Source organism: Bos indicus x Bos taurus, chromosome 4, assembly GCF_003369695.1.
Source record: "Bos indicus x Bos taurus breed Angus x Brahman F1 hybrid chromosome 4, Bos_hybrid_MaternalHap_v2.0, whole genome shotgun sequence".
Classification (NCBI taxonomy): Eukaryota; Metazoa; Chordata; class Mammalia; order Artiodactyla; family Bovidae; genus Bos; species Bos indicus x Bos taurus.
The window spans coordinates 54,022,754-54,272,449 of NC_040079.1; the positions used below are offsets into that span (position 1 = coordinate 54,022,754).

At 50.6% G+C, this 249,696-nt stretch overlaps 3 protein-coding genes and 1 pseudogene across 11 annotated transcripts; 2 read left to right on the top strand and 2 right to left on the bottom strand.

The window, feature by feature from the left end:
• Positions 1-1,701: 1,701 nt before the first annotated feature.
• Positions 1,702-46,377, bottom strand: CRHR2 (corticotropin releasing hormone receptor 2). 4 transcript variants are annotated; one of them, XM_027539452.1, is made up of 13 exons: positions 46,185-46,377; positions 36,386-36,476; positions 29,896-30,021; positions 16,814-16,899; positions 15,146-15,255; positions 14,697-14,814; positions 12,249-12,402; positions 11,664-11,724; positions 10,182-10,254; positions 5,250-5,335; positions 4,916-5,051; positions 4,457-4,498; positions 1,702-3,312 (listed from the first exon to the last, which is right to left on the bottom strand). In XM_027539452.1, exons 1-13 carry the CDS (start codon positions 46,269-46,271, stop codon positions 3,172-3,174), a joined length of 1,311 nt encoding a protein of 436 aa, XP_027395253.1. In that variant the 5' UTR covers positions 46,272-46,377; the 3' UTR covers positions 1,702-3,171. The 4 variants fall into 4 exon arrangements, with proteins under 4 accessions (XP_027395253.1, XP_027395254.1, XP_027395256.1 ...); XM_027539453.1 differs by having other exon boundaries at positions 15,146-15,252; positions 46,185-46,300; XM_027539455.1 differs by lacking the exons at positions 36,386-36,476; positions 46,185-46,377 and adding an exon at positions 30,176-30,440 and having other exon boundaries at positions 15,146-15,252.
• Positions 46,378-85,993: 39,616 nt separating this feature from the next.
• INMT (indolethylamine N-methyltransferase) lies at positions 85,994-90,535 on the bottom strand. The gene is made up of 3 exons (XM_027539463.1): positions 90,208-90,535; positions 88,584-88,791; positions 85,994-86,660 (listed from the first exon to the last, which is right to left on the bottom strand). Exons 1-3 carry the CDS (start codon positions 90,449-90,451, stop codon positions 86,231-86,233), a joined length of 882 nt encoding a protein of 293 aa, XP_027395264.1. The 5' UTR covers positions 90,452-90,535; the 3' UTR covers positions 85,994-86,230.
• MINDY4 (MINDY lysine 48 deubiquitinase 4) lies at positions 87,106-232,676 on the top strand. 6 transcript variants are annotated; one of them, XM_027539461.1, is made up of 19 exons: positions 87,106-87,400; positions 87,499-87,643; positions 114,416-114,535; positions 120,522-120,757; positions 124,197-124,443; positions 134,626-135,053; positions 169,520-169,578; positions 175,698-175,804; positions 178,819-178,935; positions 180,103-180,191; positions 189,989-190,087; positions 191,673-191,736; positions 192,810-192,875; positions 199,257-199,324; positions 209,978-210,041; positions 213,414-213,575; positions 219,866-220,046; positions 220,642-220,714; positions 232,277-232,676. In XM_027539461.1, the coding sequence occupies exons 3-19, from the start codon at positions 114,440-114,442 to the stop codon at positions 232,323-232,325; spliced, it is 2,205 nt and encodes a 734-aa protein (XP_027395262.1). In that variant the 5' UTR covers positions 87,106-87,400; positions 87,499-87,643; positions 114,416-114,439; the 3' UTR covers positions 232,326-232,676. The 6 variants fall into 6 exon arrangements, with proteins under 6 accessions (XP_027395262.1, XP_027395259.1, XP_027395260.1 ...); XM_027539458.1 differs by having other exon boundaries at positions 87,106-87,390; XM_027539456.1 differs by lacking the exons at positions 87,106-87,400; positions 87,499-87,643 and adding exons at positions 108,186-108,360; positions 113,386-113,424.
• Positions 228,616-231,590, top strand: LOC113891433 (annotated as a pseudogene).
• Positions 232,677-249,696: the final 17,020 nt, after the last annotated feature.

The following is a 249,696-nucleotide window of genomic DNA, read 5'->3' on the forward strand; positions in this document are numbered from 1 at the left end:
ATTACTGGCTCATACCCCAGCAGGCACTTTGTGACCTCACTGTGATGATGAGGCAGGAGGTAGCAGCCGTGCTGGGGACAGGGCTCTGTCTGTGGTCTCTGACAGGCAGGGGAGCCAGAAGCCTGGTGTGAGGACTACCATTGTGATCTCAAGTCTTTCCTAGCTTTATAAATCAGGGGAGGTGAAAGGGTTAAACAGGAGAGCCTAAGAGCACAGGGGTCTGGGAACTTGCCTGCTCAAAATGTGAGTCTGCTAATGAGGCCTCTTTCCAGGAAGGCCAGCAGACAAGGGGCTGTCTACACTAAAGTAGATGCTAACAAGGATGGGCTTGGCTGTGATGAACAGGGGCTGAACGAGGTTAATGAATGGAGGACCCAGAGACAGGGCCTAATGGCTCTGGTGGCATTTCAAGCCAGAGCTCACTGGAGCCATGACCAGGAGCCCCAGTGATGAGGGGCTGCAGGGTCTGCGCAGGACCAAAGAGGGGCCTCTCCAAACTGCAGAGGGAGCTGAGTTAAACGGTCCCTCTGGCTAACCTTGCTGCACAAGTGTTAGCAACTTTGGGGGTGCTCCAGGGCAGGCCCTCCAGGGAGCAGGCTGGCGGGATAATGAGTGGCTGGGACATGGCACTGAGCCTCTGCAGCTGCTGGAGTTCTCCACGCTGCTCTGACGAACACTCAGCTCCTCCAGCAGCAGGGCTCTCCAAGTGGCCTCTTGGGCCTGAGTCATTTGCTGCTCCTTGCTCTACAAGGGCCCACGATGATGCTAATGGAAGCAGCCATTGTGACACCTCTGAGGATGCAGGGAGACTTTCCAAGACCTGCAAGGGCTCTGCACCTGGGAGTCAGGGCCTCCCATCTCTCTCTGCTGCACAGGTGTGAAGCAGAGCGTCCCCCTCCTGCATCTCATTCGAGCATCTCCCGGGGCTTAACCCCACCCCTCCCAGCCCCAGTGCCGAGGAAGTCCAGGTGCTCTGGTGCTCTGGGACCACCCAAAAAGCATATTCTCCACACAGCAAAGTCCTTGACAAGTCTAAGGTTGTTCATTTCTCGCAGCCTCATTTACAGAGGACTTAATCATGTGGCCAGTTGACAGATCACCTTTGATGATAAATCACTGTGCAATTTTTGGCACACATGTCAAAAAGAGTTCAGAGAATTGGGTGACATCTATTATACTTATTTGTGTGAAAGGCTTCTCAGCATGTAGAGCTATAAAAATGGAAGAAAATAAAGAGGCTGGGTCCTGATGCATCCACAGATTCACAAATAATTTCTTATTTGTTTCACTAAGATGTGTTTTCAACATTTTCCTTTCTAGGTTCAGCAATTACTTATAAAACATTTTAGACATCTATATTGTTTTAATCACTTGTACATTATATTTTATGTCAAAAATTAGTTGTAATAACTCAACCCAGACTTTTTAAAAAAACTCTTAGAATATTTTGTCATAGGAAGTTATTTCAATTCTAATTTCTAAATATTTATTTGTGGCAGAGAAGTATGATAAGGTGAGAAATAAACTTTCAACCATAAAAAATGCTGCATTACTAAGAAATTCTGTAGGGGGAATGAGATGAAAGTACAAGTTCCAAGAGAAAAGGAACATCCTAAAATTTCCAGCTGTTAAGGAAGAGCAGGTTGCATTTTTTTTAAATAGATGAGAGTATTAAATTACCACTGTTTGGATTTTATATGATGTATTGTAAAGCACTGTGGCAGTTTTATTTTAAAATGTAAATATTTACCAAATGCCAGAAATCACATCCTTCACAAGTTTTAAAATTTATGTGAAAAATATTAGATGCCAACTTAAAAATGTGCAAGATGAGATACATAATTTTAAAAATATGGGGTGGGGGGGCAGTATACCAAGAGCAAAAGCTCTTTCAAACCCCTGCCTGATGGCTCTCCCTGCCCTTTGACTCCCACCCTCTCCTGGAGGGAAGGGCAGATGGAGGCCAAGATGGAGCCAGCCCTGGTTATTACCCATGGAGGCTGCAGGGGCCAGCTCTATACCTCCCTCGAGACTCCAGAACAGGAAACAGGAACAGACCGCAGCCTGCTGGGGTGCACCTCTCCTTCATGCAGAATTAAACTGCCTTTGCATTAGCGGAAGGGCAGACACTGGCCTGGTGAACGTAAGGGACAGACCCGCAGGCATTGGTGGAGAGGGGGAACCGGCCCCAGGCCAGGGCGAGAGTCTCTGCAAATAAGGGTGGACCCGGCCCACCGTCCTTGGCCCACAGCACCCCTTCCCCTGAGGGGAGACTGCGTTTCCACAAAGGCATGGTTTATTTCTCAGATAGCACAGATGTTTCTGAATGGGAGACTGAAGCCCAGCCTCAGGTGGGGGCTGAGGGATTAGTTCCAGTCACCAAAGTCGAACTTTGGTTTCTGTTCTTTCTACCCTCCTCCTTCTCCCAAACCACCCCCCACCCCAGGCTTCTCCTCCCCATTTTGTCCTGTACTACGTATCTGGTTGGTCTAAGAGTATGTGCCATCCTGGCAGCATCTTCCTCCTCACCTGCCCCTCCCCCAGGCTCTGAATCTGTGGACCAGGATGAGAAGAGGCCCCTCAGGAAAGGAGGCAGCATATCCTTCTAAGAGCCCGAGGGGCAGGAGGATGGGGTCAGGGGTGGGGGTTAGGTGAGGCTTCTCTAGGTTGAGAGTCCCTGGGATGAAGCCAGTGGAATTCATCTCTTCAGCTGCTGTGCCTCCGTCCAATTGCAGGGGGCGCCACTGAACACAGAGGCAGAAGGCTTGGAGGGGCCAGCCATCACCCTGCTGCTGGTGGGAAGACCCTTAGCTGTGAGTGGGGGCAGAGGAGTCCCTTGTCGGTCATGAAAGCCCTTCCTGGCTCTGGGCCTCAGGTCTTCATCTTATAACAGGGTGACAGTAAGGATCCAGCCAGAGGCTCGTGTGGGCAATGTCTGAAGATCTGTGACCTGCTCGTCTCTGGGGGTTCCTGTGACTTCTCAGCTCGGCTCCCTCTCGCACTGAGACTTGGGGCCCTGCTGGCCCTGGTTCCTGAGACCCCCTTGTGCTTCCCTTCTCTCTGCCCCCACCAGGGCCTGCATGGCTGGAAGAACCTAGAGAAAGGTGCTGGAGGAAAATGGGGATGCTGTCCTGGTGGTCAAGTGATGGGTGAGATGGGGGCACTCAGAGGTCATACAGCGGCCGTCTGTTTAATGCTGTGGAAGCTGATCCGCGTGGGCGATGTGGGGATCGACATGGCCCGGGCCACGGGGACTCGGAGGGAGTGATGGTCCTGCCAGCGGTGCCACCTCTTCCTCACAGCTGAGCGTACCTGCAGGGGAGGGGAAGGATGATCCTGAGGTCCCAGCCAGTCCTCTCCCCTGCCCCCTGCCTCTTGCTGGGCCATCACAGGAGGCTGAGGTGGCCCACCTGACTGCCACCCTCACACTCAGAGACGGGCTGGTTCCAAAAGCAGGGTCCTTCTCACGTCCTCTGCAGCCCTGATCTTCTCTATGCCCCTGCAAGATATGCCCTGCTTACCCCAGCATGCAGCTGAGATGGAGCACTACTCATTTCAAGCCCTGACTGTCACTGGTGCCACTATTCTCATCTGCATTGCAATGGAAGAATTTTCTGCAAAATGGATCATGTCCCCCACATGCCGGCCTGCCACATGGCTAAACAGAATAAATGCTCTGCAAGCATTCACTGTTTGCTTGCTTTAGTGGCTCCTTCTCTCCCTGCCCTTTAGCAGCCCACCCTGGTCTCCACTGTGGACTCTCCTGCCTGGAGTCTGCTTTAACTGACTGAGACCCCAGCATGCAGACCCCACTATCACCCTATGCACGGGCAAGTGAAGGAGCCCCAGGATGCCACTGGAATTCCTCTGGGGTGTGTGGAAACTCTCGAGCCCTGGGAGGGTGTCTGCTTTCTGTCCCAGCACCCACGATGGGTCCTCACCGACCACGGGCCTGAGTGAGCCTCTCTCCTGCAAGTCTGCTCTGCTAGGATTCCAGGCTTTGTAAAGCTCACCAGGTTTCGCTGGAGCCTGGCTCTCTGAAACCACCTGGAGGCCTGTTGTCCCTCAAGCAGTAGGGAGATGGAAGGGTGCACTGGTGTCTCTCTGCTCCCTGGACCATAAAAGCCTGGATGCACAGCTTACATCCTGAGCGCATCTCAGGATGCGCTCTCCTGCCATCACCCATGTTCTGGCTTTCCTCTCCCATGAGCCCCTGCGGCCTGGGCTCCAACCCACCCAGCTTTCCGGGTACATTGTGGAGAGCTGGTGTATTGTTTCTGCCTCCAGAGTTGACCTTCTAAACTGGTTGGAGTCCCTGAGACAGGATTCCTGTCTCCCCAGAGCTGAGTGGTTTCTCTGGCCCTCCCTTTTCCAGAGTCAGGGACTCCCCTCAAATTGCCCTGGAGTGGGGTGTGAGGACCTCAGAGCCCAGGCCTACCTGGGACGGGTGTCATACCTCTCCATTGAAGAAGCAGTAGAAGACAGACACAAAGAAACCCTGGGAAGGAAGAGGGAGAGGTCAGTGGCCTGCTGGGGGAGCTGCTCTGCCTGGGGGGGTGGGGGTTGGAGCAGGGATGGGGTGGCTGGGGAACACTCTGACTCGGGCCCCCAGAGGCTCAGAGCTGGGTGGGCACCCCCATCACAGAGCAGGTTTACTGGGGTTCACTGTGAGCCAAAGGGTGCCCTAAGTCCTTGGAGCAGGGGCTGGGGCCTGCAGTAGGCGCAGGCAAGGGTGACCCTGATCCAGTCGGGGGTGGGCCCACCTGACCCTGGGTGTGCACACACTTGTACTTCAGTGTGTATGAAGTGAACCCTGCGGGGGCCAGCCCCATTGAAGTGCTCTATGAGGGCAGGGGTGCCTGAGCACGCCAGGTCAGGGAGGCTCACTGCGGCCCCATCCCACCATGCGACCCACCTGGAACGACTGCAGAAAGGAGTTGAAATAGATGAACACGATCTGTGACAGCTCGTCCTCCCCAGGGTTGACGAAGAAGAGCATGTAGGTAATGCCCAGAAGGGGCAGGAGAACCAGGGTGGCCTTCACCGCCTTCCTGTGGGGCGGAGGGGGAAAAGGTGACAAGACCCATCTGAGCCCAAACTTCAGGTGGGTCCTCACTGGCTGGTGTTTCTTCTGGGAGCCTGAGTGAGGCCCCCAGGTGAAACTCAGAGGGTCCTGCCCAGAGGCAGGGGATGCCCCAGATGGCCTCCTCATTCCTTCCCTGCTGAGGGTCGAGGCACCCATCACTTACCTGTACTGGATTGTCTCTGATGTGGTGGATGCTCGTAACTTTGTCATTAAGATCCTGACAATGTTGAACAGAAATATAAAGTTGATCTGGAGGGAGAAGGGCAGGGAGGAGAAAAGGAAGAGCCATGAGGTGGGGACGAGATGAGAGCCTTCTCCCCTGCAGCCCCCTGAAAATCCATGTCCCATGCACACTCCCGTTCCACCTGTCACCCCAGCACCTGCATGGGGTCCCAAGGCCTCTGCCCCTCCCTTCTAAGGGTAGGCAGGTACCCCATTTGCTCAGTCCCCTGTCATCATTCATTTTTTAGAGGAAAACGCTAAAATATTCACAGACACCTCTGAGGCCATGGGGATGAACAGGCTCCTGGGCTGACTCCGAGGCTCCTAGAAGGGCCTTATTTATCTTCATTCTGAGCCTTCTCTTAGCATCGGAGCCTGCCACACCCAGCCTCTCCCCAGGACCTGCCCATGTGGCCTCCCGGGGCAGCTTCAAGCTGTGTGTAGTCTCTGTGGGTGTGCAGGTGTTGGCCTGTCTGTGTGCTGCCCTCTCAACGTTCCATGTGGGTCTGTGCTCTGTGCCGGGATGTTTGCCTGGGAGTGTGCTCACGTATGAGTGTGTATCTGGGGACACGGACATGCCTGTGTCCCTCTTCATCCATCTCCAAGTACAAGTTGACAAGAAAGTGAGCACTGTAGGCCTGACACCCCAGGAGTCTCCCCCAGGAAAGAGGGAGATACATATTAACCCAGGGGTGTCTGCTGGGTCATGTGTGTACACACATCTGAGTATGTGCACACACACACACACGCCCTTCCTGTCCCAGGCCTGAGACTCTGTCATTTCTGAAGTCTCCTAAGTTCTGGACCCCAGACAGGGAATTTGGGGACATAGACATTCCTGTGGCCTCTGGATCACCCCTAAGCTTGAGGATGCTCCAGGGGCCTGGGGTGGGGGTGGGGGGTCCCTCCTCAGTCACAGCCTGCTGCTCTTGAACTGTAGTGGCATAGCCTGGTGAACCCAGGGTGAGGGGTGGTGGAAGCTTTCAGCCAGGGCTGCCATGGCCTAATGCACCTTGCTTCCTCTTGAGGCTCATCTAAGCTCTAGCTCCTGGGTTTCTGGTATATTCTCCTGGATCATGAGGTCACTTTGACACATAGGTAGATCCTAATTTTCTCATACAAGTGATACAAAACACTTGACCTTTTCTGATTCTTCCTAACTTCTCTGAAAAGAGAGGTTACTGGAATCAAAATATATTCTCATTTCTTCCATATTTCCCTACATTTTAAACCTTATTCACTAACAGTTCATAAACCCCTTAACCAATTCAATTATCCACTCATTTTTATCCATCATTCCTTTAATCCATCCATCCAAATATTACTCGACCACCTACCCACTTATTTAAAGTGTGACATTCATCTACCCATCCATCCAACCACCCATCCATCCATCTAAGTATCTATTCAACATTCCATTCATCAATTTATCTACCCTCTCACTCACTTAACAGATAACATACACAGATTCACTAACCACCTACCACCCACCCATCTACCCAATAAGCAGTTGCTGAGCACCTTTGAGTTACAAGGCCCCTTCTGTGAGGCAAGAGCAGGACAGGGGCTGCTGCAGAGGGTCTGGGAGACAAGGCCTTATCCCCTCTCCTCACACCAGGCAGGAGTTGGTGACACCGTTCCCACCCCATCTCAGCCTGGTCTGTGCAGCCCCAAAGTCACTCTTTCCTTTTGAGCTTGGCTCCCAGCCTCCCCATTTACAACATCTTCTCCACCTCATTTAACTGCAGGCACCTTCCTCCCTTCCCCAGGGAGGCACTGACACCACCCTCCCCACCACTTCCCAAACCTTCCCTGTCTGCACATGTGCAGAGGCAGGCAGGGAGGGAGGAGGCCTGACATCTCTTCCTTCTTGGCTTCAGACATGATTGGAGAGGAAGTCACAGCCCTTGGGAGTGTCCTCTGCATCCCTTCAGCTCTGGGTATTCGGGTGCTGCCATCACATCTCTGCTCCCTCTTCGCACCTCTCCCAGCCTTAGCTTCTTGTCATGCACATTCACTGGCTCAAGCAACATAGCCAGCCTGCTAGCCTTGCCTGATCTATAGCGTCTCAGAGGCCCAGGTCCTGAGTCCAACTACATGCAGGGCCCTGTCTGGGCCATGGAGAAAGCCCAGATGACTCACATCCCTGACCACAAGGCTGCTGAACACACCAAGTTCTTCAACTAGAGTATGCACATCAAAGGTGCTTATTCCAAATACAGATCCTGGACCTACCCCAGAGATTTCCAGTGGCAGATGAGGGCCCTGGAACCTGCATTTGGGACAGGGGAAGCTGAGATGCTGCAGAGCAAGACACCATCCATGGAACAAAGAGCCGAGTCTTTCGCCAGACAGACCTCACGTGCCATCCACCATTCACCTGTAGCTGCAGGGGGCAGTTTCCAGGCTGGGGCTTTCTCTGGTGCCAGGGGATCTAGCTCAGAAAACAGAGAGGGGCCTGGAAAGGAGGGGATTCCAGGTCCCCAGGGCATCCTCCACTGATGGGACATGAAGCGTGTGGGTAAGTAACCTGGCTTCCCAACCGAGGGTCAGTTCTGAGACTCTTCCACTTGCTGCCCCAGGGAAGCCTGCTCATCACTACACCTCTGTCAGTTTCCTTCCTTGTCTTCTGCTTTCACTCTCATTCTACTTCCGGGGACCACCTCCTCCATAAACACACATGGCTCTAATTTCAGCTATTCCAACTAGAATCTGCGTGGCCTTGGGCAAATTGCTTAATTAACCTTTCTGAGCTTCTGCTTCCTTGCTGGTCTAGCAGGGATTGCCACCGAGCCTGTCTGGGAAGGTCCACTCACGTTCAAATACTCACGGAGAGCACCGAGCTTGTGCTTTTCCCACGCCGACAACAATGACAACAGCCTCCCGCAAACCCACCCAAGCCAACTCACTTCCCAGAACCCAGAAACAAGCACGGGTCTCTCAGACAGTAGTGAGCTGCCAGGGGACAGCAGCAGTGGGAGGGGCACCAAGCTCGCATTCAATGGAAGGGACAGCAAGAGGTGGTGGGTGACCCGCCCCTTAGGTCTCAGCTCAGCTAGCTATGAGTGGTAACCCTGTATAGTCATTTCATCTCTCAGGTTCTTCATCTGTGAAACAGGGGCATTATCCCCACCTCCAGGCTTCAAGGATGTGAGGACCGGAAATGAAGATAGAGCTTCTGGAAGGGTTGAACTTAGAACCTGGAAGCCCTGTCCATGCACATAGCAGAGTGTGGGCTGGGTCCACAGGGAAAGACAAGCACAGGATCCTCAGTGAGGGTGGAACCAAAGGAGGGGGTGTGGACAGGAGGTGGGAATCGGGTCCTGGCATTGGGCCTTCCTGGCTTCCCTGGTAGCTCAGAAGGTAAAGAATCTGCCTGCTAATGCAGGAGACCCGGGTTCTTTCCCTGGGTCAGGAAGATTCCCCTGGAGAAGGGCGTAGCAACCCATCCCAGTATTCTTGCTTGGAGAATTCCACAGGCAGAGGAGCCTGGCAGGCCACAGACCATGGGGCGGCAAAGAGTCTGACATGACTGAGTGACTAACACACACACACACACACACACACACACACACACACACACACACACACACACTGGGCCTTCCCAGCCCGTCCCCCTTCTCTGTGCATTTCCTCACTGCTGTCCAGCATCTTTGCAGAGGGGGCTCGCACCCCACCCAGGTCAGCCTTCCTTGGCTGGTTCTCAGGCTCATCAGAAGCCTTCTCCCTCCAGAATGGGCTCTTGGCTGCTGGTGGGGAAGGGATGGGTCTCATGGGGTTTCCATTTACACTGTGGAGGGGGTGGGGATCAGTGACTCATTGCAGCTGGGAATCCAAGGACAATGATCCCTCCAACTGACTGCTGACAATGAATGGCTTCCATTTCTGAAATGAATGGAGCCCCGATGGTAGAGTTTCAGGCAGTGGGTAAAAACCTTCTTAGTCATATATATCAAGGACACTCCAAAGAAGGGGTCAAATGAATCCTGGAGGAAGTTACAAAAGGGTGAAGAGTAAGGAGATAAAAAGAGATAAACAGTCTTTGTCTCTAAGGTAGACCAAAGAAACCCCCATTAGGCACCTGCTGTGAGCAAGAGGGGCATGGCCATTCCCTCTCAAGCTTCCCACAGGGAGCGAGTGGCCCTTTAAGGAAGCTGGTACATACAGGAGCCTGAAATTACCAAGCCTGAAATAAGTCTTACGTAAATGCCAATTTCTTATGGGGCTCTTTTGTATGTTTCTTTTTTTTTTTAAATGTATGATATATAATGGGTTCATTTTTTTGCAGAATGCAGCCTCTACTTAAACTCTACCTTAATTAAAGCTCACTGTGGTTTAGAGACATGGCGGCAATTATATCTTAGATGTGAATACTTTTGGCAAAGGGCGGGGAGCTGGGTAAGGAACAATTGCTCATTATGCTCTGCTTCATTCAGTCCCACTGCTCCAGGCTGGGGGCGGTGGGCTGAGCCCTGGAGGAGGTCTCTGTGGGTGGAGGGAGAGGTAGGTCTGGGCTGAATCGAATCCTGCAGACCCTTCTCTTGTCACCAGTTGCCCCCTCTCCCCCGGCCTGGCTGTCTCGACATTGAACCTGGCAAGGGGATGTCAGAGGCACTAGAAATCTGCCAGTCAGACCCACTCTCTGTCCAGAGAAAGAACCCAAGGGCCAGAGAGGGGAAGGGGGCTGCATCAGGGTGTAGAGTGTTGGAAAAGAGAGGATGGAGTGCCAAGCAGTGTGGTACTGTGCACAGAGTGTGTGTGGGGGCGGGGGGAGCGGCTGCTCCAGGCCACGTCCTTCCCCGGCATCTCTGTGGTGGGTCCTCTGCAGTCCTCCGGGTGCCCAGCCCCATCCCAGTTCCCACTGAGGACCTACCAGGAGCACGAGGATGATGGGGCCCTGGTAGATGTAGTCCACCAGGTCTCCGGGCTCCTTGCCAAACCAGCACCTGCAAAGATGGGGTGGCTGTAAGTGGCCTGCTGAACCAGAGCCTGGGACCACTGCAGCCTTGGAGCCAGGGCCCTCTGGCTTGATCCTTTCTGAGACCCCATCTTCATGGCTGCTCCTCCCGCTAAAGCCTGGGTGGACAACCCCAGACTCACTGACCTCCTTGGCTCACTCCTGAGCTGCCTTTTGCCCTACGTGGAGGGTCTGGTCTCCTCAGATAGACTGCGGGAGGGTCTGGGTCTCCTTCTCCTCACTCCTCCACCCCCATCCCAGACTGCTGGGCCCAGGGCTAGACCCACAAGAGACTCATGAATGGAGAGCTGGGTTCCCCCTTGCTGGCCCAAAGCCCAGCTGCCTGCACCACCTGTTCCCGCATTGCTTGGAACACGCCGCTCCTGTGCCAGGCACTTAGCCACACAAAGCTGCAGGTGTGGAAGCGGGAGCCTTCTCCCAGTGGATCCCCAGCCTCATGCACTCAGGGGAGGAAGCCAGCTTCTATGCTGGTTGGTTATTCTCTGGGGGTGCCAGGAGTGGAGAAGCTTCAGGGTCTGGGCAGGGTTAGCCCAGGACCCAGTCTGGCTGTCAGCAACTCTTAGTGGACTGCAGAAAGGGCCCTGCAGACTTCAGGAAGTTCTGTCTTCCACAACCCTCAAGGCCACCCAGTGCACACTGCCTAGGTGTGTGCGCTCACTGCTGGCTTCCTAGCACAGGGATTTGTTTCTTTGCTTAAATGCCCCCACGACGGGAAGCTCACTACCTCTCAAGGCAGCCCTCTCACTCTTGGGAAGCTTTTATTGCTAGGAGCCTGGAAACTACCCCATTCCTGCCCCCGCCCCTAAATCTCATCTGTTCTCTCCAGCCTTGGAGACTGCTGGAAGATCTGAACATAGAGACTGACATTCCTTGTCTTCTCTTCTCTCAGCTGGTGGCTCCCAGCTTCCCCACCATTCCTTGGCTGACCTGTTGCCACCATCTGTGCTGAGGCTATTTCAAAGTCTCTGGTGCAGAGGGCCCCAGTGTGGAACACTGCACCCCAGGCAGAGACTGGGATGCAGAGTAAAACAAGTGTCCACTGGCCTGACCCGGGGCATCTGTGAGTGGCTCAATGCCACAATCTTGGATGTGCTCTGGCCTGAAACCTGGGAGTCCTTGGCCTCCTCCATATGGCTCAAGCCAGGCTCGCCACACCCAAATCTAGGAGGAGGCCTTACCCAAGGCCAAGGGATTCATGCATTGGACACCTAAAAGAACCATGATTCCTAACTCAGTTCCACAAAGTTGACTTGACACTATCACACGAGTACCTCTGGGTGCCGGGGAAAGTTTTTCAATTTTAAAACAATGGAAAAGTGCATCTGTCCTGGCATGGCTGCAGTTCCTACCTGCTCACGGCTGGCCAGTCCTACTTACTGTTCATTCTCGTAGTAGAGCTTGCCAATGGCCCAGGCGATGACGATGGGGCAGGGGACGCCTGAAAGAAGGACAGATACAGCTGCAGTGGACAGAGAGATGGTCAGGAGACCCTCATGTAGAGCACAGAGTCGGGGGACTACAAAGGGCTAGGACATTGTTTCCAATCATTCAACTGCAGGCCATCTAGGACCTTGGGGGGCCCTGTTCCTAGACCCCTGCCCACCCCTCCCCCACTCTCAGCTATCCCCTCCAAGCAGGTCAGAGAGATGAGAGGACAGTGTGATTTTCTGAGATTTTTTGATAGAGAAGTGGAGCTGGCCAGCTCCTCTTTTGAGGTGAGAGACAAAGGTCTTTGGATCAGCCATTCCAAGCAAGAAGAGGAGGACCATTTGTGGACTGTCCTCTTGGAGGGACTATTTGCTTCTCCCTCGTCTACGTGGAGGAGAGCTCCTGCCTCCTCAGACTGTCCTGGGGATGGTAGATGGCAATGTGGTGCCATCCTTGGACCCAAGATGAAAGGAGGTGACCCTGTCAGCAGAATCCTCTCCCCACTAGACCCTGCAGGCCCCCCGGGACCCTCACACCATCCAATGAAGAGGAAGAGCCACTTGCGCAGGCGCTCGGTGGAGTAGGTCATGACAATGGCCGTGTGCAGGTAGCAGCCCTCTACGAACATCCAGAAGAAGTTTGTCACCACGAAGTAGTTGAAGATGGTGGTGATGCAGCGGCACCAGACCTGCACGGGGCAAGCGGTAGTCAGCAGGCGCCTGGAGCCAAGCCCCCCGGTGCACAGCTCGCATGCTGACAGAGGGGAGTCATTCAGCAGGTGCCTGGAGCCAAGCCCCCAGGTGCATGGCTTGCGTGCTGACAGAGGGGAGTCATTTGCGTTAGGTCACGGACCCGGAATTAAACACTCTCGAATCTCATTGGGGGAAACTTCATCCTTCATCATTCGTCTTTCAGTTTTTCAGATTAAGGGGCCAGGCTCCCCTGGAACCACGGTGTCTGACTTCTCCCTGGTGATTTCTTATCTCCTTTTTCATAAAAGAAAGTGGGAGTCTGGCTCTGAGCTTTCTGCAGGGAGAGGCTAGAACTGAACAGCACTGCTGTGTATCACTGTCATTTTCTCCAGCATGTGCGTTGGGTTCAGGAGCTCAGTAATGTACGACTCTCTGAGACCCCATAGACTGTAGCCTGCCAGGCTCCTTTGTGCATGGGATTTTATCAGCAAGGATACTGGAGTGGGTTGTCATTTCCTCCTCTGGGGGATCTTCCTGACCCAAGGATCGACTGAACCCATGTCTCCTGCCTTGGCAGGTGGATTCTTTACCACTAAGCCACCTAGCAAGCCTATTTTCTTGAGGATCACCTTCAGTTCACAGCAAATCAGCCTGGTTTCCATTTAGGGATGGACAATGAAATTTCATGCAGAAAAAAATTAGTGAGTCAATTAAAAGAAAACTGCTATTGAAATAGTACAGGGTCTGTGAAGGTGAGCCACAGCTCTGGAGGTGATCGTCCCAGATTCCCGGGTTTAGGAAATTCTGGGCTTAGCATGATCGCAGCTGTCTCTGGAATGGAGAAGGAAACGGCGACCCACTCCAGTGTTCTTGCCTGGAGAATCCCAGGAGGGAGAGCCTCGTAGGGGGAGCCTCGTAGGCTGCCGTCTATAGGGTCGCACAGAGTCGAACACAACTGAAGTGACTTAGCAGCAGCAACAGCAGCAGCAGCTGTCTCTGGAGGGAGACTCGCTATTGCTGGGGCCTCTGGCAAGTGGCCTAACGTCTCTGAACCTCACTGCATTGTAGAGGAAAAGATAATGCCATCTTACAGGCTGGTTCCAGGAGACGGAGGTGGCAAAGGCAGGCACCACGAAATGAATGCCGTTGCCACGTGCCTTCTCAGTTGAGGGGAATTTGTCCTTGTCCCTCTGAGCAGAGTTACTACCACTCCCTCAGAGGACAAGCCTGCCCAGAGCCATCATGGGCCACAGCCCAGACCTCTTCTCAATGGACCCTACCCAGCCATCTTCCCTGGGGATTTGTCCCCAGGGCACCCTCAGAGCTGAGAACGTGGGCAGTGGCGGTCAGAGGAGCCCTGTCATGGGAAGCGGACTGTGGACGGCTCAGCCCCTCTCTGTCAGGCTCTAATAGCCTCGGCTGTCAGAGCACCAGCTGAGCTAATCTCAGCCTCTGTGGCTTCCCCCCATGATCCCAGTCCTGATCTTGGACTCCATGTGGCCGTCTGTCTTCTTTGTTCTGAGAAAGTCCTGCTGAGGAGGGACTCCAAAGATCCTCTCCTCCAAACCCTGCTTTCCCCACCCCCCCAAGTTAACAATGCCTTGTCAATACAAGCCAACAGTGGGCTGCACGACACCCCAAACTGACTGAATTCCATTGATGCTGAGGCAAGGCTCGACGAGGGGCCAAGTCAAAAGGCAAACCGGGCTGGGTGTGCGCTCAGGACTAGCCATCCAAAGACAATGTATTGAGCAGTCTCTAACAGTGGACAAAAGAGCTCTGTGCATGGCTCCATTCTAGGCTCTGGTTTCACAACCTGGACGCAGTACAACAGCGGTTGACACAAATCCAGGGTGGGCAGCTAACGTGCTGTTCTGCTCAATGTCCTGATGGCCCAGCTGCAGAGGCATCATAACAATGTAATCTAACCTTTCTGAGCCTCGGTTTCCATGTCTGGAAAATTCCATGTAGGAAAATTCCTACAACTCTCTAATTGGAATCAAGTGAGCTAAAGCTCAATAGAGGTTAATTTCAGCCCCCTTTCCTCTAAGGGACCTTCGGGAGGTGCTGAATGCACGAGACAGGGAGTGGAACAGGATAAACCAAAGTCTGGTGTCTGGTCTGAGCGGCTCTCAAGACCCCATCTGGAGCCCCATTCCCCCACTCCCGGCTCTGGAGGGACAATGATGTGGTAGAGGTGAGCTCAGGTTCAGGTCTGCATGTGAAGATGGGGTGAGAGAGGTGGGAGCCCCCCAACCCCCCAGGCCCAGCCCAAACCTCCACCCACGACCTCATTGCTCTCGTGCACTTCGTGGTCGATGAGCTGCAGCAGGAACCACATGACATTCCGCAGGATAAAGGTGGTGATGAGATTCCAGTGAATCACGTTCCGCAGACAGCGAATGCTCCTGTGCGAGACCCAGGACAGCTGTCAGCCGGGTCAGGCTGCACCTGGGCTCAGAGCTCAGTTGGGTCAGCTGGGCCTGTGCCCCTCCCTCTGACCCGAGGTGAGGGAGAGACTTAGCCTGGGATGAAGGCAAGGCAGTCTTCCAGGGCCAGCACCCCTTTTGCATTCTGCATGCCTGCTAGCGGTCAGTGCTCTGGTGCCTCCTCAAACCTCTTTTGTCCTTTGGCCCGAGGGTCGCCGGAGTGGAGGTTAGAATGTCTGGGATGGGGAAGGGGATGCCATGTGGGGTGGGGGGGGAGGGCGGAGAAAAAGCAGGGGTGAGGTGGACTCACCGCAGGGCCAGGAAAAGCAGGAAGGCACCCACGAGGGCTGCCACGGACACGCAGTGGCCCAGGTAGTTGACGATGAGTGCAATTCGGTAGTGCAGGTCGTACTTCCTCTGCTGGACAGACAGACAGACACACAGGCAGCTGGAGGCCTGGGGCACGCGGCTACTCTAGCGACGGCCACCTAGTGGGTCCTGACCTCGGGGGGCAGAAGAGGCTCCAAGTGTCACCAGCACACCTGGCTCCCACAGCTGTCTCCTGTCAGCCCTGCGTGGCTCTTGGTATAAACGGCTGTGGTCAGGAGTCCCGACATGCACTTTGGGGCAGATCTGAACACAACGTATCCTGAGCTACGCCAGAATTGTGGGGATGTAGACTCTGTTTTATTTTATTTTTGTAATTAATTTATTTTAATTGGAGGCTAATTACTTTACAATATTGTGGTTTTTGCCATATATTGACATGAATCAGCCATGGGCGTACATGTGTCCCCCCATCCTGAACCCCACTCCCACCTCCCTCCCCATCGCTTCTATTTTATTTGTAATTCTGGAATGGAAGTAGCTACACCTGTGTCTTGTCCCAGCCCACACCCTAGTGGGATGCGCCTCCGAGTGCATGGACGTCTACCTCTGGGACTCGGTTTTGGCATCTGTGTAATGAAGCCAACCTGCCCTCTCGTCTCTGAAGCAGCGAACTGTGTATGGCAGGTCTGGGGGTCCCTTGGGACCAGTCTGCTCTGGGTACAGCTGTGAGGGGGTGTCTTGTCTGTAGAGATTTTAAGAAGAGTATCAAGGCCAAATAAAAGTCAGTCTGCTTTATCACCACTCACTGGCAATTCTAAACAGAGGCAATGATTAAGATAATCCTTCCTGTCAGGGCAGACTGTCCCGACACCCCGCCCTCACTTTGGTTTACCAGTGTTCACATCTCAAGCACTGTGAGATGGAGAGTGAAGGCGGAGGGCCAGAGGGGACCACTTTCTCTCCTTTACGACCGTCCTGCTTGCCTCTCTTGTGGCCTCACTATAGACCTCCTTTGGCTCACATTTTGTAGAATCACTTTCTCAGGGTAGACAAATGTTTTTTCTCTGAACTTGGACTTCTTTTGGGGAAAAGTTACAGCCTCACTGGGGGCTGTAATGGGTGAATGAGGAGGAAGATGGAGGTGGGATGTGTCTTTTGGAGTCAGGAGTGAGAAGTAGCTTCAAAGGGGAGGAGGTTGGCACCACAGACAGTAGGGAATCCAGTTCCAGAGCAAGGGGAGGGGTGAAGTCTGAAGGGGACCCAGCTTCCTGCAGGGAATAGCCCTCTGAGCACTGTGCCTGTTTCCACATGGGGTCGCAGAATCAGAATGCCGGATGGGGAAACAGGCCCAGAGGAGGGGCGTCACACAGCCTGTCAGAGGTGGGGACACTGGTCACATGGTCATTCCCTGCTGTGTCGGTGCCACCTTGCTTGCATCCCTCACCAGCTGAACTCTCCTGAAGGTGGGGCTCTATGTCCCCTTCTCTACGCACCACAACGTCACTGAGCACAGGACGGGGACAAGAGGGGCAAAAAGTGGTGGGTGGTTGCCACAGGGCTGGTTCTGCCCACCTTGGAACCCTCTGTGCTCAGTCTGAGTCCTACTACTTATGCAAGGACCAAGGGTGGGGCAGGTGGGGACACTCACCTTATCATCCAAAATGGGTTCACACTGTGAGTAGTTGATCCGCGAGGCCCACGTCCCATTCTCCAAGCACTCTCGGTAGGCATTCCCTACAAAAGATGTCAAGCACCAAGCAGGGGCGGCGGTCACTTCTCTCCTCAAGAACTCTCCCTGGCTCCCTGGTACCCACAGGTTAAGGTCCCTACATTTCAGTCTCTCTAGACCTGCAAACACAACACGCCTGACATTCACGTGAAAGTCATTAATGTGAAACGTGCATAGAAGGCTTACCCCTCCCCCCGGGGGTAGCTAAAAGGCATGATTAAACCCATTTCTGATACAATCTTTGACTAGCAATTTGTACATTTCCTTTAATTTTGTTCGAAACTGAACCCCAGGGACTTCCCTGGTGGTCCAATGACTAAGCCTCCACGCTCCCAATGCAGTGGGTCCAGGTTTGATTCTGGTCGGGGAACTAGTGCCCACACACTGAAACCAAGAATTTGCACACCACAACTAAAAATTCTGCATGGCACTACTAGAGATCCCACGTGCTTCAGTGAAGAGTGAAGATCCTGTGTGTTGCAACTAAGACCCGGCGCAGTAAATAAACATTAAAAAAAAAAAAGATTGAACGCCATTGTGAGCCCTGGGATGTGGCTGAAGATTCACTACTTTTAGCACGATGAATAGTTTCCAAACCTATCATAGTCATTTTATGCTCCTGAGATCCATACTTTCCCACCAGCACTTCCATGTGCTCCGCAGTCACTATTTACACGCAGGTGTCTGCCCCGTGCCAGCTCCTCTTCTGCTTCATTTACATGCGCCCATTCGATCCTCACAGCAACCCGATGGAGGAAGCCCTAAGATTAACCCATTTTATAGATGAGAAAAGTGAGGCACAAGGCAATCGAGCAGCTTGCCAAGGATACAGAGATAAGAAGATTCCAACCCAGAAGGTCCAGTTCAGGGCTTATGTTCCTAACCCCTAAGCCACTGGGCAGTGGTACAGGAACGACAGCAATGTGGGGCAACAAGACTGCTGCTGACCTGGAGCTGCGGCTGCTTGGGAGGCCACCACGTGATGTCTAAATGTTTGAGAACTCGCCTCTGTGTTCAAGTTGGAGTGTGATGTGCAAAAAGACATTTCAGAACATCTGTGTCTGATACACAGAAGGGAGGGCTTTATTGAAAGGGGATGCACAAAGTTCAAAGAATGCTCCTATTTTCTTTAAATCCTAGCTTGACTGTCAAGATCTAGCTCCTAAGCCACCCTCTCCATGCGACAGAGGTAGCCCACTGTCACCTCCAGCCAGGAGGAACCTCTCATATCTGATAACTCCAAAGCCCTCTGCTGCCTCTGCTCGGCATTTTGCTGTTTTCTGTACCTTACCTCCCCCGCTTACTCAGAAACTCTAAACCACCCGTTGTTCAGCGGTAATTTGTACCAGGGTTCTGCTCTCTGGCTAATGGGCAGTTGTTTGTGGATTTTTCTTTTGCGCTTACGTTTGAATCACAATACAAAGCTAATTAAAATAAATGGTTCACAGAGCACAGAGTCACAGAGCTGGAGGGGGGAACCTTAGATTGTTTTTGGAAGCAATGAATTCTGAAATAATTAAGTTACCTTAAAAATCCACTTCCGCTGAGCTAACAGTGAGTTAAAAGCAATGAAATTATGAAGGCATACTTGCTGAAGAGCAGAAACAATGGCGGAGATTCTATTAGCCTAATTGTTTTTTAATTTGAGCTCATAGGTTTTTCAAATTTGGGGTTGTTAGTGGCCTACTCCTGACTCCTGGGCCTGTCACCTGTCAGCGAGGTCCCCGGCCAGGGTATGAGTCAGTTAGGCCAGTGTTGGTCTGACACCGACTCTGACCCAGTGCAAGGACATCAGCTCCTTGCCCCTCACTGTGGCACCCAGCCCCAGTGGGGTCTCTCCCCCTACAGGTTTGTTATATACAGAAGAGTTGTATGTGCAGAGAATGTGATGCATAGGATCAGTGATGGCACTGAACTAAGTAAGAGCAAAGGGTGAAGCCAAAAGGACCAATGTAAAGGCATTTGGGAAGGGTGAGTGCTTTATCAAATAAACAGTCCCTCCCTGATAGGGGTTTAGAGTCCCTCTCAAAAGACATGGGTGAGATGAGACAGACTCTGATTCTGGCTAGAGTCCAAAAGGCAGAAAATTTTATCTTCTATGGATGTGTTCTTAGATGTTATCCAGGCTTCAGAAGTTCAGTGCTAAGCTCCTTCCTCCAGGAAGGCCTTTTTGATTGCTTCCATCTAAACAGTCTCTTTCTCCTGCGTCTTCCAATACCTCCATGCTCCTCAGTCCTGACAGCCTGAGCCCCACACTTAAGCACTTACATATGACCCGGACCTGAGTTGTTCAGGTGCATGAGTCTGGTGTCTCAGATCAGTGTGGGGCTCCCTGAGGATGTTGTTATTGTCCAGTTGCCCAGTCATGTCTGATTCTCTGAGACCCCATGGACTGCAGCGTGCCAGGGCTCCCTGTCCCTCACCATCTCCCAAAGTTTGCCCAAGTTCACGTCCATTGCATCAGTGATGCCATCCAGCCATCTTATCCTCTGATGCCTTCTTCCTCTTCCCAGCATCTTTCCCAGCATCAGGGACTTTTCCAATGAATCGGCTGTTCACATCAGATGACCAAAATACTGGAGTTTCAGCATCAGTCTTTCCAACGAGTATTCAGGGTTGATTTCCCTTAAGATTGACTGGTTTAAGGCTGTCCAAGGGACTCTCAGGAATCTTCTCCAGGACCACAGTTCGAGGCATCAATTCCTACCCCTGAGCTGAGAACACTCATCTCCCAAGTACGGTATCTTGTGGTGGTACTGACCATGGGTGGGCTTGAGGATGGGAGGGGTCAGGCTAGAGAGGCTGCAGATCTGAGACCTTTCTGGTCCTCTACATCAATGCCCTTGGGGTACCAAGCTCTATGGAATTCTGTCTCCTCCTTTATTTCCGCCGCCCCCTGGAGTCCACCCCTCTCCTGTCCCCCCCACCCACCTCCTCTCTGGTCATCTTGCCTGGACTGGTACAGCAGCCTCCTCTCTCGCCTCCCTGCCTCATCGCTTGTCCCCCTTGACCTCTGTCCTTTAGCCCCATTTCATGTTAATATCTAAATAAAAGCCATCTGCTGCTGCTGCTGCGTGCATGCTCAGTCATGTTAACTCTTTGAGACCCCACGGACTGTAGCCCACCAGGCTCCTCAGACCATGGGGATTCTCCAGGCAAGAATACTGGAGTGGGTTGCCATTTCCTTCTCCAGGGGATCTTCCCAACCCAGGGATCGAACCCATATCTCCTACATCTCCTGCATTGGCAAGCAGATTCTTTACTACTGAGCTACCTGGGAAGCCCAATAAAGGCCATGAACAGCTTTTTACCGTTCTGGAGAATAAAGTCCAACTTTCCAGGTGTGCTAATCAAGGCTCTTGACACTCGGGCCCCAGCAGAACTTGCCTGACCCCTCGCTACCTCTCCACATGGCTGGTGATATTTGCACCAGCAGGCCTGGCACACACCACCCCTCAAGACTCTCACCCAATACCCACTGACAAACTCCCACCTCTCTTTTAACCCCAAGCTCTAATGCCGCCGCCTCCTGGAGGCTTCCCCAGTACCCAGGGTACTAATCTCTTCCTTTTCCCTCTAAACACCTCCTTTATGTCTTCCCATTTTTTGAAACATAGGTCTTCATACTCTATTGCCCTTGAACTACAGCAGCACATCCATTTCATATCATAGTCCAGCACACACACATATCCCTCACATGACTAAATCCAGTTTCACAAAGCAAATTTTATCTTACCACAGCTATAATAGTTTCTTTCTATTCTTTTCTAACGAATTACATGTATTTTATACCCAAATGCTAGTCATGACCCCCTAAATTTACTTCACAATCTGCTATCAACACAGTTTGAAAAAGAAAAATCTTCTAGAGCATTTGACATCATCACTATGGGCTTAATCTCTTTAGAATTGATCCTTCTTTTCTTTGCTACTGAACTTAAGCTCCCTGGGGACAGACAAGTAGACAGAAACCATATTGGAGTCAACAGATCCTGCCTCGGGGGTGAGCCATTGAGTACATGTGGGCTGAATCAAATTAACTCAAACCTGGGGAAGTAGGGTCTGAGATGTGGGATGTAGTGGTGGGAGGGGGCTTCCCCCTCTGGGGACCCAGTCATGCCTGGGAATAAGGCTCTGGTTATATACAATGAGTACCAGGAGGCTGGAAGACAGATGTTCCCAGCACTTCGGGAGAGTTGGCTAATGAGGACACTGAGCCCTCAGGCACAGCCTCAGACAGAAGAAAGGAAGACTGGAAGAGTCCCCACTGGGAACCAGAGGAAGATGGGCACGGAGAGTGTGAGGGCAGGTGGTCAGGCCAGAATTGTGGGGATGGAGGCAGAAAGGTGGGTGCCTGTTACCACAGCAATACAGGTGCCCCACCAAAGACAGATGCCAGTGGTGTGCAGTGTGGTCTTCCAGGGGCATCAGGGTCTGTATGATGCAGGCAAGGTCTTCTCTTCCAGGGCTCTGTGGTCTGGGAAGCCCGGACTCTAACCCTGGCAGCATGACAGGACTCTGCCCCGAGTGGCCCTGGCCTGTTGAAAGCTCTCATTACAATATGCTGTCTCCCTTTCAGATGCTGACACTTTGATGAGAGTTTCTGGTTTGGGCAGCACCTGAGTGGTCCAGGAGCCTGGTTGGGAGAAGATGGAAGCCTACATTCTAGCTGTAGTTTTGTCTCTGGCTGATTAAGTGATGTTGGTTAAGTCCTACCCCTTTCAGCCTCAGCTTCCCCACTCATGAAAAGTAATGTAAACTGCTTCTCAGTGATGCTATATTGGCATTTCAGGGGGGTCAAGCATTTGCTGCATGGGACTTTTCAATCTGCTAAATGCCAGTAGTACCCTCAAGCCAGTGTAACAACCTCAGACATCCATATGTCACTTTTAAGCACTCCTGAGGTTGGCACTTCTATCTCTGATAGTCGAACCAGCAGTGTATGGGAGATGGGGACCATGAGGGACCATTTTTTGAGTGGTAGTTATGAAGCAGAGTGCAAGAGTCAGGCGGGGCGTGGGATGAGTGAGACTGTGGTGGAGGAGCAGCAATGTGGTCATTGGCTGTGTGGAAAGAAAATGACAAGAAGTGAGGGTGGAAAGGTGCTGACAGGGAGACGGGAAGGGCCAGAAGCAGTATTTACTGAAGGAATGAGGTCACTGTGCGGGACTGAAACTTTCAGTACCACGGATAGCAGAACGCTACCACTCGCTACTTCTCACCCTGGATGCAGCTTCAGTGAACTGGAGAGCTCCTAAGATCTAACCCTAAGCCTACCCCCATCCCACGTTCACCATCAGCCCTGTGCCAACAGCAGTTTCCCTGAGCTACCCGAACAATGTGCGTCTCCCTGAGTTAAGCCTGCACATTTCCTGTCTTGATCTGATTACTGCACGTTGGTGGGGGTAGAGGTGGGGGCAGCTGGTGATGTTGACCCTAACTCGGAGCCCACCTGCCGCACTGAGAGACTGAGAATCTGCCATCATCAACCCAGTCATCAGGTTAGGAAGGGCCTCTCAGGGCCATCTGCTTGTGACAGAGGGGAAGGGAACTTCTTTCCCATTTTTTCAGTGTTGTGTGGACACTGCTCTCCAGACCCCACCATCACTCTGGACCTCCCCAAACCCCCAGCTCTCTATTTCTGCCTTCTGTCCTTGAGTAGGTGTGGGAGGGGTAAATGTCCACACCTACAGCAGAGAGTGGGGAAACTGAGTCAGGAAGGCACAACGCAGACCCTTCTGGGTCCATGACAAAGGGAAGAGGTATGAGTAGCATCCAGCTCACTGTGTGAGATCACTGGCCTCTCCAGGGAAGGGCAAGTGGGAGGAGGCGCCTACCCTTGATCGGGCCGCTATTGTGCAGGCTCCCTCCTTCCAGTCATGCCTAGCAACGCTCCATCGGCTTGTCGCCATGACGCCGGCCAGCAGAGGGAGGCTGGGAGAAGGACCCTCGAGGCAGAGGCTGCTGTAGAGAGGAGGATGTCAGGGGAAGGGGGCCCCGAGAACTCATCCAGCTCCCCACCCACCTCATACAGAGAAACTGAGGCTCAAAGAGGAGAAAAACCTGCCCAAAGGTGAGATAAGTAGAATTAGAACTGGCTCCCAACCATCGTTTCTGTGAACTGATGGGGGGTGGGGGCAGGGCATCTCTCGATGGCAGTCTTTTGTTCTCCTGTTAACACAGGGGTCTCTGGGGGCCAGGGGGTCACTTCTCTCTGGAGACCTTTGGGGATCAGATCCTCTTAGTGTAGACAGACTGCCCCTTCTTGGTGCCCCAAGACACCATCCAGAGGTCACACAGCTTGGTGCCTCTCAAGGTCAATAGAAGGCCACACCACCCCAGTAGGAAGACAACCATCCTTAGTGTGAATGGGACCCTGAAGGACACGATTGCTCCTCCTTCCAGACCCTAAGCCACACTCTACTCCCCTTGCTGAAACAGCCTAGCTGTGCACAGGGAGTCCCAGCCAGTGCTGTCTCTTGCTCATGACAGGGGCCCATGAGGTCAGTATGTTTCCTGTGTCCTTCACATAGATAAGGAAATGGAGACTCAGATGGGGTGGACCCCCACCCCATTCACTCAGTGAATCCCAGCACAGCCAGGACTTAGTGGGCTCCCCTGAAGCTGTGTCTGGGTTCCTCCTGCTATTCATCATCCCCAGACCCACCCCTGCTGTAAAGGGAAATTCCAGCCAGACTCTGGAGCACCTGGTTTGAGGTGGGTGGGCTGCCTTTAGGGTCCTTTGGGGTGGTCCCTGAGAGTCACCAGGGGTGGAATTTGCTGTGGCGGTTCCCGATCCTGCCGGGGTTGCCAGGGTGGAGGGAGAGTGGACAGTGAGGGACGCTGCAGCTTCTGACTTAACAGCAGGAGGGAAGGGAGGAGAGGGAGAGGGACAAGTTCAAAGTTCTCAGCCAATCTGGATTCATATTTAGAAGGTACATCCTGAACATCAAGTGGCATCCTTTGGGAGTATTCCAGTCCTGCCTCATGATGCTGTGGATGAGCATCTGGGGTCTGAGTAGTGTGAACAGAACTGAAGCCCATGCCCTGGCATTCAAGGCCTCCGTGACCTGGCCCCGTTCCCTCTCTCCCTCTGTTCCCACTCTCCCTTCCACCTGACACATCACTGGCCCAGTTATCCAGGGTGTGCTCCACAGCACTTGCTCCATGAAGTCTTCCCAACTAGCTTTCCCTTCTTTTTCGGAATCAACTTTCTTCCATGTATTCCTACAGCCTTGGCTGTGCTATTTCACTGAAGAGCAAATACCAAATAGTTCTCTTTAAACATCTCTCTCTCTAACACAGGAGACCCTGGAAGGCTGACTCAGGTCTTATGCCTCTTTGAAGAGCTTGTTTCTAGTGGAGAAAGGGAAACATATAAACCCAGTGAAGGATATTAAGTGGAGGATTCCTGGTGAGGGGGTGAAGGAACGTCACGGGAGGCCGCACCTTTGGTCTTGCCTGAGATGAAGGGTGCTTAGGCAGGGGGACAGCTGGGAGTCCACTGTTAATGTTTCTCAGTAGTCCAGGCCCCATGCATGCAGATGTGGAGTGTGGGCCAAGAGCTCTTAGAGCCAGCAGAGACTGTTCAGAGCCCTGGCTTTCTGTGGAACCTTGGGTAAGTATCTTTTACTCTCTGGACCAAGCATCTCCCAGTCTTAAGCAGCAAGGGAGGGGAGTACCAGACTCAGCACAGAAATTCTCAGGTGTTTGGATGGCCAGAGAGGCATCCTTTTCTGCTATCTTTCTTTCCTCCTCCTTCCCTCAGCCAAACCCTCAGTGATGAGGCATCCAACTTTCCCTCTCTCCCAGCAGGGGACAGTTCTCAAAAGGGTGACTGCTGATCCTTGGGCTTCAGGGCTCAGGGTGTGGTTGGGTCTCACTGGGGACTAGGAATGCAGACATGAGTTCCTGGAGTCACAGCTTCTATTTCTCAATGCAGAGGGCCATCTTCCTGGGACTCTGGAGCTGAGGGTCCACCCTGGCACCAGGCCTGTTCTCAAGCAAATGTGGTGTCCCCACTGCTTCAAGATCTCAAGAACCAGTCCTGCCCCCGCCCCCACACCTCCAGGAAGCTTTCCAGGAATGCTCCAGTGCTCATCAGGCTTATCTTTCCAATCCCTGATGGCTGATTTGGGTGAGCTTGGTCTTTAAGCACCCTGGGGCTCTCTGAGGACAGGGCTTAGCCTTTTTCATCACCCCTGGTTCCCAAGTACAAGCAGGCAGACCCAGGAGGAAGACCCCTGTGGCTGGAGACCATCTAGTTTATGTGTTTCCATTTTAATACAACCAGGTCTTCAGCATGTCTCTAGAGTGGGGTTCTGGGAGGTGGGGACCCCAGTCCTCCCCATGGGGTTGAATTAGGTGGAGTGTCTCTTCCCCACCGTGGCAGATCCTTCAGTATTGATGGGCCTACCATTCTCAACAGGACCTGGTGGGAGCCTGAGGTCAAGGAGCTGAGGCTGAGCCAGGCTGGGCTTAGAGATTCCACAGGAGGAAAATGACCCTGCCCATGTGGTTGCAGGACCCTCCTTTGCAGCCACGAGGACCACAGTGACAGGCAAGAGGAGGTGTCAGAGCAGGGCAGGTAGAGTGAGCAATGGGAGGAGGGAGAGACAGAGGATGTGGGGAGATGGAGGGGAGTACAGAGAGGGAAGATGGAGCTAAGGTGGGAGAGAACCACATAGATAGAAAACAAAAGAGAGACTGAGAAATACACAGAGTCATACACACAGAAAGAGACATTGAGAATATACACCCAGAGACAGAACCAAACATAGAAACAAAAACAGAGTCATGGAGACAAAGAGAGAAACACTGAGAGAGACACGTGCACAGAGATGGGCACCAGAGTGAACACAGGTGAGAGGTGGGAGGAAAATGGAACACAGTGCCCACCTCCGGCCAAACCACCGCTGAGTAAACCATGTGCCTTCTCCCTGGGACAGGGGCGCTGGGGCCTGAGAAGGCAGTGGGGCTTGCTCCAGGTTCCACTGTGTATGGATATTATGTTAGTTTCAGGTGGCCCAGAATTTGAACCTGCTTCCCATATGGGCACAGGGAAACCTGGGAGGTGGGGTGCAGAGAACACCTCCTGCCATAGAGCTGAAATGAAAGGCCCTCCCCTTCTAGGCTCCCCTGTAGCCAGAGCTGGACTGGGGAACCCCAGTCCCCCCTTCCCCTACTTCCTCAGATGCTCTGGCACCAAGGAAATCAGTGAGCTGGGAGCCCACAAAATGGAGATGGGGAGAAGGCTTCCTGAGGACCACTACAGGAAGCTGGAGATCCTAAGGCAGTGACGACGGCAGGGCTGAGGCCCCTCTGGTGACCAGGGCTCACAGCATTGTCAAGGCCCACTCAGAGAGAGTGGGGGTTCCCTCACTAGGCCAGCTCTGCTCTCAGTTCTTGGCTGGGGACCCCATATCTGATTTTCCATCCTATCCAATAATTACATAAACTTCCCGATATCCTGTCAACAAATCCCTTCTCTGCTTAGTCCGTCAGAGTTGCTTCCTCAGAGGCAGCAGAGCCTTAGCTAGAATCCTTGTCCTGTTATAAGCTGTGTGACTTTGGCAAAGTCACTCCTCGGTGCCTCAGTTTCCTCATGTGTAATATGAGGATAAGACTATGTCTCTACCATTGGCTGATTGTAAAGATCAATGTGTTAACAGGTCAAACGACAGTGCAGAACCTGGGCCGCTGAAGCAGTGACGTGGAGGTGGGGAGAACACGGGAGGGGACTCAGACACACGGACACTTAACTCAGTTCTGCCACAGACTACCGTAAGTGGCCTTGAACAAGTCTCTTCTCTTCCCTTGGCCATTGCTGCATCCAGAAATAGTCTCTGGGTAAGAATAACAAGGCTCTGATCAAGCCTCCCACACTCACTGCTGTGGCTGTTTGCTAACCACATAAGAACTCTCGAATACCTTGTCTCCAGCCCAAGGCACTTGCCTGGGCTTCCTCGTCCAGCCAATTGCCTTCTCCGCTGCATCTTCATTCAGATGTCCCTCCAGCTCCCCAGAGTCCACATATACTTATCTGTGCTCATTGATTTCCTGATGTGGTCCCTGACTCCTCCCCCTTCCTGTCCCACGCTAGTCTTGTCAGTTACAGATGTGTCCTCCTTTGCTTCTGCAGCCTCCACTTGACCTAGGTCAGTTACAGTGGCTCCTAACCCCTCCTCTTGTGGCCAGAGACTCTGAGCCCTGAAGCTGAACTCCTCCCTTTACAAGCGGCCCCAGGCTCCCTGCCACACCAAAGGTGAAGTCCTATGCGATGCCCTACATCACTTGACCAACACCCACCAGTCTGCTCTCATTTGCTTCTTTCTCCTACTACCTGTACTCCACATAACACCAGCCAGTCCTGAGGCACAAAGCATGCTCCCATCTCTTCCCCTAGACTTACGACTCTTTCACCTGCTAAAATCCCATTCACATCTCTGAGCCTCAGCTTTCTCATCTGCAATATGGGCACAAGAGCAGGCCATACCTCAGGGGCCTTAGGGAGGTGGGAACGTGGGAGGTCATGTATGCCAAGCTCTCTCAGTGGTAGCTGGCACCTGGACCATGGTCCACATTTGGGAGTTTGGTGGCCGATTCTCTGTGCTCAGCTGAGTGGGTGAAAGTTCACAAGGACTAATGCCTAAGCTGCTGTCCCACCTGGACAATGCCTGCCCTCTAAACTATGAGGCTTCAGCAGGGATCTGGCTGCAGCATAACAAAATTGGGCAGGAAGAGAGCCAGGACCCTTGTACCTCTTCCCCCAGGCTTCTCTAGGACCTCTTTTCCTCCCTGTGTCCTTCTTTGTCCAGGAAAGATCCCACTTTAGCAGAGCAGAAGGAAGCAGTGGCCAGGAAGCAGGGGAGGAGAGAAATCAATCATCGCCATTGACATTAGCTGCCTCAGCTCTTCACACCTCAGCTATCACACTGATTAATAGCAATGCTCCTTCTGCCCCCATGCTTCTCCCATTCACCAGGAGTCAGACTGTGGGCAGTACTTGGTCCAAATGGAGACAGTGGTTCATTAGTACCAGGGGCTAATCGGCACTACATGTGCCAACCTTGGTGGCGCCCTGACCTTTTCTTGGCTTCTCATCTGACATGGTGTGAGTGGTGTGGGAGGTGCTGCAACACCCCCTTTGGGAAGCCTTCCCCATCTCCCCTCCCACGTTCCTCCTCATCCACAGTCCCTTTGCATTCCCCTATCATGGCATTTCTTACTCTGTATCCTTTTGTCTGTTGCAATTGTGAGTGAGGGCCTCAATGCCAGTGCAGTGGCTGGCACACAGTAGCTGTTTAATAAACTGTTTGAAGAGAAGAGACCCAGGCCCTGTCCTCGGGGGCTCCAGGTGGGTTGGAGAGAAAGGGGACAGCCCAGGCCGGGGTGGGAACCAGAGCAGGGCTGCCTCAGATCCACAGGCTGAGGGGCAAAGAGCCGCATCACCTCACTTAGCATTTATCTCTGGCTCAGACTGAATCAGGGACCCTGATTTCCACTGCCCCACCCCACAGAGCTCATAGGATCCTAAAAACATAGTTTTATAATCTCAGGACTGGAAGCATGGAAGCCGTTCCTTCTGCTTGTGCATCTCCTGGATCGGGGACCTCACCTCCTCCCTGGAAGGTCTATCTTAATCATGGGTAGGAAGCGTGGTCAGATGACTCAGAAATCTTCCTCAGCAGCCCCACTAGGTCTCCCACCCCCTTCCGTTAGGAGCACCACTACCACTGGACTCCTCCAAGCAAGCTGCTCTCTGGGCCCACCAGAGCCCTCCGCTGGTGCAGACAGGGCAATGCTGCTTAGCACTAGATGCAGAGGCTGCAGTCTAGCCCACTAACCATCTCTCTGGGTGAAGGTATGAGTTTGGACAGACATACGTGTGTGTGTGTGTGTGTGTGAGAGAGAGAGAGAGAGAGCGCGCGAGAGAGCGTGCATGAGTGAGCTGGTGGGGGAGCTATGCTACTATTCAGACACACAGAGGTTGCTATGATGTTTCCAGGATGAGGGGCTTCAGACAAACAGGTGCCCTCCATTGCTGCCTAGCATCTCAGAAGGCTCTTTGCTGGTGTGGGTGGGGCTGGAGATGTGAGTGGCCCTTCAGGGTGGGCTAGTGATGCTGCATCCCACAGCTTCACAAGACACTGCCACTTGGCTCCCATTGGACCTTCCACAGGGCGTAGACTCAGGCACCCCCTTCCCCTCCCAGAGCCCATACAGAACCACCCCATCTGGATGCTGTGTGACTCCTGGAGCATCTGCTGCTGTCCTCCACAGAGTGGCAAGCTAGCCAGTGATTTGCCAGGAGGAAGAGGGGCACAGGCTGTTCTCCCCAGGAGGTGGGGGGTGGGCCTGATTGAGACACCACGCTGGGTGGCAGGAGTAATGCTGACCACTGCCCCTGACTCACAGCCCAGTGAGCCAGTCCCAGGGCATCCAGGTAGGGAAGAGACTACACCCCACACTCTGGTCCAGAAACAGCTACACTTTGCATGCCCAGCCCCAACACAAGCCTCACCCCATCTTCCCTGCCTCCTGCTCTCCCCTTCTCCCACAGCAGAGTCTGACCACCGCACTCACCCTGGGGTTTGGGAACATATCCTGGGCGCCCCATCCCTCCCCACCGCCCCGGGGAGATGCGGGGCGGAAATCGGCTAAACAAAGAGAAACCCTAACGGAGAAACTTCAGGCACCAGAGTATATAATGTGGGAAAGATATTTGTTTTCAAAGGGAAGGATTTCCTTCTCCTCTTTCTGGGTTCTCAGCGCATGGAGCACGGGAATCGTGGGCAAATCACTGTCTTAACGAGGTCTGAAGCTACGGCGAGGTTAGGGCAGAGGGAGCGCCCCTAATATTATGTCTTTAACGCCGGCGCTATGACCGTGCCGCGGCTCTCAGGTCTTCGACGCTGGCTTCGGAGCCCTCGCTACCCTCTAAACCGCCCTCCTGGGAGCCAGGTGTTGAGCCCACGGCGGAGGGTCCCAGGAACACTCACGGGTCGTGTTATACTTGACACCGTTGAAGTACTCGGGGCACGGCCTCTCCACCAGGGCTCCGGCCGAGCTCCGAGGCCAGCACGTCCCGATCTGGTCCAAGGTCGTGTTGCAGTAGGAGTAGGGACCTGGTGATGGGAGAGAGCGGAGCGGGGATCAGAGGGGCTGCTGGGGCCCGCGGGGCGCCGCAGGGCGCGAGGCGCTCGAGCGCGGGGACCCGAGCGCACCCAACGCGCCAGGCAAGAAGCCTGCGCCGCCCGGGTCTGCTCGGCTCTCGCCTACCCTCGGGGTGCAGGGGCAGCCCCCAGCCGTCCAAAACCAGCTCTTCGGCCAGCTCCAGGCTGCAGTTGGTCTCCAGCAGGCTGTGGAGCAGTGCCGCGTCCATTGCGCCCCGGAGCCACGCGCGCCCAGCGTGGCTGCCAGGGGCTGGGTTCGAGAGTGAGTGGCTGAGACAGCGCAGAGTCTTGGCTTCTCTCGCCCAGCCCTGACCTGCCAACAGCCTCCTGGCACTGCGGTCGAACGTCGGGAACTGCCAAGTCTGGACCTTAGCGGAGAGGAGCCGCAGAACGCACCCGGCTGCGGGTCCACCCGCTCAGTCGCGGCCAATGGCTGCACCAGGGGGCGGGGCCGGACGGCTCCTCTCTGCCCGGCCCAGGCTCCCGCCCCCGGCCCACTAGTCCAACCCGGAATCCGCCTTCTCCGGCTCAGACCAGGTCCGGAGGAGGGCGGCGGGAATGGACAGTGTGGGCCTTGGGTGGCGGAATGATCTGCCCGAGGGTCGAGTTCCGGGGGCTGCAGGGGGCAGGAAAGCGCGCCCGCCCGCCCCAGAAGCTTGCCTCGTGTTTCTTCTCCTTCGGTGTCTCGCCATTTGTTTCTTCTCCTTGAGCGAGGACACTGGAGGGGATGACAGGGAGTGGAGAGCCCACGAGCAGATCTGCACTCTAGAAAAGCCTCCGTGGCCTCTGGGAAAGGAGTGGATTGGAGGGGCATCGAGGGAATCAAGGGAGCCACGAAAGAGGCTGGCGAGATCAAGAGGCTTGAATAGGTGCAGACCTGTACCAGCCCATGGGGGTTAGGGTGGGGAGGGATTTCCGGGAAAACCAGCCCTGGTGAGGCAGGACTGGAGAGAGGGGTGGGTGGGTGGATTCCAACAGGAGCCAGGAGGCAGGGGTAATGCCAGGTCTCCCGCTTGGGTGACTGGGGGCAGGAGTTGTGTTGCCATTCACTGAAATGGGGAAGTCCAGGGGAGAAACTGACTGAAATTATCTGAAGAACCTCAAACACCCAGGTCTTACTGCCCTGGGTTTCAGAGGGAATAAAACGAGAAGTGAGAACCTCTTTTCCTCTTGGCTTGGGCAGGACAACCTGAAACTGGTTTCCACAGCAGGGTGTGTGTGTGTTTAAGTTAAGTGTGGAGGGGAGATCAGACCCCACAGCAAGTGTGGAGGAGCTGAAAACCTTTATCTGGAATTTGCCCAGGCCCCTCAGGACTGCCTGCTTCTTAACTCCCTGTGGCTCCATTCTGAGTGCCAGGGCAGGTCCACTGCTCAGGTCTACTGAGGCGGGTGGGGGGGGGATCTGGGCTCAAGACACAGGGCCTGAGATGTGGTTCACCTCAACTCAGGCTGGATTCAGGCCTGCCTTTGTCTCTGCTCTCCTGCATGTTACCCCAATTCTCACCCTCTCTTCTGGGGCAGTTTCTCCATCAGTGAAATGTTCTCAAAGGCCCCTCCCAGCCCTGAGACTCTGGTCCTGAGTTATGAGATGCAAAGACTGAGGGAGATGTACATGTGTGTGAATTTGTATGTGTGTGCCTTTATCTTTAGAGGGCAGGGAGAGCTGGGACCCAGTCCCAGCTGGACTGGAAGCCCCAGGGTGGCTAGTCCTAGTCCTTCCTGCCATCTTTCACTGGGAACAAAGCTGCAAGAGAAGGCTGAGAGCATCCTGAGCCAGCATTATTCCCTGAGCAGGGAGAGGGGAGAGGCAGACTGGGCTGTGTTTGTGTGCTCCAGTCTCACCAGCCTCCATATTAATGCTGCTCTCATTGCCCAGGCAGAGCCAGGGAGCAAGCTCGGGAATCTCTCTGGGGCCAGCTGATTGGCAGGTACGAGGTTCAGATCAGCCAGCCAGGTCTATCCTCTGCCTTTTAAATGGACAGAGCCCTTGGCTCAGCTCTGGGCAGCTGCAGAGGCAGAGGTCCCTTACTGTCCCTAATAACCAGTGCCAGGAACAGGCGAGGATCAGTTGGGTCCCAACCCCAACCCTAGGCAAAGTCCTGTCGCCAGTGCCAGGCTGAGACTCGGCCTGGGTCCCAGACCAAGCCCTGCTGCACAGGACTTGTCCCCCATAGGCTAGACTGTGGCTGGCAGGATCAGCCCATTTCTTCATTGTGAAGTAGTCTCATTCATGCACAAAGGAGGGTGCTCCACACAGTGATCGCAGCACAGAGGGAAAGGAGAGCCCAAGCTAAAGTTATTAACCTGTTCATCACCAGGGCCACCGCACAGGAAAAGCAGCTGTCTCAGGGGGAGGTGAGTGCCCAGTGACCAGAGGCCAAGGACTTAATGTCTCACATGCAGGATGGAAGGTTGGCCTGGGTGACTTGGACTGCTCTTAACTGGAGAGCACATGTGATAAAGGTTCCTCTGGGAAGTGACCATTTCAGGGGCAGAGCTAAAGACCATTCTGCATCTTGATGGGACAGTCGGGACCTGAGCACAGGCCCAGAGACCCAAGAGGCCCTGGCCTCCAGAATGCAGTGCCATTTCATCGTGGAGTTTATTATCACCAGCACGATTGTCTACTATTCTAGATGTGACAGAGGAAAATGAAAAAAGGATCAGCTTTGGAACAAATGGATTTTACAGCTCATTTTAGTGTTTACAAATAAGTAAATGAGGAAGAAATTGTAAAGAGCAAAAACTTTCCTCACCTAGATGAACTCCAACTACCCTTAAAGTTTGGGCCTTTTTGCTAGCTAAGGAAGCAGAGGTGGGTGGGAGGTCCCTGGGATGGAGGTGAGCCCCCAGGCCAGGCACTGGGGCAGAGGTATTCGGGACAGTCTGTATGCCCCTAGGCTGGTGGGAGAGGTAGCAAATAAGTTATAGGGAAGTGTGACAGGTGCTGGAGGAGAAACCTGTGTGTCATGGGCAGCGTGGGGGCAGGTACCTCTGGCCCACCTCTGATGGCAGCTGCAGTGGCAATCCAGGTGCTCCAGGGTTCAGCTGAACACCGGATAGGTGTGCAGAGCATAATGGAAACACACACGGCATCTCACACAGTCACGAGTCTGCACAGTACACACTTTATCTCACTCATCCCACCACCCATCAGGTATCCGCTAGAAAACAGGATTTAAGGGGATAGACTTTGCATGTCTGAGGGCTGTGCTCAGTCAGGCTGAAGAGTATACAGAACTGGGACAGGCTGTGGGGTTCACTGTAGTTACAGTGGGGCTTCTGAGGGCATGGAAGGCTTGGGAGAGGCCAGAAGGTGCCCCACTCTTGCTCTGTGGCACTGGGGATGGTGCCCCAGGCCAGGCCAGACACTCCTTCTCCATCCCACCTCACTTCACCTTGGCACAGGGGAGATGGCCTGGTGTCTTCAAGTGGAGCCACGGGACCAGGCTGAGGAGCAGGAAGAGCCCCTGGCAACTGTCTAACCCCACACTCTCATTTATAGATGGCCAAATGGAGGCCCAGAGGAAGAAAAGGAATTTCCCCCTCCAACCCCTCCCAGGCCATCCTCCTCTCCACAGCAGCCAGACTGGGCTCCCTGCTTCCTCCACTGGGCAGAGGAAGTGATTTTTCTAAGATTGTGTGACTTCTTGCAAGAGCAGCTCTCCATTGCCCTTGGGACGAAGCCCAGCTCTTTAGCACCGCAAACAGCGCTCTTCATGATTGTCTATTCCCCATCCTCTCCTCATGCTTAACTTGAGATGCCCTTTGGGTCCACTCGCCATTCCCTTGGAACATTCTCTACCTCCATTCCTTCACATGTGCTGTTCCCTCTGCCAGGAATGCCCTTACCGCTCTATTCCGGTTAACCCAGCTGACTCCCATCTGCCCTTCTAATGTTCAGCTTAGCCCCCACCTCCTTTGTCTTATCTGGGGTGGGTGGCTCTTCTCCATGCCTTGGTCTGCTGGGGGCTAGTCTATATCACATCAAGGTTATTAGTTTCTCTATTGTGGAAGGCAGGGCTGGTCATGTTCACTAACCAGTCCCAGCACCCATCAGAGTGCTTCATGCTTGTGCTCAGCAAATCAACACTGAAGGAATGGATGCTTTGGCAGAAGCCCTGTCTCCTGAGATCCAAGGGTCTCTTCACATATGACCAGTCCTGGTGTATGTGTGTGAGTGTGTGTGTGTGTGTGTGTGTGTGTGATTAGGGAGTTATTTCCAAGGATCCTTGATTCCATTTGCACTCTTACATTGCCTATGGACTAAAAAAATAATATGCCTTACAACTTACAGTATATGCTCTATTAGATTCCTCTGTGATGAATAAAACAGAAATAATCCATTTAAAGCCTGCCTGAAGTCTCTTGTGATTATGTGTTTTTTTTTCTTTATTTGGACCTTAGGGTCATGCAATTTAAATGATCATAGTCTTTGATTCATGACCCTTTGTCATCATTAGCCTATACATGGCCCAACTTTATTTCATTTTAGTCTTTTCTGTTATGGAAGTTTGTATGTAGTAGCACATATAATGATCTATTGCCCAATCCAAAACTAGATCATTACCAATCACTTACAAATTTATCTATACACTCCTTCCTCAGAGGGAACATTCTTTTGAATGTTGCATTTATCATTCCTTTGCTCTTAGTTTTTTCAGTTTTATCACATGTACATATATCTAAACAATAGGTTGTTTGGTTTTACTTGTTTCTGAGCTTTAGGTTAGTCAAAATGCATTTTCTCAATTGGTGGACACCTAAAAGGAGATACCTATCATGTGGGGACCAGAGAAACTATTCCTGAAGTTCAAGGGCATCCTAACAGCCAGTACCGCCCACTGCAGGGGCGTGGTTAATGAGGGATGATGCGTCCCCACCGTGGCTGCTAGGCAGCACCACCAGCAATGTGGTGAATGAATAATTAATGACACAGGGAAATGTTCACTCTGAGTTACAAGAAGAAAAAGCAGGTTACAGAACTGTAGACACAGGATCATCCTGGTTTTGTGGAAAAAGAAAAAAGAAAAAACATGAGACTCTATGGTGTGATAAACTTCTGGCAGATAGAAACATTAAAAAATTCCTGGGTTGTGGGATAATGGGCATTAATAGTCCTCTTCGATTTTTAAAAATATCTTTTTCCAAATTAAATATATACATATATTACATATTCCATTTATAAATTGGATGAATGATATTACAAGTCAACCAGGGGAGGCCTTGTGATTGCGTTGTTTAAACTAACCCGTCTGTGGTATTTTACGGCAGCCCAAACAAATTAATGGGCTTCCCTGGTGGTTCAGACGCTAAAGAATCTGCCTGCGGTACAGGAGACCGGGATTTGATCCCTGGATGGGGAAGATCCCCTGCAGGAGGCAATGGCAACCCACTCCAGTATTCTTGTCTGGAGAATTCCATGGACAGAGGAGCCTGGTGGGCTATAGTCTGTGGGGTCACAAAATGTTGAACACGACTGAGTGACTAACAAGCAAATTAATACGATGGGTCAGGTGACTTGTTCAGGGTCACGCAGCTGTTAGGTGGAGGAGCTAGGATCCAGATATGGGATCGGGTCTGTCTGACCCAAGCACCTGGGTTCTTGACCACCCCATTGTAAGGAGGGCAGGTGACAGGGTTTTCCCCTTGATGTGTGACTCGAGCTGCATTTGGTGCCAAGTCCCAGTTCTGGCCAGCACTCTTGTCTCCTTTTGCTCTGGCAGTAGCTCCAGATCCCAGGGACACTGCAGCCCTCCTCCTTCCTTGTTGCCTCTGTAGATGCAGCCCCGAGAAGGCTGGGACATTGGGTGGAGCCTTGGGGATGTCTTTCCAGAGCCTGTGAAGACCCAGGGCTCTTCTGAGCTCTGCAGTGGCTGCCCCTGACTCTGAATCAGCTGCCAGGAAACTCTAAGGGGTCAGAACTCAGGGACCCAGCTGCTACTTCACAGGTTCTTACCAGGAGGTGACACCTGTAGCCACGGCAACGGGGAATGTATTTTACACCTTCTGCTGGAGTCTGAAGCAGAGAGGTGCCCTCTCCTTGGGCACCTGAATGCCAGCCCAGCCACTTCCTTAGGCACAGACATAGGGAGCCAGGAGCTGGAGGAGGACTCCCGGCCAAGCCCTTCTTCATCAGTGACCTGTGCCCCAGTGGGGAAGGGGGCTGCCCAAGGACAGACCCAAGGCCCAGGCCTGGAAGCCTGTCTCTATCTACCACCCGCTGAGCCTGGCTTGGCTGGCTTCTCCTCCAGGACCAGAGGCTCGCCCTCATTTCCCAGGGTCTGCTGCAGGTGGTGGCAAGAGGCTGGCATACCTGAAAGGTTGGTGAGGGTCTTGATGGAGTGGCAGTACTGTTCCAGCAGTGCCCACACAGGCTGGTCTCTGGGTGCCTGGCTGGACCCCACCTAGAGGACAAGAGGGATGAAGGTCAGGCTCTGGCTAGACAGTGACAGCATATGTCTACCCCTCCCTGCTCCCTGCCCCGCCCTGTCCTGTCCCTTACTCCTCTATATTGTACAGAGAAAAAAAGAGGAGGGAAAGTTCAAGGCCCCACACAGCAGACCAGCAGCCTGGCCAGGCCTGGAACCCTGAAAAAGCCTTAGAGGTGGTCTAGTGAGGCTTGGTGCCCCAGAGAAGAACATGCTCTGTCCATCCCTCAGCCCTTAAAGGTTTCCTCCCCAGGATGGGATGTGCCCTGTGCTCTTCTGTTGGCAAAGCTGGAGTGGGGGTGTCCACCAGCCCTTCAATCCCCCAGCAAACACTGTACAACCCTGACATGTGTCAGGCCCTGGCTGGGGGACACAGTGGGAGTCTTCAAAGTAGTCCCAGGTCAGGTAGGGACCCCCTAGACTTGGAGGCTCAGAAGAGATGGGAGAAGGTGGATAGTTTGTTTCCCTGTCACACAGGTAAACAGAAATTTACAAAGGTTAATATGTGGAAGAGACTCCTAACTTGAACTTGGGAAGACAGGGGAGGCTTCCTGGAAGAGGTGGCATGTTGGGGGCAGCCAGAAGGAAGAGTAGGGGGAAAGGAAGGAACCACGGTGCCATTGTAGAGACTTGCCTGGGAACAAATATGGTTGTTGTAACAATGGCAATCCCATCCAAAAGAGAAACCACCCAGGATCACATCTCCTGAAAAAGTCATGAGGGAATGCTAAATATGGAGGGATAAAGTAGATGTGGTTATCTCTGTCCTCGAGGGGACCATCTTCTGGTGGGAAAGATGGATAGATAACTAACTTGTTACAGTGTCTATAATTTGCTTAAAAGGAATGGGGTAGCATTACAGAGGAAGTCACACTGATGTGGGCTTTGAAGGTTGAGTAGGAGTTTGCCCAGTTGATAACGGTGGTGCTGGGATAGAGGTGGTGCCGTAAGGGTAAGGGTGGTGTCATAGATAGACAACAACACATGTGCAAAAAACAGGCTGGGAAATGCATGGTGTGAGACTGAACAAAAGCAATGCCCTCTACAGTTCTAACCATTGTCTCCCATTCTTTCCAAGACCACCACTGTTCTTATCCTATGACCAGTGTGCGTGAGTGTGTGCACTTGCATGTGTGTATATGAGATGACTTTTGCACCACCCCAACACTGATATTCCTGATTCTAGAAAGGACTGCCCCTGTAGTGGGCAGCCCCTCCCCTTTCTCCTGCCTGTCAGATGCTCCCTCCCTGGCAGCTGGGTCAATGTTTGCCCTACAATATTCCCAGGACCAGAGCTGGACAGCCCTCAAACATCACGTTCTTCACATCAGGCTTAGTCCATTTCCTGTGCTGGGGCTGGAGGCCACACGCTCACCCTCACCACACCGGCCTGGAGCTCCTAATTAATGACCCCGCTTGGTCAGATGGGAGAGTGAGGGCGGCACAGCCAGCACCCACAAGCACTCACTGCTCCTGGGTTCTGTCAACTGGCTCCACAGGGCTAAGGGCAGAAGGAACTGCTGGGGAGCACAAGTCCTGTGTGTGAGGTTAGTGTGCATAAGGGGTATGTGTGCGGGGCATGTATATGTCTGTGCAGGGTGTGTGCTTGTGTATGTGACTAATATGCATATAGTGTGAGTGCACTATAGGGAGCTTCCTGAGCTGTCGGCCAGGAGCTCTGGCCATTTGGCTTGCAGGACAGACACTGGGGACCATGGTCTTGTTCACATATCCCAGGGATGCCAGGAGCTACCCAGTGTCAGCTTCTTGGGCATCAGGAAGGCCCAACTGCCCAGAGAGCCACCTGCCAGGGGTGAGGTGGGCTGGGGAGGGACACTCTGGGTCCCAACATCCTCCAAGAACTCTGGTGTCCCACCCTCAGCTGGTCTGGGGAAGTGCGGGTGCTAGGCCTGACCCATTACCCCTTTCCAGCCCCCTTCTCTTTGTTTGAGAAGCAGCTGGTAACAGTTTATTTGGGGGATGGGGTGAGTTCCTAGGAAGCCACCAGCCTCTGGAGGTCACTGGAGGAGCAATGCTCAATGCAGAGGTGCTCGGCATTGATGGTGGGCTCTGACCGACCAGATATTGCATCTTAGATGCAAGCTCCTTCTCTCAAAGCCCCCAAAGGCCACACTATGGCCCAGTCACTCAGGCATCTCATGTTCAGCTTTAGGTGGGAGTCTGAACACATGTGCTAAGCTCACGGACAGGGACGCAGGACATCCTCCAGTGGGATTCGGGCATTGTGGGGCTGTCCTTGCATCAGTCGCTGTGATCTGAGGCCACAGCTGAGTCTTCTTGCTGAGTAAAGAGGGGGGCACAGCCGCTATGCTCAGTATCGATGTGTGCTGTTCAAGCGTGGGCAAAATGGTGAGCAGATCAGAAAGGGTTTGGAATAACTCCCAGATCTGGGCTCCCTCTCCTTCTAAGCTGGCAAAGACATTCATTCTCTTCAAGGAGCCGGTTGGGTGGATCTGACTCAGCTCAGACCTGCAGCATACTCTGGAGGTGCCTATTTTGGACACAGCCGCTGCTGTGGGTGGTGGTGAGCGGTAGGTGGGCAGGCAGGAGGAAGAAGAGGCTGGTGCCCTCAGAAAGCACACAGTGGGCCAGGGAGAGCAGAGACACAGCCACAAATAAATACCCGCAAGGGCTGGGTGATGAGCTGTCAGAGGCGGCAGACTGCAAACACGCCCACATTCAGGGCTCTGGGGTTGCTGCTCCTCAGCGCTGTGGCCTTGGCCAAGTTATCTAACTTCCTTGAGTCCTGGCCTCCTCCTTTGAAATGAGGATAATACAGGCCCCTGGGATTTGGTGTGCATTAAACAAATTGCTGAATGTCAAGAGCTGGCACATAGAAGGCACATGTTCCATGGTAGCCCTTGCCATGGACTCTAGGAGGGGTCTAGTTAGAGAGTTCAGAGATAGAGGGTTCAAACCCCATTAGAGGGAGTCCCATGGCCTGGATCAAGCCCTTCTCCTCTAGAAAAACCTCCTGGAAACCCTGTGTTCCACCTTCCACATTCTCCAGCCAGTGCAGCTCCCCCTCAGCTCTCAGCAGGCCCCTTCTACAGACAGTGGCCCCTGAAACTACATCTGCACCTCCCTCACCAGGCTCACTGCTCAGAAGTGCTCAATGGATGCTGGGTGAGGAAACTGGGCATGGAAGTTGAGTCCAAGGGAGGAGGAAGGGTAAGAAGAGCAGAAAGAAATTCTAGGGGCAGGAGTTGGGCAAGCAAAGGCTGAAAGGCAGGGAAGCACAGGGCCTGCTCAGGAAGCAGCGAACTTCTGGTCTAGGGATGCTATTAAGAGGGCAGGACTTCCCTGGTGGTCTGGCGGTTAAGAATCCACCTGCCGATGCAGGGGACATAGGTTCGATCCCTGGCCCAGAAAGATTCCACATGCTACGGGGCATTTAAGCCCACAGGCCACAACTACTGAAGCCTGCCTGTCCTAGACACCCATGCTCTGCAACAAGAGAAGCCACCACGATGAGAAGCCAGCACAGATCAACGAGAAACTAGCCTGTGCTCACCGCAGCTGGAGAAAACCCACCCCAGTAATGAAGACCAATGCAGCCAAAAATAAATAAAAATTTAAAAAGAAAGCAGGGGGTTGGAAAGAGGCTTCTTTGATGTGTAGTCAGCATTTCCTATGTCCTAGATTAAGCTCTGAATGCTTCAGCAAATCCCATTTAATCCTCACAACTGCCACTGAGGTCTCTGTAATGATCCCATTTTACAGGTCAGGCAACTGAGGGCCAGAGTGGTGAAGTCACCACTCAAGGCCACACAATGAGTAAGTAAGGGGCAGAGGCAGGATTGGACAGACAGTCTAGTAGGTTAAGATACACACGGAAGAGCTGGGTAAGAAAGTAAAGGCCTGTGCTCCATGGATGCTGGGAGGACCCTGGCTCCAAACAGAGTGAGTAAGAAGCTGCTCTCACTACTGGAGTAGGGGGCTTCAGGCAGAGAGCTAGGTCATGGCAGGAGAGGAGGCAGACGCAGTCAGTTGGGCAGGGCTGTGCTCAAGAGAGACAAGAAGTCTGGCTTCTGGAACTGACTCTGAGCCCCCTGGAGACCCCTTTATCTCTTGTGTGGTGGACACCTTGGGCTTCTGTACTGATTAGCTCTTGGCTGTTACAGCAGCAGAGAGCTGTCCTTACACCTCAGTCCTGCCCCATGAAGCTACAGGCTGCCGGACATCAGGGCCATGTCTGTTTGACTCACATCCAGGTCACAGTTCCCAGTCCAGAGCCTGGCACACAGCAGGTGCTCAATAAATGTCTGTGTGGATGAGACCACGGCCCCCTCCACCAGGTAGAGTGGCACCCTGACCCCCAGCTCTGGGAGCTCAGGCTCTGGGGTTTTCCTGCTTGCCAGGCAGCCTTCTTTCTGAATTCTCCCTTTGAGAATGGCTGGGGTCCTAGTCCCAGTCTCGGTGTGTCTGGAGTCGGAAGCTCTCACCTTAGACGAGGGCGAGGGAGTCGCCCTGGCAGGGGGAGGAGGCAGTGGGTTGAAGCCAAATTGCCAGCTGCTCTTTCTCCACCCTTGGGCCCTGTCCAGGCAGAACCTGTGCCCCAGGGGTCAGGCGGGCTTGAAAGGTGCCATCTCCCTGGAGCCAGGGGGTCTGGCCCGGCCTAGTGCTCCCTCCTGGCTTGGTGACAAGGCTTCCTCTAAAATTAGCCACTGGTCTAAGCCTGGGAGATTTGGGACCACAGGTCCTGCAGCCAGGCTGCCAGTAACTGGAGGGGAACGGGGTGAGCTCCCACCCTGCCTCCTCCTGCTCTGCCCAAGGTCAGAGAGGACTCCTCTGGGAGGGGGAGGAGTCCTCCCCAGGGTTCTCTTTCATTCACCGGTTTCATTGAGCCTGAGCTAAGAATAGAGGCAGGAGAAGCTCAGTCCCTGTCCCGGGGAAGGAGGAGGAGATGAGGGCACTGGGGGACAGGGGAGGAAGGAAGGAGGAGAGAGGGAAGAAAGGGGAGAGGAGGAGAGGAAGACTAGAGGGAGACAGAGGGGCAGAAGGGAGGGAAGAAAGGTTGGGGAGAGCAGACACAGTGGAGGCCATACTGGAGCTGAGGCTGGCCGAGGCAGAGGCTGAGGGACTGGCAGTCAGACGAAGGAAGTGATTCTTTTCTGGTGATTATTTTCTGGAGTATCTGGGCAGGCTTTCTGGAGGGTGCTCTGTTCTAAAAAATCAGCTGCCCAGACCTCTGAGTGAAGAGCCCAGGAGTTCACAGCAGCCTTCCAGCCAGATCTCCCTTCCCCGCATGTTTCAGCAGGTCCCTCTGCCCAAGATGTCCCATTCTCCCATCCAGTCCACCAGCTTGCCTGGAGAAACTTCCAGGCCTCTCCTTGCCAAGTGTTCTCCCTGGTCTCTGAAAGCTCATGGTCCCTCTCTCACCTCTGTCCCTCTTCCCTGTCCCGTGTCATGCCAGGCTCTGCACACAGATGTCTGAGGGACCAGCAGGGAGAGATAAAGCGGGTGGGGGAGGGGAGGGAAGGCAGGAGCTGCAGGAAGAGGTCTCATAACAGGTCACAAGGCCTAAAATGATCTCTTAATGATCAACTCATCTAATGTCAGTTTGCCTAAGAGTCACCTTTTTCTGATTGTGTTGGTATCTGAATATCTTACATTTTCATCAATAGAACTGAAGCTTCAGTCAGTCTATCTCCTTTGAGTCCTGGCCCTACTACCAGTAGATGACTGACCACGTGAACTTGCCTCAGCTTTCTCATCTGTCAAATGGGGGTAAATGGTGATCTTATGTCCCAGGGTGGTTGTGAAGCTTAAAAGCAGTAATGTGTGTCAGGGCTTAGAACAGTATCGAGCATGTGGTAAGCGTGGTGCAGATGCTAAAGAGAATAAACAAAATAAGATTATGGAATAATATACCCCTCCCTCTGGAAGATTTGAAATGACATCTTATAAAAATAAAATTTTGGATACAATGACCTGAGACAAACTGACTGAGGAGTCCTAAAAATGATGAAAATTAGATAAAGTAGAAAATGACAGTTAAGAGAATACAGAATAGTCCTGTAATTCATAAAGTGCTGCAAATCTGAGACTGACTAGGAATATGAAATTAAATGGGCATTGCCCTCAGACAAATTGGTTTTTTAAAAACATCCTAAAACATCAACAAAATGGCCAAAATGGAGAGACTAAATTAGCTGATTAGGTTAGAAAACACTCAGAGAGTATTTGAATTTGGGAGAAGAGTTATTAGACAAATTAGCTTCTGGTAAATGGCCCCTGAGCTTCCCCACCCCCACGCTGTAGACCCTGGGTATGGGGGCGGGCGGGGGTGTGCAGGGCCCTGGTCTCGGTCTTGGAGAGGGCTGTGCAGGTTAGGGAGGGTCCAGGCTTCTGGACTCTGTGTTTTCCCCCTTTGCTGAGCCTTCTTGGGACAGAGGACCCCACAGGAAGCAATAAAAGTTGTTCTGAGGTCCTGAGGGAGTGTCTTGTTGCCCAGATGTCTGAGGATCTGGACCCAAATAAGACTCTTGGGATCTTCACAGAGGGCGATGCTGTTGTTGTCTAGTCGCTAAGTCGTGTCTGGCTTTGTGACCCCACGGATTGTAGCCTGCCAGGCTCTTCTATTCATGGGATTCTCTAAGCAGGGATACTGGAGTGGGTTGTCATTTCCTTCTTCAGGGATTCTTCCTGACCCAGGGATTGAACCTGTGTCTCCCTCATTGGCAGGCAGATTCTTTACCAGTGTGTCACAGAGGGCGAGGCGGTTTTAATCAAGGATTTTGGAATCCAGTGGCATATTCCTTAGCCTTACTTGCCCTCCATTTCCGTCTGTAAATAAATGTCTCCACCTTCCCAGTGTTTTAGTAAAGGGCTTGGCATGGCGTCTGGTGCCCAAGAAGGCTGTATGATTTCAGCCCTACTTTCAAAGTAGCTTCTCAAGGGCTCAGAGGGCAGCCAGCAGCACCAGAGTGAAGGCTTGGCTCCTCCAGGCCCTTGCAGTGGGGGCTGGCCCAGGGTATCCTCACTACTCAACTGCCTGCTGGAACTTTCACAACTGCAATTGTGAGATCAGGCTCCTCCCCAGGTCAGCGAGCTCTGAGTTCCCCAGGGATAGAAATCCGGTCCCCTCAGGACCACCATGCTCCCTGGAGCCTCATACCATCTCTTCTCAGGGCTGGGACCCTGGAGCCTTCCCTCTAGCTTGCTCTTTTCTCAGTCCCTGTCTAGGACCACCCCATCTCCACCCCGCCATCCTGCCCACCTCCCACTAGATCTCCTCCCAATTCTGGCAGAGGCTCTTATATCTGCACACACTTGTTCTTAGCTCCCATGTGTGTGCTTAGTCAGTCGCTCAGTCACATCAGACTCTTTAAGACCCTTTGGACTGTCGCCCAGCAGCCTCCTCTGTCCATGGGATTCTCCAGGCAAGACTACTGGAGCGGGTTGCCATTTCCTCCTCCAGGGGATCTTCCCAAGCCAGGAAACGAACCCGTGTCTCTGGTGTCTCCAGCACTGCAGGTGATTCTTTACTTGCTGAGCCATCAGTTCCCATGACCAGGTAGTAAATACACAATTCTTCACCATTATTTTCTTCCTGCTCATGTCTGCTCTAGGCTATCAACTTCATAGGGTAAAGGCTGTTTTCACCCTTGTGTCTTTACCACACATGATCCTCCTTAAATACTGGTTGAATAAAGTATTACTGAATAAATGAGAGGGCTGGAGGCCAGTTCCCTCCTGGGTTCCCTTACTTCCCCACCACCTGCTCCAGGTCACTTACTCTATTTTCATAGACAACAGAAATCTCAGAATAGCTGGAAAAGGATCCAGAAATAAATAGCATTACTACGAAGACCCAGAGCAAGGAAGACTGCTCTTTGGGGCTAGAGAGACCACAGTGCTCTTTAGCAGTTATGCAGTGATAACTTCGGGTGGATAACTAGTTTCTAATCTCAGGCCATCCAGTGGGGCTAGGGGCAGGGCCTGGGTGGACTCTAAGGGGAGAGCAGACTCTTGCCTCTGAGGTTCCCCGTCCTTACGTCCCTGGGACCCAGGGTAACCTCCCACAGACTCTTCCACCTGCTCTGGAGTCTGGGGCAGCAACCAGCAACCCTCTCCATCTAACCAGCTTGGGCAGTTGGAATCATGGCTCCCAGAGGGGCAGGGCCAAAGGGCAACCCTGGTCCTAACACCAGCTCTCTTAGAAGGCACCCACCCAGGGAACAAGTGCTAGGGGGCAAAAGAGCTCAGAGAAGACATCAGGAGTAGGAATGAGAGGTTGTGGGCAGTAGTGAATCTACTCCACAGCCTCCACCCCTCCCTGCAATGTTGTTAAAAGGACCTGGCAGGTCCAGGGACTATCTGACCACTGGGGCACTGACCACACTTGGCACAGTGCCCCGTCCTGTCTTCCACCTAACCAGACCCCCTGGAAGGGCAGGGCCCCTCGTGTCTTCATCTCAAGTGCCTGGTACAAAACCCCAGCTGTATTTACTGAGTGCTAACTCCGTGCCAGGCACAGTCACAACCATTCCTCATGACAACCTTATTCATTAAGCACCAAAACTATCCTCATTTTACCCAGGAGGAAACTGAGGGGAAACGTGAGTAGCCTGCCCAAGGTAACAACACTAATCAGCAAAGCAGGGATTTGATCAGGTCTATTGGCAAAACCACTTTGCCACAGACAGTGGACGCTCAAGGAGTCCTCTGTGACATATGGGGATGGGACCAGGCCTCCTGACCTCCATCCTGGCTCTGACCCTTGCCCTGCATGGCCTCGAACACTTTTAATGTCGTGGCTCTTCATGAAAAGAGTGGCCCTCCCTCTCTGAACCTCAGTTTCCCCATCTGTAAAATAGGGAAAGAGTTAGAGATCAATTCCTCCCACATCCATTTCTGGGTATCACTCCCTCCCAACCTCACCCCTACTTCTTCAGCTCTTTCTGTGCAGCTCTTTTCCATCTCAACACCCCCAGCTCCCACCTGCAGACCCTGACTCTGGCCAGTGTGCACACCCACAGATTTGGGCATGGGGAGATACTTAAAGCTTTGAGAAATGCTTGGCAAGGTTGGTTCCCCCAGGTGTCCCCTTTGCTCCATTGCTCATTTGATACTGAGGGATGCCTGGTTTCAGGCACTGAGACGAGGGTGGGGACTGGCCTGCCTGCAGGAGATAGGGGACAGCTCTCTGGGGATCCCTTTCGGGGAAGGACCAGAACCGGGATGGGGTAAGGAAGGGACTTGAGGCTCCTACAAGGAAGGGGGAGTGCAATCCATGGAAGAGGGGACAAAGTGGACAGAGACTAGGAATTCCTGGACCTAAGGAAAGGGCACGTCCTAGACACTAGGGCATCTCCCCGCACTAGGGCATCTCCCCGCATGCTCTGCTCATCCACAAGGGCTGCTAAGTCCCATCCTAGCTAGTGTTAAGAGTTTCATCTCCCTCCCCTTCCCCCTCATTTAGGCAGGATATCTCCATCCCATCACCGTGTGCAGGGATCCCCAACTCCATGCCAGCCACCAAGTCCTAAGACCTTTTCCATCCATCTGCTAACAGGGCTGAGCGAAACTAAATCCAGTAACTAAGCAGTAAGCCCCCCACCCTCCACCTCGCCCCCTCGCAGTCAGGAGAGCACAGAGCTCCAGCTCCCAGCACCCCCACCCGGAGAACAGTCCCCCATCGCCACACCCGACACTTACTTTAAGCAGTGGCGGGAGAAGGCAGAGCAGACAGAGGACACGGTGCGGGACGTGGAGGAGGCTTGGGGGCCCCGCGGGACCCCCCATGCCCTGTGCGGCCGCGGACAGGAGCCCACCTCCCAGCGCGGCCGTCCCGCCCCGCCCTTTGACTCCGGTGCCTCCCACCGTCCTCCGCTACGGGTCAGAGCGGAGTGGGCCCCTCCCTCCCCAACGCGCCGGCGGCCGAGGTATCGCCCTGGGCACTGGGGGTATCTCCCGCCTCCCCCGCCCGCAGGGACACCGCCCCAAGGCCCGCCCCCTCCAGGTTATTTATAACGGCGCCGGGCAGCGGCTTCTGCCTAGGCAGCCAGAGCCCAGTCTCTGCCCCCGGAGAAGGGGTTAATGCCTGGCACCTTTGCCAGGGCTGGAGCTCCCTGCTCCGGGGAGAGAGGAACTGAGAAAGGGAGGAGGGGGTCTTGGTTGTAGCCAGAGCACTGAATAGGCTGGGTAGATCGCATCCCCACCAGGCTTTCTAGCCCTGCCCGCATCTTCTAATTGTCCCGGGGAACTTTTAACAGGCACCATGCCTACTGGAGACTTCCCTGTTGGCTCAGACAGTAAAGGGTCTGCCGGCAATACAGGAGACCCAAGCTCAATCCTTGGGTTGGGAAGATTCCCCTGGAGAAGGGAAAGGCAACCCACTCCAGTATCCTTGCCTGGAGAATTCCATGGACAGTGGAGACTCCTGGGCTACAGTCCATGGGGTCACGAAGAGTCTGACATGACTGAGAGACTAACACTATGGCTATTGGGACAATCGAAATTCCTATGTGGAGGCCAAATTAAATAATAGCTCTGTATCAATGTTCAACTTGCTGATTTTGATGACTGCACTGTGGAGTCTTGTTCTTATGGAGTAATATTTAGGGCTACAGGGGCACCATATCTCAAACTTATTTTCAGATGCTTCAGAAATACACATACACATGCACACATAAATACATGCATAGTGATAAAGAGAACAATATACCAAATGAGGCAAAATGTAAATAATTGGGAACTGTGAGCAACTACATGTGTATTCTTTGGATCATTCTTCCAAGTATTCTGTAAATTCAAAATAAAAGGCTAAAAACTGTATTAAAAAAACAAGGACAATAAATGCAGTGATGCCAGGCCCCGCCCAGAGCCTCTGCTTTTATAGGTTGGGATGGGGCCCAGGCATTGATATGTTTCAGTAGATTTTACAGGGATCCTGATACCAGGCAGGGCTGAGTGATGCTGGTCTCAGACAGGGACAGGTCCAGACTGGGGCTGGAGGTGAGACTAGTTCTCTGGGAGCCCTTGAAGCAGCTTCTCTGTCCCAACAGGTGGGCCTGGTGTGCAGAGTTGAAAAAGCTTAAGCAACAATTCCAATGTTGTTAGGATCCGAGGGGAAAGCATTTGAGGAATGTGATTAGTGAGGCACTGAGCTTTCCCGGGAGGGTGCAGCCCAAGTTCAAGAAACTTAGACCGTTTATGTTCATGCTGGTCTCTGCCTGGGACACTTTTCTGTCCCTCAAGTCCTCCCATCGTCTACCCTCTTCCTCCAGGTAGCCCTTCCTGACTGTGCCTTCAGCTTCCACATCGCCCTCCCCTGAAATCTTAGGGTCTAAATCTGAGCCTCTGGCTCCTCCTTGATGTACATTGTTTGCTGAAGGCCCTTGAATGACGTTGGTCTCCAACCAGCTTGGCAGGGAGGCTAGAGGCACTTCTTTTTATTTCTTCTTCTCTTTCTCCTCTGTTGTCCAAGTCTAGCTCCTGTGGTGCAGAGACATCTTTATGGGGAAAGCAAAGCAAGAGTCGACCAGATCTCCCCGTTCATTTGAAGGTGACAGGGGGAAACCCCTGAGACAGGATATAGCTTTACCAGACCCAGTCAGATAGGCTTGGTCAGAGAGGGCTCCTGGCAGGAGATGACCACTCAGCAGGACTTTGACTGAAGGGTGGGGAGACTCAGAAAGAGAGTTGATGGGTCATCATGAGTATCACCAGTCCTTTTCAGCCATGTTACCGGAGCAGCACCTCCGCGGCCAGACTCACAGTGGGTGCTGTTGAGCAGAGAGCAGAGGCTCTGACCTCAAGGTCAGCCTCGTTGCCTGTGCAGAGAGTGCCAGCAGAGGGAGCAGATGTGGAGCCAATGAGATCTGGGTGTAAGTTAACTGTGAAGGGAGCTGAGAGATGGTACAAGGTGCATGGCAGCTCAGGGAGTAATGGAGGACTCCAGGGAAAATGTGCTACAGGAGACTTTTGAATGATTTAAAGTGGGGTTAGGGAGGGCGGAAGCTAGGAGATACGCAAGCACAGCTGGCTGGCCTGGGTGTCTGGCTGGGGTGGGGACAGCGGAGGGCCAGGCGGTGGAGGACAGGCCGCAAGGAAGCTAGATCTGCTCTAGTCCTAGGAGGGTCTGCAGAGCAGACAGGGTGCTGGGTCCTGATTCCTCTCTGGCCAGGGATTCTGTGTGTGCTTCAAAATCGGTGTCCTTCCGCAGCCTTGAATGTTCATTGGAGGGCATCTCTTGGACAACTAGAGCCACATTTTGCACCAACGTAGGAATTGATCCCCAGGAACCCAGGAGTTTACATCTTCCAACCCCAAGGGCTTGCTTTGCCATTGACTGGCTGGTGCTCCTTTGCCTGGAGGTGAACCAACTCTAGACGTAATTAACAGTTGGGGCTCCCAGGCATCTCACTGCTGTGGGTCTCCCTTCCCTTCTCTGTCCTGCTGTCCCCTCTCTCTTACCAGTCTCTTCTGGGAGCACCTCCCTTATGAGTGCTGTATGGGAATTCTCATCTCATTGCTGGGGACCTACAGGAGCCCAGAAGGTTAGGAAAGTCTGGACTTGGCCCTCCTAAATGGAATGGCTTAAAAACATATAGCAACAACAATACAAGACATACAAACATTTTTGAGCCCCTAAATTGTCCCCTGGACAGCTCTTCTCTGCTCTCAGAGATTGTTGGTGGCAGAAGAGACCCTGCCTGAAGCTATTGATCTGGGCAAGGCTAATACAAAGTGTCATTTATAAGCTTTCTGTTCCTAAGGGAAAACTGGGGCAGAAGACACTTTTATTTATGAAAATGCCTATATGGCCCTTTTTTGATTATGAAAGATGAACTGAGGGTGGTCTAAAAGGGAGGTGGGTGATTTCTTTGTAAAATAAAGCAGTGGAAATTCTGAAATTTAGCTCAGTTTGGCATCTGAGACAGTGAAAGGAGTAGAAGGGCTGGAATCTGAGCTGAGGGTTGTCCCAGGGGCTCAGAGAGAAAAGGGGGACAAGGACCACAGGGCAAGGCAGGTCTGGGGAGGGGCGGGCTGGAAGGGCCTCCTAGCAGTGTGAATGGTCAGTGAACATTAGCGACGGGGCTGTAATTACCCTCCTCCTCCACTACCCTCACCTTTAGAAATAGTGCACCCCACAAGAGAGCAGGTGCCAGTGGTGTTTGGAGAACGAGGCCAGGTGCTGGACCCATGTGTGGACAGAGCTGGAGAGGGGTCAGCAGAGGCAGGAAGTGGGAGGGTATTGGACATTTTGTCTGGAATGGTCTTGTCCTTCTGAGTAATGCTCCATTCTCTGTCCCAGTGTTTCTCAATGTATTTTTTCATTATCACTCCTCCCTCCGAAAGGAGGCCATTTTAGATTTCTTTTTTCCTATTTTCACTCCCTGCTATGAAATTTTAATGCCACAGACATATTGTGTGTCTGTTTATGTACTATAGTTCTTTGGTGGGCCATCAACCCTTATAATATCTTGCCTTCCAAGAACCACTTTTTTGCTTCCTTAGGAGCATGATTCTTCTCCTCCACCTTCCCCCAGAGTGCAAGTTCTAATTCAGCCATGTGATTGAATTGGGCCAATGCAATCCATCAGGCCAGACAGACAAGAGGGCTTCACCCCACTGAGCACAGTTGGTTGGTGCAAGAGTGGGCACCTGGTGTGAACTGACCCAATCGGAGTACTTCCCTTGGGTTTTTGAACTTTGCATGTAAGAGAAAGACTACTGCTTTCTTGGAGAAACTGACAGATGCAAACTGCAGCAACTGCAGGATGTTGACTGTTGTCTGGGGAAAGCCAAGCTGAAGGAAAGAGGAGCAGAGAAAAGAGGAGGGGAGAAGGTCCTGGTAACCTTTGAGTCTCTGGTTCCAGTCCAGCCAGAAACCACTGTGCCTCTGCCCCCAGAAAGGAACTTTCAGTAAATCTTCCCTGATACCCTGAGCTAATCTGAAGTGTCTTTCTATGTTGACAATCCAAGGAATTCTGATCAACACAGAAGCATCAAGAACTGAACATAGAGATTTTCCTGGGTGCCCAGTGGTTAAGACTCTAAGCTCCCAATGTGGATGGGGTGGGGTGGGGCAGGGCTGGGTTTGATCCCTGGTCAGAGAACTAGATCTCACATATTGCAACTAAGAGTTTGTATGCCGCAACTAAGGCCTCATCCACACAGCTAGATAAATGAATAAAAAGAATTGAACAGTAGAGTTTAGAACAAAAGTGAGAAAGAAAATGGAAAATACCCCATCCCCATGTCTGGGAACCAGAATTGTTAGGGAGAGCCTGAGTTTCTGTAAGTCTAATGGGCAGGGACAGTCGGGTCATGGTGTTGGCTGTGAAAGGAAAGGTGATTTTGGAGGACATTTGGGTTGCACGTGTCTCTGAGCAGGGGAGGGACAGAGCTGGATGGGCTTCTAGAACGCTTGCTTGAGCAGCAGGGTGGTTGGTCTTGGGTCAGAGCAACAAGTCTGAAGTTAAGGAGAAAGCAGAGTGGCTGGGGGCATTGGCCCAGGCAAGAGATAAGAGGACATCTCAGTCCCAAGTCTGTTGGGAAGGCAGGGCCTGCACCATGAAGGGGACGTTGGCCAGGCTCCTTGTCCTGCCTTGTGGGGCCACTGCCCTGACACCATCTCTCATCTTGCCCCCTAGCCATTTATGACGCTATTTCCTTATTTTAGCTGTCCTCACACCCATTTAGCCTCAGACTGCAGAGTATGCTTTTGTGATGCAATTTCAGAACACAGTGTTATAGCGTTGCTGAAAAAACAGGCATTGATTTTGCTCACTATTTGCTTTTATTTTTTCTGTGGGTTCTGTGGGCCATTACTTTGGTCTCTCTCTTGGTCTTTTTTCCCCTCCCAAATCCTGGTTCAGGGAAGCCAGATCCAAGTCTGAGTTGTGATCAGCTTTGTTGTCACTCGTCTCTAAAGGAAAACAAGTCCTCATGTTTGGTTAATGGGGATTAAGTCAGCTCTGGCAGAGTTCTTACCGATTCACCAAAGAGCCTTGAATTTCGTGCCTGGAGAACAGCTGTGGGACTTGTACTTTCCAGAATAGCCTGGACTCCTGGGCTGAGTGGCACTTGGGGTCTGGCTCCTGGTTGTCATGTCTGTGGTTTCACAGCTGCCCCTGTGTCCTGTGCAGGCTCCTCCCAGGGCAGGCACAGTGGTTTGGACTGGGCAGAAACCCATGGAAGGGATGCTGATGGCAGTGCAGGTCAGGCCAGTCTGCTGCTACCCTCTGGGAAAGGGTCTGGTCTCTGGTGTCTGCTCCACTCCAGTGTCTGCCGTGGCCCCTATGACTTAACTCTCTCTACCTTTCTCCTCAGTGGCTATACCTGTAAAATGAAATAGTAGCGCCTATTCTCAATAGGATTGGAGGAGCATAACCACTTCCTGGAAACACAAGGGAAGATCTTTATGGTCACTCTGCTTGTTCAGTTCAAAATCAACAAATATTGAGGACCTACTATGTGCAAGGTCCTATGCAAGGCGTGAATGTGGGTGCCTAGAATGGAGTAGGTTCCTAACAAGTGTTTGTCAAGCTAGCAGATGACTGGGGATAACTACAGGAGTCTTGGAGGAAGAGGCTTGGAGCAGTCAGGGACAGAGGGATTTGAGAAGGCCCTGGCACAATGGGCAGACTCTGAATGTTTCCAGTCAAGTCTGCCTTTCCTGGACTCCCATAAGCACACTGGGCAGGAAGGAGGAGGACTGTCCTTAGTATGAATTCAGCAGTCATGGAGCATCTGCCAAGTGCAGGATGCAGGGAGATAAGACATAGTGGTTGTCCCAGAGTGGTGGGGAGACAGACTAGTGAACAGGCCAGGACTGTGAGGGTCAGTGAGTGTGGGTCACTAATACCATCTAGCCCCCAGGTTGTCAGAGGATGAGCAGAGCGCAGCTGGGTGAGGGTGGAAGTGTGGAGGCCAGAGGAGAGGCAGTCAGAGAGGACAGAGGGCCTCCCAGGGAAAGTGAGAAAGCAAGAGTCTGGGGGAGGAGGAGGGATGGCTGGGAGGTGGGGGTGGAGTTAGTCGTGGTTGGGGATGGGGAGGTGGTGAGACCACTGAAGTGAGGATGAGCAGTGGGCAGAGTCCGGAACAGGGGGCACGTGGGCCGGATAAAGCAGGTAGTGGAGGAACTAGCTGTGGCAGTGACAGGGTCACATGGGCACTGCAGAGAGAACAGAGTGGTCAGGGGCTTAGCTGGGACATGCCCCAGAGGCAGGAGACAAGTCAGAAAGCTCTAAGGATCGGAAGTGCCGGTGGCCCGAGTCCTGGTCCTGACGCAGCTCCCCAGAGAACATCAGGGCTAGAAGGACCTTAACAGTCACTCAGTTCCCACCCCACTTTGCAGATGAGAAGCCAAGACCAGTGAAGGCAGTGCGGGAAGGCCTCCCTCCTGAAGGCTGCTCCCAGGCTGCACCTCTCGCTGGTCCCTCCCTTCTCCTGGGCCAGACTCCCTCTGCTTTGGGGTAACATGTGGGTACCCCAGATGGCAAGAGCCCAAGACATAGCTCAATAAAAGGTGAGTATTCTGTGAGGCTGGTGGGGCCTGGATTCAGCCCTTTGATGGCAAAATATCAGGCCCAGTGACTGGCAGCTTGGCAGCATAACTTACCAGCTGTCAGCCCTTGGCAAAAAGCTTAACCCCCTGGGCCTCAGTCTTCTCATCTGTCAAATGGGGATAAGGATGTCTGTGATTAGACTGCCTTACATCATACCCCGGGTCATGGAAGAGGCTGGAGAAGTTCAGATTCCCAGGGGCCTGGTCTCCCTGTCAGGGTCCCTGGTCTCTGCTCGGGCCCTCTCCATGTGGGATTTGTTTGATGGCCTTCTGGGCAGACACTCTCCTGGCCCGGGGTACAGTTGAGGTGGGGTGGTGGTTCTGCCTTGTTTCATCCACCAGCGCCAGTCTGTCAGTGCTGTGGGGTAAAGTCCGCTTCCTTCCGTTTTGAGCTCTTTTCCACAGTCCTCAGCCCTTGCTGGAACATAACCTGACAATGACAAATTACAGGCCATGAAGGTTATGATAGCTGAAGACTTACACCTCCTAATTCACCCCCTTTAATCTTCCCAAGATACACAGAAAAATCAGCTGTACCGAAGGCTAGAGCTAGGCCAGAAACAAGAAACATTTAGTCAGAGCTCTAAGAAAGTCCTGAACCAGGATTCTGGGTCTCCCTGGGCCCTGCCTTCCGGTCAATATGCTTGCGTCCCAACCGTGGAGGGGCAGGGGACTGCTTTCCCCTGGGCCTTGCCCATCCATAGCTCTTTCCATGTGACAACAGCTGTCCTTGGAGGTTTAGCTCAAGTTGGTGTAAGCACGTTATCCCACATCCCAGGGGAGGTTCAGTGACCTCTCTGGGGGGTCGTGAATTCCAGGGAGCTCATGTTCTCATGGTCACCTCTGGTCAGAGTCCCAGCTTCTGCTGGCCTCTTGTCTTGCCCTTGTCTCTCTGTTTGGCTTACATAGACCCACACATGCATTCCCCGTGGGCCCTTGACCATGGACTCGGGTGCCGCTACTCCAGCTATGTGGAAGGTCAACCATGAGACCCTTCTTCCTCTTGCTAAGTCAAGACCCTCCTGCTCCCGCTGGCTGTGCCTGGATCCGCTGCCTTGAAACTCACCCCTGCCAGGCCCTGGCCCCACTCACCCCTGCCTGGGGACAGAGGATGTGCAGAGCCCAGTGCATTGTCTGCTGGGAAATAGGGAGGGAGAGTAGTCTTCTGTTAGAAGCCCCAAAGGAGGTGCTGTGAAGAAGAACTAAAGAGCCTCTTGATGAAAGTGAAAGAGGAGAGTGAAAAAGTTGGCTTAAAACTCAGCATTCAGAAAACTAAGATCATGGCATCTGGTCCCATCACTTCAGGGCAAATAGATGGGGAAACAGTGGAAACAGTGGCACACTTTATTTTGGGGGGGTCCAAAATCACTGCAGATGGTGACTACAGCCATGAAATTAAAAGATGCTTGCTCCTTGGAAGAAAAGTTATGACCAAACTAAACAGCATATTAAAAGGCAGAGACATTACTTTGCCAACAAAAGTCCATATAGTCAAAGCTATGGTTTTTCCAGTAGTCATGTATGGATGTGAGAGTTGGACTATAAAGAAAGCTCAGCACCGAATAATTGATGCTTTTGAACTGTGGTGTTAGAGAAGACTCTTGAGCATCCCTTGGACAGCAAGGAGATCCAACCAGTCCATCCTAAAGGAAATCAGTCCTGAATATTCACTGGAAGGACTGATGCTGAAGCTCCAATACTTTAGCCACCTGATGTGAAGAGCTGACTCATTGCAAAAGACCCTAACGCTAGGAAAGAATGAAGGTGGGAGGAGAAGGGGATGACAGAGGATGAGATGGTTGGATGGCATCACCAACTCAATGGATATGAGTGAGTAAACTCCGGGAGTTGGTGATGGACAGGGAGGCCTGCTGTGCTGTGATTTATGGGGTCGCAAGGAGTCGGACACAACTGAGCAACTGAATGACTGACTGACTGCCTGGGTGTGTGTAGTGGACAGTGCCCTTCATGGGTGGGTGTGCCCAGAAGCCACCAGAGAGGCGAGACTGAGACCAGCATGGTGCATTCAGGGTACTCCTTCCCTCTGGCCTCTGGTCTACCCTGAAGTACCCTTATGGGTCTCAGAGCTACTCTGCTACCTGACTTTGCCTGTGTTCATCAGGGCTTTCTAGGGAAACAGAACCAGTAAGATAGGTATACACAAAAAGAGATTCATTTTGAAAAATTGGCTCACACAGACGTGGAAGCTAGAAAGTCTGAAATCCATAGATGAACTGGCAGGTTTGAAATTCAGGGGAGAGTTTGTATTGCAGTCTTGAGTCTGAAATATGCCAGGCAAGGCAGATAGACCGGAAATGCAGGCAGGGTTTCCAGGTGGCAGTCTTGAGGCCGAATTCTTTCATCTTTGGGGAAGAGTTCTTTCATCACCCCCACTTGGGGAAATTCTTTCATCTTAGTTGCTGCACGCAGGTTTTCTCTAGCTGTGGTGAGTGGGGGCTACCCTCTATCTGCCATGCGCGGGCTTATTGCGGTGGCTTCTGCTGTGGAGCTCAGGCTCTGGGGCACAGGCTTCAGGAGTTGTGCCTGGGCTCAGTAGTTGCAGCTCACAGAGCATGGGCTTAAATGGTTGTGGCACACGGGGTTAGTTGCTCTGCAGCATGTGGGGTCTTCCTGGACCAGGGTTTGAACCGATGTCTCCTGCATTGTAAGTGGATTCTTAACCACTGGGCCACCAGGGAAGCCCTGTCCTTTTTAATACTAAGAAAAATTTATTTTAAAATGTAGGAATTTGTTATGCTTGTTCTGGGGAATGAGAAAGGGTTTCTCTCGACCTCTCAGGTTGGGTGGGTTCATGTGGGCATTTAAGCAAGGCTACTGTGGAGGAGACCCCAGGGGTCCTGAACCCTAGGCTTGAGTCTTCCCCCATCACACTGAACAGGCTCATGGTTTCCGGCTCTAGTTGGAAATTTGGGGGCCAAGGGCTGCAAGGAGGGTGCGACCCCTGGGTTAATTCAAGGCCTGGAGCCTGGGGTGTCTAGTTTCCCCCTCTGTATTGTTGTTCGGTTGCTGAGTCGTTTCTGACTCTTTGCGACCCCATGGACTGCAGCACACCAGGCTTCCCTGACCTTCCACCTACCCCACATACAAACCCCCAGGGAGTGGTGGGTGAAGGAATACTGAGAGAGCTGCTTTTGGGTCAGACGAGGACACAGTGCACAAATAAACTCCAGCCAGGCGTTGCAGAGTCCTGGTGGGAGTCAGAGAAGAGACCAGCCCCTTAGGACAACTGAAGGCCATGCTCTATAGATAGCTTGCAGATGAGCTTGTGGCCAGCATTTCACCTCAGACTGTCTTCTCAGCAACCTCTACCCCGTGGTCACTTGGTATGAGTTAGTCCTTCCCCAGTACTTTCTGTGGACCCAGCCCTCTGTCACACTTTCTCTGGGAGGATGGGAAGAGGTGAACCAGGCTGATCCAGAGGGATGAGAGGAGAAGCAGAGGAAAAATTCAGGCCCCATTTTCTGGGGCTTTGAGTCCACCCCAGTCAAGGAACAGCCCAGAATGGGGTATTGGAGGCTGCGAATATGTTGAGGAGGGGTGGAGGCCATGGGTGCTGAAACAGTAAGAGGAGAGGAGATGAGAACCCAAGGATGCATGCACTTAGTTGGTGGAGAGAAGAAGGGAAAGAAAGTCATTCCTATTGCCTTCAGGGAAGGTAATCACACTTTTCTTATGAGGAAGTATTTTCATGAGGAAGTGAAATCCCACATTTAAATTCTTGACTTCTGCATTTCCAAGTAGTCGACTTTGTGAGTTACCAGAAATTAAAATAATAGCAACTGAGGCATACTTAGCTGAGTTCCCTGCTAGGCAAGACTCTAATCCCTTCACATAGACAGTATGATGCTGCTGCTGCTGCTGCTGCTAAGTCACTTCAGTCGTGTCCGACTCTGTGTGACCCCATAGATGGCAGCCCACCCTGGGATTCTCCAGGCAAGAACACTGGAGTGGGTTGCCATTTCCTTCTCCAATGCATGAAAGTGAAAAGTGAAAGTGAAGCCACTCAGTCATGTCCGATTCTTAGCAACCTCATGGACTGCAGCCTACCAAGCTCCTCCGTCCATGGGATTTTCCAGGCAAGAGTACTGGAGTGGGGTGCCATTGCCTTCTCCGCATAGACAGTATAGACTTACATAATTCTCACAAAACCTTACTGTTGTCTCTGTTTTAAGGATGGAGAAACTGAAGCACAGAGAGATTAAGCAGTGGGCCCAGGGTCACAGGGCCAATAGGTAATGGCCCGAGGAGTCGGATCCAAGCAGTGAGGGTCAGGAAGCCATGATCTTAGCTACCATGCTAAGGTGTCTTTCTGCAGGTAGGGCCACCTAAGGTCTGTAGGTTTTTAGAAACGTCACTCTTGTTTTCTATGAAGTGAAAACTCTCCCCGTACCCAGCTCTCCTGCATTTCAGGGCCCACCTGGGCATCAATGACCTGGCCCCTTGGCTGGTCCGACCAGGAGGCTGCTTGTAAAGGGAGAATTGGAATTTCACTCAAAAGCCTTTTCTTCCCTTAAGGATGGTGCTCTCAAACTGAGCACTGGAGCCATTTATTCAGTGATAATAGGAGGTGTTTGTTCGGAGAACTGCGTCTCCTGGCACAATCTGCTAATGTTCTCTTTGGCGTGTATATAGAATGTTGACAAAGGAAATTCATATTTGTCCTGCATTTCCCTTGGCTGCTCAGGAAGGAGGAGAAATTGGTTTTTGAACATAACATAAATACCATCAGAGGCTGCCCCATACTTTCATTCTGTGCAAGGTCTTATGTGTGCCTCAAAGGGGCTCAGTAGACACTGATTAAAGCTGGACAGTCCACTGTATTCTAGCTGTGTGACCGTGGGTGTGTTGCTTCAGTACTCTGGGTCACAATTCTCTTTGTATAGTGGAGCTAGGCAATGGCACCCCACTCCAGTACTCTGGCCTGGAAAATCCCATGGATGAAGGAGCCTGGTAGGCTGTAGTTCATGGGGTCGCTAAGAGTCAGACATGACTGATTGACTTCACTTTCACTTTTCACTTTCCTGCATTGGAGAAGGAAATGGCAACCCACTCCAGTGTTCTTGCCTGGAGAATCCCAGGGTGGGCTGCCATCTATGGGGTCACACAGAGTCGGACACGACTGAAGTGACTTAGCAGCAGCAGCAGTGGAGCTCAGAATAGGACCTATTAGAGTCTCTGCCTCCTGGGGTGGCTCAGAGGGTGACGTGGATTAATCAAAGCAGAAGATACTTCAGTGCCTGAACTGTGATATACTCTCAACGAGTCTAGCTGCTATGACAGGCTTTACATAAGAAAGTGAATGCGAATGTGATCAGGGTGGAGGAAGTCACCTAGCTGATCCAGACCAGAAGTGACATTGATCTTTTACAAAGACTCCTGTTATGATGAAAGTCTAGTGATAACTGGAAAATTCATATACAAAATAGAGAGGCTAACCTGGTGGTTCAGATTGTAAAGAATCTGCCTGCAATGCTTGATCCCTGGGTCAGAAAGATCCCTTGGAGAAGCAAATGTCTACCCACTCCAGTATTCTTGCCTGGAGAATCCCATGGACAGAAGAGCCTGGTGGACTACAGTCCATGGGGCCGAAAAGAGTCGGACATGACTGAGCGACTAACACTTTCAACACTTCAGAGAACACCTACTTTGATTCCCTTCCTCGTAGATGTGGAACCTGAGGCTCAATGAGGGGTGAGGTGTGCTCAGCCTCCTCAGTGAAGCTCTGCTAGAGACAGAACTTGTGTCCCCCTGGATGGGGGGCTGCACTGCTTCTCCAGATTCACTTCTCTGTCCATGACTCTGAACTGATCAGAGGTTTGAAGGTCAAAGAATTGGCAGATTGCCTTTGGGAAAGGGCAAACACAAGTTAGCATGTTTGGCACTGTAGTGGTGTCAGGATTCACCTAGGGAGGGACCGAGGCCATTGGTTTAATAAGACCTATTACCCGTGTGTGTGACTAGTTAACCAGAGACTTCTTTCCAAGAGGGTCTCACCATGATTTCTGTCCTGTCCATTGAGGTCTGAACCTATGGGGCCATATGCATTTTCTAGATCATTGCAACCACAGTGGTGACATTGTAGGGTCCAGAGATGCCTTTCTGTCCAGCTCATGGGAGTGGGGGAGAAGGTGACACCAAGAGAAATATTTTTTGCCTCTTAGCTAGTTGGTGATAGGTTGAAGACCAGAACCCAGAATTTCTAACTTCCCAACCAGGAATCTGACTGCAAGAAAATAGTGCTTCTTAGCAAGCCCCCTCTAAGTGATAGTTCCAGTAATGATGCTTTAAAAAATATTGCAGAAAATCTCCCAGTTCTGGCCCTTATCAAAGATAGAGTCTGTAGACAGAGGAAAGAGGATATGATGCTCATCCAGGTTTAAAAACTATAGACACAGTGAGGAGAGAGAGGTGACTCTCTAGGGGAAGGTAGCATTAGGCTGTTGGTCATCTTTGTCTGACTGGGACTGGCCCTTAGAGTTAGACGGTGTATCTTAGGGCTTCTCAAAGTGGGGAGGGGGTCCATGGATGCTGTCAGCTTGTAAACTTTGGACTATCGTCTTGCAGTGAGTACAGAAATTGAGAGTAAGCATATGGAAATTTTTTCAGCAATTAACAGAGTAATTTTATGGTTGCTAAATCTGATAATGAAAATGTGAATGTGTATTTTGTGTATCTTTATGGTTTATTTCATTTTTTCTCAAAGTCTATTTTTATTTTATTTTAAAAATATATTATTTATTTATTTGGGTGTGCCAGGTCTCAGTTGTGGCTCTGTGGGGTCCTTCATCGCAGTGCACAGGCTCCAGCCATACTTCGTGGGCTTAATTGCTCTGCAACAAGTGGGATCCTAGTTCCCTGACCAGGAATCAAATCCCCATCACCAGCATTACAAGACAGACTCTTAACCACCTTACCACCAGGGAAGTCCCCGAAGTCTATTTTTACTGTACAGCCTTTGGGGGCACCCTCCTTCTAGCTGCCTTCCTTGACCATCCTGGGCCTAGTGATCTCCCCACTCCTGTGCTCCCCCTGAGTCTGAGCCTCAGACTGCAGCCCTGGCTCTTCTCCCCAGCTTGGTTTCTTCTAATTTGCACCCATGGGTATTCATAGACACTAATTTTAAAAAGTGTTTCATAACATAAGAAACACTCAAATATATTACCATTATTAAAAAATAAAACCAAAAGAGACAAACAGCTACTTTGGCCGTCCCAGGTCACATCCCCAGAGAACACATTTTGTCAGTTTTCTGAGTTCCTTTTCACATCTTGAATTCTGCATTTACGTTTGAATTTTTGTACTATCTTTTGAAGTCGTTTACACAAAAGTCGTACTGCAAAGATGCACTCTCATTTAACCACGTGTCTTAGAGGTCTTTCGGTGTCAGCACTGACGTAGTAAATGTCACTTGTGTATGTCATATATGTGTGTAATCAATCCTATGGCAGAAAAATGGCAGGAAATACCATTCCTGGTAATGGTGGCCTTGTGTGCCAGAGTGGGGTACAGTGCCTTGTTAATAGAGGCATTCTCCCTTTCCGGAGGTTCACAGTTTTTGACTACACTGCAGAGAACATTTTTGCACACGCCTCTTCGTGTAACATGTGCTAGTATTTCACTGGGGCACAAGCTCCAACGTGGGAATACTGAATTGGAGGATAGACATTTTCTATTTTAATAGATGCTGTTAAATTGTCCTCTACATCGCTGGCTTCCCGCTGCCTAAGACCCCTAATATCTCCACTCAGGTCTAGAGCCTTTATATCCGTCTTCATTTTGCCAATCTGATAAACAGGAAGGTGAATCTCATTCCTGCTTTAATTTGCATTTCCTTGATTACTCATGAGGCTGAGCATACTTCCATATGGTTATTAGCCATTCATAGAGGAAACGCTCACTGAATCTATTAGGTGCCGAGTAAAGATACTGTGAAAGGAGGAGAAGAGTACCTCGGCTCAGGGTGGATTGCTCTGTGAGGTCCAGGTCACGGGCTGGGTCCAGGAGGGATGCTCACAGGACCTGGTGGGGTACAGGGTGAGGAAGGCATCTGTGACTCTTAGAACAATGGAGTCACACTCGAACAGAGAAAAGTGCATGCGTGCTCAGTCATGTCCACCTCTTTGCAATCCCATGGACTGTAGCCTGCCAGGCTCCTCTGTCCATGGGATTTTCCAGGCAAGAATTCTGGAGTGGGTTGTCATTTCTTCCTCCGGGGGCTCTTCCTGATGCAGGACAAGGCTGGGACCTGAACTCGAGTTCTTCTCAGCTCATAAGGTGCCACCCTAACTTGATGTCCCTGATGATGGGATCTGTCATTGTCTGGACTCTAGGGAAGATTGCAGTCTTTTGGCTGCAATTTGTTTGTTATCCATTATTGCAAACTACCTCAAAAGAAATGGTTAAGACAATAGCATCATTGGTTTGCTCACACTTCTGCAGTTTGTAGAGAGCTCAACAGGGACAGCTCAGTTGTTAATGGCCAGCTCTTTGAGTTGTCTATTGGGGCTGGATCACGCAAGAAGGTTTCTAAATTCGCAAAGCTGAAACCTGGGCCAAGGTGGCTGAACCAGCTGGGGCCTGGGTGGGCATTGTGCCTCATGGCCTTTCCAGGGGGCTTAGCTGAACTTTACTGATGGCATGGTGATTTTTTACCTGGCCATTGGCTGCATAAGTAAAAGCTACCAGGCCTTCTTAATGCCCAAACTGGAAGCCCTGGAACGTCACTGATGCCTCATTCCACCAGCTAGACCAGTCGCAGGGCCAGGGGAGGGGACATAGATTTCACTCTAGTGGAGGAGCGGCAAGGGCCAATTGCAAAAGAGCATGTGGGCTGAGAGAGACTGTTGTAACCTTTGCAAACCCCAGTTTGGAACAATTAAAATCCTCTCGAAACAGACTGAAGAAAAGAGGAGAATTTATAAGGACTTGGGGTGTCTCAGAGAAGCCTAGGCTAGAAAATGCAGCAGAGGGAAGGTCTGGGTTGAAAAACCCCAGCAATCACTCACGCTGCATCCCCCTTAGCTCCCTGGGGGTGCCAAGGCCTCCTCTGCACACCCCTTTTCTCTGCTCCCCATGTTCATGGGCTCTATGAGGCTGCCTTCAGCAAGTGCCCTCAGCCCCCTGGTCCTCAACGTTCCCAGGTTGTTGTGAATCTCTGTTCCAAACCCCAGAGAGTCAGGGCATCTTTTGTTATAAATTTGGAAAATAAGGAGCTAGAGAGCGGCAAAGCCAGGTTCCCAGTCCTGGAGGCTCCACCTGATTCAGAGCCAAGGCTCATTCCAGGAGGCCCTGGATTTTGCGCCCCTCTCCCCCACAGCTCTTGCCTAGCTGAAACTTCAGGGGAGCAGAGCAGGGCAAACCCTGACAGCTGGGTCTCCTGCTAATCAGCAGCCCCCTCTGGTCCCTGCTTGCTTAGAAGGGGCAACATCCTGCCACACAGGGTGGGTGGGGGCCACTTAGAGGTGTGATTCATCTGGAGTGAAGGGTTTAAATCACCCCAGCAGGCTTTCTGTCTTCCCACTCCAGCTCCAGCGTGGGCTGGGAATACAGGGCTTCTGAGGCTAGGTGCAAAAGCGGCAGACGATAATGATCACTTTGGAGCCCCATTGGGGAAGGCAGTCCATGTTTTTGGAACTCTGATGAGAAGGCTTGTATCTCTCAGGGTGAAGCTGCCTGGCTGGGTGAGACTCCCCTGGGCTGCCTCTGACCTCACATCTTCCCCCACAGTCTACACAAAAGCCTGGCTTCTAGCCTCACAGTCACACCGGCCCTACCCAGGGGCAGCTCTGCTCTAGGTTTCCAGACTCTTCCTCTTCTCTGCGGGTCCTTAGCTGATTCCTACAGCCTGGAATAGCCCCTTTGCTCAACTCTGTTCCTAAGTGTATCCTCTCCACCCTTCATGGGCTTGCAGCAAAGGTTACCTCCTCACCAATGCCTTTTTCAGATTCTCAGGAGAACTGTTCCTACCTCCCTTTGGACATCTGTCTCCTTTCAACATGGATCACAGGGATTTGGGGCACAGGCAGCAAGGCCTGGAACAATCTCATAACATCTTGTTTATACACTCAGCTACTATTTATCGAGTGCCTATTCTGTGCCAGGCACCGTTGTAGCCCTGGGGAACGGAAGAGATGAGAATCGCTGCCTTTGTGGCTGTGAGACTCTGTTGTGGGAGGCAGGCCATAAACCGATGATTAAATCAAGTCATGGTAAGTCACATAGTAATCACATAGTAGGTGCTATGGGGTGAAATGAAGGAGAGGAGGGAAGATTAGAGTGCCAGGGATGGGGCAGGATGGCATAAGGATTATATTCTAATGTAAGCACGTCACTTGCCAGCTGTGTGAGTTTCAGCCAATTTCTTGATTTCACCAACTTTTAGTTGCCTTGATGGTAAAATCCAACAAGGGCACCTAGCTCAAGTAGAAGGTCGTAGGTGAGAGGACGCCAGTGCCTGGCACATAGTAGGTGCTTCATAACTGACAACTGTCACTACTACCACCACCACCACTGCCAACAAGACTTGACAGCAAAGTTTGCCCAGATAAGCCTGCCCAGGGCAGGCAGAGGGAGAATACCTCCATCTGCTCAGATTCCAGCTCCCTGGCAGGGCACAGACTTCTCGGGGGTTCTGTTGCTTTAAGCAGATGAAAAGGGGGCTAAATCTGCTTCTGCAGCATCCCCCCTCCAACTCAGAATGCTTAACCTGACTCCCTTTCATGATTTCAGGCAGGCCTTAGTGCATCCCTGCCACTCTACGTGGGAGTTCAGTGTCTGGGAGGAGTTAATTCATCGGGTGCCAGCAGTTGGTTTTGGCTGCGGGACTGGGGAGGTCACAGATTCTGGGAGATAGAGTGCTCTGCGTGCAGGCTGTGTGCAGCAAGGTGACTGGAGCCCTGAGCTGGGAGGGAGGCATGTCTTTCCTGTGTGTGTGTGCGTGTGTGTATGTGTGTCAGAGAGACAGAGACAGAGAGACAGAGGTATGGGAGGAGGGGGAGATCCCATTTCTCCTCCCTGGGCCTCTGCCAGGACAAAATGAGGTGCACTGGTTTTCATTAAGCTGACCATCACCTGGACAGCCTGTGGGTGAGGCGGGGCACATCCTCCTGGTAGGTAGAACTTGACCTTCTAGGCTCCAAGAGTCCCCCAGGCCTCTTCCACCTACAAGGTGTCTCAGGGCGGGTTAGCCAGCAGTTGGGCCAGACCACTGCCACCTGCGGGCCTGGGGCAGTGACCACGGGGTCCAGCTCCAAGGTGGGGCCCAGATCCCACGGCCTCTCTCAGGCCCACCTGGGCCAGGACTCAATTAAGACTCACCAGACAGTCCCTTTCCCTAAGGAAAATTGCTGCCAAGTGGGGACTTGGCACTTGATTTAGGGCTTCAGCTGACTTCTCAGCCATGCAGAAGCCTGTTGCTATTTTTCAGTTAAATGATACAATTCTAACTTGATTTACACAGCCTTTTTCTTTGCTTTTTGAAATCGTGTTCCATCAACACCGGCAGCTCTTCCCACAGTCGTCTTCTTGCCCTCAAATGGTCATTGGAGGCCCCTTAGCAAGTCAAAGGACACTGGGCCCAACCTGCCACACCAGAAAACCATCGCAATGTGGATGGTTTTCTTTGGGGGTCTAGTGATCCCCATTCCCCCTCGCCCATCCTGTGAACAGTGCTCTGGGCTCAGAAATAGGAAGCCCAGGGTGCTGGACTCTGGGACCAGAAGCTGGGACGCCCACAAGGGCTGAGCTGAGCAGCTGAGTTGAACCGCTCCTGGTGCTCAGGCATCTTCCGGGGTCCCAGTGGTTCACACAGAGCCTGAGTGTGGGAGTCATGCAGATGCTGGTTTCCGTTTTAATTATTTGCAGGTGAACATCCCTCTCCAGAGGCAGGAAGAGGAGGATACGGTCTCTTTTTAATTATTCAGAGCATTATTTACAAGGCCCTCTGAGCTGCAGCCCTGACCCAGGGAGACGCTGGGCTTTTCTTTTACAATTACTTGCCCAGACTGATCCTAGCAGCATCACCCTGCCCCAGCTCTGCTGCACCCCCTCCCCTCTGCTTGCATCCCCTGCTTCCTGCCTTGTGAGCAGAGCTTTGCCTAGTCCTAGGCCTGGGTGGGAGTGGCCTCGGGGCGGCAGCCAGGACCCCAGGCAGAGATGGTCCCCTCGGTGGGCCTTGAAGCCAAGTCTGATCCTGTCACGCCTCTGCTCAAGTGCAGGAAATGACTCTCACCTCCCTGAGAAGAAGGGCCTGGGCCTTACAGGGGCCCTCGAGGCTCTCCACACATGGGCATGCGTTCACACACACACACACACACACACAGAGACCTGCACGAACAGCATACCCTTCACACCAGGTGTGCAGTCATGTGTCCCCTGTGTGCACAAACACAGACCCTGCGTGAAAAACACACAGATATGTACACACATGCACAGACACACATGCATGCACTTGCATAAATCTGCACCTGGAACTTGCCAGCCACTCACGCTCCCCTCTCAGGGTCATTACCCCCGCTCTTCCCTCTGCCTGGGAGGCACCTGCCTAGACACCTGCCTGGCTCCCTCCCTCACCTCCTGACTTGAAGGTCACTGAGGCCCTCCCTGGCGGCCCTCCAGTGGACACTACTGTACCCCACCAGGCCCCTTGCCTTTAGTCTGGGGTGCCACCAAGATGAGATGGAGAAGGAGCCCATGCAACACGTTCCCTCCACCACCTCAATCAGGGAGCGTGCAACCCACTACACTCAAGGCCACAGAGCTGATGAGAGGTTCAGCTGTGCCTGGAATCCAGGCTTCCCAACTCCAGGGCACTGGGTCACCATTCAGCTTCAAGCCCAAAGGCTGCTCCCCCTCTTCTGGAATCTCAGTTTTCCCTGCTGTGAATTGGGTGGTTGATTCCAAGGCCTTCAAGGGGCCTGGCTGCACTGGGACTCCCCTTTCCCGCCAGCTCTTGGGAAGGCTGACAGCAGGCGGGTCCGTCCATGGTGGCCTCTCCCAACCACTTTGGGATTCTGTCCCCCTTCCCCCAACCCCATCCCCAGCACCGCAATGCAGGTGTGAGGCTGTCTGAAAGCCAAATGCTGGGCTCTCTTAATGGATTTCAGAAGCTTCCTGCCTTTGCTGCCACAGTAGAAAAGATTTCCTTCTTTGTGATATTTAAAGAAAAACAAGCAGTTATGCTTTTTGAGGTATAAAAATGGACTATAACTCGGTGAGGGGAGAGGTGGGTGGGTAATTTACTACTGGCAGAATTGAGAGTGCACCTCTTTCTCAGATCCAGAAGTTATCATTACAAAGAGAAGCTCGTTGTTTAATTTTCCACATTTCAGGTAGCCTACCAAGAGTGGGAAATGGATTTCTCCCTTCCTTACAGATGTGTCCCCTGATTGTCTGTAACCCTGTGGGTCGTGTCGGGTCTCAGCTGGGCTGACCTCTCCAGCGGGCATGGCTGTGTCTGCAGAGTAAGGATTTCCTGACCCTGGTCCTTCTGGGAAAGCCTCTGACCCCCACCTCCACCATAGCCATGGAGAAGCACCCTCCTTTGCTTCTGGCCCTCCCGTTCCCAAGGAAGGGACATCAGGCATCCTGACATGCCAGACGCTATTTATTCAGACCTTTCCTGCTACTCCATCTTCTTATCCGCTGAGTTAACACCCACCAGCCACCCAGTCTTTCTGACCTGGGCACCCCACCCCTGCCCATCTTCCCTCTGCCTTAGATCATACCGATCTCTTTGCCGGGATGATCAGCCCCTTCCCCACGGCCCCAACTCCAGGCCTTAACCCCTAGTCTACCTGTGGAAACCCCTCCGCGCCCACACCAGCTCCTGCAGGAGACCTTGATGACCCTCCCAGGGGCCCCAGCTCTTTCCCCTCTTTCCTGATGTTCACCCTCGCTGGGCCCCATCTCAGGGCAGCCAGCCACACCCCTGTCACACTTGCACCTTCAGCCTGGGGACTAAAGGGAGGGCCAGAAGGTACTTCCTCTAGACTAAGCTCCCCCTGGGTGCTGGGCTACTGAGGCCCCTCTTGTCCATCTGTAGGAGCGCTCAACCTCTGCTTACATAGCCCCTGGTGAGGGGGAGCTCACTGTCTTTTCCCACACCCATGCACGCACTCCCCCACCAGCCTCTCCAGTGAAAGTATGCCTGTCTCTCCTTGTGTCTAGCCCCAGCTGCCCTCCTTCAGGGAGGATTCCTGCCGCCTGAGCCCTTCCTGCTTCCCCAGACACCTTCTGATGTCTGCCATCATGAACTGAAAACTCCGTGTTTCAGCTATGTTTTGTGTGATAACAACTTCCCCCAAAACTAGAAACCAGAAACAAGAAACGTTTATTATTATTTTGTCATCCTGTGCTTTGGCTGCTCAGGGCTCCTGGCCAGTGTGGGTTTGGCTACTCTGCGATCCGCTGGTGCCTTGACATGGCCAATGAGGCCCTCACTCATGTGTCTGGCAGTTGCTCCATATTGGCCTGGACAATGGCAATGGCATGGCCACCAGGATCCAGAGGCCACCGGGCTTTTGCACACACTCCAAACTGCAGGGTCCCCAGAGCAGCCAGACAGGAAACAAGCTCCGGTGTCTGAGCACACTGTTTTAAAAAAGACTTTATTGTTTAGCACAGTTTTCTGTCCACAGTGAAATTGAACAGAAAATAGAGAGGGTTCCCGTAGACCTCTGTCCCTGCTAGCCTCCCCTGCTGTCAACAGCCCCTGCTAGATAGGTACGTTTTTTGCAATCAGTGAATGTAGACTGGTGTGTCATTACCACTCAAATTCACAGTTTTCTTTGGGTTACTCTTGGGGTACATTCTATGGGTTTTGACAGCTGCGTATAAAGACACATCCACCATTACAGTGTCATACAGGGCAGTTTCACCGTCCTAAGTGTCTTCTGTGCTCACCCCATTAACACCTCCTTTCCCCCATCTCTGCAAAAGCTGATCCTTCTACTATCTCCATGGTTTTGCCTTCTCCAGGAAGTCATCGTAGGGTTGGAATCCTGCAGTATGTAGTCTTTTCTGGTGTGCGTTTTGTACTCCGTAACATTGTTTAAGGTTCCTCCATGACTTTTAGGGCTTGAGAGATCATTATTTTTTGGCACCTCATCAATTCAGTTCAGTTCAGCCACTCAGTCGTGTCCGACTCTTTGCAATCCAGTGAATCACAGCATGCCAGGCCTCCCTGTCCATCACCAACTCCCGGAGTTCACTCAGACTCATGTCCATCAAGTCGGTGATGCCATCCAGCCATCTCATCCTCTGTCGTCCCATTCTCCTCCTGTTCCCAATCCCTCCCAGCATCAGGGTTTTTTCAAATGAGTCAACTCTTTGCATGAGGTGGCCAAAGTACTGGAGTTTCAGCTTTAGCATCATTCCTTCCAAAGAACACCCAGGGCTGATCTCCTTTAGAATGGACTGGTTGGATCTCCTTGCAGTCCAAGGGACTCTCAAGAGTCTTCTCCAACACCACAGTTCAAAAGCATCAATTCTTCGGCGCTCGGCTTTCTTCACAGTCCAACTCTCACATCTATACATGAGCACAGGAAAAACCATAGACTTGACTAGCTGGACCTTTGTTGGCAAAGTAACATCTCTGGTTTTGAATATGCTACCTAGGTTGGTCATAACTTTCCTTCCAAGGAGTAAGCGTCTTTTAATTTCATGGCCGCAATCACCATCTGCAGTGATTTTGGAGCCCCCCAAAATAAAGTCTGACACTGTTTCCACTGTTTCCCCATCTATTTCCCATGAAGTGATGGGACCAGATGCCACGATCTTAGTTTTCTGAATGTTGAGCTTTAAGCCAACTTCTTCACTCTCCTCTTTCACTTTCATCAAGGGGCTTTTTAGTTCCTCTTCACTTTCTGCCATAAGGGTGGTGTATTCGCACCTCATAGTATTCTGTTGGACCAGTTTATCTATCCCTTTACTGATGGGACATCTTGATTGCTCCCGAGTTTTGACAATTATGAATAAAGCTGGTGTATACCTCTGTGTACAGATGTTGGTTTGGACATAACATTTTTCAAGTTTCTTGGGTAAATACCAAGGAGCATGAGATGGAACAAGCCTCATGTGTAAGTTTTTTCAAGCCCCTCCTGGCACTGTATTTGCTGATGTTGTGTCAATCAAAGCAAGACATGTGACCGAGTCAACTGGTGGCGGGGAGGTGACAGGGAGAAATGGACTTACCTTCTCAATGGGAGAGAAAGCAAAGTCATTTGATGAGACAGATTGTCTGCTGGGAAGGGAAGATGTTTGGTCAGCTTTGCAGTCTATCCCGCTCATGCACACAGTTTTTGATATCTCACTCTTCTACCTGAAGCCCCAAGTTATTGAACTGGGGCCTATTTCACATGTAGAGGGAATGAGACAAAACTGCTGGATTAGATGGCTTTAGCAGCTTTGAAGACCAGAGGGCGAAGATGGCAGCAACAGTAATAGTCACTTTCACACAGGCAAGATCTTTACTCAGCAATACTCATGCATTCATACTACGAGGTGGGCACTGGGTGTGCTGCAGCAAAACAAATGTCCTCTCCAGGGTGGGAAGGGATGGACACAGAAGCAGAATAACAGGTGCAATGAAGGAGCAAGTGATGTGGTGGGGATGGAGGGTGAGGAGGGAACATGTGCTCCATTCTGGGGGCAGGAACCCCAACCCTTGAGCTGAGCTGTGAGTGAGGGGAGGGCTGGAGAGGAGACCACTGGGAAGGAGCCCAGCTCCCCCTCTGTGACCCTTCCTCCCGCTCTGTGTCCTGTCTTCATCTCTGCATGACTATAGCAGAGCTTTGCAGCAATCTTGTTCAAGTGCAGCTCTGCTCCTGCAGGTCTGGGCTGGGACCTGAGCATCTGAATTTCTAATGAGTTCCCTGGGATGCCCATTCTGCAGCCAGAGTCCAGGGCTGTGGTAACCCCGACCCTTCTCAGGCTGGGATGTCCAGGATGAGGGCCGGGCTTGGCTGGAAGTGAGAGAGGAAGAGATCAAAGGGTCATTCTGAGCTTAGGAGGGATCACCGCTATGGGAGCATGGGAAGAAGAGCAGAGATGGGGGGTGGGGAGTCTGCGTTTGGAGCTGCTGAGTCAGAGGAGCCCAGGACAGGCAAGTGGAGGCAGCCAGACACTGTTGTCAGTAAGGTGGGAGAGCAAGTAAGGCTAAAATTCAGTTTACTTCTAGAAGGAATGAGTGGCTCTTGAACTGTCCCAATGACATATTAGTAGAGGCTGGGTGGAATGATATGTCTTTGGTGATTCAGAAGGCTTTTGTAAGTCATTCAAGACTCCAGATCTGAAGAATGTGGTCCATCAGGGGTCATGCTTTGCACTCAGAACACTCTATTATGTTCCTTGGTACCATCCTCCAACTAGTGTGCGCCCGGGCTGGAGGCTGAGAGGAGGGTCCCTTCTCTATAGTCTTGTTTCCCAGACTGGCTCTGGGCTCAGCCACAGAGGTATCATTGGAGACAGGTTAGAGATGCAAATTCTGTGCCCACCTCAGACCTAAGAACTCAGACTCTGGGTTTTATCAGAGCCCCAGTAGTTCATGAGCAAAAGAGCATTTCAGAAGCACTGGCCCAGGTGAGTAGTTCTCCAGTGGGGTTACACACTCGGATCCCCAGGAGAGTGTGATGAAATGCTGCTGCCTGCATCCCCTACCTCCAAGAGCTTCTAATGTAGTTGGTCTGGGGGAGGCCCAGGCTGCCCGAAGGTTCCAGCTCCCTGGGTGACTCTCCTGTATATCCAGGGTGGGACCCCTAGCCCAGCCCCTCCTCAGTCCTCTTTGAGGGGCTAGAGCTGGGAATGTTGGAGGGCAGGCCCTTTGGGGAAGTCACTTTGCATCTTTGGGCCTCAAGTGAAACCATGCTGTGCCCTCTGCTTTGTAGGAGCTCAGAGGAGGGCAGGTGATGTGGGGGTGGGGATGGAGGAGCGGTCAAGAGCCATGAAGGTCTGGCTGAGATTTATCTAGTTGTTTGAAACACACAGCAGCGTCAGGAGTGGCAGAATCTGTCAGGCCAGACAGGAAAACTGCTGAGTGAGGAGTTGGAGGCTCCCTCAGTTCATACCCTGAGGGCTTCCATGGGTGGTGTTATAGTCATCAAGGAGCAAGGGGAGGAGAGCCCGCCAACCAGGGGTAAGAGAAGGGGGACGGGGATGTTTCCTGGGAGGAATGCTGGACATCGCCCTCTTTTTCCTAAAGACAGGAGTTAGGAAGTTAGGGGTGCCAACTCAAAGGTTGCCCAGAAGCCCTGGGTTTTCAGGGAGAAATCAGAAATCAGGATACATTCCTTAATGCCTCGTGCTTCAAACTACGGCCCTTGGACCAGCAGCATCCAGATAGCCTGAGGCTTGCTGGGAATACAGTGTCTCAGGCCCTGCTGCGTTGGACCTATTTGCTCAGAATCCATGGTTTGTCATGACTCCCAGATGACTCACTTCCCCTGTGATGCATATTCCTTTGCAAAGCCCTAGTCTCCTGGTTCCCAGCTGAAATGCAGTGTCCAGGACACACAGAGACAGGAGGGTTCTGGCTTCATGGAGGTTCTGCCTGTCCAAGGGTTTCCCAGCTCCTCTGAGTGGTCTTGTCATGGGTTCAGGTCTCAGTGAGGCCTGGAAGGGCCCCAGTGAGCCAAAAAGTGGCCCAACTATGGAGTTTTCTTTCCTAAGGAGGCCCTGACAGCTGTCCTTCCTACACTTTGCCTGCCGCTTTCTGCCCTGCAGTGCCCTCTGGTGGCCATTGGGAGCCACGGCCACCGCATTGCTCCTTCCCTGCTGCCTGAACCCCAAGACCCAACTGAGGTTGGAAAGAAGACGACTTTCCTGTTGCTGCCCTCTGCCACAAGGGTCAGGGACCCCCCTGAACACGGTGGAACCCATTGGGAAAACCCTGGGCTTTAGCAGCAGGCTGGCAAATGGGTAAAGGGTCCTGGCTCAGCTCTTTCCCCTGTCACTGCCCTTTCCTTGTAGGAAGCTGTTCAGAGCTGGAACATGGGCTGGAGGAGACAGAATGAACCTGTGTAGGGAGGACGTGCAGGCTGGACTGGTTCGGGGAGCCCTGCGTGGTGACCTCAGGACAGGAGGTGGCCGCCAGGTGCTGGAGGGACTTGCAGGCTCTTACCTGTTGGGACTTGGTCCTGTGTCCAGAGGCTTGACTACATTTGCTCAGGGGGCCTGCTGTGTGGGGCATGGACTACAGTGGACAGTGGGAGCTGTGAGGGGCCCATGCCCCAGGTCAGAGAGCATTAAGGGCTTCACAAGGGAGCCAGGCTTGGTGGTGGAAGGCCAATACTCTCCCACATGTCAGAGAGAACATTTCAGCCCAGGGTCAGCAGCTGGCTGGGCTGCGAGCTGGCCGGCTGTGTGGACAAGGAGTGTCTTGAGAGACACATGACCCTGTGAAGGTGCTTCTAGAGATGTGACTCAGGTCTTCCCAAAGCTCCAGTTCTTGGTCATGTGGAGGGGGCAGCCTGACTCCCTGCTCTACCTCCCCTGGTTCCGATGACAACTCCCTGAGGCTCCATCACCTTCTTGGTCCCTAGTGACTTCACCTCACAGATATTCTGGGGGAGCACGTTTGGTTTTCCTCCTAAGCCCAGGGTGCTGGGCTGATGGGGTGACCTCAAGCAGAAAAAACAAGGGGCACAGGGTCCATGGGCTGATTGCAGACCCCTGCTCCACTTGGGTCTTCCAGGTCCCACCTGTGCCCACTCCCAGCAGCTCCATCTCCTACCCAGGTCTATCCTCACCTGGACCTTGGTGCCAGCTCTGACTCTGCAGTGGACTCCATGAGCGCCCGGGGACCAGTCACCTTTCCTCCCACATGTCGGCTTCCCACCCAAGGGTAATGGAGTTTCTCCTAGAAATCATCCAGTTCTTATGGATGCTGTTGTCCCTGAGAACCTGCAGTTCTGTTCCTCCAGCTGAAAGGCCAGACTTCGCAGAACCAGCCCCACACTTCAGCTCATGGGTGTGCGTGTGAGCGGCACATGCTTCTGCAGGCTCTTCCCCATCCCTTCGGACTGCGCTCAACTTCCAGGGACCAGCCCCTCAGGTCTTTGCCTGAGCCTGTCTTCTCCTCAAATGCACAAATTGGCAGGCTGAAAATGCTGTCCAGTTAATACGGTACCCCTGAACAACCCCTCTGGGTATTGCTGAATAAATGTCTCAGCTCCCTGAGGATGGGTGACTTCCCAACAGGTGATTCCAGTTCCCACCATGGGGATGGCCTTGGTGACCCATCTTCATTTCTTACCCACTTGCCTGCCTTCTTTCCTTCCTTATTTCCTGTTGGTGTCTCAGTTTCTGGCTGGGGTTTATCTGTTTGGTATTATCAAAACACAGAAACGCAACAGGATGTTCAACAAATGCTCCTGGGGAGGGGGGTCTCCGTATTTCACTTCTGAGAGTAATGTTTTGAATGTAGATACTGCTGGCAGGGGTTAGATTTGGGAGAGAATGAAGCAGAGGGTCTGGGCCACAGAACAAAGAGAGAGACACGGTTGGGCAAAGAGAGACAGACAAAGACAAAGGCACAGAGAGGCCAAGCATGTGGAATAGGTCAAGTATCCTTCTCTCTTTGGGTTTGCTGGGAAAATGAAACCCAGAGAGGAAAACCCTGTAACATGGAAAACAGAATGCAGAAATGGCTAAAATTTCACTGACTGAGGTCAGTGAGTCTGCTGTTTATAATTGTTAGTCCTGAACTTGGTTGAATATTCCCTCCTATCTTCAATCCTGTTTCCTCTTATTTTTTAATCAATCCTTTATTGTGTGAGGATAAAAGTAAACTTAACCAGGGCCACCCAAAAGGTTGAGAAGCCTCTGTTTGCACAAACCATTTTAAAAGTGTTGACATTCATAAACAGAACACATGATTAAATTTTTTGGAATTTGCTTGCATGCACACTCACAGACACAAACACACACAGAAACTCACACACACATAACTACCAGTAAAATGCAGAAAAGATGAATGAGGGCAGTGGGTTGTATCAAAAGGACAAAGCCTGGACTACTAGTAGGTTTCAGATTGACTTCCTGGTGGGAGCCGGTCTATTTCCGACGGTATTCTGGCTGTGACAACGTTCTGGTTGTGATACTGTGTTTTGAAAGATGCTACCATTATGCGGTCATTGAAACATACACATCTCTCGGTATTATTTCCTATAGCTGCGTGTGAATCTACAAAATAAAAAGTTTTATGTTAAAAAAAGTGTTTCCAAAGAAAATAAAAAAAAATCTGTCTGCAGATCTCTTCCCCAAATTCACCTAAGCTCAGAGATTTCAGGTAGCAAACTCTACTGTGTTTTGCAAACGGGCAAGTCTGGGGCCCTGGTCTGTAAAGCGTGCCGGGTGTGTCCCTCACCCTCATCCGCTGCCTTCTTTGTGACAAAGTGTGGAGTAGATGCTGAGACCTACTCACTCCTTGGAGATTAGGAGGCTGAAGGTGACGAGCCTTTTCCCAAGAGGGTCCTGGCTGCAAGTGACGGGGTCTAGGGGTAGATTCAAGGCCAGCGTCCAAAGCTGAAATAAAGACTCGCTTAATTTACTGTCTCCTCATCACACAATGCAGTCTAGCAGGGTCCCTGGCTGTGCTGCTCAAACTAGCGAGCCCAGGAATCACCCGGGGATCCCCCTAGATGCAGATCGTGGTTCTTGAGTTTCTACAGCTATGATACCCCACAAAATTCTCAGGAGAAGTGTTCCTACCTCCCTTTGGACATCTGTCACCTTTCAACATGGATCACAGGCATTTGGGGCACAGGCAGCAAGGCCTGGAACAATCTCATAACATCTTGTTTATACACTCAGCTCCTATTTATCGAGTGCCTATTCTGTGCCAGGCACCGTTGTAGCCCTGGGGAACGGAAGAGATGAGAATCGCTGCCTTTGTGGCTGTGAGACTCTATTGTGGGAGGCAGGCCATAAACCGACGATTAAATCAAGTCATAGTAAGTCACATAGTAATCACATAGTAGGTGCTATGGGGTGAAATGAAGGAGAGGAGGGAAGATTAGAGTGCCAGGGATGGGCAGGATGGCATAGGGATTACACTCTTGTGTAGGCACGTCACTTGCCAGCTGTGTGAGTTTCAGCCAATTTCTTGATTTCACCAACTTTTAGTTGCCCTGACAGTAAAATCCAACAAGGGCACCTAGCTCAAGTAGAAGGTCGTAGGTGAGAGGACGCCAGTGCCTGGCACATAGTAGGTGCTTCATAACTGACAACTGTCACTACTACCACCACCACCACTGCCAACAAGACTTGACAGCAAAGTTTGCCCAGATAAGCCTGCCCAGGGCAGGCAGAGGGAGAATACCTCCATCTGCTCAGATTCCAGCTCCCTGGCAGGGCACAGACTTCTCGGGGGTTCTGTTGCTTTAAGCAGATGAAAAGGGGGCTAAATCTGCTTCTGCAGCATCCCCCCTCCAACTCAGAATGCTTAACCTGATTCCCTTTCATGATTTCAGGCAGGCCTTAGTGCATTCCTGCCACTCTACGTAGGAGTTCAGTGTCTGGGAGGAGTTAATTCATCGGGTGCCAGCAGTTGGTTTTGGCTGCGGGACTGGGAGGTCACAGATTCTGGGAGATAGAGTGCTCTGCGTGCAGGCTGTGTGCAGCAAGGTGACTGGAGCCCTGAGCTGGGAGGGAGGCATGTCCTCTTTCCTGTGTGTGTGTGCGTGTGTGTATGTGTGTCAGAGAGAGAGACAGAGAGACAGAGGTATGGGAGGAGGGGGAGATCCCATTTCTCCTCCCTGGGCCTCTGCCAGGACAAAATGAGGTGCACTGGTTTTCACCAAGGCAGACCATCACCTGGACAGCCTGTGGGTGAGGCGGGGCACATCCTCCTGGTAGGTAGAACTTGACCTTCTAGGCTCCAAGCGTCCCCCGGGCCTCTTCCACCTACAAGGTGTCTTGGGGCGGGTTAGCCAGCAGTTGGGCCAGACCACTGCCACCTGCGGGCCTGGGGCAGTGACCACGGGGTCCAGCTCCAAGGTGGGGCCCAGATCCCACGGCCTCTCTCAGGCCCACCTCTTACCAGGACTCCAATTAAGGTTTACCAGAACAGCCCCTTTTCCTGAGGAAAATTGCGCCAAGTGGGGACTTGGCACCTGATTTAGGGCTTCAGCTGAGTTCTCAGCCATGCAGAAGCCTGTTGCTATTCTTCAGTTACATGACATAATTCTACCTGGAATTTGCATAGCCTTTTGCTATTCTTTTTGAAAACCTGTTCCATCAACACCAGCAGCCCTTCCCGCAGTCTATCAGCCTGAGTCCTCTTCTTGCCACCAATGGTTAGTGGAGGCCCCTTGTTAAGTCAGAAGAGACTGGACCTACTGAGCCATCCACACAGACAGCCTTGACCTTCCAGAAACCCATCTCATTGTGGAGGGGGCCTAGTGATCCCCATTCCCCCTCGCCCATCCTGTAGACAGTGTTCTGGGCTCAGAAATAGGAAGCCCAGGGTGGACTCTGGGGCCAGAACCTGGGACCCTCAACAGCGGTGAGCTGAGTAGCTGAGGTGAACCACTCCTGGTGCTCAGGTATCTTCTGGGGTTCCAGTTGTTCACATAGAGCCTGAGTGTTGGAGTCATGCAGATGCCGGTTTCGGTTTCAATTATTTGCAGGTGAACATCCCTCTCCAGAGGCAGGAGGAGGGGAATGCAGTCCCTTTTTAATTATTCAGAGTATTATTTACAAGGCCCTCTGAGATGCAGCCCTGACCCAGGGAGACATTGGGCTTTTCTTCTACAATTACTTGCCTAGACTGATCCTAGCAGCATCACCCTGCCCCAGCTCTGCTGCACCCCCTCCCCTCTTCTCGCACCCCCTGCTTCCTGCCTTGTGAGCAGAGCTTTGCCTAGTCCTAAGCCTGGGTGGGAGTGGCCTCGGGGTGGCAGCCAGGGCCCCAGGCAGAGATGGCCCCCTCAGTGGGCCTGAAGCCAAGTCTGATCCTGTCACACCTCTGCTCAAGTGCAGGAAATGACTCTCAACTCCTTGAGAAGAAGGGCCTGGGCCTTACAGGGGCCCTGGAGGCTCTCCACACACGGACATGCGTGCACACACACACACTCATACACACATACATATGCACGTGGACCTGCACAAACAGCATACCCTTCACACTCAGGTGTGCAGGCATGTGTCCCCTGTGTACACAAACACAGAACTTAGTGTGAACAACACACAGATATGTACACACATGCACACACACACACACACACACACGCATGCACTTGCATAACCCTGAGCCAGGACCTTGCCAGCCACTCACTCTCCCCTCTCAGGGTCATTACCCCCGCTCTTCCCTCTGCCTGGGAGGCACCTGCCTAGACACCTGCCTGGCTCCCTCCCTCACCTCCTGACTTGAAGGTCACCGAGGACCCTCCCTGGCAGTCCTCCAGTGGACACCACTGTGCCCCACCAGGCCCCTTGCCTTTAGTCTGGGGTCCACCAAGATGAGATGGAGAAGGAACCCATGCAACACGATCCCTCCACCACCTCACGTCAGGGAGCGCGCGACCCACTACACTCGAGGCCACAGAGCTGATGAGAGGCTTAGCTGTGCCTGGAATCCAGGCTTCCCAACTCCAGGGCACTGGGTCACCATTCAGCTTCAAGCCCAAAGGCTGCTCCCCCTCTTCTGGAATCTCAGTTTTCCCTGCTGTGAATTGGGTGGTTGATTCCAAGGCCTTCAAGGGGCCTGGCTGCACTGGGACTCCCCTTTCCCGCCAGCTCTTGGGAAGGCTGACAGCAGGCGGGTCCATCCATGGTGGCCTCTCCCAACCACTTTGGGATTCTGTCCCCCTTCCCCCCACCCCATCCCCAGCACCGCAGTGCAAGTGTGAGGGGATTATTTGGCTGTCTGAAAGCCAAATGCTGGGCTCTCTTAATGGATTTCAGAAGCTTCCTTCCTTTGCTGCCACAGTAGAAAAGATTTCCTTCTTTGTGATATTTAAAGAAAAACAAGCAGTTCTGCCTTTTGAGATCTGAAAGGGGACTATAACTGGTAGGGAGAAAGGTGGGTGGGTAATTTACTACTGGAAGAATTGACAGCGGACCTCTTTCTCAGATCCAGAAGTTATCATTACAAAGAGAAGCTCGTTTAATTTTCCGCATTTCAGGTAGTCTACCAACAGCATGAAATGGATTTCTCCCTTCCTTACAGATTTGTCCCCTGATCGTCTGTAACTCTGTGGGTCCTGTCGGGTCTCAGCTGGGCTGACCTCTCCAGCGCGCACGTCTATGTCTGCAGAGTAACACTTTCCTGACCCTGGTCCTTCTGGGAAAGCCTCTGACCCCCACCTCCACCATAGCCATGGAGAAGCACCCTCCTTTGCTGCTAGCCCTCCCCTTCCCAAGGAAGGGACATCAGGCATCCTGACATGCCAGACTCTATTTATTCAGACCTTTCCTGCTACTCCATCTTCTTATCTGCTGAGTTAACACCCACCAGCCACCCAGTCTTTCTGATCTGGGCACCCCACCCCTGCGCATCTTCCCTCTGCCTTAGATCATACCAATCTCTTTGCCGGGATGATCAGCCCCTTCCCCACGGCCCCAACTCCAGGCCTTAACCCCTAGTCTACCTGTGGAAACCCCTCCATGCCCACACCAGCTCCTGCAGGAGACCTGATGACCCTCCCAGGGGCCCCAGCTCTTTCCCCTCTTTCCTGATGCTCACCCTTGCTGGGCCTCATCTCAGGGCCACCAGCCACACCCATGCCAGACTTGCATTTTCAGCCTCTGGGAGGGCTAGAAGGTACTTCCTCTAGACCAAGTTCCCCCTGGGTGCTGGGCTGCAGGGGCCCTTCTTGTCCTTCTGCAGGAGCACTCAACCTCTGCTTACATAGCCCCTGGTGATGGGGAGCTCACTCCCTTCTCCCACACCATGCACGCACTCCCCTGCCAGCCTCCTCAGTGGAAGAATGCCTGTCTTTCCTTGTGTCAAGCCCTGATCGTCCTCCTCCAGGGAGGATTCCTGCCGCCTGAGCCCTTCCTGCTTCCCCAGACGCCTTCTGATGTCTGCCATCATGAACTGAAAACTCCGTGTTTCAGCTATGTTTTGTGTGATAACAACTTCCCCCAAAACCAGAGACCAAAAACAAGAAATATTTATTATTATTTTGTGATCCTGTGCTTTGGCTGCTCAGGGCTCCTGGCCAGGGTGGGTTTGGCTACTCCGCATTCTGCTGGCGGCAGTTGCTCTATACTTGCTGGGGCAATGGCAATGCCATGGCCACCAGGATCCAAGGCCACTGGGCTTTTGCACATGCTCCAAACTGCAGGGTTCCCCAGAGCAGCCAGACAGGAAACAAGCTCCGGTGTATGAGCACTTTTTTTTTTTAAAGACTTTATTGTTTAGTGCAGTTTTATGTCCACAGTGAAACTGAACAGAAAATAGAGAGGGTTCCCATAGACCTCCGTCCCTGCTGAGCCTCCAATACTATCAACAGCCCCGATACTGCTGCTAAGTCACTTCAGTCGTGTCCGACTCTGTGTGACCCCATAGATAGGTATACTTGTTGCAATCAGTGAATCTAGATTGGTGTGTCATTACCACTCAAAGTCCACAGTTTTCATTGGGTTACTCTCTGGGTATATTCTATGGGTTTTGACAGCTGCATATAAAGACACATCCACCATTACAGTGTCATACAGGGGAGTTTCACTGTCCTAAGTGTCTCCTGTGTTCACCCCATTAACACCTCCTTTCCCTCATCTCTGCAAAAGCTGATCCTTCTACCATCTGCATGGTTTTGCCTTTTCCAGGAAGTCGTCATAGAGTTAGAATCCTGCAGAATGTAGCTTTTCCGATGGGCTCTTTGCACTCAGTAACATTGTTTAAGGTTCTTCCATGACTTTTAGGGCTTGAGAGATCATTCGCTGGGATTTATGGGGTCGCAAAGAGTTGGACACGACTGAGCGACTGATTTGATCTGATTATTCTCTTATTAGATGGATCAGTTTATTTATCTCTTAACCTATGGGACAAGCAATCCCTTGATTGCTTCTGAGTTTTGACAATTATGAATAAAGCTGGTGTATACCTCTGTGTACAGGTGTTGGTTTGGACATACGTTTTCAAGTTTCTTGGGTAAATACCAAGGAGCAAGAAATGGAACAAGCCCCTTGTGCAAGTTTGTTTCAAGGCCCTCCTGGCATTGTATTTGCTGATGTTCTATCCACCATGGTCCCACCACTTCATGGGAAATAGATGGGGGAACAGTGGAAACAGTGTCAGACTTTATTTTTCTGGGCTCCAAAATCACTACAGATGGTGACTGCAGCCATGAAATTAAAAGACTCTTATTCCTTGGAAGGAAAGTTATGACCAACCTAGATAGCATATTCAAAAGCAGAGACATTACTTTGCCAATAAAGGTTTATTTAGTCAAGGCTATGGTTTTTTCTGTGGTCATGTATGGATGTGAGAGTTGGACTGTGAAGAAGGCTGAGCGCCAAAGAATTGATGCTTTTGAACTGTGGTGTTGGAGAAGACTCTTGAGAGTCCCTTGGACTGCAAGGAGATCCAACCAGTCCTTTCTGGAGATCAGCCCTGGGATTTCTTTGGAAGGAATGATGCTAAAGCTGAAACTCCAGTACTTTGGCCACCTCATGTGAAGAGTTGACTCATTGGAAAAGACTCTGATGCTGGGAGGGATTGGGGGTAGGAGGAAAAGGGGACGACAGAGGATGAGATGGCTGGATGGCATCACTGACTCGATGGACATGAGTCTCAGTGAACTCTGGGAGTCGGTGATGGACAGGGAGGCCTGGCGTGCTATGATTCATGGGGTGGCAAAGAGTCGGACACGACTGAGCGACTGACCTGACCTGACCTATCCACCAAACCAAGACACCTGACTGAGTCAGACTGGGAGGAGGGAGGTGACGGGGAGAAATGGACTTGTCCTCTCAGTGGGAGGAAAAGCAAAGTCATTTGATGAGACAGATTGTCTTCTGGGAAGGGAAGATTTTTTGGTCAGCTGTACAGTCTTCCCCGCTCATGCACACACTTTTTGATATCTCACTCTTCCACCTGAAGCACCAAATTGTTGGACTGTGGCCCATTTGACATGTAGAGGGAATGAGACAAAACTGCTGGATTAGATGGCTTTAGCAGCTTTGAAGAGGGTGAAGTTGACAGCAACAATAAATCCATAATCGTCACTTTCACACAGGCAGGGTCTTTATTCAGCAAAGGCTATGCAGTCACACTGCGTGCTGGGCACTAGGCATGCTGCAGGGAAACAAATGTCCTCTCCAGGGTGGGAAGGGAGGGACATAGAAGCAGAATAACAGGTGCATGAAGGAACAGGTGATGTGGTGGGGGTGGAGGGGTGAGAAGGGGGCATGTGCTCCATGGGAGCGGGCAGCAACCCCAACCCTTGAGCTGAGCTGTGAGTGTGAGGAGGGCTGGAGAGGAGACTACTGGGAAGGAGCCCAGCTCCCCCTCCGTGGCCTCTCTTCCCCTGTGTGTCTTGTCTTCATCTCTGCATGTCCATAGCAGAGCTTTGCAGGCTTTCATGTGTGTGAGAAGCCCCTGGGGATCTTGTTAAAGTGCAGCTCTGTTCCTGCAGGTCTGGGCTGGGACCTGTGCATCTGAATTTCTAACAAGTGCCCTGGGAGGCCCATCCTGCTGCCAGAGTCCAGGGGTGTGGGAACCCTGACCCTTCTTAGGCTGGGATGTCCATGTTCAGGGCTGGGCTCGGATGGCAGTGAGGAGAGAGGGAGACAGGAAACCCCATGGTTGTTTTCTCCTGGGACACTCAGCTGACCCCTCTGGCTACTGGAGGATGAATAAGATACAGAGTATGACAGCCCACTCACAGGGATCTCAGAACTGATGTTTAAGCATCTTTGGGTACCATTTCAAATGAGGGGAGTGATGCTAGGGGGAAAGAAAGTTCTTGCCAAATGTTAGTGAGTGAGTGAACAGAGCTAAGACTGGACACCAGGGCCCCTGACTCTTTCTTTCAGGCAGACGTCATTTATCAAATGCCTCCTGTGTGCATGCCTGTGTGCTCCAAGGAGTTCATTGGCTGGTAGAAAAGATGAAACAGACACAAACTTGGAGATATGGACATAGGACTGCTCAGGAAACCATGGCAGAATTGACGTGCGGATAATACAGCCGGGCTCAGGCAGTGACAGAGATCCGCGCAGTGGGTGGATGTCACAGCTGTTTAGGAGGTAACATCAAGAGGTCCAGGTGAGCCAGAGCGCTGACCAAGGGTGAGAGGAAGGAGGCTGGGATGGGCGAGGGCATGGCCGGAAGTATCCTCACTAGGGTGGGGACATGAGAGAGGAGCGAGGATGGGGAATGGGGCCTCTGCCTTCGGATCTGCTGAGTTAGAGGGGCTGAGGTCAGGAAAGTGAAGGCAGCTGGACACTGTAGTCGGGAGGGCAGAGAGTAGGTAAGGCTAAAATACACATAGCTGTTCTGTGGATGAACTTCTAGAAGGAATGATACTCCTAAGGACTTAGTAGTAGAGTCTGTGCAGAGAGATACATCTTTGGTGATTCAGAGGCCTTTGTGAATCGTCCAAGACCCCAGGTCTGAAGGATATGGCGGTCCATCAGGAGATGTTGCTTTGCACTTGGACAATTTTATCAAATGTTCCTCGGTGTGTGTGGTCTGTGCTTAATCACTCAGTCGTGTCCGACTCTTTGTGACCCCATAGACTATAGCCTGCCAGGCTCGTCTATCCATGGGGATTCTCCAGGCAAGAATACTGGAATGGCTTGCCATGCCCTTCTCCAAGGGATCTTCCCAACCCAGGGATCGAACTTAGGTCTCCCTCATTGCAGGTGGATTCTTTACTGTATGAGCAACCAGGGAAGCCCTATTCCTCAGTACGCCTCCCCCAAACCTAAAAAGCATATTAAAAAACAGAGACATCACTTTGCCAAAAAAGATCTGTCTAGTTAAAGCCATGGTTTTTCCCGAAGTCATGTATGGATGTGAGAGTTGGACCATAAAGAAAGCTGAGTGCCGAAGAACTGATGCTTTTGAAATGGGGTGTTGGAGAAGACTCTTGAGAGTCCCTTGGACTTCGAGGAGATCAAACCAGTTGATCCTAAAGGAAATCAATCCTGAATATTCATTGGAAGGACTGATTGCTAAAGCTGAAGCTCCAATACTTTGGCCACCTGATGCAAAGGGCTGACTCATGAGAAAAGGCCCTGATGCTGGGAAAGATTGAAGGCAGGAGGAGAGGCTGACAGAGGATGAGACGGTTGGATGGTATCACCGACTTGATGGACACGAGTTTGAGCAAGCTCTGGGAGTTGACTGTGGATAGGGAAGCCTGGCGTGCTGCAGTCCATGGGGTCACAAACAGTTGGACACGACTGAGCAGCTGAACTGAACTCCCCCCAACTAGTGTGCGCCTAGGCTGGAGGCTGAGAGGAGGGTCCCTTCTCTATAGTCTTGTTTCCCAGACTGGCTCTGGGCTCAGCAGCAGAGATATCACCTGGGGACAGGTTAGAGATGCAAATTCTCAGCCCACCTCAGACCTACGGACTCAGACTCTGGGTTTTATCAGAGCCCTGGTGGTTCATGAGCAAAAGAGCATTTCAGAAGCACTGGCCCAGGTGAGTAGTTCTCCAATGGGGTTACACATTCGGATCCCCAGGAGAGTGTGATGAAATGCTGCTTCCTGGGTCCCTACCCCCAAACTGGAGCTTCTGATGCAGTTGGGGGAGGCCCAGGCTGCCTGAAGTTTCCAGCTCCCTGGGTGACTCTCGTATATCCAGGGTGGGACCCCAACCCCAGTCCCTACCCAGTCCTCTTTGAGGGTCTAGAGCTGGGAATGTTGGAGGCAGCCCCTTTGTGGAAGTCACTTTGCATCTTTGTGCCTCACGTGAAACTACCCTGTGCCCTCTGCTTTGCAGGAGCTCAGAGGAGGGCAGGTGATGTGTGGGTGGGGATGGAGCGGAGGTCTAGAGCTGTCAAGGGCTGGCTGGGGCAGGCATGTAGTTTGAAACACACACCAGCATCAGGAGCGGCAGAATCTGCCAGGCCAGACAGGGAACTGCTGAGCAAGGAGTCGGAGGCTCCCTCAGTTCATACCCTGAGGGGTTCCATCTGTGGGGGAAGGTCATCAAGGAGCAGGGGGAGGAGAGCCCGCCACACCAGGGGTAACAGAAGGCAGAAGGGGTGGGGGTGTCTTCCAGGAAGAGTGCTAGGCTTCGCCCTCTCTCACCTGGAGATAGGAACCAGGAAGTTAGGGGTGCCAGCTGCAAGGAGTGCCCAGGAGTCCTGTTATTCAGGGAGAAGCAGAACAAGAGGCACTCCTTGCTGCCTACTCAAAATAATGGCCCTAAAATTAGCTGCCTAGGATAGCTTCAGGCTTGATTCTGAGAAGACAGGATCTCAGGCTCTATTACACTGGACCTACTGGATCAGATTACATTCTTTAACCAGCTTCCCAGCCGTCTCACATGCACGTTCTTCTGCAAAGCCCTGGTCTCCTGGGCCCCAGCTGAGATGCAGGGTCAAGGACCCACATTGACCAGAAGTTCTAGTTTCATGGAGGTACTCACTGTCCAAGGGTTTTTGGGTTTCTCTGAGCATGCGGGTCATGGCTTCTCTGCTGGGTGAGTTTTCTAAGGAGGCCCCTGACATCTGTCTTTCCTGCACTTTGCCTGCCGCTTTCTGCCTTGCAGTGCCCTCTGGTGGCCATGGGAGCCATGGCCACCACATTGCTCCTCTGTTGCCTGAACCCCAAGACCCAACTGAGGTTGGAAGGAAGAGGACTTTCCTGTTGCTGCCTTCTGCCACAAGGCTCAGGGACTCCCCAGAACACAATGAAAGCCGTTGGGAAAACACTGGGCTTTAGCAGCAGGCTAGCAAATGGGTAAAGATTTGCTCAGGGGGTCTGCTGTGTGGGGCATGGACTACGGTGGACAGTGAGAGCTGTGAGGGGCCCATGCCCCAGTTCAGAGAGCATTATGGGCTTCACAAGGGAGCCAGGTCTGGGTGGTGGAAGGCCAACACTCTCCTACATGCCAGAGAAAACATGTCTGCCCAGGGTCAGCAGCTGGCTGGGCTGCGAGCTGGCTGGCTGTGTGGACAAGGAGTGTCTTGAGAGACACATGACCTCATGAAGGTTCTTCTAGAGACGTGAGTCAGGTCTTCCCAAAGCTCCAATTCTTGGTCATGTGGATGGAGCTGCCTGACTCCCTGCCCTGCCTGGCCTGCTTCAGCTGACCATTCTCTGAGGCTCTATCATGATACTGGTGACAAAGTCCCAGATCCCTGAGGATGGGTGACTCTGAGGCCTCCCAACTGATGAACTGTTGCCACTCTGGTGATGAACTTGATGACCCACCTTCATCACCTGCCTGCCCTCTTTTCTTCTTTTCATTCCTGTTAGTGTTTCCTGGGATCTTTTTTCAGGTAAACTGCTGCTGCTGCTGCTAAGTCGCTTCGGTCGTGTCCGACTCTGTGCAACCCCATAGACGGCAGCCCACCAGGCTCCCCCGTCCCTGGGATTCTCCAGGCAAGAACACTGGAGTGGGTTGCCATTTCCTTCTCCAATGCATGAAAGTGAAAAGTGAAAGTGAAGTCGCTCAGTCGTGTCTGACTCTTAGTGACCCCATGGACTGCAGCCTACCAGGCTCCTCCGTCCAAGGAATTCTCCAGGCAAGAATACTAGAGTGGGTTGCCATTTCCTTCTCCAATCAGGTTAGTAGCTGCTAAGTCACTTCAGTCGTGTCCATAAAGTGAAGTCACTCAGTTGTGTCCGACTCCTAGCGACCCCATGGACTGCAGCCCACCAGGCCCCTCTGTCCATGGGATTTTCCAGGCAAGAGTACTGGAGTGGGGTGCCATCGCCTTCGCCATCTCAGGTAAACTGTTTGCTCTCAGATCCTTGTTTCAAGGTCTGCATTGGGGGGGTGCGTGACCCAAATCAAGACAGCGTCTGGCTGGGCCACTTTATTTTCCTGACTTATGGTATAGGATGAAATGGAAAGGGGTGTGGCGGATGGCCCCCTGGGCTGGGGGCAGGGAGAACTTGCTTTTCACTTGTGACCTGGGGACGTAGTACAAGATGAAGTTATGGTGTTCAGGCTGACTCTGCAGCAGGGGGCTCCAGACTTACTAGACTTTGGGACCCTGACTTCCCCCTCTGGGCAGGCCCTGTCTGCCAGACTGGCCTCAGGCCCCAGGGCCCTTGCGGGCAACCACAAAACAGAAGCCCTCGTTGAGGCAGAAGGCCTCTGAGTACTTGATGGGGCTGTACTGGCACTTTAGCACCTGGCAGCCGGCCTCCTGCAAGGCCTTCTCCACTGTCTCCTGCTCTAGCGAGAGGACAAAGAACTTCCTGGAGCCCACCATGTATTCACAGCAGCGCAGGGCCACCAAGGTGACCAGATGCCCGCCTGGCTTCAGCAGGCCAACCAGGTTCTGGATGGCTGCCCGGTAGGCGTCCACGTCACGGCAGGCGCACTCCAGGGCCAGCAGGCTCAGCACGCAGTCCGCTGCGGGCACCTGGGCAGACCCCAGAGGACGGGGCTGGTTCACATCACATGTCAGTAACCGCTTGACTGTCCTTCGGACCCGGGCCTCCTTCTCCTGCCACTTGCTCCTGTGGGGGAGGGTCAATGAGGTGACAACGACAATTAGGACGACATCCCCCATACCCTAGGGAGGGCTTCCTATGGGCCTATGGGGAAGATCATATTTCTCCCATTATATAGATGAGTAAACTGAAGCACACAGAGGTTGAGTGATTTGTTCAAGGCCACACAGCTGATAGGTGGCAGTGCATTTGACATCTGATTCCTCCTTCTCCTCTTCCTCCTCCTCCTCCTCCTTTTTTCTCTCTTTCTTTTGAATAACTCAATTTTAGCATATTGCATTATTAATTTTAAGGTGTAAAAGACATATAACAAACATTTGCCATTTCAGTCACTCTGTGCAATCCAGGGGCATTAACTGCATTCACAATGTGCGCGACTATCACTATTTCCTGCTTCCAAAACTTGTTATCCCCCATGCTGAAACTTTGCCCCCATTATGCAATATCCCCCCGTTCCTCCTCCCTGCAGCCCCTGACTGTAAATATCCTCCTTTAAACCAGCTCTTTCCCACAGCTGGGCCTTTGCTTTTGCCATCCCCTCTGCCTGGCTCTCTCTTTCTCCAGATCCTCTCATCCTTTTTCCCTCACATCTCCCAGGGAGCTGCTCAAAGTGCTCTTTCTTAGAGGAGAGGCTTTCTCTTGCCATCTGCTGGGGACTGAATTGTATCCCCATCATATTCATATGCTGAAACCCTAACATGTATGTGGATGTATGTGGAGATGGAGCCTTTGGCAGGTAAATAGAGGTAAATGAGATCATGAGGGGGGCCACTCATGATGGGATTTGTGCCTTTTACAAGAAGACAGACTAGAGAGCTAGCTCACTCTCCCTCTCCTTCTTCAGAGGGCATGGCAAGAATGCATCTACAGGCCAGGAAGAGCACCCTCATCAAGTTCAAGGACTGATCCTGAGCTCCCAGCCTCCAGAATGTGAGAAATGAGCGTTTTTCAAGCCGTTGCATCTATGACATTTCGTATGACGGCTCAAGGTGAGTAAGACACCCTCCCACCTAACACAGCACCCGTACTTCTCTAGGCCCCTGCAGCTGGAGAGTCTTTTCTAGAACACTTGTTTTTCCCTGAATCCCTACCTCCATCAACTTTGGGCACGTTGTGCTTTCTACTAGAATGTGAGGTCCGTGGGGCAGAGACTTTATTCACTGTGCTATTGCCAGTATCTGGAAGTGACCTGACTCTCAGAATGCTCTCTGTGAATGATGACAAGAATGTATGAAGCCCAGGCTTAGTTGATGCAGAGACCCTGTGCTCAGAGAACCTGAGGCCCTGTTCCATTTCAGGCTGCCCCTGTCTGTAATTGGGTCAGGCCCCCATGGCCCAAAGATGGGACAGGAATTTAAAATCTGTTCTTTGTCCTGCTCTAAGGTGGCCTCAAGGTCACTCTCCACATCTGGGCCTTGGTTTCCTGGACTCTGGTTGATGGATTCCCCCTCTGTGAACTCGGTGGGGAAGGTGCCTGGAGGGGGTGAGTGCTGTTGGTCTCTGGGACTTGGTAGAAGTGCTGAGGAGATAGATGCGGGCAATTCCAAGAAGCCCATGTCTTCCCATAACAAGTGCCCCTCCAACACTAGGTAAAGTGGAAGCTGAACCACTAGTTTTGAGAGGAAAGAGATCTGCGTGTGCTGGAGCAATCAGGGGAGCTTCCAGGAGGAGGAGGGACTGAAAAAGATCCCACAGGATGGAAGGGATGCAAAACATGGAGGGCAAATCAGGTAACTGAAGATTAGAGCCCAGGCAACTCTGAGGCTGAAGGTGGGACTCACTCAAAGGGAGGGAAGTGCTCTGGGCCAGAGACCCAAGTGGGTTAGGAACAAGCTATAGGGAGCTGGCCAGTGATACAGGGTGGCAGGCTCAGGCTCAGGCCTGTGAGGATGGGAGACCTCTTGTGAGAAGGATGGTGACTGTGGCTACCTGTCTCCCTCGAGTTCACACACGTATTGCACGGCTGGGGACCAGTCATAGGCCCCCAGCTCCTTCTTCAGCCACTTGTCCACCTCCCGGAGGTTGAGCTCCGTGTAGTCTGACATGATGATCTCCCGGAAGACCTCGCAGGCCGAGAGCAGCTGGTAGATGGTGGGGCCTGAGCCGATGTCAATCAGGATGTCGCCTCCCATGCCTCCTGCAGGAGAAAGCGTGTTCCAGGTGTTGGGGGCAGACACCCAACTCCATGCCAGTTGTGGTGGATGGAGATGCCAGGCTGTGCCCTTTCCCCAGGGTGACTCCCAGGAGATCCGACCCTGCCTTGGGCAGTACCTGGACTGTGTGAGGATTCCAGACCCTACGCCTGGGGCTCAGAAGGGTGAGAGGGGGTTGGGGTGCAGGCTGGTACATACTGGGTCCCCCTGCTGCCTCAAGGGTTGCTATTGGAGCCCCGATAGGACAAGTCCTGCCCTTCTGGGCAGCTTTCAGATTGACTTCTTGGTAGAAGCTGTATTATTGGCAAGTCTTCTGACTCTGGGTTTAAAGCAATGGTGAGAGTGACCCCACAGCGCCCCTCCCACCTCTTTGCTGCAAGGACAGAGCTTCTGATAAAGGATGAGAGCTGAGCCAGTGGGTTCAAAACTGGCTCAACCAATCACAGAAGGCAAGAGGATCTTGTGGTGAGTTGGGGGAAGAGCAATATAAGTACATCACCTTCCTCTCCCTGCTTCCTCCCTCCATCCTCCTCCATTGAAACCAGTCCATTTTCCAAGGCTTAATCCCAGTCCTTCCTCCAGAGTCTCCTCAGATTTCTCTGTGAGCCTTAAGCTTTCATTCATCTGTATTTCTGTGGACCTTGCTTGATCCCTTTCTTGGCATCAAATACATAGAGCAAGGTTTGTTGAATGACTGAGTAACCCCCTAGTTGTTCAGTGCACTCCCTGAGCAACTGTGCAAGGCAGCCCTGCATGAACTGATTTTGAGATTTTCTACTGCCAGTGACAGGTGGTCTGACCTGGGCTGGACACCCTGGTGTCTTGCACCTCAGCCTCCTTGTGTGCATGGAGAACTTGGGTGATAATCTCTGCTGGTCCCCCCAGCCTGACAACTCAGAGCAGAAATTTGTAAACTGAGCTCTGTGGTTTGGCTTTGGGTATCCATGAACCCTCTTAATTTTGTGTAAAAGATCAAGAGTGTTTCCGTGTTGTGTATATACCAGATCTTTCATCAGGTTTTCAACGGGGCTCTTGAGCCCAGGCTATAAAGCCGCTTTTATGTTACTGAAGGGGAGGCAAGCAATATGTTCATATCTATTGTCTCCTATCCCTTCTAGCATGGGTCTCTGAACCCCACAGTTCAGGAGGTACCTTTCCATTTCACAGGGCAAGAAACTGAGATGGACTGTTAAAGATTCAGGCTTGGTTCCTGGGCTGCAAATGTCAGTGCTTGGGTTCCAGAGTGGCCAACCAGCGACAGTCCTCGTGGGTTCACAGCTGGGCTGGCTTTGCAGCATCCTAGGTGAGCAGTGTCCCAGAGGACGGGTCCCCTGCCACCAAGAGCACTTCCTGTAAGGCGCAGCCCCATCGTCTCCCTGAGATGGAGACCAGACACTCACCTGGAGAGAAAGTTTCAAAGAGATTATTCAGGTTGAATTTCAAGACTTCGTTTTCCGCTATGGTGCCTGAATCGAAGGCATAGTAGGTCTTTAAGTAGTTCTGGGGTTGGAACTCTGTCTTGTAGTCCTCTCCTTTGTACAGCTCGCCCTCCATTCTGGCTGTGGACCTTTCTGCTTCTCCCCTGCTGCGGTTACCCATTTTATCTACCCTCTCTTCCCAGGCCCTTCCTATGGGGAGTTTCATAATCTCATCGAACAGACCCTCCCTCCCAGGGAGGAGCTGGAATTACACATCACAGAGTCAGGCCATATGTTAGCTTTCTGGCTGGGGTTTATCTGTTTGGTAGTCGTCAAAACACAGAAACACCAACCGGATGGTCAACAAATGCTCCTGGCAGGGGGAGCAGGGGTGGGGGGGGGTGAGGGGTGGGGTGGGGGGTGGGGTGGGGGGGTGGGGGGTGGGGTGGGGGGGTGGGGGTTGGGGGGGGGTCGGTCTCAGTATTTCGCTTCTGAGAGGTGATGTTTTGAATGTAGATGATGCTGACAGGGGTTAGATTTGGGAGAGAATGAAGCAGAGGGCCTGGGCCACAGAACAAAGAGAGAGACACAAATGGGCAAAGAGAGACAGACAAAAACAAAGGCATAGAGAGGCCCAGCATCTGGAATAGGTCAAGTATCCTCTCTTTGGTTTGCTGGGAAAATGAAACCCAGAAAGGAAAACCCTGTAGCATGGAAAACAGAATGCAGAAATGGCTAAAATTTCACTGACTGAGGTCAGTGAGTTTGCTGTTTAGAACTGTTTGTCCTGAACTTGGTTAAATATTTCCTACTATCTTCAGTCCCGTTAACTCTATTTGCTTAATCAATCCTTTATTTTTCTGGGGATAAAACTAAACGTAACCAGGGCCACCCAAAAGGTTGAGAAGCCTCTGTTTGCACAATCATTTTAAAAGTGTTGGCATTCATAAACAGAACGTGATTAAGTTTTGTGGAATTTGCTTGCATGCACTCTCACACACAAACACACACAGAAACGCACACACACATAACTACTAGTAAACGTGTAAAAGATGAATGAGGGCAGTGGGTTGTATCAAAAGGGTTGCCTGCACTTCTGAGTAGGTTTCAGATTGACTTCCTGGTAGGAGCTGGTCTGTTTCCGACAGTCTCTGGTTGTGACAACTTTCTGGTTCTGATACTGTGTTTTGAAAGATGCTACCATTATCCTATCATTGAAATGTACTCAAATCTTGCTCTATTATTTCCTGCACTGCATGTGAATCTACAAAATAAAAAGTTATGTTAAAAAAAAAAGTGTTTCCAAAAGGATAAAAAACAGAAAAAAAAAAGTGTTTCCAAATCTCTTCCCAAAATTCACCTAAGATCAGAGATTTCAGGTAGCAAACTCTAATAAGTTTTGCAAATGGACAAGTCTGGAGCCCTGGTCTGAAAAGTGCTGGGTGTGTCCCTCACACTCATCCTCTGCCTTCTTTGTGACAAACTATAGAGATGTTGAGACCTATTCACTCCTTGGAGATTAGGAAGCTGAAGGTGACGAGCCTTTTCCCAAGAGGGTTCTGGCAGCAAGTGACGGGGTCTAGGAGTAGATTTAAGGCCAGCGTCCAAAGCCAAAATAAAGAATCACTCCAAATTTATTGTCTCCTCATCACACTATCGGAGAAGGCAATGGCACCCCACTCCAGCACTCTTGCCTGGAAAATCCCATGGATGGAGGAGCCTGGTAGGCTGCAGTCCATGGGGTCGTTAAGAGTCGGATGACTGAGCGACTTCACTTTCACTTTTCACTTTCCTGCATTGGAGAAGGAAATGGCAACCCACTCCAGTGTTCTTGCCTGGAGAATCCCAGGGACGGGGGAGCCTGGTGGGGTGCCGTCTATGGGGTCGCACGGAGTCGGACACGACTGAAGCGACTTAGCAGCATCACACTATGCAGTCTAGCAGGGTCCCTTGGCTGTGCTGCTCAAACTAGTGTGCCCAGGAATCACCCGGGGATCCCGGGAGATGCAGATTGTGGTTCTTGAGATTCTACAGCCTTAATAATCCCAGGTAATACTGAGGCCCCCGTGATGTGAACAGCACAGCCCTGGGTCCTACTGCCCAGAATCAACATTTATGTTTCAGTATTTGGAGTTCCCACAGAATAGAACCTCTCATTTTATTTATTGCAATTACTAAACCTGTACTCTGTGCTATTTCCACTCAGTGGGAACAGGTTGGATTACGTAATAGATGATGATAGCACAGCTTCCTGTCCCGTTGGAAGAAAATACAGTTAGACTTCTCTCCAATTTGTGAGAAAAGAATTTTATACTCAAATTAAAAAAAAAAAAAAAAGAATTTTATACTCAAATTCAATTAACATAAAATCTGGGAGGATCACAGTGATTGGTGAAACTGAGTGTATCATGTTGTCCCCAGCGGTTCTTATTATCGATGTGCCTGCAGACACGTGAACTGGCAGTGGCTTGGCAGGACTGTCGTGTCACCGTGTGTGACCCCCGTGCCTGCTCGGTGGTCCTGGCACGGGGTCAGCATCGCTTCTCCATGTCTCTTTAAACGTGCGAGAAATGTCCATTTTCCGTGCCGCCTAATACACAGTACACAGAAGTTCAAGTTAACTTGAGCTACCTGCTCCTCAAGTGGTTGACAGGTAAGAGGCTTACAGACATTCATCATTATAAATAACCTTGTAATCAATACCCCTATGTAGTCAGTTTTTTCTGTATTTTAGAGTCAGGCTTTGGGTTGGATTCCTAAACATGTGATGAATGGGTCCATGCTTTAAAGCTTCCCTGGTGGCTCAGATGGTAAATTGTCTGCCCGCAATGCGGGAGACCCGGGTTCGATTCCTGGGTCGGGAAGATCCCCTGGAGAAGGAAATGGCAATCCACTCCAGCACTCTTGCCTGGAAAATCCCATGGATGGAGGAGCCAGATAGGCTACAGTCCATGGGGTCGCAAAGAGTCAGACACAACTGAGCGACTTCACTTTCACTTTAAAGCTTTTAGTATAAATAAATTAGGTAAACACTTGCCAAATTATGTTTCTAAGAAAAACAATGCTTTTTACTTTTTAACTGTTTCAGGACAAATATTTATTTTTTCTTTAATAAAATGTGTTAAATTTTATTTTTTCCTTTGGGTTTGTTTCTACCTAAGCTTTGAAAATCCTTCCCTGTTCAGAGTTCTAAAGCTGTCTGATTGTGATAGCTTCTGTGATTGCTTATTTAAAAAAATATTTACCCATTATTTTGGTGTTTGGTGTGAGATGAGGTTCTGTGTGGCTGCTGACAATTCACTAGAGAAAAGTATGTTTACATATGCAAGCTCTGGACTATTTCTTCACCCCACAGGCTCATGTGGGAAAAAAGATAACGGGATGCTGAGATGGTAGCTTTCCTAATATGGAGAATGAGATTGATTTTTTTCTCATCTGGTTGACACTTAAGCAATTTGTTTTCTTGATAGTTACCTTGAAAATGTTCTCCTGTGTTAAATTAAGGGAGAAGTCCCCTTGAATGGAAATTTCTCTGAGTTATTCAGAAGTCACTATATAGAAAGATGTTTAAGATGAGGCAGATATTCTTAAAAGAGTCTGAGACAACCCTGGCATGAACAAAATGCTGTCAAATTGATGAAGGCAAACCTTAGGATAGTGGATCTCTACTGGGGTGGGGGATGGGGGTGTACTTTGCTGCCCTGGGGTCATCTGTCCATATCTGGAGATGTTTGATTTTTCACAGTTGGAGATGAATTATCTGGCCTGAAATGTCAGTGTTGCTGACATGGAGACACCTTTTTTTAGAACATATCCATAAAAGATTTGATTTTGAGCAGATCACCCTAGCTCTGTGAAGACCCTTGGCTAGGCCAGACTCAGAATGTGAGTTGGGATGGAGAGGGCGGGCTGGTGGAGGTCAGAGGGTAGAAGTTTTGCAATGTCGGTGGAGCGGGGGAGGTTGGATCCATTCCACTGGGCAGCAGGAGGCACTGGAGGCCCCGAGTTGGGGTACACCTCGTCTGTCCATCCAGGACATCCATTGTAGCACAGTGAATGGAAGCGTGGTCTCTCTTCACCCAAGCTGGGCAGACCCTGGATGCCGAAGTCCCAATGCTGGGGTTCTGGGTACACAGATGTCCACAGTTCACTTTAGAAATATCAATAGATGCTAAGCCGAGCATCTTCCACACATCTCTCACTATTCACTCTCCATCCTTCTCCATTCTCTTGTGAACCCCAGAAGACTAACTTATGTGGACTATAATAGTGGCTCCCTTGCCCTCTGGAATTTGCTGGATACTGAAGGGAGGTAGGAAAGGGAGGTCTGGGTGTCTACTCTTCAGCATCTTTTCTTTTGGCAGTTGAGGAGGCCCTGTCTGTACAGCTCAGCCTTAGGTCAAGGGCGGACAATGGCTCCTCCTCGCTATTCCCCCTGGAGCACTTGGATGGTTGCTTTTGTGTGTTAATTTAGCTGGGCCCTGGGGCTCAGATCTGTAGTCAAACACTTTTCTGCATGTTTCTGGGAGAGTGTTTTTTGGATGAGATTAACATTTAAATTGGTGGACTTTGAGTAAAACAGACTGTGTTCCATAATGTAGGTGGGCCCCATCCAACCAGCTGAAGTCCTGAATTGAAGGACTGACCTCCCCTGAGCAAGAGTGAATTTTGCCAGCAGATGGTTCTCAGACTTGAACTGGCTGTTGAATTGGCTCTTTCTGGTTCTCCAACCTGCTAGTCTGTCCTGCAGTTTTTGGACTTGTCTGCCTCCATGATACTCCAGAATTGTGTGAGCAAACTCTTTAAATCTTTCTGTATGAATATTTTCATCCATGGTGGCTCAAATGGTAACGAATCTGCCTGCAATGAGGAGACCTGTGTTCAACCCCTGGGTTGGGAAGATCCCCTGGAGAAGGGAGTGGCTACCCACTCCAATATTCTTTCCTGGAGAATTCCATGGACCAAGGAACCTAGTGGGCTACAGTCCATGGGGTCGCAAAGAGCCAACACGACTGAGCAGCTAACACACACACACACACACACACACACACACACACACACACCACAGCCTGTTGATTCTGCTTCTCTGGAGGGCCCTGACTAACTAGACTAATTAGGTTATGAAACTGATTCTGAGAAATATTAAACAATTGTCCCAATACCTTTCAGCCAAGAGCATAACCTCTGCCCTCCTGGACAAAGAACAGGAGCCCCAGGCCTAGATCTGGAGAAGGTTCTGGCTGGAGTGTTCAGAGAGCCCATCCTGGGAGCAAAGCCTTTAAGTTCAAGGCTGACTGGGAGCTTGCGCTGCATGTTTGGTTCTGCCTGGATGACTTCCTCTGGGAAGGCAGATGGGGACAAGTGGCTGGGCTGAGAAGGAAAGGACCTGGGAAGATGGCCCAGGGCTGAGTTTAGGGAGGCCTGAAGCCGCAGTGAAGTGTGACTTCCAACAGGTTGTGTGGGGCCAGGCGTGGGGCCATCTGTCAACCTGCAGGGCTAGACTGTTCTCTGATTTCTTCCTCCCTAACCCTCCTGCTCCCCCAGGGCCAGTGGCCTCTTAACCTTCTCCCACTCTCCTCACCAGGACATTCCCCCCACTGTTCCCTGATCAAGTGTGCAGAGTGATGTTATGGCCATGAGAGCCCAGAGGCCACTGCCCAATCACCGTGTCATCGTGATGAGGATACTTATGGTTGAGAGGCAGGCAGATGCCGAGAAACATCTTATAGATGGCTTGACTGAGGCCCTTGGCGGCTGAGGGTCCTGCCAGTGAATCTCTGACAGGACCGAGACCCTACCCAGCACTCCTGACTCCCCATGTAGGGTTTTTCTAGAACCTGGTTACAGCCACACCCCGACTCCACTACAGTACCTGTATTTGACAGAGAGGATCAGGTAGGGCTGGGCTTGGCAAACTTGGTGGCCTTCCTTGCCTCACCCCAAAGTCTTAGGAGCTGACGGAGAGTATTTGGGAACAGGCGCTGTACCTTCCCCAGAACACTTCCTGCTTTCTTGTCCAGCACTCTGCTCCAGAACCCCCTCTTGCATAAGATCTACTCGAAGAGAGGGGTAGGGCCCCACCAGCTCCCCACTTCAACCCTCACTCCCTGAAACCCCAGAGAAGACCAAGTTTCCACCTCAGCTAGCCACCCAGACACCTTCCCCCATCCTGCATCCCAGTTGGTGGAGAGATGATCAAAGGGCTGCAGAGAAGGGGGAAGGAGGGCTCCCTCTGCTCACTGGCCAGAGGTCTTGTAATGAAACTCCAGGTTAAATTTGAACCTCTCAGCCATGGACAAGAGGTCGCAGTCAAAGCCATAGTAGGGAGGGTAAGGTAGTAGATGGCCAGGTAGTCCCTCTGGGTGGGAAGTGGCTTTGGTACCAGTGGTCCCCGTGAGGCTGCCGTCCATGGGGGCCCTGGGTGTGTGCCTCCCATGCAGCTGTACAGCAGCCAGGGACACGGCTTCAGAGTCTTGACGCTGTGTGTTAAAGACAAGGAAGCCTCTGGACAATGGAATATTGGTAAATGTTTCACGTGTGTGTGTGTGCTAAGTTGCTTCAGTCGTGTCTGACTCTTTGTGACCCTATGGACTATAGTCTGCCAGGCTTCTCTGTCCTCGGGATTCTCCAGGCAAGAATACTGGAGTGGGTTGCCATGCCCTGCTCCAGGGGATCTTCTCAACCCAGGGATGGAACCTGTGTCTCTTTGTCTCCAGCATTGTCAGGCAGGTTCTTTACCACTAGCACCACTTGGGAAACCCTCCTAAATGTTTCACAGTCAGCTCTAAAAAAAAGAAAAGTGCTGATATGTGGTGACTGACAGATTCCATACTGTGAATACTCCCACCATGGTTGATTTTAAGCTCCCAGTGGCTGAACAACTGGCTCACAAAATTCCCAGAAAATTAACCATTGGCTCTCATGAGCTGGTACAAGTCAGAATGAGTACACCATGGCTTCCAGACTAGGGCTGGCAGATTGAACAAGTAAAAGTATAGGATGCTTAGTTAGTTAAATTTAAGATAAACAAAATACATTTTAAAAGGATAATTGTATTCCCCAAATTGCATAGGACATATTATCTAAGTCTTAATTGTCCCTCTGAAATTCAAATATAACTAAGTGTTCTATATTCCATCTGGCATTACTCCAGCCCCTAATGGAAAGAGGCACAACCCAGGAGTCAGGGCTGCTGCTAACACATAAGGGCCTTTGTGCAAATTAAGGAAAGGTGCTCCCATAGAGAGGCAGACAGACAGACAGACAGAAATTGTAGAAAGGTATCATCTGGGCTGATTTATTGGGAAGAAATGTTCCCTCTGTCTCTGGAAGAACTATGAAAAGAAGGTGTCCCTCTGGGCAGACCGATTAGAGAAAGTTGTCCTTTCCTTCGGGCTGACTTGGTTCTCTCCCTGAGTGCCCTTCAGTCTCCTTTTCCCTGGAGACTACACCTCTGTGTGAGGTAAAACCAGCTTAGCTGGACACAGCAACCCAGACAAGAGTCAGGAGATGCAAATTCGGGTCTTGACTCTGCCATTTGTTGGCTGGGTGAACTTAGGTGAGTCTTTTCCCTTCCCTGGGTCTCATATTTCCTTTCGATGAAGTTGGAGAAATGGGACCTAATCTAATAATCTACAAAGAAGTTCTGGGAGCGGAAAATCATTGATGTGAAAGTGCTTTGAAAAGTAAAATGTTTGGTACAAACTGACTATGGGCTTTATTCCCCCAAATAAGAGTTGGAACATAAAAAAGAAATTAACGCACACACACACAAAAGAAAGTAGGGACATAAGCGGAAAGTTTAAAAAAAATAAAGTGTTGGAACAGCCCTTTGAAATTAGTACGATCTCTTTCCTGTACAGCCAGGGAGGGGGTCCTGAGAGGGTAAGTGGCTTGCCCAGAGACACATGGCAAACTGGTGACAGAGTTGGAGTGAGAATCGGGTTTCCTGACTCCTGGTCCAGTGTATCTTCCACTCCACTAGGGGTTCCCACAGGTTTGGAAGGGCATGGAAACCCCTCTTGGCCTTGGGTCTCTCCCAGTACAGGCTTGGTCAGCAACAGCAGTCCTGGCTCTTTCCGACATGTGTGTCTATTTGAATAGACCCCTCTCTGTACATGCCTCAGCCCCTTTCACATGTTCCTCAGTGGGATCTGCTGGGAATTGGATGAAAGCCTGCTCTTAAAGCTCATCGGCTCTGTCTCTCCCACCCCATTTCTAGATGCTCTGTCCTTAATGTGGCAGCTGCTTCTCAGACACTAACGGGGAAAGCTCAGAGGGGGTGTATACCATATGATGGCTGCAGGTACCCCTGCTCAAGCCCTGAGGAGAAAGGGGCTCCCGACTCTCCTTGGGCTCTCCCTGCTCTGTGAATTCTCTGTCTCACGTTGCACTCACCAGGCTCATCCCGGGTGAGGTTTATCCCTTGCCACCTCTCCTTAGAGGCAGTTTCTGTTTGGAATCTTCCTTGTCTTGTCCTCTAATCCACCTCTATGAGTTGCTCTGCATGAATCGTGCATGTTTAGCCCCTACCCTGCTCTTTATGAGGTGCTCATTATACCAAGACCGAACTCCTTCTGTGCCTGCACTGAAGGAGAGAGATAGATAACACATATACAGATCTTATGCTAATGTTAATAACTAGTACCCTCATAGCTCTTATTAAGTGTCAGCCACTTTAAAAAATATTTATTTTTTATAATTATGGTAAAATACACATGACATGAAATTTATAACTGTTTCAAGTGCACATTTGAGTTGCATCAGGTATACTCACATTGTACAATCATCACCGGCATCTACATTCATAACATGCTTTTTTCAACTTCACAAACTGAAACTCGGTACTCATTAGAAGACAACTCCCCTTGTAACCAAGCAGGACCCTATGGGGCCTTCCGGGCATAGATCACTCTCCCATATCCTCTGCTTAATTTCTTCTTTGAAGTACCCAGATAACAGCATCTGATGAATATCAACTCATTTCGTGAGTTGTTTTGCAGATGCTAAAACCACCACCAAATGGAAGAAATTAGCTACTTGATGACCATGAACATGTAGCCCCCAGACCTGCTGGCCCTAAAGACTGATAATATTAACTCCTGCAACACCGTCCTGTTACCGCACCATCAACCAACCTGAGAATTGTGCACAAGCTGACTTACATATTCTGGGACTCCTTCTTCACCCTCCCTCCCCTGAAACTCTTTAGGGAATTTGAGTGTTTTGAGCACCATCTGCCTTGGACTCATTTGAAAAGACCCTGATGCTGGGAAAGATTGAAGGCAGGAGGAGAAGGGGACCACAAAGGATGACATGGTTGGATGGCATCACCGACTCAATGGACATGAGTTTGGGTAAACTCCAGGAGTTGTGATGGACAGGGAAGCCTGGCAAGCTGCAGTCCATGGGGTCGCAAAGAGTCGGACACGACTGAGCAACTGAACTGAACTGACCCCTTGCTTGGTGCCCTGCAAAAAATGCTGCACTTTTCTTCACCACGTAACCTGGTTTCAGTAGATTGGCTTTACTGCTTGGTTAATGTTGGATCAGTCAACTTTCTTTACTGTAAAGTGACTATTTTCCCCTTGGTAATACAGAAATATCTTACAGACAGATACTTTGAGACTATAAAAAATACCCCATTCCTCACCAAATTTTACCCACTAGTTTTAGCACCCATTAATGATTTTTTTCTTTTTGGCTGTGCTGAGTGGCATGCAGGATCTTTGTTCCGCATGAGGGATTGAACCCGTGCCCCCTGGATTGGAAGCTCAGAGTCTTAACCACTGGATGGCTAGGGAAGTTCCCATTAATGATTCTTTCTTGCCTGAGTGAATTATTATTATGCTAGTTGCCGAATGGTGATTTGTTAATTCTATCATTTTTCTATTCAATACATTTATTAGTTGACATACAAATGTAAAAGGAGCTTTCCTTCTTTCTTTCTCTGCTTTGTTTCCTACTGTAAATATGGACTCATGGATTCTTCTTTTATTCCATAGGTTATGACCTATATTATTGTTATCAATTCCTTTGATGCACAGATTTGGCCAGTAGGAGTCCCTTTAAGCTGGCTGTGTGTTCTCTGACACGTCACCATCATTCTTGGAGCACTTCCTTACTGAGTTGCTCTTGTTTGTCCCTCTCGAATTAACCTAATGCTAACCAATATAATCAGGCACAGGAGTAAACACAAAGAACTGAGGGCTCTTGGCTGCTTCTTTTGCTTTGGTTCCTGAGACCCATCATGAGAAACACTGGGCTGGATGAAGCCCAAGCTGGAATCAAGATTGTGGGGAGAAATATCAATAATCTCAGATACGCAGATGACACCACCCTTATGGCAGAAAGTGAAGAAGAACTAAAGAGCCTCTTGATGAAAGTGAAAGAGGAGAGTGAAAATGTTGGCTTAAAATTCAACATTCAGAAAACTAAGATCATGGCATCTGGTCCCATCACTTCATGGCAAATAGATGGGGAAACAGTGGAAACAGTGACAGACTTTAGTTTTTTGGGCTCCAAAATCACTGCAGATGGTGACTGAAGCCATGAAATTAAAAGATTCTTGCTCCTTGGAAGAAAAGTTATGACCAACCTAGACAGCATAATAAAAAGCAGAGACATTACTTTGCCAACAAAGGTCCATCTAGTCAAAGCTATGGTTTTTCCAGTAGTCATGTATGGAACAGAGAAGGCAATGGGAACCCACTCCAGTACTCTTGCCTGGAAAATCCCATGGATGGAGGAGCCTGGTGGGCTGCCGTCTCTGAGGTCGCACAGAGTCGGACACGACTGAAGCGACTTAGTAGCAGCAGCAGCAGCATGCATGGATGTGAGAGTTGGATTATAAAGAAAGCTGAGGGCCGAAGAGTTGATGCTTTTGAATTGTGGTGTTGGAGGAGACTCTTGAGAGCTCCTTGGACTGCAAGGATATCCAACCAGTCCATCCTAAGGGAAATCAATCTTGAATATTCATTGGAAGGACTGATGCTGAAGTTGAAACTCCAATACTTTGGCCACCTGATGCAAAGAACTGACTCATTGAAAAAGACCCTGATGCTGGGAAAGATTGAAGGCAGAAGGAGAAGGGGCTGACAGAGGATGAGATAGTTGGATGGCATCACTGACTCAGTGGACATGAGTTTGAGTAAACTCTGGGAGTTGGTGATGGACAGTGATGCCTAGTATGTTGCAGTCCATAGAGTCGTAAAGGGTCGGACATGACGGAGCCACTGAACTGAATTTACCTGAGACCCATCACGTTGCCTGCCAGCTCACAAGGTGGTCCCTGAAGCAACCACCCTGAGCCTGAGTTGACCTGGGGAGGCATGGAGAGCCACGTGCTCCAAACAGCCTCCTTTGGAGCAGAAGACTTGGGCAGAGAAACCTGGGAGAAAAGAAATCCTCCAACAACCCCCAAGTACCACCTTAAAACTGAGAAGGGATCACCCTGTCTTTAGGGAGACTGGAGTGGAAGGGAAAATCCTGATGACCATCAGCTTAGAAGCACACTGTTGAAATGTTCAGACAGCCAACCTGGAGCAAGGTGCCCAAATCAGGCCACAGGAGCCAGAGACCCAGGCCTTGCTGTGTACTAAGAGGTCAGAAAACCAGGATAGGGGAGAGCAAAGAAGCAGAAGATGGAATATTGTGCAGAGCAGGAGGTGTCCCCTGGGCAGTGTTCAAGTTAGGGCTCATACAAAAATGACCATGTGTATTGGAGTAAGTGGAGAAGGCTGGTCATGGCTATCCAGGCTGTAGTCTCTGGCCAGGTAGGCTTCCAGCTTCCAGGGGGCCTGAGGAGGTGGTGATCTCAGCACACCCATTCCCAGTTTGCAGCAGGTTGGTATGGATGATCCCCCATGGGGATCATTTGTATTATTTAGACAAGATCAGGCATGTTCAGGGTGGTATAGCCTTAATGGTTTTTATTATTTAGGTTGAAAAGATAAGCTGCTGTAACAAGAGACAGGTCCATCCCCACTTTCAAAAATAAAAACAAACAAATAAATAAATAAACAAAGCCCAAATCACACTGAAGTTTAGTTCTCTTATTTGTAAACTTCTGAATTCCAGGCCACCAGGTGACTCTGTTCCACGCAGTCATTCAGGGAAGGCTGGCATCTTATTTCTGCTAGCCCCGAGGGAAGCATGCTCAAATGGAGGTGAGCACCAGAATTACATAGAGATATGGTTTCGTACCAATTGCTGGCACCAGCCTCAGAACTTCAGTAGATCCAAAGCTAAGGACTGGAAATCTGCATATCTAGCAAGTTCTCAGGTGATACTGGTGTTTTGGTGACCACAGTTTGAGAATCACTGCCCTAGGGTGCCGACTTGTGTTTATGGTCACAGCACACACCCATAGGTGCAGCTGTGCTCAGGCTTACTGGAGAGATAAGAGTATGGAAAAGGTAGGGCCTGATCTTAAAGTGCTGGCCCTCTCACTCTCTTTCCTTGGTGACCACTTAGTCCCATGGCCATGTCCAACCGCAAGAAAAGCTGGAAAATGTAGTCTGAATGGGAAGCCACTTGCTCACCTCCAAATACATTATTGCAAATGAAGGAAAGAATGGATTCTGGGGGCAATCAGTGGATTTTGTCACTGTGCTTTGAGAAAGGTTTCCATTGGCTTACCTGGACCAGCATTTTCATGTAGAATGCTTTTTAAGAGGATATTACATTGTGATTTCCAAAGGATGACATCATCTTGTTTCAATCAGGAACTATTCACTAGTTGGCACTGGCAGCTGTGTCTGAGGGTCTGGGATCTGCACTTGATGGTGAAAGCACCAGAATATGGAGTGACTGTGGAAGACTGAGGTTTTCTCCAGAGAAGGCATCTTTTATATCTGGGCAGTGTCTAAGGAGCTTTGCTCAAGAATTTCTCAGGACTATTGCAGAGTGGGTATGCAGCAAGGTGGGTTGAGGGGGGATGCTTAGTGAGAGTTGTCTGGAGAAACAGAACTAGTAGAACATATACAAATGAAAGAGAGAAATAAGAGAGATAAGCCTGCAGGGCAGGCTGGCAGTTTGGAGACCCTGGGAGGAGTCAATGTTACAGCTTGAGACAAAGGCAGTTTGAAGACAGAATGCCATCTTCCCTGGGTGGCCTCTATCTTTTCCTCTTAAGGCCTTCAGTGGATTGAATGAGTCCCACCCCATTAAGGAGAGTAATACGCTTTGCTGTTGTTCAGTCGCCCAGTCATGTCTGACTCTTTGCGACCCCATGGGTTGCAGCATGCCAGGCTTCCCTGTCCCTCAACATCTCCCGGAGTTTGCCCAAGTTCATGTTCATTGCGTTGGTGACGCCATCCAGCCATTTCATCCTCTGATGCCCTCTTCTGCTTCTGCCCTCAATCTTTCCCAGCATCAGGGACTTTTCCAATGAGTTGTCCGTTAGCATCTCAAAGTCAACTGATTTAAATGGTGATCTTATCTAAAAAAATACCTTCACAGACACATCTAGACTGATGTTTGACCAAATATCTGGGTACCATGGCCTAGCCAAGTCAGCAAGTGAAATTAACCATCACAGATGTGGAAGAGAATTGTACATACTTCTTGGCTAAGGTAGCCACATTGTCAAAATTTCACTGGATGCCTCTGCTTACCCCTCACTCTCTGCCTGGATGGTCCACTACACAGGCCTGCCTGAGTGGCCTTACTGCACATACTTGCACAGCTGGCTGGACCCCATCACTTCTGAGAGTAAGAGGGTCTGGGATGCTGTGAGCATGAAAGCCTGAGAGCCTCATTGGGGCTGTGGCAGCCCCATTTCATCAGGCCAGGTATCTGGAGCCCAGTTCTTCCCTCCCTCTGTGGTCTCATGTTGGTAGACTTGTGGATAGAGATTAGGAGGTGGCCAGTGAGACAGGGCCATGTGGAGAGTGTTTGGATAAACTTTTCCTTCATGTTGCCAAGGACAGTGGCTTGGGCTAGCTCTGACTTCTGGGAGTGGTGGTCAGGACAGTTAGGAAAGACTGAGGGTTATGTCATTAAAGGACTCTCACAATGTTCTTCCAACCCAGCTGGTTCCAACAAGCTTCACCTGGTCAGACCCTTACTCCCACCTCCCTGAGCCTGGAAAGCAGGTCTCTGGGGAGGACATGGTCATGGGGACAATGTGTGCTTCCGTTTTCTGGAACCTTCTGATCCAGGGAAATGCCCTGCCTTACCATGCCTGTTGCTGCTACTGCTGCTGCTAAGTCTCTTCAGTTGTGTCCGACTCTGTGCGATCCCACAGGCGGTAGCCCACCAGGCTCCCCGATCCCTGGGATTCTCCAGGCAAGAACACTGGAGTGGGTTGCCATTTCCTTCTCCAATGCATGAGAGTGAAAAGTGAAAGTGAAGTTGCTCAGTCGTGTCCGACTCTTAGCCACCCCATGGACTGCAGCCTACCAGGCTCCTCTGTCCATGGGATTTTCCAGGCAAGAATACTGGAGTGGGGTGCCATTGCCCCTAAGTTGGAAGGGGATCCATTCATCAGCCCCCTCTCTGGAGTATCCTGGAGGAGGCATCACATAACCTTTAATTCTCACAAACCAGTGCAGCAGTCCTGCCTCCCTGTTCCAAGGCCCTCTCCACAGCTGCTGGACTCTGTTGTCAGAGCACAGCAGGGCACCAGGCAGAGTCAGGGACCCTTTAAACTCCTTTGGTTGACTCATACAGACACAGGAGCTCATGGACTCTCAGATGAATAGAGCCACCGCCGCACATATGTACACATGTGCCTGCAGAACACTTTCTGTGTTATAAGACATCTGACTTGTCCCTCCAATGAAAAGTCCATTGAATTTCCCTCTGCTCCCCTTTCCTCCTCTACTTCCTTTTCTGCATCTCAGAGGCATAGAATTAATTAGAGGCATATTAATTATTAATATGTCTTGGTTCATGACATCCTCTCATCATTGGTCCCTGCAAGGCCATCTTTTATTAACTAACGAATTAATAGAAGTATCATGGCAAGCGCTTCTGAAACCAATATCCCTATGACTCCCAGAACACTGGCAATTACTTATACTTACCGTCATACTTATACTTAAGTATAACCTTGTGACCTTGCCTCCCACTCCCAAGGCAACTGCTGTTCTGAATAATACAGTCTTTACTCTTTACTTTTATTTTTTAAATGCAATGCTGAAGTCATGTTTCTTACAAATTTTATGATTTTTTGGCTTACTTTGTTTTAAGTTTACACAGAGATCTGTTGTATGTAATCTTTTGAGGGTTAACTTTTTCACTCACTATTCTATTGTTAAGCCCACTGAGTAGTTCACTGAATTTCTGCGTAGGCAAATAATATGACTTCTAATCACTAGTGAGGCAATGCTCGTCTTTGCTATGGCTGGTTTTAGGCTAGCAAGTGGCATGGAGAGATTGTGAGTGCATGCTCTATAGCTCTTGTTTATTTATTGGCTCCAGGAGTGGATCCCCATTTATGGAACTTGGAAAAGCATTAAAAATGATTATTATTGGTATTTATAATGATTTCTCTGGAAGAGGAAATAGCAATCACTCCAGTATTCTTGCTTGGAAAATCCCATGGACAGAGGAGCCTGGTGGGCTGCAGCCCATGGGGTTGCAAAAAGTCAGACATGACTTAGCAACTGAGTATAAATGATTAGGTGTTTATTTTGATGATATTCATTATAAGGAGTCATTTTTGAGGACCTCAAACACCACTCACATTCTGGCAGGAGAGCTAAACTCTCTTACAGTGCTTTGTGGGATTCTCCAACTGACAAGAGCACAATGTGAAAAAGTCAGGATGACTGGCTGGAATCAGTTGTAAGAAATGGGATATATGATGCAATCTACTCCCTCCCCCAGATTGCTGGCAGGGCACCCTTCACCCTTCCCCTACTGATTATCCCCTTTTATGTGGCATCTTAAAGTTATTTCACGAGGCTTGGTGGTAAAGAATCCACCTACCAATGCAGGAGACACAGGTTCAACCCCTTGGTCAGGAAAAGCCCCTGGAGCAGGAAATGGCAACTCACTCCAGTATTCTTGCCTGGAAAATTCCATGGACAGAGGAGCCTGGAGGGCTACAGTCTATGGGGTCACAAAGAGTCAGATAAGACTGAGTGATTGAGTATGACTTGCAAAGTTATCTCAAGGTAATTGTATCCCTAGGATCCAGCTACGTGTCTGGAAAAAGAATGTGTTCCTGGGCTTCTCTTGCTTAACCATTCCATTTCGATGTGTTTAAAAAAAAAAGTACCACAGTCGGGAAAATATAATACACACACACACACCAATATGTCTAGCCTAAAATTTACCTGTATTACTGATTGTTGTAATTGCCTCCTAACTCATCTCTCTGTTTCCCCACTGACCCCTCTACAGTTCATTCTCAACATTAAAGCCAGAGAGATCCTGTTAAAGCCTGCTCAAAACCCAATTTAGGAGTCTTTCCTGCTAGTCCAGAGGTTAGGAATCTGTCTGCCAATGCAGGGCACAGGGGTTTGCTCCCTGGTCCAGGAAGATCCTGCATGTGGCACAGCATAAGCCCAGGCACCACAACCATTGAGCCGGCCTGCTGCAACTACCGAAGCAACGAGGGAAGCCACTGCAATGAGAAACTCACGCACCACAAGGAAAAGTAGCCCCTGATTGCCACGATAGAGAAAGCCCAGCACAGCAACCAAGATCCGGTGCAGCCATCAATAAATAAATAATTAAAAAAAAAAAAGAAACCAAGCAAACCCCAATTCAGAGTAAAAGCCCAAGTCCTTCTGAAATCACAGGCTTTCATCATGGATCCTGCTGCCCCATTCCCTCCTGGCCTCCCTGTTTCACAAGCACTCAGGCTTGATGCGCTCTCAGGACATTTACACTTGCTGCTGCTTCTACCTGGAGAGCTCTGCGCTGAGCATCTGTGTGGCTTTTATCCTTTCTTCCGTTTTTTGCTGAAATATTGTTGTTATTATTCAGTTGCTAAGTCATGTCTGTCTCTTTTGGGGACCCCATGTATTGGAGCCCTCCAGGCTCCTCTGTCCACGGGATTTTCCAGGTGAGAATACTAGAGTGGGTTGCCATTTCTTTTTCCGGGGAATCTTCCCGATCCAGGGATTGACCCACATCTCCTGCATTGGCAGGCGGGTTCTTCACCACTGAGCCACCAGGGAAGCCTGTGACCTTTCAGTTCAGTTCAGTTCAGTCGCTCAGTCGTGTCCGACTCTTTGCGACCCCATGAATCGCAGCATGCCAGGCCTCCCTGTCCATCACCAACTCCCAGAGTTCACCCAGACTCACGTCCATCGAGTCAGTGATCCCATCCAGCCATCTCATCCTCTGTTGTCCCCTTCTCCTCCTGCCCCCAATCCCTCCCAGCATCAGAGTCTTTTCCAATGAGTCAACTCTTCGCATAGTCTTAACCTCTCTGAATCTCAGTGTCTTGTTTTTAAAGCATAGGCCAATAGTAACCACCTGGACTGGAGGCTGCAGGATTAAACATGTGATGATGTATGTAAATTCTTGCTGCTTAGTAACTGGCAGTGTCCTTATGGGAAAGCAGGCACCAAGGAGGCCAGGGACTCATCCTTTAAGTTCAGCACCAAGTCAGCAGAAAGCCCTGGGCCTCCTTTTCCCTGCAGCCCGGGCCAGCTGAGGTCAGGCAGCCTGTGGGAACCCAGGAGAAGGCGGAGGTGCTGGGGCTAGATCTCTAGGGGCCACTTCACTGTGGGTTTACTCCTTTAGGAATCAGGAGGCAGGCACTCTCCCCCATTCACACCTTGAGAGATGGGGACTCAGACTGGAACAGTAACTTGATCCAGGAAACCCAGAGGGACAAGGCCAGTGCCAGGACGCACAAGTCGGGAGCCCCTGGCCCGGTCCCTGGGATGCATGGGATTTGTGCCTTCTGGTTTCTGCTTCCCGCTCTCAGAGCAAGTTTAAAGGATGCTCCTCCCCTTTCCTCCCGTCTTCCCAACCCGCTCACTCCCAGGGGAGGGGCGGAGTTCCCGGGCCCTGCTGACACCGTCACCACGGCAACGCGGCCATACTGGCCGCAACGGACCGGGGGTCTGAGTCTTCGGCGCTGCGGCCTCGTGGCTAAAGCGGAGCATGGACACCCTCTTCGTGGAGGAGGTGGCGGCCTCCCTGATTAGGGAGTTCCTCAGCAGGAAGGTACGTGGCGCCACCCTTATAGTTATGGGAAGTTGCTTGATTGTGGGGGTGGGTGAGGGGAGCAGTCTGGAGACTCTCCGGCCCTGGAGACCTTTTGGGAGGGAACCCTTTCCCTGCCCGCTGCCTGCCCTAGAGATGACTGATGTGAGAGCCCCTTTCCCCGGACTTTGGGAACTACATTTCCCAGGAGCCCTTTCTGTGTCCGCTCACTTCCCGTAAGCAGGGACAGGATAGCGGCCGCCCTTAGAGGTATCTCTCCCTTCCCGGCTCGCGAACACCGGGCCTGCGCCCCACTCATTTTCTTAAAGTTCCCGAGGCTCTGGGAGCCCAGCAGGCCGGCATGGGTGCCCAACTCTGATGTAATCAGACTTACATCCCACTAGGCAAGAACTTCCTCCCAAAGGGAACCCAGAGGGCTAAAAAAAGTTCTTGCCAGTCAAACCCTTTAGTCCTGTTCATCAGTGGGAAGGTTCAATCGAGGTCGTTTTAAGTTCTCCTGTTATCTTGTACCGGTGGCTGTATCTTCCCTGGTGGCTCAGCTGGTGAAGAATCCACCTGCAATACAGGAGACCCCCGTTCGATTCCTGGGTCGGGAAGATACCCTGGAGAAGGGATAGGCTACCCACTCCTGTATTCTTGGGCTTCCTTGATAGCTCAGATGGTAAAGAATCCGCCTGCAATGCGGGAGACCTGGATTCGATCCCTGGGTTGGGAAGATCCCCTGGAGGAGGTCATGGCAACCCATTCCAGTATTCTTGCTTGGAGACTCCCATGGACAGAGGAGCCTGGTGGGTGGCAGTCCATGGGGTGGCAAAGAGTCCAACACGACTGAGCTACTAAACACAGCAGAGCACATTATCTTGTACCAGGAGAGTTTTCGGGGAACTCAGAAGTTGGGGCGGTCCTTGGCTGTCACCTGTCCTGACAGTGGAGGTGAAGGCGGGCTGGGGAAGAGGTTGCTGGGAGTTACACCATGTATAGTAGGAGTGTAGGGAGAGTACCCATTGCTCTTACACAAGATCTCCTGGAGAAGGAAATGGCAACCCACTCCAGGATTCTTGCCTGGGAAATCCCTTGGACAGAGGAGCCTGGCAGGCTACAGTCCATGGGGTCGCAAAGAATCTGACAAAACTTAGCGATTAAACAACAACAGAAGAGGAATAATAAGACCTGCCCATGGCAGATTTATCAGAGAAGGCGATGGCACCCCACTCCAGTGTTCTTGCCTAGAGAATCCCAGGGACGGGGGAGCCTGGTGGGCTGCCGTCTATGGGGTCGCACAGAGTTGGACACGACTGAAGCAACTTAGCAGCAGCATGGCAGATTTATAGTGACGATTAATAATGATCTACAGGCAGGTTCCAGCCACTGTATCTGGCACATAGTAGGCATTCAACATCTCTGATGTGCCCCTGTTTTGAAAGTGTCTTTCTTTGCTTTTCGAAAATATATTTTTATTTAAAATGCAACGTGGCCTCAACTGTATCTGCTCTGTTTTTATGACTAATTGACCCACCATCACCTAGTCCTGGCTACACACAGGGTATCAATGATACACCCTGTGAGGATGACCACTGCCATCATTTAAGTCTGGGCTACCGAGCAGAACTCCCTGAATGTCTTCCCTATGCCTATCCTCTCTTGAGTACAAACGAAATCCAAAATTGTCAGCTGCTGTTCGAGGCTCCCCTGTAGCCTGACCCCAGCTTACCAGCCCAGTTTCATTTCCAGCTTCTCTCACATGCTTTCCCCTGTTCCTTCCCAAGTCCCATCTCCTTCAAGAGGTCTCAGGTACCTGTGGCTGGAATAACTGGCTCATTTGTCTGAGGTCTGCTCATGGGCCCTCATGTTATAGTTTATGCATCTGCCTGTCTCACTCACTAGACAGGTTCACATTGCTGACACTGAACTGGGCAGAGCCTTTGCAGTTATCTGGTTCACCTGGCTTCCTCTCTTTCAACTTTTCGTCGGGAGACACTAAACCCCAAGAGGAGAAAGGAGTCTGTTACCCACAGTCACTCAGAAAGGCATGGAGAGCTGGGACTGCAGCCCAGATCGGCCGCTTTCTGCTCTGGGGTGGAGACTGTGGACTCTCCTTGTGGCTTGGTGCAAAGCAGGTACCTACCTACCTAACCAAGAGAGTTCCCATCCTGATGTGAGGTACCTTCCAGGTGCCTGTTTATTTTCTCAAACCCTCATAACAGTGCTGAAACACACGTATAATTATTCCCTTTCACAAAAGACTATGATCAGACTGGGAGGTGAATAAACTTGCCTGGGGTGAGCGGATCAGATCATGCCACTCCTCTGCCCAAAACCCCCGGTATGTTTCTTTTGCAATTAGAATAAATCCCAGGAAAGGCCTTGCCCAGGCCTACCAGGCTCCCTACAACCTGGCTGCCAGCTCCCCTTTGAACCTCACCTTCTACTGCTGCTTTCTTTACCCTCCATCCTACATCATGCCCAGGTATGCTGGCCTCCTCCAAGTGTGATCCCTCCACAGGGAGAATCAAGACAGTCTCCTGGCAATGGCGGCATCCACCAAGCTCGTGCCCCAGCTGCACTCTCCTGCAAGCACGTGTCCTAGCCTGCCTCCACCACCTCTTGCAAGTGGTCATGCCCTAAGCCTGTCGTTTCCATAATCTCAGTTCCAAGCATCCCATCATCCTCACTTCCAGCTCATTCCCATCAGCAGCCCAATATAAACTATTCTTCAGCCTCACTCCCATCTCCATTCCACTGTTCTTGCCAACTTTTCATGGTCCCTCAGCCCTCCTGTGGCCTCTCCCCACGTCTTACCCACACATCACCCCTCAACACCCTGCTCAGCTCCCTTGTCTGTCTCTCCCTTCTTTATATTTGGCCTACTGCTTGCTTGCACTGCTCAGCTGAATGAGGCTGGGGAAAAACACACCGTTATGTTGACGGTTTCACGATCAATTCATGGTCTCTCACTCCTGTGATGTCTCAGAGATGCCTGCCCACCTGGTTATACTTCTCCAGTCTTGTTCTTAGTCACTCAATTGTTTCTGACTCTTTGTGACCCCATGGACTGTAGCCCGCCAGGCTCCTCTGTCCATGGGATTTCCCAGGCAAGAATACTGGAGTGGGTTGCCATTGCCTTCTCCAGTCTCCAATCTTAGATGGACATTTCACACATCTCTCTCCTCAAACTCCAGAGCCCCTTCCCCCTCTTAATTTCACTGAGAAAATAGAAGCATTCATGAGAAAACTCCATCATGCCGGACCACTACAGTAACTAACCCTCTTGGGCCTGAACCATCTGCCCCATTCTCCCTCCTGCTCTTAGGAATGAGTTCTCCATCCTCTGGGTAAGGCCAAGCCCCCGCTGTGTGCCTGTCCTCTCTGTGTGCTCCAGGACACTGGTGCAGTTACCATCCTCTCTCTCTATCGAATCATACATTTTTGCCTTCTCTACTGGGTGGATCCTATCAACATGTAAACATGCTTCTACACATCCCATCTTGACCCCCAAGCCCTTCCAGCTACTAGTCTATTTTTCTTCTCCCTTTTATAGCAAAACTGTATGAAAGGACTATGTGTGCCCTGATTCTAATTCTGCTCCCTGTTTTCTCAAACTTTAATCAGGCTTTTGTCCCCATCAATCCATGGAGACAGCTCTTGTCAGGTTCATCAGTGACTTCTTATTTTTAGTCTTTACATTTACTGATCTAACAATCGTGTTGAACTCAGTTGGTTATGCCCTTCTTGGAAAACTCATTCTCCTTGGCTTCTGGAGGTCACCTCCCTTTTGCTTTTCCTTCTGTACCTCTCTGGTCACTCTTTCTTGGGTTCTTGGCAAGTTCCCTGTGGCTTCCGGAGCTGTGCATGTGAAAGTTGCTCAGTTGTGACCGAGTCTTTGCAGCCCCATGGATTGTAGCCTGCCAGGCTTCTCTGTCCATGGAACTCTCCAGGCCAGAGCACTGGAGTGTGTAGCCTATCCCTTCTCCAGGGGATCTTCCCAACCCAGGGATCAAACCCAGGGCTCCCTCATTGCAGGCAGATTCTTCAGCTGAGCCACAAGGGAAGCCCAAGAATACTGGAGTGGGTAGCCTATCCCTTCTCCAGCAAATCTTCCCAACCCTGGAATTGAACTGGGGTTCCCTCATTGCAGGCAGATTCTTTACTGTCTGAGCCCCCAGGGAAGCCATGTGCGTGCCAGTGGATTTAAAGACTTAGTCTCTGACTCTCTTCTCTTCTCATTTTTTCAGCCACTTCCACCACTGTTGTGGGTTCCATTACTGTCGACATGCTGACAGTTTCCAAATGTCTGTCTCTAGCCAAGACCTCTCCTTGAACTCTTACATTCTTTCCAACTGCCTAGTTTACATTTCCACTTAGATATCCAATAAACATCTCAACTTCACACATTCAAAACTCAATTCCTGATTCTTTCTACCTCCTGCAATTTTCCCCACTTCAGTAAGTAGCATCACTAACTGTATGGTTGGCTGGGCCAAAGCCTTTAGAACTATCCCTGGCTCTTTCCTTCTTGTGCAGCTTGCATGCAGTCCATCTGTACACTTGTGGGCTTTACCATCAGAGCACATAAAGAATGTAACTACTATTTACACTTCTGCTACAACTACCCTGGTCCAAGTCACCTCCATCTTTCGTGTGAATTGTTCTATAGCTTCCTAGTCTTAATGCTTAATCCCCTGTCCCATATAGTCTGTCCTCAACCTAGAAGCCAAGCAGTCCTTTGCAAATAAATATGTTAGTTCAGAATGCTCCTTTTTCCCCAGTCCTCCAGTAGGCTTCCCATTTCACAAAAGCCAACAAGGCCTTTGCTTAGCAAGCTCTGGGCAACCTCTCTGACTTTATTTCCTGTCACTTTCCCCTAGTTTTATGGCTCTAGCTATACTGGCCTCCTTGTAGCTGCCACAGGGCCTTTGTACTTGTCATTTGGGTGAGCTCTATGAGGGTCAGGACTTTGGTCTTTTCACTCCTCTGCCTCTAGCAGACAAACTGGTGGACTAGTGGCTTGTTCCTTTCATTTCACAGATCGGAAACTGGAAAACAGGAGTGAGCACATGGATGATGGTCAGTAAATAGCTGACTAGAAACTTCCTTTTTATTCTCTTTGATTCAAGGTGGCATGCATATGTCATTTCACAAATTCTTCTTGGCCCAGCTCATGGCAGGTAGCAGTTTTTTTCTTGTTTTCCCAGCACTGAGAGCCTCTGCAAAATTCTGAACACAAAGCCTGGGGGAGCCTCTGAAGCCTGGCTCACACTGAGGTCTGGATCCATCAAGAGCAAGGGGCTCCCTTAGCGCCAGGCTGATCTGCGTGTGAGGCATCTCCCATTCTTCTGCCTTTCAGTGATCATCACTGTCTGGGGAGGTGGGCAGGCTGCAGCTGCTGTGGTTGTTTTCAAAAGAAGGAGCCAGACTCTTAAGGGGCCCCAAGGGCTGGGCCTTTTGGGAGTTCAGGGCTGGAGGATGGAAAGCAGCTGCGCTGGGACACAGCAGACATGTCCTTTGAGTCACCACGTGCTTCCTGTGAGTCTGGCTCCTGGTGTCATCTCCTCACAGTCCAGGATGGTCAGATCTCCAGCTATGTGAGTCCACTCTGTTACGCTGGACAAATCAACGCTGGCGCCCCATCTGCAAAAAGAAGGGAATGACTGTTGGCCTTTTGCTTATGTATTTCCTCCTGTTTATTTTTAAAGCTTCATATCCCGTGGCCCCAAATCTAAGCCAAACCCTGCGCTCCTGAGCCAGTGGTGGGCAGCGAGACAGTTACCTCCATTTTGCTTTCTTTTTCTCTAAAATGTGCTGACAGCTTCAGCCTGAGCTCCACCCACAGGGTGGCTGTAGGATTCGGAGTAATAATCATGAAGATGATGTCAAGTGTAAAAGTTATGTAAGAGTAAATTCTTAAGTCAGTTTTCAGTCCTCCCAATATACTGTGAGGAAGGTGGGAGAAGATGACGGTAATGAACATCAGCAGTCTTTTTGTTGATCCTCTGCGTCAGAGCTGGGAAGGTTTAGATTTAAAATGGTAAATAGTGATTTAGAGTACTTCCCTCAGGGCTTAAAGAAGACGTATGTGACCATGGACCAGGAACGCCCACGCTCCGATCTCAGCATAAACAGCAGAAACGATCTCCGAAAGGTTTTGCATCTTGAATTCCTCTACAAGGAGAACAAGGTACATACTTTCAAAGTGTGGTGGGGAGTTTTGGAACGGATTTTGGCAATGTCACAGTACTCACGAGCCCTGCCAGGTCACCAGAGACCAGTGGCTAGAGGCTTGCCGCACCTGCGGTCAGGGAGAAACAGACAAATCCCGACTGTGTGCGGGTTTCTAGCTTCTGTCTGCCCCACCCCACTGTCAGCACGCATGCACTGTATGGGGCTCATTTTTGCACCCAGGCCTGAGCCTGTTAACAATTATTCCCTGTGCTCCTTCCCTTCCAGAGAGACTATTTTTAGTAAGACTGTACTGAAGAATATAGCATTCAGTTATGCTAAAATTTTCCATTCTTTGCCTCCTGAAAAAGGAATGGTTTTCCTTCTTCAGCTCGGAGTAATAACTTTTTTCTTAAGGCCACTGTGACATTTAATTCAGGCAGATGGGGGGTTTGGGTTCAGCTAACCCAGATGTGTTGAAGTTGAGATAGCAAATGGAACAGGTACCTCCTTGGGTGGTGATGGGGGTGCTTACTTGACCCCCCTCCTCGATCCCCCCACCGTCTGTTATAAGCCTTCAGAACGCTGCATAGTTTTCTTCTGTTGTGCTTATTACGCTTATAATAGAATATTTGTGTGGGTGTTTACTTAGGATCTGCCTCCCCCACTACTCTGGACGCTTCAGGATACCGGTTGTATCCCCATACTTCACCATGATGCTTGATGATGTGGTAAATAGTGTGTATTTATGAATGAATGAATGAATGAGCAAGTGAATGAAAATATGAATGAATGAATAAAAATACCGTTCTGAATTAATTGCTCTTTCTATTAGAAGAGAGAATCTTATGATTTGACTTTTTGACCAAAAATGAGGCACCATGTGAGAGTTGTGAGTTAAGTTTTATTTGGGGCAAAGTGATGACTGCAGCCTGGGAGGCAGCGCCTCAGCGCTGAGAGACTGCGCCAAAGAGGTAGTGCCGCCGCCACTGCTAAGTCGCTTCAGTTGTGTCCGACTCTGTGCGACCTCATAGACGGCCGCCCACCAGGCTCCCCCGTCCCTGGGATTCTCCAGGCAAGAACACTGGAGTGAATTGCCATTTCCTTCTCCAATGCATGGAAGTGAAACATGAAAGTGAAGTCACTCAGTCGTGTCCCCATGGACTGCAGCCCACCAGGCTCCTCCATCCATGGGATTTTCCAGGCAAGAGTGCTGGAGTGGGTTGCCATTGCCTTCTCCGAAAGAGGTCGTGGGGAAAGGGCAATATATAAGATTTTGGTGAAGCAGGAATTCAGTGCAATCAAGCGCTTACTTTACAAGAGATTTTCTGCTAGTCACAAGGAGCTGATGTCATCATGAAGGGTTTTAATGCTTTTCTACGTATGAGGTACAAGGATTAGGATCCTGAAATCAGTTCCTAAAAATATTTCAGTATCCTGAAAATATCAGTTCCTGAAAACTGTCTTAAGACTTGTTCTACCAGTTTCCCTGGAGCACAGAGTGCCTCACTCTCCACCCTGAACTCCCTCAGGGTGTGCCAAGAGCTGCAGCAGCACAGGGGTCAATCTCCACAGAGGCAGATGGCAAATGCCCTTAGCAAGCACCAATTTATAGTTGACAGATTCAAGAACAGGCTCTCCAGCAGATGTTGCCTTGTGGGAGGGCGTAGTGACAGAGGTGGAAAGAACCTCATGGACATGTTGTTCAGCGTTTATCACAAGTGGCAGCCAGGTGAAGTCTTTCCAGAAGTCCTGGAAAGACCTTTGTGCTCTGGGTCCTGTGGTGACACGCGGGCCCCTCCATCTCCTGTACGCACTTGGTTGAAGTCCTGTAGACAGAAGACTACTGCCCAGGTAGCAGACACTCATCAGTCATCCACCGGCTCTCTTACAAGGCAGGAGAGTGCTTTGTACATTTTACAAAGATTTTTTTTCCAGAGAGAGTGAGACAGTTAAGCAGAAAATTCAATTAACCATTGTGGCACAGTGAGATTTTTGTGAAGATGCACCTTTAACCTAACTTCCCAGAAGCATCTTTGTCATTCAAGTTATTTTTATTTCTTCACTGTAGTGTGGTCTCCCTAAGGTAGCTATTATCTTAAGATCCTTAAGATATTTTCATTCAGTTCAGTTCAGTTCAGTCACTCAGTCGTGTCCAACTCTTTGAGACCCCATGAACCGCAGCATGCCAGGCCTCCCTGTCCATCACCAACTCCTGGAGTCCACCCAAACCCATGTCCATCTAGTCGGTGATGCCAACCAACCATCTCATCCTCTGTCGTCCCCTTCTCCTCCCGCCCTCAATCTTTCCCAGCATCAGGGTCTTTTCAAATGAGTCAGCTCTTCGCATCAGGTGGCCAAAGTATTGGAGTTTCAGCTTCAACATCAGTCCTTCCAATGAATACCCAGGACTGATCTCCTTTAGAATGGACAGGTTGGATCTCCTTGCAGTCCAGGGAAGAGTCTTCTCCAACACCACAGTTCAAAAATATCAATTCTTCAGCACTCAGCATTCTTTATAGTCCAACTCTCACATCCATACACGACCACTGGAAAAACCATAGCCTTGACTAGACGGACGTTTGTTGACAAAGTGATGTCTCTGCTTCTTAATATGCTGTCTAGGTTGGTCATAACTTTCCTTCCAAGGAGTAAGCGTCTTTTAATTTCATGGTTGCAATCACCGTCTGCAGTGATTTTGGAGCCCAGAAAAATAAAGTCTGTCACTGTTTCCACTGTTTCCCCATCTATCTGCCATGAAGTGATGGGACCAGATGCCATGATCTTAGGTTTCTGGATGTTGAGCTTTAAGCCAACTTTTTCACTCTCCTCTTTCACTTTCATCAAGAGGCCCTTTAGTTCTTCTTCACTTTCTGCCATAAGGGTGGTGTCATCTGCATATCTGAGGTTATTGATATTTCTCCCGGCAATCTTGATTCCAGCTTGTGCTTCCTCCAGCCCAGTGTTTCTCATGATGTACTCTGCATATAAGTTAAATAAGCAGGGTGACAATATACAACCTTGATGTACTCCTTTTCCTATTTGGAACCAGTCTGTTGTTCCATGTCCAGTTCTAACTGTTGCTTCCTGACCTGCATACCGGTTTCTCAAGAGGCAGGTCAAGTGGTCTGGTATTCCCATCTCTTTCAGAATTTTCCACAGTTTATTGTGATCCACACAGTCAAAGGCTTTGGCATAGTCAATAACACAGAAATAGGTGTTTTTCTGGAACTCTCTTGCTTTTTCGATGATCCAATGGATGTTGGGAATTTGATCTCTGGTTCCTCTGCCTTTTTTAAAACCAGCTTAAACATCTGGAAGTTCACAGTTCACGTATTCCTGAAGCCTGGCTTGGAGAATTCTCAGCATTACTTTACTAGCGTGTGAGATGAGTGCAATTGTGCAGTAGTGTGAGCATTCTTTGGCATTGCCTTTCTTTGGGATTGGAATGAAAACTGACCTTTTCCAGTTCCTGTGGCCACTGCTGAGTTTTCCAAATTTGCTGACATATTGAGTGCAGCACTTTTACAGCATCATCTTTTAGGATTTGAAATAGCTCAACTGGAATTCCATCACCTCCACTAGCTTTGTTCATATTGATGCTTCCTAAGGCCCACTTGACTTCACATTCCAGGATGTCTGGCTCTAGGTGAGTGATCACACCATCGTGATTATCTGGGTCTTGACGATATTTTTGGTACAGTTCTCCTATGTATTCTTGCCACCTCTTCTTAATATCTTCTATTTCTGTTATGTCCATACCATTTCTGTCATTTATTGAGCCCATCTTTGCATGAAATGTTCCCTTGGTATCTCTAATTTTCTTGAAGAGATCTCTAGTCTTTTCCATTCTTTATTTTCCTCTGTTTCTTTGCAGTGATCACTGAGGGAGGCTGTCTTATCTCTACTTGCTATTCTTTGGAACTCTGCATTCAAATGGATATATCTTTCCTTTTCTCCTTTGCTTTTGGCTTCTCTTCTTTTCATAGCTATTTGTAAGGCCTCCCAGACAGCCATTTTGCTTTTTTGCATTTCTTTTTCTTGGGGATGGTCTTATTTCCTGTCTCCTGTACAATGTTACGAACCTCCATCCATAGTTCATCAGGCACTCTGTCTATCAGATGTAGTCCCTTAAATCTATTTCTCACTTCCACTGTATAGTCATAAGGGACTTGATTTAGGTCATACCTGAATGGTCTAGTAGTTTTCCCCACTTTCTTCAATTTCAGTCTGAATTTGGCAATAAGGAGTTCATGATCTGAGCCACAGTCAGCTCCTGATTATTTGATTTATCCAGTAGTTATTAGCTGTTATACAATAAATTGGAGCTTATATTTTACAGGAAAATATACTCATTAATCTGTCTATGTCATCACAATTTTCACGTTCACTCAGCTCAAAACTAGAGTGATTCTGGGAAAGCCCTGTGATTTAATGTTAATTCTAGTAATTTGTTTTCCCCTTTAACTGTACCGTAGATAAAATGCCTATATAAAACTACGGTTTTGAAAAATGGTATCCGTAGATTTGTATAAAGGCTGTATCTTTATGAGCAAAATGATACGAAAAACCACAATGTATAATTCAGGTATTTAGGGCCCCAAATCTCTCATACTGAAAGGAAAATAAGAAGGTTGAAGTAAATTATGTAATGTCCCCAACCCCCCAACTCTCTTCCCTGTAAGTTTCGTTTAGACTTAGACAAAATAATTTGGGTCCTATTCTAAAAAATAAAACTGTCCCCTGATTTTGACTGCCTGATAATTCTGTTGAGTTTGGTCATAACCTGTGGGTCTTGGTCCCAGAGTTCTACTACATAGGTCAGGGAAATTGTAAGGGGGAAAGACTGGATACACCCAAGGGTTCCCTCTGTGCTAGGCTCTTTATCAGGCACTTTATCGCTCTGACAGCAAACTCTCCACCTGCCCCATGCCTGGTTGCCTTTCCGAAGGGCCTGAATGTTACCTGGCAGGTGGGGTGCTGACTGCCACATGGTCTAGCTCCTGAGACCAGCTTGGATAACTCTGTCTGTGTATATTACTTAGGTGAATGCCTAAAAGGAATCAGGGTTCTAATCTTGGCGATTCTGGTTTAGTAAGACTCAGCAAGGCCTGAGAATTTGTGTTTGAAAAAAACCTTCAAAGGTAATATTTAGTGCTGTCAGGGTAGGGGAGTACTGACACCACTTGTTTCCAAAATCTACTACCAAAGAGTTTCATTTTATCTTTTTTAAAGATTGGGACATAAACGGAGTCAATCCTGACTGCTCTCTGTGCTCTTGCACTAACCTTCTGCTGTTTGTCTCTGTCGTTCCTGTGTCCAGGGTTAGATGTAGAGTACACAAGCTAAGAAGGGGCTTCCCAGGTGGCTCAGTGGTAAAGAACCCGCCTGCGGCGCAGGAGCCACAGTAGACAAGGGTTAGATCCTCCACGGGAAGATCCCCTGGAGGAGGGCATGGCAACCCACTCCAGTATTTTGCCTGGAGAATGCCATGGACAGAGGAGCCTGGCAGGCTGCAGTCCATAGGGTCATAAAGAGTCGGACAAGACTGGTGACTTAGCACACACACACACGTAGCATACACAAAGAAATCATGCAGGGCCCAAATGTTTATAAACTTGTAGAATTAGTGATCATAAAGACTGAATTGTTTTTTTGAATGAAAGGATATATGTTTTATAAATTTATTTCCAGGCGAAAAAAACCAAGAGGAAATTTGATTAGGGGTGCCTCTGTTCATATCACATTTTATTACATTTGTTCACTGAATCTCCTGTCTCATGCATTGGATACTAGTTCTTTGAAGGTATTGATTTTATTTTCATCTCTGTTGCTCCCTAACACAGAACTTGACATATAATAAGTAGTTAGTGAATGTTTGCGGAGACAATGTATGGATGAGTAAGAAGTTGATAAACTATGTCAAAGAATTGCAGTGGCTGCTTTTCCCACCCTTCCTCTAAAACTGTAAATAAATTAAGGATTTTTTTTTCTTCCAATGATAGGCAAAGGAAAATCCTCTAAAAACAAACCTTGAACTCATTACCAGATACTTTCTGGATCACTTTGGAAATATTGGTAACAATGTTACTCAAGAAACAAGGATCCCCGAACTCTCAGTACCAAAGAAAAGTAACAAATTACCATTGAGAAGCTCAGAGACCACTCTGGTAAACATATACCACCTTGCAGATGAAGATGAGACTTGGAGAACATCATTGTCAGAAATAAGCAAAGCCAGGTATCTCTTCTCATTTATACTGTGGATTAGTTTCTTATTGCTTCTGTAACAAATAATGATAAACTCAGTGGCTGTAAATAGTGGCTGTTTCTCCAGAGAAACAGGACCAGCAGGAACCAATAAGATACATAAATGTGTATAGGTGTAAATATACATTGGCTCCCCAGGTGGTGCCAGTGGCAGAGAACTCGCCTGCCAATGCAGCAAACGTTAAGAAATGTGTTCGATCCGTGAGTTGGGACGATCCCCTGGAGGATGGCATGACAACCATCCTCCAGTTTTCTTGCCTGGAGAATCCTATGGAGCCTGGAGAGCTACAGTCCACAGTCTAAAAGAGTCAGACACTACTGATGTGACTTAGCACGCATGCATAAATATATGTGTGTATAAATGTTATGTATTTAAATAAAGATTTATTTTAAGTAATTGGTTCATGTGGTCGTAGTGGCTGGCAAGTCTGAAATCTATGTGGCAGACTAGTATGCTGGAAGCTCAGGCAGGTTTTCTGTGTTACAGTCTTGAGGCAGAATTACTTCTTTGGGAAGCTTCTGTTTTTGTTCTTAAGGTCATCAACTGATTAAATGAAGCCCACTTATATTATCTAGAGTGATATCCTTTACTTAAGCAGCTGATTGTAGATATTAATCACATCTAAAACATATCTTCATAGCAACATCTAGACTAGTGTTTGACCAAACACTTGGGGAGCATAGCCTAAACAAGTTGACCTACAAAACTGAACCATCCTGATGTCCTAAAGCGACACCAATTTATTACCTTACAGTTGAGGTCAGAAGCCGAAAATTGGTCTCACTGGGCTAATGGCAAGGTGTCAGGAGGGTTGGTTCTTCCTAGAAACTTTGAGGGGAGAATCTGTTTCCTTCCCTTTTTTAAATTCTAAAGGCTGCCTCCATTCCTTGGCTTGTGGCCTTTTCCTCTGTCTTCAGAGCACATCATTACAACCCCTGCTTCCTTTGTCACATCTCCTACTGCAGACTCATCCTCCTGTCTCCCTCTAAGAAGGACCCCTGGGACTGCACTGGGCCCACCCAGTCAATCTATGGTAATATGCCCATCTCAGGACTCTTTTGATTTATTTTTTACTGGATATAATTGCTTTACAACATCGTGTGAGTTTCCTCTGTACAACATCGTGAGTCACTTGTGTGTAACATTTATCCCCTCCCTCTTCATCTCAAGAGTCTTAACATAATCATGTCTGCAGAGTCCCTTTCTTTGCTGTGTAAGGTAACATATTCACAGGTTCCAGGGTTTAGGGTGTGAACATCTTCAGGAGGCCGTCACTCAGCCTCCTGTGGCTGAGTTTTCAGAATCCCTGTCATGGAGCTTTGTTGTTTTTCTCTAGAGGCCATGGGAATGGACCACTTTGTGATAGATACTTATGATTCAAAATGTGTAATTTAATTTCCATGATTCAGGAGGTTCAAGGGCTTCCTTTGTTTGCATTTTCTTAAAGACAGGGGTATAGAATTCTGAGAGGCCACAGAACACTGGAGAGATGAAAAAAATCTGAAAAATAAGGCCTTTTAGAACTCAGGAAAAAAAATGAAGTCGCATTCTTTTTTAAAAAAAAAACTATTTATTTATGTGGTTACACTGTGGAAAATTCTGAGAGAGATGGGCATACCAGACCACCTGTCCTGCCTCTTGAGAAACCTATATGTGGTCAGGAAGCAACAGTTAGAACTGGACATGGAACAACAGACTGGTTCCAAATAGGAAAAGGAGTATGTCAAGGCTGTATATTGTCACCCTGCTTATTTAAGTTATATGCAGAGTACATCATGAGAAACACTGGGCTGGAGGAAGCACAAGCTGGAATCAAGATTGCCAGGAGAAATATCAATAACCTCAGATATGCAGATGACACCACCCTAATGGCAGAAAGTGAAGAAGAACTAAAGGGTCTCTTGAAAGTGAAAGAGGAGAGTGAAAAGTTGGCTTAAAGCTCAACATTCAGAAAACTAAGATCATGGCATCTGCCATCTATCTGCCATGACTTCATGGCAGATAGATGGGGAAACAGTGGCTGACTTTATTTTTCTGGGCTCCAAAATGACTGCAGATGGCGATTGCAGCAATGAAATTAAAAGACGCTTACTCCTTGGGAGGAAAGTTATGACCAACCTAGATAGCATATTGAAAAGCAGAGACATTACTTTGCCAACAAAGGTCCGTCTAGTCAAGGCTATGGTTTTTCCAGTGGTCATGTATGGACGTGAGAGTTGGACTGTGAAGAAAGCTGAGCGCTGAAGAATTGATACTTTTGAACTGTGGTGTTGGAGAAGACTCTTGAGAGTCCCTTGGACTGGAAGGAGGTCCAACCAGTCCATCCTAAAGGAGATCAGTCCTGGGTGTTCATTGGAAGGACTGATGTTGAAGCTGAAATTCCAATACTTTGGCCACCTGATGTGAAGAGCTGACTCATTTGAAAAGACCCTGATGGTGGGAAAGATTGAAGGCAGGAGAAGGGGACGACAGAGGATGAGATGGCTGGATGGCATTACTGACTCAATGGACATGAGTTTGGGTAAACTCTGGGAGTTGGTGATGGACAGGGAGGCCTGGTGTGCTGCGGTTCATGGGGTCACAAAGAGTCGGACATGACTGAGTGACTGAACTGAACTGAACTGGATCTTATCTGTGGCATGAGAATCTTCGATCTTTGTTGCAGCATGTGGGGTCTAGTTCCCCAGCCAGGGATCAAACTTGGGCCCCCTGGATTGGGAGTGCGGAATCTTAGCCACTGGGCCACCAGGGAAGTCCTGCTCTCTTACTCTCTTAAACATACACACACATACACGTGCACCATCTTTTTTTCTTATTCTTTCTCTCTCTCAATGCCAAGCAACCCAGGAAAAGAAGCTGTTTCCATGCCTAACTTTGCTGAACTTTAACTGGGAACACCAAGTTTGCCAAAGGTCTCCATCCACCACCTTCAATAGTGTGCAGTAATGGGGCTCCACCCCTTTCAAGACTATACCATCCTCCCCCTTTATCCATGGGGGATACATTCCAAGCCCCCCAATAAATGCCCAGTACCCTGGTTAGTACTAAACCCTATATATACTATAGTTGGGGTGGGGTGGGGAACTATGGTATTGAAGGGCAACAGTTTTCCTTAATCACTGGGGTCTGGAAGAGACAAGGATGCTCTTTATGTTGACAGTTCAAGGAATCCTATCATCAGTCATCAACCCGGATTTTGTTTCTTGTTTCTGGCCTCATTTTGTAGGCCAGACCTGCCCAGATACAGAAGTCTTTTCTTTCCCTTACCTTTAATGATAAAGCTGGTTAGAAATCACCACAGATTTGTGAATGGGCTTACTGTGAGTGCCTGTGGACTGTGCAATTTATTATTATTGCTAGCAATTTCCTTTGAGGACTCTGTTTTAATGGAAATATCCCTTTTTTGCAGACACGACAGTCTTGATGGGGATGTACTTGGTCATTTTGTATCATCCAAAAGGTCCTCACACAAAAGTAGGCCTATAAAGACTGTCGCAGGTGAAAGCCCCACTGTGGCTTCTGCTTGGGAGAAGACGGACAAGCTTCCAATGTCAGAGCCTTCCTTGGACACGAAGAGGATGGGAGAGAAGGTCAGGCCAAAGTCTGGCCTGATTGTCCGAGGCATGATGGCCGGGCCCATTGCCAGCTCCCCACAGGTGGGCCTGATGCTTGAGCTATGAGCATGATGAGCTATGAGCTATGATGCTTGAGCCTGATGCTCTGAGCATGGAAATTGAGGACAGGCATGGCTTAAGGGGTGCCTGGGTTTATTTAGGGTGCCCCACAAGACAGCTCCAGAAGGGAGGATGTATATCATGGGATGGGCAAGAACAAGGGGCCTTTTATCATTCCCTAGCTCTACTGCCAGCTCTCTGTGGGGCCATGGCCTCATCACCTTCCCTGCCCTCAGTTTACCCATCTTATCAACTAGGTGGTTACCATGGTTCTATGTTCCTTTGCCGAGTGAGAACACATCGACCTAGGTTTATCTTTGCAGTTCAGGAGTGGGGGACCCAGCCAAGTCTACAGAACGTACTTTTTATTTTTAAAAACATGATAGTGAAAAGAGGAAAAAGAAATCCCAATCCTTATAGTTTGGTTTTGCTTTAAAAAAAATTCTAAAAATTTAACACTGATGTTTTATAGACTCCCTTAAAGAGAGGCGATGGTAGGCTCCTGTCAGGTGGGAAACTAAAGCAAAGGAGAGAATGAATGTAAAAAGAGTTTGTAAAACTTTAAAAGAGAAACAGAACAACAAAGGAAAATCAAACACCAAACTCATAGTGTACTGTCAGTCAAATCAGGGAGCCTAAGCAAACCAAAAACAGGTCATCTGTGTCCACGCTGGTCACCCCACTCTCGGGGCAGCATGTGTACATGCAAGTGAGGCTTCAGGGGCAGCGCTGTTCTTCCAGCTCATCTGGAATTAAAGGCAAAAAGCAGTGGACCCTCTCTCCGCCCCTGCCTACATCTCCTGAGATTTTTGGACAAGGTCTTTAAAGGTCTTTTGGACACGGTCTCTTGGCCATGGTCTTGTTTGTTAGACCAGGTGTCCGACACACCTTTGAGATCTGGAATTTCATGGCTCAGAGGTGATCATGCAATTGGAAAAGGGAAAAGTTTCTTCATTGTCTTTTCAGAAAACTAGGGGTATTCTTTACTATTACATCAAAGCTAGACAAGTTGTTTCTTAATGTGGAATCTGAAACCATCCCAATGAACTTTTTGTGTGTTATCAGTTTTCATTGGTTTGTTTTGCACTTTGAATGAATCTTTTACCACCACATGGCTTAGTAACACGATGCATTGGTCACCTGAAAGTTATTGTTTTATGAAGTTATATAGATTCTCTGAATGTTGACACATTTCATTATACAAGAAACCATAAAAAAAAGTCACATTTGTTAATGTCATCACTCAACTCATCAGAAAGTTTTTAAGTATCCAGAAGCCCTCAAGTTCATAATGGTAAACATGTTTCTCCAAATTCTGATTTTTAAGGTAACTTGTATTTGATCACTGGCAACAATATATCATTTGTTTCCCTTGAGTTCAATTTATTTTCAAGAAAATGCCTGCCAAAGACCTGTCTGAATTAACCGTAGTTCATCTGTCAGTGGTTCCATGAAACACAGTAGCAAGTTCAGCTCACAGCTCAGATGGCTGCATGTAGGGCTTTGCCTAGTCACAGCCGTCATCATCTGTATCCCACACAATGTTTATATATGTATCTCCTACTTTGTCACACAGACTATTAAAGAGATGTCTAACACAGGATCAAGATCGGAGGCAATTAACATTTTCTGTGCATCAGCAAGGACATTCTTAAGTGAAATTAGCATTTTTATTGTAAGTGCGGTTGAATACCTCGAGCACTGGTATAGTTGGGTGCTGCTGCCTTGATTCGTGCTGAAGGTCAGCAGGTTTTCCCACCAGTGCTTTTGGATCATCACTGCAAGCATCAACATGGTGAAAAACGCACATCATATCTTATTATTATAATGAAAGTAGTTTTGAGCTCTCTGAAAGGGTTTGGGCAGGGACCCCTAAGGTTGATGGGCTATACTTTGAGAACTGGTGGACCAGATGAATGTTAGGGTCCTATCGTACCATGACTTGCTTTTTTATATATGTATTTATTTGTTTGGCAGTGCTGGGTCTTAGTTGCGGCACGAGGGATCTTCGATTTTCATTGTGGCATGAGGGATCTTTAGTTGTGGCATGTGGGATCTAGTTCCCTGACCAAGAATTGAACCTGGGTCCCCTGCATTGGGAGCGCAGAGTCTTAGCCACTGGACCACCAGGCAGGTCCTGCCTACCATGACTTTCGAATCATCAAGTCTGTGCAGTTCAGTCCCCTTCAGTACTGAGGTGTGAGGGCGAGGGCTTGGACCTGCTTTACTACTGAGAGATTGCCACAAACTCCTCCCCAAAGAAGAAGCAGTTCTCCTCTGAGGTGCTTTTTTCCCCTGGGGTATCTGAATCTTGTGAAGGGACACTAAAGTGGCATTTCCCCAGGTTTTCTGGAAGGTGTTCTGTGGGCTTTTGAGTGCTTTGGCCATACAAGAGAAAAGAGCGAGGTTTGCTAGGTATTGCATCATTTTTTACCGCTAGGTCAGCTCTGCACTTTCGAAGGATGAGTAAGAGGCTGGGTTCCCTGCCCTTGGCCGGAAGTTTGGGTCTCCTTGGGAACAATGACTAATGTTTTCTTTGCTCTGTGGCAAGGAATGCCCTGGGTGGCTTTCGGAGGAGGTTTATGGTGCCTAGTAATTTCCACTGGGTGGGAACAGGACAGAATTAGATGTTCTTTTTTTGGCACAGGCTTTACCATTTGGCTCAGGATTATTTCTGGAATTGCTGAGATCCAGAAAAAGCTCAGCAGGTGTATTTTTGTCCCCTCCCTCTACTCCTCCACCTCAGACGGGTAACAACGTGAGTTCCCATTTTACTGGTTAATGATTGATAGAGAGGACACTTCAGTTGACTGCTCTGCAGTTCCTGCATTTTGAAAGTGAGCAAGACTTGATTGCTTACTAGGTATAGGTCACTGAACTGGGAAGCTCTGGGTGCCGGGGACCAGCCCCGGCTGATCCAGGGTATTCGAAGGAGAGACGGCGTAGGCGAAGATCAGGAAACAATTGCTTAATTAAATGTTAATTAAGGATATAAAGAGTAATAGAATGAGGATAGCTCAGTAAAATTCAGTGAAGAAAAGAGGCTGAAATAAGGATAGCTCAGTGAGGAAATTCAGTGGAGAAAAGAGGCTGAAATAAGGATAGCTCAGTGAGGAAATTTAGTGCAGAAAAGAGGCTGAATAATTCAGCCAGAAGGTAAGAGAAAGAACGACATGGTGAGACCAAGTTTCGGTGAACAAGGCCCGCACTTTATTTTTCAAAGTAGTTTTTATACCTTAAGTTATGCACAGAGGATAATGGGGGAAGGGGTAGAGTCTTGCAGCAAACCAGGCTTTCTTCCTGCAAACTTATCATATGCAAAAGCTTAGGTGATTTGCATCATCTTCTGGCCCGGAGGCCTGTTAACATTTTAAGACCTTTTCTTCAGAAAACTTATTTTTCTCTAAAGGTGATTGGTCAGGAGCCACCCTCCAAAAGCATTAGATAAAGTTGCATTCGTACAGCGCAAAGGTGTGGTGGGCTACAAAAAGAATTAACTCAAGGGTCCCAGGTTACAAACATTAAAGCTACTATTTACACCAATTATATTAACCAATACACTGCCAGGGACACAGCAGGTAAGGGATATGGGAACTTAGCAGCAAACATTGGCCCAACAAGTGAAAATCCCTTCACCAATACAATTTCTAATCAATCTTTTAACTACTCAAAAGAATCTGTGTTTAGACAGTTTAGAACATCTCCTGCCTCTCACAGTTGGGAGGCTCTGAACAATCACATGTGGCCGGAAAAACCTATTCAGGCAGGCTAGAGGATTTCCAAAGGAGTTTGTAGGTTAAACACTGTCACACCCAGGAATTATTAACTGGAGCTGTAAGCTAACTTTTTTCAGAGAGGTAGTGGGGGACAGCCCCCCGTAAAGTCAGAGGTGTAGGTAAAAGCACAAAGCAGAAAGTAGGCAGACTCTGGTTTTGGGGGTATATGCTCGAGAATTTCCAGGGGGACTCCTGAAGCTCGATCCCGCCTTTGCGTATGCCGAGCCTCCTTCCTCATGACCTTTGTCATGGGCGGAGTTCCTCACGCTGGCTACCGGCAGTGATAGAATTTCCAGTTGAGCTATTCCAGATCCTGAAAAGTGCTGCACTCAATATGCAATATGCACTCAATATGCAATATGCCGGCTCCCGGCATCTCCCCCTTTTTTATTTCTTAAAACAGCCAGATGCAGCTCAGTCGCGAGCTTTTGAATGTTCTGCCGAAGAATCCTGGCAATACAAGGAAGAATGATTATGAGAAGCACAACTAGAACTAAAGATATTAGACAGAATGTTTTTTCCAGAAGTAAAGTTAGAGAAGGTGTGAAATAAGTCATTAGCTGCTCCAGCGGTGGTAAAATCCAGTCGAGAGTGTTCCAGGGTCTGTATTTGATTATGAAATTTCCCTAAGTCCAGGCCAATGTCAGAGCTGTTCCAAACACCTGAGATACGATTTTTGATTTTTTCCCATTCATAATTTGTCTCGTTTACCTTTAAAGATGTCACGCATATCCACCGTTAATCAGCGTGGCAAGACAGAGCCATTTTCACTTTTAAAGCCTGTAACTCAGTCCCAATATGCATTATTGCCTCTTCTAAGGCGTCTACTCTCATCTCCAATTTTCTATCTATAACTTCCAGTGTTGCTAGACTTAAAGAGACATTTTTAGACATAGCATCAACATATTGGGCAGTATGCACTTGTTGAGTCAATGATATTGCTGCCACAGTAACAGAAGTAATTGCTGCTATTAAAGCTGATATTCCTAAAATAAGTAAAGCCCACAAATCGTCGTGATCACATTAAATCTTGTAGTTGTTGTAACATAGCAAGACTATAGTTATATCAATAAGTGGTTACATCATAAGATAAGGTGGACGTTGTAACACTACAAAGGAGCAAACATTATACTGAGGGTTTAAACAAGATAAGAGCATGCATTGTTCACAAGTCACTACATTGGGTCCACCAGTGAAAGTCACATGTACATTAAGTTTTCCAGAATCATTGGTAAAGAGAAAAACATAAGGAGAGGGTAGACAAGCCAAAACAGAATAAGTAGAATTATTTTCTGGTTGGAGTTCGCACTGCAGCAGCCCCGTCAGTCTTGCCGGGATCTCGATGTTTATCTTGCCTTCCCTTCCGGTGGGCTCCTCTTTTGTGATCGAAGCAATGGGGGAACTGGATGTCTGGGGGTCTGCAACATGGCGAATCAACCTGTCTTGGATCTAAATTGGAGAATCTGCATCCTGTGGAAAAATACAAGCACATCCTCGACCGCTAGTTAATAAGGGTCAGGACCCTTCCATTGTCCTGAGAGAAGGTCCTTCCATTTGACTAACGGTTTTGCATTTAATTGCTCCAGGCACCAATGACGAAGCATTGCAGTAGTTCCAGCCAGATCAGTATTTAGAATATTTATTACGAAAAGAGCAAATATTTATTACGAAAAGAGCATGTTGCAAGATTTGATGGGGACAGCTATACTTAAACTCCCCTTCTTTTAGTTTTTGAATTTGGATTTTTAATGTTTGATGTGCTCTTTCCACAATGGCCTGTCCCTGGGGATTATAAGGGATGCCTGTATTATGTTTAATTTGAAACTTTATACAAAATTCCTGAAAAGACTTAGAAGTATAAGCAGGAGCATTGTCAGTTTTCAAAGCTTTTGGTAGGCCCAAATATGAAAAACAAGTAAAGAGATGTTGTATTACATCTTTAATTGCTTCCCCTGTACGAGCAGTTGCAATAATAACATGAGAAAAGGTGTCTACAGTTAAAGAACAAAGGAGTTTTCCAAATGAAGAGACATGAGTTACATCCATTTGCCAGAGTACGTTAGGTTTGAGACCGCGAGGATTAACTCCCATAGGTAGACTATTATAAACAGTGGGGCAATATAAGCAAGAACGCACAATTTCTCGAGCAGTCTCTCTGGGAATTTGGAATTGATACCTTAAAGCAGTAGCGTATTGATGATGAAGTAAGTGAGAGGCTCTGGCCTCCTCAATCACAGTAGCCACTGTATTTCAGGTTAACAAGTCAGCCAAATCATTAAAGGCATTTTAAGGGCCGGGCAATCTGGAATGAGCCCGAATGTGTCCAATGAAAAATACTTTATTTCTTTTCCAAATTTAGTTAACAAATTAAATATGGTAGTTTTATTTTCAGGCAAAACCGCAGTTTCAATGTGTGGAAACAACCTGACAATATACTGAGAATCAGAATAAAGGTTAAATTCCTCATCTGCAAACATAGCAAAAGCCTCTATGACTGCTGTTATTTCAGCTCTTTGAGCTGAAGTTTCCTGTGTTTTTAAAACCTTTTGGTGATTTTTAGTAACTATGGAGGCTTTACCGTTTGCTGACCCATCAGTAAAAACTATTTGAGCATTTGGAATAGGAGATTGTTTACATCTGACAGAAAAAATAACTGGATGTCTGGATATAAAATTCAGCAAAACATGTGAGGGTAAATGATGCAAAATTTTGACCAAAATGGTTTCCTATAGCAATCTGCCAATTTTTATCAAACATTAGAAGAGCAACAAGTTGTTCCTTATTATATGGAATTACAATTTCTGATGGCTCTTTACCAAATAATTTAATGTTCCGCTTTTTTCCTTTAATATCAAAGTAGCTATCAATCCCGGATAAGAAGCCACTACCTTTTTAGTTTGAGCGGGAAGATGGACCCACTCTAGGGGGCTGTTTTGCTATAAAACCAATTTTTTGTCTGGCCACCCCAATTACACCTATGGGGGTTTTATTGCAAAGGAATTATCAAGCAGTTGTCAATTTAATTTTTAAAATTTTTTAAAATTTACATTTTAACAACATAAATTTAGAGATATGTTAATTTAGGTCTAATGTTTAGTTTAGGTCTCTATAAATTTAAATAAATGTATAACCTCCTTATCTCATTTTGGTATACAGATATACCTAAATGCAAAATGTATTTATATATGGCAACAAGTATAAACTTATTGACATACAATATATATAAATCAATATACTTGAATTAATCTTATAATTAATATATCAATTCATACATATTACAGCAATACAACACACACACAGCCAATACCAACCAACACAAACCAATGTACTGTAATAATACATGTCACACATATATAATTATACAGCATACAGAACATATATCATCACAGCACATCAATCCATACCAATTAATATCAGCCACACACATTATATTACTGCAATATACATTTAATTATACAGTATATATATAATACATATATTGATTTATATACAAATTAAGTAAGTATAGATCTATAAATAGAATTAGGTATACCTTTATTATATTTTATTTATACCCATATCTAATTAGGCAAACTGTAATTAGGCAAATATATTTATATTATGTATTTATAACAATATATAAAGTATTGTTAATTGTACCACCTGTTGATAACTAAGAAATTGAGAAAACCCTTCTCTGAGTATCTCCTATTTGAGACAGCACGTCCCTCCCCCATAGGGTAAAGGGGAGCGTAGGAACTACATACGGTTGGAAAGTTCCACAGGTATCTTCAAACTGCCAATCTAACATTTTTGAACTTTTAACTACTGTGGGGGCTTGAGGGCAAATGAAACAAAATTTGACCCCTGAAATCTATCAGGGCAACTTGCCAATTATCACTATTTTATAAAAGACTTGCAGTTGATCCTTATTGAGTGAAATTATTATATTTGCTACTCCTTTTCTAAAAAGTTCCACACTTCTTTTTTCCTCCTTTTATAATTAATTGTGCCACCAAGCTGGGATAAGATAAAACTATTTTTCTTGGGATCACTGGTAGATGGAACCAATGGGCCTTTTTGTCACAAGCACCCTGTAGGTGTATGTTTTGTTGGAAGAATAATTTAATCTCATCTTTTGGTAATATTAATCCTAATTAACTGATCATTTAAAGTCTCATACACTTCAACAAGAGCTAACTCTGTCTCATTAGTCAACTTTCTCTTAGAACTGGAATTAGGATCAATTTTTAAGCAATCAAATAAAGGCTTTAAATCTGCAGTAGTCAGTTTTAAATGAGGGCGTATCCAATTAATGTCCCCTAATAATTTTTGGAAATCATTTAAAGTTAGTAAACAATCTCTCCGCAGCTTCAAAGGGGCATTATCAGTTTTTTAAAACTTTTGGCCGACCTAAATATGAGAAGTAAGTAAAGAGGTGTTGCACAACATGTTTATAAGCTTTTCCAGTTATCGTTTTGTAACCTAAATCTGATCTATAGCTTTTTAGATGACAAGCAACCATCTAATCTTTGCTTGAATACTTCCAACAACAGGAAACTCAAAACTCTCCCTCACCCTTTTCTCTACAGCATTCCCACCCCGCATACCACTTTTTCTAATCTCAACTCATTTTCAGTAGTATGTGTTGGCCAGGAGTTGGGTCAGTCTTTCCCAGCAATGTTAAGAGACGTCTGTTCCTGTGTCTAATAGCCCTGACATTTTATTTTCTTGAATTAAAAGATCTTTTAAAGGCCTTGGAGCTGTAATTTTCTGCACCCAAAAGGCTAGATCACTAGATCTAAATGCTCTGTGGCTCTTAGCTTGAGAAGTCAAGTTTTTTCCTGCCTGATAAGGTAAAAGCAAAAACTGTGTTATTTTTTGACCTTTATTAATTTGCACAGTTTTGGTAGGCAGCGAGATCAAAACTTTTAATTTCTCTAATATAATCAGAATCTACTACACTATATACCACCAAAATTTCTTGAAAAGAAAGCGAGCTACACCCTAGCACAAGTCCTACAATGCCCTCAGGCAGGGGGCCAGCCACTCTCATTGGAATCGGAGCAACCGCAAGTCAGGGGTTAAAATTGTTGCTAAATCTCCTTACCGGTCTGCTGCTCCCGGCATCTGGGGACACCAGAGAGGAAGGAATAACGGCCTCCATCACTTGGCCTACTGGCAGGAAAGGGTAGGGCCGTGAGTATGCGGGGAGAGGGGCAAAGATACTAAGCAGTGGCGTTGTAACATTTGCTGGCTGCTTCAAGAGGTTGGCTCTGTGCTACTGCCGTACATGGGTCTGGGTCTTTCCTTTAGCCCTCACCGTGGTCTTGTGGGAAGTCAGCACTGCAGGTCCCCAATTGTTTATCCAAAACCTCTGGGCCAAATGTGCTTTGTAATTTAGATTTTTTTTTTTTTTAATTTCAGAAAGGAAATACAGTGCATAAACCACGTACCACAGAACGCCTGAAGTAGGGTTTGATGTAGCATCCCATAAACAAAACATATCTGCCACAAAGCATATGAATATTCATGCTTGAAAAAAGACCACAAGGGAATTCCTATAATCCAGTGGTTAAGGTTCCTCACTTTCACTGCTGAGGGCCTGGGTTTGATCCCTGGTCAGGAAACTACGATACGCCAAGCCCCATGGTGTGGTGGGGTAAAAAAAAGACTACAAGTAACTTCATAACAATTAAAAAGAATTTGCCATAGGATTCCAACAGAAATGTTCACTTTTTAGAGGTTTTGGGGTTTAGAAATTACAGATAGCAGATTGTAGACAGATTAGATTACAGGAAGGGCAAGTGAGGAACAAAGAAGTTCAATGACTTGTCACAGGGGACATAGCTAGCAGGTGGTGATTCAGGAATTAGAATACATCTGACCCTGGATGGAGAAGGCAACGGCACCCCACTCCAGTACTCTTGCCTGGAAAATCCCATGGATGGAGGAGCCTGGTAGGCTGCAGTCCATGGGGTCGCTGAGGGTTGGACACGACTGAGCAACTTCACTTTCACGCATTGGAGAAGGAAATGGCAGCCCACTCCAGTGTTCTTGCCTGGAGACTCCCAGGGATGGGGGAGCCTGGTGGGCTGCCGTCTATGGGGTTGCACAGAGTCGGACACGACTAAAGTGACTTAGTAGTAGTAGTAGCTGACCCTGGAGCTCTCCCTAAGGGATGTGGGATGGGGCTGAGGCATGCTCCTGGGGTTTATGCTCGTGGGGTGCTAGGAAAGCATGAGAGAAGTGGGGCCTCTGAGAGTCTCCTCAGAGGGTAGGTAGAATTTTAAGAGAAGGACTTGAGGATGGAAAAAGTGGGAAGGGAACATCATAGTCTTGAAGTAGGTTATTTCCCACCTCCCTCCAAGGGGATCCTCACCTCTGCTTTTGTCCTTGTCCCTTTCAGGATTCCCTCCGCAAACGCTCGCTGAGGCGGTCCCCGGCCTTGAGCAGTGCTACCCAGCCTCACAAGGAAGGGAGCCCACAAGAGCCCGAGCTCTCTACTCACACCTCCACCTGTCCCACCCCTCTGGAGGGACCAGCTTCCAGCACCGCCTCCACCTCTAGGAGCCCTCAGGGCCCGCTCAGCGAGCTAACCTGGGAAAAGCAGAGAACCTCGCCTGGCAGCCCGCCTCACCTACCAGGCAAAGGGCTGCTCCCCAGGGGGAGTGGCAGGTGGAGAGACCTTTCTGAAGACAGTCCAGCTGTGGACAGTGGCTCAGAGGCCATCAGAACCCCCCCGAAGTTCTCCCTGTCCAGTGGGAATGTCCCGAAGACGCAGGAGAGGCCGGAGAGAGCGTTCGAACGGCAGGGGAGCCAGCCCGCATCCCTCAGGTGAGCGTGCTATGCTCAGGTGATGGTTTTTCAGAGAACAGTCCAGTCCTGAGTGGCTCCTTGGGCTCTGAGTGCGGCTGGTGAAGTGGGGGAAGTGATGCTAGTCATTCCACCAGGGAGAAAATAGCCCAGAGCCCACACACTAGGAAGCTTTGGGGAGGTTTCTTTGGCTCTTACTTCTTCTCAAGGGTCAGGCTGATATGGTACAAGAGAGGTTGGAAGCTGGAGGTATGATGGTGAATCAGCTCCCACGAGGCTCCTTAAGGGGCAGTTTTTTAAAACCCTATCCCGAGTCCTTCTCTTTTATTCTTTCACAATGAACCTTGAGGATTCCTACACTGATTGATTTTTGAATGTTAAACCAACCTTATATTTCTGGAATAAAACACACTTGGCTATCATATATTAATTTTATATATTGTTTGATTTAATTTATTAGTATTTTGTATCAGGTTTTTGTATATAAATTCATGAAGGAGACTGGCTGGCAAATTTTCTTTCTTGGAACAACAGCCTTGTCAGATTTTTTATCTAGGGTACGATAGAAGTAGTTCCTCTTTTTTTTTTTTTTTAATAGTCTTGAATAGTTAGTGTAAGATTGGTGTTATTTCTTCCTTAAATATTTGAGAGAATTTTCTGAGCATTGACTTAAAAGGTTTTAAATTATGAATTCAAATACAAATTTTTTAATTAAAATTATCTTTTTTTAATGTTTTTAAAATAACATTTATTTCTTAAAAGTTAGCATGTGCATAATAGGAAACCAAAAAACACAAGAAGCAAAAAAAAGTCATTCATAATCACAAGCAGTTTAGCATTTGTTTGTCTTTCTACGTATCATTTGTGTATTTTCACAACTAAGCATCCGTTTTTATGTATAATTAAACTTTTCTATTTCATTTTGTGTCAGTTTTGGCAAGTTGTATTTTTCCAAGGAATTTAACCATTTAATTTATATTTTAACTTCATGTATATAAAATTGTAATTATAAGATCATGGCATCTGGTCCCATCGCTTCATGGGAAATAGATGGGGAAACAGTGGAAACAGTGTCAGACTTTATTTTTTTTGGACTCCAAAATCACTGCAGATGGTGACTGCGGCCATGAAATTAAAAGACGCTTACTCCTTGGAAGGAAAGTTATGACCAACCTAGATAGCATATTCAAAAGCAGAGACATTACTTTGCCAACAAAGGTCCGTCTAGTCAAAGCTATGGTTTTTCCAGTAGTCATGTATGGATGTGAGAGTTGGACTGTGAAGAAAGCTGAGCGCCGAAGAATTGATGCTTTTGAACTGTGGTGTTGGAGAAGACTCTTGAGAGTCCCTTGGACTGCAAGGAGATCCAACCAGTCCATTCTAAAGGAAATCAGCCCTGGGATTTCTTTGGAAGGAATGATGCTAAAGCTGAAATTCCAGTAGTTTGGCCACCTCATGCGAAGAGTTGACTCATTGGAAAAGACTCTGATGCTGGGAGGGATTGGGGGCAGGAGGAAAAGGGGACGACAGAGGATGAGATGGCTGGATGGCATCACTGACTTGATGGACATGAGTTTGAGTGAACTCCAGGAGTTGGTGATGGACAGGGAGGCCTGGCGTGCTGCAATTCATGGGGTCGCAAAGAGTCGGACACGACTGAGCGACTGAACTAAACTGAACTGAACTGATAATGTCTTCTTATTGTCTTCAGTCTTCAAGCTTGTCTCTGTTTCCATTCCTGATACTGGTAATTTGTGTTCTGTTTCTCAGCTAGTTTTTTAGTAGGGGGTTGTGAATTATATGCTTTTTCTTTTAAAGAAGTAACTTTTGGCTTTGTAGGTTTCTGTTCAGTTCAGTCGCTCAGTCGTGTCTGACTCTTTGCGACCCCATGAACCGCAGCACACCAGGCTTCCCTGTCCATCATCAACTCCCGGAGTCCACCCAAACCCATGTCCATTGAGTTGGTGATGCCATCCAACCATCTCATCCTCAGTGTTGTAGGTTTGGTTTCTAATTTATTGATTTTCACTCTTTCATTCTGCTTTCTTTGAGTTTAGTTTGCTATTATTTTCTATTTTATTGATATGTATCTTGAATTATTGATTCTCAGCCACTTTTTCTTCTTTATCCCTTCTTCCTCCTCCTCTTCTTTTTGGCATTTCTGATTTTAATTTCTAGGGGGTTTGTTGACTGCTATTCCAGAATTATTTTCAATATTTCTTATGTATATTAACTGCTCCCATTGAGTGTTTACTTAGTGCCTGACACTATACCACTTTTCATATATTATTATATAATTCTTAAACCAGCAAGAAGGTATTCCTCAATTTACAGATGAATCCAAAGCCCATCATACCTGTAAACACCATCTTATACTCTTCAGATTATTGTGTTTTTGTTTGTATGTTGTATATGTTTCAGGAAAGTGCATGTGTGCTCAGTCATATCTGACTCTTTACAACCCCATGGACTGTAGCCTGCCAGGCCTCTCTGTCCATGGAATTTTTCAGGCAAGAATACTGGAGCAGGTTGCCATTTCCTACTCCAGGGGATCTTTCTAATTCAGGGATCAAACCTGTGTCTTCTGAATCTCCTGCATTGGCAGGTGAATTCTTTACCATTGAATCACATAGGAAGCCCCTGTGTATGTTTTAAGCACTAGTAATTTACTTGCAGTGTTTTAAGCACTAGTAATTTCTGCAGGACTGGTATAAGATAGGCATCCTGGTTTGTAGTACTGCTGTTTTAATCATTTGCTGTGCATCTAATATGTGCCAGACATTGGTAGTACAAGGGAAGCTAAACCGATGTAGTCTATTAAGTCTCCTTGTGACCATGGATAAGCTGGGCCTACTTTGCTTAGACATTTTTTTGGCTAGTTTATTTGATACATATACATATAGAATTATTATAACTTTCTGTTGGAGAGACTTCTATTATTATGAAATTTCTCTTCATTTCTAGTAATGCTTATTGCCTTAATGTCTATCTAGGTATAGCTACCTCAGCTTTCCTTCGATTAGTGTTTTTATGGTATATCTTTTCCATATAGTCCATAAATATATATTTTTTCATATTTAAGGGTGCCAACTAAAAGCCTTTGGGGTTTACCAGGCTTTCCCCCTTTAAAAGCTAATTATTTAAACTGAACTAAAACAAAGCAGAACAAAAACAGGTGACCCATTTTTCCCACCTTCTACCCACCTCAGCCTTCTTCTTTTGTAATATCTTTTAAAGTCCAAGTAATGCTTTGTCTGTATCCCACACGTTAATACATTATATAATTATATAATTTAGTTAAATATTTTCTCATTCCTGTTGTGATTTATTCTTTTGACCCATGGGTTATTTAGACATGTATTGACTAATTAAAAGCCTTTGGGCTATTTTTCTGGTTATCTTTTTGTTGTTGATTTTTAGCTTATTTCTACATTGTTCATAATATATTCTCTATGATTTCAGTCCTTTTGATATTTGTTGAGATTTCTTTATGGTCTAGTGTATATTTAAAGTTTATCTCCTATGGGCAGCATGTATTTGGATTTTAAAATCTAGTCTGATAATTTTTTGCTTTAGTTGAAATAATTATTGCATTTGCATTTTCCTTTTGCTTGAAGAACTTAACTTTCTTTAGTATTTCTTTAACAGGTATGTTACATTTTTTTTCAATTTTTGTTTAGTGATGTCTTTATTTTGCCTTTATTTTTGAAGGATATTTCAATGGGTATAGAATTCTAGATTGGTGGTTTATTTTTTCAGGACTTTAAATATTTCATTCCATTGTCTTACCTTTGTATTACTCTTTTGAAGGTAGTGTGTCTTGTTTTTTTTACCTCTGGCTGCTTTTTTCCCCCCCTCTTTTAAGATTTTCTCATTCTTTGATTTCAACAGAGTTACTATAATGTGCCTCAGCATGGTTTTCTTTGATGATTCTGCTTGGGATATGTAGTGAAGTGAAGTGAAAGCTGCTCAGTCGTGTGTGACTCTTTGTGACTCTATGGACTACACAGTCCATAGAATTCTCCAGGCCAGGATACTGGAGTGGGTTGCCATTCCCTTCTACAGGGGATCTCCCCATCCCAGGAATCGAACCCAGGTCTCCTTCATTGCAGGTGGGTTCTTTACCAGCTGAGCCACAATGGGATATGTAGAGCTTCCTGCAACTTGGGATTGATATCTTTCATGAGTTTTGGAAATTATTATCTATTATCTTTTCAAATATTACTTTTATCCCATTTTCTCTTTTCTCTCCTGGCCCTCCAGTTACACATAGACTAGATGGGAAAGAATGTTTTCCTATATTTTCCATCTTTTTTTTTCCTTCTCTCTCTACTTTAATCTATATATTTTCTTTTGCTCTACCTTCTGGTTCATGTTTCTTCTCTTTTGCCATGCTATTAAATACATATAATAAATTCTTAATTTAATTATGTGTCAGTTTTATAATTTCTATTTCTTTTTAAAAAATAGCAGTCTTTTGTGAGATTCTCCATCTTTTATTTTCTTGAACATATTATTCACAGTGATATTAAAGTTCTGTTTGGTCACTTCCATATCTGGATCACCTATAGGTTTATTGATACTGTCTGTTTTTCTTTCAGGTTTTGATCGTTTTGTCCTGTTTCTTTGCATTGATGAACTGATTGAATTCCAGACATTGCGTAGAAATAATTGTAGTGATTAATGTTGTCTGATTAATGTTATCTTCCTCCAAGAGAATTTAACTTTCTTTTGGTAGATATTAATCTCTCATTAGTTTTAGATTTTGTAAAATAACTTCTGTCATTTTTATTTGTCCCATAACTTTGTCCATTATCTTCTTTGTTGAACAGAAATTCTTAATTTTGACATAATTAAGAAATTTCTTGTTTGGCCTATGATTTGCATTTTTCTTTATTAAGTTCATTCTTTAGATTTCGCTGGTATTCTCTTATGTTTTTCCATTAACTTTTTAATTTTAGCTTTCACATTTAGGTATTTAATCTTGTGTATTTGTTAGGCTGAAAGACTCACTTTTATTTTTCTCCATATATTCAATAGTAAGACAGTTTTCCTAGCATCACCTACTCTACAATTTGTTCTTTACCCCATAGATTTATGGAGCTGTCTTGATTCTTTTCTAAGTTCCCATAAAGATGTTGTTGTTGTTGCTAAGTTGTGTGCAACTCTTCTGTGACTCCGTGGACCGTAGCCCGCCCAGCCCCTCTGTCCATGAGATTTCCTAGGCAAGAATACTGGAGTGGGTTGCCATTTCCTTCTCCACCCATGTAGACATGGATCTGTCTTTGATCTCTCTGAGTTTCATTTTTTTTTTTTAAATAAAAAAAACACATGACCATAGCTTTTAGTACTATGGCATTGTAGTTATAGCCTATTATCTTAGTAGGGTCAGTTCCCTACTTCTCCTTTCTTTTAGGATTGACAATACAGATCTTTATTCTCTGTTCACCCAACATGTCTAGCTTCTTTCTACATGAGGAAGAACTGGGTCATCCCCTTGCTGTAAAGGTCCTGCTGTCAACCCATCTCATGACTGTCTCTTTCTTGTCAATCAGATGTTCTGAACTCATAGTGGTTTTCTTTGACCAACTTCACCTCCACCCCATCACCTCTAGCCTATTTGATTGTTATTACAGCATCTGGCATTGCCTGAAATGGACTCTGGAGTCTGATGACCTGGACTGGCAAACCACCTCTGCCCTTTATAATAACTGTGGCCTTTGACCAGTAATCGGACCTTTGAAAGATAGTATGAACTTTGTTTTATAGGAAGAGGGAGGTGGCAGGTCAGCATGCTGCCACTGCCCCTCCCTCAGTACCAGGTGAAGCACAACTGCTGCTGCTACCCCTAAGTCACTTCAGTTGTGTCCGACTCTGTGCGACCCCATAGACTGCAGCCCACCAGGCTCCCCCGTCCCTGGGATTCTCCAGGCAAGAACACTGGAGTGGGTTGCCATTTCCTTCTCCAATGCATGAAAGTGAAAAGTGAAAGTGAAAGTGAAGTTGTGTCCGACGTTCAGCAACTCCATGGACTGCAGCCTACCAGGCTCCTCCGTCCATGGGATTTTCCAGGCAAGAGTACTGGAGTGGGGTGCCATTGCCTTCTCTGGAAGCACAACTAGGAGTGTTGAACATGTGATGTGATCACAGCGTTGATCTTTATATCAGTAAACATTTTGGGAGCTTTGTTGTTTACCTTCTACTTACTCCCTGTATGTTGAGCACCATGCTAAACACATGTGTATATTATCTCATTTGCTCTTAAGGATAATCCATTGAGGTGGATATTATTAGTTTTTTTTTTCTGGTGGAGAGGGGAGTTTGTCATTAAATAGTATTCTCCTGAGTTTGGAACAAATTGCCCAATAAAACAAAGGGTATTAACTAGATTGGGGTAAAATGCATATCATCTCTGAGATTGATAATGGAAAGATAGAAGACACAGAAGACTACGAGTCCTGGCGTGCCCAGCGTGGGACAGACTTCCTCACCTCATCTCAGGCCCAAGCCACGTGGTGGGAGGGGTGGCCCTGGAAGAGCAGCTCCCTCCCAGAGGAGACAGGGTGCAGCTGATGCTCCTCTTTCCTTTCTTTCCCCAATTAGCCAATCAGACAAGACACACCTCCTTCCTCAGGATGGAGTGAATACAAAGGAGGAGAGGAAAGGTCCATGGGGTAGACCAGTAGAACTTCCTCCAAACACCCAGGACACTGTGGGAGCTGAGAACAAGCATCTTCCTTCCCCAGCAATTATTATTCCATTTTCGGTGAGAAAGCCGAGGCACAGAGGATTAAAGGAGCCTGTCAAGTTTCTGGGGAGATGCAAGTCACCTCCGTTAGGCGGCTTTGTGCTGTTGGCAGCTACGTTGCTCAAAGCTGTAGCACGCTTGGTTTGAAACCAGGGCCAAAGTAATCCCACTTGATAAATCCCAGAGGACAGTGTCTCCTGTCCTTCCCAACCCCTCTCCAGCAGTTCTGTCTGCCCATCACTTGTTTTTTTTTTTATTCAATTTAGTAAACATAGGTCTAAGTTCTAGTGTGTATAATATCCTGTGAACTCTTCAGGTAGAGAGTTGTATGCATATGTAGTTCTTGTAAAACTGACAAGGGGCAGTGAGAGGACAGCAGACCTGGCTCATAGGCATGGCACATGCTCCATCACTGAGGCCTAATGAAGCTGGAGGGAAGGTGGCTACTGGGGGCCTTTGCTGGGCTATGCAACATCAGGTTCAGGGATGGCCATGGATGTTATACCTGGGGGCGGGGGAGTTAGCATGTGTCCTGGGAGAGGGGACAGGTGGAGGACAGGACCTGCTGAGATGTCAGGGAACATGCATATCTGTGCAGTCAGGCCCCTTCTGACCCTGGTTCCTGAGATCTGACTCAGTTGCTGAAGGAACTATTTTCTGCTTTGATTTTGTTTCTTTCCGGTGTCCTTTGACTTTAGAAGATACTTTAAAAATGTGTAAATCGTCTGGGCTCTCACAGTGGGGGTTGTGGCTGTTTGGGGCCACCTGTCATTTGTTGCTGGCTTATCAGGACTGCCTTGGTGTGTTTCTCTCACCATCAGTCAGATCTGCTGGGACTCTGGCCCTGACCGAGGTGATCCTGTAACCCTTGCCTCACTCTGCCTCTTCTACATGTTTGCATGTCTTGCTATCACCTACACGCCTGGCCCAGAGTAGGCCCTCTATAAACCTCACGTGCAGTACTAAGAACATATCTTCCAATTCTTTATTTACAAGTCCCAGAGCTCACTGTTTGAAGCCTGCAGTTCCCCAAGTGGCACTTGGGGAAGATTGATAGTCTGGTTGGGAGCAGCCTCACGCGTGGTGCTCACACCACTCTCTCGGGGTACGGTGGCTGGTCATTTGTCTGAGTCTGTCAGAGTGAACCCCTGGGCCTTCTCATGGCCACTTGTACCATGCTGTGGTTGATTTTCTGCACATTAGTTCAAAGCACAACATGCCGGATGTTTGAAAATAGGAATTGTCTTCCACTTATGTTTTCCAGATGTGTGTGGGCTGTGGAAGCTGCAGCCATGTACTTTTGCCCAGTCTCCTTTGGAACCATGGGTGTAATCAGGGTCAGGAAGTTAAAAAGCACTGTTGGCCTCCCTTGGGAGTTCAACCCATGGCAGTGGCCGCAGCAGCAGTATCTAGGTTCTGAAAGATAGAGATCAGAATCGAGTCTCATTGGGCTAAAGTCAAGGTGATGGCAGGGCTGTGTTCTTTTTGGAGCCTCTAGGGGAAAAGAGGGTGACAGAGATTGGATGGCATACCTGACTCAATGGACATGAGTTTGAGCAAACTCTAGGAGATAGTGAAGGAACAGGGAAGCCAGGCGTGCTATGGTCCATGGGGTTGCAAAGAGTGGACTCGACTGAGTGATTGAACAACAGGTGAGAATCTGTTTCCTTGTCTTTTCCAGATTCAGAAGGTTACCCACCTCCCTTGCTCTGTGGCCCGTTTCTCCATCTTCCCAGCCATCAGTGTTGGCTGCGTCCTTCTCAGGCTCCCATTTCTCTGGTTCTCCCTTTTCTGCCTCCTCCTTCCCCTTTGAAGGATCCCTCTGGTTCCATTGGATTCCATCAGGAATATCCAGAATAGTCTGATCTCAAGATCAGCGGACCAGCAACCTTATCTCCAGCTGGAACCTAATTCCTTTGCCACGTAACCCAACATTTCACAGGTTCCAGAACTTAAGAAATGAGCATTATTAGGGGTGGGCATTAACCTGCCTGCTACAGAGGGCAACTGTTTTTTCTTGCAGTGTTTAAAATCTTTTTTGGTCTCCTTATGATTTTTAAAGTGCTTACTTTTAATCTTTCAGGTATCCCTTTCTACCACTCCCAGAAGAAATTGTGTTGTTTTCACCTTTTCCAGGCATTCTCCCCTGTCTTTATGTCTCTCTCTTTTTCATGTGGGTCACCTGTGGGAAGGGAACCAGGAAAGCCCGGTCAGTCCCTGGGAGCTCCGGGATTAGGCGTGGAGATGATGTCTGGCTCTGGGGCTGCCTTGGTGTGTCCAGTGAGCTCAGGGCAGTTGTGAATTTCCTGAACGCAGATGGATGTCACCTTGGGGATGGTGAATGTTTTCCCAGAAGACAAGCTTAAAGAATGATGGGAATCCATGAAATTCAAGTTTAATTTCATTGGATTTTTTTTTTTTAAAGATATTTTCAATTGAGTGTTTTAAAAGCAGAGGGGAATAGATGCTGCTTTAGGATCTGTCTCAATTCTTAACCTTATAGTTTGTCAGGGGTAGAAAGGTCCTTAGGATCCTAGCCCTTCATCTGGCAGTTGGGGAGCAGGGCTCAGGGAGCACAGGGGAGATGACTCACCTGAGCTCTTGCAAGGGTCCTACAGTCCTTCTATAAGCTCTACTCTCACTGGCTATGTTTAGAGCTTTTGCTCAAAATGTGTATGACCCTTCCTGTTCTCAGTATAAGCCTCCCACACAATTGTCACCAGTCAACACATGACATTCCTATTCCTTATGCAGTGAGTCCCTTGGTTTCAGAGAGACTTGACTTTAGACCCTAGTTCATGGAGTTAGTCCTCAAAAATCCACATCAATTCACAGAAATATTCATTTATTCAGTTAACTTATTAATGACTCTTTAATGAATGCCATAGTGTGTTATAGCCAGCTTGTCCTGGCTCACAGAGCCCACTGATGCCATGTCTGATGTCAAGCTAGTAGCTTGAACTTGGTCATGGTAGGAGTAGTTGAACCATGTTTAGCTATGCGTGCATGCTTAGTCATGTCTGACTCTCTGTGATCCCATGGACTGTAGCCCACCAGGCTCCTCTGTCCATGGAATTTTCCCAGGCAAGAATGCTGGAGTGGGTTGCCATTTTCTTACTCCAGGGGATCTTCCCGACCCAGGGATTGAACCTGTGTCTCCTGTGTCTCCTGCATTGGCACGCAGATTCTTTACCACTGCACCACCTGAGAAGCCCCAGAAAATTGGCAAATGCTGCAAATTAGCATCCCCCTCACTCACCCTGGAGAGCTGATTAACTTCTGCCAGCACTCCACCTGTGATAGGCTCCTGTGTGCCAGACACAGTTCTATCCACTGGTGATTCCATGTGGATGAAACAGACCAAGTCTCTGCTCTCGTGGAGTGTATACTTCTGGTGGGGAGAGGCAGCCAGCATATCCACCCAACAGGCAAATATACAATATACCTGTGTGCTGCAAGGAAAAGTATTAATAAATCAAGGAAGTATGAGAGCCCTGGCTTTGGGGCTGCTATTTTACAAGGGGTAGCTGGGGAAACCTTTTTTGAGAAGATGCATGAGAGGAGACCAGAAGGAAGACAGGGAACCAACTTTTGATCCCTGAAAGCAAATGTAAAGAGAGAGCAGCCATGCATAGGTCCTGGGGTTGCTTGTTCAGGCTGAGCAGAAGAGGCAGAGAGGAGGAGAGGGAGAGGGTGAGGGAGCAGGGGGATCTGGAGGCCTCTGAAGGTGCTGGCTTTACCTCTAGGTGATGGAGGAGCCTTTGGAGGTTAGGCAGAGGCAGGGCATGTGGTGACTTGAGTTAAGTAGGATCCCTCTGGTTGCTGGTTGGGGTTGAGAATAGATTCAGGAGACAAGGCTGAAAACAGGCAGGGGCGATGCAACCGTCTTCAGGAGAGCTGATGGTGGCTTGAATCGGGTAGTGGCAGTGAAGGTGATGAGACATGAGCTAGAGGAAACACACACACACACACACACACACACGGATCTTCTGCTTTTTGAATTTAGTTTTATTCCAGTTCACTTTTACTAAAGACCTATATTAGTTAAGCAAAATAAATCCAAAGAGGATTTTCACTTTTAAGGCAAAGACAAAAAGTGAAAATAGTGATCAGCGCTTTGCACTGAGTCGTTGCAAAGGCAGCTTTCCCCGGGAACAGCCGCCAGAGCGGCACTACCAAGCCCGTTCCCCCGGAACCACCCTCTGCTCTGTGCCCGTGAGCCTCTAGGCTTGATCTCAGTTTGTTCTGTGCCCCTGTTAACAAGATGTGTCCTAAGGTCATTGCTTCTTGGCTTTGCCCCACTTCAGCCTAGGAAAGCTTTCATGGGAAGGCTTTACTTTTGAGTGGAAGGGGAACCTGTAAGTGGTTGAGTCAACAGGATTTGCCCATGGATTAGATGTGTGCATTAGAGAAAAAGAGAGGCAAGGATGACGCCAAAGTTTTTGGCTGAACAACCGGGAGATAGGGTTGCTGTTCCCTGAAATGAGGAAGACGGTGGAAGGAGCAGGGTTAGGTCATGGACGTTGGGGCACAGTCCATTGCCCACCTGTCGGGATATATTTTATCAAGCCAATTGTGTTTCTTTGTTAACTGGCCTCCCTGTGGCCTGTGAGTCAGGGACCTTGTGTCTGGAATCTGCAGATGTGAGCAGTCAGCTGTCCTGTGGTTCTTATTTCAGGCCCTGTTGATGCTGTTGCGATGCAACTGTGCATCAATTCTCTTCTCTTCTGGCCTCGGGGTCTAAGTGAAGCCGTGAAGAGGTTGTTTCTCACACCAGGACTGTTACTAGAGCCCATGTAATAGGATTGCTCACGGCTATTCTCTGAGGACAGTAAAAGCAGTTGTCTTGCCTTTAAATCGAGCGCTTATTTTTCCTGTGTTTGCAGGTAGAATGTCTGCTTTGGTCAGATCTCCAGCCCTTTCTGGTCCTCTGTGCTCCTGTCTGTAAGGGAAGGGATTGGATGGACTGCTCTTTATGGTTGTCTCCATCTCTGAGGACTTCCCTGGTGGCTCAGTGGTAAAGAATCCGCTTGCCAATGCAGGAGACATGGGTTTGATCCCTGGGTTGGGAAGATCACCTGGAAAAGGAACTGGCAACCCACGCCAGTATTCTTGGACAGAGGAGCCTGGTGGGCTCTCCGTCCTGGGGTTGCAAAGAATCAGACACAACTTAGGGACAAAAACAACCACCACAGTCTCTGTCAGCCCCTCATCCTCCATTTACACATGGCCTTGGATGTGTCCAGATCAAACTTTCACTTTATCTGAGATCCAGCAATCAGTCTTTTTGGCTGACCCCTGATGTTCATCTTGTGTAGAGAATGAGCATTCAAACTGGGTTCCTGTGCCATGGGAGTCCCTCCTGGACTGTGGGCTCCTCTGAGCTCTTGTAGTAAAATGATACAGGCAGGGCTCAGCAACCCAGATTCTCCTCCAGCCCTGAGCACGGGGATCTGTTGCTGGAGGCATGATGATCTCCTGTTCCAGCTGCAGGGTTTTGACTGGGAGGCAGGCTGGGTGCTACATGGCTTAATCCTGACACCTCTGGCCCCTTTGCCTGTTACTTGTGAATGATTTCTATCTTAGGTCAAAGTCCCAAGAACAGCTATTCTCAGACTCTGCTCCCTGGACCAGGAGCACGTGCATTGCCTGGGAATGTGTTAGGAACACAGCTTGCCTGACCTGCGGAATTGGAACTTTGGGGGTGACACCCGGCAGCGTATTTTAACAAGCCTTCCAGGTGATGGGCTGCAGGCCGAGTTTGGAGAAGCAGTGTCCTGGAAGCTCAGCCTGAGATGGAGGGTCAGGCACATGTAATCTGTCGGGGGTGTGCTCTCAGGAGAAAGGCAGTGAGGGACACATGCAAGGGCAGGGGAGGATGTGGGGGGCGGGCAGGCTCCTCCCGCAGGGAGATGAGAGTATGGACTGACCCAGAGCTGCTTCCACCTTTAAGCCAGGAGAGGGCCTATTTTTCTTGTGTCAGCCATGGGCTATGGGGGGCCCATACTGGGGGGCAGTGTGCCACCTCCTGGCTGACTTTTATGGATAGGTCTCTGGCAATGGGTGCAGCTGTGAGCCGTTAGCAGCCAACGCAGACGGCAGCTGGGATGGGGGTGACCAGGCAAGGGACTCCTTGCATGTTCCATGTCAGTCCTCATGATTCCTTCTACACTCCCCCAGCTCCCAGTGGGATAATGGAAATAGACATTTCCAAAGCTTGCTCATGGCTCTCACCTCTGGTGCATAGGATCCCCTGGTGAGGCAGGCCAAACAGGGATCATTTACAGGTGAGGAGACAGACTCCAGAGGGGCAGGCTGGAGTGAAATCTGATATAGGCCTGCAGACAGCCCCTCCCATTGAGACCCCTCAGCTCTCATTGTGAGAACACCGTGACCCATCACTGGCATCATAGCTGAACAATGCTCTGCTGTCTCAGACAGGACGTAGCTTTGAGCTTTCTTGATGTCCAGATCCGGCACTGGGGATGTGAAACGATGAGATGGCTCCCTGCTCTGAAGCCCATGCTCTATGTAATCGGGTGCTAAACTGTGGTCCTTGCAGAAGAGTGGAAGATCCAGGAGCAGATGGGGGCTCTGTTGACAGGGCAGGGCAGCCTTGGGTTGAAGAGGCTGCATTTAATGCAAAAACCTCATGGTGAGCTAGTAACACTGGGTGAGGAATAGCTGTGATTAGTCTGCCTTGTTCTGCATGGGTCTCTGCAGCCTGGGCACAGCCACTGCCTGACCACAGCATCAATGTCCCTGTCTCTGTCAAAGCCAGTAGTCAGTTCCAGGGATTCAATGACTGACATTGGGTGTGCCCCGTCCGATTTTTGGGTTTTGCAGGAGAATGGACAGTAGGTGGCAGCAGACCCGCGTCAGTCTTCAGGACCCCCAGAGACTTTGGGTGGCCCTGTTGTGAGACCCTCCTCAGGCCCCTGCCGACGAGGATGACAGCGCACTTGGGTGGGAGACAGATGAATTCGATCCAGTCCCTCCGGTTCTCACCCTGCCCGGCCTCCAGATCAGGCCTGAGCCCAGGCCTGTTTGCGTCGTGAGAGGGAACAAATGTTTCCATCTGGGGCCTGGCAGAGGCTGAGCAGAGGATGTGGCATTTGCGGTTTATTGACTGTTCCCTCTATCCGAGCATCCCGAGTCTGACAACATCTGTACTGCCTGGGACGAGAATGGAGAGAATCCCATTTTCATTTGTCTCTGCACATTCTTTGGACTTTATGTGGGACTAAGGTTTGAAATTAGCTGACTCTTGAAACATACAACACACACAGTTGCTTTCCTGTGGGCCAGAAGCCCCGTGTAGACAGGCGGCCTGCCTGGGGCTCCTGTGCTGTGCAGCTTCCCCTACATGCTGACCCCGGGGACCAGTCTTCTGGGGTGGCACGGCTGCCTTTCACACCGCCATTGGTCCCTGTGCCCAGCTGGTTGTCCTTCCCACTTCTTGCCCACATTTACACTACACGTGCATCCCCCATCCACAGTGGAATGCCACTTCTGTCTCCTCCGAATGCTGGCCTCTCCCTAGTATTGCCCAGGAGAGTAAACATGAGAACTGACTCCGGCACACATTAAGGGCCACTTGGAGCCCTCCATGAGCGGGATTGACGCTCTCTCCCCTGTGCGGTAATTAAAGCTGCCACATACCTTCAGTTCTGGGGTTTCTGAGTTTCTTTGACCCAAAGCATCCCCCAGGGCAAAGAGACTTCTCCTGACTCAAATTTCCTTTGAGATCAAGAAAGTGTGGCTAAAGAGGGAAGAGAGGTTCCACCCCCCTCCTTGGAAGGAGGAATGGTCTCATTTTGTCCATCTCGACGTCAGAATGGCAGCTCTGAGAGCCTCCCCTGCCCACGCCCGAGCCTTGCCAGCTCTGCTCCAGGCCCAGGTCCATGGCACATAGACGGAAAGATATTCCATGCAGGGGAAGCTGCTGCTGCTAGATGGAAAGAGGCCATTAATGCTCAGGGATAATTTGGGGGAGATGAGTGTCAGCAGAGGAGGTGTATGGAAACTCTTTATTTCCTGGATGCTTTTCCTTCCTCATTCCAAGATGCTTATCAGCTGGGCTATGAGCTAGCTTCCAGCAGACCTTGGCTACCAGACCAGAGAGAGGTCCATATAGAGATCAGCAACAGAGTCAGGATGAGAGTGAAACAAGGGAGGTATCTGAGGTGCGAAATTTAAGGAGGCACCTACTCTTAAGGTGTTTCACCTGTGGTGTAGTCACCTCCATCGACTTGAGACTGAGTGCCTCCTTAAATTTTGCATCCTAGGTACCTAATTCCAGCCTGTCCCATAGTGTGGCTGCTTCTGCTCCTTAGTATCACAGATAATCCTCGATAGAGCACAATGATTGATCATTCATTTTTACTTCCATGAACTCTTTGAGGGTTGGAGTGGGCTGTATTTCTTTGTTGTCATTGTTTTCCTAGCTATATCCCTGGGCCTGGAAATCTATATTGAGCAAAAGAGAGCATGTGCATCATAAGGAGAATGAAAGGGAAAATCATGCTGATATTTTTGGGACAGTGTCGTGAAACTTAAACTGATCATCTTTAATAGAATTGGAACAATCCAAACTTTATCTTCAAGTTCACTTGGTGGCTTTCATTCACTCCTTTATTTCTTATTCATATATTCATGTAACTAACCATCCATCCAACCAACCAACCAACCAACCATCCAACTCACCAACACATCAACCCACCAACCTACCAGCACAGCCCATCACAACTGTGATGTCCCGTATGGAAGTCATCTTGAATGTTGCCTTCTTTAGGAAGCCTTTCTGATCTCTTCCCTTCTCCTATACCTGGATGTGAGCCCCTTCTCGTACCTTTCACAGCACATGTCACACTGGAGAGAGCTGACAGGCTCCATGTTTCTCCTGCTGGGTTGTCAGCCATCTGAATATGGAGGTGAGTTGTCTGTGCCTCCCTCAATTTTGTTCCGAATTGTTCCAAATGTATCGGATGGAGCTAAATGATAGGCTTTGCCTTGGGGAGAGGGGGAAGTGAGTGAGATCTTCCCTTCACTGAAGGGACACATAGGAGAGTGGGACTAGTGGTTTAGCAAGCAGGGAGGTCTCCTAAAAATAGGAGGCAGCATCTGTCCTGGAGCTGGATGAATGATGCCCCTTGAGGTGCCATAGGATCTTAGAGGAGGGGGCTGTACTGGGCCAGGCCTTAGAGGCAGGGCAGGGCTGGGATAGACCAGTTGGGGGCCAGCCAAGGGCCTCACTACTGTGCCTGACATACTCGTCTCTTTTCCGTACCTTCCTCCAAGCCTGAGATTTTAGGGGGAGAAGTTTGCTCATGTCCTTGGGATCTCATTCCCAAAGACTAAAGTGGCTCCCTGGATCTTCCTCAGCCCCTCCTTTTTTTCCCTGGGGCCTGCATTGGATTCTACTGTATTCACGATATTTTTAGATGATGTGCATGTATGGTGGCTCATGGAGAAAGAGCCTAAACTTGGAACTTTCCAAAGGACTGGGAAAGGGCATTGATTTAGGACAAAAATAGGCATCTTTGTTCCCACCCTGAGTATAACTCTGATAGGGTTGGCTGGTACCTGGGGGCCTGGGGAAAAGAGCTGAAGTCTTTCACCTACCAAAGTCCACTCCATCCTGCTGGAGGGGACCTTCCGTGAGCCCTCAGCTGCTTTTCCTAAATGGTGGCTGTGATTCACCTGGGCTGCTGCTTCCACCTTGAAAAGATGGTCTCTGAGGCTGAATTCTATCGGGGGCATTCGAGGCAGAGTTCTTCAAATCACAGAGATGACTCGTCGGGGTGGTTTCCTGTATAGCTGGATTCCGTGTGTGTGCCTCATTCCAGAAAGTTCTATTTTGTTTTCTCTGCTCATTCCACAAGAAGTTACTAAAGCCATGGGATTCCTTCCATTTCCTGTTGAGGCCAGTTTCGAGGCCATGGGTCCCTCAGAAGTAGGGCCGCTTCCCGATAGAGTAAACAGTCCTTGATCTCTGTCGAAATACCTGTTATTTAATTTTATTCAGTTCAACAAAGTCTTTATGGAGCACCTCTTGCTTGTTCGAATAGTGTTGGGGAGAGAGATGCTGAAGATGTGGTTCTTGCTCCAAAGAGACCGAGACATCCAAACACATAACTGTTCCACAGAATTGAAAAAAAAAGAAAGAACGTGAGAAGGGTCTGGAGCTGGAGTGTGGATTGTTTCAGGGATAATTAAGCTGTTGATATCTATCGAATACTCATTCTGTTGTAAGATTGTAAGAGCGTTCGATGTATTACCGCATTTAATTCTGACAGTACTAGGAGGGTTATCAGTCCCATTTTACAGGTTGGAATACTGAAGCACAGAATGGCTAACCAGCCTGAGTACTTGCAGGCGGCCTGGCTCTAGGCACCTCAGTCAACCTCTATCCTGAGGCTGCTGTCTGAGGAAGGGCTGACGGGGAGCCAACCTGGGCAAGGACTGAGAGGGTTGGTCTGGCAATTCAGGGAGTGGATGCATGCCAAGCTGAGAGGCCAGTGTGAGCGAGTGTGAAGAGGTGGGCGAGGTGGTATAGCTGGAACCCAGGGCATGTGTGGGGACCAGGATGAGAGGAGACTGAAAGACTGGATGGTGCTTGAGGGCCAAGCTAAAGAGCAGTAGAGAGAAACAGAAAGTCCTCTGGCGTTTTTAGTTAGGTGGTGGTGGTTTTGTCTTTTTTTTAACTAGTTAGAGCTGTACTTCAGGAAGATTAGCCTGGGGGCGCTGCAGGACTGAGAAGGGTGACCGGGAGCAGGAGCCTGACATAGAAGGTGTGGTGGGCACTGACCCAACTGTACAGAGGGGCGAGGAGCAGGGGATCTGGGAGGAGAGTCCTTGGGACTTGGCATGCAGGGAGGTTGTAGGCCTGGAGGGCCCGGAAGGCCGGGCATGCAGACGGCAGGGAGAGGGGACTCGACGGGGGAGCACTGGGTCAGGAAGCGGAGGAGGAGGCTGTTCCTGGAGTGTCCAGTGGGGCTGTTGTTTCCACAGTCAGGAGTGAGGCAGAAACACAGTTCTGAGAGGTTGCGAGAAGGGTGTCTGGGACGGGCTGAGAGCTGAAGTCCTTAGAGGGGGTGGTCATGTCCAAGGGTCTAGGATAAAGGTGCCAGGGTCAGAGCCCTGCAGTGGGAGAGGCACATGTTTGGTGGGGTAAGGAAGAGGAGCGGTTGGAGTGGAGAAGGATTCCAGAGGTGAGGGAGGAGAGGGTCTACAGGAAGCAGGAGGTGTGGGCAGCTTCGAGCCCTTGGCTGGGAATTTGGGAAGGTCACTGGGACTGGTGATGGAGTGGCTTTGGAGAGAGCACTTTCAGTAGGGACTGGGGACAGGACGTCTCCTGCAACGGGGTGAGGACACACAGGGGGACACGGGGCTTTTTCAAAGAAGTTAGAGGGGATGGGAAGGTAGGGACAGGACGGCCGTTCAAAAGGGGAGAGGGTTAGGGAGCAGAGTCTTTGTCTCCAGGACGGGAGAGATGTGAGCGCGTCTGTAAGCCAAGGGCTGGGTGCCAGCAGCAGAGGGGAGAGGCTGATGGTTCACAGAGACCCCAAAGAGGCAGGAAGCGCGTGCTGGGGCAGGCTGGGAGTGGGCAGCGGCCACAAGAGTCAGATTAATTTTCTGCCACGCTCCACGATGATAATTGATGTCCATAATGACGGGCCCGGGGCATTACAAGTTCCCAGAGTACCTTTGAAATCCTCAGTGAAAGAGCCAATTCTGCTCAGCAGTTTTTGGGTTCTTTGAAATGTATCCCAATTAAGCAAAGCTTTGTTAAGTTACTGAGGACTGCTGTTTGGGAAACATAGCATTTTATTGTATTCTGAGACTGTGCAATGGGGCTCTCCATCTATGATATATTTGGCAACTCAGCATGGTGGATTGAAAGGGCCCAAGATTTAGAACTGGACAGACCTACCTCTTACTAACAGGGTGACCTCGAGCACAGTGTGTGTGTGTGTGTGTGTGTGTGTGTGTGTTTAAAAAAAATCATTACAACTTCATTTCTTCATCTAAAAAATGGGATGAGGTACCTACTTTTATGTTTATGTTATTTTTATATTGTGAAGAGTCAGCGAAATAACGTATGTAAAATGTTGGGCTTACAATAATTAATAAATACCTATGTTCTTGCCTACTGTTTAGTTACCCCAAATGCCCTGTGTCTCAAATGGATGGACACATTCCTGAATAAATGGGCATTTTGTAAGAAAGGGATGGGAAGTGAGAGATTAGAGGCAGATTATGCACGATGGTGATGGTCAAAGAGGAATGTTCAGCCCTGTTGTGTGGGTCGCAGTAGAGGACGCTGCGGCTCAGAGTGTGGGCTGGGGTCCCAGACCCGGGCTTAGGGCAGTCCCTGCTCTATAGGGGGTGGCCACCCCGTGCACTGAGGGCCCAGGGGAGGTGCGTATACACCATTCTGTTTTCCAGAAGCTCTCCCGAGGCCAGGCCTGGACAGTGGGCTGGCACAGTGAACTGCCCTTGCTTGGCCCACACAGCTGTGGTCCCTGCTCTCAAGGCTGCTGCTCAGGGCCCTAGGCTTCATTAGATTCTGTAAGGGAGTGAACAGCAACAGGAAGTCCATGATGGAGGTTGGAGCTCCTATCAGTGATGACAATGTTTCCTTTGGTCCCAGTTCACTTTGGCCTTCTCCCTTCTTATTTTGAATAAGGAGGAAAAATGGAGCAAACTCAAAAAGTCACTGATGGAAACCAAACCAAAAAGGACTCTGATGCTGGGAAAGATTGAGGGCGGGAGGAGAAGGGGGCCACAGAGGATGAGATGGTTGGATAGCATCACTGACTTGATGGGCATGAGTTTGAGCAACTCCAGGAGATAGGGAAGGACAGGGAAGCCTGGCATGCTGCAGTCCATGGGGTTGCAAAGAGTCAGATATGACTTAGCAACTGAACAACAGCAACAGCTCATCTGAGGACTGGAGACTCTTTTGCAAGGCGGCCTCATTTTTTTACTCACCTCCTCATGGAGCAATGACACATTGAGTGTTCCTGTTCCAGAAGCTACTATGCAGAGGGCAGATGAACTTATAAGGACATTTCAACAAGTGTCTAGGAACCAGTGCCAGAAGCTGCCAAGGAAATCCATCCACACCACTCTACAACCCAGAGCCTCACCTCCCACAGTGTATTAAAAGAAGAAAAGAGAAGTTGAAAGTATCCATGTTAGACAAAACCCCAAAACAGATCTGGCCTATTAAAGACGTCATGACTAATTTATGATTCTTTTTAAAGAAAATAACTCCAAAAGGATAGACTTATCAGATGCAGGAATCTGGGAGAGCTTAAACAAAGATCCTGGTTTTAAAAAGTGTTGTCATACAAATAAACCCCATGTGGATTTTGCAGGAGACTGTTCTTGTTCTTACAAATTAAGGCTATAGTAACATCTGCAACTTGCTTTCAGACAGTCCAGCAAAAAAAAAAAAAAAAAAAATGTGTGCGTATGTGTGTGTGTTTGGAGAGAGAGAGAGGGAGATGTAGAGAGGGAAAGCAAATACCGCAAAATATCAACAATTTGTCACTGTTAGTGAAGCATATACTGATGTTATTGTATTCATTCTTTCAATTTTCCCGTAGGTTTAACATTTTTCAAAATAAAAAGGGAAAATATATATGGAACAAATAGGAAAAATGAATGGTCAGTAGGATCTATTTTTTATCTCTCAGTAAAGATCACGAAGAATGTAATAGGGTCATTAAATGCTGGAATCTGGGTGAGGTGATAGTATAGACCCCAAGGCGAGCCCAGGAGCCACTGAGGGAACACCCTAACTCAGCCTCTTCTTGTTTTATGTGGGCACCCTCAAGTCCTTTGATCTCCAAGGAACCAGTGACTGTGACAGAAGCGAGAACTTGAATGTGTTTTGCGGATGCACAAAAAGCAGCCTTCATTGGTGTTGTCCTGGGGGGCACTGGGAAGCCCACTCTTACCTCCCTTCTCATATCCATCTTCCCCCACCCACGCTGCTGGGCCTGGAGTCTGCACGCCCACAGTACAAGCTGGCCGCATCTTCCCTGTCCGGACATTCTGGATGTTTTCTCGAAACTCACAGTCCTTTGATTACACCCACACCATGAGGCTCAACGTGACATTTCCAACAGGAGACTGCCCGACGTGGGTCCAGCTGCTTCATCTGGTTTTTCTATTTGTCCTGGAAAAGGCTCCAGATACATTTGGTCAACGCTCTTCCTGTTGGCCGTGCTCTGGGACCATTTCTCACCCACGCAGTCCAGCAGAGGCTGCAGTCTGTAAGTCCCTGCACGTCCACCCTGCTGGGGGCCAGGTCACCCCTGCAGAAGGGTGTGGCTGCCTGGAGAAGCAGGACTCCGGAGGGTTTTGCAGGGCGTGTGTTTTCAGTCTCCTGCGTGGTATGTTATTCACGTTTAGATCCCTAGAAACCAAGGGAGCCAGAACCTTGCCAAAGGGCTTCTTCATTCCACTTCTGCAGAAGTTTCATTATCAAGGAGAAAAGAGAATGTGCTTTGATTTTTTTTTCCTTCTTGCAAACTCTCACAGAATATTGTTACTGCATAAGGATCTGAGAAGGAATACTTGCTCTGTGCTAAAATCCAAAACCTGTACTTCCTGACTTCTGTGTGAGGAGGGTCCTTTGCACCCCCTACTTTGGGGCTCATGGAAAGTTCCAGCACAGATTCCCCACCTTTGAGCAGCTGTGTTTATCAGCGTCCCAGCTCCCACTGAATGCCTATACCTCCCAGGTTCTCCACCTGTGAGCCCCCCATGATGAGTTCCTGGGAATCCTCCTGGGAGGCAGGGGTGGGAACCCCAAGAGGGGTTAGTAAGGGCTGTCTGTCACACTCTTGTTGGTACCTGAGGACCCTCACCCCCCATGTCAAGTTCAGACACTGCCTGGAGAGGCACAGGGAGGCGGCCGAGCTGGCTGAGGGACATGGCTAATTTTAGTCCAAGGTGTGCATGTCCTGATGGGGACTGGCTCACCTAGGGAAATTCCACAGCTCTCCAGTTTTGTGTGTTTGAGTGGTATAATGCTCTAAGTTTGCAAAGCTCCCTTGGATCTAAAGCAGCGTCCCTTTCTCCTTTTTCTAAGAAAGACCCATGAAACAATAAGTCTTCTGTGTTTTTGGAGTAGGTCAAAATTTCCTGGAGATTCCTTTTGTGTGTGTGTGTGATGGGACAGTGTGCGGTGGAAGAAAGAGGGGCTCCAGGAGCCAGTCTTGGCTGGGTACAGAACTCTCTGTATGAACTTGGACAAGACAAGCACAGGGTGCCTGGGGTGGAGGAGACGCTGGGCATCTATTGGTAGGATGGGTCATCTCTGGGTGGGAATTCATGGATGAGCAAAATACAAACAAAAATGCCAAAACAAACTGCCTGGAATCAGGTTCAGATCCAGACGTTGTGGGCCTGAAACTTACACAGTTTGGGTGTCTCTTAAAGATAAAGAACTTACACCTACCACATGTTTGCAAATCTGACAAAAATAGAAGACTGTGCCAACACTAGGGCCTCGTGACAGGGCCTGTGCAAGAGGATCCCTGAAGCTTAAGTCCCATTAACTTCATGGTAAATCAGACACATTACTTTGCCAACAAACGTCTGTCTAGTCAAAGCTATGGTTTTTCCAATAGTCATGTATGGATGTGAGAGTTGGACTTTAAAGAAACCTGAGCACCGAAAAACTGATGCTTTTGAACTCTGGTGTTGGAGAAGAATCTTGAAAGTCCCTTGAGAGACTCTTGCAGACTCTTGAGAGACTGCGAGGAGATTAAACCAGTCCATGCTAAAGGAAATCAGCCCTGAATATTCATTGGAAGGACTGATGCTGAAGCTGAATCTCCAATACTTTGGCCACCTGGTGCGAAGAACTGACTCATTGGAAAAGACCCTGATGCTGGGAAAGATTGAAAGCAGGAGGAGAAGGGGATGACAGAAGATGAGACGGTTGGATGGCATCACGGACTCAATGGACATGAGTTTGAGCAAGCTCCAGGAGTTGGTGACGGACAGGGAAGCCTGGTGAGCTGCAATCCATGGGGTCGCAAAGAGTTGGACATGAGTGAGTGACTGAACTGAACTGAAATCAGATACTCTTCGGGTTGTTATTATTATTTAGTTTTCTTGCTAAGTAAGAACATTAGAACAATTCTGTAAAATTTAAATATATATCCAATCTTGAAAGAAAAGTCCCAGCTTTGAAATGAACAAATTAAGCCTAAGGAAAGATTCACTGTATTGTTACCTATGGCCCCCATTTGGTCATAGACTTGTGTGCCAAGGACTGGTCTGTGTTGGAATATTTCTGACTTTCCAAAGCTCAGTGTCCTCATTTTTGAAAATAGGGCTAAAACGTCCCTTTGCTGCTTCCCTGCAGCAAAGCTGCTTGTGAGAAATAAATAAAAAACTGGATGCTTGGGGCTGGTGCACTGGGACGACCCAGAGGGATGGTATGGGGAGGGAGGAGGGAGGAGGGTTCAGGACGGGGAACACATGTATACCTGTGGCGGATTCATTTCGATATTTGGCAAAACTAATACAATATTGTAAAGTTTAAAAATAAAATTAAAAAAAAATAATAAAATAACAGTAAAAAAAAACCCAAAAAACAAAAAACTGTGCTTTCAAAGTGCTTGGTAAAGTAGAAATAAGCACCCAAATAAACACTTCTTATTGTAAGGACAAAAATTAGAACCCTTAGATTGTCACAGAAAGGACAGTGGAAGCTCAGGGCATGGGAGGATTCATCCACATCTGCTTGGAGAAAGACAAGAGCTTCAGAAAAAAGGTGTTATTCAAGTGTACACCTCCTCGCCTTTTCAAAAAGTAAGTGAACCCCAGTTTCTTTATTTTCAAATTGATATGAAGTTAACCTTGGACCCAGACAGTGTTGTTTCAAACTTGCTACTTTAGGCGCTTTTATTAATGCTTAATGCAGGGAAACGTTTTCTGAGTTCAAAATGAAAATATTTCACCCCAGAAGTTTTTTTAAGCCACCCTTTGGCTTATTTTATCAAACAGAGCTCAAGTGGGTTTAACATTTAATGGGACTCGGAAAAAGTCCCATTTTCATTGGGACAGCTCCTTCCCGGGGTGTGTTGTCCTTTATTTGGACAGTAAAGAGCAATCGTGGTGCCAAAAAGCAGCTTCTCCTAGCAGCTAAGTAAACATCTCGGCACAGCTTTCCAATCCACGATGGAGACCAGCGGCAGCTCTTATGTAATGCCTTTCAGACACCCTTTGGAACCTTCCCTTTTATAACTCCAAGTGTGACTTTGGACTTCCTGGGACAGGGCCAAGGCTGTAGAGGCCATCCTTTCCATCCTGGGCTGTCACAGGAGACTTGGGGAGGACGGAGCTGGGGGAATCTTTGTCTCTGACAGAATCATCCCCTTAGGTCTTCACTCCACTGTCGGGAGCCCTAATCAGACAGCCTTAGTAATCCCACCTGCTGGGTGTGCAGGCTGGGGCTCCTGGTGGGAGGGGGCGAGGCCCCTGTTGTGGGCCAGGTACCACCTCATGCCTCTCGCTCCAGCCCTGGTGATTGGGCTCTTCCAGCATCCCACAGGGTCTTCCCAGGTGGCTCAGAGGTAAAGAACCTGCCTGCCAATGCAGGAAACACGGATTTGCTCTCTGGGTCGGGAAGATCCCCTGGAGAAGGAAATGGCAATCCACTCTGGTATTCTTGCCTGGAGAATCAATCCCATGAACAAAGGAGCCTGGAGGGCTGTAGTCCATGGGGTCGCAAAAATTAAACAACAACAACAACAAGCGTTCCACAATGGCTGGGCTTGGCTGAGCCACACAGCCACGTGCTGGTGGACGGAGGGGAGGAGGTGAGACGAAGGGGAAGGAGGATCGTGGGCTGGCAGCATTCTGCCTGGTGAGCTGCACAGTGCGGGTGGTGAATGAGTGATTACTCAGTGATCTGGCCGCATCCCAGAGCTGTACTCCAGGGAGACCACTTGTCCTTCAAGAGGATATTTTTCTTCCCCTGGAGCCACCTCCTCTCTACCCACGTTTTCATTGCCTGTTGAGCAATGCCTGCCGCTCGGCACCAGTCACCTTGTGGAGCTGAGTTCAGCCACACCCAGGAAAGTGCAGCCTGCGAGAAGGGCAGAAAGATAGGAGTTGGGAGAGCCACAAATCCTGCTAGTGTGCATTCATTAAGGGGAGAGCGACCACCCTGACCCAGTGCATTTTGGGTCTTTAGAAAACACAGTTGGTGCCTCCAACATCCAACATGGGATAGATGAAAATGAACTGTGGTGAGAGTCTGGAGCCTAAAGTTCTGTTTTTGGCTTTGCCCCCTACACAGGGGTTCTAGGTATTAGTAAAAGCTCTCCCTCCCCTTCCCACCCCTGACAGAGTGGCAGGATTAGATTAGATGGTCTGAGTTAGCGTTTCCAACCCTTACAGAGGCATGAGCCTTATCTGGGTGAGGCTTCCCTGGTAAAGAATTCAAACGATAGAGAATCTGCCTGTAATGCGGGAGACCTCGGTTCAATCCCTGGGTCTGGAATATCCCCTGGACAAGGCACTGGCTACTCCGGACACCCCCTCAGCTTCCAGAGGGAGCATCCGTTGAATACTAGCTGTATGCCAAGGCCTTGTGCCAAATTGGGAGAATAACATGAAGGAAGGTCACAGCTAGTACAGTTTTGTTTTGCGAATTGTGTGCCCTTGAGGAACCCTCCTAGTCTGATGCTTTGGTGACCCGGGGTAAATTTCTTCTCTGTTCCTGGAATGTGCCAGAATCCAGCCCAGCTCAGGGAGGGAGAATTGTCAGACTTGGTTTTGGATCTTGCTCTGGCTCTGCACGCTTCTGGCCAAGGATGTGTGTGCCAGAGCCTGTGGGGAGGGGCGCACACAGAAAGATAGTTGAACTGAGAGATCTTCACCCCCAAAGAACAATGGTTCAGGAGGTGAGAGTACGTGTGTTCTCTCCAGCTCAATGGGCCAAGCCGATGGCTTTTCCAGGAGGATGCAGGGTCATTGGGGACCCCCCTCCCAGTCCGTTCTCACCAGGCGATCCCTATCTTTGTCCCACCTTTGTCCAGCCCGGATGAGAGAGTCTTGGGTATGCAGCCCAATTCCCAATTAAAGTCATTCACTCGTTTCAGGAAGATAATTTATTTGGGCTGAATTGTTAAGGCAGATTGCTTTCACAGTATCCAAGCAGAGTGCTTTCTCACAGGAAATGTCAGACCAGGCAGTTCTAGTCAGGTTTTCCACATCCGTAAGAGAAAAGAGAGGGGAAAAAAAAAAAAAAAGATTCCTTTCATATGTTGAAGGTCAACAGTTGGAGAACTGACAACTGCCGGGTATAAAACTGAGATGTGTACACATGATGACTTCTTGATAACCCAGCCCTTGATGAGACCTCCTGTTCTTTGACGGCTTAATTTTAAAAACGCCTGTGGATGTGGCGGCCCAGGAAGGTGGAGCTCTTCCCGAGGCTGGGACGTGGATCCCCCGGGCTGAGCACCCGGAAGGTGGAGACACTGGCGGAGCCCTCTTTCTTACTCCAGAGCACGGTTTCCTCATCTGTAAGCACAAAGGTTATGCCAGGTGACTATCCAAATGCCTTCCAAGTCTAACTCACCGTGATTCTGCACCTTGGGCCTTCTTCTGGGGGAACTTGGCTGAGCCTCTCTGGGAAGCCAGAGAGAAACGGAGAACAGGAAAATCGAAAGAAGAAATCTTTTCTTCTATGGAGAACTTTTTTTTAAAGTTCTTTTTTTATATTAGCTTGCCCTCAGGGATCCCTCTCACTTAAGGCTAACCCCTTCTGAAGTTCAGTCTTTAATAAAAGCCTTTAAGGCCAGGGCTGTGCAGAGTCACTGTTGGGAGGACCGGAATACCGGAGTGGGTAGCCTTTCCCTTCTCCAGGGGATCTTCCCAGCCCAGGGATCAAAACCAGGTCTCCTGCATTGCAGGCGGATTCTTAACAAGAGGTGGTGGTTACACAGATTTGTGAATGCGTTATATGCCACTGGATTGTTCTCTTTAAAATGGCTATTTTTTTTTTTAAAGAAGAAAACAAAGAAAGTAAAAGTCTGGCAAAAGCAAAGTGTAAAATATAAAAGGACAAATAACTTCAAGTATATCAATAATTATATTAAAGATGAACAAATTAAACTCGCCAGTTAAAAGACAAAGACACTCAAATCAATTTTTAAAATTAGCACCATGGTATTTCATACAATACATGTGGAGAGAAGGAGAACAACTAAGCACAGGGAAACGGGGAAATAATATATCACTTGCATGCCAACCATGTAAAAGCTAATGTAGCTAAACGCTATTGGATAAAAATCAAAATAGGATAAAAAACATTATGAGTGATAAACCTACTTGTTACAGAATAACAAAAGGAGGAATTCGACATGAAAATTTAGCCCAACATGAACCTCTGTGAAATGGTTAATAATTGTCCTGCCTCAAACATTTGTGGTGAGAACTCAAGTTAATACATCAAGTGCTGAGAATAGTATCTGGCGAAGTAATTGCTATGTGTTAGCTGCAGTCCATGGGGTCACTAAGAGTCAGACATGACTGAATGACTTCACTTTCACTTTTCACTTTCATGCACTGGGGAAGGAAATGGCAGCCCACTCCAGTGTTCTTGCCTGGAGAATCCCAGGGACGGGGGAGCCTGGTGGGCTTCCATCTATGGGGTCGCACAGAGTCAGACACGACTGAAGCGACTTAGCAGCAGCACCAGCAGCAGCTGAGATGACTTAAAAGTTTTCAGTTTAATTAGTATCTCCACTCCCTCAAAAAAATGCAAGGATTTTAGAAAGCTTTAATTTGGATCATTTCCCCCTCCCAGGTTCCCTGTTTCTTACTGTCTAGTATTATCCCTTTGTTTTCAAAAACTTTCTCTAGATTAGTTGTTGTTGCCAGCTCTCATTTAGGTTTATCCAAATGTTCACAGATTTCTGTTCTGCCGTTGCTTGCATCCTGCTCTTTCCCTCTGGGTTCAATTTTCTTCTTCTGCAGTTAGTCTCTTAGTGGTTCATTCAGTGAAGGTCTGTGATGGTTCACATTTTTGGTCTTTGTCTGAAAATGTTTTCATTTTGTCCTTACCTTTAATATTTTTAATACTAAAGATGTTTTTTTGTTAAAGTAACTGCTGTGTCTAGATAATCTACCTTTCTCTAAGGTTTTTCTCATTGTCTTTAGTGTTCTGGTCGTTTCAAGATGACGTGTCTAGGTGTGCATTTTCTTACACGTGTACTGTTTGAAATTTATTATGTTTCTCTGAGGATTCATGTCTGGTATATTCTTAGCAATTATCTTTTTAATAATTTCCCCTCTCATATTCTCTTTATCCTTTCTTTCTGGAACTCCTTTTATTTTTTTTTAGCTAATTTGTTTTTTGGCTGCACCACGAAGCAAGTGGGATCTTAGGTCCCCAACCAGGGACTGAACTTGTGCCCCTGCAGTGGAGGTATAGAGTCTTAACCACTGTACCACCAGGGAAGTCCTTGGATCTCCTTTTAGATGTATATTAGGCTTAAATTTTTTCCCTGCATGTCTCTTATTTGTTCTTTCATATATTTGATCTCTGAGCTGCATTCTGAATAAATGTCATCTCATTGTTCCTAGTGAATTTATTATCTCTTCACTGTATCTAATCTCCTTTATTAAGTTTTCCAACAGTTTTCCCCCAACTTTAAAAATGTTCTAACCCATAAAAAAGTTGAAAGAATAGTACATGGAACCTACCTTCTGTAATTCTAAGATTTTTTTGGATTTGTTTTCTCTCTCCTCTACTTCCGTCGTCCACAAATACTTTTTATGGTTGATTTGAAACTAAAATTCAGATATTAAGGCTCAGTTTGCACCTCCTAAGGACAAGAATATAACCATAGCACCAGTATCACAACCAAGAAATTTCAGTAACATCCACTAATGTAAAGCCCATGATCAAATTTCTCCCAAATGGCTTCAAAATGTTCTTTGGGCTTTAGTTTTTCAACCCAGGATCCATTTAAGGTTCACTTGTATTTGGTTCCACTGTATAATCATAAGGGATTTGATTTAGGTCATACCTGAATGGTCTAGTGATTTTCCCTACTTTCTTCAATTTAAGTCTGAATTTGGCAATAAGGAGTTCATGGTCTGAGCCACAGTCAGCTCCTGGTCTTGTTTTTGCTGACTGTATAGAGCTTCTCCATCTTTGGCTGCAAAGAATATAATCAATCTTATTTCGGTGTTGACCATCTGGTGATGTCCAAGTCTTCTCTTGTGTTGTTGGAAGAGGGTGTTTGTTATGACCAGTGCATTTTCTTGGCAAAACTCTATTAGTCTTTGCCCTGCTTCATTCCGTATTGAGGCCTGGCGTGCTGCAATTCATGGGGTCACAAAGAGTCGGACACGACTGAGCGACTGATCTGATCTGATCTGTATTTGGTTACCATGTCTCTCTGATGTCTTTCAGTCTCAAATAATTTCGCTCTCGTCTCATAGAATGACCACATTCTAGACATGTCTGTTTCATTATTGGGTTTACGTTAGACAGTTTTGGTTAAGGACAATACTTACGTGATGCTGTGTACCTCCCATTGCTTCGTGTCAGGAGCACGTGATGTAAGTATTTTTGGTGATGTGGTGCTAAGTTGTGTCAGCCCTCTAGGGTTTCTGCCAATCTCTCTGTTACCATAAAGGCAATCTTCCCCTTTGGAATTAATAAGGACTCTGTAACTTTTAGGCCATGTGAATATTCTGTGCCTCAAAAACCTCTTAACCTGTGGTTTGAATATCCATTGATATTAGAAATGTAAAAAATGGCGATTTCCTAATTTTTGTCATTTTATCATTCATTTACTAGGTGGCATGTTTCATAGAGAAGAGCCTTCTGTTACCTGCCCCTGCCCCTCCTTCCTCCTCTATTAGCAGACTCATGGATTTAAAACAAAATATGTGTTTATATGGTATTATCCATCACCATCATTGTATGCCCCAAGTTTTTTCATTTTTCATGACTATATTTGCTTGTCAGAGCAGTGCATCCTTTTCTCATAGTGTCTGTTTCTTTTTGTACAATTTCCATTCCTTTGTAAAATGTTCTCTCTAATTACAGCCTCTAATCCCTATTCTCTCTAATTACAGCCTCTTTTAGATTGCTGTTCTGTTATCTCAAGTCCTTGAGAGTCCTACTTGTTGTGTCCGTTGACTTTCACTTATGGTGGATCATCTCATATATTTAACAGGGTTTTTGTTTGTTTGTTTGTTTTAAGCATATTTTTAGTTGGGACTTAAAAAAAAAAAAATCTCTCCGTCCTGGGGAAGCTAGATTGTAGAGCTCCTACTTGCTTTGTAGAAGTGTCTCTCCAGATAATTTTACATTGCTTCAGTGAGGTGTACTGGGAAATTTTATGTAAATTTCTTATATCCTGGATTCTTGTGCAACATGTTGTTGTGTTAGTCGCTTGTCCAACTCTTTGCAATCCCATGTTCTATCCATGGAATTCTCTAGGCAAGAACACTGGAGTGGGTTGCCATTGCCTTCACCAGGGGATCTTCCTGACCCAGGGATTGAACCAAGGTCTCCTGCATTGCAGGCAGATTCTTTACCATCTGAGCTAACAGGGAAGCAACATGAGTGGGATCAATTCACACTGGGTTCAGGGTTTTCATCAAATAGACTATATAGTAAGTGATCAATGTCTTTCCTCTCATGGGACAGCTTTCCTTTGTAATCATAACTAGTTTAGTCAAGTATCCAGTACTAAACACAGGGGAAAGAACAGCTCCTCGTCTGTTTTTATGCCAAGAGCTGGTGAACTATTCTGAGTGTTCGGTGCAAAAGCAGTTGAACATCTTAAAGAATAGCACAAGCCGGGTATATCAGTCCTCTCAGAGCCCGCCCACCTGGTCATGTTCCACAGCTGTGCTCAGGCTTTCTCCAAGGTATAGCTGAGGCATCTGATGCCCGCAGAGGTGGGTGTCTTGCCTAGGGGCACTCAGAGTTGGGGGATCAAGGGCAAAAACTCTGGTCTCTGAGTGGCTCTTTCTACCTACCCAAGACCCAGTTATCCAGGGACTGAGTCCTGGCTCTGTGTAACCCTGAATACCTGCAGGGCCCTAGCCTTTGCCCCTCCTAGGGGTGGGGTGTAGAGCCCACAGAGGGTCTTGGCTGGAAAACGGAGGCCTTGGTCCCAGCAGGCAAGTGGGTGTTTCCAGCCTGGCTCCCCTAGATTTATTAGATGCACACTTTGACACATGACTCTAGGTTATCTGTACAATCGCATTTTGAAAAAGTGTTTTGAATCCTTGATTTATCTTTTTGTCGTTGTTGCTCATAATAGTTTTCACTCAAAGGCAAGAACATGCTTTTAAACTGACCTTTTCAACTGTGTAATGCTTGGGCCACAAAGGGACACATGAAAGGAACAATAGCACATTCCCTAAGTGTGAGCATGACTGAAGTCTCCTCTGGTGAAGAGATTTATGGGAAGCGGCGCACAGCATCTGAGCCGGACTCTCGTGGCTGATGAATAGCCTCAGGGTGGAAGTCTCATGACCGGGAAGAGGCCCAGCTGTACCCTGCACAGCGGGAACATCATCCCTGCCCTCTCCCCGCGGCTCCTGCCAGTCTGCGTGCTCCTGCGGCTTCGCCCTGGGGAGCCAAGGGGACCACTTGGGAGGTGTAGGTTTTGTCTTCTGGTCCACAGGCAGCCATGGAGAGTTCTGGGCAGGGAAAGGAAGCATCAAATACAAGAAAGAGCAGAACAGCATTTGGAGCAGCGGCCTGGGTTTGAGCCCTGGTCTGGCACCTCTAAGTTGAGTGACCTATGTGAGCCGCCTAGCTTGTGTGAGGGTCATTCTGGTATTTGGCACCCATTTTTGGAGCAGCGACTAGGTGCTGCTCAAAAATGGACACAGGACACAGGACACAGAGGCCATCGAGAGAATCCTGTAGTCCAGTGCTCCTCCTTGGTGTTTCTCTGTCTGTACGTATTAGTTTCCCATGGCTGCTCCAGCAAATCACCCAGTAATTTAGTGGCTTAAAGCAACATGAATTTATTGTCTTGCTGTTCTGGAAGACTGAAGTCTGAAATCAGTCCCACTGTGCTAAAGCCAAGGTGTTGGCAGGGCTAGCTGTTGAACAGCTAGAATCTGTTTCCTTGCCTTTTTCTGCTCCTCATGGCCACCCTCATTTCTTGGCTTGTGGCCCCTTCCTCTGTCTTGAAAGTGCATCATTTCAACCTCTGTTTCCATTATCATCCTACCTGTTCTCTGCTGTGTCCGATCTCTTTTTCCCTCCCTCTCATAAGGACACTTGTGAGTAGGTTGGCCCCATCTGGATAATCCAGGATGCTTTCTTCCATTTCAAGATCTTTAATCTCTTTGGCAAGTTTTTTTTGCCATATCAGTTACCATTTTCCATTTCCAGGGATTAGGATGTGAACATCTTTGGGGGCATTATTATATCATTATTCAGCCTACCATGCCATGTCATATTGTAATTTGCGTCTATTTATTGTACACAGCTGGGTCTCAATGGGGCAGGGAGATAGACCTACTGGATAACTGCCACACGCTGGCTAGATGACTGAGTGAAGAAACGAATAAACGCACGCTTTGGAGTTGAGAAGAAGGTAGCATTCCAACTGGGCTGAAAAGGACGAGTGTGAGTTTGCCAAAAGATATTTGAATGGGAATGAACAGCTTGTGAAAAGGTGTAGAGGCGTGGGCTGAGAAGTTAGCATGGAGGACATGCAGGTGGAGCGGGAGGGTGCAGAGGGAGGTGGTGCTGGGGTGGTAGGTGGCCAGGTCACGGGCAGCCCCGCGCACACACTAATGGGCTTGGGTTTTGTTTTATGAGGAAACAGTATATGTCGTGTTTGCTGCCATTATCTTTGGCATTGTCAACCATGAATTGGAACTTAGCGTGGGTGCTTGGCATCTAATTCTACAAGGATTAAATCGTGTGCTGCTGCAGCTGCTGACTTATAACACCTCCCCTAAAGGAGTTCAGGAGAAAGGGTGAGGCACTCTGTGCTCTGAGAAACTGGCAGGACAGGTCTTTAGATAGTTAGATATTCTCAGGGTGGAGTTTATGAACCCAATTCTTGTCAGACTTTCTTTATAGAAAGATGCCTTTGACACTTGTGAAGAGGTAGGGCCAGCACCAAGTAGGGCATCACCCTGGGGTCAGGAAACCAGTTAGAGGGCTGTGAGAATGATCTGGGTGACAGACGAAGGGGCAGAGAGCAGAGATCGGTACCAGAGAGATGTTGGCAGTGGGATGTGCCAGAGGCATCTTTACTCCTGATATTTCCAGCTCAAAGTGGTTCAAGGTGGCTCTTACAGGCCATCTAGCACCTGCACCCAAGTCCTTGCTTTTCAGACTGGGACACAGGCGCAGCAAGGAGAGGGCCCTTTGCCTTAGTATCCAGATGAAATAGTGACAGAGGGGATAGAAGAAGTGGGACTTCGGTCCTTGTCTTCCCTTGCAGCGTGGGTCGGGGGGGGAGAGGTGGGGTCGGCGGAGGTGTCTGAGAAAGCACAGTTCTCCATTGCTGGGGACTGTCGGGGGGCACAGCCTCTCTTTTAACCACCCACCCCCACCTCCTTCTGCTGCCCCTCCATGCCTTAGATCTTCTTTCCAAGTTAACTTGTTCTTTCACCATTCCCAAGAAGGCTTGCAGAACCCTGGTAGCATAGGAATTTTGTGGTTTCGAATTGAGGAAAGTGGGCTTGGCGGAGTGGAGGAGGACACGGAAGGCTTAGGGCTGCCTGGGAGGAAGGGGGAGGCGCTCTGTATTCCAGCACCAGAGGCAGGAACCCTGGGGTCCGAAGCGATACATGCGGGGGAATTCAGTACTGTGCGTCCTCCGTGGTCTTCCACTCACGCCCCTTCATACGTCTTCAGGAGGAAGCCAATTCAATAGAACCTACTGTGGCAAGATTACAATTGTTACTTCAATCATATCTTATCCTGCAAGGATGTTGGAGGAAAATACATTTCAATGCTACGTTCAAAAGAGCTGTCATTTTTAACATAGTAAATGGAGTTTTCAAGAGGGTGATGTAATGTTGTTATTTTTTAATACATTAAAAAAAATGATGTTACTTTAGTTCAGATGAAGCATGCTGAAGGAAAAGAAAATCTAAAGAGAGCTGAAGTACAGGTGGGCTGTTTAAAGAAAGCTCTGCGTGCACATCCGTAAATCTACTAGTCAGAATCACAGAAGGTATTCTGTCTGGTGCATTCTAGAGATTTCTGAGAAACGGCTGCTGATAGCTTCACAAGAAAGCTGGGAGAAAGGAAACCAACAAAAAAATGAGATAAGAAAATCTGTGCAGTGATCGCAGGAACCTGATTCGCGTGTGTGCGTGTGTGCCTGTGCACGTGCAAGCGTTTCCCAGCAGTGCTACAGTGGCATCAGCAAAAGAGCCTGCGTTCAGTTCTTGGCAAGTGTCAAACTACAGGGTCTCTAATCCTGCGCTGGCTGGGGTGTGCTTGTGTGTGTACACAATGGAAAAGCGCCCCAGAAGTGATCTGATCCCATCTGACATGGAACCTGTGGCTCAGCGAGGGAGAGTGCTGGTACACGGCACACACAGAGCGGCAGGGCCGGGTCTGGAGAGGAGCTCCCTCCTGGAGGCCCAGCCAGTGCTCCTCCCATTCTTCTCTGTTGTTTGCATTTCTCTGGTATTCTCCTATGGTACATTGACATTTCCCTTTATTTTTTTTTTCCTCTAGGAAAAATCAGTTGTCAGTGTCCAACAAGCTCGAGGGTGATCTGGATGTGCTGCAGCTTGGTAGGTACCCTGGGGCCTCTGTGCTTGCCCCACAGGGTCCAGCGGTCTTCATTTGGTCTGTCTGGGAGGTAGTGGGTGGTGGGGCTTTCTGCTGGCTGGGACAGGGCTCCTTTTCTCCCACCTGGCCTTGGGAAGGAGGGTCTGGCCCAGAGAGTAGAGCAGGTTTCTCTCTTTTTTGGTTGATGTCCAAATCCATCTTCCACTGCCTGTCTCACCTGGAGAAATATAGAAATCTACACTTCTAGATCTACACTGGGGGAGAGGGGGCAGAGTAGCATTTTCTGCATTTAGGGGTTCTTTTAGGGTTTCTCAGAACCTATAGAAGTCTCTAGAAGACAGTGCTTATCAAAATATTAGTATGTCTCTGCTTGAAGAAGCCCATCCTTTAAAAGTTTTTACCCACATATCCTTGGGGCTTCCCTGGTGGCTCAGATGGTAAAGAATCTTCCTGCAATGCAGGAGACCTGGGTTCAATCCCTGGGTTTGGGAGATCCCCTGGAGAAGGGAAAGGCTACCCACTCCAATATTCTGGCCTGGAGAATTCCATGGGCAGAGGAGCCCGGGGAGCCATAGTCCATTGGGTCGCAAAGAGTTGTACACGACTTTGTGACTAACACACACCACCTCAGTTCAGTTCAGTTGCTCAGTCATGTCCGACTCTTTGCGACCCAATGAATTGCAGCATGCCAGGCCTCCCTGTCCATCACCAACTCCCGGAGTTCACCCAAACCCACATCCATCGAGTTGGTGACGCCATCCAGCCATCTCATCCTCCGTCGTCCCCTTTTCCTCCTGCCCCCAGTCCCTCGCAGCATCAGAGTCTTTTCCAATGAGTCAGCTCTTCTCATGAGGTGGCCAAAGTACTGGAGTTTCAGCTTTAGCATCAGTCCTTCCAAAGAACACCCAGGACTGATCTCCTTTAGAATGGACTGGTTGGATCTCTTTGCAGTCCAAGGGACTCTCAAGAGTCTTCTCCAACACCACAGTTCAAAAGCATCAGTTCTTCGGCACTCAGCCTTCTTAACAGTCCAACTCTCACATCCATACATGACCTCAGGAAAAACCATAGCCTTGACTAGACGGACCTTTGTTGGCAAAGTAATGTCTCTGCTTTTGAATATGCTATCTAGGTTGGTCATAACTTTCCTTCCAAGGAGTAAGTGTCTTTTAATTGCATGGCTGCAATCACCATCTGCAGTGATTTTGGAGCCCCAAAAAATAAAGTCTGACACTGTTTCCACTGTTTCCCCATCTATTTCCCATGAAGTGATGGGACCAGATGCCATGATCTTAGGTTTCTGAATGTTGAGCTTTAAGCCAACTTTTCCACTCTCCTCTTTCACTTTCATCAAGAGCCTTTTTAGTTCCTCTTCTCTTTCTGCCATAAGGGTGGTGTCATCTGCATATCTGAGGTTATTGATATTTCTCCTGGCAATCTTGATTCCAGCTTGTGCTTCCTCCAGCCCAGCGTTTCTCATGATGTACTCTGCCTATAAGTTAAATAAGCAGGGTGACAATATACAGCCTTGACGTACTCCTTTTCCTATTTGGAACCAGTCTGTTGTTCCATGTCCAGTTCTAACTGTTGTTTCCTGACCTGCATACCGGTTTCTCAAGAGGCAGGTCAGGTGGTCTGGTATTCCCATCTCTTTCAGAATTTTCCACAGTTTATAGTGATCCAGACAGTCAAAGGCTTTGACATAGTCAATAACGCAGAAATAGATGTTTTTCTGGAACTCTCTTGCTTTTTCGATGATCCAGCGGATGTTGGTAATTTGATCTCTGGTTCCTCTGCCTTTTCTAAAACCAGCTTGAACATCTGGAAGTTCACGGTTCACCACCTCACTGAGGTGTAAAACACAAATCGTGAGGTGCGTCAGCTCATGCCCTTCCACCTGCGTGTGCATCTGTGTACCTCCTCTGTAGGATCTAGCCAGGAACTTGTCCATCCACTCTTTCTCTTTGAAGCCACCTTTTTCCCTCTTTCTGGAATTCTGTATCCCTCCAAGACTAATATGTTTGCAGGCCTTGGCAAAAGCCAGGAATAGAATAAAGGATGACAACCAAGGACCAGACATGAAAGGACGAGGCTTGAGTGCCATTGACCTTTGCTGTTCTCCTGGAAGCCAGCAATGTATTGATACCTTTTGGACCATTTTGGCATGCAAGAGCTGGGAGCTACTCACATCCTTTTCCTCTCCTTTTAAGCACTCCCTTTTACATGAAGGAAGAAAGCAGCTTGCCCTTTAGAAGTGACTGGCGTGAGACAGGCTGTCTGACGGTTTGCTTTGATGAAGTTGAAAGGCAGGGACTGAGCTCCGAGTGATGGAAGCAGGGGTTTGTTTATTCTACTTTGTTTTCTTCAGAGGTGACCGTTCCTCACAGGGATGGCCGGTGGGATCATTGGCCCACCCAGGAAGGGGCAGATTTCACTGGGCACATGGCTCTGCAGAGTGAAGCATGGAGCCAGAAAACGCTGGCATCTGAAACCTTTCTGTAAAGCGTTCTAAGGTTTTCTAATGAAAGCCACTCCTGTCTGGATGTAAAGTGAAGCGGTTCCCGGCCCTCAGAACCCAGAGGGCTTCTGCTGGGAGGAAGGCTTTTAGCAATTCTCTCAGAACCCAGCTCTTTGAAGTGTGTGTACTTTTCCAGAGGGAGGCCAGCCTCTCTTTGCTGGTGGCTCAGCTAACGATTTAGAGAAGGACACTGAGATAAAAGATCAGAGGTCCAGAGTCCTCTCATGGAACCCAGTTACCCTGAGAGAGTGGAGGAGAAGTTTGGGGTGGGAGAATCAGAAACAAGGAATGCAGTTTGTTTAGAGGGATAGCATTCCCTTCCTCACCCCAGTTCATCTTTCTTGGGTTCACTTCTGCCCACTTTGGTTAGCTCTTACATGCCCCGGCACAAACAGGACTGTTGAACGTGGACGGAGGTGATGAAAAGTGGTCTTGCTTTCCTGGAGGGTGGGGTTGGGTAGGATGAAGGAAGAGAGGTGTTTTCTGAAAACCACACCAAAGTAAATGACCTTCAGCTCTTCACTGCTTCAGGAGGCGATTTAGCCAAGTCTGTGGTGGGTTCCACAGTGGAGTATCATTTAGACTGGGCTTTGAAGGATGGACAAGATCTTATCAAGTAGAGATGTGAAACAAATGATGTTTGAGGCCGTCTCTGGATGTGGGTGGAGGATGAGTTTTAGGGGTAAGAGCCTGGATTTTGGGAGACTGGTGGGGGGGCTCTTGGAATAGTCTAGAAAAGAGGTGACTGGGCCCCTATCCTATCTGGGGAAATCCTCTGGGTATTTCAAGACCCTGCTCAAATATTTACCATTTATGTGAAGCTTTTCTGACCCTGTAGGCAGGATTACTTGCCTCTTCCTCTCTGCTCTTAGAACCTTTGCCCTACTCTCCATTTTAGCACTGACCTCATGTTGTATGTTTAGGGCTCTGTCTCCGTCTTTAGTTAGTGAGCTCCTTGAAGGCAAGGATGATGTTTTCATCATCTCTGGACCTCTTCTGTCCCACATACCCAGTCGCACATCACGGGTCTTCAGTAAAGTGCTTGATGAGCAAATAGAAAAATAATGACACATTGCTATAAAAGTGGAGAGGGAAAATGTGGGAGGTGGGCAGCGTTATGAGGCATTCTGGGGGCAGGATAACCTGGAGGGTAGAGCAGCATGCTGTGTGGGAGAGGGTTGAGGTTTTGGCCTGGGTCCCTGGTGGAGGGCTGGGGAGATGGATTCTATAATCAAAATAGAAGCCTGGAGGGGTTCAGTGCTGAGATTCCTGAGTCTGGGGCATTGGGGCGCTTCCAGCAGAAGACATCTTATAGTCAATGGGAACTACTGAGTGGGGACCTGGAAAAAGAGATAGACAGGCCTCTATTAAGTATTTCCAAGGTTATGTATATGTTTTCTTCCTCCAAAGGGTAAGTTAAATGGTATAGGATATAAAATCCCTGGCTTTTTTTCAACCAGACATTTGCACTGGGCCTTAAAAATAGCAACTGAAAACCATCAGCATTTGCAGCTGGGTTTGTCTGCTTGGCCAACATGTCACGCCAGAGTGCTTTGTTTTCCCCTGCGTGGCGATCCCGCCACATCTGCGCCTGCCTAACTGTCCTGAACCAGTTCTCTGTGCAGGCGCCAGCCGCCTCCTGGCAGAGGCCGAGAGAGGCTGCCTTCTCCTGGGGGCTCCACCCAGTCAGCTTCCCATGGGTCCCAGCCTCCATCCTTAGACTTAGTTCATGGGCTTGAGCAGAGCACGTTTCAGCCCCGGTTCCCTTCGGGACATCCCAGATTAAACAGCAGCCTCCAAATAGGCTTAAATCCTGCCCTCTCTGGGCCTCCCAGAAGCAGTCTGGGCTGAGGCATTGCTGAGGCTTGGTGGAATCGCTCAGTTCCTCTCCCGCTCTGTTTCTGGGCCTCAGATGCCTAGGGTTGAATTAATCACACATCTCCATACCTTAATGAACATTCTCAGTTTTGATCTTTGCAAAGCTTCCCATTGTCCGCCCTCTTACTTTTCCTTCCTGATTTCATTTGAGCCCCACCCCACACTCCCATGACCCTCCTCACTATCAACCACTCCACCCTCTTGTATTTAGTGATTTCTTTTCGCTTGTGTGTGTTCTTGCAAAAATGTTTAGAGTTGCGTGCATGTGTTTATACTGGATGTAAATTGTGTTGTGTTATAAATTGCATTTTTTTTCTTACTTTTTCTATCCAGTGGCATGCTTTCAAGACCTGTGTATGTTACTGTGTGAACATCTGGTCTTTATTTCAGGTGTTTTTGTAAGACCATGGTCACAGGGTGGCTTTTCTCTAAGACCCTCACTAAAAAAGTTTCTCATTTAAATTCCAGACTTACTGGAAACTTTTGTTTCAGCCTAAAGGTAGAATCTGTCTCCTTTTCAGTGGACTGAGCCTCTAGGAGTGGGCCTCATGCTGTGCCTGGTCCTCCTCCAGGGAAGAAAAGGAGGCTGTAGAGTAAGATGTAAGGCACGTGTCCTGGGGATGTTGACCTTTGAACAGTATCTCAGAAGATGCGCGGCAGGGACCGTGACATTTCTATGGTCCTACGCACACAGGCTTATGGCAGATAATGTTGAGGTCTATACAGTGTGGTGTGCTTTTTAAGTAATCATTTAGTCTTGGGAAAAGGGTGGGAGGAAGTCTCCAGAGGCTCTCTGGAGACCAGCCTGCTGAGCTCTGCCAGCATCACTGCCTTGGGCTGTTTTCATGTGGGTCCCGCATCTGAGGGTTCTGGTAAGTGGTGCCACAGCAGGCGTAATGGCGAGAGGGAGCCTCGCCTGCCAGGAAAGGCACAGGCTGGTGTTGCCAGCACTCACTCTGGGATCTTCTCTGGGCCTCCATCACTCCAGCTGTGAGGTTGTATTTGGAATGTGACTTGGTGTCCCTTTTGGCTGGAGATCCGTGGAGGTCTGATTGGCAGGATGGCAGAGCTGTTGGGAGCTGGCCTGGGTTTATATTCTATCTCTGTAACTTTCCACCTGGGTGACTTTAGGTCAGTGACGTAACTTGTCTCAATCTCAGTTTCCTTATCTGTAAATGGGTGTGATGATAATTACTCTCTTGAGGAGAGAGTGGTGCTTGGATGATAAACATAGGTAGTGAAAACCACAATAGTGATAATCTATTATAACTGTCATTATTCTCTCAGGAAGGGCAGCACTCTCTTTCCTACTTTTGCCCTTTTCATGTTTATCCTCGGGGGGACAGATCTGTGGGTCATGTCCGCCTCTTGGAGGAATCACATCTGGGCCAGGCTTTTCCGGGACTGAGTCAACAGCTTAGGCCTAGGCCTTTGTTTCTGAATGTCCACAAGCAGAGCCTTCTAGTGGACTGAGAGCCATGTCCCAGCTGCCAGTATCCTTGGACCAGCATGGGGTGACAAGGAGCAAGGGCTCTTGGTCTGCCTTCTCCTTTCTGATGGGGGCTTGGGAGCCCCAGAGGGTCCACAGGTGGGTGGATGGTAGAGGACCCCTCCTCTCATCCCAACCCTCTCAGCACTCATCAGTGTCCTGGGTGTTAAATGGCCTCCTAATCTGTTCTCTGTGCATCATAACAAAGAGCTCACATGGCCATGGTTTTCTTTCAGAGGATGTGGGAGATGAATTGGTAAGGGAAGAAATCATCCTGTCTCCAGTCTCATCAGTGCTCAAACTGCAAGTAGTATCCAAGCCCATCGACCTCTCGGTGGCGAAGGTAGGTGTCAACTGCAAAGTGTGAGGTGATGTGTTTCTTGATTTGAACTGGTGTGAATTGGTGTGGTGTGACTTGAAGGCGTCTTGATTTGAGTTGGTGGGAGGAGATGATCTTCCTCTCTCTGCCTTCATTCATCTCGTTATAATCTCCCAGTCATTGTTGAAATGGAAATTTGCATGTGATGTGGAAATAAACATGAGCGGAGAGTCAGGGAAATGGGGACCTAGTGCTGGCAGCTCCCACTCCCTCTCCGAGAGTAAAGGTGAGGATACAACATCTCTTCACTGAAACATTCCAGGATCCAGCTTTTCTTTTGGCCCAGAGCTGCTTCACCATGTCTGCACCCGCTAACTCCAGAGTTGAGCTGGGAACAGAATAATCATCCTCATTGGCACGACTCTGCTCCTGCACTGGTCCCCTGAGCGTTGCTCAGGCTGGGCAGCGGTGAGGGGAGGACAGGGGAGTGTGGCTAATGTCTCAGTGCCATCTAGGGTCATGCTAGTGGGCTCCTGGAGTCGATTCCAGGAGCTGGTCCCTGGCCTTAGCAGCCTCCTCTGCGGGGATGTCCTGAGAGTCACAGGACTTGGGGAGTTGGTTCCTGGCCTTAGCAGCCCCCTCTGCAGGGATGTCCTGAAAGTCACAGGACTCTGGGTTTCTGGCCTTAGACGCCTCCTCTGCGGGGATGTCCTGAGGCTCACAGGACTTGGGGAGCCAGTCCCTGGCCTTAGCAGCCTCCTCTGCAGGGATGTCCTGAGAGTCACAGGACTTAGGGAGTCGGTTCCTGGCCTTAGCAGCCCCCTCTGCAGGGATGTCCTGAGAGTCACAGGACTCTGGGAGCAGGTTTCTGGCCTTAGCAGCCTCCTCTGCGGGGATGTCCTGGCCTCCTCTCCATCTCCACTGCCAGAAGGCCTCACCCTTCCCTGTGGCCAGCAGTTCCTGCAAGATGGAATGAGGCTCCTGCTGTCCTCCACTGGCTTTTCAGCCAGGATTCAGGAAGAGAAAATAAAACTCCTGGGGACACAGCTGACCCTCTTCTCTTCCTACTTAGCAAGTATTTGCTGAGCACACAGGTGAAAAGTCAAAGGTTTTTCTAGAGGTTTTGTCCCTCTTCATCCCTCCCCTCTCTTTCCCTTCCTTCTTTTGAGACCACAGGGAGGGGGTCAGGCAAGGGGTCTTAAGTACTCCCACGCCTGGGAGTAAGTGCTCTGGCTGTCCTTAGCCACAGACATAGCCACAGGCTATGATTCTTTGTAGTGGGTACTATCATTTTGGGAGGGGCCCTCAGAGGCCCCTAAAGACCACCCAGTAGTAGCATCTCAAAAAACAGCAGAAAGAACTGAGACCCCCACAGAGAAAGGACAACCCAGGACACACGGCACCCACAGCAAGTGGAACCCAGGTTTCCAGGCTCGTAGCCCTGTGACCTGGCAACTGTACTATGCCTAGATGAGAGCTGTCATCCTGTGGATGAGAGAACAGACATAGGCTTCAGCCAGAAAACTCAAGTTCCTATAGTTTCTAGGCTCCCGGGAAACTCAGTCCAAATACATGGATGACTGTAGTTGGTGCAAGAAGGGGACCCAAGCCCTGATTTAGCCACCCCTCTCTCCTATGTGGTGTCAGCCCACATTTGATGACATGGGGGAAAGTGCTCGGTCACAGAGTTTTCCCCTGTACTTAACGAAAAGAAGGGCTTCCCAAGTGGCACAGCTGGTAAAGGATCTGCCTGCCAATGCAGAAGTTGTAAGAGACGTGGGTTTGATCCCTGGGTTAGGAAGATCCCTTGGAGAAGGAAATGGCAACCCACTCCAGTACTCTTGCCTGGGAAGTCCCATGGACAGAGGAACCTGGCAGGCTACAGTGTGTGGCGTCGATAAAAGTTGGACACCGTTGAGCATGCATGCACGAGAAGAAAGAACTGACCTTAGAGGGGAAAATGAGTCTGTAGGAAAGATATGACCTGGAAAGGGGCTCTGAGCATGTAGTGACAGAATCCACACGTTGGCCCCTCAGATCCTCTGGAGTGTAAAATCACGACAGAGAGAGGAGAGGCAGCCAGCATAGGGAGGGATGTCTGGGGAGAGGCTCCGCTTTCCCGTCCGAGGGCTGGTCAGTGGGGAAGTGTTGGCGCTTTCTGGGGCTCTGGAGGGTGGGGCTTGGTTTGATGGGAGAGCAATGTCAGCCAGAAGTCTGAAGAAGATAGAGCTGCGAAAAAATGGAGGGGCTGCCTTGAGAAATAGTGGGAACCCCTTCACTTGGTGGTTGGGGTGTTCAAGTTTTGGGGGCACCGGCACCACTCTCTGGCGATGTTGAGATTCTTACATGTAGGAAGGGGTTGTACCGGTGTTGGGTTGGCAAACTTTTTCCATAGAGGGCTAGATCCTGTATTTTTGGCTCTCGATCGCAACCACACAACTCTGCCATTGTAATCTAAAAGTAAACACAGATAATATGTAAACACACGGGTATTGCTGTGTTTCAGTAAAACACTATTTACAAAGGAAGTAGAGGGTTGGATTTGGCCTGTGGGTCATAGTTTGCTAGAGGTTCTCAAACTTGGCTGTGCACTGGACTCATTTACAACTAAGGATCACAGCCTCTGACGCCCAGGTTGCACTTCAGTTGGTCCAGCATGGGGTCTGAGCATCAGGATTGTTCGGAGATCTGTAGGTAGTTATAATGTGCAGTCAAAAATCCCCAAGGTCCCATGTAAGACTAAAATTTTGTGTATCGAGGAACGTCTGAGGAACCTAAAAGGATTTTGGTTTGGATCAGCACAGGCTGGTTGGGTTTACAGATGTTCCAGAGGTAAGACCCTCAGGGTCAATTTTCTCTTTCCTCAAATATGATAAAAATGGGTTTGTAAAACAAAAAGGGAGTAGATGACCCTGCTGGAAAACAGACTACCCTGCTAGATAGAATTCAAGACCAGCTCCTGTGGGAACGCAAACACCCAGCCGTGTGTTGTTGTTTGCTTTTAAAACAACCAATAAAATTCTTTCTTCTTTTGACAGGACATAAAGACCATTCTGTTTGGTTCCAGCTTTTGCTGTTTCAGCGATGAGTGGAAACTTCAGAGTTTTTCCTTTAATGACTCAGTATCCTTAAAATATGGCATTGTGCAGAACAAGGCAGGTTGTTTTTAAGGGCCCCCCCGGGACCCTTCTCTGGGCCCAGCAGGGACATTGTCACCCAGGACAGAAACTTCACTGTGGCTGGCAAAGCAGGCCCGGGGAACATGACCCCTAATATAAGTGATGCGTGATGTGGGAATCCTCACTGCGAGGGAATGGGGTAGGGGCCCCTGTGTCTACTTGGGGTTACCAGAGAGGGTCCTTTAGCTGAGTACCTCGAGTGGTGATTTTACTGGAGAGCTGGAGAAAGGATGCTGGAAACAGGTGGCAGCTTGAACAAAGGGAGGCTTGTGAATACCTAGGAACTGCAGAAGGGGGCAGAAGTATCTGGTGTGAGAACCAGGAGAAGTGAGGAGGAGAGGACACAGGCAGGGAAACGTAAGTAGCTTGTGGCAGGATCTGAATGTGGCTTAAATACATTTCCCAAAAGGTGTATCTTCAGGGCCAGAAGATACTATAAAATCCAGCATCTCATCCAGATTCCATTTCTCAAGCCCCAAGAGCCTCCCCCTGCCCCACACTGCCCCAAGGAAGTGCTTCTGTCCCTACCTTGGGCAAGTCGGCACATTTTCTCGCACCCTGAGTTCAAGAGCACCTGTGGGCCCTGCTCTGACAGTCCTTGTACTTGTTGATGGCTGCAGGGCTGAGCTCCTCAAGGAGCCCCCTCTCTCTGAGGCACACCTACTGGGTGCCGAGGCAGGCTACGGGCCAGGGACAATGTTGCTCACACAAGTGGAGGTGGCCCAAGGGGATCGCGTTTAGCTGAGGTGGTCAGGGAAGCCTTCCTGGAGGAGGAGGGCTTTAGGATGGGTAGATAATTGACACCCTCAGCCTGTGGACATGGAAACGTGTCTCTGGATGACTGGACATCTGTGACGATGGCCTCTGGTGGGTTGTGAAGAGTTGCTTTCCTCCCATCACACACCTCACATTCACACATCACACATACATTCCTCTAGCAATGGGTGCCAGGGTCTTTGCCATCTTCTCCCTGTGACTGAGAGTCGGCACTTCACGGAAGTAGACACCATGACAGAGACCCCTGTTTGAGGGGCCTGGGCTCCCCGTGTTCTATAACCTGTGGGCGGAGGTTGGTTCTGGAGGAACAGAAGGCTGAGCCCTGGGTCAGTTCTCACAGGCACTCAAGCGTGTCCTTCCTTGCAGGGTGGTCCCTGTGGGGTCCTGGCGGCTGTCCAGGGCTGTGTCCTGCAGAAACTCCTGTTTGAAGGAGATAGCAGTACTGACTGTGCTCGGTAAGTCAGTGCTCATTCCGGCAATATCTTCTTTTCCCAAGGCTTCTCCTCACTGTCCAGAACAAATAAGCAAGGAAACGTGTGTTTGTTCCCTGATATTTCCCGTCTTCTGGAAAGGGAAATGGAGGCTGGCTAGCAGGGCCAGCATGGGCCTGTTTAAATGACCTGCATGTGTTTGTGTCTTGTGAGCGGGCAGGCTATTTAGGTCCTGTTCCACATGAGAATCAGCAGCTGGAACAGCAGTGAAACTCAGGCCACCCTCACTGCACCCCCCCGTCACCCCCCAGCACCCCCCACCCCCCGCCAACCCAGGAATGGAGCAGCAGCTGCCTGAATCCTGTCCACACCCAGGTCACTGACCCCTGCACTGAGCCCAGGCCTCCCCTCCCTCCCCTTGTTAGCCCATCTCTGCCAGCAGCCATCTCCCCACACATGGTCCAACCAGCCCCACAGGACATGGCTTCCACCCTCGGCCATTCATTCTCCACCTCACACGCTGAGTTTCTGCACACAGCTCATTCTCACGCTCACTCTCTCAACAGATGTTTCTGGAACATTCTGTGCAGGCACAAGTGATATAGAGAGGAATAGATGCATTCTCTGTTTTCCAGGGTGCTCTGTGAGGTTGAGGGACAGAGAGAAAACCTTGATCCTACCCTGTGGTCGGTGCTCAGTTAGAAGGATTATTGAGGGGCTGGCCAGGGGCAGACCAGCTTGGCCAATTTGAAGAGGCAGCTCTCTTAACCTATAACTGCATTCCCAATTGTTTTGAGTAACCCTCAGAGTTACAGAACTTCTGGCACTTGTTCTTTTTTTTTTTTTTTTTCCAGTTGAAATCTAGCATATATACTGGAGAAGGAAGTGGCAACCCATTCCAGTATTCTTGCCTGGGAAATCCCATGGTCAGAGAAGCCTGGCAGGCTATCGTCCATGGGGTCACAAGAATTGGACATGACTTAACAACTAAACCACCACCACAACATACATACAGAAGAGTACACAACTCAAGAAAGTGCACAACTCCTGTATGTTCTGTTTAATAAATTATTGCAAAATCACACACCCATGAACACATCCCCAGATGACGAAAGAAAATATTCCCAGCATTGTGGACGCATCCTACCCAGTAGACACTTCCATTCTCTTCTCCAAAGTTGTAATTAACCAGATTTGAAAATCACAGTTTAGTTCTGCCAGTTCCTGAACGCTAATTAAAGGGACTCGCTCTTGACCTAGGCATTTTGGTAGCTTTTTTTTTTTCAAAGACAACAAGGCCCATACCCCTCATTTATTCATGTTTGGTTTACTGGGAAAGATACTAGTTCTCCAGGTACCCTGTCAAGCTTGGTACAAATGAAACATGTTTTGCCAGCCTAAAGGATGTGGCCTTAGACAGGGTCCAAGTGAAGGTATCTTTTCATGCTTGGAATTTTATAATTTGTCCAATAAGATGATTTGTATAATTACTTTACGAAGTAATAATCAAGGTGTTTGATTTCAAGCTGAAAGATGCCATCCAGAGGCATAGCGTGTCTGTCAGCAGAAGCCCAGTGACATAGCATTTCCACAGCAAGGTCGGACTTTGTCCTGTTCTTCTCCCCTCTGCCTGCTCTGGGGTCCAGTCCAGTGAAGTGCTACCCATGCTGTGGTCGGGAGAGGCCCATGTAGTGCGTGATGGTCCCGGATGATCCCGACTGGCTGGGTGGGACTGGCTGAGTGAGGGGCCTCTGGCTGCCCGCTCTCAAAGGGTACAGGGACCTTCTCCAAGCACATATGCACCCCTTGTCCCCTTTCCCTCCTCGCACAGGAGAGAAACACACAGAGAGGACTTAGTAGGCATTTGGAGGGGGTGCGGGGCCAGCATGGTAACTGTGGACTTGCCCTCATGGGACCTACACCTGAATACAAGAGCCAAGACGAGTGGGAGGTCGCGGGACAGGCCAGGTGCTCAGGGCCCACCTGGGCGTGAAGAGGGTTGGGGGGTGGTGCTTGCTGGAGACGCATGGCACTTTAATCTTACTGAGATCTGGATTGTGAGCAGGACTCCCAATGGGCTTCACACACGTCCTTGCATGAACTTGTTCCTCGCTTGGTTTCTCCTTTCCCAGCAAATCCCTCAGACTCCTCCCCGGCTCCTCACTGTGCAGAAGTTGTGACTCAGGGCGGCCTTCCCCGAGCTCCCCAGATGCTGCCTGCAGGCCCCCTACCACGAGATGCCCTTTTTATCCAAGTCATCACCTGCCCATCGCCTGCACCCCGGAACTCAAGACCCCTGAGAACAGGAGTCTTCTTGGACTTCCTGATCCATAGCTCGTTCCTGGCATCCAGCCCCAGACCTAGTCCACAGAAGAGGCCCTCAGAATTTTTACTGAATGAAGGCATGGACAAATGCATTAATTATCCAGGCTGATTGGGAGGGGAGGGGATGGTATTCCAGTAAAGAGAACAGCATGTGCAGAGGCCCCAGGGCAGGGAGAGGAGCTGAGAGTTGCCTGGGGTGACCAGGGCAGAGTTGCAGAGGGGCAGGGTGAGGCCCCGGGCTGGTGGGTGGGTAAAGGCCGGGCTGCCAGAGGGCCCTCAGGGCCCAGCAGCCTGCTCAGGTCAAACCTTGGCTTTGGCCATTGTGGGAGATGTTTTATAATTCATTTCAGCCCCATCCCCTTCAGAGCTGCTTTTGAACTTGGACTTTGGGCTTCTCAGGGGAAGTTGTGGATCATTTCCCAACAGTTAGGAAGTTGGTTCCCCGAAGGGCTGTGTGTGCGCATGGCAGACTTGGTTTCTCGTCTCCCACATTACAGCCCCACTGAGGGGCTGTGACAGCCTCTGGATCCCCAGGCATGTCCTTGGGGAGGAGTTCTGCTTTCCTTCCACACCCGAGAGGGAAGCCAGGGTTTGGGAGGCAGAAAGCCATTCCGGCTAGAGGCCCAAGACAGGCTCTGGGTGGAAAGAAACACGTACCAGCTGAGAGAGGAGTTGGGGCCAGCCTTGACTGAAGGCCCTTCAGGGCCAGCTGGTGGTGCATAGCGGGAGGAGGTCGGAAGGAGCTGCTGGCTGCTGGGGTTTATGTATGGGGTGTGCCTAGTGGGAGGGAACCCCGCTCTGGGGGATGGAGGCCTGGCCAGGCTGAAGGAGGCCTGTGCAGATTGGCCAGGAGAGCTCGGCCGGCTGGCCAGACAGGGTCCCCTCCCCCAGGAGGCATGGAGGGATTCACGCTACAAAAGAGTGATTCACCTTTTTTTGGAGCCCCACAACTGAGGTGCTCCTGGTAAGTCCCTTCCCTGTTGCCTGGGGCCCTGTACTGAGAGCTGCTCTCCCCGCAGGCCTAGCAGAGTGGGCTCCCTTCTTGCTCGCCTTGATGGCCAAGTAGACCCAAGAGTGGGTGTTCTTCATGACCAGCCTAGAGGGAGGGACAGAGACCTTGGCCTAGTGACCCAGGCTCCCTTGTCTAACCAGAGCCGCTGCAAGTGCCTGAAGGGACTCAGGAAAATGTGGCTCTATGGGGCACCAGCTCGGGGAGGTCCCAGTGGTGACAGGTTGTGGGCAAGGGACACCAGCTGCCTCTACATCTTCCTCCCGTGTCTCCTCCTCCTACTGCCATGCAGTGGGCCTGACTTTGCTGAGGCATGAACCTGCCTTGGGGCTGGAAGGCGATTGAGGATCAGAGGAGAGTCCTCCTGGGTTCAGGCTAGGACTTAGGTCAGGCAAAGGCCAGGGGAGTGCAGGGCTGGCGGCTGAGGCTGGCAGCAGAGGGATGGAAGGGTGAAAGTCAGGGTTTGCTTGCAGAAGTGAGGCCTTCCAGATAAGAGGCCATAGAAAGTTGTCCATGCCAAGTGGGTGTCGGTGCACCCTGTCGGTGCCTGTGCTGAGGCTGGGGCAGTGCTCAGCTCTGGGCACTGAAACAGGTTAGCCTGTTTCAGGATGGGGGCTGCTAAAGAGAGTACTAGACTGGCCAGAGACCTGGATCACAGCCCATGGGCCAGCAAGGTTTCACTTTCTCCATTTGGGAATCTCTGTCCTGCCCAAGTCTGACTTAGTAAGGAAATGCAACCTAGTCCTTCATAAATGAAGGGCTGTGCAAGTGGGTGGGACCTGGGAATCACCTACTAAGGTATATACAGGGAAACTGAGGCTCAGAGACAGAAAGATGCTGGCCCAGGTTCACACCTGGCCTCCAAGGTAGAGCCAAGCTTGGGACGTGACACCCTGTGTCACACCATGCTGTGCCCCGCAGGAGACGCAGAGTACCAGGACAGCCAGAGAGGCCAGGAAGGGGCTGGCGCCAGGAGGCCAAGTGTCATGGGCTTAAAACACCCGAGGGCTGGGCCCCAGACAGACTCAGTGATGAAGGTATGGCTCTGTAGGTGCTGTAGTTCACAAAGGGCTTCTGGGCAGAACTCCCCTTTTTTCCTAATTTGGAAAAAAAAATGCAGAAGAGTCCAGTGAACTCCTAGGGATCTGCTGCCTCATGTGAGGAAAGTGTGACATTAGACGTCCTGCAGGAACCTCTTGCAGCCCCAGCCCCTCTGGCTGCATGGATTCATTTGTATGATCTCGACATTGATTGGGTTATTGATGTTGCTGCATGAGCTGTGTGCACTGAGCTGGGTTTGAAACTTCAGTCCTCCCTTTTGACTCTGAAATCCGAGATTTCAGAAATGATCCGGCTTAAAAAAAAAAAAAGCAGGCAAGCTCCTCTGTTCCCTCTAGGAACACCGCAGAGGCCCTCATGTCACACAGGGACAGGGACAGCATCCGCAGCTGCCACACTGGGCCCTTGGGGGTCTCTTGGACCGAGGTTGGTGGGCCTTCCTGCACTGGGTCTGCAGGTCTGGTGGGGATGCCCCCCTGCTCGCTGCCTCCCCAGCAAATGATGGGGAAACGGTTCTGTGAAAGCCGCACAAGGATGTGACTGCACCCTCCAGGGAAATCATGCTGAAGTAAAGGCTTCTTGGCAGCGGTCATGTTTTTTCTGCGGGACTGTCTGCCTTCATTAAGACTCATTCCATCAGGCCGGCAGCCGGCCTCTGCTCAATCGGGGAGGATGGAGCCGGACGGCAGGACTTGGTGTTTTTCCACTCCAGGAGGGGCCGTGCCGGCCGGCTCAGCTCGTGGGAAGCAATGGTGAGCCTCGTTCCCCTGAAGGCCTGGGACACACCATGGGCTAGGGAGCTGTCCTTCTGCCTCCACTTCCCTTCTCAACTGGGGAAGTTGAGGCCCAGAGAAGGAGGGGCGCTTGTCCAAGGCCCCTCCAGACAGTCAGTGGATCCAGGCTCAGATTCCAGATCCAGTGGTCCCCAGGCCTGCGCTGGCAGCATGTAACCCTGAAAGGGGGAAGAAAGACCCGCAGTTGCTTGCCAGCTTTCCTCTGATTCTTCTGTAGGCTCAGACTGGCGGGCATGTCAGAGTGGACAAGCGAGCCTGCTTTGAGTTAATGAGGGTGGGAGAACCATCTTTTTAATCTGAAAGACCTGGATAATTAAGCCAAACTGAGGACGTATTCCTCCCTGACCCCCATTGCCATCCCCAGACAAATCCTGCCCTTCTCCTGCGAGGAATTAGACTCTTTTAAAGAAACTTCCCTGGTGGCTTAGCTGTAAAGAATCTGCCTGCAATGCAAGAAACCCTGGGTTCAATCCCTGGGTTGGGAAGATCCCCTGGAGGAGGGCATGGCAACCCACTCTAGTACTCTTGCCTAGAAAATCCCATGGACAGAGAAGCCTGGTGGGCTACAGTCCATAGGGTCGCACAAGAGTCGGACAGGACTGAGTGACTGAGCAGCAGCAAAGAAACTTCTTTTGGTTTAGGAGCCCGGCCAGGTGCTGGGTTCGTGGTCGGGGTTGGAAGAAGGCAGTTCAGCCCCAGCCTTGCCAACAAGGTGAAGGCAGAGACTGAGTTCCCCCGGGGAAGGCGGAGGCCCAGTGATTCACCACAGCACCTCCCCACTTCCTCTGGTCATCTGCACCCACCACAGCCCTGGACACCCTGCGGCTGGTTACATGGCACAGGGCAAGGCTGGGAGGATGCTCGGGACATCTGGTCCGGTGTCTGCGTTTCTGGGTGGGGAGGTGAAGGCCAGCGACGGCAGGGGGCTTCCCCAAGTGAGCCAGGAATGGAACGCAGTCCCCACCACTGCACTTGCCCCCATGCTGCCATCTTTTGGAAAGCTTGTCTCAAAAGAAAGAGCCAGAGGAGGCCCAGGGAAGGATGGAGAGGCTAAATGGAAGCCAATGGAAAGAACCAAGACTTTGTGCAGAAACATGGACATTCAGGGGGTCTGTAACTAAAGCCTGTGAGACCAGGAAGATAGGCCCCTCCCAGGAGCCAGGTCTCTTGATGGCAATGCAGGCACAGGAGAGACAGGCTCAGAGGCAGAGGGATGCTGTGCCTGATGCCGGGGGCTCCAAACGGCGGATTCCACCTCCCATCCTCTCCTGCTTCCCTCACTGTCGTTTCACTTTGTCCAGTTTTTACTAACTGTGTGACCTTCAGTTCAGTTCAGTTCAGTCGCTCAGTCGTGTCCGACTCTTTGCGACCCCATGAATTGCAGCATGCCAGGCCTTCCTGTCCATCACCAACTCCCGGAGTTCACCCAAACTCATGTCCATTGAGTCCGTGATGCCATCCAGCCATCTCATCCTCTGTCGTCCCCTTCTCCTCTTGCCCTCAATTCCTCCCAGCATCAGAGTCTTTTCCAATGAGTCAGCTCTTCGCATGAGGTGGCCAAAGTACTGGAGTTTCAGCTTTAGCATCATTCCTTCCAAAGAACACCCAGGACTGATCTCCTTTAGAATGGACTGGTTGGATCTCCTTGCAGTCCAAGGGACTCTCAAGAGGCTTCTCCAACACCACAGTTCAAAAGCATCAATTTTTCGGCGCTCAGCTTTCTTCACAGTCCAACCCTCACATCCATACATGATTACTGGAAAAACCGTGGCCTTGACTAGACCGACCTTTGTAGGCAATGTAATGTCTCTGCTTTTCAATATGCTATCTAGGTTGGTCATAACTTTTCTTCCAAGGAGTAACCTTAGGTAAATCATTTAGGCTCTGTGCCTCAGTTTCCCCATTGTAAAAGGGGACAATAATAGTATCTCCTTCATAGGGTGGCTTTGATGATTCATGCAGTAATACGTGTGAAGTGCTCCTAACAGCTTCTAACATGATGAGTACTTATAATATATGCTGGTTTTTAAAGTCTTATTTGTGGCCACCCTGAGAAGCTCTCAATGAAGGGTTACCTGCTTCAGCGTTAGTGTGAGTGAATGTTTGGAAGCTGACCCAGTAGCTCCGTTTGGGGGTTTTCCAGCATAGACGCTCTGGGCAGAGTATACCATCTGGGCATAACTTTGCAGCACTCTTGGCTGTGTTGCAGGATTTAGGTGTGTGTGTGGTGTGTGTGCGGGATGGCCGGGGGTCCCCTGGTCACACCTGTGCTGCAGGAGGAACCTGCAGTGAGTGTGTTCAGTGAGGGTTGGAGGGAGGGCAAGGCAGAGCAGCAGTGCGGGCCAGCTCGGCTGAGGAGCAGGGGCAGGAAGGGGTGAACGTGGGTGCTCAGGAGCTGGGACTGCTGGGACTGACTGTCACCTGGATGGGGGCAGGGCCAGAAACAGGAGCTGTGGGGATGATGGAGGCCACATCCATGGGCTCTGATTCCAAAGAGATGAACGTCCAGCCCTTTCCCCTTTGTCTGACAAGCCCGGTGTTCCCGGCCCTCCGCGGTCCTTGGCGGTCGCTCCTGAGTCCCAGAGCGATGTTTCCTCACCTTTGTTTCCATAGTTGACAGTGGCCCGCAGCCAGTGCTTCCCAAGTGTCGGGTGCTGATGGCGGGGTAACTGTTTCCAGAGGAGCAGGCAGGCTTCCTGAGGCTGCAGACACCCCAGGCACTCTGAGTCTCATTTCCCAAGTGGTTGAGCGCTCGCTTGTCTCGTTGAAAGATTGCCTGGTGTCGGTGGCTTGTCGTCACTTTCACACCAGATGTCGGGGGCTCTCCGTCCTGTCAACTCTTTGGCCACAGCCAAATGTCAAGTGGGGACACTTCCATAAAGACAACAATCAAAAGGTACCATTTAACGAAGCATCCTCCACACTCCAGGCACTGGCCGTGGACCTGACGCACATCATCTCATGTAAATCGCCCAAAACGATGCAGGAGGTACGACTGCCACGGCCAGTTTAGGAAGTGGGACATGGAGGAACCCTATGTCACGTTGCCTCCCACTTTAAAGACACGGCACCACAACAGCCTAGGTGCAGACGGCCGGCTCCATGTGCCAGGTTCTAGGTTGTGAACATGTGCTGCCCCCCATGGTGACCTGCGTCCTGGTCTCCAGGTTCTCCTTTCCTACCCTGGGGAGGAAGTACAAACAGCAGTTTCCTCCCAACAGCTCAGCCTGGAGCTTAGGGTACTTGGTAACTGAACACATGGGAACTCCCTCCGTACTCCTGGGAGCCCCGGCATCAAGCCCCTTTTGTTCCTTCAGTAGCGGAACACTCAGACACTCAGCCTGCCTCTGTAGGAATTTAGCCAGGATCCAGGGCTGGGCAAGAAGCACAGTTCTGTGGAGCCCTGGAGACAGAAAGAGCGTCTGTATTTGACTGCTGCTCCTTCTCCCTTATTGACTTCATGCACTAGGGGCCTCTTGTGTGTGTGTAAGTGACTTCAGTCACGTACAACTCTTTACGACGCTATAGACGGTAGCCCACCAGGCTTCTATGTCTATGGGATTCTCCAGGCAAGAATACTGGAGTGGGTTGCCATTTCCTTCTCCAAGGGATCTTCCCAACCCAGGGATCGAACCCACATCTCTCATGTCTCCTGCATTGGCAGGCGGGTTCTTTACCACCAGCACCACCAGAGATCTCTCTGCCATTGTTGACACCACTGAGTACCTGTCCTTCTTAAACCCTTTTGGTCCTAAGATAGTACTGGCCCCTCTCCGAGATCTGCCCTTCCTGCCTCCCTCCCTGCCTCTCTCATATACTGGAGTTCCACCAGGCTCCAGCCTTGGCCCCGCCTCTGCCTGGTTCATCCTCTCTCTGGGAAATCATAGCCACTCAGAGTGCCCAGGACACCTCACAGGCTGGTGGTCCATAAACCTCTACTCAGCCCAAGCTGCTCTCCTGGGCTTTAGAGTGACAGCTTCACCTGGATGGGGGGGTGGGCATGGGGGTCCCTCGGGGGGAGGTCCCACATGCATCTCCTGTCGCCCCACTCCCCGCCCTGTGCCCACATTTCAGCTCCACCATACACTCACCCCAAACCCTGCAGTCATCATGAATCCTCCCTTTCCCACGTCTCCACACCCTGTGTCTAAGTAATTAGCAAGTCAGGCCACTTCCTGTCCACACTTTGGGTCTCATCCCCTATCAGCTGGAGGAGCACAGGGCACCTCTTTGCTTGCATGAGCCGCTGTCTCCGGGGCCCGGGTGTCAGGACTGGCCCAGCTGGGGTGGTCAGGGCGTGCCTCTGTGTGGGGTGGCAGCAGTTCTGGGCCCAGTCTCCCAGGCTCTGTCAGAACTCGCAGCCTTTTCTTGCACGCACCTCTGGGCCCTGCCAAGTCTCCAGAAGCCCCTTTGCTCCCGTGGGTGATTTTCTCAGCCTGCTCCTCCTCCAGCCCTGCTGGGGCCCCCTTCCTCTCGGCTCTTTTCTTGGTCCTCATCTGCGGAGGCCCCAGTCCCAGGTTCTGTCTGAGTCCTCTGGGTGGCAGAGGAAAAAGGACAGGCCCTCTGCCTCACGGCTGTGTCGTCTGTAACTTCTGCCACTACAGGCCTAAGCTCGCTTCCCTTTCTGTCCTCAGGCTGCAGCCTTCAAACGCTCGCAGGACCCATTGCCTGGCCTTGGCCATTGCAGACATTGTGTGGAGGGCTGGCGGCTGCGAGAGAGCCGTGGTCACACTGTAAGTGCTTCCCAGGGCTGTGTTGCTACTCTCCTACCTCGGGCGGGCTGGGCTGCAGGCGAGCTGGCTGTGTGCCTTCTCGTCATTGTGGAAATTGTCTTCTCATGCAGGCGGTCTGGGGTGAAGGACTGTGTCTGTGCTCCAGGTCAGGGGGAGCCCAGAGAGTTGCCCTGATGTGCTGGGCAGCCCTGCCCTGGGAGAGGGCCAGCCCTCCGCATGGCCCCAGTTGAGAAGGTGTCAGATCCAGGAATCCCGACCCTAGGGAGCGCTGGGGGCTATAACCCACCAGGGAAGACCCCTGGGCCCTGGCAGCCTGTTCCTCTGTATTTCTCTGATCTGAAGGCCCTGGAAAACAGCCTCTAGGCCGAGCCAGTCCCCAAAGTACCCTCCCATTTGCTGTGTCTCTCGGGCCCGTGTTCAGATGAGGAGACTCAGAGAAGTGAGAAGGCGGTGGTGGAGCCAGCACAGTCTTCTCCCTGCTTGTCCTGCTAATGGAGGACCCCACCCCCATAATCCACAGAGATGGTCTGCCGGTTCCTCAGCCTGACCCTTGAGAGTGGAAGCCTCACTTCATTCCAGCTGTGTGGCTAAGCTTTAGACAAGGGGGTCAGCCCGCTAGGGCGCAGTGGTCAGGAGAGCACAGCACTTAAGAGACTCTAAAGGCTGACTCCCAGTGCTGTTGCTTATGGGCTGTGTGACCTTGATGAATTGACTTGACTTCTCTGTGCCTAACTTGTTTACTCATCTGGGAAATAGAGGTGATAGCAATGATTGCTTAATGGAGTGATTGTGAGAATTGAATTGAGTCAGTATAAATGATATATAATAAATTGTAGTATCATTGATCAGTTTAATCATTTGTTCATATAAATAAGTGGTAAAGAGTCAGATGAAGTGCCCAGGATAAGTTCTGGCACATACTAAGCATCAGGTCAGTGTTAGGGATTATCGTCGTCACCACTGTTGTTCTCATCGAGGGCTTGTCCTTGGTACCCATGTTCCAGTTAACCTGCAAACCCTGGCCCTTAGGATATGCATGGAGAAAAATTCAATTTCTCCTCACTTTACAGATTAAGAAACAAGCCCAGAGAGGGGCAGTCCAAGGCTGCCCAGCAGGCTCATGTCATAGTGGCTCCAAACCCAAATGCCACTTCCAGTCCATGCCGCTTTTGGCTCCACGTACAGAGGCTGTGTAAACAGATGACCTCCAAAAGAGGCTGGACTTCCTCAGGTCCCTAAAAACCACGGGCAAGTGAGCATTCCTGTCTGGAAATATGCTCGTCAGTGGGTGAGAGGCAGACTTTTGGCTGCCAGGATCTGGGTTTGGTTATCCCAGGCTCTCCTTCAGCTGTCCTTTTTTTCCACTCTATATCAACCCCCTCGCCCCCCACTCCCGCCTGTTAGTGGAGTTCTCTGGACCAGCTTCGTGGGTGACTTCAAAGCGGCGAAAGCAGCACTTGGCTCCCTTCTTTCCTCTGGGCCACCTTTCTGTTTGTCCTCCCTGAGTGGCTGTGTGGTTTCACCCTGGCTCTAGGGCATGTCTTCTCTGCGAGCAGAGACTCACGCATCTTCTTTTCCTTTTTAGGGCTTCGGGAACACAGCACTTCAGTCCAACAGGGAAATACAAAGCAGATGGAGTCTTAGAAACAGTACGGCTTTCTGGAAAATTATCACGCGAACTTTGGCTTTGTTTGGGGACAGTCTCCTTTCATATAAGTAAATCCCTTGGGGCTGGGCAAGCCCTCCCTGTGCCCAGGCCAGCAGAATCCTCCACCTGGGGTTGAGGTGGGGGGCTTTCCAGTGGACTCCAGCCAGAACTGGCTTGATGGCTAAAAGGCTGACAGGAGCTCTGTCACACAGGTTGTACAGAATCTGAAGTCCCTACAGCACTCTTTTGGCTCAACCCAGCCTTCCCTGTGCCCTCTTATGTCATAGAATCCTCTCTGGGATTGCAGTGAGAGGATGCTGGGGGTGGGAGGGAGGGGAAGTGGAGAGCAGAGAAGAGCTTTGATGGACAAAGCCAGACTCGAGAAGACAAGGATGGGAAACTGTGCGACGTGTGGACATGCAGAAACTGTGACACTTTCCCACACATTAACTGCTTCACTGAGAGTTTCTCGTTTACTTTGTTTATTTCCTTTTGGACATATGTGTCCTGGGATCCTATCTGAGGATCTCACTTTGTCGAATGTTTTCTAGAAAAGTGTTTTTTTCTGACCTGCCTGAGAAAGCCCAGGAGACTCATGATCATTGCTTTGCACTGAACTCAGGACACTGCCTGCTGGGCTTAGAACTGGCTGGCGGTGGTGATCTGGTACAGGGTCACTCACCCTCTACCCGCCTGGACACCCTGCCCTCAAGGTGCTTCTCAGAAATCTGAGACTAGCCCTCAGGGTTCAGCCCTACCCATCAGCCTCACATGATATGCGGACTCCTGGGCTTTTGTCCCACGGTGTCTTGAATCCTCAGATCTCTAAAGGCAGGTCCAGTGTTGCAGCAAGGTGGCAGCCCCAGAGACCCCAAATGGACCCTGCAGCCCTTAAGTCACACATAGCTGCGGGAGCCCCTCTGCACTCCTGCTCCTGAGGTCACCGCTCTCTGATTGTAGAGTCATTCCCCGTGGGGTCCGCTAGCTACGGGAGTCAGGGCCACAGAAGCTCATCCAGCATGGGGTCCATCCACCGGGCCTGGCTAGTTCACCCTGTGTGTTTGTGTTTCTCAGCTCATCCTCCACAGTTTGACCTGCTATGAGGAGCTGGTGACTTTTCTTCAGCAGAGCATCCATCAGGTACGAACCATGGTTTAGTGTGTGGGATGTGCATTGCTCAGCTTCTGCTTTCTTTGCGGAAGAGATGCTGGTGAGCTGGGGTTGTTCCCCATTCATCCCCAGCCTGGGGCGGTGGGGTGATGCCAGCTGGGAGGCCAAGGATCTGACCTCTGTCACTGAGTCCTAGAAGTCGGGCCACAGCTACAGATAAAGGGAGCTGCCACAGCGAGGGCTGCAGAAGCAGAGCAAGGATGGAGTGGGATCAGACTAAGGGAAGCTGTGATCAGACTGTGATTATGAGAGCCTTCCCTTTGAGGGCGAGCAGCTACCTCTGCAGGTAAAAACCCCTTTGTCAGTGGGTGGGGCCCCGTATCAGCTGGGGAGGTGCCTAGGACGTGGATCCCTGGGCTGGGTTGGAGGTATGAGCACTCTTGTTGGAGACCCTAATAGTAGAGGACCTTGTGTGGTGTCTTGGGAGGCAGGGCTGGGCTGGCCAGGGCCACTAGAACATCCGTCTACTGGAGGAGAGCCATACGTCTGCTCCTAACTATGAGATGGGGCAGAACCCAGCCAGCGTTCAGAGAGCCGAGGGAACTGAGAGTGTGGCTATAGCCATGGGGCTCCAGTAGTGAAGAACATTGTCTCTGGAGCCATCTCCCTGTGTTTGCATCTAGGTTACACCCCTTGGTAGCTCTGTGACTTTGGGCACCCTAACGCACCCACTGTGCCTCAGTTTCCTCCTATGGAGCGTGAGGACGGTGACGGAGCCAGCCCCAGAGCTCCGTGCGCAGAGCGCCTGGAGCACTGGGTCCTGCGCCGAATTTCCAGTGGTCGTTAGCTTTCACTGTGGGTGTTTATCACCCTGGTTGTGATCTCTTAAGGCAACCTTGAGACAGGTTAGTTATAGTCAGGTAGAAATGGGAGGGAAGCATGGCTGAGAGGAAGCAGCCTGAGGCAAGGTTAGGGATGGACGCCCTCTGAGATTCCCAACCACCAGGCCACACAGTTCTAATGTCTATGTGCTGGGGCTGCAGGAGAGAAAGGCAACGAGGCCACGCTCTTCTGGGGCACAGGCCAATCTCCTGCTGTCCCCTCTGCCCTCGCTTCAGCTGTCCAGGCTGTGGGATCGGCCCTTTCAGGCTCCAGAGAAGGCATGAGAGCATTTGGTGGTGAGCGCAGAGGGCGGGAGGACTCATTGGTTATGGGACCAGGCTGAACACGCCTGCTGTCAGAACACCCTCCTCTGGCACAATTCCTGGAAGACGCTGAGGGTCCAGGCATAGCCCGGGGAGTGTTCTGGCCCTGACAGCACAGATGGCCCTTGGGTAGAAAAAGGGGGCCTGTACTGAGACCTGCACAGGGAGGGTGCCGTCCCTGAGGTGCCGAGCCACCTGCAGTCCACTCCCCCAGAGCTGATGCCTTGGGCATGACTTTCCCTGAGGAGAGGCCCAGAGCCTGGCCTGACCCGGAGTTAGGTGGGAGGGGCTCTGATGTAGGAGGGGTCCTGGCCTTGGCGTTGGGAGTCCTGGGTAGGCTGTCACTTGCGCCTGTCCCTGGCTTTCTCTGTTTCTTCATGGGCATCACCCAGTGGGCAGTCTGTCAACACAGCGCGCTCACCTCCGGCCTGGAGCAGGGGCCCTGGGACCTTCTCTGTTTTATTCCTTGGTCACGTGTGGCCTCAGGAACGTCACCAGGTTTCAGTGGCCTCATCTGGAAAATAGAAGATGGAGCAGTTGGGGGGTAACTTTTGGCTCTTTGTTGTCCAACTGTGATTCTTAAAGAAGAACCTTAAATGCATGGGAAGGAATGTCTTCCAAATTACATACGAGGCAAGCTAAACAGGCAGAAAGGACGCCTTGTATTAAACACACCAGAGCAGTGTGAGCTTACAGCAATGCATCTGAGAGACGAGCAACTCCGGACAGCATCATGTGCCTTTAGGAAAGCCAGGACCGAGGCCACCTATGTCCACACTGTCAGGTGAAGCAGAGCTGGAAGAGGGGAGCTCTGTGGAGCTACTGTGGGTCATAGTAGGGCGTGACTGCTCACATTGTCCAAAGATCTGAGGCCCTGTCATTGCCCTGATGGCCCTGGGGTGATCCTTCAGCACGAAGATCGTCTACATCCTTGTCTATAAATGGGGTCTCCCTCCTCCCTTGGCCTGTACCCCCAGGAGTTTTGATGAAGACCAAGCCAGACAGTGAATGTGAAAGAGGTTCTGCAAGTGGGGTCCTCACAGCAGTGGGAGCTGCCTTCTTCCTGCCACACGTCTGGGCTCAGGGCAATTCTCCGTCCTCTCCTGGCATTGATCTCTGGGTGCGAGCAGTCAATATTTGGCCCTTGCTCTGGAAGGCGGTGTTTCCCGCCTGCAGTTGAATTTGTGTTTTTGCTGGAAACTGTTGAGCCATCTCAGCACTCCCCTCACCAAATTCATTTTTCATGGCCTGGGCCTAAGAGGGATTCCTCGTGCCAGGCCTGGAAATTAACACGGAGCCACGTCTGCCCAAAATAAATAGCCTCCTTACTGTGTTTTCATTACAGCTCACCCTCCTGGTGAGATGTCTGGCCACCGCCCCCTGCGAGCTGGGGGATGGTCCCGCCCCTGCCTCCTACTGGGGTTCTCAGTGGACTCAGGTCTCTCCAGAGCCCCAACAGCTCAGGGGAATGGCCCCTTCTTCCCAAGCAGTACCAGACATTTTTCCAGACCCTGCTGGTGTGTTCCAGCCCATTTGCCTGCCTGGGCTCTCCTTTCAATGCAGGCACTTTGCCCTGTGGCCGTCCATGGCTTGGCAGCTAGAATTCGATGAGATAATTTTAATAAATGTTTTTTAAAACCAAATGGGATATTTGGTGTCATTCAGTCGTGTTCCAGCAAAGGCCAGATGCTCCGGGTGGGGGTCATGTCCAGTCTCACCTAACCTGTCCACACAAACAGGCATATCCTTGGCTCGGTGAGTGCTGCTTGGAGATGTCCCCAGGACAGTGGAAAAGGCTGGCCTGAGGATAATAATAGTTCTCTACATTTGCAGAGAGAGTTAGGCTTACAACGGGCATCTGTGTTCATTACTTCATTGCAGTCCTGCAAGTAGGGGGAAATAGGCCCTGGGAGTGCCGTGGCCTCCCCAGACAATTGGCAGAAGTATGTAGGCATTTCAGAAGGGGAAGCTGAGATCCAGAGAGCTTTGTCACTCCCTAAGGCAACAGGCAAGCCTGTAGTAGAGCCATGACAAGGGTAATCGTGGCCTGAATCCTCCCGGACCTCTGTCCCCCCCGCCCCACCCCCGTCCCCATGCAAGGATATTAGCATTACTCTTTGCAATTGTCAGAACATTTCCACCGACCTGGCCTCATAGGATGTGCCCTGTAACCCAAGGAAACATGCGACAGAGATACTCGTTATCCCCATTTTGCAAATGGGAAACTGAAGACGACAGAAGTGAAGTGACTAGCCTGAGGTCACAGAATTAGATGACACTGATTTAAGATTGTTGTTAATTCATTCACTCCATTTCTCCACACCCCCCCAAAACAAACAAACAAACAAACAAACTTAAAGTTACTTAGGAGAGGCAGGAGACGCAAGTTTGAGCCTTGGGTCGGGAAGATCCCCTAGAATTGGAAATGGCAACCCACTCCAATATTCTTGCCTGGAAAATCTCATGGACACAGGATCCTGGTGGGCTTCAGTTCATGGGGTCGCAAAGAGTCAGACACTACTGAGCTCACACAGAGATAAAAAGTGATGTCCTTGGTTTTTTGTTTGTTTGTTTTTTCGGTACTTCAACTGTAATAAACCTGCCCTGTCTTGCCTCTGAGTCTTTGCATATGCTTTTCCTCTCACCTGGAACAAAGTTCCCTTCTCTTCTGATTCCTCCTTGTCCCTTGGGTTTCTGTCCAGACATTGCTTCCTAAAGAAAGCTTTCCTTGACACTCCCTCCTTCCCAAAGCCTCAGGTCTGTATTGACAGCCCTTCCTATGAGTTTCCAGAGAACCTTGTATTTCCCATCAGCATAGAGCCCCTTCCCCACCCCCCTTTTTTCAAGTTGCTCGTGATTCTTTGTTTCCTGAGTTACTTCTTGTGAGGGCAGGCCTATGTCCACCTTGTTCCCAACTTCCCAAGTAGAGCTTTAGCAGGCATATCCTCTTGGCACAAAAAGTTCATCCAGTAATTGTTTTTTTTTGGAATGACTGACGAATTAAATAGGTGAAAATAAAGATTTTATGTGTATGTAATATTTAGAAAATGCTATGCTATGCTAAGTCACTTCAGTCGTGTCCGACTCCGTGCGACCCCATAGACGGCAGCCCACCAGGCTCCCCCGTCCCTGGGATTCTCCAGGCAAGAACACTGGAGTGGGTTGCCATTTCCTCCTCCAATGCATGAAAGTGAAAAGTGAAAGTGAAGTCACTCAGTCGTGTCTGACTCTTAGCAACCCCATGGACTGCAGCCCGCCAGGCTCCTCCATCCAATTGAACTATAGTTGATTTACAAGGTAGTTCAAGTATATGACATAGCAATTGAATATTTTTATAGATTATACTCTATTTAAAGGTATAAAATAGTGACTGTATTTCCCTGTGTTGTACAATATATTTGTGTGATATACATGATGGTTTGTGGGCTTCCCTGGTGGCTCAGATGGAAAAGAATGTGCCTGTAATGCGGGAGACCCAGGTTTGATCCCTGGATCGGGAAGATCCCCTGGAGAAGGGCATGACTACTCCGTATTCTTGCCTGGAGAATTCCATGGACAGAGGAGCCTGGCAGGCTGCAGTCCACATGGGATTGCAGAGTCAGACCCCACCGAGCGACTAACACTTTCACTTTCACAAGATAGTTTGTACCTCTTAATCTCCGACCCCTTTCTTGCCCTTCCCCCTTTCCCTCTCCTCACTGATATATATCTGTGAGTCTGTTTCTGTTTTATTATTTAATTCATTTATTTTTAGATCCCACATAAAAGTGATAACATATAGTATTTGTCTTCCCCTGATAAACTCTATATTTTGACGAAAAGAAAATATTATCAGAAGTTTGAGCTAAAATAGTTTGAGTAGTTGAATATCATATTTGGCTCTGAGCTTCCTAGCAGCCAAGGCAAAACCAAAATGGAAATACAGTAAGTTATATAATTCTCATTCTTCCAGGAAAGTAAACTTTTTTTTCAGTTTTAAGTTCAAAAAGAAACTGATCACCCATTAATAACAATGACTATTATTACAGGCAGCATCTCCAACAATAACTCACAGAAGTGGTATTGTCCCCATAGGAGGATGAGTAAGGCCTTCACACCCATTTGCAGCTGGGAGAGCGTTCCTCTAGGAAGCAAAAGTGACATAGTCCATCCTAGTCATTCATGGCCTCTGGGCCTGCCGGGCTCACTGGACAGGTGGGCCTTGAGGACCCGCACCAGACTGACTGTTAACGCAGGTGTCAGGCCCTGTTTGAAGTACTTTACCAGGGCGGTCTCACTTAATCTTCACAACAACCTCATGAGGATGGCTCCTGTTTGTATGATCCTTGTTTTACAGATGAGAAGACTGGAGACGAAAAATTAAATGTCCCTGTGGTCACATAGCTAGGAGTTGGGGTTCAGAGCCGGAATGTAAACCCAGGCAGCAGACCTCCGGCTCCAGACCAGGGTTTGAGACTAGGGGAAGGCAAGTGGGGCACTCCTCAAATTCAAAGGGGTCCCCTCAAACCTCAGTAATCAGCATAAATGACATTTTAGTGCAATAGTTAAAAACTATTAAAATTAATCTGAAAAAAATTCATGATGAACAGCAAAAAATTTTGAAAAGACAGGCTCTGCCCTTGCACTTGCCAGGCTCACCTCACTGGCACCTCCCCACCTGACCCTCCTCCATCCTGCTCCCTGCCCAGTGCAGTTCTTAGGACCCCGTAGGAATAAGGGATTTGGAATCGGAGGGAGCCCCCTGGATTCCCAGTGGGCTGCCTGCAAGTTGTGTGGCCTTGGGCCAGTTGCTCAATTTTTGAGCCCAAGTTTCCTTGCACAGCAGAGGGCAGTGAATATGGTGTTTATCATATAGGCCTGGGGTAGTTTTAGTTGTTATAATGAGCAGAAGACACTTGCATGGTAGTGGAGGCCAGCACTGTCCACGAGCTTCCAAGACTCTGAGGCTGTGGGTGTTTACTCCCTTCAGGGGCACTGCGTCTGCTCCATTGTCACTCAGGCTTGTGTGTTCCTCATCCCTTTGGGAATCTGGTTTGGGAGACCTGCATGGAGTCTGCTGTGGGGCCATCTGGCAACCTCTGGGACCCAGCTTGAAGCAGCTGGCTGGCTTGGAATCAGCCTGCTCCCCGGGGTATGGTCCCCAAGGAACCCAGAGGAGGGAGGTGCAGACACTTGATGGGTTCTCACTGCTTTCTCCTCTTTCCAGTTTGAAGCAGGCCCTTACGGATGTGTTCTGCTCACCCTGTCGGCCATCCTGTCCAGATCCACAGAGCTGTGAGTATCTTCCCCACTTAGTTCCCAGAGCTGGGCTTATCTGTCTGGTCACTGCAGAGCACACAGTGGGTGCTCAGTGAACCTGGTGGAAAGGATAAATGGGGCAGTGAACTGGGGGATCAGTAGGCTAGTCGGGGAGAGAGCAGTTTCATCCTCTGTACACGTGGGCAGCACTACCTTCTCCTCCATCTCCCCACATGTACTGGGGAGTGCAGGGGACTCAGATCCAAAAGACTCCCCCTACACCCCCTCAAGAGCTCATAGCACCCCTGGGGTCCTAGCAGCACTGCAGTGGGTGAGTACTTGAGGGTGCATGAGGACTCCCCTGGATGTGTGCAGGGCTGGACAGTTGAGGCTGGGAGCTGGGAGATGACCAAGGGCCCTGTGGACATGCTGTAGGCCAAAGCAGTCCCAAAGGCTTCCAGGTTCGTGTCTAGAGCCAACTCTGAGGGGTACACCAGGGCCTTAGAGGCTGGGGGAGCAGGGAGGTTGGGTCCCCGACTGGTACTCTGAGCATCTCTGTCAAACTCAGGCTCCCAGGCTGCCTGAGAGCTGGAGCTCTGCCATCACCCCCATTCCCTGGGTGCTTTCTAGGCCTCTTTTCCACAGTTGTCACCTGAGTGTTGTGTCACCAGGGAGGGTACCAGATTAACAGCACATTAATAGGTTTGTAAAGTAGCATCGATTACCCCATCTACTTTCAAGCAGAGCGCAGACCCCAGAGGACATGGAGAGCTAGGGGGATAAATTTTCACTTGACGGGGTAGCAGGGTGTGTATGTTGTTGGGGAAGATTTGAAAACAGCTCTGAGTAGGAGAGGTGGTAAGAGTAGCTATGGGGTGCCCAGACTGGTGGGGGGCCCGGCAGAAGGAGATGCTTGCTCCCTGATCCTGGGCCTGGGTGGGTCTTGTCCACCTTCCCCAGGCCTTGGGTGCCGGTGGGAGAACAGGGAGGCCAGAGCTCTGTAGCCTCGTGCTGCGGGCTGGCCTGCTGCTCACTGCTACTGACCTTATTAAATGCGTGTGTGTGCACTTTCTAATGGCATTTTTCTTCTAATCCTGCCATAATGATATGATTCATTCCTGGCTGGGCTCACGTGCACGGAGACCGTAAGCCGCTGCTCTGCGTTCTCCCCAGGCCTGGGTTTGCTAATCCCTGGGCTGACCGGTGTGTGGGGGACAATCTTGAGCTTCCTGACGGGAGGACCAGGCCTTTCTGCAGTCCTCTGGGCCCATTTCCCCCTCTGCATGGGGGTCCCCTGACTCTGAGGGTTGAGGTCTCTGTGCTTAGAGTGTCTCTGCTGTTGGTTCCACTTGCCAGCCTGGAAGCTGGGCCCCCTGTTCACGCGCATGCTCCTTAGGGAGCTGCTCGTGCAGCCATGTCCATCTGAGGGGCTTTCGGGGCCCCCCCATCCAGACTCTGCTTCATGTTCTCCAGAGCTCCACCAGTGGGATGGCTTCTGCCACCTCCCCGCCCCATCCAACCAAGTCAGACCCCTAGGTGCCTGCCTCAGCTGTGGTACCTGTGGGGCATCTGTTTTGGGGTAGGCTGCCCCACTGCACCAGCCCAACCTCATGCCCATGGGAAGGGACTGCCAGGCCCCTCCGCCTCCACCATGCACAGACACAGAAAGGGACATACACATACTCAGACACACACATACACATGCAGACACACAGCACTGTAGGGTCCTCTTGGCCCCAGAGAGAGTATGTAAAGATGGTCTCTCCTGCTCACGGCCCCTGAGGACCTTCCGTGTGAACCGGAGGCCTGTGGTTCTGAAACCTTCCTGGGCAACTACAGCCATCCTGGCCCCTGCCTGCCAGGAGGACCTCACAGAGACCCGCTCAAGCATTGGCCCCGGCAGTGCATTGGCGGGGTTTGTCTTACTCCTGTGGCTCCCCTTTCCCTTCTCCTAAGTAAACAGCACAGAGAGCATTCTCATCAGAAGTAAGAAGGACAGCAGCCAGCATCTAGGAAGCTTCCTACCTGCCGGGCCCTTGGCTGTAACGTTTTACACGAGACGCGTTTAATCCGCACAGCAGTCCTGTTGGGTGGCAGTTGCCACCTCTGTCAGCATCTCTTTCAGATGAGAAAACGAGGCTCTGAGAGGCGAGTCAAGTGATTTGCCCGAGAGTTACACAGCTCACCTCGGGCAGCTGGGTCCCCGACAGGACTCTCTGGGTTTGTTGTTTAAGGACTTGAACTTGGGAGTAAAACAGACTTGGTTTCATGCCTGCCTCCATACAGCTTTGAGCCCGAGTTTCTTAACTCTGTAAAATGGGGCTGATAATTCCTACCTCACGGGGTTAAATGAAGAAGTGCCTGTCGTGTGCCTGGCAGGTCTCCAGAGGGTGGAAGGTCTTGGATGGCGGCTGTGATTAGTTCCGTCCCATCCTAGCTGTGCTCAGAGCCTGTCTTATCCTGTGCTGTCCTGTCTTGCCCTAAGCCTTGGCTGGGTGCCTTGTGGTGTAGATCAGGCCATGGGGATGTCCTGCAAACGGGGGATGGGTCCTCCTTGCTGCCTGGAGACTCCTCTCTACAGAAATCCCGGTTCTGCAAACACTGCTTAAAAACCACAGGACCAGGCAAACCCAAGAGCCTCCCTGCTCTGGGGTTCAGATTTAGCTTTGCTGAATCCTTTGATACCATTTCAGGGTGATCTGGGGCATAAAGTGGGTAACCCAAAAGAGAGCGTGCAAGCCTGTCAAATCATATACATGGGGCATGACGCGGTAACCCAAAAGAGAGCACAAGTCTCTCAAATCATATGCTCTTCAGCCAGGAGAAGCAGAGCAGGGATGGCTGGGAAACACACCAAGTTCTTCACAAACATAGTGTGAGTCTGTGTGCGTGTGTGGCCGGATGTGTGTGGATGAGAGATGAGTGAGTCTGGAGGCCCGGGTGTGAGATAATGTGGGTGTGGGTGATTGTATCTGAGACTGGGAAGGGTAACTTGATTGTGTGTGTGAGAAAGTGTGAGTGTGACCAAGGGCACGGCCAACCCTCCTCCTAGCAAGGCTCTGAGATGCATGTCTGGGTCCCAGGGGAGGCTGTCACCCCAGAGTCATTTCCTCGTGTCCGTGGGCTGTCCCCAGTGCTGGGTGGAGCCAGGGTGAAGGTACCATGGACAGACAGATGCAGCAGGGTGCAGCCTGCCCCCTTCACCCCCAGAGGCTGAAAGAACCGCAGCAAAGCTGGCCTTTGAGTTTTGTTTACTCCAGGCTGAGTGCAAAGCCTTCAGAAGGCTTTATTATTTTTCTGCTTGATTTCAAGCCATCTATTTTCTTTCCTAAGATCTCGAGTTGCTTACAGTAAATCTCATGCAGGCTTTCATGTTCGCCTAGCCCCCCTGCTTTCCAAACTGCCTGGCCCAGTACTTTCCCCAGCACATTCTCAGAAACCCCAAAGATGCTCAGGGTTGTGGGGTCAAGGTCAGCTCCATGCCAGGCCTACAGAGCACAGCGCAGGGGTGTGCCAGCCCCTTGGCACAGGGAGGGCTCGGGCAACGCCCCTTGGGTGACTTAGGCCCAGGGGGTGGGGGGAGATGGCTTGTGAAGAAAACCTTTTGATTCAGTAGACCTTTGGCATTCATTACAGTGGCAACTTTGGATGCCCAAGGGCAGTCTTGAAAGTTCAGAAGAGGCAGTACTTTGTCATTTGCTGAAGTAATTTTTGGGCAGCACAAGCCAGGCACTGAGGGTGTGGAGCAGCCCCCACGCCATGTGGCTCTGTGTTCTTTGTAACCGTCTCCAACACAGTGAAAACAGCAATGCCGTGAAACAGCCTGGAACTGAAGGCCAGCCATGAGTGCCGGTTAGGCAAAGGCAAGTGACAGAAAGGCAGTTCTTACCATAAGCAGAACACTATTGATTGATTCATGTCACGCCCAGGGCTTTGGGAGTGGCTGGATCTAGAAACCCAAACAGTGTCTTTGGGACTGCGTGTCCTCCCTTCTGTCTCTTCACTCTTCCTCCCTGTGTCTCTGCCATGTTCCCAGGGGAGCCTCCTGCATGGTGGGCTCCAGGGAGCCTTTTCACTGGCACCCCTCAGCCTACAGGGAGCTGTGTCATGTCCCCACTTCTGATACCTAATAGTGGCCAGGCCTGGGCTGCACCTATTGTGGGGCACGTGAACTCAGGGAGCTGCCCCCGAAGGTGGTCAACCCCTCCTCCCCCTGCCCAGACCCACCACACTGGCTGGGGAAGGGATCAGGAAGGGATGGGCTGTATGGCGAGGAACTTGAGGTGTGGGACATATCCAGGAGCTGGAGGGGGCTTGAGCTTGGGGGTGGGTTACGTCTGGGCCCGGCAGGACACCCTCAGAGATGGAGAGAAGCAGCAGCGAAGCTTCCGGTCTGGCTCAGGGGGGCTGGGCTGGCTGGTGGCTGGTGACATAGGGATTTGAACAGAGGGCTGTTCTGGTTGAGAATCACAGGATCTTGGTGGCCCCGGATGTGCTGTCCTGGTGGGAAGGGATAGACAAGATTCTCATCAGCGTTCTCCTCCACCCTCCTGTTGCACCCCCTAAACCCGAGCCCAGGAAGGGAGGTGCACACAGAACCACCCAGACTGCGTGCCCTGACTCCACCCTGAATGGAGCCTCGCCTCTCTCCCCTGTCTCTTCCAGGTGGGACATGGAGACCAAGCAAAATGGTTAATGGCCCTCCTTCCTAACATGGCAAGTTCTTTTGACTATAGGTGGGAGACTGGACGAGAGGAACTTTCTCAATGAACAGGTCACCTTTAACCTGGATTTGAATTCCAGTGGAGGCCATATTTGAAGGCAAAAGGAAAAGAGGATGGCAGAGGACGAGATGGTTAGATGGCATCACCAACTCAGTGGACATGAGTTTGAGCAAGCTCCGGGAGATAGTGAAGGACAGTGAAGTCTGGCATGCTGTTGTCCATGGGGTCACAGAGTTGGACAAGACCTAGCGACTGCTAACAACAGCAAAGGAGGAGGGGTAGTGAGTGCTTTCAGCGGTTGCATCTGAAGACAGACAGAGCCCGGGGGCTGGATGCAGAGAAGGGTGACCAAGCCCAGACCACCCCAGGGTTAGTGGCAGAGCTGGGAGGGTCTCTTGATGTCCGGTGCACCCAGCAGCCCTCCCCACTGACCCTAGGGCTACACCTGCTTGTTCCACGAAGGGCTTGCTCAGATGCCTGGGTAGAGAGGACTGGCCTCAGGAGGAGAAAGAGACCATTTACCTTTGGAAGGAATCTCCTGTTCCAGTCTAGCTTCAGCTGCTTGGGTGGGAAGCATGTTTCCGCCTGCCTCTGACCACGGCCTAGGACCCCACTTCCAGAGGCTGTTCCATAAGATGGATATGGGCAGGCTCACATCATTTAGGGTCCATCTGCTGTGCACCTGCAGGGTTAGGGCCCAGTTCTGGGTGCTGTGGGGCTGGACGGACAGTGTCACCCTGACCCTCCAAGTCCTTGCTGCTTGGAGGAGCAAGGCTGGCACCCAGAAAGCAGTGGGTATGGGGGTGGCCCTCTTTGGAAGGGGGTATCCACAGAGAGATGGGGCATCTCTCTCCTGGATCATGGGAGGTGTCTCTTTATGGAGGAGATGACATATAGCAGAGCTTGAGGGCTTCATTGGAAGGGTCGTGGCAGGCAGCAAGGATAAAGCGGTGACGGCCAGCTAAGAGGTCTTCAGGGAATGGTTCCTCCAGGTGTGGTTGGAAGGAAGGTGTGGGCACGTGGGGGGCAGACCAGGAGCGGTGAGGGGGGAAAGGGATGGGGAGGGAAGGGCTTGGACATCTCTGTTTTCTCTTTCTTCATTTAGGTCCGTCCCTCTCTCTCCATCCCCGTACCTTGCCCTGTTCCTGGGTCCCTGTCTAGCCCGTTCCTCTTTAGGGCCCCTGCCGGCAGAATGGAAATAGCACCTGTTCCCTCCCATCTGGGGAGCTGTCTGGGGTTTGCAAGTCTTTTTTATGGGCTCATCCCTTATCGCAACAACGCTTTGAGGTGGTTATTGTTATCCCTGTCAGAGGATGCCATACTGAAGGCTCAGAGGTAGAAAACAATTTACCAAAGGTCACATCACAGGTGGCAGAGGGGACCTGGCACCCAGATGTTCTGACTCATTGTCAATTCCCTGTCAACCTTCCTGAGAAAACAGCCAGTATCCACCACATCCAGATCCTTTTTAGATGTCCATGGCCACAGTTCAGTCACTGGGAGTGGAGCCTCCATCTATTCTGGGTTCTTGGCCGTGATACGAATAGTCGAAGTTCCAGGAATCGTGGCCGCTCAGTCATTGTTATTTTTTTTGTTGTTGTTGTTATGGCTGTTATCATAGGAAAAAGGAAGTGACATTTCCCAAATGTCAAGTGCTTTATATAGTTCATCTCATCCAGTTCTCACAGCAATTCTGTAATAGAAAAAGGTGTCTTCATACCCATTTTGCAGGTGGGGAAACTGAGGCTCAGAGAGGGGAGTAATCCCAGCGTCCCTGAGTTGAGAGCCCAGGTTCTCTTAGTTGTTCCACAACTGTCCTTTCACTGTTGATGTTGCCCTCAGGAGTCAATAGACGTCCCCGCAATAGGTGATGGTTTCTGGAGGCCACTGCAGGTAGCCGGGAGTGCAGTGGACGGTGCCTTATCTGGGGGAAGTTCTCCTGGGAGGGATAGGCAGGAGCTGGCCCAGTGGGGTCTGGGGGTGCCCTGGGCCTGGCACCCCAGAGGTCAGGTGGAGGGAAGGAGGCTGGTGAGGTCCTCCTGCTAAAAATAGTTGGTTAATTACCAACTATTTTTAGGCATGATGTTTTAAATATCAGAGTCGTGGATCAGACACACTTGTTCACATCCTGGAAGGTCCCCGGAGACCTTTCTGCTCCAGGCCTCTGGTTTTATAAATGAAGACACAGGCTGAGAGCGAGGCAGTGACTTGCCCGAGGTCACCCAGCCAGGCCGGGACCCCACTGACCCCGCCTCTCGTGGATTCTGATTTTAGGTGAATTTTGGCTGTAGACCAGAACCCTATTTCTCGGCCACTTGGGCGTATCCTTCTTATTCAGAAACTTCTGCACAAAATGCCCAGATGCACACATTCACTCGTGTGTTGGGTAGGCTTTAGAGTGAAGGGATAAGCTGTGTCTCAGCCAGGGAGGGTGGCGACCAGCCGTGGGGTTGCAGGGCTCCCGTGCCTGCCTGGAGCTGGCCGACTGGGCTGACTGCTCTCATGGGTTTCAGGCTGCACTGTGTGATGTTGGTTTTAGGTCAGGGACACAGTCCTGGCCTGCTGACTCTGTATGACCCCAAGTCTCTTCACTTTCTGTACCTCAGTTACCCCATCATCACGGAAATGGTGGTTCTTGCCTGCTGGCCTCCAAGGCTTTAGGGAGGACTTTCAGGTGTTCCTGAAAGTGTCGGAGACCTCAGACCCTGCAGGTCCGAGGCTTGTGCACTGGAAGCTGCTCAGAGATAGAACCTTTGTCCCTCCAGGCCCTGTGCTGGAGGGAGGATTGGACAGAGCCAGTGGAGCTCTCAGACCACCTTCAGCCTGAGAGTGAGCTGGCACCTGTCACTATCTCTGGGCCAGCTGCATCCTTTCTCTGGCCATTCATTCTCCCATCTGCACAATGCTGGGCCCTGGGGAATGTGCCAGCCCTGATGCCCTCTTCGTTCTGTTTCTTGGTGCAGAGCAGCATCTCAGGACCTCCCGACATAGGCAGAGCTGGGAGAAACCGTCTTTGCTGACACCCTGGGCAGAGCCCCCTCCTCTGTCAGCAGGTGGCCTGGACACCCCCAGGGTTGGGCCATTACCCCAGACCATTGATCCAGGTTCTGGCCCTTGGCTTCCAGAATGCTGAGGAGGTTGGTGGCAGGGCAATTAGGGCCAAGCCCCTCCTCGTAAGTTTCCATGCCTTCGGCAGGTCCGCTCAGGCTCCCACCACTTTGTGCTTCCTGCAATCTAAAATCCAGGCAAGTTCGTGTTCCTTGAGGGGGTCCCCAGTACAGGACAGTCTCAGGAGACAGACTTCATAGGCCCTGACTCCTCCTGGCTCCTGTCACCCAGTCTGGTGCCTGGGTCCTTGGGCTCTGCAGAACTCCCCTGGGTCCAGTGTTGTCTAGCCCCCAGGAGGACCATGGAAGTAATAAGCTGCTCATTAGACTGGAATGGTGGTCAGTCCTAGGGGAGGGCCCATTGCAACTCGAAGCTCAGAAGCTCAGAAGGTAGGGACCCTAGAGCCCTGCAGAAACCACCCCCCACAACTGATTCAGCCCCTACTCCTGGGACACTGCCTGGCCTTGAGCAAAGCCCCTCATCTTACCAAAGGGGAGACTGAGACCCGGAGAGGGGAGGTCTGTGGCCCACAGTGAACGGGGGCTAGAACTCAGGCCTGGTGCTGGCCCTGCCATGTGAATTGCCTCATCTCTGGGCAGAGCAGAAGCTGCTGTTTCTTTGCTCCGAGACTCCTCACATTCAGCTCTCCAGGGATTTCCCCTTGAGGGAGGTCTGGGCATCTAGATTTGCCAAAGTTGTAAATCTCTTAAGCCATAAGCTGCTCCTTGGCGTCTCCCAAACGCCCCGATATGAAATACAGATGTTCCTCCCTTTTAATATCTGAGTCTACTTCTAAATTTCCCATCATGTTTGCACCTAAGGATGCAATTACCATTTCCTCCCATTGTCCTCGCTGCCCGTCCCTCTGCTCTCAGCTGACGCAGGCGCTCAGCCCTGCTGGGTGAACAGGAGACTGTGAGACTATGAAGATCAGACTGCTTCTGAAAGCTTCGGGGCGGCTCGGGGCCAGCGATGCTTATCAGTCTACCCAGGACCCCTCTGAGCTTATTTTCTTCCCTTCAGAAGATGCCTGTGTATGCCACGAGGAGTATTTCCATCAATTCTTCTGCCTGAGCCAGCACCAGCTGCACGCCACCCTCGGCCATTTGTTCCCCCATCCTCCCAGCTGGCTCCTTCCAGGCCTGCTGGGCCACGTCTGGTGGGCCAGCCTCCAGGCCCCTTCCGACGGACCCCCACCTCAGCGTTTTTTGGCTGGGCCCTGCAGTGCTAACCCAGGGCCGTGTGGACCACGGACCATCCCCGTTTGACCACAGTTAGTAAAAACCACAAGAAGGGGTTCCTCTCGTGGAGTCATGGAGCTGGGGCGTCTAAGGTGGAACCAGGGTGTATGTTTTAGGTTTATGGACTTATGACAGGTCTTAGATTTAAAGCATGAAACCGAGGCCAGGTTTTTCTTCTCTTCCACCGTAAGGAAAAACAAACGTCATGGTTACTTGGCTCTTCCTACCTCTGGGCTACCTCTTGGCACTCTCTTTGGGGTGGGGATGTAGAGGGCAGGCCAGGCCATGGCCCGTGCTGGGTGGGCAGCTGTAGGGGGAGCCAGCTCCCTGGCCTCACATAACACCCCTACCCCCGGTGTTAACCTCTGAGCTTCTTTCCAGGTCTATAAAAGCTCAGTCATGTCTGACTCTTTACAGCCCCATGGACTGTAGCCTGCCAGGCTCCTCTGTCTATGGAATTTTCCAGGCAAGAATACTAGAGCAGGTTGGCATTTCCTACTCCAGGGGATCTTCCTGACCCAGGGATCAAACCTACATCTCTCACGTGTCCTGCATGGGCAGGTGGATTCTTTACCACTACCGCCACCTGGGAAGCCCTTCCATTCTATAAAATATAGTAATTGCCATTTCCCCCAGTGGCTGGAGGTTTGAAAGGCTGTCCTCTATAAGTGCAGTCTGTGGCGGGGAGCTCCTTTCTTACTACCCATCCCACAGCTCTGTTGAGCAACAGTGCTTTGTGTCCTGAGGGATTTACTTTGGGGTAAAAGGAGTACTGTCTTCATGGTGAGCTTTGCATACATTACGATGGTTTTGAGATTTAGGGGCAAGGGGCTCGCCTCCTAGTGCCGACCTCACATGTGACAAGGCCACTGCTGCCATGACTCTGCGTTGTTCTGGCCCCCAGTAGCATACAGTCCCGGAAACCTCTTCCTTTCAGTTTGATGGGTTTCTTTTGGCAAAGCTGCTTTTCACCTTGTGCCTTTGCGGGCGCACCCATTCTGAAGGTGGAGCCACAGGGGTGACGTGGGCGAGGGGAATACAGGCCACTGAGACTGGCAGCTAGATCCCCCTCCAGCGCCGTCACGCATAAGCTGAGTGTCCTGGGCAAGTCAGTTCTTGGAACCTTGGTTTTCTTTCAGGATTTAGGAAACAATGATTATACTCGGCCTGATACAGAGTTTGTGCCCAGGTGGCGGTAGCTGTTGTTTTTGGACTCAAGGAGGCATTCGGGGCCATTCCTCCTATTTAACTGACTTGTAGACTGAGGACAGGGCTGGGGATGTCCAGCCCCCACTATCAGTAACTGACAGAGTGTGAATGCAGGGCGTGGATTCCGAACCCAGGGCCCTTTCTGCTGTGGCATGCATCTATCACCAACCTCTGGTTGTCCACAAAGGGCCCGATGAAGCCAGAGTGGAGGCCGTTGCCCAGAGCAGAGTGAGTCCCAGGCTCTGGCCCCGGGGTGGGCACAGAGCTCAGAAACTTGGGCTCCCGACAAAGCCAGAGTCCTGGGCCTCAGCCTGGAACCCAAGGGGAGCCCCAGCCATCCTTGAGGTTTGCCCGGCAGCCCGAGTCAGGCAGACACGTGCTAACAGCCCTTTCTTCTTGCTCTCCAGTGTCCGCCAGGACTTCGACGTCCCCACCAGCCACCTGATTGGAGCACACGGATACTGCACGCAGGTCAGTGGGGAGGGTGGTAGGGTGTGGGACAGCCTAGCACGTCTTTCCTTTCCTCTTCCTTTCTGTCTTTGCTCCTGCTAGCTCTCCCCGAGCAGCTTTCAGGTTCTGCTGGGCTTCCTCATCACAGAGACCTAGAAAGGGAATTCAGGTTAGCTTCTGGTTCTGGGCTTTGCTGTGCCCAATATGTGTGCCTGGAGCTGCAGAAGGTGCCAAAGAGACAGACCCAAGCACTGCCCAGCCAAGAGCCCTGGTATGGACGAGGGGCCCAGGTCCAGCTGTGGCGACGACGGCCCTGGCCCCCTGCATTTGTACAGGATATTGTCTTTAGGACCACCCTCCCCTCTGCATCTTCACAGAGGGGCCCTCCAGGGGCCTTGTGGAGAGCAGGGCTCCCTTAGCACAACTGCTTGTCTTCAATCCTCCCGGTCTCCCGATGATGCAAGGAAAAGGATCTGTTTAAGATCCTATCATGGCAAGCACTTCCCTGGAAGTCCAGCGGTTGAGAATCCACGCTTCCATTGCAAGAGTCACAGGTTCTAATCCCTGGTTGAGGAACTAAGATTCCACGTGCAGCAAGGTGTGGCCAAAAAATAAATAAAAATAAATTTAAGATCCTGTCATCAGGCGTCAGGACTGGGAGCCAAATGCTACACCTGACTTCTGCCTGAGCTTTTCTCTGCAAGGCAAGGCCTCCCTGAGTGGCCGCCTGGCCATGGTTAAACCTGACCCTCAGTTCTCCTCTGGGGGCAGCGTGTGTAGCACAGACTGGGCTAGGTGGAGCTTCTCTGCCTGCTGGGCCCACAAAGGACCCAGCGGTCCTAGGGGTCCTGGCTCACACATGCCAGTCCTGAAAACATACCTAGGCACTACACAAGGGCTAGTTCAGGGCCTGTGGTTTGTCTCAGGCACCCAAGGAGATGTGAGGTTGGCTGTTGCCCAGCCCCCAGAGAAAGGTTTCAGGCTGAGCGACAACCAGGAGTGGTCTAGCCCACTCTGGGTGCCTGTCCTCCCTGTGGGAGCTTCCCCACGCAGGCAGAGAGCAATGTGACCCAGGGGAGGTCACTTAAGCAGCATACAGAGGATATAGAACAGAGCCTGGGCTGAATTCTGAGCCGTGTTGGCAGTTTCACTTGTGGCATGGGCTGGGACAATTTTCTTTCCCTCGCTGAACCTTGGTCTCCTCATTTGTAGAGTGAAACACTGGGACTAGATCAGTCTTCTTCTTCTTCTTTTAAGTATTTAAGTATTTATTTGGCTGCATCGGATCTCATTTGTGGCACACAGGCTCTTTAGTTAAGGTGCATAAGCTTAGGTGCCCTGTGGCATGTGGGATCTTAGTTCCCCAACCAGGGGTTGAACCTAAGCCTCCGACATTGGAAGGTGGATTCTTAGCCACTGGACCACCAGGGAAATCCCTAGGTTCGTGCTTTTTGAACTTGGATGTGCACATGAATCCTGCAAAATCTTGTTGAAGAGTCGGCTCAGATTCAGCGGGCCTGGCCTGGGGTCCGAGGTTTTGAATTTGTCACATGCTTCCAGGAAAGGCGACGCTGCTGGCCCACGGATGACACTGAGTTGTGAGGAGCCAGGTGATCACTAGGCTTTGCCACTGTGTGAGTTTTGAGACTAGGGTCAGGGAGCAGCCTGTCACTGCTTCTCATTTTGAAAAGGCTTCCTGCTCTGAGGAAGGTTTTGGGATACCCCTCACATGGGGGTCAGGACCTGTTCTTCCCCTTGAAAACCATTTGGGAACACTTGAATGTGTCTGGAGAAGGCTGTGCCTTTCTTCGGCAGCCACTGCCCCCAAGGTGCAGTATCTCAGAGCAGACATTTCCTCCAAATTCCTTCTCGCTTCCTCTGCAAGAACACAATGAGGCCCCCTCGGCATCTCCCTTCAATAATGGCCCCTCTGCGGCCATCAGAGGGGACTCTTTTACTACCTCTGGGCCAGGGAAACGTGTTGACGGAGAGATTTATTAAGCTGCGCATCGCTCTCACAATTCAGGGGAAAACACTTCTGTGAACTCTGCCCTCCAGAGTTGATGATGGGCAAGGGCTCTTACAGCTGTTCCCACGCACCACTGGGGAGATTCCTGCGGGCTGGCCTCAGACATGCAGCAGCCCTGGCAGGAGGTAGGTCAGACAGAAGGTCCTGCCCCAGCACTGAGGCTGGGCTCGTGCAACCTTCCTTAGTGGTGCAGCAGATACTTAAATGTTCCCTTCATCTTGTGTCTCTGGATGGCCAGATGGTCCCCTGAGGGTAACGAGTGAGGGGAGAGGGAAGGGACGCCAGAAAGGGAGCCGGAAAGTGAGGGCGGGAGTCTGGCTCTGTCGCTAAGCGGCTGTGTGGCCTGGGCAAATCCTCTCCCAGCGCTGAGCCTGATTCCCCATTCCTAACAGGAGGCTGGAGCCCTGGATGCTCTGCTCAGGGAAGGCCCTTGCAGCCACCCTGGCACAGGAGGCGCTGGCTGAGGGAGATGGTCAGGGAGTCACTGCTCCACGACTCTGGTGGTTCTGGGGTTGGCAGGTGCGCTGGGTTGTCAGGTGTGCAGGAGCTGAGTCCCAAGGCCATGCTGCTGACAGGGCCAGAGACAGAGCAGGAGCCCAGGCCGGGGCCCGCCTGCCCCCACCTCCCCGCCTCTACTGGCCTCTCCTCGCCCTCCTCCCTGGAAGACCCTGCCCTCACTGATGAAATCCTAGTACAGCCTGAATCTGAGTTTCTGGTGTCTCCCCATTGTCAGCTTCCTGACGTTGAGAACATGCTCTGGTTATGTAAGATGTTATCTGTGGGGGAAGCTGGGCGAAGGGTACACAGGAACCCTCTGTGCTATTTTTACAACTTCTTTTGACTCTGTAAAATTATTTCAAAATTAAAAAGCTTATTAAGAAAAGAAAGTCCAACACTTTAGGACCCACCCAAATGTCGCTTCTCCACAAAGCGTCTCTGACTCAGTCATGTGGTCCTGCGTCCGTGTGGCCATGAGTGCTCTGTGCACACATTTTTTACAGCTCTGGTCACTTCCTACATTGTTCTTCAGGCATGCAGGCCCATACCTGATCCTCCCTACTCTAGACCCGGACGCTGGAGGTCAGGAGCCACTCTTTCCCTCCATCAGGGACACCGCCCCCTGCCCCTCAACGGGGTCCTGGGTGCAGCTGATGCTCAGTGACTGTGGAGTACGGACGGATGAGTTCCCAGAGTCGCTTTGATGAGCAGAGCTGGCAACTTCCCGGAGGGCTCAGGGGAGTGCTGGGTGCGGCCCCTCTGATGTCAGGCTCTCGCTCTCCTTGCTTTCTTCCTTCCTTCTCTTCCCTTTTTCTCTTGTTCCCCGCTTCACCTTGACAAGCCTTTCCCCTTTCTCTCACCAACAGGAACTTGTCAATCTGCTCCTGACCGGGAAGGCTGTGTCCAATGTTTTCAACGACGTGGTGGAGCTGGATTCTGGGAACGGGGACGTCACGCTCCTCAAAGGCATCTCCACACGCAGTGACATAGGCTTCCTGTCCCTCTTTGAGCACTACAATGTGTGCCAGGTACCCTCAGAGAGCTCGGGGCCCGGAGACCCAGGAGCCCAGCTCCTGGGGACCCTCAGGAAGGAGGGAGAAGGAGAGCTCAACTCCAGGTCCTGGGACCGGGGTCCAGTCTCAATCACAGAGGCTCCAGGAAAAGTGCGGTTTCCCTGCCATCCAAGGTTCACACCCACAGCCAGCAGACACCCGGAAAGGGACTTCAGGGGATTTGTAGCGTGACTGTGCGTCAGAACGGCCGCAGTTGTCATGTGTGTCTGTGTGGGCCAGGGGGTCTTCTCCAGTGATCAGGACCTGAGGTCTTGGGCCCCATGTTAGATTCCTAGAGCTGTCTCAACAAAGCGTCACAAGCCGGGTGGCTTAAAACCTCAGAATGTGGTGTTTCATGGCTCTGGAGGACAAGTTCTCCTAATCCAAGTCCAGAATCAAGGTGTTGACAGGGCCATGCTCCTCCTGAAATCCACAAGGAGAATCCTTCCTCGTCCCTTATAGTGTTTGATGTTTTCCAGCGATCCCTGGTGATCCTTGGCTTGTAGAGGTGTCACTACAGTCTCTGCCTCCAGTGTCACACGGCCATCTCCTCCCTCAGCTTCTCCTTCTAAGCAGACAGTCATGTGGATTGCGGGCCCACTGTACTCCACTAACCTCATCCTAGCTAAGTAACCCATAGCAGTCCTGTTTCCCAATAAAGCCACATGCTGAGGTACAGGGGGCTAGAACTTCAGCAGATCTTTTTTTGAGGGGACACAGTTCAATCGCAACAGGTCTCAGTCTGTTTGCAAGCGTTTTGGTCCCTCTACCTCCCCTCTCACTATAGCTGGAGTCTTAGAAAGGATGTGACCCCCAGGTGAAGCTGGGCAGAGGGTAGGGTGACAGTTATCTCTGGCAGCATGGGCAGAGGACCGCTGGGCCCTGTGTTCTTGTCCCTGCCTGCTGCCAAGCCTTCTCTGAGTCTCGGTCTTCCTGTTTTCAGGGAAGAATTGTTCTGTGGTCGATTTCGTGAAAGAGTTGCCCTGAGGGAATAGCAGGAGGTCTTTCTTCAATGACCAGACCCGCAGAGGTTCTTGGAGGGTCAGGATGAGGCCTCATAGATCTTATATCCCCAGAACCAGGGATGCAGAGACTGAGCCAAAGGGATGCTCAGAGCATGCCAGGTGGATGGATATGTGGGGTAGCTCAATTTCATCATGGCCTTCCTGCGTGACCACATGTTCAAGTGTGCTGTCTCCATTGAACACCACTGTTTGGGTGGTCCCATCCCCAGATCCCCTCTCAGGGTGACCCCTCACCCGCACAGACAGGAAGCAACCCCGTGGGTTCCAAAGACTTGGGGAGTAAAGAATGAGTGACTCACTCTCAGATGTGCTGATGTCAGGAAAGCACCCAGGAGTGCAGCCATGTGGTCCATGAGACGCACCAGGTACCCTGAGCCTTGGACCCTGTGTGGGCTCTGCAGGCATTCAGCCGAAATTCCACGGGCTGAGAGGTAATCTTGACCAGGCTCACAGAATCCCAAGGCTTACTAGGAGCCCTGATCTCACTTTTGTGTGGAGGGTGTTGGTCAAAATGTAAACTATTTTCCTTTGGTCTGTTGGGGGTAATTGACAGGGACAGCAGTTGGGCGTCATCCTTTCCTTGGAGTAAAATGCTGATTGCAGAAAGTCAGATCCTACAATGATCCGAATCCTCAAATCTACATGGCACCCCCACCCCAGCCCCCACTGTTTGTTTGATTGGAGATGGGTGCTCTCTCTCTCTGAAACAAGGGGTGGTTTGCTCCTCTGCCTCGGGACAGCGGCCTTGCTAAAGAAGGAACCCTGGGCCTCTCTCCTTCTCCCCAGAGCTCTGTGAGGACCAGGCGTCTGAAGGAGAAGGTGGAGGCCTGGCAGTTGACCAGAGTGCTTTCATCTCCTGTAACTCCACCCTCCATCTTTTGGTTCTGAGTTCCCCAGAGAACTCATGATTAGCCACATCAAACAGAAGGAATCCAAGGAGGTTTAGCATGCAGGCCCAGACCTGGAACCAGAGCCAGGGCCCCCACTCAGCCTGGCCTGGTCTTTTCCAACAGGCAGCCCAGATGTTGTTATGGGGAAGATCTGGTATTTGGAGCAACCTAGAAATGATGTCCACAGCAGAGCTGTTCCGATAAGGCTGAAGCCTTTCTTTCATGTAGCTGGCAAAGCCAGGCCTGCCTTCACTCACAGCCCATCCCCAGGCTTCTCGGTGCAGACTCTGGCTGGGAGCCCGAGTTCTGGGCCCTTTGAGGGTCTGTGGGGGGTGATAGGTCCTGTCAGGTGACCCACACTCCTCCCGTGCCCTGGGAGAAGCAGAGGCAACTCTGGGCCAAAAAATGCGCCCCTGTCATAAGTAACGAGCCCCTACCCTTCCCACTCCAGTCTGGCTGTGTCCTGGGGAACCTAATTTGTTCTCCATGACAACTGGACTGGCCTGGCCCATCTGACTTCCCCTTACTCCCTCCATCCTCAGGCTCAATGTGAAGGCTAGGCTGCACTGGGAAGACCAGCTCCTCCTGGCTCCCAGTGGCCATGGCGATGGGGGACTGACAGGCCAGGGAGGAAAGCACGGCACAGGGAATTTCACTTAAGGGCTTCCCCACGATCTGTAAGTCACGTTCATTGCTTGCCTTCATGGAGGGACCCGGGCAAAGACTGAGCTTGGCAGGGAGAGATCTGCCACCCTCCTCCCCTTTGTCCAGCTCCACAAACAGCACCATCTGTCCAGTTACTTGAGCCAAGAGTGCATCCAGTCCATCAAGAAGTCACGGGGCTCCCACCCTAAGTTGTTTCTCAAGTCCTCTTTCACCCCTGTCTGAGCCACCAGCCTCGCTGGTCTGAATACCTGTGTCAGCCCAGCTGGGCTCTGGCTCCTGTCCCCATCTCCTTCCAATCGGGCTCCTTCTCTGAAGCCAGTGTGATCTTTAGAAGAGTAGATTGATTGATCACATTATTCCATTGCTTAACAACCTTCCATGGATTCCCAGTCCTCTGAAACTGTTATGGGCTGAATCGTGTCTTCTCCCTGATCCTCAACACAGCATTGATTTGTTGAAGTCCTGGCTGGCAGTACCTTGGAATGTGACTATGCTTGGAGATAGGGCCATCAAAGAGGTAGCAAAGGGGAAAGAAGTCCGATGGTTGGGCCCAAATCCAGCTGACCAGTGTCCTTATAAGAAGAGGTTGGGACACAGGTACACGCTGAGGGCAGACCACTTGAAGACACGGGAAGAAGCTGTCCATCTTCATGCCAAGGAGAGGGGCCTCAGAAGAGACCACCCCTTTGACATCTTGACCTGGGACCACCAGCCTTCAGAATTGTGAGAAAATTAATTTCTGTTGTTTGAGCTGCTCAGTCTGTGGAACTTTGTTACGCAACTCTAGCAAACTAATACAGAGACTATGTAGTCCAGACCTTGATCGATAAGGCCCTACATCCTGTCCCTGCTTTTCCCACCCTTCTGTTTTGACATCACTGTCACTTCTAAGAGGAAGCCTTTCCTAACCTCATCACTCTTATCTCAGTAGAGGTCTCCTCTTGTGGTCCCCTGCCCACCTTGTCATTCTCCATCACAAGAATCTTAATTCTTTGCTTCACAGGCCTCCTCTTGCTTTTACATATCCCATTTCATTGCTTTTGAGATGCAGACTTGCCCCACGCATGAACACTTCTGAGATTTTGATGTATAGTGGCGGTTGATGATGCGTCCGGCTTTAACCGCCAGCCTGTATTCTTTCTTAGTGACACACAACTAACGGTGACTCCCACGGCGTCTTAGATTCAGTGACACGTGGTGCGAATGTGTCTGTGTGGTTATTTGTTTACTGTCTCCACCTCATTCATGGGTAGCCCCACAAGGGAAGGCTGTTCTGAGATCCTTCACCACTGATGCCTGGGACTGAAGTATAAGTCCCGTTGAAAGAATGCGATCCTTGGAGATGGCGGACTGTCACTTTGCCTGAAGTCAAACGTTGGTCCTTTTGAATTAGGGCTTTAAAGCTGGCAGTCCGTGAATGGGTTGGAGGCATTCACATACCTCTGTCCTGCAAAAGATGCAAGAATCCATTTAAAACTACAAGTTGACCCTTGAGCCACTCAGGGGTTAATCTGCATATAATTCGTCATAGGGCCTCCATATCCGCCATTCTTCTGCATCCAGAGTCAACCGGCCATGTAACACTGTAGTAGTGACTATTGAAAAATACCCATGTATGAGTGGACCCACACGGTTCAAGCCCACGTTGTTCAAGGGTCAACTGTAATCCCTGAAGATTGTGCTGCACGTTCACCCACTGGGGCCGTGCCGGGGGACGGGAAATGTGCCCCCACCCTCCTTCCTTGCCCCAGGCCTTTGGTCAGCTACCCTAGAATCCACAGGAAGCAAATTTCATCTTTGGAAAAAAGTCACCCAATTGGAAGGGGCTCCTGAATGAGAAAACTCATTTATAAATTCCCCGGGCAGCTTTTTTTGCCCTTAATCTTTTGACCATTGCTTAGATGGCAAGCTGCCCTTTTGTCCCTCTGCTGGAAAATTCAAGGTGGCTGATTCTGCAGACGCCGGTTCCTGGCAGGCTGCACGGCACTTTTTCCTGCAGTGAGCGAGCACTGGCTTCCCAGTCTGCAGGGCTCCCTGTTCGAGGTGATGCCCTCACCAGAAAAGCCTCTTTTAACTGGAACGGAAGCCAGGTTTGCAGTGGACTTTAGGCACGTCCAGCCACGTCCCTTAAGACAACGAATTCCCCACCCCCCTCACCAAGGAGGGAGCTCTGTAGTCACACTTTACTGTTCCCAGGGGGCTGGGGTGAGGGCCAAATAGGGAGTGGGCAGGGTGCTTGGATAATGAGAAAGTGAAGACTTCGTGCAGTTCACCCTGCTACCCTCTGTCGAAGGTTCACAAGCAGGCATTTCCCCAGAGCACAGCCTCTCTGGCCGAGACATGCCAGCTCCAGGTGGGCTTTGGGAGGCCCAGTCTTCTGGGACGGGCCCCGGAGAAAGTATGCCTATCTCCCCACTGGAAAAATAATTCCCATTCTTTCCTTAATCCACAGGCTGCGGCTGTAAATACCTGAGCGTGCAAACATCTCCCCGGGGCTGGTGGGGATTAGGCCGAATCAAGCCTGGCCCATTGCACGTACAGAACTGAAGCAGCCAGGGCCCAGGGTTGGGAATCACAGGTGACAGGGAGAGAGCATGTCCAAGTCTGGCCACCAAGGGGCGGGCCAGCCACGCATCTGAGTGGGGTGGGGGCCGGGCCCCGCCTCTCCCCTTTGCAGATCCAACAACAGGAGGGCCCTGACGTTGGTCCCGGGCATCTGCCTTGCCCGCAGCCCTCCTCTACCATGAAGGTCCTCTGCTGGGGACTTTCCAAAGGACTTCCTCCTTGGGAACTTCCACCATCATTCTCCCCTTCCCTGCTTTTCCCTGATGCCTGCCATTCCCTCAAGGTCTCTGGACATTTGTCCTGGCATCACCCACTGATGCTCACCCAGAGGCCCTCCTTCCCTTCTCCCCCTGGCTCCAGCCCCACCTCTCTTCAAGCTGAATTCTTAGCTCACGTTCCGTTTCAATCACCAGGACCTTCGGTCATCAAACGTTTGCTTGTGTCAACTGATACTCCCCGCACTGCTGCTAAGGGTGTATAGTCCGTGCAAGAGGCAGGCAGACACGCTGTTGTAGGGCAGAGGGATGCGCTGTGGCAGAGGAGGGTGGGTACTTGGTACCTAGTTCCCACCCTCACCCCGGGAGCCAGAAGCGGGACGTGATGCGTGCTCTCTGACTGGGTTGTCCGGATGATGCAGGACCTGAAGGAGAAGGGAGTACACACTCGTGGACAGGATGCAGGCCTGAGGCTTGCCCTGCTGGATTAGTTTGAGGACTGGTGAGAGGCCCTGTGTGGCTGCGGCTGGGCAGGGGAGGGTATAGGAAGAACCGGTTAGGAGGTCATTGATGGGGGCAGAGGGGCTGGACATGTGGGGGCCTTCGGTGGCAGGATGGGCAGCACCACATGCCAGCTTGCTACCAGAGATGAGGTGAGGGTGACACCTGCCTTTCAGGCTGGGGTATCTCCTTATGATTGTCTGTGGGGCAAAGGCCCTGGGAGGGATGGGCTCAGTGGGCAGGGACAGCCCTGTGTCAGTGAGCAGCATACACAGGCCGGGATCCCCCACAGGGCCTCGCTGAGGTCAGCCCAGGCCTGGGCTTGGACAGAAGATGCGCCAACCTGCTTCCCTGGGTAGCACATTGCATCGGGTATCCCCATCTGCTCCCTCTCCCTTGTCCAGGTGGGCTGCTTCCTGAAGACCCCGAGGTTCCCCATCTGGGTGGTGTGCAGCGAGAGCCACTTCAGCGTCCTCTTCAGCCAGCAGCTTGAGCTGCTGCGAGATTGGAGGGCTGAGCGGCTCTTCGACCTATACTACTATGATGGCCTGGCCAACCAGCAGGAGCAGATCCGGCTGACCGTCGGTGCGCCACCTCCCCACCCATCCTGTGCGACCGGGGAACCTCCAGACTGGTCGGGGACGCCGGCCTTAGCACGCCCACTCAGGGCAGGCAGAGAACAATGCAGACTCAACTGCTGGGACTGGGGGGTCAGAGGGCAAGTAAGAGCAGTGCCTCCTGCAGGAGGGGGCCAGCACTGGGCCTTGAGAAATGGTGGGCTTAAAGGGTGGGAGGTGAGGGGGAGACTACATAGGAAAGAGCATCATGCCAGCAAGTTTGGGTTTTTATTCTCCAGGCAAAGGGGAGCTATGGAAGGTTTTGGAGCAAGGGGAGTGATAGGATGAGATATGTTTTTGGAAAAAACTATTCTGGTAGCTGAAGTGGAGCAGGAGGGTGGGGTAGAGACTGGAGATGGGAAGCCAGTGAGTAGGTTCTGTGGTATCTGGGTCAGAGCTGACGGGCAGGAACCAGGGAGGGTCCAAATGAGAGAAGAGCGGTAGCTGCCCGAGGACTCAGGTCCGAGGAGTCAGGTCCGAGGAGTAGGGTTGTTGATGCTGACCTCAGGTGAGCCCGGGCCTGGCTGATGACCGTGTGCCTCTCTCTCTCCCTCCCTCCCCAGACACCACCCAGACCGTCCCTGAGGACAGAGACAACGGCCTCGTCCCTCCCCTTGAGCTCTGCATCAGAACCAAGTGAGTCAGGCGCATCTCTGACTTCGGAGCCTTGCCTGAGTGGTGGTGGAGGGGTGGGGGGTGGGGGGCAGCAGTGGTGGGGGGTGGCCTATAGGAAGGAGAATGGGTTCTGGGTTGTCCCCCCCTAGGAGGGGTGTGTGTGCTGGGGAATGGAGGACCCCTACAGACTGGAAAGACTCAATGCTTGGCGCTGGTTCATATGTGACATTTTGTGGTCACTGGAGCCCAGGGAGAAGCGTGTGATTTGTGAGATGACATGTCTTCAGACAGCTTGTTAAATGCCCTGCGTCAGGTGGTGGGGGTGGTGAGTTGGTGCCTCTTGAGACCCCTCCTCATTCAAGGCAGCAGCTGCCAAATTTGGTGAGTACTGTTAGGCCCCAAGGAAGAGGAACAGGTGGGGTTACCTGGTGGTGTCGGGGGTGGGGTGGCGGGGCGCTTGACTAGGATCGGAAGCGAGGAAGACCTGGCCTGGCCAGGGCGTGCTCAGACACGGCCTCCTGGAGCAGCAACGCCTTTGCGCTGGCGCGGGGCGGCCCTGGGCCTTCTGCTGGTGCAGGTGGGGCCCTCTGAACACCCAGTGGAGGCACCCTGGAGCCGCCAAGGCAGTGGGTGTCCTCCAGTCCTCTCACCCCACCCTCGGTCTTAGGGAGCCTGGGGATCAGGCCAGGGGGCTCCCTTGGCTCAGGAGTTCTCTGGCCAGGCCCAGAGCTGGGGTGGCTCTGCGGCAGGGAGGCAGGGGGAATTGCCAGCGCTCAGGCTGACCCTTTGCAGAGCCTCTGGGCGGTGACTCAGAGGCCTCAGGGTGCCATGGGAGGGGCAGGCTGGGAGGGAGGAGACCCGGATCCCAGCAGGGGAGCTGGAGAACTTGCCAGCGTGGGTCCCAGAGTTTGGATCCCGACCTTGCCGCTTTCTGTCAGTGAGCCATTGGACTTCTGTCTGTGCCTCACTTTGTCGTCTGTAAAGTGGGGTTGCTGGCCAGGCCTGGCTCACACGGCTGTCATGAAGAGTACCCAGGACATCACCAAGCGCCTTGCACAGCCCTGGTTATTATTGTCTCAGCCGCTCACGACTCCCAGTGACCTTGGGCGGAACCTCTGTTTTCCTGTTTGTGAAGTGGTGGCGGTTGGGGTGGAGGACGTGGGCCATGTCTGGGGTCCCATGTCTCTGACCGCCTGAGATCCAGGGGGCTCACCTAGGGCTGCTGCTCAGCCACCCAAAAGCCAGTGAGCCCTTAATGGAGCTGAGGAGAGAAAGTAGGCTCCACAGACACAGGAAGGGACATAGAGGAGGTGTGGGGACATCTGCCTTGTCCCCCACTCATGCGTCCATCTGCTCATCTGTCCACCTGCCTGCCCGCCGGGCTGGGGTGGAGCATTCCTGTGGGGTCATGCGCCGGCATTTCTTTCGTCGGGAGGATTAAAGGCACACGCAGCCCGCTTTCCTTTCATGTACAAAGGGCCACTCATTCGGAGTGATGAGAGATGGGCAGCAGCGGGGGAAGGAGGTGACACAGACCTTGGCGCCTCCTGCAGGACTGGGTGGGGGGCCACCGGTTATCCTTCCTGCAGGAGAGTCTGCCCAGCGGGGCTCCGGACTGCGCCCTGGACACAGGCTCTGCCCACCTCCAAACCCCTGGGCCCTTTCTCTGAAGGCCTCTTCAGGAGAGTCTGTCTCTGCAGCCCCCCTGGTGGCCCACTTCCCGAGCCTCTCCGCTGACCCTCTCTGGAGTAACTCTTCCTTTCCTGAGAATGCTTCTGCTGTAGAACTCGGCTTACCAGGTGCCTCCCAGGGGTCCAGGGATTGGGCTTTGTAGGCTCAGCCCTGATTGACAAGTGCTTGAGAATGACTTGGGGCTCTGGTCAGTCCAGAGATATCCAAGTGTGAACGTGGGCCTGAGTCTCCTCTCCCTCTTCTGTTAGCTGTCTCCTCCCAGGACCTACCCCTGCTCTGGGGTGGGGCCACGAGCCCTGGAATGAACCAGTGAAATGACGGCATGTGAAATGATCTGGAGAGGCTGCCCTGAGCCCTTGGCCTGGGGCAGGCGGTCCAGGCTGAGTCCCTGCCCCGCCCTCGTCCGTCCCTGCTCACTCTCACGGGAGCAGCCTGGGCCAGACTGAGTCCTGGCATCTCCTCCAGCAGAGCTCCTTAGTGCTTGTCACAGATAGAAAATCATCATATGTGGGCACCACACAGGGTTTGGGACAGCTGGCCTGGGGCTCCTGGTTGGCCCAGACTCCACACAGCTCCCTGATGGCTGAGGGCATCAGTGGTCCAGCATGTCTGTGTTTGTTCCCTCACAGAGAAGGTTTGCTCTAGAGCGTGGTCCCCAGGCTTCAATGGGCCTCCCCTGGAGGGGTGTGGTTAAACACAAATCCCGCACCCCCCCACCCCTACCCCCGAGTTTCTGATTCAGTCTGCCTGGGATGTGGTCTGAGAATCTGCATTTCTCGAGTTCCCAGAGGCTGTAGGTGCCGCTGTTCTAGGGCAGCCCTTTGAGAACTGATGCTCTGGTGGCTGGTGGGAGTGGTGTCCACCTCCCCCTCACCCTCCCTGGCTGCCTGGTGAGGGTCAGACGTCAAGGGAGATGCTGAGCCTCCAGCGTCTAGCCTGCTATGACACACTGGCCCTGAGGTACTTCCTTCCTGGCTCCACTGGCTGCCCCCCGCCCCCCCCAGGTCTGAGTGCTGCACCCCTGTATGGACTTTGCTGAGACCAGTTCAACATCTCCCATCACTTGCTCTACCCTAATGGGTCCTTCTGGGTAGTTAACATGGCACGACTTTTCCCAGCATCATTCCCGGAAAGCTGAGTGGGTGAGTGAGTAGAGGGAATGTGGGATTTTTCCCCCTGTGTACCCATCAGATAACATACCACTGTAATGGGAAACAGCAGGCCCAGCCTCCTGGAATCCTGTTCCAAGGGGTTGGATTACAAAGGCTTTGCATCTTGTTTTCATCCCAGATTCTCAAACAGCTCAAAGGGAGAAACTTGGGAAAGTGGCCTTCAAGGTCAGCGAGACCCACTAGAGCTGGGGCCCGGCCTCTTGGGGGATAGATCCTGCTGCCTTGATAGAAAGCAGGTATGGCCCGAGCTCAGGTCCTTTCCAAGGCCAGTTAGAGTCCAAGCACCTGCTGAAAGCAGTGAGCTCTCACGGCAGCATAGACCAACTTGAGGGCAGGTGGGATTTCTCCATCATCACTCCAACCTCATGAAACTTCTGGAGTTGACTCTATGCAAGAAACAGCTGGATGAGACTTGTGTCTTGCTCTCAGAGTTCACAAATGGACAGAAGTCAAGTTCAGAATCAACTCTGTTGTAATCCAGGAAGAGACGCACTGCCTACCCTCAGACTCAGGTCTTGTTGCCCCGTAAGAGCCTCTGACACTCACACTAACCCGCACGAGGCACGCCACATGCCTAGCCATCTGGCAGCTTGCTTGGATCCACAGAAAGGCCCTTGGACAACATCTGACATGGCCCTTCCTTCTACGGACAGGGTTCTCTAGGGTTGGGGTCTGGCCCCAGGCCACACCCCGAGTCAAGAGCGGTGCAGGGCCTGGATCTTAGGCCCATGCTGTCCCAGCCCAGTGGAAGGTCACTGAACGGGCAGGGTGACTTCCCGCCACCTGGCTTTGTTGCCATGGTGACATTGCACAAAACTAGACTGCCAGACTTTGGAGAAGAGCATCCTAATTGGAATCCACCCCAGGTCCCGGACCATCTCCACTCTCTAGTGTACGCATGCCTCGGCCTCAGAGAATCTCCTGTTACCTTTGCTTGTGTCTGTCCCCTACCCTTCTCCCTCCTCTGTTCTCTAACCATCTCAGCCAAAAAAAAAAAAAGCCTGATTTATGGTCATTTCCAAACAAGGCGCACACAGTAACTTCTCTCAAGCTTCCAGCCTCAGTAGAATGAGGAAGAGAAAATGAAACGGTTGTCAACAGGCCAGAGAAAAGAGGAAAGAACTCATAACTGGGGCCTGGGGCTGGGTCACAGATGTTTCTGTTTGGAGGATCAGACGAAAAATGGAAAATGTAATTTCAGCTGGGACGGTGCCTTTGAGGGGCTGTAGCTGAGCACTCACCTCCCTCTGCTGCTCCCCGCTACGGCCTGAGGAATCTCTGCAAACACCCTTCTTGCCTCGGTGCCGTCTTCACAGTGCCTCTCACCTGCTGAGGGAGGGTTCCCTGGGTGCTCCTGCCACCCAGCCCCGCTCTTCTGAGTCCCCTCTCTGCAGCCCACAGGCACAAGTGCCCATGGTGTTCCTTGTTCATGGGATATGTGACACCATGATGCACAGCACTGAACGGGAGTCTGGAGGCCCCAACTGAGTCCTGGCTCTGCCACTGCCACGTGGCATGACTTCCAGGTCTGGCTCCGTCTAGACCTCCATTTCCCATCCATCGATTGGGTATAATGGTGCCTTCCCTGAGCTGTTGTGAGGTTGAGAGAAAGCATTCCCTTTCCTTTGGAGACCTTGGGGGACTCACATGTGAGGTTGGCCGAGGATGGGTGGGAGGAGGCAGAAGGGAAGGGAGGGGGGAGGTAGGCCTTGGGCAGGTCTCAGTGCCCACTGGGGTCAAAGGGGAGGGGGAGTGCAGTGTGAAGACTCAGGTTTTCCTGCTGGTGCCCGGGCCTCAGCAGGGGTAGCAGGGGTAGTTGGTATGCAGGGGGCGTGGTCACTCAGCAGCACCCCTGGGAGCCAGCCCTGAGCCAGCGGTCATGGAGGGGATGGAGGCAAGTGAGACCAGAGCTGCGCGTTAGGGGCTCACAGTCTAGTAGGAGAGGGAGATGCCACGACAGTATGGTGGGGGGAGCCTGACAGCAGTTCTGAGGAAGGATACTTCTGGAAGAAGGGGTCCTAGACCTGGCCCCGAAGGATGCGGAGTGTACAGGGAAGATGGTCATTGCAGGTGGAGGTGTTGCGTGAACAGGGACCCCATCTGGGGCCTGACAGTGGGCTCTTGTCTAACACTTGGAAATGAATTGTCCGAGGAGACACACGTGCTGACAGCACAAGAGACTTTATTGGGAAGGGGCGCCCGGGCGGAGAGCAGTAGGGTAAGGGAACCCAGGAGAACTTCTCTGCCACGAGGCTCACAGTCTCGGGTCTTATGGGGGTGGGATTAGTTTCTGGGTTGTCTCTGGTAGGGTAAGGGAACCCAGGAGGACTGCTCTGCCATGAGGCTCGCAGTCTCGGGTCTTATGGGGGTGGGATTAGTTTCTGGGCTGTCTCTGGTAGGGTGAGGGAACCCAGGGGAACTTCTCTGCCACGAGGCTTGCAGTCTTGGGTCTTATGGGGGTGGGATTAGTTTCTGGGCTGTCTCTGGTAGGGTGAGGGAACCCAGGGGAACTTCTCTGCCACGAGGCTTGCAGTCTCGGGTCTTATGGGGTGGGATTAGTTTCTGGGCTGTCTCTGGTAGGGCGAGGGAACCCAGGAGAACTGCTCTGCCACGAGGCTCGCAGTCTCGGGTCTTATGGGGGTGGGATTAGTTTCTGGGTTGTCTCTGGTAGGGTAAGGGAACCCAGGAGAACTGCTCCGCCACGAGGCTCACAGTCTCGGGTCTTATGGGGTGGGATTAGTTTCTGGGTTGTCTCTGGTAGGGTAAGGGAACCCAGGAGAACTGCTCCGCCACGAGGCTCACAGTCTCGGGTCTTATGGGGTGGGATTAGTTTCTGGGCTGTCTCTAGCAGGGTGAGGGAACCCAGGAGAACTGCTCTGCCACGAGACTCTCAGTCTCGGGTCTTGTGGGGGTGGGATTAGTTTCTGGGCTGTCTCTGGCCAGTCATTCTGACCCAGGGTTCTTGCTGCTGAAGCAAACATTGCTCAGCCAAGATGGATGCCAGCGAAAAGGATTCTGGGAGGCAGTCGGACATGTGGCGTCTCCTTTTGACCTTTTCCCAAACTCTTCAGTTTAATGGTGGCTTGTTCCGTGTTCCTTACCAGGACCTCCTGTCGTAAAGTAACTCACGCGATTGGTTCCTATGGTTCCTGGCCAGGATGGGTGGTTTCAGTCTGTGTGATTCCCCTAACAGAGGGCACAGCTCTGGCCAGGCTCTCAGGTGAGAGGCAGCCCGTGGAGCTCATTGGGTAGCTGCTCTGGCTGCCAGCGGCTGGCACCTAGGATGGCATGCTGGCACACTGGATACTTGTCTGGAAATCCAAAGTGAGTGAGAGGAATTCTGGGGTATATCTCTACAGGTCAGTTCTGGTGGCTTTAAAAGCAGGCCTGCTCTCTTCTCGCTGGTACAGCAAGTCACCTTTTTTTCCTCTGAAATACACTAGTTCTGTCAGTGTTCAGAATCTGTGGAGGCAGGTTACTACTCAGTGATGGCTGCTGGAGAGGAAGGGGATTCAGTCGTGATCATGAGATGGGCCTGCCCATGACGCTGAGTGGACCTGAGCTTGGGACCACCGCATCTTCACTGAGCTCAACCCCTGAGCCAGTGGTCCTTGACTGGGGGCAATTTTGTTCTGCAGGAGATATTTGGCAACATCTGGGGACATTTTGGGTTGTCCTTGGTTGGGGGGAGGGTGTCAGATGTCCTATAGTACACAAGACAGCCATCACAACAGAACTATCCAGCCCCAAATAACCACTGTGCCCACGCTGAGGAGCCCTGCTCTAAACTCACACCTTCAGCCTCCTCCATAGTTGAGTGAGCTTTGATGCTGCCTGCCCACACAGATGGAGAAGGCAATGGCACCCCACTCCAGTACTCTTGCCTGGGAAATCCCATGGACGGAGGAGCCTGGTAGGCTGCAGTCCATGGGGTCGCGAAGAGTCGGACATGACTGATCGACTTCACTTTCACTTTTCACTTTCATGCACTGGAGAAGGAAATGGCAACCCACTCCAGTGTTCTTGCCTGGAGAATCCCAGGGACAGGGGAGCCTGGTGGGCTGCCGTCTATGGGGTCGCACAGAGTTGGACACGACTGAAGCGACTTAGCAGCAGCAGCCCATTCAGAAGCCACTCCATTTCACCCTTCCCTTTCTCTATCAGCCCCTGATTGCATGTTTAGAGTTCTTATTCATCCTTGTAATTGGCCTGTAGACTTTCAGAACCATCCCCCCTGGGGAACCATTCATCCCCTTCATAAACACAGCATTCCAGCGTTTCAGCTCTTTTAATTTTAAAACATTTCTGCTTTCCTGTTGTAGTTGTAAACTGCTTTCTTTCTGTGTTTCTACTACTCTCCCTGCCTCAGCACCTGTTGGCCAGGGTGCAGTAGGTTGGTTACCTCTATGGAAAGCCTGAAAGCCAACATCAACCCCACAGCCAGACCTTAGGACTCAGTGCCTGGTTGGTGTGACATGGGCGACTAGCAGCAGATGAGAGTGACTCACCCCTGCACTGAAGCCAAACTCTTTTGTCAAATTGGGAGCTCAGAGGAGAAGCTTCCGTCTGCCTGTTGGTATGGGGAGGGTGAAGCTGTGAGGGATGGAGAAGGATGAGGGAAGGGCGTTGGGGACCAGGCTGAGGGTGGATCTTATAGGGATACAGGAAGTCTGCTCTATTTCTGACTCTTCCCCTCATTCTCTCCATGACTGGAGGCAAAAATCCAGACTGGCCTTGGCAGTAGTTGCTCCTTTGCAAATCTGGGTCCCTGGTGCCTGGAGGCAGGCCGTGGGCAGGAATGTCGCTCTTTTCTCTGCCTTTCATCTGGGCATCTGGATTCAGGATGTGCTCCTAGTGTCTAAGATTTTGATAGGAACTTTACAGAAGCTGATGCTTCTCTACATTCCCTGGAAGCCACCTGCTTCCCTGGTGGCTCAGTTGGCAATGAACCTGCCTGCAATGCAGGAGATCTGGGTTTGATCCCTGAGTCAGTAAGATTCCCTGGAGTAGGGAATGGAAACCCACTCCAATATTCTTGCCTGGGAAATTCCATGGACAGAGGAGCCTGGTGGACTACAGTCCATGGGGTGGCAAAGAGTCAGACACAACTGAGTAACTAACACACACACTCCTTTACAAATTGTAACAGAACAGTACAAGGTTTTTAATGATATGTTTCAAAACTGCAAAGATGATGAACAGAGAAAGCGAATTGAAAACCTCAAGTCGCATGGTGGAATCGGGGTGGCAAAGAGGCAGACATGACTGAGTGACTAACACACAAACACACACGCTCCTCTACAAATCTTAACAGAACAGTACAAGGTTTTTATTGATGTGTTTCAAAACTGCAAAGATGATGAACAGAGAAAGTGAATTGAAAACATCAAAGTCGAGTGGTGGAATCATCGAGGCTCTGCCTTGTGTGGCTGAAGGTTGCTCAAGCGCTGTTAACCCAGTAGGTCCACATGCTCCCTTCAAACCTGTGGTCATCACAACCCTTCTCAGCTCATCTTACCTCTAGAGCCTGCTCGGTTGTGGAAGTCAGAGCTCTATCCGTCTTCCCCACCAGCTGGACCTCTATTAGCTACCCTGAGATGTCATCAGGGTCCTGCGCCAGTAGGGCAGGCAGTGGGCACTCAGGCAGTGGGCACTCTTCACCAAGGAGCAGCCTGACTCCTTCCGGGGCTGCTAAGTTGTCTCCAGACACCGTCCCAGTATCTCTCCTTTAAGCAATGATGGATGCTCTGATGCTGATGGTTCCATCAAATTAGCTCAACCCCAAAGCGTCTAATAGGTTCCTCTAGATCTATCTCAGTGCCAACAACACAGCACCTCAGGACACCATCTAAAGCACTCGGGTACCAAAGAATCACTTAATCCACATTCCAGTGGAACAGGTGATGCTGACCTTGTTGATGCACAAGGCATGACTGATGATGAAGCAGAGGTTGGGTCCGTGGAGGAGCATGAGAGGTTATCCTGCATTTCTTATCACAGGTGAGGCTTGGAATGGATCTTGTTAAGGTAGTTCTTCCAACAATTACCCTTGGGAGAAACTCTCTTCTACAAATGTATGCAAACTTTTTGCACATCCAGACCTGCCTCTGAGTATCTGAGACTGGAAGGATTCCAGGGACCAAATGGTTTGGGTGATGAAATGGTACCTCTCAGCCTTTTATTCAGGAAGAAAAGAACCAATTTGCCAGAAAACCATACAACCCCATTTTGGGTACAATCGTGCAGCATCTCTGGACGCTACCAAATGACATTGAAGGGAATGCAGAACTAGTTTTGGAGGGTTTCTTAAAATAGTTTAACATTCGTGGCTGAGCCTTTTATGCCGAGTGTTTTAACAAGAAGATGCATTCCAGTGTTCATATTTGGACCAGATTAAAATTTCCTGAACTGTCACTTGACGCGCATGACACAGGGCGGGGCTGTGCCTGGTGTCTAAGACTATGACAGCCATTACATTCTTACATTCCCTGGAGAGTTACAGAAGCCCTGCACAGGGTGGAGGCCTTGGCGGAGCTAGGAGAATGCCATATTAATTGTTCCAAAATGAGCTAGATGCAAATATTGCCACCCACACCACACCTTTATATGGGAGCAAGAAGCACAAAATTACACTAAGATTTTTGTTTTCCTCTCCAAATGACAAGAAGTCTTTTTGCTCACTTGAAGGGAAATGGAATGATGTAAAGTGTGAAAAATACTCCTTGGGGGTCGTACAGTCTTTACAGAGACCAAGAAGTTTCTGGTCATCAGGAGGAAAGTAGGTTGGAAGAACAGAATGAGTATGAATCTCCCTGCCTCTGCAAGGCTGTCCCTCTCAACTGGAAACTCAGAGTAGATGGGGTCCCGAAAGGCAGGCACAGGCATGAAGAAAGGCAAAGAGCAGAAGCCTGAGGAAGGAAGGAGAGAAATTCAGTGGGGTTCTAGGTTATTCATGAAGATGGAAAGTGCTGGCTTTATGCCGAACCGTGACTGAAAATTCATGGTACTTCTAAGCACTCGGTTGGAAAATGCAACAGTCTTACTTTGAGAGAACCTGTTCACTCCCTTCTTGCTGCAGGTGTAATCTCAGGGATACAGACAGACCTCAGACATGTTGTGGGTTCATTCCAGACCCATGCAGTAAAGCGAGTCATATGAGTTGTTGGTTTCCCAGTGCGTATGAAGGTTAGGTTTACACTATCCTGTAGTCTGTCACGTGTGCAATAGCATTATGTCTAAAAAACAATGTGCATATCTTAATTAGGAAATACTTTATTGCCACAAATGCTAAACATCATGATCTTCAATGAATCGTAATCTTTTGTAATAATGTCAGAGATCACTGATCATGGATGACCATAACAAAGATAGTAATAATGAAACAGCTTGAACTGCAGAGTAAGCCAATGCTGTTGGAAAAATGGTGCTGATAACTTGTTCGATGCAGGGTTGCCATAAACCTTCAATTTGTAAACAAACAAACCCCCCCCCCCATAGTATCTGCAAAGTGCAATAAAGAAAAGCTCAATAAAATGAGGTCTGCCTGTATTGGGCTTTCCAATGCAGATGTACAAGTAAAGTTAAGAAAAGTGCCCATTCTTCCCTCTCTGTGACAATTTCAGTATTGACTTGTAAAACTTTAGGTTTTGAAAATGTCTACTCCCCAAACCCCACACCCTGGGAAACATTTCAAAACTCCAGCCTCAGACTCCATGTTCTAGCACTGCTATTGAGGTATGCAACATCTGTTTCCTGGTTTGTATAATGTTAGGATGTACGTTTGTGTATAATGCACCCAGTGCCAGATTTTTCCGAAATATCCCACCTGCTATAAATGTGATTCCTCTCAGTCCTTTATAGAAAACTAATTCCATGTATTAATATTAAAATTAAGTGCTGGTCTCTCCTATAATAACTTTAATTTGGGGACTGAACTATTATTAAATTATATCTAACTCTGCTGAAGTGTTAGTTGCTCAGTTGTGTCCGACTCATCGCAATCCCATGGACTGTAGCCCGCCAGGTTCCTCTGTCCATGGGATTCTCCAGGCAAGAATACTGGACTGGGTTGCCATTTCCTTCTCCAGGGGATCTTCCCAATCCAGGGATCAAACCCAAGTCTCATGCATTGTGGGCAGATTCTTTACATTTGATCCACCAGGGAAGCCCCATCTAACTCAGGACTCCTATAATTATACTCACTGCTTCTTAAGGCTTCCTAAAGTAATTTTTTGAAAAAGCAAACCTGTGTTTTACTGAACTGCTCACAGCGCTTCATTAACTTCTCATGGTTTTTAGAGCAAAGGCCAGAATCCGTGCGAGGCCTACTAGGTCCTGTGTGGTGCCAGCTCTGCGGGCTCCCTATGCCCCCTGCCTACCTTTCTGGGCTCCGGCGACTGGACCCCCTTCTGTGCCTTGAAACCTCTAGGATTTCTCCATATCTGGGTCTTCCTATGTGCCTTTAAAGTGCCACCATCTAGCCCCCCTGAAGAGTGGCTGGATTCAGATGTGTGTAGATCACTCGGCTTGTCGAGGGATTTTGGGTGCGTTTGTCTTATAGGGGCCCGGTGTGTAGGTTTGTCTGTGGGTGTGGAATGGTGGTGTGGACATGATGAAACTTGAAATCCTCGAAGCCCTGGAGATGGGAGATCAGGTGAGTGAGGACAAGAGATGGTTCCCCTGTGGCCCCGCAGCCCTAACTCTGTCCCTCTGTTCTTAGGTGGAAGGGGGCATCAGTGAACTGGAACGGCTCGGAACCCATCCTGTGACCCTCTGGGGATGAGCCTCATGGCTCCAGTGCTCATTACTGGGGGTGATGGCGGAGTTCCCAGGCCTCAGGGACAAGTCTGCGCCAGCACCTGAACCAACACTGCTGCAGAAGCATCCGAAACCTCCCTGCCTCTTCTGTGAAGGGCCTGCCAGGGAGTGATTCGGACCCAGCGCGCTGCTGTGCGGCCCCTCCCAGCAGAGTTGTGACTGCCAGGGGAGGCTGGTGGGGCCCCTGCTGCCTTTTCTCTGCATCCCGCCCTTGCTCCCAGCCTCTGATGTGGGCAGCCGAGGGATCCTGGGCACTCGTTATTTCTGAGAGTTGGCTTCTATAAACCAGGAGTCAGATCTGTGCTGAGGGCCAGTGTCATTTGTTCTGTTGCTGCAAAGGAAGCATGAGGTTTGCGAGGTTCATAGCTGGGGGGGATGGTGACGGGTGGAGGGGGCCAGAGCCCTGGAGACCTGTGGGCTCAGTCATCACCTAACAAGAGTCTCTATGCGAGCCATACCCTGTGGCCCAGAGGTGTCCCTGGCTGGGCTTATGGTCTGGCCTGCCTTCTTTTGATCAGCCCCATGTCTGAGGCACCAAGCTCCATAAGCTGTGCTGACCAGGAGTAACTCAGGCCCTCTGGCATCCCATCTCAGGGCTGACCTCGATGCCTGTGAGGTCCCATGAGGACGGGCATGCGCACCTGGAGGGTAGGCTACACCTGGCAAACAGGTATGGGGAAGAGAACCTTCTAGGGAGGGCCTTTTGGCGACGAAGGACAGTAAGATGACGATGAGAAGAGGGACTAGGTGTGGTCCCCTGTGTGACTGCAGTGGGGCATGTGTGGAGAAAACCGGCTGAAATGTGGGTGGGCAGAGCTCATGGAGACCCTCACACTCCAGACTGAGGGTAGAGTAGGTGGGAAGGGTAGAGCACGTGGGAACGGGGAAGACTCCATAGTCACCCGTGAAGAGAAAATTGTACTTGGAGTCTCCTTCATTCCAATAATTTATATCCTACGGATTCCAAAGAGGAGCACAAACAAGCATAGAAATGCAATGGGAGTCTGGTGAAGAAGGAGACCAGAGAGAGTTTTGTCAAAAACGGACGCTACGGACCCCTCTGCAGTGGCTCTCAACGGTGGACTGAGCGAGAAGTAGAGCACGGTCTCCAGGAAACTCTGTCACCTGGCTGTCCACGGGGGAGTCAGCAGCTGCATCGTGGAAGAGGCCCCCCCACCCCCACCCCACCGCATGCCCGGCTGTGCCCCTCGAGTGCTTGGCTGGGATTCTGAGTGGGGCCTGCAGAGGAGAGTGTTCACACGAAGGACCAGGCACGTGCTCCTCCCACATCTGCCCTGACCCAGGGAGAACTGTAGACACTGGACTGCAGCCAGTCCCCAGCTTCCATGTCCCTCCTTAAGGCTTAGGACACAAACAGCTCGGGGGTTCTGCTCCCCCTGCAGTGCTGGGTGAAAGGAGACCCCCTTCTCTTTAAGAGCCAAGCATACAGCAGGCAAAGCTGGCGTTTGGTGGTGATAAAGAGCCTGTTTAGTGCTTTCGCGGGCTGGGTAAAGCAGTGGCGGGACTATGGGTCTTTGGGGAGCAGCAAGTAGGAGCCGGGAGGGAAGCGAGAGGCCAGGAGTGCTTTGTCCCGGCTGTGCCGAGGCCCCCGTGGGGTTTGCTGTGTAAACTCCAGTGGCCATTCACTGCAGGCGTCCAGCAGAAACGCTTCCTATATGTCCCTGAAATGTTTACGCATTTGTTTTCCTTGGCCAGGGTTAGGCCGCTCCAGCTGAGCGACCCGGGGGAGGAAGTCGGTTTCCCTACAGCAGCCTTGTTTATCAGCCTGGGAAGGAAAAGTGTGTCTTTTCAATAAAACACTTAACCTCCTGACCAGGGCACCATTGGCGGAGCTGGAGAAATCAAAATATTCCCAGCATTGCTTGAGGAAATCAGTTCCAACAAATTACAAAAGCACTTTTTCTAGAAGCCAAGACACAGGTACAAGTGCAGTATGACGCCCCTGGCCTGGAATTTTCTGGAAAGGAAGATGAGCAAAGCCCGACACCACCCTCTTCCAGGTCCACAAATCAGAATGAGCCCACGGTGCTGCTGCCAAACCTGTAAGAATGAAATGTAGGCCCGGCCTCCTTGTACATGGCTTTCCCATCTGGGCTGCGGAGTTTTCGAGCGAGACTGTGGGTGAGGGTCCATAGTGCCCCCAAATTATATTAAAATTTTTGTGTAATTTTCTATGGAGAGAGTCTGTAGCTTACCTCACGGCTTTAATCTTGCAACAAGTCCCTCTCTTTTCCCCCAAAAGGTTAAGAACCATATCCTAGAGTTGAGTGGCCTCTCAAGGGCTGAACCTGGGCTTGGCTGCTCCCTCTCTGGCCTCCACGTGCATGGGGGAGCCAGTTTATTGAACAAGCAGACCTCTGTGGGATTCGAGCAGGAAGCAGCTTTATTCTCTCTCATTACAGTTGGCTCCCTGTATCCATGGATTCTGCACCAGTGGATACTGAGAGCCCAGCTATGGGACTTGAGCATCCTTGGGATTTGGTACCCTTGGTGCCTCCTGGACCAGTCCCCCTCGGAGACCAAGGGACGTTGTCTGCATTTCCGCTTGGATTTCTTTTCAGTGGTCTTGGTCTCTGGATGAAAGGGCAGTCTGGCTCCACTGCTCTTCTGGCAGTGTGAACAATAAGACCAGGCTGATGGCAACACTTAAGTTCATGCTCTCATCACTGGAAAGTTCCTCCTCCTCCTGCTAGTCTTATGGGAGACCTCTAACCCACAGGGATCCCTCCTGAGTCAGGCAACTCATCCCCACGCTGGAGCTCATGGAGGCGCCCAGCACTGGCCCCACCCCCACTTCGAGTGGAGTCAACTTCCCTCCTTCCCCAACTCCAGAAAGACTGGAGTCTTCCTTCTGCAGGATCCATGTTTGAACCAAGCGAAGCACCAGCACATCTTCACCTCCTCGGACCTTTTCCCCTCAGGCGGCCAGTCTTCTGCCACCTGTCGGGAGCCGTGGCATCTTACTGTCCCCAGGTGGGAGTCAAGGACAGTCCCACACTGTAGGGCTCACATGACAGGCTTTCGAGGAGTTTTCTTGAAGCCTCCCTCCCTTGGCTTCAGGAGAGGAGATGCTTTATTAGGAGGAAGTGGGGAAGGGGTTCTCAGCACACGGATGCCTCCTCAGTGAAGCCCTCGCTACCTGCTGGCCTGCTTCACTACCAGCCCAGTGCTTTCTCACCTTCTCCTGCAGCTGGCCGGTGTGATGGGCCAACCTTGGCAGAACTGTTCGCATCTGTCTCTCTAAGTTATACACAGCAGATGCATAGGTAAGAATTTCCAGAAGAGCTGCAAGAACTCCCTGGGGATCAGAGCTGGGCCAGGGATTAGAGGGGCGTTGGGGGAAATCCTAAGATGGGGTTTCATCCAGGCCCCACCTGACTGCTCCCCAGGGTCTCTGTGTGTGTCTGAGCCTGAAGTCAGGAGCCGGGCTGGGGCCTGGCCCATCAGAGGCACTGCCGATGGAAGAATGGGCAGCCGTGGGCCCAGGTTCCTGAGAGGGCTGGGAGCGGTGAGGGGGGAGCCTTGGAAGCTCTGCCCTAGAGCTTAGTGGGGTCACAGTTTGGAAACACAGAAGTCATCCCCATAATGAAGAAGTACTGAAGGAGCGAGCAAGTGGAACGCCATATAGACACAGGGGGAAGAAGTCACATCGGGACCAGAAGGCCTGAGTTTAGTCCTGAATCACTGCTTCCTGCCTGTGTAGCTGTGAGGACTTGACCTGAGCTCTCTGGACCTGTTTCCTCATCAGTGAAGTGAGCCCTCATCAGGTCATAATGAGGACGAGGGGTGTCACCACACCGTGACAGGCAGAGCAGGGCCACACATCACAAGGGCCGGGGAAGTGTTTGCTCATCATATTTCCAGCATGAGTGAGGAGAGGCGCCTCGGCACCGTGTCTAACCATGACCATGAATCAGGATGGGTTCTGACAAGCGGAGAATTGGGTGGAAGATCCTTCCATGTGAGCCCATCAGAGTCCATGATGTTGGTTGGTCTCACTGGGGATGACGTGAGTGAGAGGCTCTGAGGATTAGGAGAGGGGGCTGAGGAGGAGATGAAGACCTGAGACAGCAGGTCCTAAGATGGGGGTGTTTTCTCTGGAGACAAGGACTGCTCAGAGCTTTCCTTCACCTTTCTCCTTGGCGGGGGCGTGGTGTGGGGCAGAGAAACGGGCACATCCAGGGCTACTGTGGTGGCCCCAGGGGAGCAGTCCTAGTGGAAAAGCAAGGAGCCAATGGTGGGGGGACCAATGCTGTGGCCTTCGCAAGTGGCGGCCATGGATGATCCTCACTGGCTACTGATTCCTTACATGATCCTGACACTTTCAGGGGGTAAAGAGGCCACTGAGTCCATCTGCAAATATTTCTCTCCCACCACCAGAGTCCTCCTCACTGCCTGCTGCTGCTACTGCTGCTAAGTCGCTTCAGTCGTGTCCAACTCTGTGCGACCCCATAGATGACAGCCTACCAGGCTCCCCCGTCCCTGGGATTCTCCAGGCAAGAACACTAGAGTGGGTTGCCATTGCCTTCTCCAATGCATGAAAGTGAAAAGTGAAAGTGAAGTCGCTCAGTCGTGTCTGACTCTTAGTGACCCCATGGACTGCAGCCCACCAGGCTCCTCCATCCATGGGATTTTCTAGGCAAGAGTACTGGAGTGGGGTTCCTCACTCCCCAATCATGCCCTAATCCTCACAGGCCTGTGGGAGCTATAATTACCAGGCAAAAATGCCAGGCATTTGTGATAATGGAGATTGCTTAATGCAGGACGAGAGATGGGCTGGACCAGTGGGCAGGCAGACTTCCCGTGGGTCGGGGTGCACACTACAAGGGCCTCCCCGTTGCTGGGGTCACTGCTCCAGCAGACCCACTTTGCATGAGATGGGGGAGAACACCCACCCTGGCCAAATACTCAGTCTGCCTTCCCACCCCTCCTTCCATGCCATTTTCATATCATGGTGTTTCATCCTGCTGTCCAGCCCACATTCCCATAAAATACCCATCCTGTTCCTCAAGAAGACACCAAAGGACTTCTCTTTACAAATGGGGGAACTGATCAGAGAGAAATCCATAATTAAGAGTCCTCCTAGAATGTTTCTCCTTCACAGGCGTCTCTTGGAAACCAAACCACCACAAAGGTCTTCAGGTGGAAAGGAGCACATATGATGGGAAGGCTTGACTCTAATCTGCCTCTAATTCTGGCTCCCCCTCTCCCTTCTCCATCTCCATGCACTCCCCGCCCTAGACCATAGCAGCTGCTTGCCAGTGAACTCCTTGCCGCCTGAGGCCTTCCCTGGTGCTCCTTGCTGCACCTGCGTCCCTGCTCTCCAGCTCCCTGTGTCCATCTGTCAAATACTGCCCATCCCTCAGGGCCTGTGGCTAAGAGCCCACCTCTAGAAGCCCTCCTGGATTATCTGGCTGAATGTCCTTGATCAGCCTCTGTCTAACAAGCCCAGAGCCCAGTGAGTGGGAGTAGGTCACACAGCTACAGGTTTCCCCCTTTAGTGTGTGTGTGTGTGCATGCCTACCACACACAACACACACACACACACACACACACACACACACACATCTATACCACACACTGTGGCTGTGTTTCCTTATCCCTGACCTGGAGGTCCTGGTCTTCACTCTCCCTCCTTCCCGCCAGCAACCTGTACCAGTCCTGTTGTGGGGGATGAAGCCCAAGGTTCATTTTCCTCTTTGAAGAAGCCCCTTCCAGCCCACACCTGCCCCCTCCCTTCACGCTTTCCCCCAGCTCCAGCCCCAGTCCCTGGGTATCTGGCTGGGGAGGTGTGGGCTGCCAGGCAGCCCAGCTGCCTGAGGTGTCCAAACTGCTGAGTTAGGTGTGGTTTTGAGATTAAAGCCAGCGCTTTTTCTGTGGCCTCTGATAAGGGTGATCCTGGGTGCTTATCTGGCAAGGTCTGTTTTAGGGCCCATGGACATCTGTGAGGCTCAGCCAAGTCCCACCTCCAGGCAGAAAGGAGCCCTGGGGGGATAAGCGCCCTTCTCCCCATCTCCCCAGGCCCTGCTGGGGCACCCCGGGCAGGCAATCTCAGGCCACCAGTGGGGGACACTGGGCCCTACCCGCTCTGCACCACCCCTCCTCTGCCCCAGCACAGGGGCCAAACCTAAGGGGTGCTGTTAACAATGATGTCAGGACACTTGTGTCAACAGACTGTGCTGTGTGGGGAAGCTTAGTCTGAGGAAGAATTGTTCCATTATCAGTTGGTCTCCTGACACCCTGTTCTCCAAATTCCTGGGCTCAGATCCTTCCTGGATTTTACTGGGGGCACAGAGCTCAGAGGAGGAAACTCGTATGGGGGAGAAGTTGCTTCTTTGAAGCCTGACCCTGAAGGAGGGTAGGGGAGTTGGAGGGGTAGGGCACTCCAGGTGGGACGGGAGCAGGGCAGAGTTGCCAAGGGAAAGGGGCCTGGGGAGTCCAGGGGGTGGGGGTGAGCAGGAAGATGGAGGATTTTAGGGCTGGCTCCTGAAGGACTTTGCATGGCAAGCGAAGAAGCTTGAGCTGTCTCTGAGCACTGCAGAGCCACGGGGGGTTTCAGAGCAGGGTGGCAGTAGAGCCAAGCTGGCTTAGAAGACTAAAACTGCGACAGTGTGGAGGGCGAGGCAGCTCAGAGGAGATGCCAGCTTCCAAGCTAGGGCATGGAGAGGAGGAGCAGGAGGGTGACACCCTGCATTTTAGTGATCCAGCCTGGGGAGCAAGGTGGAATCCCTTGGGCCTGCCTGGAGTCAGGGCCCCCCTCTCCCCTGCTTCCTGGCGGGCAGACTTCAGCCATGAATAACCATCCCCTCTTTCAGCTCCCCCATCGGCACTGACGACTGCGATTCTCCTGGGAACAGTCTTTGCAAAACATGCCTGCCCTCCTGATGAAGGCTTCCTCCATCTCCTGCCTTGGCAGACCATGAAGGAGGGGGCCTCAATGTGAGGAAGTGCCCAAGCCTTTGTTCTGGCCCAGGCCACGGCTGGACCCACTGCCCATTGTTTCTAGAGCTGTTGGTGACCTTGGGCCAGCTGGACGGGACCAGTCAGCTCCCTTGGGCCTGGCCACCTCCAAATGCACATGGAAGACAGCCAGTTTGGCAGGATGGTTCTCGGTCCCTCAGTGGCCTTGGGGAGGGCCTCTGCCATGGCGGGAGGTGGGGGAGCTCAGGGCCTCATTTGTATTCTCAGAGGCTGAAGCCCCCCAGTTCTGGCCATTTGGACATTCTGGAAACTGCTCCACTCCCGAGGATCAGGAGTTTCTTAGGAAGGTAAAGAGAGCTCCCAGATCCTGGTCCCAGGTTCACGCTTCCTGCATGTCTGCTGTGTCACGGCCTCGGCTCTCTGGGACTTGTTGATCAGAGGGCCCGAGTCTATCCATCTGCTCTTCTCTCCCTGGGTTTGGGGGAATCTGTCTTGCACCCACCATGGGGTGTGCACTGTGAAAAAGGGGCCCAGACAGCTTGATTACTTGGGTTTAGATCTTAGCTCCAATGTCACCTAAGTTATAAAACAAACAAAATTAAAACCTCTCTGAATCTCAGATTCCCTCCCCGTAAAATGGGAATAATCACATCCCATGCCTCTGAAGTTTGGTGTGAGGAGTAAGTGTACAGTGCTTGGATCAGAGCCCATCACCCAGTCTGGGCCTAGTAGATGCCAGTCTTTTACTGGAAGTTGGATGGGAAGGCACAGGAATTGAGGGGAGCAGGTCTCACTCACTGAGTGTCCAAGAAGGGTGACCAGGAGGAAGCTGAGAAGCAGCGAGGCCAGATGGTCCTTAACCTGTCCACTGAGCCCTGGAGGTCAGTCCCTTTCCTCATACCTTTCCAAACCCATCCCAAAATAGCTGTCCTTCTTCTCCCTTCCCCAGTTCTTACTGCATCTGAGTTAGATGGAGAAATGTCTTCCTCTCTAGTTACCCCCATAAGGCCCTCCCTCCCGACTCTGGACTTTGATCCCCTCTTGTGCCGTTTGTGAAATGAGGCACTTGGATGATGTGGCCCTAGATAGCTGGGCCCACAGTCTCAGTAGTGATAGCTTGTGTGTTAAGACCCAGACCAGCACCCGACCGGCATCTCCCTCCAACCTCCTGCTTCCAGATGAGGAAACAGAGTCTCAGAGCATCGGGGCACTCTCCCAGGGCCCCAGCCGGACAGAAGGCAGGTGCCAAGGCTTCCTATTTGCTCGCCTGCCTCCTGAAGGTCAAGTGGGCGGAGGAGAGGCTGGGCTTCCTGGAACCCCTCCTCTCCTATCTTCCCTTACTTCCTGCCCTGTCGCCAGCTCAGGCCTGAGACTCTGGGGGCGCTGGAAACATCTGCGAGTGTCCTGGTTTCTATACCAGCAAGCGATTGTGTGGGAGCCCAGCCTTTCCTTCAATTCAGGCTGCAGACTTCTCCCCTCGAACAGCCCAGAGAGAAGGATGGGTCAGAGTCCCCGTTTGGCACCGCCCAGAAGGAAGCCTGGCCTGCCAAGGTGGGAGCAGCCATCTAGCCCCAGCGTCTCCTGCAAACCCCATTTCCTATGCCCCTTCCCCCAGTCCTCCCCATCCACTCCCTACGACTTTGGCAATCACAGAAAATGCCAAGAGCTTTTGTCCTTCTTCCCTGCTAACGCAGACACACCTTGGCTTTATTTGTCTAGATTTTCCATTTCCTTTTCTGAGAAATCATCAGAGCCCTGCACATCTCTTTTATCACAAAGAAGGCTGGGGAGAGAGGGCAAGTTCTGAATCATCATGGGAAGAGCTAGTGAGAAAGACTGTGGACCCAGCTCCCAGGTGACCCCGCTGTGCTCTATCTGACCCCGCTTCAGGCCGAGATGACCACTTGGGTTGGCCTTTCATAGGAACAAACCTGTTTACAAGTGGAGGGCCTTGGGCGGGGGCAGTGACCTCCCAAGGCCTCTTGGCGTGAGGCTGACGAAGTCTCTCTCCTCCTGGGTCCGGTCCATGGCTATGCCCATGGTCGTGTTCTGAGGCCATATTGGAGATCCTCGCTCAGCCCCAGCTCCCACCGTCCCCGGTCTGGAGCTCTCTGAGGCCACAGCCTCTCCACCTCTGGCGTGGGTGCTCCCTGAGTAGGCAGGACCCAGGCCTCCCCCTCCACACCAACTGGGATGGGAAGCAGAGATTCGGGCTGCGAAGAGAAGATAGACTCACACAGGATGTCCCAGCGTGAGGGGGGCACTGCACCATCCCACCTCTACCAGTGCCTCTCTGCGGATCTGAGCCAGCAGCGGAGAGAGGGGTGGTGGGGAACCTCCCCACCTCTGCCGTAGCTGGAAGCCCACCCGATTCCATCCCTCCTTCTGCTTGGTCTTTCCTCTCCGCAGACCACCTCCCTTCCTTTACATAAACAGATTTGTCTGCCATGTCTCCTCCTCCGGGAAGCCTTTCCTGATTATTGGGAAGAGGTGGGGTTCTTCCGCTGCCCACAGGTCCACCTCACCCCTTCCTGAGGCTCAGGCCCTGGCCTTAGCTGCCCTCTTCTGAACACTCAGGGTTGAGTGGTGAAGCCTCAGAGCTCCAGGTTTGCCTCTATTATCAGGGCCCTTGAGCCAGCTAGTGTCTGAGCCAGTAGGTGTTTGGAAGAGTCATCTCCCATGAGCATTGACCAGGCTGGGCACAAGGGGCACTGTGTCCCTCAGGGGTGCATCCCACGGGGCTGCCCAGGCTCAGTCCTTCTCATGGAAAGGCCTGCCGTGCCCCTAAAACATAGCCTGTTTCTCAAATCTCCTGATGGTGAGGGCTGCTTCATCAATTCCCTGGGCAGCCAGAATCAGGGGAAAGACTTTCTCCTGATAACAGAGAGCTGTGTCTGTTATCATAGAGTAAGAGTAAGTAAACACTTCTTTCCTTTCTTGCCATGGCTTCCAGGAAACTCCAACGGAAAATGATACTCAGTTGCGATTTCTCTCCTGTATCATGAGAAGGTTCCTTCCTTTCCATGCTTGTATTTTAACTAGCCTCAGATCAGGAGTTTATTTTGCTTGCCTGTTTTGGTAATTCAGCTCCTTGCTGCTCAAGGTCCTGAGACAAAGGGTCTTGAGACCAGCAGCACTGGTATCATCTGGGAGCTTGTTAGAAATGCACACTCTTGGGCCCCACCAGATCCGCTGAATCAAAATCTGCATTTTAACAAGATCCCCAGGGGATTCATGTTCCCATCAAAGTCTGAGAAGCACTGATGGTCTCCTCAGATGCTTTGGGAACAGATGTAAAAGAGATCTGAAATAAGACCAGTAGTGATTCTCCCATTTCCTACCCTGATTTTTTTACCAGTGAAATTTATCTCTGCTGAAGCCTTGCTCAAGCTGGCCCCACCCTGTCACACCAGCCCTGGCTCTGATTTTGGTCCCCAGTTGTGCTGTCTAGCAGGCTTAGGTCACTGAGGGGATGGGATGGGAGTCTTCTTAAGTTGTGATCTATAGGATGAGGCAGGTGGTGGGCATGTGCCCCAGGACCGGGGACCCTCCATGGGCCAGCTTTCTGCTCCCTCATGAATCAAGGTCATCTTTCTACAGTACTGGGCTCTGGGCAGTGGCTGCTCCTGGCCACTCCCAGGAGTAATGGAATTGTCCTGGTGTGATCTTGCTGGGCTTGGGCTCCCTACCACCACCAGGATGAAGCAGGAGCACAGAAGGCTGGAGAGACTTGGGGATGGCCCCTCTGATACGTGATAGCCCCTGAAAAATAGTCCTTGAGTCCCCAGTTCTTCTGCAAAAAGCTGTTGCTGGTCAGTGTTAGGGGGCACACTTGGTCTGTGGCCCTGAAGGGCAGGGCTGGTGAAGATGGCAGCATTGCTGGGAAGTGACAGATGAAGAACCACTCACTAACCACAAGAGCTCCTCACCAGGAGCAGATGAGGGGTTCCTAGGGGGAGAAGTATCCACAGAGGAGGTCATAGCCCTCTGAAAGGGAAAATATTAAGCGCTTCCAAGGTCTGATGAAATGCAATTTTTAGGCAGCCTGTACTATCCCTTCAGATTCTGAAATTCTATGATTCAAAGTCCTCCTCCTCCAAGAAGGCTTCTATGACTTCTCCTGCCCTCACCGATCACTCTCTCCCTGCCAGCGGGCAACCTTGCCCAGGCTCTTCTCTGACTGCTTTGTACTTGTGAATCTGGGCCCCCTCAAGCAACCTGGTAACTCAAGTCTAGGTCTCCCCCTCTGCCCCGCGGTCCTTTGGCAGGGTAGAGATGAGAGGCAGATGAGAGGAAGATGCCAGTAGCCGATCCAGGTCAGTGGGTCCCTTTTCCTGCTGACTCAAAATATAGCCACTTTCAGGGCATCTGGCTCTTGAACATGGAGGGCTCAGAGGAAGCCCTCTCACCACCTCTTAACCTGCTGCCAACATTCTATTTATTCACTTTCAGGCCTGACCCTTCCTTGGACAGAGGCAGGATTGACACGAGGGGACCCGGGGTTCCTGAGTTTAGGGCAATACTGCCTCAACCTCAGATGCTGGCTCTTCAGAGGTCCCAGTGATGTCAGCCCGGAGCGGGTGGTGGGGAGGGGCGAGTCCTGCCTCTCAAGCAGCAAGTCCCTCCTGGTCACTGCGCTTGCCTGCCTGCCACTCTGATGGAGGGGGTGGTGGGGAGGGGCGAGTGCTGCCTCTCAAGCAGCGAGTCCCTCCTGATCGCTGCGCTCGCCTGCCTGCCACTCTGTTGGTGGGGAAAGGGCCTAGGCTGTGACTAGTTCACTGTGTATGACACCGCGAAAGCCACTTGAGTCTGTGGCCTCAGTTTACCTTTGTGCAATAAGGCGTTGATGACCTGAAGGCCCTCCTGTCCTAATGGCCTAGTACTCAGGAGATCAGAGATGCCCAGTCTTGGTGGCAGGGGGGCCCTGGAAAGAGTTACACAGGCACCCTGTGAGTTGACTTCCTAGGACTGACTGGTATACCTGTAAAAGAGTAGCACAAAGCAGGAGGTGTGTGTGTTGGGGTGAGGCTGCCGGTACTGGAGGCTGGGGAGTTAGGGCCCTTGCGGGGCCCAGGAGCCCAGGGCAGGGGGCCATGTCATCATTTTCTCATTAGGCAAGACAGCGATCCGCCTGTGTGAGATGATCTTGCTGGCCCTGTGGGCTCCAGGAATGTTGGCTTCACATGAATAGAATCCCCAGACTGGACCACAGAGGGAGGGGTCTCTGGTGGATGTGGACAAGGGCAGCTCTGCCTACCTCCTCCCACCATCCTAGACTCCCCCCACCAGCCCCAGCCCACAGAATTCTAGAAAAGCAAAGAGTGAAAGAGGGGGGTCCCCATAGCTGGCCTTGCCCCTTTGGGCACTGCAGGGTCTCAGCACACCCACCCTGACACTGGCTGGTGGGCTGGCAGCTGGCTGGTTCCATTCACCTTTGGACACTTGCCCAAGCTGCCCTGCACAGTGAGCTTGCTCCCCACCTGGCTGTGAGCAGAGAACTGGGTCAGACTCAGTACCCATAGCCACCCAGGGCTGGGGGGCAGAGTCCCATCTGGAGAGAAAGTGAGATAAGATAATTTCCAAGAGAGAATCCACAAAGCCGCTGTGTTACAGAAATGCCCGCTGCTGCGTTCCTCTTGCCCTTGGCTCCTCCTCTCCACCATTTAACTTCAGCTTCATGTTGAGGAGCAGAGGGAGGTCCTGGGCTTGTGAACAGCATGGGTGGCTGCAGCTGTGAAGGCTTGGAGATGCCAGAGAGGCCGTGCAGATGTCCCCGGGCTCAAGATACAGGCAGCAGAGGCCACAATGTACGCGGCAGAGCGTTTCAGAGGTGCAGGGGTTTGTGGGCCATGATGTGTATCTTTACTCTGTGTGTTTGCACCTGTGTGCACGTGCAGGTGTATATATTTGGGCATGCACATGTGTTTGTATGAGTGCAACATGTGTTTTGTGTACAAAAGCCAATGTGTGTGCATTGCATATATATCCATGTGCAATGTCCATGTGTATGTGTGTACATGTGTGTGAGAATATGCTGTGTGTATGTGCACACATGCATGCAAGTCCGTTCACTGTCAGGCAGAAGGAAGGGTCATACTGGCCTGTGTTGTAGCAGCTGGGTCAGGTGTGACGTGGCAGGGCTGTCAAGAGGGATGAAGGACTCACGATGAAGGAGAGAGTCGCGGACGCCGCCCAGCCCAGGACTACGCTTTACTTGTCAGAGGGGTCAGCCTAAGTCAGCACTGCTGGAGTGTGCCCATCTCCGGCACCTCCTTGAATACTGCCTTTGGCCTCAGTGGTGGTGGTGGTGGCCATGGTGGCGCTCCAAGCCGCACTGTGAGTTTTGTGAGCTCGGGGTTCTTTTGCTTTTGTGGGTCCCTTCCTCCATAAAAAATATTAAAAGTGGAATTTGATGACTAGGTGGATATGAAGACAAATGTATTAATCGTGGTGGCGAGGCACAAGCACAGTGAAAGAAGAATTTCCCTAAAGCTCTGGAACCTGCAGGACCAAGGCAGTCACACTGTGGGGCCTGGAGCGAGCACGACGTGGCACCAGCCGGCACCTGCCCCCACTGCTAGAGCCCAGTGGTGGCGTGCTGGCTGGAAACGCCACAGAGCCGGTGAGGCTCGGGCCCTAGGAAGTGCCCAGGGGTCCCAGCAGGGCCCAGAGGAGGCCATGGCATCCAGCATGTGTGAAGGGAGCAAGAGCCAGCTGGAGCAGGGTCCAGCAACCGGGATGGTTCTCGGGAGGAGGCAGGGCCCTGGGAGATGTCATGAGGAGGAGCAGAGGCAGTGGGATCCACAGGAGGGCAGGGAGGCCTGGTGGCCAGAGGGCACCAGGGCATCTAGGCAAGGGCGGGAACAAGACAACAGGGAGCCTAGAGTCCTGGCCTGCTGGACTTACAGTGCCCACCTGGACACTCCCTCTGAGCCAATGACCAGAGGTGAGGCTGGGATGGCACAGGACATAGAAGTCACGCTCCTCCAAAGGTACCTTCCAGATGCCCAGACACTTCCCTGAGTCCTTGCTGGAGCCCAAGGAGGAGGTGGCCTCTTGTCCAGCAGAGAAGGGAAGAGGAAGAGGCTGGGTGAGGCTGGCAGACTGGGCCTTGGCAGGAACCTGAAGACTTGCACTCTAGTCCTGGCTTAACTCTGACCCACCAAAGAACCTCGGGCATGTCACCTGGCCTTTCTGACCCTCTGTTTCCCCATGTGCAAAATGAGGGCATCAGATCCCTTGTTCTCAGAAGCCCCCACTCAAGTCTTCATGCTTTGTGATCTAACAAGGCAAAGACAGATGTTCGAGGGTACAGGGCAGGAGGGTGTGTGGGTCTTGGAGAGTCGAGTGGGAGCTGCAGGGGCAGCCAGCCCAGTGGAGCAGGGGGTGCCTTGTGTGTGCCTAGGGTGAGGAGCGGCTCCAAACCCACTTCCCTGCCAGGTACCCCGTATGCTGATGTTGGCTCCAGGTGGAGCCCCCTATCCTGCCAATGTTCTCCTGAAGGGGGTGGTCAGCAGCTTGGGACAAATGGCACCACCAGCGTTTTCTGGAATGAGAGATGCCGCCCTCTTCGCCCGCAGGGCAGGGCTGGGGAAAACGTGACATCACTCCCTCTTGGAGGAACTTCTCCAGTCCTAGCAGAGAGGGGCATAAGGGCGTGAAGGGGGCGGGGGCTGTCCCGTGTCCTCATTCAGGCCTAGGAGCCTAGCCCACCCCCCCACCCTCCCACCAGGCAGGGGGCAATTTTCCCATACTGTCTCACTGGATCCTTTTCTGTAGCTTCAAGTAAGGTCTATTGCTGGAGAGTTGCCAAGACGTCAAAATAGAAAATCCTGCTTTCCAGAAAGAGGTCTGACACTGTCCTACTCTCCCTACCTCCCCAACAAGCCTTGATATTATACAGGGTAGGCAGGGAGGGGGTGAAGGCAGCATGAGGAGAATCGAATGGGAGGCAGTAGTTTAGAAAATTACTAAATCGTTCCGCTTCTGGTGAATCACTGGTGGCCGCTAAATCCGGTTTTGATTTAAGGGGGATCGTGTGACGCCTCAATGGCCAGGAGTTATCTGTCACACGGGGAAGAATTCACATGCTTTAAGAGGTGGGTACATTGTCTCCAGGGGGAATTGGACAGTCAGCCAGCAAAAGTTTCCAAGATCATGTCTGCAACACCCAGCCCTGCACTCAGTTCTGTGGGGGATACTGTGGATGGGGAGGGAGAAGACCCAGGCCCTTGGGCCCCACCTCACCCCACCAGGTCAGAAGGGGACAGCCCAGGCTGGGGTGAGCTCAGTGCTGTAGCTGTGGGTGCTGCTGTGGAGGAGGGGTCAGAGGAGGCTGGCATAGCGAGGAGGCTGGAAACAGGGTTCTCACGCAAACATCTGGGCAAAGTGAGCCTGGTGGCTCAGGGGCCCTGGCCTTTGTCTGGGGCTGGAAGGGGTGGTGGCAGGTGCCACACAGGGTGGTTAGTGGAGAGCCTTGAGGAGGTAGCCAAGGATTCGAGTCTCCGTTTTGGTCTCTGTACTCTGGGCTTCGGTCCTGCCTCTCCTGCCTCTTGGAGGGGAATGGCCATGCCTCCCAGGAGTGACGACTCTGTGCTGGAGCCAAATCCTTGCTTCCCAGTCAATGGGGGCAGACAGGCCCCATCTGGGCAGCCCAGGTCAAGGTCAGGGTGGTATGGTAGCCAGTGCCCTATTGAGGGGAAGAGCTACGAGGACCAGAGGGATTCTCTGGGAGTGGGCGTTCATGGCTTCTTCTCCAAGACCCACAGGGACTTTGTCCTGTATCTCCACCCTCCATCGGTGCACTCTGCCAGGTTCAGAAAAGCCTGAGGGATTTTGGGAAATTCATCCAAGCTGCTGGTGAGCTGATGACTGTCACGGCCAGTCTGCTGCCTGTGTCTCCTCCCACCTCAAACTCCATCTTCCCGGTGGGCCTCCTGGAGGGAATGAAGTCATTGTTCCCCACAACTCAGCCCATGGGTGGGAAATCCCTGTGGGCCCAGAAGGGAGGGTCCATCCGCTCCTTCCTTCTGCCCTGTGATCCACAGAAGCTCCTGGCTCTGAGAGTGACAGCCTCGGCCACACCCGTGGGCGTCTTCCCCCCACACAGCCCAGGGCCAATCCTTGGCCAGTGTGTGAGTCTCTGTGCGTCCACCTCTGGACCAAGCGGAGGTCTTCCCGCTGGATCCGGTGGGGACCGGGACCAGACGGCCCTGGGAACAGCCAGCTCTGACTGGAAGGCAGGTCTCCTGGGCATGTCAGGAAGAAGAAAGCACATCTGGAAAAGCGTTTGCTGAGGCTGCTGCTCCGGCAGGGCCAGACAGTGCCCAGGCCTCAGGGGCGGGGGAGGCGGGCAGCCCCCCCTTATGTAGGCTGGCTCAGGCCTGTGGGTTCTGGAGGCCGGGCCCACACCACTGCCCATGGGAGGGCCACGGAGCCTGAGCCAGGCCTCACGGAGGGGGAACTGGGTGGGGGAAGTGCTCTCCTTGGATCCCAAGCTCCCCAGCTGGTGGGGCTGCACGGGTGACTCCCAGCTTCTCCACGTACACTCTCTCCTTGATGCTCCCTTCCCCATGCACCCCTGACCCTACCAGAATTACGCTGGGAAGTTGCAGGTGGTCCTCTCACACCTATCTCTCACCCATCCTATTGCCTGGGAAGCTGGCCTCCCCAGTCCTTGTACTTGTTCCTGGGCTAGCAGAACTGGGATTTCCTATTAGGGGCCCTGATAGGCTGGCAGAGAACCAGACTGGGGCTCCTGAGTCCCCCAGCTCTGCCATTCCTTGGCAAACCACTTACCCTCACAGCCTCCCAGGGTTGTGGTGAGGACGGGCCCTCAGATAAAGGCTGTTTCCATTTTTTCCTTCCCTGATTGGGCTGGTTTTGCGGCCAACCAGCGAGGAGGTGGAGGGGTTTGGGGCCTTTTAGGATCTGTGGCTCCCCCTTCCCCACTGGAATGGTCAGGACATGGCCACAGAGGCCCTTTTACATGACATGAGATGGCGGGCCAATGAGGAGAGATGTCTGCCATTGTTCTGGAGATGCCCGCACTCTGATGGCGCCTCCTGCTGACGGCAGTGCCTTCATCCAAAGAAAGGCAGCTGCCACGCTGGCCTCGGAGAGGGGGCAGGAAATGCAGGGGGCTGGAGGGTACTGCCCGAGGACCCTCGTATCATCCTGAGATTGGTGGCTGCCTAATTTGCCTGGGCAAATTGCTTTGTCACAGCCCCTCCACATCCCCCATCTCCTGCCCAGCTCCAGATGGACGTGGGCCTCCAGCAAGTACACACGCACACACATATGCCCCACTGTCACACGCTTGGTCACCCACACAGAGCCTGCAGGCTCATATGCTAGGCTTCAGGGGGACGAGGAGCTGGG

Excerpts from the sequence above, each read along its gene's own strand:
- INMT (XM_027539463.1), bottom strand. The coding sequence starts at position 90,451 with ATGAAACTCCCCATAGGAAGGGCCTGGGAAGAGAGGGTAGATAAAATG. Across the intron at positions 88,792-90,207 it reads CTTTGAAACTTTCTCTCCAG|GAGGCATGGGAGGCGACATC; the intron begins GTGAGTGTCTGG and ends TTTCTCCTGCAG. Across the intron at positions 86,661-88,583 it reads TGTGAACTCGAGGGAGACAG|GAGCAAGTGGCAGGAGAAGG; the intron begins GTAGCCACAGTC and ends CCTCCCCCACAG.
- MINDY4 (XM_027539456.1), top strand. The coding sequence starts at position 108,298 with ATGGACACCCTCTTCGTGGAGGAGGTGGCGGCCTCCCTGATTAGGGAG. Across the intron at positions 169,579-175,697 it reads TCTGGATGTGCTGCAGCTTG|AGGATGTGGGAGATGAATTG; the intron begins GTAGGTACCCTG and ends GTTTTCTTTCAG. Across the intron at positions 192,876-199,256 it reads TTCAGCAGAGCATCCATCAG|TTTGAAGCAGGCCCTTACGG; the intron begins GTACGAACCATG and ends TCCTCTTTCCAG.
- CRHR2 (XM_027539452.1), bottom strand. The coding sequence starts at position 46,271 with ATGGGGGGTCCCGCGGGGCCCCCAAGCCTCCTCCACGTCCCGCACCGT. Across the intron at positions 15,256-16,813 it reads AACCCATTTTGGATGATAAG|CAGAGGAAGTACGACCTGCA; the intron begins GTGAGTGTCCCC and ends CTGTCTGTCCAG. Across the intron at positions 14,815-15,145 it reads CTGCTTTTCCTGGCCCTGCG|GAGCATTCGCTGTCTGCGGA; the intron begins GTGAGTCCACCT and ends GGTCTCGCACAG.